Below are 215,233 nucleotides of genomic sequence, written 5' to 3'. Positions count from 1 at the left end.
TTAAGAGGGGAGGAGTATATTTACAGCTAGAATTCACCAAGTCAAGTATTTTATATATATATATATATATATATATATATATCAGTGACGTGCGGTGAGGTTGATGGCTGGTGAGGCACTGACTTCATCACAGTCAGATTTACAAACATATGAACCCTAAAGAGTATCTTATTCACCATTTGATTGGCAGCAGTTAACGGGTGATGTTTAAAAGCTCATACCAGCATTCTTCCCTGCTTGGCACTCAGCATCAAGGGTTGGAATTGGGGGTTAAATCACCAAAAATTATTCCCGGGCGCAGCGCCCACTGCCCACTGCTCCCCTCACCTCCCAGGGGGTGATCAAGGGGATGGGTCAAATGCAGAGGACACATTTCACCATACCTAGTGTGTGTGTGACAATCATTGGTACTTTAACTAAACTTTAACTTTACACATACAAACTGTAGCACACAAAAAAGCACATGTAATTAAAAAAACGTTATTATGGTCTTACCTTTACTTATAAGTGCGGGAACAGTGGTGTTCATGTTTGAGGAGTTGTGAATGAATGAAATATGAAATCCGTGCTGCAGTCTGCAGGTGTACCTAATGTTGTGTCCCTGCAGTCGTTCACGGCTCCTCCGGCGCGAGCATTGTTGTTTTTGCACTTTTTGGCTTCTTGTTAAGTGACTTTTTTTGGGTGGATTCGGTCTTGCACGTGGAGGGTTTGGGTGTGGGCTTTGGTTGGTGTGGCGCTCCCGTCGGGGGGTGCACTCTGCGCGGGGGTGCATTAACCGGCACCAGGAGGCGGGATTACTGCGAGCCTCACACAGTGCGTCTTCGCAGCAGTTTTATGATTGCTCAACACAAGAAATACGTTACACACATATAGTTGTTGACAAAATACACTGTACATTATATACCTCAGCTAACTAAACTATGGAAATGTATAATATAATTCATATAGCAATACGGTCTCACTGCACAGCAGGCCAGCAGTTAGCCGAGTCATTGCGCAATCCATGTTGAGGCACAACTGAGTGACGTGCCTCAACTGGCTGCTGATCACCGCACCGTCTCTTCTCAGTATTTGAACGGCAAATGTGAAAATTCAGCTATTTTGAATAAAAATAATCGAAAACTGGTGAAGTTAAATGGAAAATATCTTTAGAGTATACTCACTGAATACATATAACAATTTAATTAATTTGTTTTCTTTTTACATTTTGTTTCTTTCCATGGTGGCCTCTAGTGACCGCACGTCACTGATATATGTATATATATATATATATATATATATATATATATATATATATATATATATATATATATATATATATATATATATATATATATATATATATATATATATATATATATATAAATATAAGAAATACTTGACTTTCAGTGAATTCTAGCTATATATATATATATATATATATACATATACATATATATATATATCCATCCATCCATCCATTTTCTACCGCTTATTCCCTCCGGGGTCGCGGGGAGCTGGAGCCTATCTCAGCTACAATCGGGCGGAAGGCGGGGTACACCCTGGACAAGTCGCCACCTCATCGCAGGGCCAACACAGATAGACAGACATATATATATAAAAATAAGAGAAATACTTGAATTTCAGTGTTCATTTATTTACACATATACACACACATAACACTCATCTACTCATTGTTGAGTTAAGGGTTGAATTGTCCATCCTTGTTCTATTCTCTGTCACTATTTTTCTAACCATGCTGAACACCCTCTCTGATGATGCATTCTGCTTCGTCTCCTTGTTGTGTCCGCAGTTGTGCACTCTTTAAAAGCCCTAGATGTTATTGTCACATATGCATGCACAGTAGATGGGAGTATTGTCCTGTTTAAGAGTGTCACAACATTGCTGTTTACGGCAGACGAAATGCTTTACGGTAGACGAAAACGTGACTGCTGTTGTTGTGTGTTGTTGCCGCGCTGGGAGGACGTTAATGAAACTGCCTAACAATAAACCCACATAAGAAACCAAGAACTCGCCCTCGATCATTCTACAGTTATAAGGTGATTGGGCAGGCACGCTGTTTATATTGTGGGAAAGCGGACGTGAAAACAGGCTGTCGACACGTCATTCAGGTCCGCCTGAATTTCGGGAGATTTTCGGGAGAAAATTTGTCCGGGGAGGTTTTCGGGAAAGGCGCTGAATTTCGGGAGTCTCCCGGAAAATCCGGGAGGGTTGGCAAGTATGCGTTGTGTAAATCGTAAATAAAAACAGAATACGATGATTTGCAAATCCTTTTCATCTTATATTCAATTGAATATGCTGCAAAGACAAGATATTTAATGTTCAAACTGAGAAACGTAATTTTGGGGGGCAAATAATTAGAGATGTCCGATAATATCGGAAATGCGTTAAAATGTAATATCGGAAATTATCGGTATTGGTTTTTTTTTATTATCGGTATGGTTTTTTTTTTTTTTAATTAAATCAACATAAAAAACACAAGATACACTTACAATTAGTGCACCAACCCAAAAAACCTCCCTCATTCACTCATTCACACAAAAGGGTTGTTTCTTTCTATTATTAATATTCTGGTTCCTACATTATATATCAATATATATCAATACAGTCTGCAAGGGATACAGTCCGTAAGCACACATGATTGTGCGTGCTGCTGGTCCACTAATAGTACTAACCTTTAACAGTTCATTTTACTCATTTTCATTAATTACTAGTTTCTATGTAACTGTTTTTATATTGTTTTACTTTCTTTTTTATTCAAGAAAATGTTTTTAATTAATTAATTAATTTTAAAAAAAGTACCTTATCTTCACCATACCTGGTTGTCCGAATTAGGCATAATAATGTGTTAATTCCACGACTGTATATATCAGTATCGGTTGATATCAACATCGGTTGATATCGGTATCAATAATTAAGGGTTTGGTTAATATCGGAATATCGGCAAAAAGCCATTATCGGACATCCCTACAAATAATCATTAACTTGGAATTTAATGGCAGCAACACGTTGCAAAAAAGTTGGCACAGGGGCATTTTTACCACTGTGTTACATGGCCTTTCCTTTTAGCAACACTCAGTGGGAACTGAGGAGACCAATTTTTAAAGATTTTCAGGTGGAATTATTTCCCATTCTTGCTTGACAGGTGTGGACTACAGGCAGGCTAGTCTAGTACCCGCACTCTTTTACTACGAAACCATGCTGTTGTAACACGTGGCTTGGCATTGTCTTGCTGAAATAAGCAGGGGCGTCCATGTTAACGTTGCTTGGATGGCAACATATGTTGCTCCAAAACCTGTATGTACCTTTCAGCATTAATGGCGCCTTCACAGATGTGTAAGTGTGTGAATCTGCGTTCAAAGAACTCTGGCTTATTAGTGATTCCCAGAGCCCAAAAAAATTCTGCGGGCTATAGAGCAGTTTCTATTCGGACTCCAGTACTATAGAATGCCCTCCCCGTAACAGTTAGAGATGTTACCTCAGTAGAAACATTTAAGTCCCATCTTAAAACTCATTTGTATACTCTAGCCTTTAAATAGACCACTTTTTTTTTAGACCAGTTGATCTGCCGTTTCTTTTCTTTTCTCCTCTGCCCCCCTCTCCCTTGTGGAGGGGGAAACAGCGCACGCATCGGGTGAATATAACCGATTGGCTGTCATAAAAGTCGCTAGAAGTTGCTACATGATGTCATTACCTCATTTGTATAATTTAATGCGATGGACGCTGTAGGAAAAAGGAATAATGTCGTGGAAGAGATAAAAAGTGAGTTTAAAAAAATACTAAGTATGATAAAAAATTTACTTTTTTTCCGTTGATCCTTCGTTTGTGTTACGAACTTGCATGGCCCCAAGGTGCAGGAGACAGGAGGACCATGTGCAGGTAAGACAAGTATTTAATCCTTCTCAACGCAGTTGTGCACACAGCTAACAGTCAGTAACAAAGAGACATAGATGAAACTAAACAATCGTCGAGGTGAGACAGGCATAAACAGAAGCAAGCTGATTGGCAACCACGACCAGGTGTGGCCAGACTGCCAATCAGCGACAGATGAGGGGAAAAGCGCACATGGAACCAAAATACAAACCCCGTTTCCATATGAGTTGGGAAATTGTGTTAGATGTAAATATAAACGGAATACAATGATTTGCAAATCCTTTTCAACCCATATTCAATTGAATGCACTACAAAGACAAGATATTTGATGTTCAAACTCTTAAACTTTATTATTTTTTTGCAAATAATAATTAACTTAGAATTTCATGGCTGCAACACGTGCCAAAGTAGTTGGGAAAGGGCATGTTCACCACTGTGTTACATGGCCTTTCCTTTTAACAACACTCAGTAAACGTTTGGGAACTGAGGAGACACATTTTTTAAGCTTCTCAGGTGGAATTCTTTCCCATTCTTGCTTGATGTACAGCTTAAGTTGTTCAACAGTCCGAGGGTCTCCGTTGTGGTATTTTAGGCTTCATAATGCGCCACACATTTTCAATGGGAGACAGGTCTGGACTACAGGCAGGCCAGTCTAGTACTTGCACTCTTTTGATATGAAGCCACGTTGATGTAACACGTGGCTTGGCATTGTCTTGCTGAAATAAGCAGGGGTGTCCATGGTAACGTTGCTTGGATGGAAACATATGTTGCTCCAAAACCTGTATGTACCTTTCAGCATTAATGGCGCCTTCACAGATGTGTAAGTTACCCATGTCTTGAGCACTAATACACCCCATACCATCACAGATGCTGCCTTTTCAACTTTGCGCCTATAACAATCCGGATGGTTCTTTTCCTCTTTGGTCCAGAGAACACGACGTCCACTATTTCCAAAAACAATTTGAAATGTGGACTTGTCAGACCACAGAACACTTTTTCACTTTGTATCAGTCCATCTTAGATGAGTTCAGGCCCAGCGAAGCTGACGGCGTTTCTGGGTGTTGTTGATAAACGGTTTTCGCCTTGCATAGGAGAGTTTCAACTTGCACTTACAGATGTAGCGACCAACTGTAGTTACTGGCAGTGGGTTTCTGAAGTGTTCCTGAGCCCATGTGGTGATATCCTTTACACACTGATGTCGCTTGTTGATGCAGTACAGCCTGAGGGATCGCAGGTCACGGGCTTAACTGCTTACGTGCAGTGATTTCTCCAGATTCTCTGAACCCTTTGATGATATTACGGACCGTAGATGGTGAAATCCCTAAATTCCTTGCAATAGCTGGTCGAGAAAGGTTTTTCTTAAACTGTTCGACAATTTGCTCACGCATTTGTTGACAAAGTGGTGACCCTCGCCCCATCTTTGTTTGTGAATGACTGAGCATTTCATGGAATCAACTTTTATACCCAATCATGGCACCCACCTGTTCCCAATTTGCCTGTTCACCTGTGGATGTTCCAAATAAGTGTTTGATGAGCATTCCTCAACTTTACCAGTATTTATTGCCACCTTTCCCAACTTCTTTGTCACGTGTTGCTGGCATCAAATTCTAAAGTTAATGATTATTTGCAAAAAAAAAAAAGCTTATCAGTTTGAACATCAAATATGTTGTCTTTGTAGCATATTCAACTGAATATGGGTTGAAAATGATTTGCAAATCATTGTATTCCATTTATATTTACATCTAACACAATTTCCCAACTCATATGGAAACAGGGTTTGTAAGAGCGCTGACCAGGAAATGAACACAAACTAAGAAAACAACAGAACATGTGACACCTGACATGACGGGAGACAGATTCCAGATGTCCCCAAAAAAAAAAACAAGGTTCAAAGTCACGGGAGGTTGGAGGGAGGAGTTGGCGGCGGGTCGCCAAGTCTTGTGTCCCCGTGGAAGTTGCCCTGTTGGGGGTGACGGGGTCGCTTCAAAGCCACCCCTCTTGAGAGGACATCTGGAGCTGAACCATGGTGCCGCCCCCCCGAACAAAGAGGAGGGCGGCGGGCTCGCCTGACGTAGATGTGGCAGTGGCGGGCTTGACGGGCGATGCGACGGCAGCGGCGGCCTTGTTGTAGGAGACGATGTCGTCTGCGACATCATCAGTGATGAGCAGAGCTAGTGGGCCCCAACCCCACGAAGTGGACACCAAACGCTTCCTTTTATCGGAGGAAGGAGCTGTTGGTCAGTGGCATCCCCCGCTGTAAAAGCCAGGGAATGGCGGAAGGGCGGCAGGAGGAGGGACAACGACACATCCCGTGCAGAGTCCCAATAGTACACCAGGATGGACAGCGCCGTGGGCTCCAGAGGAGCCATCACCGGACCAGCAGGAAGTAGCACCTCAGGTTGACAAGGCGCTAGCACAGGAAGAGGAGTAACTGGGGGACAAACAGGATGTGGTGTCGTCGGAAGACCAACTGGAAGAGCTGGACGTGTCGTTTTTGTAAGACCCACTGGAAGAGCAGGAGGCGGCGGCCGGGCTGGTTGTGGCAGTTTGGCTGGACGCAGGACAGGCGACGGCGGCCTTGCCGGAGGGAGAAGGAGTGAGCTCGTCGTGGGTTGGAATTGCACAAACCTGGCCTTCATGTCCTTTAGGACAGTGGTCCCCAACCTTTTTGTAGCTGCGGACCGGTCAACACTTGAAAATTTGTCCCACGGACTGAAGGGGGGGTTAAGGTATTGTTTTATTGTTTCATTTTTTTATTTTTTTTGTCATAAAGAAATACAATCATGTGTGCTTACGGACTGTATCCCTGCAGACTGTATTGATCTATATTGATATATAATGTATATATTGTGTTTTTTATGTTGATTCAATTTTAAAAAATAAATAAAAATAAATAAAATATATATTTTTTTTTTTTTAATTTCTTGTTCGGCCCGGTACCAATCGGTCCACGGACCGGTACCGGGCCGCGGCCTGGTGGTTGGGGACCACTGCTCTAGGAAATGTGCGGCCAAAAATGGTCGGCTCTACATAGTCACTTCCTGGCTCGAGGATCATGTTATGAACTCGCATGACCCCACAACCCCTGGGACACATATAGGACAGGACATGGAACCAAAATAAGAGCGCTGACCGGGAAATAAACACAAACTGAGGAAACAACAGAACACGTGGCACCTGACATGACAGATCGTCACAGTTTGTGTACTTTAAATCAAATTAGTTCTGTGTTTGTTAAATCATACTTGCCAACCTTGAGGTGGGGGGTGGGGGGTGGGGGCGTGGTCGGGGTGGGGCGGGGGCGTGGTTGGGGGCGTGGCCAAGAGGGGAGGAGTATATTTACAGCTAGAATTCACCAAGTCAAGTATTTTATATATATATATATATATATATCAGTGACGTGCGGTGAGGTTGATGATATATATATATAAGAAATACTTGACTTTCAGTGAATTCTAGCTATATATATATTTATTTTATTATATATATATATATATATATATATATATATATATATATATATATATATATATATATATATATATATATATATATATATAAAAGAAATACTTGAATTTCAATGTTCATTTATTTACACATATACACACACATAACACTCATCTACTCATTGTTGAGTTAAGGGTTGAATTGTCCATCCTTGTTCTATTCTCTGTCACTATTTTTCTAACCATTCTGAACACCCTTTCGCAGGTACCCAGAAAGGTTTCGAGTACCACCAAAAAAACTGAATCTCTGAAGACAGTATAAAAATCTGTGTTAAAGGTGTACAAATACTGTTTGTATAATAAGCATGTTATTGTTTACAAATGAGGGTTAAGAGTTCAGTACTAAAAAAAAAAAAAGATTGTGGCTTAAGTACAGTTTTTTAATTGAGCTGCTGCATTTTTTGGTTGGGTTGTTTATTTCTTTTTATTAACTTCTACATTTCTAAAAGGGGAGGAATGTAATAGAGTGATCTATGTTTGTCTGTTGCCATCTCCTGGTGAATGTTGGCTATAGCGCACTGGGGTTACTTTTTGGTTGGCCAACGATTTACGTGGTGTTGCGCACCTGACGTCAAGTGTGTGAGTCTGTTCTGAAGTCTACAGTAAAGAGATGTACTTCATCACCTCGCCTGGTTATTGCCTCCAACTCAATATATTACAACAACATTGCTGTTTACGGCAGACAAACTGCTTTACGGTAGAATAAAACATGACTGCTATTGTGTGTTGTTACTGCGCTGGGAGGACGTTAATGAAACTGCCTAACAATAAACCCACATAAGAAACCAAGAACTCGCCCTCCATCATTCTACAGTTATAACGTCATTGGGCAGGCACGCTGTTTATATTGTGGGAAAGCGGACGTGAATACAGGCTGTTAACACGTCACTCAGGTCCGCATGGAGTTGGAGGGGGCGTGGCTTCCAGCTCCGCCTGAATTTCGAGAGATTTTCGGGAGAAAATTTGTCCCGGGAGGTTTTCGGGAGAGGCGCTGAATTTCGGGAGTCTCCCGGAAAATCCGGGAGGGTTGGCAAGTACGGTATGTGTTAAATGCAAAAGCAGGGATGTCAAACTCAGCTTCATTGAGGGCCACATGGCAGTTATGGCTGCTATCAGAGGGCCGCTTGTAACAGGGAATAATGTATGAATTTGCCTCTGGATTTCATGTTTAATTATATAAATTGTTGTAAGTAGACTGCTGATTTTACAGTAAAAACTTTACATTTTACTGTAAAATATAGTGTCTTTTTTTTTTTTTGCAACATTTTACGGAAAACGTTTTTTGGGGTGAGGGGTTACGGAAAAAGATGGCAGCTTAGAATTTTTGTGTTAAATTGACATTGGGTTTTACAACATTATACTGTTAATGGAAAAACAGCACAAGTTCTTTTTTTACTCTGGCAATTTAGCTGCCAGTTGTTCTACCGTAAAAACACACTTTCTTTCCATTTATCATTAAAAACAACAACCGTAGATTTTACAGTCAAAAACTGGCAGCTCACTCAACAGAATTTTAACACAAAAAACTGTAATAGTTTTTTTCAATTTACAGTAATATGCTGTAAAGTACAACGTACAATTTATTGTCATTTATATTAATTTAATGGGTAGTGTGCTGTAAAGTTAAGTATTTTTATTTATTTTCATTTAGGCGAAAACATGTTTGGAAAGTATGATAATATACTGTAATATTTGTTGCAATATTGGATACTATTAAAGTTTAAAAGGCATACAATTTCAAGCAGTACATATATTGTTTTCTGTCAAAATGAAAAAAATTACATTTAGTGAGAAAATATGAAGTAATTTATTGACACATATCATTTCCAGGTGTTTGCGGGCCAGATAAAATGATATTGTGGGTCCCTTGAGTTGGACACCTGTGTGCTAGAGTATCTAATACAAGACTGGAGGGCTGAATCTGTTGACTTAACAAACGTTTGGGACGTTGCAGTGATTTATTTTAGCGTGACGGTTGGGAAGCATTTGTAAGTAAGCCATGAGCATGCAAAACTCATTTGCAGTCGGGATGAGTTTGCCAAGTATAAAAATTAGCAGAATTTTTTCAATGAAAAAAACTGCTTTTCTAAATGTGTCCACCGGATGTCGCAATAGCAATTCTTTGTATCCCTTGCAGCAGGAGTGGGCATGACTTCAGAAGGGGCGGAGCTATGTGCCGTGTTAAGATAGAGGCAACACTTCAGTGTTTGGACACTACGTACTTTCGCGTCTTATTTGTGACAGCATACAAAATGTGGATTGTTACGTTCATGCCTTGATTGTCACAGATGTTGGTAATGTAACCTGTGACATTTCTACCCAAATAAAAGCTTTTGATAATCTGTGCATTTTGTGTTGTACTTATGACTGGGGACACATTTTCTGGGCACACATTAACATGCTGAAATATTAAGTATCCCCTTCTAACTTCCTGTGTGATTAATGAAATGAGTCCAAATTGACAAGTTTTGTTGTAGATGATGCTACATATGTACATAATAAACCACATAATGTTAGTACATCAATTGAGGAAAATGAGTAAATTACATTAATAAAACCCTGTAATTTGCTTTTGATATTATTATTTATTTCATCTTTTGATGGATTAAAAATGAATAACAATGGGAGCATTTTACAACTCTGTCGGACTCAATTCCACCTATTTGACTGATGAACATTATCACATTATTTATTCAGAAAGTATAACTAACGATAAATGAAGATAGAATAGTATTAACCGCAACATGTAAGTGTAGAAAAAAAAACATTATTATTTGTACATTTTCGGAGTGCGCATGGTCTATCTTTAAACAAAAAAACAATCTGAAGTTGTCTTTATTTTTAAGTTATCATGCCATGATTACACTGTAAAGAAAAATCCTATTTTTATGGTTAATTTACTCTAAATTTATACTGTAATTTTTCTATTTTTTTTAAATAGTTTATAAAACTGTAGAATTGAAGATGTTATCTGTAAATAAACAATCCGTCTGTTATTTTAAGTAATATGCCAGTAATGACAAACTATGAATATTTCTTCTTTTTTTTTTTACAGAAAAATACCAAATTAATTATACATAGCATTTTCTGTTTTCTTAAATTACTTTCAAATTCATGTAAAATTACAGTAATTATCTTTCATTAAATATGTAGCTTGTTATATAAAAGTCCATGTCCATACTAACAATCTAACTCAGGGGTGTCAAACTCAAATACAGAGTGGGTCAAAATTTAAAACTGAACAAAGCCGCGGGCCAAGGTTGAACAAATTAACCTTTTGATAGGGACCCAAACAAGTTTTGCATTGAATATTGAACAAGCAAGGCTTATATAACTTTATAGTGACATGCAAAATCGAGTTTCAAATAATAATAATAATAATAATAAAACATCAATGGCATATCAAATACAATTTAAATAAAAATTTAATGCCTCTTTTCTATTTGTAGCCTTCTGAGGTAAATATCAACATTAACTTTTTCCACAGGCTAATAAATTTTAAAATAAAATAACAATGAATAAACCAACCATTCAGGACTTTAAACTGCTCAGTTTGCAACACACTGATCTAATCTGATGTGCCCAAGCCAGATACCTGCCATCTTTTCTTGGATGCTAGTTCATTAATGTCGCGGCTCAGGCTTTGAGCTGAGGCAACCTTCATTATCGAACGAAGGTGTTCAACAGTCATTATATCTCGTCCACCCGGACCACAATCTTGGGGGCGTGCCTCAAATGCACTGCCTTTAACGTATTCTACGAGCTATCGTCACGTCCGCTTTTCATCCATTCTAACATCGTCCAGACCCAGTCACAAGATATGTGCGGCTTCTGTACGCGCACACACGAGTGAATGCAACGCATACTTCATCAACAGCGATACAGGTTACACTGAGGGTGCCAGTATAAACAACTTTAACACTGTTAGAAATATACACCACACTGTGAATCCACACCAAACAAGAATGACAAACACATTTCGGGAGAACATCCGCACCGTAACACAACATAAACACAACAGAACAAATACCCAGAATTTGGTTTACAATGTTTTACTTTAATTTTATGGTTTTTGTTTGGCAGCCGTAGCTGCCAGTAGATGACCGTTTTTTTACAGGATTTTTTGTTTACAGTGTACACCAGTCCGGCCCACTTCGGAATAGACTTTCCTCCATGGGGCCCCCGAGCTAAAATGAGTTTGACTCCCGAGTTAGACTGACTGCATGTGAGTACTTAGGAACGAGGGAGGGGCTCAATGCAATATCCGCCACTGCTCATTGAGGACAGTAACTGCAGTGTGCTTTCACTTTAAAAGTCTCCAAGACAGAAGAAAAGCCCTCAGTAACACTGGAAAAACTCGCTAGATTTGTCGCCAGTAGCCGTTAACATGAAAAAAATCGCCAGATTTAGCTACAAAGTCGCCAAGCTGAAACCCGGAAGTCACGTGATTGCAACCAACACAGCGCCGTTTCTTAACCAGAGGGCCGTGGGCCATTTTTTCTCAGCTGCGGTCACGGCGGTACTCAGTTGTAATACACTTTTCCGCCACATGTGGTGGTATTGACAAAAACAAACAGAAAAAGTATGGAGCTCAAGTCATAGAGAAGTTTCCTAAACGCAAAATTTACAACTGAAGTGGTGAAGCTACATTTTTATTTGCATTTGCAATTTCATTGACAGTTTATTTAAGAAACAAATGCATCATCATTCATGGTTCAGTAAGAGTTTATTTATTTTATCACTGTTTTTATGAGCCACTCCTTTTGCAGTATATTTGATCAGTATTTATTTTTGTACACACCTTGACCTAAGTTTTGATAATAATCTTTGTGATCAATACATGGTTTCATATCAGTTTACAAGGTTTATGCTGTTAAACTGTCAGTATAGGTTGGAGATACTTAATAAATCCACATTAGGTCAGCCCAGAGCCTGGGGGGTCTTCAAAACCCTTCTTAAGACCTACCTCTTCTCGCTGGCCTTTAACCTGAGCTGAGCCCGCCCACTTGGCCACCATTTCTATACCCCCCAGCCCCTCTTCGCTTTAGTTTTTTTTTTTCCAATTTGTCGCACTTCTATTATTTCATTATTTTTATCTTGCAATTTTACTTTTTATTCAAACCCTTTTACCGTATTGCTTTTGCACTATCTTGTTTAGCTCAGTCATTGTTTATGTTCTTTGTTTGTTTTTGTTTTGTTTTATGCTCTATGCTTTTTAACCTGTAAAGCACTTTGGTCCAATTTAAAAATTGTTGTAAACGTGCTATATACAAACCCTGTTTCCATATGAGTTGGGAAATTGTGTTAGATGTAAATATAAACGGAATACAATTATTTGCAAATCATTTTCAACCCATATTCAGTTGAATATGCTACAAAGACAACATATTTGATGTTCAAACTGATAAACATTTTTTTTTTGTGCAAATAATCATTAACTTTAGAATTTGATGCCAGCAACACCTGACAAAGAAGTTGGGAAAGGTGGCAATAAATACTGATAAAGTTGAGGAATGCTCATCAAACACTTATTTGGAACATCCCACAGGCGAACAGGCAAATTGGGAACAGGTGGGTGCCATGATTGGGTAAAAAAAGTAGATTCCATGAAATGATCAGTCATTCACAAACAAGGATGGGGAGAGGCTCACCACTTTGTCAACAAATGCGTGAGCAAATCGTTGAACAGTTTAAGAAAAACCTTTCTCAACCAGCTATTGCAAGGAATTTAGGGATTTCACCATCTACGGTCCGTAATATCATCAAAGGGCTCAGAGATTCTAGAGAAATCACTGCACGTAAGCAGCTAAGCCTGTGACCTTCGATCCCTCAGGCTGTACTGCATCAACAAACGACATCAGTGTGTAAAGGATATCACCACATGGGCTCAGGAACACTTCAGAAACCCACTGTCAGTAACTACAGTTGGTCGCTACATCTGTAAGTGCAAGTTAAAACTCTCCTATGCAAGGCGAAAACCATTTATCAACAACACCCAGAAACGCCGTCGGCTTCGCTGGGCCTGAGCACATCTAAGATGGACTGATACAAAGTGGAAAAGTGTTCTGTGGTCTGACGAGTCCACATTTCAAATTGTTTTTGGAAACTGTGGACGTCATGTCCTCCGGACCAAAGAGGAATAGAACCATCCAGATTGTTATAGGCGCAAAGTTGAAAAGCCAGCATCTGTGATGGTATGGGGGTGTATTAGTGCCAAAGGCATGGGTAACTTACACATCTGGGAAGGCGCCATTAATGCTGAAAGGTACATACAGGTTTTGGAGCAACATATGTTGCCATTCAAGCAACTTTACCATGGACGCCCCTGCTTATTTCAGCAAGACAATGCCAAGCCACGTGTTACATCAACGTGGCTTCATAGAAAAAGAGTGCGGGTACTAGACTGGCTTGCCTGTAGTCCAGACCTGTCTCCCATTGAAAATGTGTGGCGCATTATGAAGCCTAAAATACCAGAACGGAGACCCCCGGACTGTTGAACAACTTAAGCTGTACATCAAGCAAGAATGGGAAAGAATTCTACCTGAGAAGCTTAAAAAATGTGTCTCCTCAGTTCCCAAACGTTTACTGAGTGTTGTTAAAAGGAAAGGCCATGTAACACAGTGGTGAACATGCCCTTTCCCAACTACTTTGGCACGTGTTGCAGCCATGAAATTCTAAGTTAATTATTATTTGCAAAAAAAAAATAAAGTTTATGAGTTTGAACATCAAATATATTGTCTTTGTAGTGCATTCAATTGAATATGGGTTGAAAAGGATTTGCAAATCATTGTATTCCTTTTATATTTACATCTAACACAATTTCCCAACTCATATGGAAACGGGTTTGTAAATAAAGTTGCCTTGCCTCACCTAGGATTAAAATCAAGAGCAAGATTACTCTCTCTCTCTCAGTCGTCCTCAGATGAGCTTCCATCGGAGTCTCCAATCACTCCGGTTCTCCATACATTACTAATTCAGTGTTAATATTTGAGTGGGTCCTGGGCTCTTCTGTAGTGGTAACATTGGGCCTCGAGGTCAAAAAGGAACCTCTATGCCATACAGTATATAGGAGAGTCAAGGCAGCCATTATCTCCACAGATGATATCTTCTCCATTTGCCTTCAAAGTGCTAAGCATCCACAACTGTTGCACAGCATATGCAGTGTCGAAAGTAGTGCAGTATCTGATCTTTTTCACTGCCACTCTTATGTGTGATTATACTTGCTGCACTTTCATTGCACTGGCACCGGCAAACAAAATGGCAGCAGACAAAGAGATGTTGTCAGCAGCTGTTTGCCATAGGAAGGTTGTGTTTCCAGATGCATCCATGGCAACACTCTGTACATTGGACGGACAGCTGTAGAAGTGTCTCCGCCTCCTCGCGGGGCCTCGGAAGACGGCGAGATTCCCATTTTGGACAGCTGCACCATGCAGTCAACAGACTATATGCTGGACCAGACCACAGAGTAGATGACACACTGAGGACTGAGACACGGAGCAGTACTGACATCTGTGCACATTTTCACCTTGCTCTCACTGTCCTAGAATCAGTGTTGGGTTAGTTACTGAAAAGCAGTAACTAGTTACAGTTACTAGTTACTTCATTTCAAAAGTAACTCAGTTACTAACTCAGTTACTTACACCAAAAAGTAATGAGTTACTGTGAAAAGTAACTATTTAGTTACTTCTTTTTTCTTTTCTTTTTTAAAGCTCCAATTAATGCCCTTTTAGCCTTCATTTCAGTACTGTTATTGCACTGGAGAATAATACAATCTGTTGATCAACTTGACATGCATTTGCATCACTCAACTCTGCTAAGCCATGTGGTCTACATACAACACACAAAGACAAAGATATGTTACAAAGGCCAATTTGTTTCTGGCCAGAACAAATTGACAAAACTATTTTAAATAGCTGCAACATAACATACATAAGTAACAAACAGCATAATAACAGCATAGATGTAAACCAAGAAAGGCACACACTACATACACAAAGTCTAACCAGGCATTTTCTTCCTCAAGTAATTCTTATACAAAATCATGTCTGAAACCCAGAACACTACACATTTCCCCAGTTTTAGTTTAGAGATAAGGAAAGATTGGCCTGGCCCACTAGGATCCCTCTTTATGTTTGTGAACTTTATAGTCTATACATTTAGAGTGATGTGATAATCAAACACTAGAAGTCTAGAATGAAAGAGTATATAAGAGAATTGACAGCAACGTTCCCTCTCAGGAGCGCGCATGTGCAATTTCGCACTGCTCAAGCGTCCTCTGCGCACGGCAAATCTATGCCATGCACAAAATCAAATAAAAAAATAAGCGCATAACAATTTTCGACACGACACGGACACGACAGAGAAAACCGTTTTCGTCATCATTGTTCAAATATTGTAACGTCTGTCGAGACGCTTTGAGGACATGAATTCCATCCATCACTTTACTGAGCAAAACTCTTTACTGTCGGCCATAAACACATCACCAAAACATTAGTAAAAAAAATGATATCTAGCAAAACTGGTCATTTTCTGCAGTACAAACCAGACCAAAAGCAACTTTGTTATATCAACAGCAGCCGCTCGCTCTCTCACGTGCGCCAACACTTGCACATATGGCACTTAGCCAGTGATGCGTTTACAGCCACACAAAAAGTCGGACAACTCCAACACCACACATAAAGTGTCATTCCAGGTCGTTACACTATGATTTACCAATCAAATGTGTGCTTATTCTAGTGTCATTTATTAGGAATCTTAATTTATAAATATTAATCATTAAATGCTGTTAGTATATTAAATAAATACTAATAAAAATATATTTTTTTACAAACAGGAAGTTGCAGGAATGTACACATGATCCCCTGCTTACATCTCATTGTGCAACATGTGAATGTTTTAATGGGAACTAAATGCAATGTCTGAAAGGGGTACAAATTATTTCCAAAGCAGGACCTCCACCCAGACAAACAATACAAGTACACAGTTCATGAAAAACAATATTTTTTGTTATTGTCATTATAAGTGGGCCTAAACACTTATATTAGAAATGGAAATGACTGCTGTCATTTGATTATAATAATAAGAGAATGTTGTCTGTCTATCTGTGTTGGCCCTGTGATGAGGTGGGGACTTGTCCAGGGTGTACCCTGCCTTCCGCCCGAATGCAGCTGAGATAGGCTCCAGCGACCCCGAAAGGGACAAGCGGTAGGAAATGGATGGATGGATGGAGATGTAAGTTGTTATTTAGTGAGGTTTGGGACAGGTGTGCTGCTGGTGTAGCCACAGTGTGCACGTCTAAAGTTGCTCACATGGACTCCACTCAATGCTCAGGGAGTTTTTGCGTTTGCTCACACATGAACAATTAGAGGGAACATTGATTGACAGAGTGTGTACCTTCAGCGGTGAATGGTGGTGGTGGTGGAGGTGAAGTGGCATCAGAGTCTCTGTCTCTCTTTACTAGCTTCGTCGAAGCATGTTGCTATGTAGCTTGTTTCAGCAGATTTGAATTGCTGTTTTGGGCAGTAGATGGCATCTTTGATCCAAAGCACAATTTACATTTAACTAAAATGTTATTTTCTTTGTGCTCGACAAAAGAAAAGTAGTGAAAATATCTCCATGTTAGCAAACTCCGCTCCTGGCTCCGCCATGATCAGACACGCCGCCCCCCCTCGCTCCCCACACTCACACTCAGACACACCCACACAGAGCGCATGTCTCTCTCTCTTCTCCGGCTTGTGACACAAGAAGAATCAGCTCAGCGCTCCGATAAAATACACTTTATACTACATAAAAAGTAACGTAAAATAACGCAGTAACGCATCATGTAGTAACGGTAACTGAGTTACTGAATATAAAAAAATAACGCGTTAGATTACTAGTTACCGCCGAAACTAACGGCGTTACAGTAACGCGTTACTTTGTAACGCGTTAGTCCCAACACTGCCTAGAATACACGAGATGCTGTCTAGTCCTGGTTCGACATGGCCTTCCGCGTTTCCTCTATGTTCTTAGCAGAACATCGCTGAATATCGCCATTATATGTCTGCGAACCTGATTCTGTACACTGCTAAAAAACATATTCCAATGAAAGCTTTTATACCACAACACTTCGGACCACCAGATAATAAAAATATACCTCACACAGTTTCACATGTATACTGTAAGTTGGATCTATGAAGGGAGCAAACTCAAAACACACCAATCTTTGCTGATAGTGAGCTGCAACAGTTTGATAGTGGCCTGACTTTGATTGCAACTTGGGTTGCAGTATTCAAATCAATCAATCAATCAATCAAAGTTGACTTATATAGCCCTAGATCACGAGTGTCTCAAAGGGCTGCACAAGCCACAATGACATCCTCAGCTCAGATCACACATCAGGGCAAGAAAAAAACTCAACCCAATGGGATGACAATGACAAACCTTGGAGGGGACCGCAGATGTGAGGACCCCCCCTGGGCAACCGGTGCAATAACTTCGAGTGGATCTAGCATAATATTGTGAGAGTCCAGTCCATAGTGGATCTAAGATAATAGTGTGAGAGTCCAGTCCATAGTGGATCTAAGATAATAGTGTGAGAGTCCAGTCCATAGTGGAGACAAGTCAGCAGCGCAGAGACGTCCCCAACTGATGCACAGATGAGTGGTCCACCCTGGGTCACGACTTTGGACAGCTAGCGCGTCATCTGTGGTCACCGAATCTGTGACCACAGATGAGCAGAAAAGAAATGGCAGATCAACTGGTCTAAAAGGGGGGGTCTATTTATAGGCTAGAGCAGTGGTCCCCAACCTTTTTGTAGCTGCGAACCGGTCAACTCTTGAAAATTTGTCCCATAGACCGAGGTGGGGGGTTTGTCATAAATAAATACAATCATGTGCTTACGGACTGTATCCCTGCAGACTGTATTGATCTATATTGATATATAATGTAGGAATCAGAAATATTAATAACAGAAAGAAACAACCCTTTTGTGTGAATGAGTGTGAATGAGTGTAAATGGGGGAGGGAGTTTTTTGGGGTTGGTGCACTAATTGTAAGTGTATCTCAATCAATCAATCAATCAATGTTTATTTATATAGCCCTAAATCACAAGTGTCTCAAAGGGCTGCACAAGCCACAACGACATCCTCGGTACAAAGCCCACATAAGGGCAAGGAAAAACTCACCCCAGTGGGACGTCGATGTGAATGACTATGAGAAACCTTGGAGTCTCTATTATGTTGGATCCACTATGGACTGGACTCTCACAATATTATGTCAGACCTACTCGACATCCATTGCAATCGGTCTCCCCTAGAGGGAGACCGATTGCAATGGATGTCGAGTAGGTCTGACATAATATTGTGAGAGTCCAGTCCATAGTGGATCCAACATAATAGTAAGAGTCCAGTCCATAGTGGGGCCAGCAGGACACCATCCCGAGTGGAGACGGGTCAGCAGCGCAGAGATGTTCCCAGCCGATGCACAGGCGAGCGGTCCACCCCGGGTCCCGACTCTGGACAGCCAGCACTTCATCCATGGCCACCGGACCTGTGCCCCCCCCCCGCCCCCCTCCACAAGGAAGAGGGGAGCAGAGGAGAAAAGAAAAGAAACGGCAGATCAACTGGTCTAAAAGGGAGGTCTATTTAAAGGCTAGAGTATACAGTATCTTGTGTTTTTTATGGTGATCCACGGACCGGTACCGGGCCGTGGCCCGATGGTCGGGGACTACTGGGCTAGAGTATACAAATGAGTTTTAAAATGGGACTTAAATGCTTCTACTGAGGTAGCATCTCTAACTGTTACCGGGAGGGCATTCCAGAGTACTGGAGCCCGAATAGAAAACGCTCTATAGCCCGCAGACTTTTTTGGGGCTATGGGAATCACTAATAAGCCGGAGTTCTTTGAGCGCAGATTTATTGCCGGGACATATGGTACAATACAATCAGCAAGATAGGATAGAGCTAGACCGTGTAGAATTTTATACGTAAGTAGTAAAACCCTAAAGTCACATCTTAAGTGCACAGGAAGCCAGTGCAGGTGAGCCAGTATATGTAGGTATATATGTACAGTATATAAAGGTATATACAGTATAGGCGTAATGTGATCAAACTTTCTTGTTCTTGTCAAAAGTCTAGCAGCCGCATTTTGTACCAACTGTAATCTTTTAATGCTCGACATAGGGAGACCCGAAAATAATACGTTACAGTAATCGAGACGAGACGTAACGAACGCATGAATAATGATCTCAGCGTCGCTAGTGGACAAAATGGAACGCATTTTAGCGATATTACGGAGATGAAAGAAGGCCGTTTTAGTAACACTCTTGATGTGTGACTCAAACGAGAGAGTTGGGTCGAAGATAATACCCAGATTCTTTACCGAGTCGCCTTGTGTAATTGTTTGGTTGTCAAATGTTAAGGTGGTATTATTAAATAGGTGTCGGTGTCTATAGCAGGACCGATAATCAGCATTTCTATTCGTGTGTGTATCTTCGAGTGGATTTGAGTAAAAGACTGAAAATTATTCACTAAGATTGTGTTGTCCTAAAGTATATATTGTCACTGCATACACACATATTATATAGATTATACATTAGTTTTTCAACAATTACTGAAGAAGCACTGTCGACTGACACTGTATCATTTTCGGAAGCCGGAGCTGACTATAGCAATTCATTGAGCATCGGAAAGAACACATAAAAAAATGTACCTTGCAGTATGTCCTGGTATGTTGTTTGACTAGTATTGATTGACAGACTCTAACCTACTCAGTGGCCTAGTGCAGTGGTTCTCAAATGGGGGTACGCGTACCCCTGGGGGTACTTTAAGGTATGCCAAGGGGTACGTGAGAATTTTTTTTTAATTCTAAAAATAGCAACAATTCAAAAATCCTTTATAAATATATTTATTAAATAATACTTCAACAAAGTATGAATGTAAGTTCATAAACTGAACATCAAATCAAGTAGGCTATTCCATTCATTACAATGCAACAATGCAATATTCAATGTTGACAGCTAGATTTTTTGTGGACATGTTCCATAAATATTGATGTTAAAGATTTATTTTTTTGTGAAGAAATGTTTAGAATTAAGTTCATGAATCCAGATGGATCTCTATTACAATCCCCAAAGAGGGCACTTTAAGTTGAGGATTACTTCTATGAGTAGAAATCTTTATTTATAGTTGAATCACTTGTTTATTTTTCAACAAGTTTTTAGTTATTTTTATATCTTTTTTTCCAAATAGTTCAAAAAAAGACCACTACAAATTAGCAATATTTTACACTGTTATACAATTTAATAAATCAGAAACTGATGACATAGTGTTTTATTTTACTTCTTTAGGGGGTACTTGAATTAAAAACATTTTCACAGGGGGTACATCACTGAAAAAAAGTTGAGAACCACTGGCCTAGTGGTTAGAGTGTCCGCCCTGAGGTCGGTAGGTTGTGAGTTCAAACCCCGGCCGAGTCATACCAAAGACTATAAAAATGGGACCCATTACCTCCCTGCTTGGCACTCAGCATCAAGGGTTGGAATTGGGAGTTATATCACCAAAAATGATTCCCCGGTGTGGCACCGCTGCTGCCCACTGCTCCCCTCACCTCCCAGGGGGTGGACAAGGGGATGGGTCAAATGCAGAGGACAAATTTCACCTCACCTAGTGTGTGTGTGACAATCATTGGTACTTTAACTTTAACTTTAAGATATACAGTATGCCAGATACAAGATGAGTGAACAGTAATTGGGGAAAATGACTGATGACTGTTTTGCTATACCGGTTTAGCGAGCTTTAAAAGTTGGCATGAAAAACCATATCCTTATTCTTGGATTCATAGAACATAGTCAGTAGGAAAAACAGTTATTTACTTACTACCACCTTGCACGCTTTTTCCACAGTCCAAGTGTCAAGAAATACAGGAGGTTCCTGGTAGTTTCGACTGTTCGTAATGTGCAAGACTTGCTCAGGAACAAGTTACGTACACGCACATATGAACACATATTGTCACGACCGGGCGCATGCCAATGCATACTCAACAATGAGCCCCACGGAGCGCACCTCGGGACATGCCCATGGCCACTCATCTCCTGCACGCGTCACTCCGGCGGCAGCAAGCAGCTGCAATTAATCAGCAGTCAGCGCACCTGTGGTTGATGATCTCCCTGGGCTTCTTAAGCCAGTGCAGACCTGCGTTCCAGGCCAGAACGTAATCATCTGTTGGAGTACCGTAAGTGATCATCATGCGCTATGCAGTCTTGCTCTTTGCTCTCTGTGTTTTCTTCCCCGTGTTTGATTAGTCTCGTGTCCTCCTTGTCGTCCTTCCTACAGTCTGCCTTCGTTCTACGTGACGAGCTGTGCGTCTCGTCTTCCCCTGTGATTCCCTGTTGTTCCTCTCGGGTTCTCTGGCTGCCCCTTTTGGATTCTCGACTTCCCGCTTGGACACGGACCTTCTACACTCCGCTTAGCCCCCGACTTCCTGCTTGTCTGACGGATCTATGAGTCTGCCCTGCCCCTTTTGGACTTGCCTCTCGCTCAACACTTATCAAATCAAATCAAATCAACTTTATTTATAAAGCACATTTAAAATTTACCACAGGGGTAGCCAAAGTGCTGTACAATGGGCAGGTTAAAAGATAATACGAGTACCAAGCAAACACAACACAACACAAACAAAACACGATAAAAAATAAATAAATAAAATAGAATAAATATTATGGCAACATTCAACAGCTAATTCATACACATGGCAGGCTCAGCAAGGCCTCTTTCTTTGCGCTGTTCTCAAATCTAAACATCAAACATGGATATGATCAGCTGGACTCTCGACGCAATTGACAAAGTCTTTTCGACAAGGAAAAGAGGTTCGGGGGAGCCTGGCTGCCCTGATGGAACCATTGCTGCGGGGTACGTGAGAGACTCCTGGGATAAATGGAGAATCATGTGCCTCAGTCCTTTCCATCGAGGACGTGGAAGACATCTACCTATTTGGACCGTGATCGCGGGGCACCTGCTGATTGGGCTGGGCATTGCTCTGGTGTATCGTCAAATTCGGAAGACGATGGCAGCCACTCAAGGAGCCCAACTGCTGTTCGTCGCAATGGAAGGATTGGGCCGGGCTGTGGGAACACAGACTGTGGCGATTTCTTATATGAATCGCAAAATGGATCTCATCATGGAGAAGCTTGCTGAGAAGGAGAATTAAATTGAATTTGAGAGAACCAGCACAGACACATAGAGCAGGCAAGTCATTGTTTTGACTGCTCGAAGAAAAACAACATCCTAATCTTCGATTTGACTCCCTCGAATGGCCTTGACGCAGGAACAGGCTGTTCTGAAAAACTACCACGAGGACTCCTCAACGATGGACGCTTTTGACCTTCCTTTTTTTCCAATAACACCTGGTGTCGAACTTTGAGTTCGGCCCCAGTCCACAAAAACATTTCAACATCTCACCGAAGTTAATTGGGCATACATGCACGCACCCACCCCTTCCCCAATCAACGCCTTCATCACTGCTTAATTCCTCTTCGGGGTTATGAACGGCTGAGTAGCACTTTAAAGCAGCAGGCCGGCCTCCAGGGCCCCAAATCCCCACTCCCCCTCTGTTGCGAGTTGTTGTGAGTATATGTATCATGTTTATGTGTGCTATGCTATGTGAGGTTTTTTCCTTGGACTCAGTCTGGACCCCTCCCGAGGGTCCAGCCTTAGACTAATATTTTTTTTACTCTTCCCCCCCTTTCCCAATATCACCTTTTTCCCACCTTTTTTAAGGAGCGCTGTAAGTGGCTGATCCGTTGGCGGTCCCGTCTTGTCCCCCTGTAACGTATGTCGGCTCTTAGTGGGACTGTGCCGAAAATGAAATTTCAGTTCTTATATGTCTTGAACATGTTAAAGAATGGACAATAATAAAGCATCTTGAATCATCTTGAACAGGGAGGCTGGGCACACCGGAGCCCGCTCCAAGATGGCGTGGACGTCCAGCGAGCAGCGAGGCGGGGTGCGCCGGGAGCGACGCCACAATCAGTACAAGGTGCGTGGATCGCGCAGCTGCGGACAATATAATGATCCTTTCGCACCGTATAAAAGGGCGGGAGACGTAAACGTCGGGGAGAAAGACGGAGAGAGAAGACAGACACAACGAGAAGCGGATGCCGAGCGAGAGCACAAAAGAGCCAGAGGCAGACGACGACGACGCACGCAGCTGAAGAGCTGGAGCGGAGGAGTGAGCAGAGCGAAGCGGAGCTGAAAAGCAACTCGCAAAAATACTTTTTCTTATTTGCAAAAATAAAGAAGTCTAAACCTGCTCACCAAGATGTCATTCCTTGATGGTCCTTGGAACCCACCCGACAGCTTGAGTCTGTCACACTCACATACACACACACTTTTGGATTTAGTCACACTCCATTTTCTAGTTGATTTTATTATATTATTGTTTGGTTATTTGGTTATTATATACATACTTGCCAACCTTGAGACCTCCGATTTCGGGAGGTGGGGGGTGGGGGGGGCGTGGTTGGGGCGGGGGCGTGGTTAAAAGGGGAGGAGTATATTTACAGCTAGAATTCACCAAGTCAAGTATTTCATATATATATATATATATATATATATATATATATTAGAGATACGCGGTTTGCGGGCACAACCGCGGAGTCCGCGGATTATCCGCGGAGTCCGCGGATTATCCGCGGATCGGGCGAATGAAATTTAAAAAAATTAGATTTTATCCGCGGGTCGGGTCGGGCGGTTGAAAAAAAAATAATTTGATTTTAAATAGATTCAGGCGGGTGGCAGTTAAACCAATTCGGAAATATATATACATAGTTAAATGTTGTTACCCACATACGAAAAACGAGCAGGCACCTGCTGCATATGCCACAACAGAAGAAAAAAAAAAAAAGAGATGGACACTTTTACGGAGCGGAGAAGGGACGCCTCGCCGGGGTCCGGGACAGAGGCCCCTTCCCCCGAGAGGGCCCCACCGGGAGCCGTAGCTGAGGCGATCCGCGAGAAGGGCCCGACGCACGTCCAGGGTCACCACCGCGCCCACCGCACCGACACCCCGCCTCGTCTGCCTTCGCCGCGGCCGGCGTCACGCGCAGCAGGTAAGCAGCTTACCTGCCCGCCACCCCCGTGGCCGGGGGCTCGTAACAGGGGTCACTCCGCGCGCTCCGCCCGCGCAGCTTACCAGCCCGCCACCCCTGTTGCCGGGGGCGCGTAACAGGGGTCACTCCGCGCGCAGTGCGCTCACGAAAGGGGTGGGGCCCATACCCGGCCGTCGCCGGCAGCGAGACGCGCTTGGAGGTGCGCTCAGCGCGGCTCCCATATGATTGCGCACTGGTGTGCGTCTGGGCCGTGACAGCGTGGCACGCGAATGTCTGTACTGCATTGGATCAGTCTCCTTTCTTTAACAGGCAAAAGCTTTATAACCTCACTAATGCCTTGCATCGTCTATATTAGATATATAACAACGGGCGGGTGCGGGCGGGTGCGGTTCTGATTAAATGTTAGAAATGGGTGGATGGCGGATGGTTGACGACTTTCTGATGCGGTTGCGGATGAAATAATTATATTATATATATAAGAAATACTCAAGTATTTCATATATATATATATATGAAATACTTGACTTTCAGTGAATTCTAGCTATATATATATTTATTTTATATATATATATATATATATATATATATATACATATATATATATATATTTATATATATATATATGTATATATATATATATATATATATATATATATATTAATATATATATATATATATATATACATATATATATATATATATATATATATATATATATATATAGTATAGCAGTTGTGCACTGCACTCTCTAAAAGCCGTAGATGTTATTGTCACATATGCATGTACAGTAGATGGCAGTATTGTCCTGTTTAAGAGTGTCACAACATTGCTGTTTAAGGCAGACAAACTGCTTTACGGTAGACAAAAACGTGACTTCTGTTGTTGTGTGTTGTTACCGCGCTGGGAGGACGTTAATGAAACTGCCTAACAATAAACCCACATAAGAAACCAAGAACTCGTCCTCGATCATTCTACAGTTATAAGGTGATTGGGCAGGCACGCTGTTTATATTGTGGGAAAGCGGACGTGAAAACAGGCTGTCGACACGTCACTCAGGTCCGCATGGAGCTGGCGGGGGCGTGGCCTCCAGCTCCGCCTGAATTTCGGGAGATTTTCGGGAGAAAATTTGTCCCCGGAGGTTTTCGGGAGAGGCGCTGAATTTCGGGAGTCTCCCGGAAAATCCGGGAGGGTTGGCAAGTATGTTATATATATGGTAATATATATAATAAATACATACTACGCCCCTTGTTGTCTGTGTCGTCTACTCCCCCCGTACATAACACATATGTCACATGTGTCACATATGAGCATCACTTTGCTCATAAGACTCAACATTTAAAGGGGAACATTATCACCAGACCTATGTAAGCGTCAATATATACCTTGATGTTGCAGAAAAAAGACCATATATTTTTTTTACCGATTTCCGAACTCTAAATGGGTGAATTTTGGCGAATTAAACGCCTTTCTATTATTCGCTCTCGGAGCGATGACGTCACAACGTGGCGTCACATCGGGAAGCAATCCGCCATTTTCTCAAACACATTACAAACACCGAGTCAAATCAGCTCAGTTATTTTCCGTTTTTTCGACTGTTTTCCTTACCTTGGAGACATCATGCTTCGTCGGTGTGTTGTCGGAGGGTGTAACAACACGAACAGGGACGGATTCAAGTTGCACCAGTGGCCCAAAGATGCGAAAGTGGCAAGAAATTGGACGTTTGTTCCGCACACTTAACGACGAAAGCTATGCTACGACAGAGATGGCAAGAATGTGTGGATATCCTGCGACACTCAAAGCAGATGCATTTCCAACGATAAAGTCAAAGAAATCTGCCGTCAGACCCCCAGGAAAAGAGAGCGGATGAGGGTATGTCTACAGAATATATTAATTGATGAAAACTGGGCTGTCTGCACTCTCAAAGTGCATGTTGTTGCCAAATGTATTTCATATGCTGTAAACCTAGTTCATAGTTGTTAGTTTCCTTTAATGCCAAACAAACACATACCAATCGTTGGTTAGAAGGCGATCGCCGAATTGGTCCTCGCTTTCTCCCGTGTTGCTGGCTGTCGTGTCGTTTTCGTCGGTTTCGCTTGCATACGGTTCAAACCGATATGGCTCAATAGCTTCAGTTTCTTCTTCAATTTCGTTTTCGCTACCTGCCTCCACACTACAACCATCCGTTTCAATACATGCTTAATCTGTTGAATCGCTTACGCAGCTGAAATCCGAGTCTGAATCCGAGCTAATGTCGCAATAGCGTGCTGTTCTTTCCGCCATGTTTGTTTGTGTTGGCTTCACTATGTGACGTCACAGGAAAATGGACGGGTGTATATAACGATAAAACGTTAAAATCAGGCACTTTGAAGCTTTTTTTAGGGATATTGCGTGATGGGTAAAATTTTTAAAAAAACTTCGAAAAATAAAATAAGCCACTGGGAACTGATTTTTAATTGTTTTAACCCTTCTGAAATTGTGATAATGTTCCCCTTTAATCTAAACTTAAATATGATGAAAAGTAGCTAAATCCTACAAAAAGTAAGTAAATCTGAGAAATATATCTGATAGAAAACTTCTACATTGGACACCCCATAGTTTTACTCAGCTTTGGATTGATACCAAAAATTGCAGTATTACTCAAAACCACTGAATGGGTTTTGCAAGCCCATACCCACAATGCATTGTGCACATGCAGGGCCAAACTGCCACTACTGCACTTCTTTCCTGCTTTAACTCAACTCAACTGACTTCCTCAAACTAACAATGTTATGGGTGCCATGATTGGATGATTTGACCCATGTGTTGAAACGCATCTAGGTGTACCTATTGTTGTGGCCGTGTGAGTGTATTTTACATGCAGACTTGACAGGCTATTTTCAATTTCAAGTGACGGCACAGTCCCGGGCCTTTCTATCTGGGTCAACTTTTGGAATTCAATTGTGTGGCTGAGTGAAACTAACCAGACAAGCATTTTATTATTATTATTATTATTATATTTATTTATTTTTTTACTATCCAAAACCTGTTTATTGTGTGTAGCCGCAAGTAGCCGCCACACAACACCACACCTGGGCTGGGTTGCATATAATTGCCAGGAGTTTTTCATCAGAGCAGCAGCGAGAAGTGAAAGGGCTTCCAAAGTCTGCCTCTCACGCTCGTCTCGGGGTGTGTGTGAGAAAATTTCACATCTGTCAGCATGCTGGGTGTGTGTGCGTGTGTGTGCACGTTTGTGCGTGTGTGTGCGCGTTTGTGCGTGCCCATCCATTTCACGGTCAACCATGGCAACAAGACAGAAAAATCGGAATTATTTAGTGACTTTGTCTGAAACTTACAGTTGAGTAAGCACACACTCTCACGTACATTTTAGGACTACGATCCACATTCTTTCCCCCAATCCGAATGCCTCTAATCACTCTCATGTTCTAATTTAACAGTAAAACTGTGCTGACCCTGCAAAGAAACTATAGTGTTGAATTTTTGATGCATTACAAACACGTCACTAATCCAAAGCATCAAAGGTTAAGAATGAGACTTCTAGAGATTTCTGTTGATTTATGTTATCTATGTTAGGGACGGCGTGGCGCAGTTGGGCGAGTCGCCATGCCATCAACCTCAGGGTTCCTGGTTCAATCCCCACCTTCTCCCAACCTTGTCACGTCCGTTGTGTCCTTGAGCAAGACAATTCAGCCTTGCTCCTGATGGGTCGTGGTTAGGGCCTTGCATGGCAGCTCCCGCCATCAGTGTGTGAATGTGTGTGTGAATGTGGAAATAGTGTCAAAGTGCTTTGAGTACCCTGAAGGTAGAAAAGCGCTATGCAAGTATAACCCATTTGTTCATGTTATATTTTGTGTGTGTGTTTACAGTAGCTCTCAGCGCATGGAGTTTTTTTCCCCGTGTAATTTGCGGTAGAAAATGGATGGATGGATGGAATTTTCCATCCACAGTGAGCCGCTGTTGAGCAATTACTGCACTTTTCCTGCAAGACAATGCGCACCAGTGTCATTGCATTGGATCATGAGAAGCCCTAAAGCAGAATTGGATCATTACAATTTGGCTTAAGTCTGCATGGGTTATCCAAAGTGCGCTATTTTTTAAAATCAATTAATAATGTGATATATTATTAGATATTTTACTAATGTGTTTGTTTCCTGTAACACATAGTTAAAATTTGTTTAATCAGTCAATCAAAGTTTATTTTATTAGCCCTTAATCATAAGTGTCTCAAAGGGCTGCACAAGCTATAACGACACACATACATATTTGTATATATATGTGTGTACGTATATACATACATATATATATATATATATATATATATATATATATATATATATATATATATATATATATATACATACACATATATATATATATATATATACACATATATATATATATATATATATATATATATATATATATATATATATATATATATATATAATATAATATATAATATATATATATAATATATATATATATATATATATATATATATATATATATATATATATATATATATATAAGCCAACAAGCAAACCGTCAACTTCCTTGACGTCACTTTCAACCTGAGAAATAACAGCTACCAACCATTCACGAAACCCAACACAACACTCCAATACGTGCACCATGACAGCAACCACCCACCCACCACCACGAAAAGAATACCTACCGGAATCAATAAAAGGCTATCGATGCTGTCATCTAGCAAAGCTGAATTTGACCAAGCAACCCCCCCGTACCAAAAAGCCCTTGATGAAAGCGGATACAATTTCACCCTCACCTATGAACCCACGCCAGGAAACCAGCCAAAAAAGAACAGAAAACGGAACGACATCATCTGGTACAACCCCCCATACAGCAAAAACGTCTCAACGAACATTGGACACAAATTCCTCAATCTGATTGACAAACACTTTCCCAAAGACAACATCCTAAGAAAAGTATTCAACAAGAACAACATTAAATTGAGCTACAGCTGCATGAACAATATACGACAAATCATCTCAAACCACAACAAAACAATTGCAAATGAGCCGTCGGCCCTCAGACAGAACGACTCCAAAACCAACAAAGGATGTAATTGTCGAAAGAAACCTGATTGCCCTCTCAACGGGGGGTGCTTACAAACATCAGTTGTCTACCAATCTAAGGTAATACGCAAGGACATTAACACATCCGACACTTATGTAGGATTAACCGAGGGAGAATTCAAAACCAGATGGAACAATCACAAGGCTTCTTTCAGGAACAAAAACCTGCGAAATACCACAGAACTCAGCAAACACATTTGGGACCTCAAAGACAATAATGTTGAATATTCAATAACATGGCAAATTCTTGCATCCAGCACACCTTACAATAGTGGTAATAAAAGATGCAACCTATGCTTGAAAGAGAAACTGTTTATTATTTACCGTCCAGACCTGTCATCCCTCAACAAGCGCAGCGAAATTGTAACAGCATGCCGCCATAGACGGAAACACCTCCTAGGTAACACATGAGCCAATCACCACGCCCCTAGGCCAGCCTGTACCCACCCACTCTGTGCCCTATATAAACCATGGTATGCGAATGCTCCCATTAAAATCTCCTGACGATTGAGGGTACCCCCCCTCATGAAACAGGCCTGTAGAGATGAAATAGTCTTGTGATTTTTTCCCACACATACACATATATATATATATATATATATATATATATATATATATATATATATATATATATATATATATATATATATATATACCAGTGACGTGCGGTGAGGTTGATGGCTGGTGAGGCACTGACTTCATCACAGTCAGATTTACAAACATATGAACCCTAAAGAGTATCTTATTCACCATTTGATTGGTAGCAGTTAACGGGTTATGTTTAAAAGCTCATACCAGCATTCTTCCCTGCTTGGCACTCAGCATCAAGGGTTGGAATTGGGGGTTAAATCACCAACAATTATTCCCGGGCACGGTGCCGCTGCTGCCCACTGCTCCCCTCACATCCCAGGGGGTGATCAAGGGGATGGGTCAAATGCAGAGGACATATTTCACCACACCTAGTGTGTGTGACAATCATTGGTACTTTAACTCATTGGCGTTGTTAGGCCTATTTTAGGGGGGCTCAGATAATTTGGTGTTTTTTTGTTTTTTTTTACAAATAAATGCCGACATATTCATTATAAAGTGGCCCAAATATGAGTTTAAATAAATAATCATATAACCTGTTATTATTCACTCAGTTTCCCCCCACTTCGTAGCGTAAGGTAGAGAGCCCCTTTCGTGCATCGGTATCCAATCCATTCCACTTGTTCATATAGAAAATGCCCACATCACTCAAATTCCAGCCCGCATTTTCTCTGCGACCTTGCTTGCGGTCCTGCAGGTGTACGAAGCACATTATCTTCCTTTACAATGAGTGAAGCTGCACAAAACCTTGTGTGTGCAATTGTAAATCATTTATTTTTTAAGTTTTGTGTTTCTTGTAGAATCTATATAAAGTAATATACATAAGCCTATTGTTAAAATAATGAAAAAAACATAATTAAATATATTTGTTTTATTGTATTGTTACATTAATAGCTGTTTTATTATTATAGGATGGCTTGTTAAACATTTAATAGGATTTTCAGAGGGAGGAAAAACCAAGACATTTAATATAAAATGTAAAATGAATAAATACATAAAAAGAAAAAGAAAATATATGGTTAAAAGCCATCGTCCCGGGGAGCATTTCATTTCGTCCCGTGCATTTTTTTTAAAATAATAATAATAACAATGAATAATTTCTAAGTCTTTGTTAGCCGTTTGTGAAGTTTTGTGCTCGTGCGTAACATTCGCTCGCATCCTGTGCATCTCCTGGGGGCAAAGCCCCCCCTGTCCTTAAAAGCTAGTGACGCCCCTGCTTTAACTTAACTTTAACTTTACACATACAAACTGTAGCACACAAAAAAGCACATTTAATAAAAAAACCGTTATTATGGTCTTACCTTTACTTATAAGTGCGGGTACAGTGGTGTTCGGTGTGGAGGAGTTGTGAATGAATGAAATATGAAATCCGTGCTGCAGTCTGCAGGTGTACTTAATGTAGTGTCCTTGCAGTCGTTCACGGCTCCTCCGGCGCGAGCAATGTTGTTTTTGCACTTTTTGGCTTCTTGTTAAGTGACTTTTTTTGGGTGGATTCCGTCTTGCACGTGGAGGGTTTGGGTGTGGGCTTTGGTTGGTGTGGCGTTCCCGTCGGTGGGTGCAGTCTGCGGCGAACGTGTCTTAAGCACCAGGAGGCGTGGTTAGGCGTGCCTCAGCCAGTGCGTCTTCGCAGTAGTTTTATGATCGCTCAGCACAAGAAATACTTTACACACATACAGTTGTTGACAAAATACACTGTACATTATATACCTCAGCTAACTAAACTATGGAAATGTATAATATAGTTCATATAGCAATACAGTCTCACTGCACAGCAGACCAGCAGTTAGCCGAGTCCGTCCATGTTGAGGCACTGAGTGACGCGCCTCGACTGGCTGCTGTTCACCGCACCGTCTCTTCTCAGTATTTGAACGGCAAATGTGAAAATTCAGCGATTTTGAATAAAAATAATCTAAAACTGGTGAAGTTAAATGGAAAATAACTTTATAGTATAATCACTGGATACATATAACAATTTAATAATTTTTTTTTCTTTTTACATTTTTTTCTTTCCATGATGGCAGGTGAGGCCCTGCCTCACCTGCCTCTAGTGACCGCACGTCACTGGTATATACTGTATGTATATATATATATATATATATATATATATATATATATATATATATATATATATATATATATATATATACAGGTATATATATATATATATATATATATATATATATATATATACACACACACATATATATGTGTGTATGCATGTGTACATATATCAATCAATCAATCAATCTTTATTTATATAGCCCTAAATCACAAGTGTCTCAAAGGGCTGCACAAGCCACAACGACATCCTCGGTACAAAGCCCACATAAGGGCAAGGAAAAACTCACCCCAGTGGGACGTCGATGTGAATGACTATGAGAAACCTTGGAGAGGACCGCATATGTGGGTAACCCCCCCCCCCTCTAGGGGAGACCGAAAGCAATGGATGTCGAGTGGGTCTGACATAATATTGTGAGAGTCCAGTCCATAGTGGATCCAACATAATAGTAAGAGTCCAGTCCATAGTGGGGCCAGCAGGACACCATCCCGAGCGGAGACGGGTCAGCAGCGCAGAGATGTTCCCAGCCGATGCACAGGCGAGCGGTCCACCCCGGGTCCCGACTCTGGACAGCCAGCACTTCATCCATGGCCACCGGACCTGTGCCCCCCCCCCAAGGAAAAGGGGAGCAGAGGAGAAAAGAAAAGAAACGGCAGATCAACTGGTCTAACAGGGGGGCTATTTAAAGGCTAGAGTATACAAATGAGTTTTAAGATGGGACTTAAATGCTTCTACTGAGGTAGCATCTCTAATTGTTACCGGGAGGGCATTCCATAGTACTGGAGCCCGAATAGAAAACGCTCTATAGCCCGCAGACGTTTTTTGGGCTCTGGGAATCACTAATAAGCCGGAGTTCTTTGAACGCAAATTTCTTGCCGGGACATATGGTACAATGCAATCGACAAGATAGGACGGAGCTAGACCGTGTAGTATTTTATACGTAAGTAGTAAAACCTTAAAGTCACATCTTAAGTGCACAGGAAGCCAGTGCAGGTGAGCCAGTATAGGCGTAATATGATCAAACTTTCTTGTTCTTGTCAAAAGTCTAGCAGCCGCATTTTGTACCAATTGTAATCTTTTAATGCTAGACATAGGGAGACCCGAAAATAATATGTTACAGTAGTCGAGACGAGACGTAACGAACGCATGAATAATGATCTCAGCGTCGCTAGTGGACAAAATGGAACGAATTTTAGCGATATTACGGAGATGAAAGAAGGCCGTTTTAGTAACACTCTTAATGTGTGACTCAAAGGAGAGAGTTGGGTCGAAAATAATACCCAGATTCTTTACTGATTCGCCTTGTGTAATTGTTTGGTTGTCAAATGTTAAGGTGGTATTATTAAATAAATGTCGGTGTTTAGCAGGACCGATAATCAGCATTTCCGTTTTCTTGGCGTTGAGTTGCAAGAAGTTAGCGGACATCCATTGTTTAATTTCATTAAGACACGCCTCCAGCTGACTACAATCCGGCGTGTTGGTCAGCTTTAGGGGCATGTAGAGTTGGGTGTCATCAGCATAACAATGAAAGCTAACACCGTATTTGCGTATGATGTCGCCTAGCGGCAACATGTAAATTATAAAGAGTGCAGGGCCAAGAACCGAACCCTGAGGAACTCCGCACGTTACCTTAACATAGTCCGAGGTCACATTATTATGGGAGACGCATTGCATCCTGTCAGTAAGATAAGAGTTAAACCACGACAAAGCTAAGTCTGACATACCAATACGTGTTTTGATACGCTCTAATAAAATATTATGATCGACGGTATCGAAAGCAGCGCTAAGATCAAGAAGCAGCAACATAGATGACGCATCAGAATCCATCGTTAGCAGTAGATCATTAGTCATTTTTGCGAGGGCTGTTTCCGTAGAGTGATTTGCCCTGAAACCGGATTGAAAAGGTTCACAGAGATTGTTAGACACTAAGTGTTCATTTAGCTGCTGTGCGACAATTTTTTCGAGGATTTTCGAAATAAAGGGAAGGTGGGACACCGATCGGTAGTTTACCATGAGGTCAGGATCAAGGTTAGGTCTTTTGAGCAGAGGATGAATAACCGCTTTCTTGAATGCTAGGGGAACAGTGCCAGAGGAAAGTGATAAGTTTATAATATTTAGCACTGATGGACCTAATAATACAAAAAGCTCCTTGATAAGTTTCCCAGGAAGTGGGTCAAGTAAACATGTTGTTTGTTTTATCCCACTTACACGCTGTAATAGTTCCTCTAATGTTATTTCATCAAAAAGAGAGAGACTATTTTGTATTGCAGTATCCGTCGTAGATACAGTTGTATCTGTGTTCATAGAACCCAGTTGTAGCTGGGATGCGTTGTCTTTAATCTCCTTTCTAATGAGTTCAATTTTCTTATTAAAGAAGTTCATAAAGTCATCTGCCGAGTGGGTGGAGCTATTGGGAGGAGTCCCTTGTTGGGTTAGCGATGCTACTGTACTAAACAAAAATTTAGGGTCGTTTTTGTTGAGGCGGATGAGATTTGAGTAATATTTAGCTTTAGCTAAGGTAAGCATGCGTTTATACGATATTAAACTATCACTCCATGCTTGATGGAAAACCTCAAGCTTGGTCGCGCACCATTTGCGTTCCAACTTTCTACATGATCATTTATGAGCTCTGGTTTCTTCTGTAAACCATGGGGTGCGCCTTTTAGGGGCCCTTTTTTGTTTTAGCGGTGCTATACTATCAATGGTTTTGCGCAGGGCATTGTCAAAGTTGTTAGTGAGGTTATCAATAGAGCCGACATAATTTGGGAATGGTGCCATTACCGAAGGCAGTAGGTCAGCAAGAGTCATCGTTGTGGCGGCATTAATGTTGCGGCTGCTATAGCAGTTATTATTATTATTAGTTTGTTGACAATGAGTCAGAACTTCGAATTTTATAAGGTAATGATCGGACATTACTTTAGTATACGGGAGTACCATAACTTTGGAGGTGGTGACACCCCTGACCAGCACTAGATCTATCGTATTGCCGTTGCGATGCGTAGGTTCATTTATTATTTGTGTAAGACCACAGCTATCAATTAAAGTCTGGAGCTGATGGGGCATTCACATGGATATTAAAGTCCCCCATTATGATTATATTGTCTGCGTGCGTCACTAGATCAGCAACGAACTCTGAGAATTCATTAATAAAGTCCGAGTAGGGCCCTGGGGGGCGGTAGATAACAGCCATATCGAGAGGCAGCGGTGTGACAGACCTCATAGTAAGCACCTCAAACGATTTGTATTTATTATTTAGGTTAGGGGTAAGGTTAAAGTTTTCATTGTATATTAGTGCGACCCCCCCACCCCTTTTAAGGGGACGGGCAATATGCGCATTCGTATAGTTAGGAGGAGATGCCTCATTTAGCGCAAAAAATTCGTCTGGTTTGAGCCAGGTTTAGCTAAGACCAATGACGTTAAGATTGTTGTCTCTAATGACCTCATTAACTAATAATGTTTTGGGAGACAATGATCTTATGTTTAAAAAGCCCATATTATAAGTATTGGTCTGTTTTGACGAGTTTTTGTTTAAATTATCCGTAGTAGAAATATTAATAATGTTGCGTTTATTATACGTAGTGCACTTTAAATAGTTTCGACCATATCTAGGAATTGATACGACGGGAATTTTCAGATTGTTTGCTTGATGCTGCGATCGACTGAACGCATCATGATTTGCCACCTCAGTAGAATGCATATCTACCCCGGACACATTCACAACAGAAAACACATTATGTGAGTTGTGTGTTATTCTAAAAAAATTGCTATGCGTACAGGAATTATCCAGCCTGGTGCTGGCTAGTTCTAGCTTAACTGACTCCTCACCCGGACTAGCAGGCTCTGTAATTGCCTGTGACCGGGCTTGCTCTAGTGTAGTTAGTCAAATGTGACTTAAACAGTAGTCTATGTTCTTAGACAGGATGATGGCGCCTTCCTGGTTAGGGTGAAGGCCGTCCCTCATCAGCAAGCCTGGTTTGCCCCAGAAAGAGGGCCAATTATCCATAAACGTTAGTCCCTGTAGTCTACAGAAGCTAGCCAGCCACTTGTTAAGCGAGACTAATCTGCTATATCTCTCATCATTGCCTCTCGCAGGCAGGGGGCCAGAGACAATTACTCGATGCCTGGACATCTTTCTAGCGAGATCACAAGTCCTGGCTATGTTTCTCTATCTATATACACACATATATACTATATATATATATATATATATATATATATATATATATATATATATATATATATATATATATATATATATATATATATATATATATATATATATATATATATATATATATACAAACCCTGTTTCCATCTGAGTTGGGAAATTGTGTTAGATGTAAATATAAACAGAATACAATCATTTGCAAATCATGTTCAACCCATATACAGTTGAATATGCTACAAAGACAACATATTTGATGTTCAAACTGATAAACATATATTTTTTTTGCAAATAATCATTAACTTTAGAATTTGATGCCAGCAACACGTGACAAAGAATTTGGGAAAGGTGGCAATAAATACTGATAAAGTTGAGGAATGCTCATCAAACACTTATTTGGAACATCCCACAGGTGAGCAGGCAAATTGGGAACAGGTGGGTGCCATGATTGGGTATAAAAGTAGATTCCATGAAATGCTCAGTCATTGACAAACAAAGATGGGGCGAGGGTCACCACTTTGTCAACAAATGCGTGAGCAAATCGTTGAACAGTTTAAGAAAAACCTTTCTCAACCAGCTATTGCAAGGAATTTAGGGATTTCACCATCTACGGTCCGTAATATTATCAAAGGGTTCAGAGAATCTGGAGAAATCACTGCACGTAAGCAGCTAAGCCTGTGACCTTCGATCCCTCAGGCTGTACTGCATCAACAAGCGACATCAGTGTGTAAAGGATATCACCACATGGGCTCAGGAACACTTCAGAAACCCACTGTCAGTAACTACAGTTGGTCGCTACATCTGTAAGTGCAAGTTGAAACTCTCCTATGCAAGGCGAAAACCGTTTATCAACAACACCCAGACACGCCGTTGGCTTCGCTGGGCCTGAGCTCATCTAAGATGGACTGATACAAAGTGGAAAAGTGTTCTGTGGTCTGACGAGTCCACATTTCAAATTGTTTTTGGAAACTGTGGACGGCATGTCCACCGGACCAAAGAGGAAAAGAACCATCCGGATTGTTATAGGCGCAAAGATGAAAAGCCAGCATCTGTGATGGTATGGGGGTGTATTAGTGCCCAAGACATGGGTAACTTACACATCTTTGAAGGCGGCATTAATGCTGAAAGGTACATACAGGTTTTGGAGCAACATATGTTGCCATCCAAACAACGTTACCATGGACGCCCCTGCTTATTTCATCAAGACAATGCCAAGCTACGTGTTACATTAACCTGGCTTCATAGTAAAAGAGTGCGAGTACTAGACTGGCCTGCCTGTAGTCCAGACCTGTCTCCCATTGAAAATGTGTGGCGCATTATGAAGCCTAAAATACCAGAACGGAGACCCCCGGACTGTTGAACAACTTAAGCTGTACATCAAGCAGGAATGGGAAAGAATTCCACCTGAGAAGCTTAAAAAATGTGTCTTCTCAGTTCCCAAACGCTTACTGAGTGTTGTTAAAAGGAAAGGCCATGTAACACAGTGGTGAACATGCCCTTTCCCAACTATTTTGGCACGTGTTGCAGCCATGAAATTCTAAGTTAATTATTATTTGCAAAAAGTTTATGAGTTTGAACATCAAATATCTTGTCTTTGTAGTGCATTCAATTGAATATGGGTTAAAAAGGATTTGCAAATTATTGCATTCCGTTTATATTTACATCTAACACAATTTCCCAACTCATATGGAAACGGGGTTTGTACATAAGAGACATACACACAATCATTTTGGAATAAGCTGCGGATTTTTCTGTTATTTTTCTGATCACAGCAAAGTTTCCCCACAGGAGTGTCAAGTGGATCAGTCACAATTTTTACAGCAGAAAGAGGAGATGACCCTGTACAACGTAACAACACCTGTTGGAATGGCATCAAGTACAATGGCAAATTTTTCGGGAGTCACAGGGACCTTAAAATGGTTGAGAATCTCTGGCAATTAAAGAGTTTACCTTCCTTATTGAAAGACTGACTCACTAAAATAATATCATTCTTGAACCAATTGTTGAGGAAAACAGATTTCCTTTTGTAACATATGTCTATAAATTATTTAATGGCCCGGTAGCAAATGCGTCACGGACCGGTCATGTTTTGAACTCAGTATTTGTCACACCAAGGTCACGGCCCCTGGCTCCAATCCAATCAGTGGCTGACAAACTGTGCAGTGTGACCATGTCACCGCTAGATGGGAGTATAGGCTGAATTATTATCACGCCCTATCCGCACTTGCTGAATTCATTACAGTGGGAATAGTACAAGATGTTCTGGCTCTAGGAAGCTTGAAAATGTTCTAAAGGCTGGTTAAAAGTTATAATTCTGGACAGTTTCATTGCAGTTTGCACAAAGACTCGCCCTTACTGTATGTGTGTGGCAAGTCCGGGCAATGTGCAGGAGACAGTGAGTAAGTCTGTGTCTTCACACAAAGTGTCTTTGTGGGTGCTGGGCCCTGCGGTGGGAGGAAGAATCCGCTTGTCGCTGGTCTTCTTGGCTGCGGGGGGGAAAGGGAATTTTGTGATCTGTTGATTTATTTTCACCGATACAGAACTCATTTTGTCTTCCTTATGTGACCAACAACAAGGATCAATGACTTGTGCAGTACTGTACAAAAGTATGTCAAATGGTGCTCATAACAAAGTCACTATTTATGTGAGTGTTTACTTTTCTTTGTGTTCCCTTTATGGAGTGATGGAGGAGGGAGGGAGGAAGACCGCGCTCCCAACAGCACAGGTGCTTGCACTTCATTCAACATAAAATAAATCCCTTTGTGTGTGTGTGTGTGTGTGTGTGTGTGTGTGTGTGTGTGTGTGTGTGTGTGTGTGTGTGTGTGTGTGTGTGTGTGTGTGTTCTTGTATCTCTACCCTTCTTGAGACATCAACAAGGAAAAGAACCTTCCACATGAGGACTGAAATTATGGTTCCAATACGGAAAAACCATTGCATCTAATAGAGAGACAAATACTGGAGTCCGTGAACATTGCTCCAAAGTCAGGATTTTTTTTTGTTGATTTAATGTATGTACAAAAGTAAACATTGACAGGTGCAAAGGCAGCAATATATGATAAAACAAGCTAAAGAAGGACTTCCCTGTTCACCCCGCCAGGTGAACATCTGATTTGAAGACTTCCGGTGCTGACGTAAGACAACCCGTGTCCCATATGTGACCGTAGGATGAACAAATGCACTACGGTACTAAGACTATAGTGGTCATTAACAGTTAGCTTCTACAGCTGGGTTGCCCAAAGTGCGGCACAGGGCCCATCTGTGGTCCGTGACTCGTTTGTCATCGGCCTTAAGCACATTACAAAAAACAAAAAATAGAGATCTCATTTGCACCCCTGGTGGTGAAATCTATCACAATTAGGGTGGTTCTAAAGAGGCAGGCCTTTTTCAGTGGTCTCAAAAATGTAACTAATACAAGAATGTGTATGTGTGTGTGTGTGTGTGTTCTTGTATTTTTACCCTTCTTGAGACATCAACAAATAAATAAATGATAAATGGGTTATACTTGTATAGCGCTTTTCTACCTTCAAGGTACTCAAAGCGCTTTGACAGTATTTCCACATTCACCCATTCACACACACATTCACACACTGATGGCGGGAGCTGCCATGCAAGGCGCTAACCAGCAGCCATCAGGAGCAAGGGGTGAAGTGTCTTGCCCAAGGACACAACGGACATGACTAGGATGGTAGAAGGTGAGGATTGAACCCCAGTAACCAGCAACCCTCCGATTGCTGGCACGGCCACTCTACCAACTTCGCCACGCCGTCCCCACAAGGAGAACTACCTTCCATATGAGGACCGGTGAACAAGTTAGGACCGAAATCATGGTCCCAATACGGAAAAACCATTGCATCTAATAGAGAGCCAAATACTAGAGTCCGTGAACATTGCTCCAAAGTCAGGACTTTTTTGTTGATTTAATGTGCATATAAAATTAAACATTGACAGGTGCAAAAGCAGCAATATATAATAAAACAAGCTAAAGAAGGACTTCCCTATTCATCCCCCCAAAACCCCGCCAGGTGAACAGCTGATTTTATGACTTCCGAAGCTGATGTAAGACAACTCGCGTCCCATATGTGACCGTAGGATGAACAAATGCACTACGGTACTAAGACTAGTGGCCATTAACAGTGAGCTTCTACAGCTGGGTTGCCCAAAATGCGGCACAGAGGCCATCTGTGGTCCATGACTCGTTTGTCATTGGCCTTAAACACATTACAAAAAAACAAAAAAATAGAGATCTCATTTGCACCCCTTGTGGTGAAATCTATCACAATTAGGGTGGTCCTAAAGAGGTAGGCCTTTTTCAGATGTCTCATAAATGTGACAAATACAAGAATGCGTGTGTGTAAGTGTGTGTGTGTGTGTGTGTGTGTGTGTGTGTGTGTGTGTGTGTGTGTGTGTGTGTGCATGTATGTGTGTGTGTGTGTGTGTGTGTGTGTGTGTGTGTGTGTGTGTGTGTGTGTGTGTGTGTGTGTGTGTGGGTGTGTGTGTTCTTGTATTTCTATCCTTCTTGATACATCAACAAGGAAAACTACCTTCCGTATGAGGACTGGTGAACAAGTTAGGACCAAAATCATGGTCCCAATACGGAAAAACCATTGCATCTAACAGAGAACCAAATACTGGAGTCCGTGAACATTGCTCCAAAGTCAGGATTTTTTGTTGATTTAATGTGCATAAAAAATGAAACATTGACAGGTGCAAAAGCAGCAATATATGATAAAACAAGCTAAGGAAGGACTTCCCTATTCATCCCCCCAAAGAAAAACCCCGCCAGGTGAACAGCTGATTTTACGACTTCTGAAGCTGACATAAGACAACCCGTGTCCCATATGTGACCGTAGGATGAACAAATGCACTACGGTACTAAGACTATAGTGGCCATTAACAGTTAGCTTCTACAGCTGGGTTACCCAAAATGCGGCACAGGGGCCATCTGTGGTCCGTGACTCATTTGTCATCTGCTTTAAGCACATTACAAATCTATCACAATTAGGGTGGTCCTAAAGAGGCAGGCCTTTTTCAGTGGTCTCAAAAAGGTAACAAATACAAGAATGCGTGTGTGTGTGTGTGTGTGTGTGTGTGTGTGTGTGTGTGTGTGTGTGTCTGTGTGTGTGTGTGTGTGTGTGTTCTTGTATTTCTACCCTTCTTGAGACATCAACAAGGAAACGTTAAGTTAAACCAATGATTGTCACACACACACTAGGTGTGGCGAAAACTACCTTCCATATGAGGACCGGTGAACAAGTTAGGACCGAAATCATGGTCCCAATACGGAAAAACCGTAGCATCTAACAGAGAGCCAAATACTAGAGTCCGTGAACATTGCTCCAAAGTCAGGATTTTTTGTTGATTTAATGTGCATACAAAATTTGACAGGTGCAAAGGCAGCGATTATATGCTAAAACAAGACGGCAGCTAAAGAAGGACTTCCCTATTAATCTCCGAAAAAAAACCTGCCAGGTGTAGAGCTGATTTTACGACTTCCAAAGCTGACATAAGACAACCCGCAAAAATAGAGATCTCATTTGCACCCCTGGTGGTGAAATCTATCAAAATGAGGGTGGTCCCAAAAAGGAGTTTTTTTTTCCAATTGACTGTGTGTCGGTTTTAAAAGTGCTCCCCCTCTGGTCAACATATGAAATAACAAGTGTGTGTAAAAATTTGAAGTGCTCCCCCTCTGGCAAACTAATGTAATAACAAGTGTGTGTAAGAAATTGAAATGCGCCCCCTTTGACCAAAATTAATTAAAAAAATAAAATAAATATGTATATAGCAACATACTGTAATAACGTGAAGTAAATATTGAAGTTTAAAAACCAATTACAACCACAACAAAAAATCAAATAAAAGCTTACCTTTTTTTATATTTGCATAGTTTGTATATATTATTAATGTTGTAAATACAAATCTCTATATATCTAGAAAGGGTGGTGCTAAAGAGGTAGGCATTTTTCGGAGGTCTCAAGAAGGTAACAAATACAAGAACGTGTGTGTATGTGTGTGTGTGTGTGTGTGCGTGTGTGTGTGTGTGTGTGTGTGTGTGTGTGTGTGTGTGTGTGTGTGTGTGTGTGTGTGTGTGCCTCTGAAATGGGGGGATATGTTTGTCTATTTGTGCACCACAGCAACACAATACCCCTGTTTATGCATGTGGCACTTTGCTGTTAAACCCATGCAAATGTCCATGTTGGTATGGCGCCATGCATGACTGAATGGGTGAGAGCGTGTGTGTGTGTGTGTGTGTGTGTGTGTGTGTGTGTGTGTGCGTGTGTGTGTGTGTGTGCGTGCGTGCGTGCGTGCGTGCGTGCGTGCGTGCGTGCGTGCGTGCGTGCGTGCGTGCGTGTGTGTGTGTGTGTGTGTGTGTGTGTGTGTGTCTGTGTCTTCCCCCTGGTCATGGCTTGCTCACAGAAAAGCTCTGCGTCAGTAAAGTCAGCAGGCTACAGCATAGCAGACATTCTTGCCAAGTGTAGTTGGGGAGTTGGAGAAGGGTTGCTAAAGAAATCTGGTTTTGAGTATGTTTTGGAGTCTATGTTTGAAGCTTGCCAGGAATGGACTTTTTTCCTTTTTTCTTTTTTGGCTTCTTAAGAGCGTTGAAGGAGGAACATTACCTGATGACCTTTAACATGCCAATAACTGCTGCATCAACTGCAGGGGTGTCCAAAATGCAGGCTGGAGACCATTTGCAGCCCACATGTTGTTTTTTTATAGGCCTTATTTGAAAAAATACCGTAGGTTCTTGACGTTTCCTGGTAGTTTTGACTTCAGCGGTTTGGTTCGTTGATGTGCAAGACTCAGGCCCTGTTTACACTAAGCCGGATAAGTTTATCCAGGGTAAATCCCACCTAACCTTATCCTTGTCCACACACAACAATACCACCGTTTAAGACCCCCTGTGAGGTTAATGGAGGTTGCTTCTCTTTCTCCCCCTCCATTTTTCTGCATTCTTTTGTATCTCAAGTTATCATTACGTATATGTATTGTTGCATTTGAACAACTGTATTGTTGATAATAGAGGTAAATTATTGGTATTGTTCATTATCAATAGCGCTTTTTCTATTGGTATTTGTATTGCTCCATTTGTAGTGTAATAATGCTCATTGTCATTTCTGTATTATTTTTTATTTTTGCTAACTGTTTATTTGCTATCACTTTTACCATCATATTTGTACATGTCGTATTTGCTGATGTTGCTCTATTGTTTTTGTTGTGTTTGTTGTTGTTGTTTTTGTCTCTCTGTCCAATCCCCTTCTTGTCCCCACAATTTCCCCCTCTGTCTTCTTTTTATTCCCTCTCTATCCCCTCCTGCTCCGGCCCGGCTGCACCAAATGATAATATAAGTACATTTAATAAAGTCAAATACAAATAAGGCAACAAGAGAAGTATCCTACACTTCTCTTTTGTAAAGTAAATCTGAACAGCCGACATGGGCATCTACATCAACTATATGATTTGCCTGAGAAGCTGGAAAGGACAAAAATAAAAAATAAATAAAAAATAAATAAAAAAATAAGACCCCCTGCCCCCTCCGTCCACCCACGAAACGCGACCAAGTACGCATGCGCGGAAAATGCGCACGTCATAGTCACCTCTAGTGTTGCTTTGTGTGCAAGTTCTTAAATTGAACTTATCTGAACAATATTCAGTGTTGTGGTATTTCAATTAACTGGAATCCAGTGTGCTGTTGGGCCCTATTGTAGTGAATCACACCTGAGCCATCATAAATTAAAACAAATATTTATTAGACACGTGAAAGTACACAATGTGACAAAGAACATTTTACATCAATCAATCTAGGGATCTAGATATCTGGTCAGGACACTCCTCACTCTTTTGCCTTCACCTTCATTGTCCATTCGTTTTTAGTGACTTTATATACTCTGGATTTAGACGTTGAGTCCGCGACATACATGGCGGACAATAACTGATACAGTCTGCTTTGCCAGTCCAAAAGCATTTGCCGTTTTCCGTAGTCTTCCCTCGACGGCCAGGTAATACGAAGCACACGCTACCTTTTCTATCACATCCACTTGAGCTCGCATTCTCGTTGTCTCTCCTTCGACAAATGGACAAAGTTTTTTGGTGAGTAGAATCACAGCTGACCTGGACATTGGAAAGTTCTCTTGTCGTCTGAGAAGTGTTGTATCCCAAATAGCTGCAATCGTTTTCTCTTAAAGGCCTACTGAAACCCACTACTACCGACCACGCAGTCTGATAGTTTATATATCAATGATGAAATCTTAACATTGCAACACATGCCAATACGTATGATGACGTCAGCGCGTGACGCCACGGATTGTAGAGGACATTTTGGGACAGCATAGTGGCCAGCTATTAAGTCGTCTGTTTTCATCGCAAAATTCCACAGTATTCTGGACATCTGTGTTGGTGAATCTTTTGCAATTTGTTCAATGAACAATGGAGACAGCAAAGAAGAAAGCTGTAGGTGGGAAGCGGTGTATTGCGGGCGGCTGCAGCAACACAAACACAGCCGGTGTTTCATTGTTTACATTCCCGAAAGATGACAGTCAAGCTTTACCATTGGCCTGTGGAGAACTGGGACAACAGAGACTCTTACCAGGAGAACTTTGAGTTGGATGCGCAGACACGGTACCGTGAGTACGCATGCAGCTGCGGCTTCCAAACATTTGTACGCTTCCCCGTACGTGCGTGCGGCTATGTGCATATCACGTACGTAACTTTGGGGACTTTGGGGAAATATATGTGCTGTATGAACTTTGGGGAGGTGAACGGTACTTTGGGCTGTGGGATTGAGTGTGTTGTGCAGGTGTTTGAGTTGTATTGGCGGGTTATATGGACGGGAGGGGGGAGGTGTTTGTTATGCGGGATTAATTTGTGGCATATTAAATATAAGCCTGGTTGTGTTGTGGCTAATAGAGTATATATATGTCTTGTGTTTATTTACTGTTTTAGTCATTCCCAGCTGAATATCAGGTCCCACCCGCCTCTCACAGCATCTTCCCTATCTGAATCGCTCCCACTGCCCTCTAGTCCTTCACTCTCACTTTCCTCATCCACAAATCTTTCATCCTCGCTCAACTTAATGGGGAAATCGTCGCTTTCTTGGTCCGAATCGCTCTCGCTGCTGGTGGCCATGATTGTAAACAATGTGCAGATTTGAGGAGCTCCACAACCTGTGACGTCACGCGCATATCGTCTGCTACTTCCGGTACAGGCAAGGCTTTTTTATCAGCGACCAAAAGTTGCGAACTTTATCGTCGATGTTCTCTACTAAATCCTTTCAGCAAAAATATGGCAATATCGCGAAATGATCAAGTATGACACCTAGAATGGACCTGCTATCCCCGTTTAAATAAGAAAATCGCATTTCAGTAGGCCTTTAAGTACATAACTCCACATGTGTTCATTCATAGTTTTCATGCCTTCAGTGACAATCTACAAGGTAAATAGTCACGAAAATAAAGAAAACCCATTGAATGAGAAGGTGTGTACAAACTTTTGGCCTGTACTGGATATATTATTGTCTTTTATTATTAGTTTATTTTAGCACTAACTAATTTAATCAGCTAATTATAAAAGTATGTATCAATATATTTGATTACTATTATTTTTCTAATAAGCCTGACCTACATGCCTAAGGTCTATGTGTTAAATAAATAATAAGTTGTGTGATTATCGCATTCTTTCTTATTATTTGACAAGGTGTATCCTGTTATGTTAGATATCAATATTGAATACGGTTACAGTTAAGAGTAAGATTACTAATTCAGTGTTAATATTTGGGCCCTAAGGTCAATAAGGTTACGAATCCCTGGTGTAAGTGACTTAGGTGCTTACACTAAAAATTAACTCTCAACGCGTCATAGGAAGAAACTCATTCGAAGACCTGCTCAATTGGACAAAAAACAGCATTCTTTGAAAAACGGAGCAAAAGATATAATAAGAAAAAGTTGAAATGTTGACACAAAAACACAAACATGAATACACTTTGTCTCCTCGCAGGCTGTTTTATATAACAAATAAAGTCTGTAGCCGAAACTTGTCAGGTACAAAACTTTACCTAACTAGCCTATATAAATCAACCATTTATATAATCCTAGCATAGTGGTTTTTCAATAATTTCCACTTTATGGGACATCATTTTTACACGCACCCCCTGAATTGAAATACTACTTTGAGCCTGATTTTATCTGTTTATGCATTTATTTATTCCGAAAAAACACAGTTTGAGTTACTGGCACCAGCACTCTGTATCCAATCAAATTAGACTTAGACTTAGACTTAGACTTCCTTTTATTGTCATTCAAATTTGAACTTTACAGTACAGATAAGAATGCAATTTCGTTACATTAGCTCATGGTAGTGCAGGATAAAAGAGCAAAAAGATGCAGACTTAAATAAATAGATTACTGTACAGATGATCAGCAGAATAGATTAATACAGTTAATCAAATTATGTCACCTCAATTTGTAATATTTAAACAAGACTATAAGTCTGTGTAATTCTCAAAACAGAAAGAAAAACACAATCTTTTCCCTGCAGTGTGCATTTTGACTTAACGCAGGACCATTTTTAACATTTTCATTTGCTTGGTTTCCTCCTTTTCGCTGCCAGACGTTTTAGGCATGCATAAAACACACACTGGTATTTCCTCATTTCCTATTGTGTTCAGAATCATGGTAAACCCAAGGGCTGCTCGGTGTGCTTCCTCGTCTTTTTATTCCGGTTATCGTCACTTGTTTTCGAAGAGAAAACTTCTCCAGCTCTTGTCCCTGCAGAGCTTTGTTCATCTAACCTCTGGACTTCTTCTACTGGGCTGAACAGGTTGATTATTTTGAGCCTGCTGCCACCTAGCTGGAGGCCTGTGTATTGTCCAAGCATTGATAAAGGTGCAAATACTGAACGTTATACCCGTGCCTTTTACACTGAAAATTCTTTGACAATTGCCGAGATAACATTTATTTCTAGAAATTCCCTAGTTTTAAGCGCCATTTACTTATTTTTAGTCATTGACTTTACATCATAATCTTAAGCGTTGATAAATTATATGTTGTCTATGCTTGTTTAAAAATGCTTAAATTGAGAAAATAACTATTCAAATAAGATATTTAGTTTTTTCCAGACATAACAAATCTTGTTTGAACATTCTGCAACATCCCGTGGATTCTTAATGTAAGTATTGCATGTTGAATAATGCTTGTTTTCAGAAAAAAAAATACTTATTTGTATCTTCAAAGTCCTGCTATTTTTCATCTTAAGACATCTTAATTTAGGATGTCTTATCAAGTAAGCTGCATGGACAGCTAATTTTGCAAGTTTTTAATATTGAGCTGTTCCAGAGGTGGGCAAACTAAGGCCTGCGGGCCCTTTAATCCGGTCCGCCAAATATTAAAACAGAATTGAGCAAAGATCTGTTTTGAGTATTGCCACAACAAAACTACTAGACTTCGAAGCATTGTCAAAAAAGGGTGATCAACAACACCCGCCCCTATAAGAGATTGTAAACGTTAACCCTTTAATGCCATTTTTTTATATTTCTTTGATGTTCTCATATGACATTGTTGAAACATAGATGTATTATGATTAAAATAGCCCATGTTTGAGAAGCCCTACTCTTAGTTCCAACAGACATCACATGAAATGCATCATGTGCTTTCAAACGCCAATGTGGCCCCTGAGCCAAAAGCTTTGCTGAAATGTGGTACTTGGTGGGAAAAAGTTGGGGTATGCATGTTTTTTTTTTCCGCCCCTCCAGACTTTCATGTGAAGATATACTCTTAAAAGATTTATAGCACAGATGAATGCAAGTATGCAGCTTTGGCTCTGTGGGTAGGGATTGCGGAATCATCTAAATCAGGGGTTTCAAACGTACGGCCCGCGGGCTAGATTAGGCCCGCGATAAGGTTTTTTCCGGCCCGCGTGATGAGTTTGCCAAGTATAAAAACGAGCTGCTTTTTTTTTTTTTTTTTTAACGAAAGAAACTGCTGTTCTAAATGTGTCCACTGAATGTCACAATAGCAATTCTGTTTGGCAAGCAAACGGTTTATACCGGGGCCAAGCAAGAGGTACACAGTAAAGGGCGACTGTGGCTGCTCCTCCTCGACCCACATGAAACTTAAAACCTGCCGTGTTATGTCTTCTGCTTCGAACGCGTCGTCATTTGGCACCCTTGTTGCCCCAGAATGTCTCTGTCAAACACAAGAAAAGGGAACGTAACCCTTTTGAATAGTTTTTACCTCCGTTTCTTACGGTTTGTTGAGTTAGCACTGGATTGATACATGGACATAAAAAAGGTGGTATTTGATACGTAGAAGAGTTTACGTGTTGTGCTTTTTGTTCAGTCCCAGAAAGACTTTGACTTAAAGTTTAATCCTGGCTTTGTAGACACACTGAGACCAAGTCTAAGCTCATTGTGTTTTTGAAGCTGCACCAATTTCCTCAGAATTTTCAACAAACTTGAAGTTAAAGTACCTCTGATAGTCACAGACACACTGGGTGTGGTGAAATTATCCTCTGCATTTGACCCCATTCCCTTGTTCCACCCCCTCGGAGGTGAGGGGAGCAGTGAGCAGCAGCGGTGGCCGCGCTCGGGAATCACTTTGGTGATTTAACCCCCAATTCCAACCCTTGATGCTGAGTGCCAAGCAGGGAGGCAACGGGTCCCATTTTCATAGTCTTTGGTATGACTCGGCCGGGGTTTGAACTCACGACCTCCCGACCTCAGGGCGGACACTCTAACCACAAGTCCACAGTGTTTTGTCCAGAGGATCAGTTGTGATTTGTACGTTTTCATCATATGCTTGTTCTATTTTTGGCCAATGTAAAACAAAGAAAACAACCTGGAGTTGTCTTTATTTTGAAGTAGAGATGTCCGATAATATCGGACTGCCGATGTTATCGGCCGATAAATGCTTTAAAATGTAATATCGGAAATTATCGGTATCGGTTTCAAAAAGTAAAATTGATGACTTTTTAAAACGCCGCTGTGTACACGGACGTTGGGAGAAGTACAGAGCGCCAATAAACCTTAAAGGCACTGCCTTTGCGGGCCAACCCAATCACATAATATCTACGGCTTTTCACACACACAAGTGAATGCAAGGCATGCTTAGTCAACAGCCATACAGGTCACACTGAGGGTGGCCGTATAAACAACTTTAACACTGTTACAAATATGCGCCACACTGTGAACCCACACCAAACAAGAATGACAAACACATTTCGGGAGAACATCCGCACCGTAACACAACATAAACACAACAGAACAAATACCCAGAACCCCTTGCAGCACTAACTCTTCCGGGACGCTACAATATACACCCCCCGCTACCCCTCCCCCCACCTCAAACCCGCCCGCCCACAACCCCGCCCACCTCAACCTCCTCATGCTCTCTCAGGGAGAGCATGTCCCAAATTCCAAGCTGCTGTTTTGAGGCATGTTAAAAAAAAAAAAATGCACTTTGTGACTTCAATAATAAATATGGCAGTGCCATGTTGGCATTTTTTTCCCCCATAACTTGAGTTGATTTATTTTGTAAACCCTTGTTACATTGTTTAATGCATCCAGCGGGGCATCACAACAAAATTTGGCATAATAATGTGTTAATTCCACGACTGTATATTTCGGTATCGCTTGATATCGGAATCGGTAATTAAGAGTTGGAAAATATCGGAATATCGGATAGCGGCAGAAAAGCCATTATCGGACATCTCTATTTTGAAGTTATCATCAATCAATCATCAATCAAAATTTATTTACCTAGCCCTAAATCACGAGTGTCTCAAAGGGCTGCACAAGCCACAACGACATCCTCGGCTCAGATCCCACATCAGGGCAAGAAAAAACTCAACCCAATGGGATACAATGAGAAACCTTGGAGGGGACCGCAGATGTGGAGACCCTCCCCGCGACCCCTGGGCGACCGGTGCAATGGACGTCGAGTGGATCTAGCATAATATTGTGAGAGTCCGGTCCATAGTGGATCTAGTTAATAGTGTGAGAGTCCAGTCCATAGTGGATCTAACATAATAGTGTGAGAGTCCAGTCCATAGTGGATCTAACATAATAGTGTGAGAGTCCAGTCCATACGGGATCTAGTTAATAGTGTGAGAGTCCAGTCCATAGTGGATCTAGTTAATAGTGTGAGAGTCCAGTCCATCGTGGATCTAGTTAATAGTGTGAGAGTCCAGTCCATAGTGGGGCCAGCAGGGGATCATCTTGAGTGGAGACAAGTTAGCAGCGCAGCGACGTCCCCAACTGATGCACAGATGAGTGGTCCACCACGGGTCCTGACTTTGAACAGCTAGCGCTTCATCTGTGGCCAAGGATAGGGGGGCAGAGCAGAAAAGATACGGCAGATCAACTGGTCCAAAAGAGGGGTCTATTTAAAGGCTAGAGCAGGGGTCCCCAAACTTTTTGACTCGGGGGCCGCATTGGGTTAAAAAAAATTTGGCCGGGGGCCAGGCTGTATGTATGTATGTATTGAATGATTGATTGATATGTTTTTATTTCAAATATGCATAAAAACAAGAGCAAGCCTGATCCAATACAGTCCTACAGCCTTAACAGCCATTATAACAAAATGAAAACAATGGAGAATAAAAAACGAAAACAAATGAGCATTGGACTTTCTTTTTTTTCTTTTCTTTTTTTTACATATTTGAAAAGGAGTGAGAAGAAGTTTACACTTATTTAATCCCACCCCTTTTCTTTAAATCATAAATTACTCTGAGCTAGAACTACCTGTTCACTCTATGTACAAACTTAATGAACTTGTATATACATAAATTATAGATATATACATACATATGCACACTACACACATACATAGCCACACCATTACCACTAGCGATCGTGGAAATGGTATCATGCCACCACAGCAGCACCACTGCCTCAATGGGCAGCCCCACACTCTTCTGTAACACAAACAACCCAATATGAAAGCCCTTCTGCATCTCTGTACCTCTGGAATACCATGTACCTATACTTCTTTTTAAACTGGTTTGGTTTGGTTTAAAGTTAAAGTTAAAGTACCAATGATTGTCACACACACACTAGGTGTGGCAAAATTATTCTCTGCATTTGACCCATCACCCTTGATCACCCCCTGGGAGGTGAGGGGAGCAGTGGGCAGCAGCGGTGGCCGCGCCCGGGAATCATTTTTGGTGATTTAACCCCCAATTCCAACCCTTGATGCTGAGTGCCAAGCAGAGAGGTAATGGGTCCCATTTTTATAGTCTTTGGTATGACTCGGCCGGGATTTGAACTCACAACCTACCGATCTCAGGGCGGACACTCTAACCACTAGGCCACTGAGTAGAAAGAAAATTAAGAAAATTCATTTTTAGACAATATGATTTGCCTGAGCGGTCAGGAGACACCAAGAGTAACAAGTGGTAGAAAATGGATTAGAAAGGAAAGATAAAAAAAAACCAAAAAAAAACTTGGGACTTCCTGTGGGCCGGATTTTGGATGCTGGGGGGCTGGATCCGGCCCGCAGGCCGTAGTTTGGGGACCCCTAGGCTAAAGTATACAAATGAGTTTTAACTACTGATCATGCCATGATTTTACCATTATGGTCCACTTGGGGATGGATTTTCTTCCATGACACCCCTGATCTAAATAAATAAATACTTTTTTTTTTTTTTTAAAGAAGAAAGCGTGACGTCATATCAGGGCCTCCCCCTCTCTACAGAAAGCCTCATTAAGGACTTTTATGACAGCAGATAAAAAAGAAAGCACATTTTCAGGCAGTCAATGACACTTCAGGGGCCACAAAAGGGAGGGGGGGGTTAAAAAAATTAGAAGCCACGCCCCTTTTTAAAGAAAACTTCTTAACTTCTATCTCTTTCTTTTTTTTTTTTTTCGTTTTCTCAAGGCCCACAGAAAACATGCTGGGAGGAGAGACGAAGGAGGAGGACTTGAGACGAGAGAGGGAGGGAGTGAAAGGGCCGAGCAGATGGGAGGAAGGAAGGAAAGGATCTCTTCGTAGGGCTCAAGTGCGCGATTAAAGGATCCCGCACAAATAAACAGAGCGGGTCAAGCCCCCCCACTCCGCGCCCCGCAATAAAACTTGGGACTTGTGCGCGCGCCCCCGCCGCGTGGCGTGGACGCGCCCGGAGCAGCGGAGTGCCGTCCTTGAGCGTCGGCGTCCTTGGTTCTCCCCACTCTCCGCCAGTGACTTGTGGCCCGCAGGACTCGGCAGCACCCACCCTCCTCCCTCCGAGGCGCTCCCCGGAAGAGTCGCGACAGGCGGAGGAGGAAGCGAAGACGAAAGCGGCAATTCTCCCCTCCGAGGACAGCCGCACGCCTTAGCCGCGGTTGAGGCGTTGGCACCGGGCAGAGTAACCTCACCATGGCCGGGGCCAAGCCCGGAGTCCACGCGTTGCAACTCAAACCCGTGTCCGTCCACGAGGCGCTAAAGAAGGGCGGGAAGTTCATCAAATGGGACGAGGTGAGCTTTATCTCGACTTTGTGTGCGTGGCTGTGTTTGGCTGATCCACCAGTGGGTGTCCGCGGGGGTTCGTGACACGGCAGGCCTGATAAAGTCTTCTTGTGTGGGGCAGGTGTGCGAACCTCCATTATTGGCAAGCGTGTGCGTGTTTTAATCAGTTCCACGACTAGAAAGTTCCCCGACAGTTGTCAGGAGGCAAGGCAGCACAACTTGGTGTGCTCCGTTCTTGTTGAGCCGGTTCTACTCCGGCTCATGTTGGCTCCACATGACACCCCTTCTGCCTTTCCGAACCACCTGTGTAACCGCCTACTCACCTGAGAGGGGTGGGGTACACCTGCACACCATGACGTCATGCACTGATTTGCTGGACAGGCATCACTCAAAATATGTTGTGATTGATTGCATCATACTGAGATTTATATGTATATATTAAGGCTGCAGCTAACGATTATATTTCTATCGATTAATCTATAGATTATTTTTTCGATTAATTTGTAATCTATAGATTATTTTTTTGATTAATCTATAGATTATTTTTCCATTTACCGATTATTATTTTTTATTTAAAATGAAGATGAAAAAATAAATGTAGGCCAGTTTTTTTCAAAAGGCATGGCTTTTATTTACCAAAAAAAAAAGTATGGCCACTCAGTCAACATTGACAACAACATGACAAAATATTCTGTAACAATGTAAACATTTAAAACTTTTAACATTTAACAAAATTAAAAGTAGCTTATTTGCTTTTTAATGTGCAAATATAAAAGTAAACATCCAGTGCAAATCTGAATATTCTGCAATAGTATAAGCATTTCAAAAGTAAAAGTATTGCTTATTTTGCTTTAAAATGTGCAAAAATAAAGATAAACATCCAATACAAAAAAGTGCAAAACGGAAATATTCTGTAACAACAGTGTAAACATTTCAACAAAAGTAAAAGTATTGCTTATTTGCTAAAATGTGCAAAAATAAAGATAAACATCCAATACAAAAAAGTGCAAAACGAAATATTCTGTAACAGTGTAAACATTTCAACAAAAGTAAAAGTATTGCTTATTTTGCTTAATAACACAACAATGATAGTATGATTAAAGTGAAAGTTAATTGTTCGTTTGTACATAGTATATGTAACTGTTAATGTTGTGAAAGGTATTTGCACAACTAATTAACGTTAGCGTTAAAGAGGAGCGCGTCTTTGTAAACACTGAACAGGCACGCCAAACGCGCCTCTCAGAGCGAAACGGCGCTTTAGTTTATGAATTTACAACGCAGATACAAATGACACATTCATGTTTTTGTGTAATGATGACAACGTATACTCACGCGGACGATTGACTAGTTGATGGTGATGGCAAGAACGCTGTCGGGTGTTTTCTTTTCAAATGTTCGTTCATAGCCGTTGTGCTGCTATGATAGGCCATTTCCGCTCGACACAGTGTGCATACAACAACATTATTTATTAGGCCGTTTATTGAAATACTCCCACACTTTTGACGACTTTTGGCGTACTTTTTTCCCCTCGCTCGCACCGCTCGCATCGTCTGCTTTGCGCTCCGCCATGACGGTAGTGTGACGTAAATATGCGACGCGTCGACGCACAAAAACGGCGTCGACGTATTTACGTAACCGATGACGTCGACTACGTCGACGCGTCGTTTCAGCCCTAGTATATATATATAAAATAGTGTTGTCTCGATACCAATATATTTCGGTACTTTTCCGTACTTTTTGATACTTTTCTAAATAAAGGGGACCACAAAAAATGCCATTATTGGTTTTATTTTAACAAAAAAATCTGAGGGTACATATGTTTCTTATTGCAAGTTTGTCCTTAAATAAAATAGTGAACATACGAGACAACTTGTCTTTTAGTAGTAAGTAAACAAACAAAGCCTCCTAATTTAGTCTGCTGACATATGCAGTAACATATTGTGTCGTTTCTCATTCTATTATTTTGTCAAGATTATTAAGGACAAGTGGTAGAAAATGAATTATTAATCCACTTGTTCATTTACTGTTGATATCTGCTTACTTTCTCTTTTAACATGTTCTATCTACACTTCTGTTAAAATGTAATAATCACTTATTCTTCTGTTGTTTGGATGCTTTACATTAGTTTTGGATGATACCACAAAATTGGGTATCAATCCGATACCAAGTCGTTCCAGGATCAGACATTGGTCATATTCAAAGTCCTCATGTGTCCAGGGACATATTTCTTGAGTTTATAAACATAATATAAATTTTAAAAAGAACGAAAGAAGCTGTTGTGATGCTGAAAAATATCGACGTAATCATAGCAGCATCGACTAGATATGCTCCTGTGCATGGTATCATTACAGTGGATGTTAGGTGTAGATCCACCAATGGCGTTTGTTTCGGCATCAAATTCTAAAGTTAATGATTATTTGCAAAAAAAAAAAAGTTTATCAGTTTGAACATCAAATATGTTGTCTTTGTAGCATATTCAACTGAATATGGGTTGAAAATGATTTGCAAATCATTGTATTCCGTTTATATTTACATCTAACACAATTTCCCAACTCATATGGAAACGGGGTTTGTACATTGGTCATATTCAAAGTCCTCATGTGTCCGGGGACATATTTCCTGAGTTTATAAACATAATATGATTCTTTTTTTTAAAAAGAAAAAATATTTTGTGATGCTAAAAAATATCGATGTAATCATAGTAGTTTCAACTAGATACCTCCTGTACTGGGTATCATTACAGTGGATGTCAAGTGTAGATCCACCCATGGCGTTTGTTTACATTTTGACGCCGGTGAGCTACGGTGTGTAGTGAAGCATGTTCAGATATTCCTCGTCCTGCAGGGATGATACTTGTAAGAAACTTACTTTGTCGCCATGGAGACAAGGATTACTGATTTAGAAGTAGCTACAACACTGCTGACAGCGGCTGGACGTTAGCCGTGAGCTCGTTAGCCATGTCTTAAAACACCTCTTCCTGAGGGCGTTTCAGTGTTATACTTTTATCTTTAGTTTTTAAGCTGAATTACATCCGTTCTCCCTTTTCTGTCTACGCACTGTAGAACTCTGTGATTGTGCGCTACTGAGCATGCTCCTCACGTAAAACCAGCACACGACGTGACGACGGGGATGGTGGACCGATACTTTTCAGAGGCGGTATAGTACCGAATATGATTCATTAGTATCGCGGTACTATACTAACACCGGTATACCGTACAACCCTAATATATATATATATATATATATATATATATATATATATATATATATATATATATATATATGTCCCTTTTTTGATACAACACATGTATTAGTACTGTATTGTTAGTGTGGCAACCTTGGCATGTGCCCATTTTCGTGCATAAGTGTGTGTGTCGAGGTCATTTTGCAAGGCAGGCTTCTACGCGGACAACTGAAGTGTGTGTGTGTGTGTGGCCGTCAATGATTAACTGGACTGCTGACTGATAGGCTCAAACTACAAGTCCTAACCTCCCAGTCTTCGGTTTACAACTGGTGTGTGTGTGTGTGTGTGTGTGTGTGTGTGGGGTGGGGGGGAAGTATAGACTTAAAATACATTATGTAAAGACGTTATGGCACCATACAATGTTTTTTCCACTTGCTATCATGTCTTATTGGTGACAGGAAGCAGGTCGCGCAGTTGTTGATTCTGATAAACGCACGCAACATAGGGTGGGACTAGTGTTTGTAAAATTACTTTAAAAAAGTAATTAATTATAGTTATAGTTATATAAACTTCAAATATCTGGCATATGCAGTTGAGAGATGTTTCATGAGAGTTGTGCGTCTGTTTGTGCAGGGTTCCTCTTCTTCTTTTCCACCAGATTGCCACTATATATACAGTACAGGCCAAAAGTTTGGACACTCCTTCTCATTCATCGCGTTTTCTTTATTTTCATGACTATTGTAGATTGTCACCGAAGGCATCAAAACTATGAATGAACACATGTGGAGTTACATACTTAACAAAGAAAGGTGAAATACCTGAAAACATATATTCTAGTTTCTTCAAAATAGCCACCCTTTACTCTGATTACTTTTTCGCACAATCTTGGCGTTCTCTCGATGAGCGTCAAGAGGTAGTCACCTGAAATGGTTTTTACTTCACAGGTGCGCTTGAAGCTCATCGAGAGAATGCCGAGAGTGTGCAAAGCTGTAATCCGAGCAAAGGGTGGCTATTTTGAAGAAACTAGAATATAAAACATGTTTTCAGTTATTTCCCCTTTTTTTTGTTAAGTACATACATACAAGTACATTCATAGTTTTGATGCCTTCAGAGACAATCTACAATAGTCATGAAAATAAAGAAAACGCATTGAAATGAGAACGTGTGTCCAAACTTTAGGCCTGTACTGTATGTGGTGGTGGGAGCGTGGTTCGGGGCGTAAAGGGGGCGTGGTCAATCACTATAATCATCATATTCATGACATCATGATTAATTTGATAGGCAATGATGTATATTATCATCTTTAAAAAATGCTAAACAAATGTTTAGAATATATATTGGTAACAATATAGACATTGTTTTGTGCTGTTATTTATTGCTGCCTATTGTAAAAGGTAACACAGGCAACACTATACTCTGCGCTCCCTGAATGTTGGAAATTAGTTTGCCAACAATATAAACAGTCTTTTGAATTAGAGGTGCAAAAAATAACTTGGGGTGGTTTACTTATATTCTCCACAAATTATACATACGCATGAAGTGCATATACATGTAGGAATCACATTAAATTATTAATACAATTTGGAATAAACTGGAAAAAAACCAACACAATTAATTCAGGCAGAAGGTTGGCTCTCATGCCATTAGCTTAAAGGCCTACTGAAATGTGATTTTCTTATTTAAACGGGGATAGCAGGTTCATTTTATGTGTCATAATTGATCATTTCGCGATATTGCCATATTTTTGCTGAAAGGATTTAGTAGAGAACATCGACGATAAAGTTCGCAACTTTTGGTCGCTGATAAAAAAGCCTTGCCTGTACCAGAAGTAGCAGACGAGTAGCGTGACGTCACAGGTTGTGGAGCTCCTCACATCCGCACATTGTTTACAATCATGGCCACCAGCAGCGAGAGCGATTCGGACCGAGAAAGCGACGATTTCCCCATTAATTTGAGCGAGGATGAAAGATTTGTGGATGAGGCAAGTGAGAGTGAAGGACTAGAGGGCAGTGAGAGCGATTCAGATAGGGAAGATGCTGTGAGAGGCGGGTGGGACCTGATATTCAGCTGGGAATGACTAAAACAGTAAATAAACACAAGACATATATATACTCTATTAGCCACAACACAACCAGGCTTATATTTAATATGCCACAAATTAATCCCGCATAACAAACACCTCTCCCCTCCCGTCCATATAACCCGCCAATACAACTCAAACACCTGCACAACACACTCAATCCCACAACCCAAAGTACCGTTCACCTCCCCAAAGTTCATACAGCACATATATTTCCCCAAAGTTCCCAAAGTTACGTACGTGACATGCACATAGCGGCACGCACGTACGGGCAAACGATCAAATGTTTGGAAGCCGCAGCTGCATGCGTACTCACGGTACCGCGTCGTGCGTATCCAACTCAAAGTCCTCCTGGTAAGAGTCTCTGTTGTCCCAGTTCTCCACAGGCCAATGGTAAAGCTTGACTGTCATCTTCCGGGAATGTAAACAGTGAAACACCGGCTGTGTTTGTGTTGCTGCAATACACCGCTTCCCACCTACAGCTTTCTTCTTTGCTGTCTCCATTGTTCATTGAACAAATTGCAAAAGATTCACCAACACAGATGTCCAAAATACTGTGGAATTTTGAGATGAAAACAGACGACTTAATAGCTGGCCACCATGCTGTCCCAAAATGTCCTCTACAATCCGTGACGTCACGTGCTGACGTCATCATACCGAGACGTTTTCAGCAGGATATTTCGCGCAAAATTTAAAATTGCACTTTAGTAAGCTAACCCGGCCGTATTGGCATGTGTTGCAATGTTAAGATTTCATCATTGATGTATAAACTATCAGACTGCGTGGTCGGTAGTAGTGGGTTTCAGTAGGCCTTTAAAGGGGCTGTTTGCAACTTGCTCACAGTTTCATTTTTCAAAGCAGAAAATGATGTATATCAAGAACACCATTGGCTAGCGTGTGTTACCATGAGTGGTGCAACAGAACACATTTGTGTTAGAACGGTCTATATTAGTGTTGTCCCGATACCAATATTTTGGTACCGCTATTGGTACCAAAATGTATTTCGATACTTTTCGGTACTTTTTGATACTTTTCTAAATAAAGGGGACCACAAAAAAATGCATTATTGGCTTTTCCTATTGCAAGTTTGCACTTTGCATTGTTGGCTTTATTTTAACAAAAAATCTTAGGGTACATTAAACATTTGTTTCTTATTGCAAGTTTGTCCTTAAATAAAATAGTGAACATACTAGACAACTTGTCTTTTTGTAGTAAGTAAGCAAACAAAGGCTCCTAATTTAGCTGTTGACATATGCAGTAACACATTGTGTTATTTTCCATTTTATTATTTTGTAAAAATTATTGAAGACTGTTAATATCTGCTTACTCTCTCTTTTAACATGTTCTATCTACACTTAAAATGTAATAATCACTTATTCTATTGTTGTTTGATACTTAACATTAGTTTTGGATGATACCACAAAATTGGGTATCAATCCGATACCAAGTTGTTACAGGATCATACATTGGTCATATTCAAAGTCCTCATGTGTCCAGGTATATATTTCCTGAGTTTATAACATAATATGATTTTTTTTTTTTTAAATAAAAAATATTTTGTGATGCTAAAAAATATCGATGTAATCATAGTAGTATCGACTAGATACGCTCCTGTACTTGGTATCATTACAGTGGATGTCAGGTGTAGATTCACCCATGGCGTTTGTTTACATTTTGACGCCGGTGAGCTACGGTGTGTAGTGAAGCATGTTTAGCTATTCCTCGTCCTGCAGGGATGATACTTGTAAGAAACGTACTTTATTTGTCGCCATGGAGGCGAGGATTAGTTATTTAGAAGTAGCTACAACACTGCAGACTGTGGCTGTACTTTAGCCGCTAGCTCGCTAGCCATGTCTTAAAGCACCTCTTCCTGAGGGCGTTTCAGTGTTATAACTTCACCTTTATTGTTAGTTTTTAAGCCGAAATGCGTTCGTTCTCCCTTTTCTGTCTACACAGAGGCGGGGGGGACCAGTTCTTTTTAGAGGTGGTATAGTACCGAATATGATTCATTAGTATCGCGGTACTATACCATTACAGGTATACCGTACAACCATAGTCTATATTTTTCACTGTTACTAAGTTTGTGGAGTGAAATTTTTTACCGGCTCGATAAAAGTGATTGGTGTTTACCGCGGTCACTCACCCTGTCTCGTCAACACATATGCGCAGAGAGCATGTTCACACATACAAAAAGCAGTCCAAAAGAAGCAACGGACAATTTACAGTCATGTTATTGTTATGACAGAATATACATTCAATGGCAGCTAACACTATCAAAATCGCTATTATTTGCAAACACCCAAAGCTAATACACGTGCATTCGGATTGCAAGTTTGTTATTTCAGTCATTGATTTGTTGTTTATTGTTGCCTCGTAGTAGTAGGAGTGCATGTCTGTGTGTGCGTGCACTTAGCCTGCATGTTGTTTGCTGTGGGATGTTGCCTTTTCTTATTTAATAGCAAGTTCATTTTAGTGTGGTGTTGGTTGGTACTTTCATTAGTCAAAAGTTACTCATTGCGTTGAACTCTCTGTGCTTCCGACACTTCTGTCTTGTTGACATACCACGACATCATCGGTAACGGCGCTGTAACCTACTTAAAACTAATTAATTAGATTACTTGTTACTAGTAAAAGTAAGTTATGTAAAGCCCTTTTTTTCCTAACACTGGGTGGGACCAGCAAAGTCAGTTGTAACCAGGACCTTTGACTGCTTTCCAGTCACGGCATCCACGATTTCCACCAGAAGCACACGGTGTAAAGCCAGTACTGTAGACTTTCTTATTTTGTGTGACACTTGTAGCTAGAAGCGGTAAATAAACACACAATCCTTCCTTATTTACAGTCGTCAAATGATGTGCTCGCTTGCTTCAACTCACTGAGTTTGCTTGCAGCACTGTGGCCAGCCGTGTGTGTGTGTGTGTGTGTGTGTGTGTGTGTGTGTGTGTGTGTGTGTGTGTGTGTGTGTGTGTGTGTGTGTGTGTGTGTGTGTGTGTGTGTGTGTGTGTGTGTGTGTGTGTGTGTGTGAAGGCATTTGTGTGTCCGTGGACGTGAACATGGACATCGGTTGGTCTTGAGCATATTGGAACAATGAGCCAGAAGAAGCCTCTTGTCACGCAAGCCTACAACCGCCATGTCCTTTTGATTTCCTCCCTCCCGCACACACTCGCGCTCTCTGTCCGCTTCGCCATTGGAATTCCCAGCTAACGCTGATGATTAAGCGTGCAAAGATACACAGAGACGCATGCATTCTTCTTGCGCATCGACAAGAGCCAGAATCAATAAAATAAAATGGAAAAAAAAAAAGAACTTGGAGTTGGGATGAAACGCTGCCAATGACGCGCCATTGCGACATCGTTATTTAAAGTTGTAAAAGCTTCACAAACGCATAAACATGAAACCTCTGGGGGCTTCTTGATGGACACCTTTATACCCTGGGAACTTGTGATAGGCATTTTTCCAAAATACCTCTTAACTTTGTTTAAGGCCCGAATGATTTTTTTTTTTTTTGCAAATAATCATTAACTTTAGAATTTGATGCCAGCAACACATGACAAAGAAGTTCGGAAAGGTGGCAATAAATACTGATAAAGTTGAGGAATGCTCATCAAACACTTATTTGGAACATCCCACAGGTGAACAGGCAAATTGGGAACAGGTGGGTGCCATGATTGGGTATAAAATTAGATTCCATGAAATGCTCAGTCATTCACAAACAAAGATGGGGCGAGGGTCACCACTTTGTCAACAAATGTCTGAGCAAATTGTTGAACAGTTTAAGAAAAACCTTTCTCAACCAGCTATTGCAAGGAATTTAGGGATTTCACCATCTACGGTCCGTAATATCATCAAAGGGTTCAGAGAATCTGGAGAAATCACTGCACGTAAGCAGCTAAGCCCGTGACCTCCGATCCCTCAGGCTGTACTGCATCAACAAGCGACATCAGCGTGTAAAGGATATCACCACATGGGCTCAGGAACACTTCAGAAACCCACTGTCAGTAACTACAGTTGGTCGCTACATCTGTAAATGCAAGTTAAAACTCTCCTATGCAAGGCGTAAACCGTTTATCAACAACACCCAGAAACGCCGTCGGCTTCGCTGGGCCTGAGCTCATCTAAGATGGACTGATGCAAAGTGGAAAAGTGTTCTGTGGTCTGACGAGTCCACATTTCAAATTGTTTTTGGAAACTGTGAACGTCGTGTCCTGCGGACCAAAGAGGAAAAGAACCATCCGTATTGTTATAGGCGCAAAGTTGAAAAGCCAGCATCTGTGATGGTATGGGGGTGTATTAGTGCCCAAGACATTGGTAACTTACACATCTGTGAAGGCGCCATTAATGCTGAAAGGTACATACAGGTTTTGGAGCAACCTATGTTGCCATCCAAGCAACGTTACCATGGACGCCCCTGCTTATTTCAGCAAGAGAAGCCACGTGTTACATCAACGTGGCTTCATAGTAAAAGAGTGCGGGTACTAGACTGGCCTACCTGTAGTCCAGACCTGTCTCCCATTGAAAATGTGTGGCGCATTATGAAGTCTAAAATACCACAACGGAGACCCCCGGACTGTTGAACAACTTAAGCTGTACATCAAGCAAGAATGGGAAAGAATTCCACCTGAGAAGCTTAAAAAATGTGTCTCCTCAGTTCCCAAACGTTTACTAAGTGTTGTTAAAAGGAAAGGCCATGTAACACAGTGGTGAACATGCCCTTTCCCAACTACTTTGGCACGTGTTGCAGCCATGAAATTCTAAGTTAATTATTATTTGCAAAATAAAAATAAGTTTATGAGTTTGAACATCAAATATGTTGTCTTTGTAGCATATTCAACTGAATATGGGTTGAAAATGATTTGCAAATCATTGTATTCCGCTTATATTTACATCTAACACAATTTCCCAACTCATATGGAAACGGGGTTTGTACATACACAATCAAGATAATATCAATATAAAAACGATAACCAGAAACATAAATGAATTAAAGCAAAAAATAAGTCAAAATGGAACAATTTGAAACTTTTATATCGCGGTTATCGTCACCAAAATTACCACGGTATTGTTAAGTGCTCAAAAAGTACTCTTACATTCATAACCAAGTTTTATTGAAAAACTGAAATACAATTAACAAATGAATAGCCACACAATATACTTTCCTGGCAGAAGAAATATGCTATATGACACCGTAATATAGTTCTGGCTACTTAAGAGCCATATTATTTTTATATGAGTGTTTAATTATGTTATTTTCTTTCATTTTGATTTGTAGGAGTTTTGATGTTTTAATAACAAAGAAAAAAAAAGTGTCTTGGGTAAATTTACTTCTTGTTGTCATATTCCTTCGAGTATGGATCAATCTCTCTGTTCTAATAGAGCACTGTTTATAGGTTTAATGTACACAATTGAATATCTTAGTTCTTTAGACAGTAATGTGTTTATACACGTTTTGATTGGAAAATGTACATTTTAACGGGGAATATAAGTTAACGTCTCTCAGATTCATGTTAGCATTTAAGCTAGCTAATGCTATCTTGTTTCTACAGCAAATGAGCAGTGCCGCCGGTTCGGGAGTTTATCAGAGTGTTAACAATCACGGTTATAAAATAATTTTAATTGAAAACGGTAATACTAACCGTGGGGGTTTAGCGCGGTTTATCCTTATAACGTTGATCGTTACAGCCCTATTCCCCACACATTTTGACCAATCATCATAATTTAAGGATGAGTGAAATGGCCTAAATAAATATCGTGAAATACTGTATACTGCAGCGTGTTATATATCATGATACATTATACACTGACATATGTGGTAACATTTCCGGTTATTTTTATTTACTTTCGTGTAGGGCTGCAACTAACGATTAATTTTGGTGGGACGGCGTGGCGAAGTTGGTAGAGTGGCCGTGCCAGCAATCGGAGGATTGCTGGTTACTGGGGTTCAATCCCCACTAGGGATGTCCCGATCCGATATTTGGATCGGATCGGCCGCCGATATTTGCCAAAAAATGCGTATCGGCAAGGCATGGGAAAATGCCGATCCAGATCCAGTTTAAAAAAACTCCGGTCCGTGTTTTCCAACGCACAGATTTAAATAATGCATTCCACTTTTCTGCTGCCCCCTACTTCCGTTCCGCATTTTCCAGCACACCTTCAACACATCCACAGGTCTGTGGATTCTCACGCAGTTGCTTTTAGCTGCTGGCATTGCACTACAGGCTCTTCCCACTCCTTCTTCTGTCTCCTTCTCACAGACAGCAAGCGCAACTTCACACACGTCACACGTCACATACGTATACGTCCTCTCCCAGCAGAGAGGTAGCAGCATGGCTAACGTTAGCTGTGATGCTAGCCCAGCCGCTAAGGTGCGCGCCTGCTCAAACGTCCTCTGCGCACGGCAAATCTATGCCATTCACAAAATCAAATAAAAAAATAAGCTCATAACAATTTTCGACACACGGACACGACAGAGAAAACAGTTTTCGTCATCATTGTTCAAATATTGTAACGTCTGTCGAGACGCGTATCTCCATTCGGTGCCACACGTCCACACCATCAAAATGCCGAGGCAAAAATTTCCACATCAACACCGTATGAAAAAAATGTTGATTTTTTTTTAGTTGTGATTTCCTTCTCTGCATGAAAGTTTAAAAGTAGCATATATTAATGCAGTATGAAGAAGAATGTTTTAATGTAGACATGCAAGCCTTGAAAGAACATTTTGAAAATCAAGACTACATTTCCTGCAAATGGGTGCATTTCTACCCTATATTTTAACTTTAGATTTATTCTCATATCAAACTCTTTTGGCTGTCTTTTTGACACTTACATCCGGCGCCCCCGTCCACACCCTGGATTATAAATAATGTAAATAATTCAATGTGATTATCTTGTGTGATGACTGTATTATGATGATAGTATATATCTGATAGTATATATCTGTATCATGAATCAATTTAAGTGGACCCCGACTTAAACAAGTTGAAAAACTTATTCGGGTGTTACCATTTAGTGGTCAATTGTACGAAATATGTACTTCACTGTGCAACGTACTAATACAAGTCTCAATCAATCAATCAAAACACATAGAATCATCATACTGCTGTGATTATATGCATCAAGTGTTCATTCAAGGCTAAGGCAAAATATCGAGATATATATCGTGTATCGCAATATGGCCTTAAAATATCGCAATATTAAAAAAAGGCCATATCGCCCAGCCCTAGTTTCAATGATGCCATTTCTGTTTGTCATGTATAATTTTGTCTATTTTGTGTTTATCCTTGAATAAACAGGTCAGTTTCTTGTTACCAACCATTGTGTATTATTCAAACTCCCCTAATTCAGCTGGCTAGTTGTTATCAAGAGTACTAAAACCCTTTTCAACATGATTCTGACAACTAAGTAGGCTAAATAACTTTAAACTTCAATACATGCTCGGATAGGCCAGTATCGGTATCAGTCAGTATCGGTATCGGATCGGAAGTGCAAAAACAATATCGGTATCGGATCGGAAGTGCAAAAACCTGGATCGGGACATCCCTAATCCCCACCTTCTACCATCCTAGTCACGTTTGTTGTGTCCTTGGGCAAGACACTTCACCCCTTGCTCCTGATGGCTGCTGGTTGGCGCCTTGCATGGCAGCTCCCGCCATCAGTGTGTGAATGTGTGTGTGAATGGGTGAATGTGGAAATACTGTCAAAGCGCTTTGAGTACCTTGAAGGTAGAAAAGCGCTATACAAGTATAACCCATTTATCATTATTTATAATCGATTAATCTGTCGATTATTACATCGATTAATCGACTAATAATCGGATAAATGAGACAAACTACATTTCTATCCTTTCCAGTATTTTATTGAAAAAAAACAGCATACTGGCGCCATGTTCTTTCAACTTGCCAAATAAAACAAGGAAAATGTTACAAAAATGCACACTTTCGACACCCCTGCTATAGATAATAAAAAATTAAATCTGATAAATGTATCGATAAAAAGCAGAGCCTGACGACGCATGCGCGGTTATCATAACTCTCTCGCTCTCTCTGTCTCTCCCCCTCCCTCACGAATGTTGCTGCACGCACAATTTGTTGTGTTTTTAACCTTCTTAACCCTGAACGTATATTGAAAATACACGCAACCCTAGCTCAAAATGCCGGACATTTGAGGTATTTAAGAAACACCGCTCGACAGCCCCGCAAAAGAGGACATGTCCGGTGAAAAGAGGACGTATTGTCAGGAACTAGCCCGGTCGCTGCTCGCATCGGTTTCACGTCCGGTGAAACCAATCGCTGCTAGTCCTCTTTTGCTAGCATGCTAGCAGTTAACGGGCTACGATAGACTGACCATACGTCCTCTTTTCACCAGACTTGTCCTCTTTTGCGGAGCTGTCAGGACGGAGTTTCATTCTGATTCTGATAAATGCCTCAAATGTCCAGCATTTTGAGTATTGTTTACACAACGTGCAGTACGCTACTTAATATGTCCGTGTGGAAACTCGTTCGGTACACTTCCGCATCGAAACGAAACCCCCGTACCGAAACAGTTCGATACAAATACATGTACCGTTACAAATACACGTACCGTTACACCCCTATTATTTTGATTATTGTTTTTTAGCTCTTTGTAAATGTTGCAGTTTATAAATAAAGGTTAAAAAAAAAAAAAAACGTAGCCTCTGCGCATGCGCAAAGCATAGATCCAACGAATTGATGACTAAATTAATCGCCAACTATTTTTATAATCGATTTTAATCGATTTAATCGATTAGTTGTTGCAGCCCTACTTTTGTGTAACTATTATTTATCTACTTGCTAATTCACTTTTGATATCCGGTTACTCTCTGTGGTAACATATATGGTTCAAAATACTCTTCTGTTGAAGTGTACTAAGACTTAGACTTAGACAAACATTATTGATACACAAGGTTAATTGTTCCACACAGTAGCTCAACTACAAAGGATGAAAAGAGTAAGGATGGAAAGGATAATGCAGGTATAAAATAGAGTAAAAATGTACCATTTATACCTAAAATGTACCATAGTAGCAATATAAAATATAACATATATGTAATATTTACATATTATATATACAGTATATAATATATACTGATATATTATAATGCTATATCATATTTTTATATAATACATACAATATATAACAAATCCCAATTACCATGTACAACATTACAGTATATGTAACAGCTGCAGCAAAAAAAGGGCAGCATAAAAGCACTTATTCTACTGTATTTTGAATATTTTACATTCGTTTCAGAATAAGTGCTATATAAAATGGATGGATGGATGGATGGATACATTAGTTATGGGCGAAATGTGGGTATCGATCCAAAACTAAGTGGTTACAATAGCAGTATTCGCCAAACAAATGTTCATACTGATACTTAAAATTAAATACAAAACTAATAACTTAAAAATGTAACATGGTCTTTATTAAGAAAAAACTAACTTCTAGATAACAAATATTGTATCAAAAACTACAAAATAGATTGCACTACAAACAACTAGAGTAGTTTTCCGAAGTAATGTAACAATAATGCACCGCATTTAGGAAGGCCTGGGAGATCCATCCATCCATCCATCCATTTTCTACCGCGTGTCCCTTTCGGGGTCGCGGGGGGGTGCTGGAACCTATCTCAGCTGCAATGGCCTAAAAATAAATCCCGATTAATTTTTTTTTACAAATAAATGTCTTTATTATTTCGTCCGATTTTTTTCCCCCTACTTTTAAAAGAAAGCTTGTTTACAATGACAGAGAAAATTGTAAACACATTTTTCTTTTGTTCGATTAAAAACTAGTATATTGAAACTACACTGCATCTTTCCCTTAGCAACAATTCTAATTTGTATAATGTCCTTCTTTTTAGACCAGATATAAATTGTACCTTTTAAGGAATAATTTTCAAAAAATTAAATTAAGAGCTTCCCTTGGGAAGCAATACTTCTGCTTGAAAATAATACTTCTGTTAACAAAAATGTAGCATTACACACATTGTTTTTGAATAAATCCTCAAGTAAAACATATCGAGAGGACTATAGTTAGTTTCAGTAAGTGGATAAAGTAAAAACAGGCTTTTTCATTCACACATCTTGGCGATGTGCAGAGCAACTGCTTTAGTGATCTCTCTCCATTGTGCTTCTTTCTCATCATACATGGTATCATCAGACATACCTGGTATAAAGGATTCCACCACAGTAAGGTGATTTTTAGCCTGTATTTTGTTTGTTGTTGCGGTCTTGTTCACCTCGTAAAGAGTTGTATTTCTGGAGGCTTCGGTTTCAGATGCTGGAACAAGTTTGTTGTGCTGCTGTCTTTATTAAACAAACTTTGCAGCGTGCAGTTTACTTGTTCCACGCATGTTTGAACAAATGTCTCGCTCTCGTCAGCGTTAGCTTTAGCCATGTTTTGCTATGTGAGCCGCTAAGGAAGTTCCTGAGGGGTAAAAAGTATACCGGAACAAAAGAAGAAAACTATTAAATTTTTTTTTTTTTTTTAAATCGTCTGCAACAAAAAACTTGGATATATCGATTAAATCGATATATCACCCGTGCCTAGCAGTTACCTTGGAGAATGGACTCCTACGGTATCGCCTGCAAGCTGCTTCTCCGTCAAACACACCATCTGCAAACTCTCTGTATTTTCATCAATAAATGTAAAATATTTTAATGCCTTTGGCTCCCGTTATTATAGCCATTATTGACTCCCATTTTTTTGGTACAATATTGTAGGGAATCCACATTTCCTATCACAATTATTGTGACCAAAATTAGCATGGTTATCATTTTTATCACGGTATTGTTGAATGTGCTCAACAAGTATTTCCTGAGACGAGCACTGCTATGATCTTATTGCTATATGCCAAGTCGGCGAAAGGCACACCTTGGTCATGATTTTTACATGATTTCTTTCTTTAAATCAATGAACATCCACTTCTTCTTCTCGGCACTCTCACTTTCTTTGTTCGCATGGTTGGATGATTAAAGTTCTATATACCGTATTTTTCGGACTATAAGTCGCAGTTTTTTTCATAGTTTGGCCGTTCGGGGTGCGACTTATACTCAGGAGCGACTAATGTGTGAAATTATTAACACAATACCGTAAAATATCAAATAATATTATTTAGCTCATTCACGTAAGAGACTAGACGTATAAGATTTCATCGGATTTAGCGATTAGGAATGACATGTTATAGTTATTTGAATGACTCTTACCATAATATGTTACGTTAACATACCAGGCTCGTTCTCTGTTGGTTATTTATGCCTCATATAACGTACACTTATTCAGCCTGTTCACTATTCTTTATTTATTTTAAATTTTCTTTCAAATGTCTATTCTTGGTGTTGGGTTTTATCAAAAAAAATTCCCCCCAAAAATGCGACTTATACTCCAGTGCGACTTATATATGTTTTTTTTCTTCTTTATTATGCATTTTCGGCAGGTGCGACTTATACTCCGGTGTGACTTATACTCCGAAAAATACGGTAGCTATTTGCTAATTAAAGCAATGGACAGAACGGGAGATTTTAGTCAACTGTGACATTTACTATGCCAACTAGTGGTGTGGAGGCTTCTAACTCAAATTTTGCCCACAACCAAAAGCATGACAATTAGCCGAGCAAAAGCTCTTTTCCCAAAACTTTTGCACTGGAGCATTCGTAAGCCGAGGTACCATGGTATTTTTTTTCCCAAACTGCTTGTGCACAAACTGTGTTAGATATGTTGAAATCCTGTGCTTTTTGGTATTAAGGTTACAAAAACACTTACAATCACAAGTCGATACAATGTTGTTAAACAAAGCAGTTACAAAGAAGCAGCAACCTTGACCTACAGCAAAATCAGGCATCTTAGGCTGCGACAATCACAAAAAAAAGCCTGCAACATTCTGAAGGGACTGAAAAAGTACTATACTGGACATGGTCAACAGTTTTTGTCAACAAAAGAATATGTAATTTTTATATAAATTTAGTCCGTTTATGTTGAAATGTGTTGTAGTATTGTAAATGTCTTTATTATAACTAAGCAGCACGAGACAAAAACATCTAGCCAACTACTACTAGTTTTACGGCATCAAACTGGGCACACAGTGTGACTTCTTGCACAGTGCAATGTAAGCTTCAAAGTAAAAGCCTGGTACTATTCCTGGATTTTACTACAGTATCTTTCAAAATGCACTCATTTATCTAGTCTAGATCATTTGACACTGGAAGAAAGATTTGCGCAAGTATTAAGTTTGTCATTGTCGTTAAGACATACATAATTACTGCAACAGCTCTGTTAGATAATCTGAGTATGAAATATCAAATGAAAACAGAAGAATACAAATTGAAATATGCCCAAATTGAGGAAAAACTAATAAAAAGGGTTTGTTATGGCCCATTCACCTTATATCTCTGACCAAAGTCAATCTCTTTAAATCTGCCAGTGATGGCTAATTTCAGTTTCTGTTCGGTTGCTTGTAAGGCTAGACCAGGGGTCGGCAACCCAAAATGTTGAAAGAGCCATATTGGACCAAAAATACAAAAACAAAACTGTCTGGAGCCGCAACAAATTAAAAGCCATATTACATACAGATAGTGTGTCATGAGATATACATTGAATTGAGATGACTTAAAGGAAACTAAATGACCTCAAATATAGCTACAAATTAGGCATAATGATGCAATATGTACATATAGCTAGCCTAAATAGCATGTTAGCATCGATTAGCTTGCAGTCTTGCAGTGACCAAATATGTCTGATTAGCACTCCACACAAGTCAATAACATCAACAAAACTCACCTTTGTGCATTCATGCACAACGTTAAAAGTTTGGTGGACAAAATGAGACAGAAAAAGAAGTGGCATAAAACACGTCCTTGAAAGTCGGAGAAAGTTATACATGTAAACAAACTACGGTGAGTTCAAGGACCGCCAAAATTAGTAGGACAAAACGGCGCTCGCCAAATATTTGAGTCAGTGAAGCATGTTTAATATAAACAGTGTGCTTTATAACAATTAGGGAGGTTTGTGTCATGTTTGTCCTCCTACAGAAACCATATTAAAACAAAAAATATATTTTTTTCCCCCTCATCTTTTTCCATTTTTCATACATTTTTGAAAAAGCTCCAGAGAGCCACTAGGGCGGCGCTAAAGAGCCGCATGCGGCTCTAGAGCCGCGGGTTGCCGACCCCCGGGCTAGACCATATTGGGAAAAAACTGATATTGCAACTTTTTTTTAACCGTGCAGTAAATATTGCAAATTTGTGATATGAAAAAAAAACAGAAATGTTTTGAAGCTGACTGGAATACCTCTTGTTTATGTTGCACTGCTGTCATCTTATGGACAATTAACCTGCACTGATCTTACTTTTTTGTGTGAATATAAGTATGGCTTCAGTCTATTTCTTACACACATTCTAATTATTGTCTATTGCTTGCTTAGTATCTTGTGCTGTGTGTTTCCTTCTATCATGTGCAAATGTGAATTGAATTGCAATAAACAAACATTAAACCCTTTGGGCTCTCCGTCTTAAAGTGGGAAATTCTAGCTTCATAATTACATTAGGCTGGTATGAAACTGTCATGTTTTTGTGTGGGTATAAAATAGTCCTACTGTAGCTTTTACCTAGACATTGAAAGAAGTGTGAGGAGATTCCCGGTCGATTATGGTTGAATATCATAACATCTGGTCGTCCTGTTTCGTTGACTGATGAGACGTTTTTAAACAGTCCCTTTCTACTATAGGAACCCTTGGTTGCCCTGATTGCGATAACTTGTTGAAAGCCATACCCACAATCCCCTTCTTCCCTTTATATCTAAAAAACATTCGGACACTTCTTGTCGACATTTGTTTCAGCTAAAAGTTTAAGTATGCTTTGATGGCCGATGTTTTTTTATGGCTACATAACCTCTTTTGCAAGTGAGACTGAGCAAACATGTGTGTATAAATAGCAGAGGGCAACATAGATCTAACTCGGGATGTGTGTCATTTCTATTTTTAAAAATGATCTTATTGGTGTATTTGTTTTTGTAATTGTCTGCTGAATTTAGCTCCTGATTGACGGTTAAAAATGCAGCCTTTTCCTTTAAGCTCTTAGCAAAGTCAGGGCACTCAAACAGTGTTGGTGCCCGAGGGCGCTCCAGTTTGTTTACATGAAAATCCCATTTTGACCCTCCTCCCTGCAATCGTCTCATCAGTCTGTCATTCGTCATTCCTTCATGCCTTTGCTTTCTGCCTCTTTTTCCGCCATTCTTTCATACCGCCGCTCGAATTTTAAAAAATCTCTTCCACCTTGATTTTTCCGTGCCTTACCCTCTTTCTTATTGTCATGATGTGGTTCAAATCTGTCGGTGTCACTAAAGTACCTGTGTTTCTGAATAGCCTTGGGCAGGTGTGGCCAAGGTCTGGCCCGGGGGCCATTTGTGGTCCACAGCTTTATCTCACTGACACTTGGGTTACAGTATTACAAAAAATAAAATTAGGGCCATGGTGAAAAACATAAAATAGAACATATTCCGGCTTCCTCCTTCCACCTCCAAAGACATGCACCTGGGGATAGGTTGTTTGGCAACACTAAATGGTCCCTAGTGTGTGAATGTTGTCTATCTGTGTTGGCCCTGTGATGAGGTGGCGACTTGTCCAGAGTGTATCCTGCCTTCCGCTCGAGCGCAGCTGGAATAGGTTTAAGGCTGGGCGATGTATCGAGTTTGTAATATATATCAATATATTTTTAAACAAGATATGAATTAAGCAAATATCGTAATATCAATATAATTTATTTCACGTTAAAATAACCAAACGCCGCTTATTTGTTGTGTTCCTTGTTCTCCCCCACTCCCCGTCCATGGGCTACTAAACCCCTCCCCATCCTCCTTCCAAGACGTGCTTGCACGCATAAGAACATAGAGACAGGTCAATCAGAGGCAAGATAGGGCGGGTCATGGAACCAGGAAGGGAAATCACAACAGACATCCCAAATGGCGACAAGAGAGTTGAAGAAGAGAAGAGGGAATGTTCAAGATTTATATATTAAAAAAACTAGTGGAAGATGGCAGAGGGATTCTCTTCCTTATATTGTTCTATTAGCGATGTAGACAACGTCCAGGAAACCCACAATGCGTCTACTTGGCCACATTTTGGACAAATGTATGCGTCTGGATAAAACATTCATTTGAGCAGTGGTGTGCCGTCAGGGCCAGCAAGTCCTTCTCTGCTGGCTTAACATACCCAGAAATCACCATCATTATTAAAGATAAAAGTAATTTTTTATTTACTTTCCCTAAATATCTAAAAGTAGTCATATTCTTTTCATGTCATATTATTCTCCTTCCAGCGCTGTTGTTTTTAGTTTAGAATTTGTATCCAATCAGAATTCAGCTAGCTTATGTTGCCATGCTGTATCAAATCTGCCAGAGGCCTTCAGAATCAGCAATGCGGGCATAGAGTTGATAGACTATTGCGATAGCAATCAGATCATGTGTTGTTGTCAGTAAGGCCTTCTAGATGGCCTAAGGCAGCTATATAGTGATGTTATGAGCCAGGTAACATAAGAACTCCATTACCCAGCATGCCACAGTAGTGAAGAGCATGTGCAGTAACCCCGTTTAGGTTTAATGTAGACAAGCCGGCAGCTGGATGTTTTTGATGCGCACGCTATGGAGTAAAGTTTAAGAAGTCAGCCAACACGACTCGTCTGCATCTTTAATGATTAGACAAAACAACACATATATTTGCAAGGCCATTTTGAAGAAGGATATTTAAAGAGAAGCTACATCTTTTGAGACCATGTCGGCCAACACTGGAAGCTAGCTCAGCTGTCGATGAAATGCGAGTTCAGATATTTTATTTCTTTATTTTTTCACCTTTAAAATGTTTTTTTTTTGCAATTTAAATTTTGACAGTACCACATAAGATATGTTTTAATTGCTGATGCGGGGTTAATTATTTTTAAATGCGCCAGAAAATAACTTGTTTTGTACAATGTCCAGAAGTGCGTAAATGTTTTCCTGTATAGTATTTCTCCAGCAATGGTCACGTGGTGACATCAATGATGGTATTATGAGAGGTAATCATTGAAGTCGGACATCACTGAAGGCCTAGGTGGGAAACGCACAGCCCACCACTGAATTTGAGTTGTTTACCATATAAGCCCAAATCAAAACTGTTTTTGAGTTGCCACGAGAACCGTACGTGTGTGACAGTCCATTACATCGTCGGCTGGGAATTAAAAATATATTTTTTTATCTGAGTGTGATACATTTTGTATTATTTGCACAGATATGGTATTGATTTTACATAAAAATAATAATTTTCTATTTTATTAATGTTATGTAATTCTCTGTTACTTAAACAGTTGCTTTTCTGTGCTGTTAATACCCATCTAACTGGGTTGATAAAAGTGGCACTGACTGTTTACAGTACAGTTGTCATTCATTTCAATTTCCCTGAATCTCACTCGAAAATGAATATCTTTATATGTACACTTTCACCGGAAAATATATCGAGATATATATCGAATATTGAGTTTAAGTAAAAATGTATCAAGATATACTTTTTCGTCCATATCGCCCAGCCCTAGATAGGTTCTAGCCCCCACCTGTGACACCGAGAAGGACAAGCAGTAGAAAATGTATGTTATAAGAAAAAAGGTTGAATTGTTGAATGCTGTCATAGTTATACAAAGTTATCAAAGCAGAGATCTAGACTTTTTTATATATGCTGTTTAACTTTTTAATGTGTTATTAAAATTGTTTTGATTGATTTTAGGTGTTTAATGAACAAATAATTATTTCTACATGCATGCACTGGGGAAAGTGTGGACTTCCCTGGCCTTGAAAATTGTACCGTTGTACACTTCACACACACACACATTTTCACATTGGGTTTGGGATGAGTAAGAATGCATTCCGAATGAGCCTTCTTTCCTCTGCGTTTTGGCTTAGCGTATGTGTTGTAGGTGTGTCTCTCACATCGAATAACTTCCTGCTCCAGCTTGTTCCAGACAAAGCTAAAACATCTTCTTTCCTTGTCTCGTGTTTGTTGCCGCAATTTCCGCAAAGCTCCACCTTCTGCAACCCAACCACAATTCAACTTGGAGGAATTCTATCTTGGTGTCAGTAAAAATTCCTCCCGAACGTCCAATTAGGCCGACACCACAGAGTTGGGCTCTTTCCCTGTACTGCATATTTGACAACATAGTGAGCTGCACGCTTTTTAGAGTGTGTTTTTCTTTTCGAGATTTCAGTCAACTGAACTAATTGCTAGGTTGCATGTGACGTTGTGTCGAGTTGCTGTCCCTTCGAAGCACACGGTGGTCAACAAGTCGCACACATGCGCTGTTCTCGCCTGTGGAAGTTGTTACAACAGGGATTTTAGCAAAAATGCTTATATAGTTTCTACAAAACCCAAAAGCAGTGAAATTAGCACCGTGTGTAATTCGTAAATAAAAACAGAATACAATGATTTGCAAATCCTTTTTAACTTATATTCAGTTGAATATACTGCAAAGACAAGATATTTAATGTTCGAACTGAGAAACAAATTTTTTTTTGGCAAATAATCATTAACTTAGAATTTAATGGGAGCAACACATTGCAAAAAAAGTTGGCACAGGGGCATTTTTACCACTGTGTTACATGGCCTTTCCTTTAAACAACACTCAGATGTGTAAGTTACCCATGCCTTGGGCACTAATACACCCCCCATACCATCACAGATGCTGGCTTTTGAACCTTGCACCTAGAACAATCCGGATGGTTCTTTTCCTCTTTGTTCCGGAGGACACCACGTCCACAGTTTCCAAAAACTATTTGAAATGTGGACTTGTCAGACCACAGAATACTTTTACACTTTGCATCAGTCCATATTAGATGAGCCTGGGCCCAGTAAAGCCGGTGGTGATTCTGGGTGTTGTTGATAAATGACTTTCGCTTTGCATAGTAGAGATTTAACTTGCACTTACAGATGTAGCGACGAACTGTAGTTACTGACAGTGGTTTTCTGAAGTGTTCCTGAGCCCATGTGGTGATATCCTTTACAAACTGATGTCGGTTTTTGATGCAGTACCGCCTGAGGGATCCAAGGTCACGGGCGTTCAATGTTACGTGCAGTGATTTCTCCAGATTCTCTGAACCTTTTGATGATATTTCGGACCGTAGATAGTGAAATCCCTAAATTCCTTGCAATAGCTCGTTGAGAAATATTGTTCGACAATTTGCTCATGCATTTGTTCACAAGGTGGTGACCCTCGCCCCATCCTTGTTTGTGAATGACTGAGCATTTCGTGGAAGCTGCTTTTATACCCAATCATGGCACTCACTTGTTCCCAATTAGCTTGTTCACCTGTGGGATTTTCCAAATAATTGTTTGATTCCTCAACTTTCTCTTTTTTTTTTTGCCACTTGTGCCAGCTTTTTTGAAACATGTTGCAGGCATCGAATTCCAAATGAGCTAATATTTGCAAAAAATAACAACATTTTCCAGTTTGAACGTGAAGTATCTTGTCTTTGCAGTCTATTCAATTGAATATAAGTTGAAAAGGATTTGCAAATCATTGTATTTTGTTTTTATTTACGATTTACACAACGTGCCAACTTCACTGGTTTTGGGGTTGTCATATAATCAATCATAAATGGAAAAAAGCCCATCAAAAACAGTACTTATCCATGCATAAATTAGTCCAACATGCCTGATAGTGGATCCAACCAGAGGGAAAGAAATAATATGCATTCATACTTTTGCACATCTTGAATCCCTAGTCCTTGCGAGTTTTGCTGAAAATGTGGGCGACTAGATAGTTTGAAAAGTCCACTTCAGTGATGCTGAATCATTTAAAATCTTTTGAAAAGTATTTCCACCCAGGATCCACTTCCTCACATTCAGCTATTTTTTGACAATATCTGTCTCTTAAAAGGAAACTGCACTTTTTGGGAGGGAATTTTGGCTATCGTTCACAATCATTATGAAAGACATGACGACACGTTTTGTTTTTTTAAATGCATTCTAACTCAAATAAATAATAAACATAAAGAAAAGTCTGCTTATAACTGAGTCAATGGGAGGTCCTCTATTCTGCCCATGAATGCAAAAAGCGCCAACAATACTCCATTCACATTTCTTGACTTGAATATTAATCAAATATTAGCGATATTGTTATTTTAAGCGCTGACGCAGACGAGCTATTTCTATCGGCGCCGTGATCAGAGGGAGCTAACAGCTTCTGTTGGCTGTATTGACATCAGCGGCTGTGGTGATCACTAGGGGTGTAACGCTACACAAAAATTTTGGTTTGGTACGTACCTTGGTTTAGAGGTCACGGTTCGGTTCATTTTCGGTACAGTAAGAAAACAACAAAAAATTATTTTTTTTGGTTATTTATTTACCAAATTTGTAAACAATGACTTTATCCTTTTAACATTGGGAACACTATAATAATTCTGCCCCCGTTAATCAACATTAAACTGCCTCAAGTTGTTGCTCAGATTAATTAAATGACAAAACTTTTCTTCTACATATGAAAACTGCAACATTAAACAGATTCAAGTCAACTCATTGTGCTTAAATTATTACAGCATTTGGGAAGCCTGTAGTTGATTTTATTATGTAAATGTTATATTTTTATCAACATGTGATAGCAGGGACCCTGCCATTCAAAACTAGGCTGCTGCATTACTAATGATTAATGTAACTATAGCTGAAAAAATAGTACAATAGCAATAGGAGAGACGATTCATCCCTGAACACACACACACGCACACACTGCAAAATGAGCTAACGTTACGCTAATTAGCCTTCACCTCAAGCCAGGACTGCGAGCGAGCTGAGCTGCAGTTTAAGTTTCTAGAAGGAACGGGCTCATAGTGATGTTACTAGTAGTTGACTTGGAGGTGTTTATTATGATTTGGGGAGAGCCTGCTGCCTTATGCTCACCTGCTAAATACTCAGCACTGACTACATGCACTCTGAATACGCACTGCTGATTGGCTGTTACCGCTCTGAATACGCACTGCTGATTGGCTGTTACCGCTTGGTATGTAAACAATCAGATGGTTGTGTGGGTGGGACAATGCTGGGTCCTGAGACAGAGGCAGAAGAAGCAAAGCAGCTTGTTAAGACTTTAGCTTAGAAACTCGTTCGGTACACCCCCGTACCGAACCGAAACCCCCGTACCGAAACGGTTCACTACAAATACACGTACCGTTACACCCCTAGTGATCACACATCGGAGCTCGAAAGTTTCTCCAGAGATCATAAATCATGCCTCTCACCTGGATAGGAGAAGGATGAAGACATAATCTGATGAGTTGGTACACTTTGGCATCCAATTTATACCTGGAATTGGCGAGAAGGACACAAGAAGATGCTTGGGCTGCGTTTGGTTCCACCTTCCTTTTTTCTTCGCCAAGAGAGTAATTAATTATCTAAACGGGAATCCTATCAGTCTGCATTCTAATGACAGCAGACGTTGTACAGTAAGTGATGTTTTATTATGTTTGTTGGCTTGCATTAAGTCTTCACTGAGTGATAATCAGTGTTTTTGGGAAAGAAAAAGCAAATGTAGTGATGCGTTTTTGAAATTAATGCGCTTCCGTAAGCTCAAATGATCAAAATACGTAAATATTACATGTTATTATTAACATGCTCATTACTACATTACATATACAGTACAGGCCAAAAGTTTGGACACATCTTTTCCTCATTCAATGAGTTTTCTTTATTTTCATGACTATTTACATTGTAGATTGTCACTGAAGGCATCAAAACTATGAATGGACACATGTGGAGTTATGTATTTAACAAAAAAAGGTGAAATAACTGAAAACTTTTTTTATTTATAAAAGGTTGATTTATATAGGCTAGTAAGGTAAAGTTTTGTACCTGACAAGTTTCGGCTATCTTGCTTCCGCAGCCTTCATCAGAGGTGTCACTAATTGTTTTATAAATACACATTAGTAGGCTAAATGAACCTCTTCAACAATAACTGAAAACATGTTTTATATTTTAGCTTCTACTAAATAGCCCCTATTTGCTCTGATTACTGCTTTGAACACTCTTGGCATTCTCTCGATGTGCTTTAAGCACACCTGTGCCAAGAGTGTGCGAAAAAGTAATCAGAGCAAAGGGTGGCTATTTTGAAGAAACTAGAATATAAAACATGTTTTCAGTTATTTCACCTTTTTTTGTTAAGTACATAACTCCACATGTGTTCATTCATAGTTTTGATGCCTTCAGTGACAATCTACAATGTAAATGGTCATGAAAATAAAGAAAACGCATTGAAGGTGTGTCCAAACTTTTGGGCTGTACTGTACACTTATATTATGTATATAAAACCTTAACGGAGGTGTTTGGATGTTTTTTTAGAGCGTTTTATAGGCGACTCCATTGTAAGCGGACTTTTAATTGCATGTATTTATTAGTTAGAATGTATGAAAAAAAAAAACATATGCGTTGGGAATGATGCTGATTGCGGCAACAAACTATTACAATAGTCTATATTCTGCACAGCTTTCGCTCAATGAAATGTGGTTATTAAATTGTTTGACCCCCAAAACAAACCTGGAAGTACCTCTCAGTCACGTGAATGGTTGTAAAACAGCCACATTTCACCTCATCTTTCACAATACAGTATATTATTGCTTTAGTCCAACTTCATATTTTGTTGAGACTGTGAGGAAATGCTTTATGGGCAAGAAGACTTTGTTTGTCCGTGTGTTGTAACTTGACATTTTATGGCCTCTCCCCATCCACGTTGTAACCTTTGCTTCAATCTGTGTGCATTAAACAGCATCTTTCTTTCTTTTTTCTTCTTTCCGCTGTGTTTTATGAGCCCGCGACACTGATTAAATCCTTATCATGGCTCTCCCGAGAAATATGGCAGGTCGGGAGCAGAAGTGAGTCATTCGTACTCGAGAGCTCAGGATGTTCTGACACCACGCTGACAAACATGCTGACGGAGGGGTGAGAAATAGGGGAGAGATTGCTTGAAGGATGGAGGGAGAGGTGGAAGGTTAAACGCAGCCACATGCAAAGTGTGTGAAGACATCTGGACACCTCTGTGCTAACGTCTAAAGTGTGTGTTCAAACTTTGTTCAACTCCTGGAGAAAACATTAAAGGCCTACTGAAATGCGATTTTCTTATTTAAACCGGGATAGCAGGTCCATTCTATGTGTCATACTTGATCATTTCGCGATATTGCCATATTTTTGCTGAAAGGATTTAGTAGAGAACATCGACGATAAAGTTTGCAACTTTTGGTCGCTGATAAAAAAGCCTTGCCTGTACCAGAAGTAGCGGACGATATGCGTGTGACGTTACAGGTTGTGGAGCTCCTCACATCTGCACATTGTTTACAATCATGGCCACCAGCAGTGAGAGCGATTCGGATCGAGAAAGCGACGATTTCCCCATTAATTTGAGCGAGGATGAAAGATTCGTGGATGAGGAAAGTGAGAGTGAAGGACTAGAGGGCAGTGGGAGCGATTCAGATAGGGAAGATGCTGTGAGAGGCGGGTGGGACCTGATATTCAGCTGGGAATGACTAAAACAGTAAATAAACACAAGACATATATATACTCTATTAGCCACAACACAACCAGGCTTATATTTAATATGCCACAAATGAATCCCGCATAACAAACACCTCCCCCCTCCCGTCCATATAACCCGCCAATACAACTCAAACACCTGCACAACACACTCAATCCCACAGCCCAAAGTACCGTTCACCTCCCCAAAGTTCATACAGCACATATATTTCCCCAAAGTCCCCAAAGTTACGTACGTGACATGCACATAGCGGCACGCACGTACGGGCAAGCGATCAAATGTTTGGAAGCCGCAGCTGCATGCGTACTCACGGTACCGCGTCTGCGCATCCAACTCAAAGTCCTCCTGGTAAGAGTCTCTGTTGTCCCAGTTCTCCACAGGTTAATGGTAAAGCTTGACTGTCATCTTTCGGGAATGTAAACAATGAAACACCGGCTGTGTTTGTGTTGCTGCAGCCGCTCTCAATACACCGCTTCCCACCTACAGCTTTCTTATTTGCTGTCTCCATTGTTCATTGAACAAATTGCAAAAGATTCACCAACACAGATATCCAGAATACTGTGGAATTTAGCGATGAAAACAGACGACTTAATATTTGGCCACCATGCTGTCCCAAAATGTCCTCTACAATCCGTGACGTCACGTGCCGGCGTCATCATACCGAGACGTTTTCAGCAGGATATTTTGCGCAAAATTTAAAATTGCACTTTAGTAAGCTAACCCGGCCGTATTGGCATGTGTTGCAATGTTAAGATTTCATCATTGATATATAAACTATCAGACTGCGTGGTCGGTAGTAGTGGGTTTCAGTAGGCCTTTAAGTGTGCTGGGTCAGCTTTGATAAATATTAGTCATTAAAGATTCTTAAACCGATTCACTGTATGCTACACTATCTGTTACAGGTGACAAAGCAAATTAGTTTAATATGTCTTAACAATAAGGCATTTATTTTATTATGTCGAGAAAAACCATGGACCGGAGCTCAAATGGTGTCGAGGAAGTCGTGTAGGAAGAAAATGTAAGAGGTGCTCATTAGCTGATAAGTGCTTCAGGCATCAGAAGGGGTCTGTGTGCGTGTGCGTGTGCGAGCCTGTGACATTATGGTCAGGTAATGAGTGCGTGTGTGTGTGTGTGTCAGCAGGTCAGGGGCCGGAGTAGTTGCCTTGCCCCCACAGTCAATTAGGGTGTTGGAAAAGTTGCTGGAGGGAAAGAAGTCTGATTGACACAGAGGGAAGTCGACATCCAAAGGTTTTTTCATGGGGTGCTTAATTAGGGAGTGGGTCTAATTATAGATTCACCTACAACACACACACACACACACACACACACACACACACACACACACACACACACACACACACACACACACACACACACACACACACACCAGTACTTATAGTAAACAAGTGTGGTCAGCACTCAGCATGCCTCCACTTTTTTTAAAGTTGACTGACCTTTCATGAAGTTACGTCAAATACAAAACCCAAAACCAGTGAAGTTGGCACATCGTGTAATTCGTAAATAAAAACAGAATACAATGATTTGCAAATCCTTTTCAACCTATATTAAATTGAATAGACTGCAAAGAAAATATATTTATTGTTCGAACTGAGAATTTTTTTTTTTTTTTTGCAAATAATCGTTAACTTAGAATTTAATGGCAGCAACACTTTGCAAAAAAGTGGCACAGGGGCATGTTCACCACTGTGTTACATTGCCTTTCCTTTTTAACAACAATCAGTCAACATTTGGGTACTGAGGAGACCAATTTTTGAAGCTTTTCAGGTGGAATTATTTCCCATTCTTGCTTGATGTACAGCTTAAGTTGTTCAACAGTCCGGGGATCTCCGTTCTGGTATTTTAGACTTCATAATGTGCCACACATTTTCAATGAGAGACAGGTCTGGACTACAGGCAGGCCAGTCTAGTACCCGCACTCTTTTACTATGAAGCCACGTTGTTGTAACACGTGGCTTGGCGTTGCCTTGCTGAAATGAGCAGGGGCGTCCACGATAAATTTGCTTGGATGGCAACATATGTTGCTTCAAAACCTGTATGTACCTTTCAGCATTAATGGTGCCTTCACAGATGTGTACCCATGCCTTGGGCACTAATACACCCCCATACCATCACAGATGCTGGCTTTTGAACTTTGCGGCTAGAACAATCCGGATGGTTCTTTTCCTCTTTGGTCCGGAGGACACAACGTCCACAGTTTCCAAAAACAATTTGAAATGTGGACTCGTCAGACCACAGAACACTTTTCCACTTTGCATCAGTCCATTTTAAATTAGCTCGGGCCCAGCGAAGCCGGCGGCGTTCCTGGGTGTTGTTGATAAACGGTTTTCGCTTTGCATAGTAGAGTTTTAACTTGCACTTACAGATGTAGCGACAAACTGTAGTTACTGACAGTGGTTTTCTGAAGTGTTCCTGTGCCCATGTGTTGATATCCTTTATACACTGACGTCGCTTTTTGATGCAGTACTGAGGGATCAAAGGTCTGTAATATCATGGCTTACGTGCAGTGATTTCCCGAGATTCTCTGAAACTTTTGATGCTATTACGGACCGTAGATGGTGAAATCTCTAAATTCCTTGCAATAGCTGGTTGAGAAATATTGTTCTTAAACTGTTCGACAATTTGCTTACGCATTTGTTCACAAAGTGGTGACCCTCGCCCCATCCTTGTTTGTGAATGACTGAGCATTTCATGGAAGCTGCTAAGTGGCCTTGCGGTTAGTGTCCGCCCTGAGATCGGTAGGTCGTGAGTTCAAACCCCGGCCGAGTCATACCAAGGACTATAAAAATGGGACCCATTACCTCCTTGCTTGGCACTCAGCATCAAGGATTGGAATTGGGGGTTAAATTACCAAAATGATTCCCGAGCGCGGCCACCAATGCTGTTCACTTCTCCTCTCACCTCCCAGGGGGTGGAACCAGGAAGTGGGTCAAACGCAGAGAGTAATTTCACCACACCTAGTGAGTGTGTGTGTGTGACTATCAGTGGTACTTTAACTTTTTAAAAACGTTTTTTTACCCAATCATGTCACCCACCCCCTCCCAATTAGCCTGTTCACCTGTGGGATGTTCCAAATAAGTGTTTGATGAACATACCTCAACTTTATCAGTCTTTTTTGACAATTGTGCCAGCTTTTTTGAAACATGTTGCAGGCATCAAATTCCAAATGAGCTAATATTTGCAAAAAATTACGTTTTCCAGTTTGAATGTTAAGTATCTTGTTTTTGCAGTCGATTCAATGGAATATAAGTTGAAAAGGATCTACAAATCATTGTATTCTGTTTTTATTTACGATTTACCCAACGTGCCAACTTCACTGGTTTTGGGTTTTGTAGAATACCACTGTTGATTTTGAGACACACATCGACTCTAATTGTTTAAGTGAACATTTTATTAATGACAATTAATAAGGTATGGTGCATTAAAACCCGCTTCAGTCGGTCCTACGTATATTGACAACAGGGACATGCGATCACCTGTCTTGATGAAAAAATTAAATAAACGTAAAAACATGTAATTTATTTAATGAACTGTATTATAAATGTATTTATGTAATGTATATGATTCCAATTGTCGATATTACTGTACCGTATTACTGTAATATTACTGTATTACTTTTCGGACTATAAGGCGCACTTAAAATCTTTTTTTTCCCTCAAAACTCGACAGTGTGCCTTATAACCCGGTGCGCCTAATGTAAGGAATAAGTTTGGTTGAGCTTACCCACCTCGAAGCTATTTTATTTGGTACATGGTGTAATGATAAGTGTGACCAGTAGATGGCAGTCAAACACAAGAGATAAGATAGGCTGCACTATGATGGCAATATGTCTCAAGTAAACAACACCAACATTTTAAATGTTCCATTGAAAATGTTGTATATTACACACGGCGCTCAAAAATCTATCAAAAGGTTTTAGCACGACTTTGGTAAGCTATGAAGCCGCACCGCTTGATGGATTGTACTGTGCTTCAACATACGAGTATTATTATGGTGTGTGTATAAGGTAAGACATTTTATCTGGCGTTTTGTTTCGCAATATTATGCAAAAGCCACTTCTCTTACCTTCTGGTACCTGCAGGTCTGTGTTTGGGATCTGCATGAATCCTGGAAATTTGCGCGCGTCCGCACCGACGTCGTAGTCAAAAAGCTTCTTCTTTTTCTCTGTCTTGTTATGGGACATTCATTCTCCGCTGTTGCCATGTCTAATATAAAGTAGTGTAAAGTTCTTACTTATATCTGTCAGTAAACTCGCCATGAAAACGCTAAAACATACCGGCGTAGTGAGTTTACATTATTCACCCAAGGAACTTTAGTTATTAGAGAGTTCCGGGCGGCCGGTTTTTCACGGGACACATTTCCAGTGTTGTTGTTTAAATAAGACCGCCCGGAAGAGACTGTCAGAAAGCGGCTTGAAGATGATCTTTAAATCATAATCTATGCAACATATTGACCAAAGAACCACCATTACATGTTATTGAGACCACAAGGAAGTGTTTTACATTTAGAAAAAAATCATAATAATATGACTCCTTTAATGCGCCCTATAATCCGGTGCGCCTTATATATGAAAAAAAGATTTAAAAAAAATAGACCATTAATCGGCAGTGCACCTTATAATCCAGTGCGCTCTATGGTCCGGAAATTACGGTACTTTGCACTCAGCGCTGATGGCTTCATCTGGCCAGGATCTTCAGCTCTCGCTGGATCGGTTCGCAGCCGAGTGTGAAGCGACTGGGATGAGAATCAGCACCTCCAAGTCCGAGTCCATGGTTCTCGCCCGGAAAAGGGTGGAGTGCCATATCCGGGTTGGGGAGGAGACCCTGCCCCAAGTGAAGGAGTTCAAGTACCTAGGAGTCTTGTTCACGAGTGGGGGAAGAGTGGATCGTAAGATCGACAGGCGGATCGGTGCGGCATCTTCAGTAATGCGGACGCTGTATCGATCCGTTGTGGTGAAGAAGGAGCTGAGCCGGAAGGCAAAGCTCTCAATTTACCGGTCGATCTACGTTCCCATCCTCATCTATGGTCATGAGCTTTGGGTTATGACCGAAAGGACAAGATGACGGGTACAAGCGGCCAAAATGAGTTTCCTCCGCCGGGTGGCGGGGCTCTCCCTGAGAGATAGGGTGAGAAGCTCTGTCATCCGGGGGGGAGCTCAAAGTAAAGCCGCTGCTCCTCCACATCGAGAGGAGCCAGGTGAGGTGGTTCGGGCATCTGGTCAGGATGCCACCCGAACGCCTCCCTAGGGAGGTGTTTAGGGCACGTCCAACCGGTAGGAGGCCACGGGGAAGACCCAGGACACGTTGGGAAAACTATGTCTCCCGGCTGGCCTGGGAACGCCTCGGGATCCCCCGGGAAGAGCTGGACGAAGTGGCTGGGGAGAGGAAAGTCTGGGCTTCCCTGCTTAGGCTGCTGCCCCCGCGACCCGACCTCGGATAAGCAGAAGAAGATGAATGGATGGATGCACTCAACGCTGAGTGGACTTGGCCAAATACAGGATAGAATAGAAACCTATGATGAGACTGCCACAAGCCTTTCATCTCTACTCAAAGGGGACCTAATATCCAAAACCAACTTTTGTTCTCTATTGGTACTTGTTTTTGTGTATTCGGGATCTGCATATTTCCGAAAATTTGAAATCAACCTCTGGATGTATTGCGGTGATATTTATAAAACAATCTTGCCTTCCTTCATACTTCATCCAAACGAGCTGTTTGGAATTTGCCCAATTAGTGATGTTTTTCCCAAGTGTGACATCAGTGAGTATCTAGATTTACCCAAAGAGCTATGCGCGAGTCCGCCGTCATAGTCCATTAAGCTCCTTCTTTTTGCGCACGCGAGCTTTTATGTACTGGGGTCTGAGTGCGCTGAGGACAAGCGACAGTCTTTGCAGAAACATTACACCATGACTTTGTGCAGCCTGTGTAGAGCATTTAATGTAAGTGTGACATTGTTGTCCTTGCTAATCGGACAATAAAATATATAGAGAGGGACAGGGGCGGGGGCTTGTAGTGACAGCTATGGGAACTTATAGATCACAAACTTAAACTGTTGGCAGACTTTTTAAAATGTTAAAAGAAAATAAGAAGGACTTTTACAACCAAACAGCTGATTCCTATTTTAGTATAATTTAGTTTAATTAAGTATAGGCGCATTAACTACTTATACAAATAAAAGTAAGACCACTAATGTTTTTCAGTTTTATTAATGTGATTAAAAAGTATTTAAAATCAACATTTTGTACCTAAAGTGAATTATTTTTTTCTTCTATACTTTTAATGAACAACTTGTATCAACATTGATTAATTACAATAAATTAAAAAAAACAGTGACTGCATGGGTTTTCCAGCTTCCTTGCACCTCCAAAGACATGCACCTGGGGGTAGTACTGAGGGGCAACACTAATTAAAGTTAAAGTTAAAGTACCAATGATTGTCACACACACACTAGGTGTGGCGAAATTATTCTCTGCATTTGACCCATCATCCTTGATCACCCCCTGGGAGGTGAGGGGAGCAGTGAGCAGCAGCGGTGGCCGCGCCTGGGAATAATATTTGGTGATTGGCCCCAGTGTGTGAATGTTGTCTGTCTAATGCAATATTTTTATTCCCTCTTCTCTTTTAACCTTCACCTGTGCTTCTCACCACACTCTCATCTATCTTTCTTCTGTATTTATTTACTTCTCTCTGTAAAAATCTCCTCTTCTGGCGTTCTTTGTCAGCTGAGCCTGGAGCCTAAACTCAAGGTATGTTCCACCTAAAATAAGGTTTGTTGTTGTGTGCACAAAAGGGAGGGGGTGTAGCTTTTGTGCTATAAGTACATTTTACCAGCTGCTGCTACTGCCATTACTCGCTTTTCTTCTGCATCTTTTTATGCTGTATGTGCTAACCAGAAGCTACTATTGGCAAATTAGGCATGAAAGCGCTGTTAATCCACGCCTATATGTGTTTTAGCATTTTTGACCCCGTATATTCGCAGATTTACTTTCTTTGCCTTAGATTGTAAATAATATTTTTTTTTTCAAAAAGGTAACTTCAGTAGAAAGTGGTTTGATGGCACTACCTGCAGAGTGCTAACTATGAATACAGCAGAGGACAAAATCAATTTATTTAACATGTTCTAGCTGAAAGAGGCTTTGACAAGGTGGGGAGTTGTACAATTTCATCTTTGATTCATCTTAGTCTAGTCAGGGAGGTGACCAAGAACCCGATAATCAGACCTACATTATTCCTGTGTGGAGAGAGGAGAACCTTCCAGAAGGACAACCATCTCTGCAGCAATCCACCAATCAGGCCTGTATGCTAGAGTGACCAGACGGAAGCTGTTTTTAAGTGCCAAAATGCACCTAAAAAAACTCTCAGACCATGGGAAACCAACATTATCTGGTTTGATGAGACAAAGATTTGGCGTGAATGCCAGGCATCATGTTTGGAAGAACCAGGCACCGCTCATCACCAGGCCAATACCATCCCTCGAGTAAAGCATGGTGGTGGCAGCATCATGTCGTGGGGATGTTTTTCAGGAACTGGGAGACTAGTCAGGATAGAGAGAAAGATGAATGCAGAAATGTACAGAGACATCCTGGATGATTACCAACGCTTCCCATCCAACCTGATGGAGCTTGAGAGGTGCTGCAAAGAGAAATGGGTAAAACTGCCAAAAAATAGTTGTGCCAAGCTTGTGGCATCGCATTCAAAAAGACTTGAGGTTGTAATTTCTGCCAAAGGTGCATCAACAAAGTATTGAGAAAAGTCTGTGAATGCTTATGTGCATGTGCTTTTTTATTTTTTTATTTTTAATACATTTGCTAAATCTTTTTTTCTAATTTTTATTTAACTTTTTTTTAAAAACATTTTTCATTATTATTCACCCCCTTGAATAGTAATAATCTATACCATAGATACTTAATGTTTAACAACATGTTTCCCTGCTTTTTGAACCATGATTTAATGGAGGGCATTTTTTGTGTTTTTAAAAAAAAATTTTTTTTTTTTTTAATTGGTGGTTTACTAGGGTTGTAAATCTCTTTATGATGGATGATTCGATTCGCATCACGACACATGGATTACAATATGATTCAAAACGATTCGATGCAATTCGATTTAGTGTTTGAATGATTCATTAAGATTCGCTACGGTGTATTAACAATTATATTCTATGGTTAACATTTGTGGATGGACACATTCTTTTTCTACACCACAAATCCGCTCCTCCTCATGTTAGGTGATAAATAGTTAGGAGCATGGCGCCAAGCGCTCAGACGAGATCATTTCCAAGCTAAGTCTATGAGCATCAACTGATAAAAACTACTCGGATGAGAGGCCAAACGTCTTCTAAGACAACTGATCAGATGAATGCCACAAGAATAACAATAACCTGATAAATGAGAACACCCAAACATGAAAAAGCACATTCTATAAATGTGACATGCTTCCAGTATTTTCAATTTTTTTTAACATTCAGTATATCTCCAAAAATGTTAAAGTAAAAAAGTGAAGTCAGTGTCGTCGCAGATGCCTACAGGTTCCAGCAAATGGCTTGACTGGGGCGTCGGGACTTCTGGGACAAGGATGGGAATTGACGTGGGTTGTGGAAGGTTGTTAGAAAAAAGAGCGAGACACGGAGATTCGGCCTGTTGTACAAGAATGTTGCATTTTGTGAAATAAAGAAAGACAAACTGGGAATCTGTTTGAGCCGCCAATCCTAGGGATGTTCCAATTTTGACGGACGGCGCAGTACAGAGACGGTTGACGTTGTGTATCTTGTGGAAATCGGGGTAATTATTTGTCGGGCAGCCGTAACTCTCACGTTGTTGTAAAGATGAACTGGCACATGATTGCTCGTCTTGCGCGACACCCGGTCCATGAATCTACGTCTATTCTCGTCCCCAGTTACATAAGAAAGGCAACAAGCGCATGATTCTATCGTGTTGTTTTAAAGACAAAAATAGTCGACTGATTTCCAGTTCGGTGCGATAACCTGTTAGGGATTCACAGCTGAATAAAGGGGCTGTAACTGACGTAGCTGAACCGGCCACTTATCAAACCGGATATCCGGTTGCATCGGTTTAACGTTAACAACCATAGTTACCGGGCAGATATTCCCATCTAATGGTGATAATGATGTCAGTCATCCGTAAACAATAAACCGCATCAGTATGTCTGGGGGCTTCGTCTGCTGGGCCTCCAGTGTGATTACTGGCTGTAATTACAGAGCCTGTGTGTGCGTGGCTATGATATATTTTATGATAATGATCATACTAATGACATGCTAATGTTGCCGTCTCTTCTGTCATTATGAGGTCATTGTAAGACAGGAAAACAGTAACATGATGCATGTTTTACTGATTTCGCTACAAAGTTGTATTGTTTACCGGTTGTTCAACTAAAAAGTAACAGACGGTCCTTGTATGCTTCCATTTGGTAATTGTTGCCAATTAAGATGAATGGTACCCTAATTATGTTTCATACGCAACTTAAAGGCCTACTGAAATGCGATTTTCTTATTTAAACGGGGATAGTAGGTCCATTCTATGTGTCATACTTGATCATTTTGCGATATTGCCATATTTTTGCTGAAAGGATTTAGTAGAGAACTTCGACGATAAAGTTCGCAACTTTTGGTCGCTGATAAAAAAGCCTTGCCTCTACCGGAAGTAGCAGACGAGTAGCGTGACGTCACAGGTTGTGGAGCTCCTCACATCTGCACATTGTTTACAATCATGGCCACCAGCAGCGAGAGCGATTCGGACCGAGAAAGCAACGATTTCCCCATTAATTTGAGCGAGGATGAAAGATTTGTGGATGAGGAAAGTGAGAGTGAAGGACTAGAGGGCAGTGGGAGCGATTCAGATAGGAAAGATACTGTGAGAGGCAGGTGGGACCTGATATTCAGCTGGGAATGACTAAAACAGTAAATAAACACAAGACATACAGGTATATATACTCTATTAGCCACAACACAACCAGGCTTATATTTAATATGCCACAAATTAATCCCGCATAACAAACACCTCCCCCCTCCCGTCCATATAACCCCCCAATACAACTCAAACACCTGCACAACACACTCAATCCCACAGCCCAAAGTACCGTTCACCTCCCCATAGTTCATACAGCACATATATGTCCCCAAAGTCCCCAAAGTTACGTACGTGACATGCACATAGCGGCACGCACGTACGGGGAAGCGTACAAATGTTTGGAAGCCGCAGCTGCATGCGTACTCACGGTACCGCGTCTGCGCATCCAACTCAAAGTCCTCCTGGTAAGAGTCTCTGTTGTCCCAGTTCTCCACAGGCCAATGGTAAAGCTTGACTGTCATCTTCCGGGAATGTAAACAATGAAACACCGGCTGTGTTATCCGGCACAACAGTCAAGGGGTGCATTCTACGGCGGGGGTGCGTTATCCGGCACAACACCTGCCGCAATACACCGCTTCCCACCTACAGCTTTCTTCTTTGCTGTCTCCATTGTTCATTGAACAAATTGCAAAAGATTCACCAACACAGATGTCCAGAATACTGTGGAATTTTGCGATGAAAACAGACGAATTAATAGCTGGCCACCATGCTGTCCCAAAATGTCCTCTACAATCCGTGACGTCACGCACAGACGTCATCATACCGAGATGTTTTCAGCAGGATATTACGCGCGAAATTTAAAATTGCACTTTAGTAAGCTAACCCGGCCGTATTGGCATGTGTTGCAAAGTTAAGATTTCATCATTGATATATAAACTATCAGACTGCGTGGTCGCTAGTAGTGGGTTTCAGTAGGCCTTTAAGTGCAGTTTTTTTCCCCAACATTCATGTTTGCATAGCTTGATCACGCCCTCCCTTTGCACACGGCCAAAATTAGATGAACGAAATGGTTATTTTCTCCATCCAATTATCACAAAGCTCACTAGTGGCGAGTGTTTATTGTATTATTTTTGAGCAAATGTGTGTGTTTCTCTAAAGGCTCTATTTCTGTCATCATCCAGGAGCCTAACAGTGGGTCCCCCACACTGGTCACCCTTAAAGTGGACCCAGATGGATTCTTCCTGTACTGGACCGGAGGCGCCAACATGGTGAGGCACAAACACACACAATCAATGACCACATTAGGGTTTTGTGGATATGTTGCACATCGCAGCTTTAATTCATTTGTCAATGCTGCGGCCTTTGTTTCCTCCCTTTTGTGCTCCCCTCATCCTTTTTAGTCCACTATGGCGTTTCGCCCTTTCTGCCTACCACTGGTTAATGCCATTACTGCAACTATATTAGATTGTATGTTGAGGGCATTGAGTGGCCATAATTAGCAAGAGGCAACAGGCAGTGAGATAGCAGGATGTGGGCTGGGGGAGTGGGTAGTGTAGTCAGGGATATCGAATTCTCACTCATCGTCCAGAACTACAGTATTGCCTATGCCTCCATTGGCTTTGTTTATGAGTATAGGTGACATTTCAAATACTGCTTTTTCTCCACACCCCAACACGCCTTAAACCTCCAGTCATGTTTGGCTGCCTAATTATTCAAAGGCATGTGAAGAATGATGTTGCTGGTCAGTATCGTGACTGTTGACAATCTAGTAGTTGCATGCAACAGCTTTGACTTGACCTCAGCACGTGTTTGTGCGCGGGCGCGTGAGTGTGTTGTCATAATAGGCCATCCACCGCCGCAGGTGCAGCCATGACACTATTTAGCAAAGAGTCAGAGATTAATTTCTTCTCATGCTGGCCTTCTGTGTAGTTTTACAAAAGATGGAAGCAAAGGCGGCAGCACGGTGGAAGAGGGGTTAGTGCATCTGCCTCACAATACGAAGGTCCTGAGTAGTCTTGGGTTCAATCCCGGGCTCGGGATCTTTCTGTGTGGAGTTTGCGTGGGTTCCCTCCGGGTACTCCGGCTTCCTCCCACTTCCAAAAAATGCACCTGGGGATAGGTTGATTGGCAACACTAAATTGGCCCTAGTGTGTGAATGTGAGTGTGAATGGTGTCTGTTTATCTGTGTTGGCCCTGCGATGAGGTGGCGACTTGTCCAGGGTGTACCCCGCCTTCCGCCCGATTGTAGCTGAGATAGGCTCCAGCGCCCCCCGCGACCCCAAAAGGGAATAAGCGGTAGAAAATGGATGGATGGATGGAAGCAAAGGCGTGATGTATCGGGACATGCAAATGTCTCCTGTCCCTAGAATCAGTCCAAACTTCCCCGTGCTTTCCTGGAAATGCCAGCCATGCCGCAATATTTGAATACAAATAAAACTTGTCATCACAAATGCCACAACAGCCTCTCTCCTCGTGTCTTAAATAAGGGTTGTCCAAGGTGCGGGCCACTCAAAGCTTTACCATGGGTTTTTTTGGGTTTATGTACAAAAAGTATCAAAGCCCTGGTATCCTTTAATTTGTCTTTGTTTGGACCTCGGTGAAAGCCGTTTGGACACCGCTGCATTAAAGCATTCCAGCTCCCATGCTTTTTTGCCAGCAAGGTTCAATTCTGGCTCCAAACTCTTGCACTGTTATTTCAACCGCATTCAAGCTTCAAACGAGTGTTTGAGGGCAGAGCGGAAAAGCAGGAAAGGGGACACAGCAACACAGATATCCAGCTATTAATAATGAGAACAGTCTTACACAGATGACTTGCAAGGGTATTCTGGATGGGAACCCAATTCTCGGAATAGCGGGACCCAAAATATTTGATCTCTTGTGTGCCCTTTTGAATGTCGCCACTCTGCTTTACTTATGACTCTAGATGTCAGATGATACAGGTTTTTTCATTTACCAAAAAATCACCAATCATTTCCCCGGTACTATTTATGCTATTACCTCTTTGGGGTGTGGGAGGAAGTAATTTGCGTTAAATAGATTTTCTCATGACGCGACTGTCTGGCATGGGGTTTGGCAGACGCCTTTTTTTTTTAGTTTAGAGCGTTCCACGTAAATCTTTTCAAGTTTTTCTAAAGAGGATTATTTTAACTGTTACCTTGGGATGATTTGATTATGAATGTTCCCTTGTCCATCCGTCATACACATCATTTAAATGTGCAGTCTGGATTCTGTCTGTTTTATTTTTATGACTTCTCAGTCCTGTCGGTACTTAATTTTTTTTATTTCTCCATCTTTTCCTACCTCGTGTTCCCCAACCTTTTCCCCTCGTCCGTCTTTGCCTGTGGTGATAAGACGCTGCCGACACATGCGCACAGTGGTTTGGCAATGAAAAGGAGAGAGGCACACCCCACTTGCACCAGCAAGGCTGTTTTTTTTTAAATTTTCACTCACTGGTAATCCCTTCTTCTTCTCTCTGCCTTCCTTCAGCCTCTTCAAATCTGAACCTTAACCTTTTCACTGCAACTTTAGTCTTGATGTGGATTTATATGCAAGGCTCTCCACTGGCTTGTCGCAGGCCTTAAATTTTGTCAAAATATTTAAAAGTAGCGACAGCTGGACTCACTTACATCACATACAGGATGGAGCTCAGCGTTGGCGTCACATTGGTTGACACTTTTTTGAATGTATCACCTTGGAGAGATTTCCTGGCTTTTTGCTAACGTATGCAGTTTGTTCCAAAGCTAGGGGAGAGGTAAAGTAGGCCGTCCAAGCAATCGGATATTGTATAACTGCTGCTCGTTGAGGCCAAAACGTGTCAAGTAAAGTAGATTCCAGCGGCAGAGGTGGGTAGAGTAGCCAGAAATTGTACTCAAGTAAGAGTACTGTTACTTTAGAGATTGATTACTTAAGTAAAAGTAAGGAGTAGTCACCCAAATATTTACTTGAGTAAAAGTAAAAAGTATGTTGTGAAAAAACTACTCAAGTACTGAGTAACTGATGAGTAACATACACACTCATATATATATATATATATATATATATATATATATATATATATACATACATATACATTTATATATACAGTATATCATTTATATGTATTTATTTTGCTGTTTTTGTTTACATGTTAAAAGTGTTTTAATGAATATACATGCATGTTTAACATATAGATTCCTTTCTTTAATGAAGACTAGAATATAAGTTGGTGTATTACCTGATTCTGATGACTTGCATTGATTGTAATCAGACAGTAGTGATGATAATGTCCACGTTTTCAAATGGAGGAGAAGAAAAGTTCCTCCTTTCTGTCTAGTACCACATGAAAGTGGTGGGTTTTTGGCATCCTATTTGTCCAGCTTCCATATTCGTTTTTATACACTTTACAAGAAATATATTGGCGTCAAACTCCGTAGCTTGCTAGCTTGTTTGCGCTGGCTTTCGGAGACTCTTGTTTTGAAAGCGCAGGCGCGATGGAGCGGCACTTTTATTGTGAAGACAGGAACGTCCTCATGTGCGGTCAGTCTTGAGGCTTTTGACGGGATGTACGGTTGAAATAAAAAAAGTATATTTTTTCCTTCACACTTTTGATTGATTGATTGGAACTTTTATTATTAGATTGCACAGTACAGTACACATTCCGTACAATTGACCACTAAATGGTAACACCCCAATAAGTTTTTCAACTTGTTTAAGTCAGGTCATGTGACCACCTGTCTCTGTTTGATTGGTCCAACGTCACCAGTGACTGCATCTGATTGGTGGAATGAAGTGAAACGTCACCAGTAAGGCAGGCACTTTGAAGGTCTGTCTGACAGACCAAAACAAACAAAGCGTGCATTAACAGATCGATAAAAATTAGTAGCGAGTAGCGAGCTGAATGTAGATAAAAGTAGCGGAGTAAAAGTAGCGTTCCTTCTCTATAAATATACTTAAGTAAAAGTAAAAGTATGTTGCATTAAAACTACTCTTAGAAGTACAATTTATCCCAAAAGTTACTCAAGTAGATGTAACGGAGTAAATGTAGCGCGTTACTACCCACCTCTGTCCAGCGGTTGATAGTTACTTGCGATACAATAACATACAGACAACCTCCGGCTAATGTGTGTGCGTCACTTTTGTCCTGCATGTGCACAGTTACCCCTCATTATAATGGCAACTTACCTTAGAGCTTTTAGGTTTTTTCAAGTCTTTGGCTGCCTTTTTTGATGATTCACTGAGCTCCATGACAGCTGGAAGTTGTCTCTCACTTGCACGCACACACAAGTGCACGAGAAAGAGTTCCTCCATGAACTGCAAGATGACATTTCCTCCCTCTTTGCCATAAATCCTTCTGTGCTCTTTCTATTAAAATCTTAATTTCTCTATCGTCTTCCGTAACCCCCCCCCCCCCCCCCCCCCATACTGTAGTTGCTCCATCAGCAACCCCCATCCCCCTAGACACACACAAACCTTCTTTCAACAACACTCCCATAATCTCGCTCATTTTATCTGTGGCCGTGGGAAAGTGAGCAGGAAGTTGCACAGACGGGGTCCACAATGTTTTTTTTTTAATATACCCAATACTCCCCTCTTGTTCCCAGAGTCCCTCACTCTTCCTTTTTTCCTTCTTCACTTCGGGTCTTTGCTCCTGCCTACAAGCTTCAATTGACATGCCATTAGCACCTGAGCCCACCGAGGGATGGCCGCTATTTGAGAATCGAATTGATTCTTGACACATTAATGAACAATTTAAGTGCCGGCATTGACACTGAAAACAGGTGGCAGAAAGTTCCAAAGGGCTGCACCAGTCAGGGCGAGCAAGGCCTAACATAACCAGAAATTATGATCATAATTAAAGATAAAAGTATCTTTTAATTGACTTTCCCTAAATATCTAAAAGTATTCATATTCTCTTCATGTCATATTATGTTCCTTCGATCGCTGTTGTTTTTACGTTAGAGTTTTTATCCAATCAGAATTCAGCTAACTTATGTTGCCATGCTGTACCAAATCTGCCCGGGGCCTTCAGAATCAACAATGCAGCCGTCTAAGTGAACGGGAGCATACAGTTTATAGACAGTTGCGATAGCCAATCAGATCACAAGTTGTTGTCAGTAAGGCCTTCTAGATGGCCTCACGTTGAACGTGACATATTTAGATAGATAGATAGTACTTTATTGATTCCTTCAGGAGAGTTCCCTCAGGAAAATAACAAATGTACATGTCCTGTGATTGGATACTCACTGGTCCCGTTAGCGGATGAATTTGAGAACACATAGAGTTGACAGACAGTTGCGATAGCCAATCAGATCACAAGTTGTTGTCAGTAGCCTATCTAGGTCGCCTGATATTAACAAGACTGTGATTGGATACTCACTTGTCATTCCAAAGTGAGTATCCAATCACAAGTTGCAACTTAGCAGGAAGCAGGAAGTGTTGACCCACAAAGAAGGAGAACAAAACGTTTGTTAGGTGGCAGATATATATTTGCATGGCCATTTTCAAGAACAAAACTACATCTTGTGAGATGATGTCGGCGATGAAATTAGGAAATGCCCGCCATTTCCACTCGAATCAGCCGACTACAAGGGGTTCTACTGGCTTATACGGCGTCGATTGGGTGCTACAAATTATGAGTTCAAATATTTTATTTCTTTATTTTTTCCCGTTCAATATGTTTTTTGCAATTAAAATTTTTACAGTACCACATAAGATATGTTTTAATTGCTGATGCGGGTTTATTGATTTTGAAATGCGCCAGAAAATAACCCGTTTTGTACACTGTTGAGGTGATCCAATGCATAGTAGTGGATAAATGCGTTTCTGTATAGTATTTCTCCAGCAATTATGGTATTTTGAGAGGTAATCTTTGAAGTCGGACATCACTGAAGGCCTAGGTGGGAAATGCACGGCCCGCCACTGAATTAACCTTATATGACAACTTAATAAATTATTTGTTTTTATAAGGGGTGTCAAAATGTATGCAGTAATCATTACACACTTCAAATAATCATGCAATTCATTTTTGACCGTACAAGCTCTTTACCTTGACTGCTATATGGTCAGTGATCAGATCAATGCTTATGTCAGTACAAAAATAAATGAGGAGACTTTGGATAAAACTGTTGCCAAGTTTTGTGCAAATAAAGCTCATGCATTTGAGTAAAATATTTAAAAACGTTCCTGGGTGACATTCTGACAATAAAATTGCATTTGTGTACAAAATCAGGGTCTTTTCTTCAGCAAATTTTAATTATGCAAGCTAGTAATTACCTGTGATTAATCGTGAGTAATCCAAATTCCGCGATGTAATTAATCTGATTAAAAAATGTATTAATTTTACAGCCCTGGTTTTTATGCTAGATCCGAGTCACTTTTATTGCCCTGTAGATACTGTTTACAATCAGCAATAAAGCTTATGAAAACCTATGTTCCCAAATTATATTAGTGTACAATGTGTGATGACCGATATTTTCGGACCTTGACGCAGGCATGAGAGTGGTGAATGTTTTACAAAACAATTTATTAAGAGTTGTACAAAAATACGCAAAAACAACAGCAAGAGTAAGAAAGCCGTGAAGTACAAACCAATAATGAGTTAAGCCACGGAATCTTTTTTTAAACATATCATCGTAATTCACTCAAGCGTGTCCAAAATTACCAGATACTACAATTAAAGAATGGGAAGCAACAACAGTTTGGAACAGAGAAACAAGTAGAAAAGGGTGAAAGGTGGAAAACTAAAAACCTACCCGTAACCTAGGCCAACAAAAGACGAAACTTACAACAAACTAGGAATTAAAATGTAACATGGTTGCTAGGGTTGGGCAAAACTATACATTTTGGTATTGATATGATACCAGGTAAATAGACTTAAAAGATTCTTTATTGTCAAGGGTAAGCGGTGGAAAAAATACCAATATAACAATATAATGAGATACTTTTTCTTACATGTTAGCGATTTTTAATGTCTTGATATCGATATTTAAAGGCAGCCTATGATGACTTTAATTTACATTGTACAGACATGTTTAGATCATATGTTTTGGATATGCTTTGCTGTACGTTTTTCCCACAGTCACATACATTTTCTGTGTATGCCCGGAAAACATGTTGTTTTAGGGAGTTTTCGTTTTAGATTCTACCCCCCGATCCCCCCCCCCCCCCCCCCCCCCAACCCCGCCCACCTCAACCTCCTCCTCTCTCAGATAGAGCATGTCCCAAATTCCAAGCTGCTGTTTTGAGGCATGTTAAAAAAAATAATGCACTTTGTGACTTCAACAATAAATATATGCCATTTTGGCATTTTTTTCCATAACTTGAGTTGATTTATTTTGGAAAACCTTGTTACATTGTTTAATGCATCCAGCGGGGCATCACAACAAAATTAGGCATAATAATGTGTTAATTCCACGACTGTATATATCGGTTGATATCGGAATCGGTAATTAAGAGTTGGACAATATCGGAATATCGGATATCGGCAAAAAAGCCATTATCGGACATCTCTACTCGTGTTTCCTCCTTTTGTTGAAATAGCAATCTTGCAATTGTTGCAAGTAGCGCTATTGCAATTTTTTTTTTGTAAAACAAATAGCCAAACTTAGGAGTGTTTGTGCCGCCTGGACGCCATGTCTCTTACTGTCTGACGTCCCTACGCATGTTGTGTAACACTACGCACGTTGCGTTGTGATGTCATTCTGCCCACAAGGTACCATCAAATCGTTTAAAAAAAAAATGGCAAGCAACTCCAAGGATTGGTAAACTAGGATCAATCAGAATCAGAAATACTTTATTAATCCATGAGGGGAAATTAAGATTTTCAGCACAATCACATTCAAGATCAAACAAACATTACAGGGAGACAGAACAGGATCACTGACGGGTCTGCCAACTTCCGGCGCCCTTTACAAAAAAGGTGAAAAACAGGGAGGGGTGTGGGGGGTTGAGAAAACCAAAAATAAAATTCAGTTTAAGCCTGGGCCCTGGAGAGGGGGTCTAGACTGAGGCCAAGGAAAAAAAACTCATAACCATAGAACACAAGCATGTGTGTAAGAGGGAATTATCAAAGAGAGCAAAGGACATTAAACGAGCAGAGCTGATGCAACCAGCCATCTCTACATACAGCTACAAAAGTAAAATTAAAAAAATTAATTAATAATCAAAAAACATATACACTGCAGTGGACTCTGCGGTGTTCCACGCCATCGTCCGCTGGGGTGGGAGAGCATGGCCAGAGACAGGAGCAGACCCAACTAAGCAACCAAGAGAGCCGACTCCACCTTCGGCCGCCCACTAATTCTCAGCCAGTGTCCAGTCTGCATGGATGAGCGAGGATACGTCTAAAAAGACCGAGGTGTCTGATACCTGCTCATTCAGCCAAGACTCTGTGAAGCTTGTCCGTCCCGGCGCTCAGCCCTAGCTCCGCAGCCCTGTCTCTTTAAAAAAGGGCCCACTGTTAAAAAAGACTGCAAATCACATTGCGATGTATCGCTTTGGCATTGTTTTACACGAGTATCCAACATTGTAACAACATTTACAGGTCAGAAAAGAGGAAAATCATATTTTGGCAGATTGTAACTCAAAAACGACATCCGTAAACCTGCTACGTAAAATGCTGCTGTTCTGCTACTTCGCAGTACGGGGTTTGTGGTGGTAAAGGCAGTACAAGAAGTTGCATTTAGAATTTCTCATTGAAGTTGGCGGAATATTACGCTGCTGTAATTTACTGTGACTCAAATGTTGTAATACGTATTGCATTGGGAACTGGCTAGGCGGAAAAAAGGTATTACAATAATATATAAATTGGGTCCATGACCCAATGAATGGCCATGTTTGTACAATTCTAGTAACAATATAAGAAAGTGTGTGTTTAACATGAGCCAGCTGGATCGTTTGTTGAAACGTATAAATAGCTATCTAAAAGAGATTACCCAAGTCGAACACACTTTTGTTGGAGGTACTTTCTGCACACACACACACACACACACACACACACACACACACACACACACACACACACACACACACACACACACACACACACACACACACTGACACACACACACACACACACACACACATGTAGTGTGAGTGTTTGTGCAGGGGGAAGTTGAGTGTCATTCGATAATGTGACAGCTTCCTCTCCACTTTTGCTTGGTCACTTGCACTATTTTCTGTTGACATTATCTGTTGGCGCACATGTGCACACACGCTCAATTCCAACAAAGAATTGAGGAAGTGATATGCATCAAATCCATGGCATACGTAGTTACTGAAAGCATCTGCAGGCTCAAACCTAACTGGAGTGTCAAGAGCAACGTTGTGCTACCAGAGCATTACTAGCTTAGCCTATCATTGTTCCCTTTTAAAGTTACGGCGGTACTTTAATCTGCGAGCTCAATTGATTCCACAACCGAGCTTGTAATTCCAAACACTTGTTTCTCAAATCAGCACCGCCCATTGAAATGAATTAAACATCGGTTTAATCCGTGCTTGACCCTCCTAAAACACCACACTTTTAACATGTTACATGCTTTTTAAAAAGAAAAACAAACTTAGATAGGAACTATTGTTTGTAAAACTATTCAATATAATGTACTACTAACCACTGCAGTAGTTTTATCAGATAATAATGCATTGACCTTGGGGAGCAGACTTTTGTAGGGGCCTCCTACCAGCTGCTTCTTCGTTGTGTAACAATAGGAGCTGTTATTGTTGCTAATGTTGCACAACTAATTTGAGTGACGGACCATAGGTTAGCGTTGACAACAATCTGTGTCTGAGTTAGGAGACAAAATAAACTGTATGTCAAACACAGCATTGATAGTTTTTTTAATATTCATGTCTGTTGTTTGGATATGTGTGGCTGCATGCCGTAAAGGCTGGCTCCGGTTTGTGCGATGCGGACGCGGACCGGCGATGCTGCGGTTGAGCCGACTTGACCGAGCCGACTAACCGGTACGACATGTTTTTAATGGTCTGGTTTTCTGAATTGGTCGTCCGTTTCTTCTCCTTCGCACTAACTTTATCAGTTCTGGTGGTTCGAGGGCATGATTGTGTCGATCTAAGGCTGTGGACAAATAACAATCGACGACGGGGAGGCTGGTAACTCAAATTATCACAATTTAAAGCATACTTACAATTAGGGCTGGGCGATATGGCCTTTTTTTAATATCTCAATATTTTTAGGCCATATCGCGATACACGATATATATATCTCGATATTTTGCCTTAGCCTTGAATGAACACTTGATACATATAATCACAGCAGTATGATGATTCTATGTGTCTACATTAAAACATTCTTGTTCCTACTGCATTAATATATGCTACTTTTAAACTTCCATGCATAGAGGGAAATCACAACTAAGTCAATTTAGCAAAAGTGTATTTATTAAACAGTTATTAAGCAGTGGCACAAACATTCATGTCATTTCCAAAACAGAAAGTACAAGATTGTCATAGACATTTTAAAACAAGCTATAAGTGCACTTTTGTGCATGATGACACACAAGATATTTCAATAAGTGTCACATACAAATGAGCTGCATGTAAAATAGTATATGTCTTACGGTGTTGATGTGGAAATAGTTGCTTCGGCATTTAGTTGGTGTGGCACCGAACGGAGATGTCGACATATTCCCGCTCGAAGCCAAACCACCGTCAGACGATGGACCCCATGCTGTTTTTCTTGGGAATTAATTATTCCTCCATTTGTTACCAGATTTGCACCTTCTTTCTCTCGTATTACCACTCAAACCACACCGTTAGCTGTTAGCATCACAGCTAACATTACCATGTCGCGACCTCTCGGTCCGCGGGAGCGTGTGACGTTGCTCACGTGACAGTATGTGACGTATGTTTTAAGTCTCTTTGAGAAGGAGAGACAGGAAAGAGTGAGAAACTCATGCAGTTTAATGTCCCGCAGCTAAAAGCAACTGCGTGAGAACGTATACTCGAATATCACGATATAGTCATTTTCTATATCGCACAGAGACAAACCAGCGATATATCGAGTATATCAATATATCGCCCAGCCCTACTTACAATATACACTGATACCTTGTTTATCGCTGTTCATTGATTCTGGGTCTGACCGTGGTAAATTGATTTCCGCAAAGTAGCAATTATTAATTACAAGTAGAATATTTTCATAGTTATGTAGAGCATAAAAACCTGATTACAACCTTCTAAATAAGTTTTAGCATTATGACAGCCAATACATGAAATAACACTCACATAGTCACCTTAACACACTTATCATTGGTTTAATGTAATGTAGAAATGCAGCCTGAGGCTGAGCCAATCAGTAGCCACGATACTAAATAGCACGATGTAATTGGATTGGTCCAAAATGAGTGTAGTATTGAGAGATATATATATATATATATATATATATATATATATATATATATATATATATATATATATATATATGTATATATATATATACATATGTATATGTATATGTATATATATATATATATATGTATATGTATATATATATATATATCATTTATTTAGCTATTTTTATGCAAAATACTTCATTTTAGACGAAAGATACGTTGAATATGCTTAAAAAATAAATCTTTCAGACTGAAGCTGCAAACTTGGCAAGGGAAATAAACGTAAATAACATATTCTTTACCCTGACATGCGCACAATAACACTGTTTAATTTTTAACTGTAGCTGAAATTTTTTTTTTTACTTTTATGTAAAACTCGGTACACTTTGTTTTTAAATCATGTTGTTTTGTATATTAATGCTTTGTATTTCATTTACTTACACTTAAATTTACTTTACACATGTTTTCCGGACTGTAAGGCATACTAAAAATCATTTTTTTTTCTCTCTCAAAACTCGACAGTGCGCCTAATGTAAGGAATAAGTTTGGTTGAGCTTACCCACCTCAACGCTATTTTATTTTGTACATGGTGTAATGATAAGTGTGACCAGTAGATGTCAAACATAAGAGATAAGTATAGGCTGCACTATGATGGGTCTTAAGTAAACAACACCAACATTTTATATGTTCCATTGAAAATATAGCACACGACGCTTAAAAATCTATCAAAATGTTTTAGTACAACTTTGGTAAGCAATGAAGCCGCACCGCTTGAAGAATTGTCGGCACATTAAACATAGGAGTATTATTATGGTGTGTGTATATAAGGTAAGGCATATTATCTGGCGTTTTGTTTTGTAATATTATGCAAAAGCAGCTTTTCTTACCTTCTGGTACCTCTTGAATATTTGGGATCCGCATAAATCCTGAAAATTTGCGCGCGTCCGCTGCAGACACTGCAGTCAATACCTTCTTCTTTTTTTCTATCTTCTTGTTATGGGACATTCATCCTCTGTCGTTGCCATTTCTAATATAAAGTAGTGTAAAGTTCTTACTTATATCTGTCAGTAAACTCGCCATGAAAGCCCTAAAACATACCGGTGTAGTGAGTTTATATTATTCACCCAAGGAACTTTAGTTATTAGAGTTCCAGTCGGCCGGTTTTTCACGGGACACATTTCCGGTGTTGTTGTTTCCGGATGAGGAGATGCTGCTCCATTATTGATTTAAATAAAGCCTGAATGTCATTAAAGGGGAACATTATCACCAGACCTATTTAAGCGTCAATATATACCTTGATGTTGCAGAAAAAAGACCATATATTTTTTTAACCGATTTCCGAACTCTAAATGGGTGAATTTTGGCGAATTAAACGCCTTTCTAATATTCGCTGTCGGAGTGATGACGTCACAACGTGGCGTCACATCGGGAAGCAATCCGCCATTTTCTCAAACACCGAGTCAAATCAGCACTGTTATTTTCCGTTTTTTCGACTGTTTTCCGTAAATTGGAGACATCATGCCTCGTCGGTGTGTTGTCGGAGGGTGTAACAACACGAACAGGGACGGATTCAAGTTGCACCAGTGGCCCAAAGATGCGAAAGTGGCAAGAAATTGGACGTTTGTTCCGCACACTTTACCGATGAAAGCTATGCTACGTCAGAGATGGCAAGAATGTGTGGATATCCTGCGACACTCAAAGCAGATGCATTTCCAACGATAAAGTCAAAGAAATCTGCCGCCAGACCCCCATTGAATCTGCCGGAGTGTGTGAGCAATTCAGGGACAAAGGACCTCGGTAGCACGGCAAGCAATGGCGGCAGTTTGTTCCCGCAGACGAGCGAGCTAAACCCCCTGGATGTCTTGGCTCACATCAACTCCAAAACTGGACAGATCAGCTTTCAGGAAAAGAGCGCGGATGAGGGTATGTCTACAGAATATATTAATTGATGAAAATTGGGCTGTCTGCACTCTCAAAGTGCATGTTGTTGCCAAATGTATTTCATATGCTGTAAACCTAGTTCATAGTTGTTAGTTTCTTTTAATGCCAAACAAACACATACCAATCGTTGGTTAGAAGGCGAACGCCGAATTCGTCCTCGCTTTCTCCCGTGTCGCTGGCTGTCGTGTCGTTTTCGTCGGTTTCGCTTGCATACGGTTCAAACAGATATGGCTCAATAGCTTCAGTTTCTTCTTCAATTTCGTTTTCGCTACCTGCCTCCACACTACAACAATCCGTTTCAATACATGCGTAATCTGTTGAATCGCTTAAGCCGCTGAAATCCGAGTCTGAATCCGAGCTAATGTCGCTATAGCTTGCTGTTCTTTCCGCCATGTTTGTTTGCGTTGGCTTCACTATGTGACGTCACAGGAAAATGGACGGGTGTATATAACGATGGTTAAAATCAGGCACTTTGAAACTTTTTTTAGGGATATTGCGTGATGGGTAAAATTTTGAAAAAATCTTCGAAAAATATAATAAGCCACTGGGAACTGATTTTTAATGGTTTTAACCATTCTGAAATTGTGATAATGTTCCCCTTTAAAACAGTTTGCTCCATCTTTTGACACTTCTTCCACTCCCGTCCTTGCACGCTACACCGCTACAACAAAGATGACGGGGAGAAGACGCTGCCGAAGGTGAGCCACGTAAATAATACCGCTCACAAAACGGCGCATCTTGAAGCGACTGTCAGAAAGCGTCTTGAAGATGATCTGTAAAACATAATCTATGCAACATTTCACCAAATAACCACAATTATATGTTATGTAGACCACAAGGAAGTGTTTTTTAAATTTTGAAAATAATAAAAATATGACTCCTTTAATGCGCCCTATAATCCGATGCGCCTAATATATGAAAAAACATTAAAAATAGTAGAATCAGTTGTGCGCCTTAGAATCCGGTGCGCCCTATGCTCCGGAAAATACGGTATATATAGACTTACAGTGTGTATATAAAACGTTTATGGAGGGTTTTGAAATTGTTTTAGAGGGCTTTGAAGGCTATAACGGTGATTCCTATTAGCCACATCTTCCAAGCGTTTTTTATCATGTTTAAAATCCTAATAAAAAAAAAAAGACATGTCTTCTTGTCTCTCATAATGATTGTGAACGATAGGCAAAATTCCCCAAAAAGTGCAGTTCCCTTTTTAAATAAGCCTCTTTTTTCGGCTTTTGAAAGAAAGCAACACAATTATTTTTTAACTAAAGTGACGTCGCGTAACCTCAGTTTACGTTTGGAATGTTTTGTTTTTGCGTGCGTGCGTGCGTGCGTGCCAGGCCTTGAGGCAACTGCATAGACGCAAGTTGTCTTCACAAGTGTGTCTCCGCTTGTTTGTGTTTGGCAGAATTGTACACAAGCGCCACAACTTGTTTTTGATGGGTGTGAGCGTGTCTTGTTTCCTCCATTCCTGTGTGTGTGCGTGCGTGCGCGTGTATGCGGGGGTCATCCTCACGGTTCTGTACATACATTGATTTTTAATTCAAATTTTGATACAGCAAGAAAACAAAATGTACTTTGTTACTTTGTTGTCCACTTTAAGGGACCCTGTTAGGCAAAGCCATTTTTTATTACCCGTTTGTACCTGTTTTTGGTCATCAAGATCCCCATCAGGGAAATTTGAAACAAACCATTTAAAGATATTTATAAAACAATCTTGCCTTCCTCCAAACTTGCTCTAAACGAGTTGTCCGGAATTTGAAACTTTGGTGACATATTTTGCCTTAGTTACATCAGCGGATATCTCCATATATGGTAGAGGTTAGTGTTGTCCTGATACCAATATTTTGGTACCGGTACCGGTAAAACTTGTGTCCATTTAAAAGCACAGACAGGAAAAAAAACAATGTATAATTTTTAAAGTAAAAAAAAAAAAAAAAAAGGTTAAAATAGCAGCAGTAATAACATAAACACCAAAACTAATTAACTTCCTCAAAAACAAAACATTTTGTGATGATGTTTAGAAAGATACACATTGGTATATTATTGATTATAAATTAACTGGCCTTTTTATCTTTTATAAGGGGACGGCGTGGCGCGGTTGGGAGAGTGGCTGTGTCAGCAACCTGAGGGTTCCTGGTTCAATCCCCACCTTCTACCATCCTAGTCACGTCCGTTGTGTCCTCGAGCAAGACACTTCACCCTTGCTCCTGATGGGTCCTGGTTAGCGCCTTGCATGGCAGCTCCCGCCATCAGTGTGTGGATGTGGAAATAGTGTCAAAGCGCTTTGAGTTCCTTAAAAAAGGTAGAAAAGCGCTATACAAGTATAACCCATATATCAATCTAATTAACTAAATTTATAGAACTGTATTAATTCTTAACATTTCAGCTATCTTATAAATCAGTGACTTTTTAACCATAGTGCCGCCAAAATATAATATCTGTTTCTCAGCTGTGGTTTGTGTGTGCTGCAGTGGTACTCAGTTGTAACAAACTTTTCCACCACTTGTGGCAGAAATTACAATATCTAACAAACAGAAGTCTGGAGCTAAAGTCATAGAGAAGTTTCTTAAGCACGAAAATTATGACTGACGTGGTGAAGCTGTAATTTTATTTGCTTTATTCATAATTTAATTGACAGTTTATTTAAGAAACATATATTAACAATATGTATTATTAATTTTGTTAGAATGTATTTACTGGTTGATAGGCAACACTAAATTGCCCCGAGTGTGTAAATGTGAGTGTGAATGTCGTCTGTCTATTTAATCAGTTTTTATGAGTCCCTTCTTTTGCAGTATATTTGATTAGTATTTTTTTAATTAGCCTGAACTAAGCCTTGATAATAATCTACGTGGGAACACGTGGATGCCATGATTGGGTATAAAAGCAGCTTCCATGAAATGCTCAGTCATTCACAAACAAAGATGGGGCGGAGGTCACCACTTTGTGAACAAATGCATGAGCAAATTGTCGAACAGTTTAAGAACAGCATTTCTCAATGAGCTATTGCAAGAAATGTAGGGATTTCACCATCTACGGTCCTTAATATCATCAAAAGGTTCAGAGAATCTGGAGAAATCACTGCACATAAGCGGCAAAACCAACATTGAATGCCCGTGACCTTCGATCCCTCAGGCGGTAATGCATCAAAAACAGTGTGTAAAGGATATCACCGCATGGGCTCAGGAACACTTCAGAAAACTATGACGGGACGAACTTACAGTAAGTGCAAGTTAAAACTAGGGATGTCCGATAATGGCTTTTTGCCGATATTCCGATATTGACCAAACCCTTAATTACCAATACCGATATCAACCGATACCGATATCAGCCGATATATACAGTCGTGGAATTAACACATTATTATGCCTAATTTGGACAACCAGGTATGGTGAAGATAAGGTCCTTTTTTAAAAATAAATAAATAAATAAAATAAGATAAATACATTTAAAAAGAAATGATTGAATAAAAAAGAAAGTAAAACAATATAAAAACAGTTACAAAGAAACTAGTAATTAATGAAAATGAGTAAAATTAACTGTTAAAGGTTAGTACTATTAGTGGACCAGCAGCACGCACAATCATGTGTGCTTACGAACTGTATCCCTTGCAGACTGTATTGATATATATTGATATATAATGTAGGAACCAAAATATTAATAACAGAAAGAAACAACCCTTTTGTGTGAATGAGTGTGAATGGGGGGGGGGGGGGGGGGGGTTTGGGTTGGTGTATTAATTATAAGTGTATCTTGTGTTTTTTATGTTGATTTAATACAAAAAAACAACAACAAAAAACATACCGATAAAAAAAAAAAAAACGATACAGATAATTTACGATATTACATTTAAAATTATGTATTTAGCTACTATGCAAAGTGAAAGCCATTTATCAACAACACCTAGAAATGTCGCCGGCTTCACTGGGCCCGATTTAAAAAAATAAATAAAAATAAATAAATAAATAAAGAAATTTAAAAAAAACAAACAAAGAAAATACATCATGATGTTGGCTTTTTCTTTCAACAACATCACTGATTATTACTCACTGCAGACATGAAAGCCAACAAACATAATAAAAAATCACTTACTGTACAATGTCTGTTTTTGCTGGGATGCCGACTGATGAGACGTTCGTAAAAATTCCGTTTATAGATGAAGAATGATTCATATTCCTCACGAAGAAAAAAGTGGGGTTGAACCAAGCGTCTTTTGGTGTCTTTCTCGCCATTTCCGGGTCTAAATTGGACGCCAAAATTTACCAACTTGTCGGATTCTACTTTCAAGGTGAGAGACATTATTTGTGATCTAGAATCAACTTTCACCAGCTCCGTGGCGAGAAAGCAGCTCACCAGCTCATGACTTCAATATAGCATGTGTCTGCTCTAGCGCTTATAATAACAATATCACTCATACTTGTTTAAAATTCAGGTCACGAAATGTAAAAGGTGTATTGTTGCTGCTTTTTGGATGGTTATCTAGAGGACCTCCCATTATGGTAACCCTATAGTAAGTGGACTTTTATTTATGAGTTATAATGCATAAAAAAAATACATCTGTCTTTTTGTCTCTCATAATTATTGTAAAGGATAGGCAAAATTCCCCCCCAAAAAGTGTAGTTTCCCTTTAACTCATACCCATTGTGGCCAAAAAATCTGTGAGTCGTTTTACTTTAATCAAAAAGAACAATTGAAGAGCTTGTTAAATGTCACAGGTCTGGTTTTGGAAAGGGGAAGACAAAGGGATCCAATTCTAACACGCCGCCAACGCTTGACATTTGATCGCGGCCGTGATTGTCATCCGAGGTGCGGTGCTCTTTAAAAAATTCCGCCCTTGCGCCACAGGAAAAGAGTGGCGCTCCCCTTGATTGTTTTCTTGTCCTTTAATAGTCCTCCCTCGTGTTCGTTATCATGAATAGAGGACAGTAGCGGGTAGAGGAAGTGTAAAAGTCAATCAAAGAAAAGCAGGAAGGAGATGACAAAGTGTTTGACGACCTAATCAAAGTACAGTAACTCTTGCTGTCTCGTGGATAATTATAGACTGACCTTACTGACTCTTTTGACCTTGAAGTTGCAATCGCCAATACATGCCAGTAATGATGTTTCTATTATTATATATAACTAGAGGTGCTTGATGCTGGCTTTCTTAACAATATCTGATATGCCGATATTGTCCAGCACTTCTTTCCTCAAACTAATTTCAGGTCACATATGGTGTAATGCATGAACAAATTATGCTTCTTTTACTGTGATGCCATTAAACACATTACTGTATTATTGTAATTTTTTCATTACGCATTATCAGTGTTGGGTGAGTTACTGAAAACCAGTAACTAATAACAGTTACTAGTTACTTTATTTCAAAAGTAACTCAGTTACTTACACCAAAAAGTAATGCGTTACTGTGAAAAGTAACGATTTAGTAACTTTTTTTTTTTCTTCTTTTTTTTTTTTTTTAAAAGCTCCCATTAATGGCTTTTTAGCCTTCATTTCAGTACTGTTATTGCACTGGAGAATAATACAATCTGTTGATCAACTTGACATGCATTTGCATCACTGAACTCTGCAAAGCAATGTGCTCTACATATAACTCACAAAGACAAAGATATGTTTCAAAGGGCCAATTTATTTCAGGCCAGAACAAATTGACACAACTATTTTAAATAGCTGCAACATAACATACATAAGTAACAAACAGCAAAATAACTCTCTCTCTCTCTCTCTCTCTCTCTCTCTCTCTATGTCCACTACTTGCTGTACATATCCTACCAAGTCAGACCTACACTGTTTCAATGTCCATTTCTCTGATGATACAATTGTTGATGACTGAAGTGATGATAACAACCAAGCCTACCCCCCCCCCCCCCCTCCTCATCCCACACCCCGGATTGTAAATAATGTCAATAATTCAATGTATATACTATGATGATGATTATCTTGTGTGATGACTGAATTATGATGATAGTATATATCTGTATCATGAATCAATTTAAGTGGACCCCGACTTAAACAAGTTGAAAATCTTATTCTGGTGTTACCATTTAGTGGTCAATTGTACGGAATATGTACTTCACTGTGCAACCTACTAATAAAAGTCTCAATCAATCAATCAAAACAGCATAGCTGTAAACCTGGCTTCACCTAAGGAAGGCACACGTGACATACACAAAGCTGAACCAGGCAGATTTGAATTGTTGTTTTGGGCAGTAGACGGGATCTTTGATCCAAGACACAACTTACATTTAACTAAAATGTTCTTTTCTTTGTGCTCGACAAAAAAAAGAAGTGAGAATATCTCATACTTGCCAACCCTCCCGAATTTCAGTGCCTCTCCCCGGGACAACCATTCTCCCCAATTTCTCCCGATTTCCAGCCGGACTTAAGGCCGCTTGGCCAACCAAAAAGTAACAGCATTATGCTGTTTTGTTTTTTGGTGTTAAACATATTCAATATAAATACTTGCAATACAATACCATACAATACTAGGGATGGGCGATATGGCCTTAAAATCTGTATTGCTATATAAATTGCAGTCTCCTGTGATGATGATAATATATACAGTACAGGGCAAAAGTTTGGACACACCTTCAAATTCAATGTGTTTTCTTTATTTTCATGACTATTGACATTGTAGATTGTCACTGAAGGCATCAAAACTATGAATGAACACATGTGGAGTTATGTTCTTAACAAAAAAAAAGTGAAATAACTGAACACATGTTTTATATTCTAGTTTCTTCAAAATAGCCACCCTTACCTCTGATTAATGCTTTGCACACTCTTGGCATTCTCTCCATGAGCTTCAAGAGTTAGTCACCTGAAATGGTTTTCACTTCACAGGTGTCATAATTTTGACGCCTTCAGAGACAATCTACAATTGTCATGAAAATAAAGAAAACACATTGAAATGAGAAGGTGTGTCCAAACTTTTCGCCTGTACTGTATATGTATCACAATATATTATTTGGAATATAAATGATAACAGAACCATTTTTAAATGAGTTACTAATGCTCCTAATTTGGCTGCTGACATGTGGTATCATATTATTGCATCATTTTTAGTTGTATTATTTTATCAAAACATTTCATTTATTTACTTGTTGATTTACTGTGATAACTGATTACTCTCTGTTGTAACATGGTCCTATCAGCACTAATTTTTTTTAGTTTTTAGGCTGTTTTACACTACGCTAGTACACATTTGTTTATCAATGCAATACCAAAAGTTACAGGGGCAGTATTGGTCATACCAACGCTGATGCTTCAAATTTTTAAGTTCATTGAATGATTCAAATTTGGTCCCAATTATAATCACACAAAAACACAGGCTGGCGGTGTAACAATATCCATTAAATATTTAGTTTATTTCCTACTATTGGTGCTGACTTGTATCATTTGTTTTTCCCCCAAAAAGCCCTCCTGTGTCCAGAGACTTATTTCCTGAGTTTTTAAACAATAAAAAAATGACAAAAGATTTTGTTGTATTAACAAATATTGATAAGTTGATTGGCAACACTAAATTGGCCCTTGATGAGGTGGCGACTTGTCCAGGGTGTACACCGCCTTCCGCCCGATTGTAGCTGAGATAGGCTCCAGCGCCCCCGCGACCCCGAAGGGAATAAGCGGTAGAAAATGGATGGATGGATGATCTCATCATTAAAGCATGGATGTACTGATATAGTGCTGTTTTTGGTATCGCAACTCTCGATATTTGTATCGATCCGCCACCGCAAGCGCTCTAGCATAGCGGATGGCGGTTAGAATGGCTAATTGTGTCCTGCTACTGTGTTTAGTGTCACATGTTTAGCTATTCCTCGTCCTCCAGTGATAATGGTACTTGTACGAAACTTAGTTCATTTACCGTCAAGGTGCTGAGAATTGCTGACTTAGAATGTGTCTTAAACATGCATTACCACGACATAACAGAAGTATTAATAAGTCATTTATATTATCTATATCACGTACGCTAGATGCCACGAAATGCATCTCACAGATAAACACTGTGTAAAGTAAGACATACACTGCAATGCTATAGAAAAGTGACATTTATAATTAAAATGTTTCTCAACAAGCTAATTTTAGAAAACTGCATATTTCTGTATGGCACAAATATCTGTATAAGAACAAAGACATGTGCAAAGTATGCAACTCTGGACCAATACAATCAGTAAAATTATAAAGTTGGTATCGCTTGGAATTGTAGTTATTTTTTTCTTTCCACTTATCATTATTTTTCTGCATAAACACTGTGTGCGACTATGATTGATTTTTCCTGTGGTGTGATATTCAATTAGAAGTATTGAAGAAAGACGCTTTATCATGCATCTAATTAATATAAGGTTTGAGTCAAATCGTATAAAAAAGCGTGTGGATTCTCTGTCATTCATGGTAATCTGCAATGGTTTAATTGAGGCAACTGGACTCATTTCACACAAATAAAAAAGGCAAAAGAAATCGGGTCCACCTGCCAAAAGGTGTCTGTCCCCTATTTATTGTTCAGGGTGTGGACACCCCAAAGTGTAACACACCTGAGTTTTATACCAACAGCTGAGTAGCTACATTTTAATGGATGCATGAATACTCGGGATGTCAAAAAAGAAATAAAACTGTTTTCGAATTAATCTCGATTCTTATTTGTAACGATTCTTAATCGATAAAAAAAAAAAAAAAGATGTATTATTTATTTTTTCCAAACTGTCCCGTCCAGCTACTCAAATAAGGCAAATAATATTGATGTACAAAACCCAAAACCAGTGAAGTTGGCACATTGTGTAAATGGTAAATAAAAACAAAATACAATGATTTGCAAATCATTTTCAACTTATATTCAATTGAAAAGACTGCAAAGACAAGATACTTAACGTTCAAACTGGAAAACTTTATTTTTTGCAAATATTAGCTCATTTGGAATTTGTTCCCTGCGAAATGTTTCAATAAAGCTGGCACAAGTGGCAAAAAAGACTGACAAAGTTGAGGAATGCTCCTCAAACAATTAATTGGAACGTCCCACAGGTGAAAGGCTAATTGGGAACAGGTGGGTGCCATGATTGGGTATAAAAGCAGCTTCCATGAAATGCTCAGTCATTCACAAACAAGGATGGGGCGAGGGTCACCACTTTGTGAACTAATGCCTGAGCAAACTGTCAAACAGTTTAAGAACAACATTTCTCAACAAGCTATTGCAAGGAATTTAGGGATTTCACCATCTACGGTCCGTAATATCATCAAAAGGTTCAGAGAATCTGAAGAAATCACTGCACGTAAACGATGATAATACGGACCTTCGATCCCTCAGGTGGTATTGCACCAAAAAGTGACATCGATGTGTAAAGGATATCACCACACGGGCTCAGGAACACGTCAGAAAACCACTGTCAGTAACTACAGTCTGTCGCTACATCTGTAAGTGCAAGTTAATACTCTACTATGCAAAGCAAAAGCCATTTATCAACAACACCCAGAAACGCTGCAGGCTTTGCTGGGCCCGAGCTCATCGAAGATGGACTGATGCAAAGTGTTCTGTGGTCTGACGAATCCACATTTCAAATTGTTTTTGGAAACTGTGGACGTCATGTCCTATGGACCAAAGAGGAAAAGAACCATCCGAATTGTTATAGGCGCAAAGTTGAAAAGCCAGCATCTGTGATGGTTTGGGGGTGTATTAGTGCCAAAACATGGGTAACTTACACATCTGTGAAAGCACCCTTAATGCTGAAAAGTACATACAGGTTTTGGAGCAATATATGTTGCCATCCAAGCAACGTTATCATTAACGCCCCTGCTTATTTCAGCAAGACAATGCCTAGCCATGTGTTACAACAGCCTGGCTTCATAGTAAAAGAGTGCGGGTACTAGACTGGCCTGCCTGTAGTCCAGATCTGTCTCCCATTGAAAATGTGTGGCGCATTATGAAGCCTAAAATACCACAACGGAGACCCCGGACTGTTGAACAATTTAAGCTGTACATCAAGTAAGAATGGGAAATAATTCCTCCTGAAAAGCTTCAAAAATTGGTCTCCTCAGTCCCAAACATTTACTGAGTGTTGTTAAAAGGAAAGGCTATGTAACACAGTGGTAAAAATGCCCCTGTGCAAACTTTTTTGCAATGTGTTGCTGCCATTAAATTCTAAGTTAATGATTCTTTGCAAAAAAAACAAGTTTTTCAGTTCGAACATTAAATATCTTGTCTTTGCAGTCTTTTCAAGTGAATATAAGTTCAAAAGGAGTGGTAATCATTGTATTCTGTTTTTATTTACGTATTACACAACGTGCCAACTTCACTGGTTTTGGGTTTTGTAGATGCCCATATGGAAACTTCTCTTGTTTGCCTTGTTGTATTTGACTTTATCAAATGTTTGGGAAGCATTTTATTAAACAAAACCAGTTTTCTTTTTAGTAATATAGAAATTGATTGGAGCTGTTCATCTCTTTTGGTGAGGAATGTAGTTCATCAGAACTGGCATATAATGGTATTAAAAAAATGTGTATTCTGAATCGAAGCGTTACACCCAAGAAAGAATCGGATCGAATCCTGTGGTGACCAAGACTCCTAGCCCTAATGAATACAATTACTGCCAACGTTCCTTCTAAGGTGTGCGCCTGTGCAATTGTGCACTGCTCAAGCGTCCTCTGCGCACGGCAAATCTATGCCACGCACAAAATCAAATAAAAAAATAAGCGCATAACAATTTTCGACACACGGACACGACAGAGAAAACAGTTTTCGTCATCATTGTTCAAATATTGTAATGTCTGTCGAGATGCTTTGAGGACATGAATTCCATCGATCACTTTACTGAGCAAAACTCTTTGTCGGCCATAAACACATCACCAAAACATTAGTAAAAAAAATGATATCTAGCAAAACCGGTCATTTTCTGCAGTACAAACCAGACCAAAAGCAACTTTGTTATATCAACAGCAGCCGCTCGCTCTTTCTCACTTGCGCCAACACATGCACATATGGCACTTAGCCAGTGATGCGTTTACAGCCACACAAAAAGTCGGACAACTCCAACACCACACATAAACTATCATTCCAGGTTGTTACACTATGATTTACCAATCTAATGTGTGCTTATTCTAGTGTCATTTATTAGGAATCTTAATTTATAAATATTAATCATGAAATGCTGTTAGTATATTAAGGAAATACTAATAAAAATATATTTTTTTACAAACAGGAAGTTGCAGGAATGTACACATGATCCCCTGCTTACATCTCATTGTGCAACATGTGAATGTTTTAATGGGAGCTAAATGCAATGTCTGAAAGGGGTACAAATTATTTCCAAAGCAGGACCTCCACCCAGACAAACAATACAAGTACACAGTTCATGAAAAACAATATTTTTTGTTATTGTCATTGTAAGTGGGCCTAAACACTTATATTAGAAATGGAAATGACTGCTGTCATTTGATTTTAATAATAAGAGAATGTTGTCTGTCTATCTGTGTTGGCCCTGCGATGAGGTGGGGACTTGTCCAGGGTGTACACCTCCTTCCGCCCGAATGCAGCTGAGATAGGCTCCAGCACCCCCCGCGACCCCGAAAGGGACAAGCGGTAGAAAATGGATGGATGGATGGAGATTGAACTTGTTATTTAGTCAGGTTTGGGACAGGTGTGCTGCTGGTGCAGCCACAGTGTGCACGTCTGATGTTGCTCACATGGGCTCCACTGAATGCTCAGGGAGTTTTTGCTCACACAGTTTGCTCACACAGTTTTGCTCACACGTTTGCTCACACAGAAGAAAAGGAGAGGGAACATTGGTTACTGCCCTCTTGTGGAGTTAGTAAAGCTAAAGTACATCAGTGGGTTACCTGCAGCCACAGCTGTTACTGCCAAGAATTGTCTTTTACCCTGCGCTAATGATTTTGTTTGCAATTATTTGCTTTTTTAGACCATGCACTTGATGAATACAAAGGCACCAATTGGAGCATATGGTATTTTGTTTAGCTCAGCCATCAAATAGCTAGAAAAGTGTTCACATATAAGAGGTGCACAAAAAAAATTGTGTCCGGCTAGTTGTGTTTGGGTGCATTATGGGAAACCGAGAACAACTTCAGCGTTTTTAGTTGTGCAATAGGCAGTTAATTTCTATGCTTTATTACCACTTAATTTCTGCAAATCTGTTTTGCAGTGCCATTTGGAGCAATAGTGAGAGTCCAAAGTGATAAACAGCGGGTAACGCGTTGAGGAATAGCACTATCAGATGAATGGAGCACTACAGCTGCGATGACTAGCTACATATCACACACACACACACCAGCTGAGCAGAAGGCCAGAATATGTCAGGAATGTACTCGCAGAAATGGCCGACTGCCGCAGCGAGCATGTGCAACAACGCACAAATACACAAAAACCTTTTTATCACCTTTTTGAATCACACACTGACACATTTCTGCTCTTTGATTCCGTCCTGAAGATTTAACCCACACACACACACACACAGATGCATACACCATCTTGCGCAATAAGTCAGGATGTGTCACAAGTTTCAACCTGCATGTGTGGCCATTTGCAGATTTTGCTGCAAGTGTGTTCAGTGTTTGTGTGTGTGGCTTTGAAGAACTTGGTGAGAAAATGTTAACTGTCAAAACACATGCACCGGCAGCAGACCAAGTTGTAATCTCAGTAGTTATGGTCTCCAAGGAGTCGCCATGGCGATGGCAGAATGAAACCACGGCCTGTGGGAGAGGAGGAAGTTGCTCATGCACGGTGTCTGCGTGTGTGTGTGTGCGCGTGTCCTACAGACCCAGAAGCGCTTTATTCCCCCCAGGACCAAAATGATTCCCCCCCGGGCCAATCGCAGCCTAATCCAGTTGGTCGATCCTTTTTTGAAACGTATTATTTTGCATGTGGCCAATCACGGGGGAGCAGAAAGGAGGACAATAAAGGAGGCTTCAACAAAACCAAAGTCCAGTTGGAAACGTCGCAGACAGAGATAGCGAATAACAGGAAGTTTGACATAAATGTTCACGAATGATCCTAAAATAGATAAGAGAAACACGGCGCATGGTTGAAGATAAAGTAAGAACGCTAGGGGGTTGAGAGCGGTGCTAAACAAATATTTGCAGTGGGTCGCCCTCCAATGTTTATGACTGACTTTATGGTCGCACTCCCCCTGAACATTTAGCTGCGCTGCTGCTTTGTCTTCTCTTCTGGACCACACCGGATTATGACCGGCATCAGCTGTCACCTGTTGCTAACGATAGTGTAGTGCGGTGGTCTGCAACCCATGCGGTTCTTTACTGCCACCCCAGGTGGCTCCCTGGAGCATTTTTAAAAATAATTGAAAATGGAAAAAGATGGGGGAAAATACTTTTTTTGTTTTAGTATGTTTTTTGTTTGAGGACAAACCTAACACAAACCTTCCCAATTGTTACAAAGCCCACTGTTTAATATGTTTGTGTGTATGCTTCACTGATGAGAGTATTTGGTGAACTAGGGCTCGATATTTTTAGGTCATATTACGATATACGATATATATCTCGATATTTTGCCTTAGCCTTGAATTAACACTTGATGCATATAATCACAGCCCTGCGATGAGGTGGCGACTTGTCCAGGGTGTACCCTGCCTTCCGCCCGATTGTAGCTGAGATAGGCTCCAGCGCCTCCCGCGACCCCGAAGGGGATAAGCGGTAGAAAATGGATGGACGGATGGATATAATCACACCAGTATGATGATTCTATGTGTCTACATTAAAATATTCTTGTTCATACTGCATTAATATATGCTCATTTTAAACTTTCATGCAGAGAGGGAAATCACAACTAAGTCAATTTACCAAAACTGTATTTATTAAAGTTATTAAGCAGTGGCACAAACATTCATGTCATTTCAAAACAGAACCAGATTGTCAGAGACATTTTAAAACAAGCTATTAGTGCACTTTTGTGCATGTCGTCACTTCTGTAGTGTGTCTTTTAAGGGTTTAACGGTACACAAAAATGTCGGTTCGGTACGTACCTCAGTTTACAGGTCACGGTTTGGTTCATTTTCGGTACAGTAAGAAAACAACAAAATAAACATTTTCTGGTTATTTATTTACCAACATTTGTAAACACTGGCTTTATTCCTTTAACATTGCTTTAAAATAGCTCTGTGTGTGATGGATGTGAGCCACCACTAGGCTGATCAGTGCAACAGCAGGCAGTCATGAATGCTAAGCATAACAATAACATACATATACACACAGGGTCGATTGCCAGGGTTAATGCAGTCAACATATATAAAATAAAAACTAAATAAGATGAGGCTCAGATTTGGTTTCTTAACAAAACCTTTCTACATATAAAGTGCAACATTAAACTGCTTCAAGTTGTTGCTCAGATGAAATAAAATGACAAAACTTTTCTTCTCCATACAAAAAGTGCAACATTAAACAGTTTCAAGTCAACTCAGCCTCAGATTTACTTTTCTTTCCCCCCCAGCCTTTAACCCTGGTGACTTTCACTCAATTTTCATGTTTTTTGCCCGAAAAATCAGTTTATCCACATTGTCTGCAGAAAGAGCAGACCTCCTTGTAGTTATATATATATATATATATATATATATATATATATATATATATCCATCCATCCATCCATTTTCTACCGCTTATTCCCTTTTGGGGTCTATATATATATATATATATATATATATATATATATATATATATATTATACTGTGTGTGTGTGTATATATATATATACTGTGTGTATATATATATATATATATATATATATATATATATATATATATATATATATATATATATATATATATATATATATATATATATATATATATATATATATATACAGTGTATATATATATATATATATACTGTGTATGTATATATATATATATATATATATATATATATATATATATATATATATATACATACACACACACACACACACACACACACACACACACACACATATATACACTCACACACAAAAAAATAAGAGTTGTAGAAATTATTGGAAACTCAAGACAGCCATGACATTATGTTCTTTACAAGTGTATGTAAACTTTTGACCAAGACTGTATATACACACACACACAGTGTGTATATATATATATATATATATATATATATATATATATATATATATATATATATATATATATATATATATATATATATATATATATATATATATATATATATATATGTCTTAATAATGTTATCCAAAAAATAGTGCTCGATACCGTAGTAGAGCGCAATATATGTATGTGTGGGGGAAAAAAAATCACAAGACTATTTCATCTCTACAGGCCTGTTTCATGAGGGGGGTACCCTCAATCGTCAGGAGATTTTAATGGGAGCATTCGCATACCATGGTTTATATAGGGCACAGAGTGGGTGGGTACAGGCTGGCCTAGGGGCATGGTGATTGGTTCATGTGTTACCTAGGAGGTGTTTCCGTCTATGGCGGCATGTTGTTACAATTTCGCTGCGCTTGTTGAGGGATGACAGGTCTGGACGGTAGATAATAAACAGTTTCTCTTTCAAGCATAGGTTGCATCTTTTATTACCACTATTGTAAGGTGTGCTGGATGCAAGAATTTGCCATGTTATTGAATATTCAACATTATTGTCTTTGAGGTCCCAAATGTGTTTGCTGAGTTCTGTGGTATTTCGCAGGTTTTTGTTCCTGAAAGAAGCCTTGTGGTTGTTCCATCTGGTTTTGAATTCACCCTCGGTTAATCCTACATATGTGTCGGATGTGTTAATGTCCTTGCGTATTACCTTAGATTGGTAGACAACTGATGTTTGTAAGCATCCCCCGTTGAGGGGGCAATCAGGTTTCTTTCGACAGTTACATGCTTTGTTGGTTTTGGAGTCGTTCTGACTGGGGGTCGACGGCTCATTTGCAATTGTTTTGTTGTGGTTTGAGATGATCTGTCGTATATTGTTCATGCAGCTGTAGCTCAATTTGATGTTGTTCTTGTTGAATACTTTTCTTAGGTTGTTGTCTTTGGGAAAGTGTTTGTCAATCAGGTTGAGGAATTTGTGTCCAATGTTCGTTGAGACGTTTTTGCTGTATGGGGGGTTGTACCAGATGATGCCGTTTCGTTTTCTGTTCTTTTTTGGCTGGTTTCCTGGCGTGGGTTCATAGGTGAGGGTGAAATTGTATCCGCTTTCATCAAGGGCTTTTTGGTACGGGGGGGTTGCTTGGTCAAATTCAGCTTTGCTAGATGACAGCATCGATAGCCTTTTATTGATTCCGGTAGGTATTCTTTTCGTGGTGGTGGGTGGATGGTTGCTGTCATGGTGCACGTATTGGAGTGTTGTGTTGGGTTTCGTGAATGGTTGGTAGCTGTTATTTCTCAGGTTGAAAGTGACGTCAAGGAAGTTGACGGTTTGCTTGTTGGCTTCAATCGTGATCCGTAGGCCGTTCTCTTTGAAAATTTGGCATATGCGCTTCTTGGTATTCTCGCTGCTCCTTGGCGAGGCGCGACACACTGCCAGTCCGTCATCACGGTAAATACCAAGGTTCAGATTGAGGCTAGCGAGCTGGGAGAGGAGGAAACTCCCAACGAGTTCACACGTTTCTGCTCCGTCAAAACTTCCCATAGTGACGTCAAATGTTGCATTGTTCTTTTTTTTCCATGGTGTACTGTTGTGGATGAGAATGGAGTTTTTTGCGTGGATGATGATGTTTCTTTCGTTGCCTGTGATTGAGTCGTAGTCTGAGGCGAAGTCTAGTGCTTGAGTCAGTAGGTCTTGCGTGATGGAAGGGTAAAATTCCTCGATATCAAAGGAGATAAAGTTGTGCTGTTGTTTGTCTTGGATGTTGTTGAACCATTTGATTACTGCTGCTGTATTTCTCCATTGGTTGAGTGGTGTTTTGTCCTTGATTTTGGTGTTGACTCTGTCCAGGATTATTTTGCTGATTTTTCCTATTTCAGATTTAGTTGGGTTTATTAGTCGGCATGTTGGGTTATTTGCGAAGTTGGGTTTGTGATCCTTCAATGTGATGAAGGCTTCCTTGTTGGCTGTGGCGTCCACCCTGTCCTCAATGTGCCCTATATAAACCATGGTATGCGAATGCTCCCATTAAAATCTCCTGACGATTGAGGGTACCCCCCTCATGAAACAGGCCTGTAGAGATGAAATAGTCTTGTGATTTTTTTTCCCCACACATACATATATATATATATATATATATATATATATATATATATATACACACACACACACAGGTACACACACATATATACACTCACACACATTTATATGCACACAGTGTATATATATATATATATATATATGTATGTATACATCTACTATGTATATATATATATATATATATATATATATATATATATATATATATATATATATATATATATATATATATATATATATATGTATGTATACATCTACTATGTATATATATATATATACTGTATATATATATATATATATACTGTGTATATATATATATATATATATACTATATATATATATATATATATATATATATATATATATACTGTGTGTGTATATATATATATACTGTGTGTGTATATACAGTCTTGGTCAAAAGTTTACAAACACTTGTAAAGAACATAATGTCATGGCTGTCTTGGGTTTCCAATCATTTCTACAACTCTTATTTTTTTGTGATAGAGTGATTGGAGCACATACTTGTTGGTCACAAAACACGTTTGGTTCTTTTATAAATTTATTATGGGTCTACTGAAAATGTGACCAAATCTGCTCGGTCAAAAGTATGCATACAGCAATGTTAATATTTGGTTACATGTACCTTGGCAAGTTTCACTGTATCAAGGTGCTTTTGGTAGCCATCCACAAGCTTCTGGTTGAATTTTTGACCACTCCTCTTGACAAAATTGGTGCAGTTCAGCTAAATGTGTTGGTTTTCTGACATGGATTTGTTTCTTCAGCATTGTCCACACGTTTAAGTCAGGCCATTCTAAAACCTTAATTCTAGCCTGATTTAGCCATTCTTTTACCACTTTTGACGTGTGTTTGGGGTCATTGTCCTGTTAGAACACCCAACTGCGCCCAAGACCCAACCTCCGGGCTGATGATTTTAGGTTGTCCTGAAGAAATTGGAGGTAATCCTCCTTTTTCATTGTCCCATTTACAGTCTGTAAAGCACCAGTTCCATTGGCAGCAAAACAGGCCCAGAGCATAATACTGGTGTTCCTGGGATTAAAGGCCTCACCTTTTCTCCTCCAAACATATGTATATGTGTATATATTTATATATATATATATGTGTGTGTGAGTGAGTGAGTGCGTGCGTGCGTGCGTGCATGCGTGTATGACAGTATGTATGTATATGTATGTATGTGTATATATATGTATGTATGAGTATATATATATGTATATATATATATCTATGTATGTATATACATGTATGTATATATATATATATATGTGTGTACGTATATATATTTGTGTGTATATGTGTATATATGTATATATTTATGTATGTATGTGTATATATATACTGTATATATATATATGTGTGTGTGTGTGTGTATATCAGAGGTGGGACCAAGTCATTGCTTTGCAAGTCACAAGTAAGTCTCAAGTCTTTGCCCTCAAGTCCGAGTCAAGTCCCGAGTCAAGACAGAGCAAGTCCGAGTCAAGTCCAAAGTCAAGACTGGAAAGTCTCAAGTCAAGTCCCAAGTCCTGCATTTTGAGTTTCGAGTCCTTTCAAGTCGTTTAACCACAGACTAATATATTTACACAGATTGTGTATGCTTTTAAAATGCTGTATTTATTTATTAAAACAAGTGCATTTGAAATTGCAGGGAAAAAGATAGTGCTGACATTGCACTTCAAAATAGCACTATTAACCAGTCATTTTAAACATGTAACTCATTCCTTTACAGAATAAACACATTTGAAAAAAACAAGTGCAACTGTACTTATTTGCACAAAAGTGTTAACATTGTATTTCAATGGCATATTGCATTGTAACTAGTTCCACAGCAGTTTCTATCCTGTTCTTACCTTATCTCATTGATCTCATCTCATACTGTATGTGTGTTTATGTGTGCGTACACATGAAAAACATAACAAATATATGAACATAACAATGAACAGAGTTGTACTTTTTAGATGTCAGGACCCTATGCAATATGTACACATATTCTTAATATAGTATACATTTTAACTGACCTTTATTTGACTATGTTTGTCTTTTTGTAGGTGGCTAAAATACGCGGTGCTGCTGACCACCGTCTAACTTTACGTTACTGTGTGTGATACATTGACTAACATAATGTTACTGTGTGTGATACATTGACTAACGTAATGTTACTGTGTGTGATACATTGACTAACGTTACGTTACTGTGTGTGATACATTGACTAACGTTACGTTACTGTGTGTGATACATTGTCTAACGTAACGTTATGTGTAGGTACCTCATGCAACCCTGCTTAAAAAAAAATCACTTGACAAAAAGTATGAATAAGGTAGAAAACTGCAGTGGACGCAACAGATTGCCGTGTTTGCAATGACGTTGTAACCATAGACATCTTATAAGTAGACGCAGGTTGCTGTGACGTGAGCAATTTGGCCGCCATCTTGAAGTGGTGAGGAGGAGCCGGCGAGCAGCCTAAACTGACAGTTGACAGGTAGAAAACAAAGATGCCGGGCTGGTGTTCAGCGTTTTCCTGCTCAAATGAGCGGACTGTTGAAAATAGGAATCGGGGGATTACTTTTCACAAGTAAGATTTAACATTAACGTACTATTGGTTGTATCTTATGAAAATAACATTACCACAGAGTTGAGAAGGATCAAAGATCTTCAATATTTGTATGTGAAAATCACAAATAAATCTTCTGGGGGAGGATGACGCCCCTACAGGGGTTTGGTTTACAAACTTTCAGCCCCACCTAAAACAAAATTCACCAGCCGCCACTGATTATGATGCATTCTCATTTTAGGCAAAGTATAAGACAATACTTTCTTAACAGTATAATTGTAACCAGGAGTAAGTCTTCAAGTAACAATATTCAAATACTAACATTGTTGGGTAAAACAGAATTTGGTTTTATTCTGAATCCAGTGAAACAGATTGGTGGTTTTAGCTGATATGAAGACTTTCAGGTGTTTATATGTGTTTAAGTATTTGGCAGACGCTTTTATCCAAAGCGACTTACATAAAATAATACATATAAAACAATCACTGCAAATATTATCATTTAAGGGAAGAATGTAATAGAAAATATCAATACAAAGTGTCAAGACAGAATAAACTCTCTGCTGCTGCAGCAACAGAGATACAGTCTATAGGTCCCTAAGATATATAGATATCTAATGTATTCATACATTGTTTATGTAGGATATACGCATGTATATATAACCTAATCATATTGTTTCTTCAACTTAAAAATAGTTTACCGTTTTTTCCCCTTCTCTAGGATTATAATCCCAGTTTTGATCTCGGACGTCTGGTCACTTATAGCATATAAGAATATTATATTACTGTTAAGCAAACTATGAATACTAAAACACGCCAAAACATGTGTCTGTTATCATAGCTACACGTATGACAAAAAAGGGGGGTGAAAATCAGTGGTATTCAGTGAGGTAAAATGAATTAAATGCGCTGACAGTTCATTGTTCCTGCCAAATGAATTGCACTGCGGAGCGGATCACCACTCCAAGATGGCGGCCCCGCGCCTCGTCTGCGCCAGTAGGCAGTAACGCTCCATGCTGCGTCTACTTATAAGATGTCTATGGTTATAACGTTAGCAGTGAGTTTGCAGCCTCACTGATTTAACTACACAGCAAATACAAGTCACGTAACTTAGCCAATAAACGTTATCTTACATTCAAAACTTACCCTTCTTTGTGCAACTTCAAATGTTGAACGTTGTTGCGTCTCCGTCTGTAATATTCGAACTGCGTGATTTCCATACGGCAATTCGTTTTCTGTTGACCAAGTCGTAGTTTTTATACCCGAACGAAACCAACTTTGGCATAATTGTTGCGTTGTTTGACAACTTGTTCGGTGGTTGTACTGCAATTTGATTGGATGAATGCTGCGTGATGAAAACAACGTAGATCTAATTTGATTGGCTGTTGTACTGACAGCACACCAGCTGACAGGAACAACACGCTGAGAGACACAGACGAAGAAAATGAAAAATACGGAGCGCTCCCAAATAACTTTTTAAGCGTTGGATTTTGGGGAAAGTAGCAAGTCATGTCAAGTCATGTCAAGTCAAAAGGCTCAAGTCCAAGTGAAGTCACAAGTCATTGATGTTAAAGTCTAAGTCGAGTTGCAAGTCTCTTTACATTTTGTCAAGTCGAGTCTAAAGTCATCAAATTCATGACTCGAGTCTGACTCGAGTCCAAGTCATGTGACTCGAGTCCACACCTCTGGTGTATATACGTGTATATATATGTATGTGTGTGTATATATATGTATATGTATATGTGTGTATATGTGTGTGTGTGTATATATATATATATATATATATATATATATATATATATATATATATATATATATATATATATATAATACAAATATATATATATATTAGGGATGTCCCGATCCGATATTTGGATCGGATCGGCTGCCGATATTTGCCAAAAATTGCGTATCGGCAAGGCATGGGAAAATGCCGATCCAGATCCAGTTTAAAAAAAAGCTCCGGTCCGTGTTTTCCAAAGCACCTATTTAAATAATACATTCCACTTTTCTGCTGCTCTGTAATTTACGTTCCGCATTTTCCAGCACACCTTCACCACATCCACAATTCTCACGCAGTTGCTTTTAGCTGCTGGCATTACACGACAGGCTCTTCTCACTCTTTCCTGTGTCTCCCTCTCACAGACAGCGAGCGCACCTTCTTACACACGTCACATACTGTCACGACACACGTCACATACTGTCACGTCATACGTCACATACGTATACATCCTCTCCCAGCAGAGAGCGAGGTAGCGGCATGGCTAACGTTAGCTGTGATGCTAGCGCAGCCGCTAAGGTGCGCGCCTGCTCAAGCGTCCTCTGCGCACGGCAAATCTATGCCACGCACAAAATCAAATAAAAAAATAAGTGCATAACAATTTTTGATACACGGACACGACAGAGACAACAGTTTTCGTCATCATTGTTCAAATATTGTGACGTCTGTCGAGACGCTTATCTCCATTCGGTGCCACACGCCCACACCATCAAAATGCAGAGGCAAAAATTTCCACATCAACACCGTATGAAAAAATTTGTGATTTTTTTAGTTGTGATTTCCTTCTCTGCATGAAAGTTTAAAAGTAGCATATATTAATGCAGTATGAAGAAGAATGTTTTAATGTAGACATGCAAGCCTTGAAAGAACATTTTGAAAATCAAGACTACATTTCCTGCAAATGGGTGCATTTCTACCCTATATTTTAACTTTAGATTTATTCTCATATCAAACTCTTTTGGCTGTCTTTTTGACACTTACATCAGGCGCCCCCCTCCACACCCTGGATTATAAATAATGTAAATAATTCAATGTGATTATCTTGTGTGATGACTGTATTATGATGATAGTATGTATCTGATAGTATATATCTGTATCATGAATCAATTTAAGTGGACCCCGACTTAAACAAGTTGAAAAACTTATTCGGGTGTTACCATTTAGTGGTCAATTGTACGGAATATGTACTTCACTGTGCAACCTACTAATACAAGTCTCAATCAATCAATCAAAACACATAGAATCATCATATTGCTGTGATTATATGCATCAAGTGTTCATTCAAGGCTAAGGCAAAATATCGAGATATATATTGTGTATCGCAATATGGCCTTAAAATATCGCAATATTAAAAAAAGGCTATATTGCCCAGCCCTAGTTCAATGATGCCATTTCTGTTTGTCATGTATAATTTTGTCTATTTTGTGTTTATCCTTGAATAAACAGGTCAGCTTCTTGTTACCAACCATTGTGTATTATTGAAACTCCCCTAATTCAGCTGGCTAGTTGTTATCAAGAGTACTAAAACCCTTTTCAACATGATTCTGACAACTAAGTAGGCTAAATAACTTTAAACTTTAATACATGCTCGGATAGGCCAGTATCGGTCAGTATCGGTATCGGTCAGTATCGGTATCGGATCGGAAATGCAAAAACAATATCGGTATCGGATCGGAAGTGCAAAAAGCTGGATCGGGACATCCCTAATATATATATATACATATATATATATATATATATATATATATATATATATATTTGTGTGTATATGTGTATATATATACATATGTATATGTGTGTATATATGTATATATATGTGTATATTAGGGGTGTAACGGTACACAAAAAAATGAACTATAAATTCGGTTCATTTTCGGTACAGTAAGAAAACAACAAAATATACATGTTTTGGTTATTTATTTACCAAATTTGTAAACAATGGCTTTATCCTTTTAACATTGGGAACACTATAATAATTCTTCCCACGTTAATCAACATTAAACTGCCTCAAGTTGTTGCTCAGATTAAATAAAATGACAAAACTTTTCTTCTACATATAAAAAGTGCAACATTAAACAGTTTCAAGTCAACTCATCATGCTTAATTTATTACAGCATTTGGGAAGCCTGTAGTTAATTTTTATTATGTAAATGTTATATTTTTATCAACATGTGATAGCAGGGACCCTGCCATTCTAAACTCGGCTGCTGCATTACTAATGATTAATGTAACTATAGCTGAAAAAATAGTACAATAGCAATAGGAGAGACTATTCATCCCTGAACACCATGGAGTTCATGTAGGCTTAATGATGCAGGTACATTAATATATCAACTATCAGAGACAGAAACTCTTCATTTAACATAATGTCCTTTTTTGCTGCTTCAACACAGCTCAATAAACACAGAAAAAGGTAAAGTGAAATAACAGACGGGGCTTTGCTGTCCGTAACACACACACACACACACCGCAAAATGAGCTAACGTTGCGCTAAAAGCGAATTAGCCTGGACTGCGAGTGAGCTGAGCCGCCTTTTACATTTCTAGAACGTCAACGGGCTCATAGTGATGTTACTAGTAGTTGACTGAGTGTTTATTATAATTTGGGGAGAGTCCGCTGCCTGATGCTTACCTGCTAAACCAGTGGTTCTTAAACTGGGTTCGATCGAACCCTAGGGGTTCGGTGAGTCAGCCTCAGGGGTTCGGCGGAGCCTCCGCCACGGAGGTAAAGACACATCCGACTTATTGTGTAAATAAAAACTTCTCCCTATCGGCGTATTATGGATACCCCCAAACAATGTTCCCTTTAATTTTCCATCTGATTTGCAGGTTGTTTGATTGATCGATTTAAACGTTTACTTGTAGATTGCAAAGGACACTACAGTACATATTCCGTACAATTGACCATTAAATGGTAACACCCGAATAAGTTTTTCAACTTGTTTAAGTCGGGGTCCACGTTAATCAATTCATGGTAATGTGTGTAAGGTGTGTAATTTGTTGTGAGTTCATGCACTGTGTTGGTTTTGTTCTTTAAACAAGGTGATGTTCATGCACGGTTAATTTTGTGCACCAGTAAAAAAACATATGACTTTTTCTTGAATTTGAAAAAAACAACATTTTATTTTTCACTAAAGAAGGGTTCGGTGAATGCGCATATGAAACTGGCGGGGTTCGGTACCTCCAACAAGGTTAGGAACCACTGTGCTAAACGCTAAGCACTGACTACATGCGCTCTAAATACGCACTGCTGATTGGCTGTTACCGCTCTGTGTGTAACCAATCAGATGGTTGTGTGGGTGGGACAATGCTGGGTGCTGTGTAGAGGACTGACAGAGACAGAGGCAGAAGGAAGCGGAGCAGCTTGTTAAGACTTTAGCTTAGGCGGCTACTTAATATGTCCGTGTGGAAACTCGTTGTATATATAACGTACCGTTACACCCCTAGTGTATATGTATATATATATGTATGTATATGTGTGTATATATGTGTATATATGTATGTATGTATGTGTATGTGTGTATGTATGTGTATATATATATATATATATATATATATATATATATATATGTATGTATGTATGTATACGTGTGTATGTATGTGTGTATGTGTGTGTATATATATATATATATATATATATATATATGTATGTATGTGTATATATGTATGTATGTGTATATATGTATGTGTGTATATATATATATATATATATATATATATATATATATATATATATATACAGTGTTTCCCACAGGACAGGCATCTATTTGTGGTGGTGTGGTCGGGGGGGGGGGGCATACGGCAGCGGCGATGACCAAGAAGAACGCGGAGTTGGAATATAATTACAACATTTTATGTACATATTTATATACAGATTTGAACAATTAGTGATTCACTGAAATATATTTATTAATTGTGGTTCTTACAAAAAATATATCTTATAAAATATAAAAGCTAAAATGTCTCTTAAAGCTCTGCCCCTTTAATTAGTGAATACTAAATAATTTAACTTTAGCCTACTACTACAACCATATTATTTACCAGCAACATGAAGTGAAACGGAGGCAGAGGTGTCCTGCCACAGTCAGTCAACCTCCTCCTCCTCCTGCTGCTGCTGAACAGGTTGCACCTGTGGTCCGGGCTGTAGGCCTACCTCCTCTCCAAGTCGAGCCCTTTTCGGCCGTTGAAAATATTTTTCTATACTCATCTGTGTGAAGGAGTGAACATCCAACATTAGAATTTATTACTAACGAGCAGAAGCGCTCTATGTACAGTGCCGTCTAACCTTAAGCGGCAGCAGCTCAACACATGCAGGGTTCAACGTTAAGGTTTTTTCTACTTGCCCGACTTCTCAAATCTACTTGCCCCAATATTTTTACTTGTCCTGCCTAGGTTTTTTTCTGGCTGTGTAGTGTTCATGGCTTATATCTTACTAAAATCCTTCCCGTTGACTATTTACAACACTACACAGTATTTATTATTATTATTATCTATAATTACATTTAAATGGCATTGCATACATGTAAAATTAAATGCTATTTCACATTATTTGACCAGTAGCAGTTACACTCATCTGAACAGGTCAGCCACCTGTTTAAAGCACGATCACAGTTGAAATCTTGAAATGAAGGGCCTTTAATGGCCAAAACATTAACCTGGACAACATTTTAACAGCTGGTTGGCTCAGATTTTATTCTTTTCATTGCATTCACATGCTGCAGTGGACAGTTGACAATTTAGCTTCAGTCCATGTGTGTTTATTGACAACATGGTTATAACCTGGACACGTTAGCTCGTCGGTATTGTAACACGTGACTGTTACTACGTGCGTCTGCCCCGGGCCACGAGTCAAACAGCGGCGGTGTTAATGAAGCAGCGTCAGGCTGCTCACCGTCAGTGAAACGCTCGGTGAAATCACGGATTAACGTTAAATATATGACGAGCCGCGAGCGATGCAGCTATAACCTATCTACTAGTGATGGGTTGATGAGGCGTCATGAAGCGTTTCGACACATTGCAAAACTGTATTGATACTGTGTCGATACTGTGCCACTAAATACTGACATCTGCTGGACATTAAAAATCCCTACAGGCAACCTATGGACCGACTCAACTGACACTGATTTTATGACCTAGTACAGTGGTTCTCAAATGGGGGTACGCGAACCCCTGGGGGTACTTGAAGGTATACCAAGGGGTACATGAGATTTTTAAAAAATATTCTAAAAATAGCAACAATTCAAAAATCCTTTATAAATATATTTATTGAATAATACTTCAACAAAATATGAATGTAAGTTCATAAACTCAGTGAAGCACAAGCTCAGGTTTGTCACTAAAATGTCTGTCAAAAAGAACTGTGAAAAGAAATGCAACAATGCAATATTCAGTGTTGACAGCTAGATTGTTTGTGGACATGTTCCATAAATATTGATATTAAAGATTTTTTTTTTTGTGAAGAAATGTTTAGAATTAAGTTCATGAATCCAGATGGATCTCTAATACAATCCCCAAAGAGGGCACTTTAAGTTGATGATTACTTCTATGTGTAGAAATCTTTATTTATAATTGAATCACTTGTTTATTTTTCAACAAGTTTTTAGTTATTTTTATATCTTTTTTTCCAAATAGTTCAAGAAAGACCACTACAAATGAGCAATATTTTGCACTGTTATACAATTTAATAAATCAGAAACTGATGACATAGTGCTGTATTTTACTTCTTTATCTTTTTTTTTTCAACCAAAAATGCTTTGCTCTGATTAGGGGGTACTTGAATTAAAAAAAAAATCACAGGGGGTACATTGCTGAAAAAAGGTTGAGAACCACTGACCTAGTATATACAATAATATAAACCAAGTCATTGTATTTCATTTAGGATTATTTCATAACTTCATTTAAATAAAAATATATTTTTTGTCTTTTTTAGATACAGTCAATAAATAATGTGAACATGTATCATAACATGGAAATCTAAGAGAACGTGTTGTGAATGAGGATGCTTGTGGACCTGGAAATTATTATTTATTTTTACACATTTTTATTAAAAAAAAAACAGTTTTTCCACGTATACAATTTTAGACGCTTTCTCTTCGTAGTTATTATTTCTCCGGCTGTAGAAAAGAGCCGCTCACAGGGCACAGAGGAGGCGTCAGTGCGACACAGTTCGCGTATTGGTCACGTGACCAAAACAGCTCATGATCGGTCACGTGACTTTCTAAAAGCGGTACGCGCACCGACACAGGGTTTTGCTCTATGAGCTCGACGCATGCATCGGTGTTGCCGGACCCATCACTACTATCTACCTATAACACCTGTAAAAATGAAGCAATGCTACCACGCTAGCAAACGTTAGCTAGCCGGCTATGAGCCACCAAGCTGCTAACTGTCGCCAAAAGGCACCATTTCAGTTTTTTTCCCCATGGCATCCTGGATCAAGGCTTTCAGCAGCTTTTGGACGTTTGAGGTAGAAACGTAGGAAGCGCCATCATTATGAAAAGTAGCCGGCGAGTATTTTGATTCCCTCTGTCCGCCCGTCCCTCTTCTTCTTCTTCTTCTTCTTCTTGCTATTGGCGGAGTTACAATGCATAGTAGGCTACCGCCACCTACTGCACCGGAGGTGTAACTACAAGCAACATTCACAGACAGTCCCATTGCTTTTATGAGTGGTCGAGCGAGTCAAAAGCCGAAAAATCCATTTGTGGCGGACGTAATTCTTTCGTGGCGGGCCGCCACAAATAAATGAATGTGTGGGAAACACTGGTATATATATATATATGTGTATATGTACATATATGTGTATATATATGTAAAGGTATATATATGTATATGTGTATATATATGTATATGTGTATATATGTATATGTATATATACGTGTATGTATATATGTGTATATTTATGTATGTGTGTATACGACCAGCTGATGTTAATGTTTTATATTCGTGTGGTTTGTATTTGATGTCAGTTTTTCCCATTTCATCGTCTGTGCCGGAAATGTGATTGGCAGAGAATGAGGAAGTATTGTTTTGTGTCTGGGGAAGCGCGGACTCACGAGAATAAAATGTTTGCACGGGAGGTAAAACCTGTTTTAATTGTGGCCTTGTTTGTTATCATAAGATTGGTAATACAAGTTAAAAAATAGCACCAGACTTTGTGTGATTTTTTTCTGGGTACTACAATACAATTTTACTTGAATTTTGTTGCCAAGTAAAGATGTCAGATGAAACAAAAATGTAGCTGTTAGGCCACAATGCCCAGCAATATGTTTAGAGGAGAAAAGGTGAGGCCTTTAATCCCAGGAACAGCTTGCGGATGGCTACCAAAAGCGCCTTACTGCAGTGAAACTTGCCAAGGTACATGTAACCCAATGTTAACATTGCTGTATGTATACTTTTGACCCAGCAGATTTGGTCACATTTTCAGTAGACCGATAATAAATCCATAATAGAACCAAACTTCATGAATGTTTTTTATGACCAACAAGTATGTGCTCCAATCACTCTATCACAAAAAAATAAGAGTTGTAGAAATTATTGGAAACTCAAGACAGCCATGACATTATGTTCTTTACGAGTGTATGTAAACTTTTGACCAAGACTGTATATATATATATATATATATATATATATGTATATATGTGTATATATATATGTATATATGTGTGTGTATATATATATATATATATATATATATATATATATATATATATATATATATATATATAATGTATATATTATTTCATCCCTTTCTCAGGAGGTGGAGATTCTGGACATCAGCACAATTAGGGACACCAGAACGGGAAGATACGCCAAGCAGCCAAAGGTACGTTAAAGTGCGTATGGCCTGTGTGTCCGTCTGTTTTTTGAGAGGCTGTCATGTCCTGCTACTAACGACTTGATGTCACTCAAGTGTTCCTGTCACCAAAATGTGTATGAGCACGCCATGTTCGCATTTCTTCCCTCAGCAGAAGTTGCAAACTGTGACAGAGCGCTAATGAGCTGGCCTGCTGATGGACAGGCTGACAGGAAGTGACTCACACAGAGTCATCGAGTAACCCGGCAATTATCGATGGTGAACATATAAACAGGAAGCAGTGCTGGCAGCTAACTATTTTCAATGTGTCTACATGTATTTAATGGCTGTTATGTGATGAGTCAAAATCGTGTTTATGCTGTATGTGTGTGTGAGTGTGTGTTAATATTTAGTTGACTAAAAAAGTATGTTCTTTCGTCAGGACCCCAAATTACGAGATGTGCTCGGCTTCGGCAAGGGCGACAACGTAGAAGGGAAGCTTGTCACCGTCGTTCATGGTAACGACCTGGTCAACATCTCCTTTCTCAACTTCCAGGCCATGCAGGAAGACATTGCTAAGGTAACCATGGCAACCTCACCCCAGCACCGATCATCCATCAGTCATTCCTTCCTCTCCACCCTTCCAACTGTTCTTGTTCCATTCTTCCTGCTTCAGCGGTCACAACATTAGGAAGACTCCCAACAATCGAAAAGAAGTCCAATATGAGTTGTCTTATTTTTTCGTGCTTTCAGACTTGGACAGATGAGCTGTTCACCTTAGCCACAAATATACTCTCCCAGAATGCATCGCGGAATACCTTCCTCTTCAAAGCGTAAGAGTTTACATGTCATATTTTAGGCTCATCGCTGTTTGTTTTGACAAGTTTCTGTCTTTTTCAGGTACACTAAATTAAAGCTGCAAGTCAATCAGGAGGGGAAAATCCCAGTCAGGAAGTGAGTGATGCACATGGACACATCTGTGTAGTTTATTCTGAAGGAACAGGAAGCTCACCGAGATTGTGTTGTCATCCCCTGCAGTGTCGTTAAGATGTTTTCGGACAAGAGGCGAGTGGAAACAACTCTGGAGCAATGTGGTATCGTCAATAACAAGGTAATTAGATTCCAAATGCGTACTCCCATTTGGTCATTTGTACTGTGCTGGACTCTGCCTTCCCTGTAAACTGTGCATCTCTTTACTTGTCATGGCATGCTGTCCCATCACTTAAACTATTCTGTATACTGAAAGTGTAAATGTCCCTGACTTAGTGGACTATTTCCAGTTTTATTTAGTCATTCTGATTATATTGTACAGGGTTTCTGCTGTCATTATTTGCAAGAGAAGTGATCACGATAATTAAATGGTATGGTTTATTCAGTTGTAAAACTGACATTTCTCTGATTTGTGCGTTAATTCCAGAGATGTCCGATAATGGCTTTTTTGCCGATATTCCGATATTGTCCAACTCTTAATTACCGATTCCGATATCAACCAATACCGATATATACAGTCGTGGAATTAACACATTATTATGCCTAATTTTGTTGTGATGCCCTGCTGGATGCATTAAACAATGTAACAAGGTTTTCCAAAATAAATCAACTCAAGTTATGGAAAAAAATGCCATATTTATTATTGAAGTCACAAAGTGCATTATTTTTTTTAACATGCCTCAAAACAGCAGATTGGAATTTGGAACATGCTCTTCCTGAGAGAGCCTGAGGAGGTTGAGGTGGGCGGGGTTGAAGTGGGGGGTAGAGGGTAGCGGGGGCTATAAATTGTAGCGTTCTGGAAGAGTTAGTGCTGCAAGGGGTTCTGGGTATTTGTTCGGTTGCGTTTATGTTGTGTTACGGTGCGGATGTTCTCCCGAAATGTGTTTGTCATTCTTGTTTGGTGTGGATTCACAGTGTGGCGCATATTTGTAACAGTGTTAAAGTTGTTCATACGGCCACCCTCAGTGTGACCTGTATGGCTGTTGACCAAGTATGCTTTGCATTCACTTCCTGTCAATGAGAAAGGACGCAAAAGAAAAAGGCTCCGATTCTGCTACCGGAGTTTTTGTTAAATCTGAAGATTTAGACCACTGATTTGTGATCACAGCCACAGGAGAGTCACCTGGCATCTTCGATCTGATATTGGTCAGTTGAGAGGCACAGAAACGCTGAAATAAGGCGAGTTGGAAGAGCCGTTAGCCTCAAGCCAACGGCGCCTTGCCGCAGTTCAAAGCGGTTGCCTAGCAACCGAAAGCTACGGCGAGTTTACAGCTGTTTTAAAGTGATTCCGACGTCGCAGAGTGATATAAGTTGACAGGCTGACACCCAAAATTGATCTCTGAACGGCGCAAGGTACGAAATTGTTGAAAAAACAAGTGAAAAGTACCGCTAGTTGCTAAAGAAGTAACTGCCGCTAAGACATAAGAGGCACTGACGTCATCGACTGCCGCGATGAAAAAAGGTAGAGGAAAGACTGAACAAGATTTGAGGCTGGACACAGGACATGATGGGATGCAAGAATGGATACAAAAAATACTCCATGATTTTAAAGAAGAAATGAAAGAAGAATGGAAGTACATGATGGAGGGATGGAAAGAAGAAATGAAAGAAATGAAAGAAGAACACAGACAAGATGTGAAAAGTCTGCAGCAATGTATAGAAAGTCTGCAATCTGACAAAACCATCAGAAAGAATGAAGCCACTGAAATGGGCAAACAAATAAAGATCCTTCAAGAAGACAACAACATGCTGAAGAATATCATAGATGGAATGGATCAGGATAAAAGGATGAATGATATCATCGTGACAGGGCACCGAATTAAACCAAGATCCTATGCGAAAGCTGTGAATAATGAAGGTGAACCAGATGAAATGGATATGGTCTCAGCAGAACAGCAAGTGGTCAACTTTCTGCAATCAAAAGAAATTGAAATCGACATTAATACCATCGAAACATGCATCCCACTGAACGGAAGAAACAACAACGCCACTCCAGTCGTGCTCGTGAAACTTGTAAACAGAAAATCTAAAATGGCATTGCTGAGACAGGGAAAGAAGCTGAAGGGAACAAATGTGTACATGAATGAGCATCTCACAAAACGTAATGCTGGAATTGCCAAGAAAGCACGCGACTTGAGAAAGCAGGGAAAAATCCAGGGAACTTGGAGCGCCAACTGTAAAATCTACATCAAGCTGAATGGAGGTCCAGAAGCAAGAGTACTTGCTGTCCAAGACATCAAGGACCTGGACAATTTTTAAAGTTTACACAGCTTCCACAACAACGATGATAATGAACTCTGACAGAAAACAAGCACCTAAATTCAGCATCAACACTACTATGTTCCAAGGAACGACTAAACAAGAGGACCTAGATTCAGGATTGCATCCACCTACACTTATAGAGATTATTGAAACAACATCAAAGATTGTTGAACAAGAAAACATGGAACTAAAAAATTTCTGCAACAAAGATCATAAAAACCAGGATTTGGAAAATGATATAGATCCAGATACAAATTTTTTCTCCCACTTCAGTAATAATTGTTTTTATTATACAGATGATCAATATAACAGCAACATTAAATGTGATAACAAATTGTCAATTATTAATTTTAATAGCAGAAGCTTGTATGCAAACTACAACAATATTAAGAACTTTTTGGAACGCATCAACGAACCCTTCAAAGTCATTGCTGTCACGGAAACATGGATTGATGATAAAAAAGGAATAGATTTTGATCTGGATGGATATGAACTAAACTACATCAACAGAAACAACAAAAATGGAGGAGGAGTAGCTGTGTACGTGATGAAGAACCTGAACTACAAAGTGGTAAAAAACATGTCATTTGCTATAGATAATATTTTAGAATGTATAACAATTGAAATATGTCAGGAAAAAAGCAAAAACATATTCATCAGTTGTATATATAGATCACCTAAGTCAAGTATAGAAACATTTGAAGAATGGATCAAGGCTACTTACATGGACAACGGGCAAAGAATAATTTTCCTATGTGGTGACTTTAATATTGACTTATTGAACCCTAACAAGCAAAAGTCTATTGATGACTTCATTGATACAATGTACAGCATCAGTTTATATCCTAAAATCACAAAGCCAAGCAGAATTACAGGACACTGTGCCACGCTTATTGATAATATTTTTACCAATGATTTTGATAATAACACTACAAGTGGTCTACTTATAACCGATGTTAGTGATCATCTGCCAGTTTTTACAATATATGATGGAAACTACAAGAAGAACACGGAAGACAAAAGGACATTTCGAAGACTGTGCACAGAGAAGAGGATGATTGCTTTCAAAATTGAGCTACAAAAGCAAGATTGGGACAATGTGTACAATGAAAATGAGGTTGATGAAGCATATGAACATTTCTTAAACAAGTTCATAATACTTTATAACAAACATTGTCCATGGATACAACTCAGTAATAAGCAGAGAAAGAATAATCAACCATGGATGACAAAAGGATTAAAAAATGCTTGTAAGAAGAAGAATACACTATATAGGAAATTTATAGCACAAAGAACTACAGAGGCAGAAATTAAGTACAAAAAGTATAAAAACAAGTTAACATACATACTACGATTATGTAGAAAAGAATATTACAGTGAATTATTGGACAAGAACAAAACTAATATGAGAGCAACATGGGGCATCCTCAATAGCATTATTAAAAATGGCACTAAGAGGGACTACCCTCAATACTTCTTAGACGGAAATAAAAAAAATGACAACATAAAGGAAGTAGTTGAAAGCTTCAATAATTATTTTGTAAATATTGGACCAAAATTGGAAGAAAGGATTCCAGACCCAGTTTCAATTGAGGACTATAATGATACCATAGAGCGAAATCCCAACTCCATGTTCCTCAGTAATGTGACACAGGAGGAAATAGTTACAATCGTGAAAAAATGTAAATCCAAGACTTCAACTGATTGTAATGAAATTGATATGGAAACGATAAAAAAGGTTATTGAAGAGATCTCAGGACCATTAATGTATATTAGTAACCTATCATTTCAAACAGGTACATTTCCAAACAAAATGAAAATAGCTAAAGTTGCACCAATTTACAAGACTGGCGACAAACATCAATTTACAAACTATAGACCTGTTTCCTTACTTCCACAATTTTCTAAAATCATTGAAAAACTGTTCAATAACAGATTAGAGAGTTTCATAAATAAAAATAGAATACTCGAAGAAAATCAATATGGATACAGAGCTAATGTTTCAACTTCGATGGCTTTAATTGAAATTACAGAAGAAATTACCAATGCTATAGATAATAAAAAATGTGCGGCAGCAGTTTTTATGGATCTAACTAAAGCATTTGACACAATTAATCACAATATTTTAATCAAAAAACTAGAACGATATGGCATCAGAGGGTTAGTCTTAAACTGGATAAGAAGTTATCTAATGAACAGGAAACAATACGTGAAGGTAGGCGAACACACCTCTACAACGCTAAATATATCCTGTGGTGTACCTCAGGGATCAATACTAGGACCTAAATTATTCAATCTATATATAAATGACATTTGTAAAGTTACAAAAGATTTAAAGTTAGTATTATTTGCGGATGATACAACAGCGTTTTGTTCAGGAGAGAATACACAGAAGATACTACAAATAATAACAGAAGAAATTAATAAATTAAAAAGATGGTTTGACAAAAACAGACTATCGTTGAATCTCAGTAAAACTAAAATAATGCTATTTGGTAACAGTAGAAGAGAAAATCAAACACAAATACAAATAGACGGAATAGAAATTGAAAGAGTAAATGAAACCAAATTTCTAGGTATAATGATTGATGATAAATTGAACTGGAAATCTCACGTAAAAAATATACAACATAAAGTAGCAAGAAACACGTCAATAATGAATAAAGCAAAACATGTTCTAGACAAAAAATCACTTCATATTCTCTACTGCTCACTAGTGTTACCATATCTGAGTTATTGTGCAGAAATATGGGGAAATAATTACAAAAGTACACTTCATTCATTAACGGTGTTACAAAAAAGATCAGTTAGAATAATACATAATGTTGGATATAGAGAACACACAAATCCTTTATTTATTGAATCAAAGATTCTGAAATTCTACGACATAGTGAATTTGCAAACAGCTAAAATTATACACAAAGCAAACTATAACCTGCTACCCAAGAATATACAACAATTCTTCTCAAAAAAAGAGGAGAAATATAATCTTAGAGAGAAATGTAATTTAAAACATTTGTATGCACGTACAACACTTAAGACCTTCAGTATATCAGTATGTGGAATTAAATTATGGAATGGATTAAGCAAAGCAATCAAACAATGTACTAATATGATCCACTTCAAGAAACTCTTCAAACTTAAAGTGTTTACAAAGTACAAAGAAGAAGAACCATGACAAACATTCTGAATTTATTTAACTCATCCATTCTTTCATTCTTTCACTCACAAAATAATCTTACTTATCTCAACATATGAAATGTAACTTACTTCACCAATTATTATTTATTTACTTATTTTATTGTATTACTTATGGAGTATATTGTGAATAAATTGAGAACAGGAAGTGAACAAAAGTTTTAGCAACTGTCATGTAAAAGAAAAGGGGTAGGATTAAATAAGCTTTGCTTCTTCCTACTCCTTTTCGAACATGTTGAAAAGAGAAACTGGAGATTGTGATGTATCATGTTGTATACTTGCATGTTCGAAATAAACTCAAACTCAACTTGTGTGTGTGAAAAGCCGTAGATATTATGTGATTGGGCCGGCACGCAAAGGCAGTGCCTTTAAGGTTTATTGGCGCTCTGTACTTCTCCCTACGTCCGTGTACCACTCTGTACAGCGGCATTTTAAATAGTCATAAATTTTACTTTTTGAAACCGATACCGATAATTTCCGATATTACATTTTAAAGCATTTATCGGCCGATAATATCGGCAGTCCGATATTAGTCATTCTAATACTTTTAGAATGTTGCCACTGTCAATACTTACCAGCTAGACGAGTAATTTACATAATTCAGTGAAAGGGCTGGGCGATGTGGACGAAAAAGTATATCAAAATATTTTTACTTAAACTCGATATTCGATATATATCTCGATATATTTTTCGTTGGAAGTATACATATAAAGATATTCATTTTTGAGCGATATTCAGTGAAATTGAAGTGAATGACAACTGCACTGTAAACAGTCAGTGGCACTTTTATTAACCCAGTTAGTCAAGATGGGTATTAACAGCACAGAAGATAAACTGTTTAAGTAGCACAGAATTACATAACATAAATAAAATAGAAAAATATATTTTTTCTATGTAAAATAAATAACATAGCTGTGCAAATAATACAAATGTATCAAACTCAGATAAAAAAAATACATTTACAGGCAGGCAGTTTGTGATTTCCCTTCCTGGTTCGATGACCCGCCCTATCTTGTCTCTGATTGGCCTGTCCCTAACCAATCGTGACTCATCATAGTAAACAACCAACCAATCATGGATGTTCTTATACGTGCAAGCACATCTTGGAGGGAGAAAGGGGAGGGGTTTAAAGGGGAACATTATCACAATTTCAGAAGGGTTAAAACCATTAAAAATCAGTTCCCAGTGGCTTATTTTATTTTTCAAAGTTTTTTTCAAAATTTTACCCATCACGCAATATCCCTTAAAAAAGCTTCAAAGTGCCTGATTTTAACCATCGTTATATACACCCGTCCATTTTCCTGTGACGTCACATAGTGATGCCAACACAAACAAACATGGCGCATAGCTATAGCGGCATTAGCTCGGATTCAGACTCGGATTTCAGTGGCTTAAGCGATTCAACAGATTACGCATGTATTGAAACGGATGGTTGTAGTGTGGAGGCAGGTAGCGAAAACAAAATTGAAGAACAAACTGAAGCTATTGAGCCATATCGGTTTGAACCGTATGCAAGCGAAAACGACGAAAACGACACAACAGCCAGTGACACGGGAGAAAGCGAGGACGAATTCGGCGATCGCCTTCTAACCAACGATTGGTATGTGTTTGTTTGGCATTAAAGGAAACTAACAACTATGAACTAGGTTTACAGCATATGAAATACATTTGGCAACAACATGCACTTTGAGAGTGCAGACAGCCCAATTTTCATCAATTAATATATTCTGTAGACATACCCTCATCCGCTCTCTTTTCCTGAAAGCTGATCTGTCCAGTTTTGGAGTTGATGTCAGCAGGCCAGGGAAGCTAAGGTCGATATTCTTCTCTTGATCATCTTCGGTGGCATAAGGGACGGTGTGAGCCAAGACATCCAGGGGGTTTAGCTCGCTCGTCTGCGAGAACAAACTGCCACCATTGCTTGCCGTGCTACCGAGGTCCTTTGTCCCTGAATTGCTCACACACTCCGGCAGATTCAATGGGGGTCTGGCGGCAGATTTCTTTGACTTTATCGTTGGAAATGCATCTGCTTTGAGTGTTCGCAGGATATCCACACAGTCTTGCCATCTCTGTCGTAGCATAGCTTTCGTCGGTAAAGTGTGCGGAACAAACGTCCAATTTCTTGCCACTTTCGCATCTTTGGGCCACTGGTGCAACTTGAATCCGTCCCTGTTCGTGTTGTTACACCCTCCGACAACACACCGACGAGGCATGATGTCTCCAAGGTACGGAAAACAGTCCAAAAAACGGAAAATAACAGAGCTGATTTGACTCGGTGTTTGAGAAAATGGCGTATTGCTTCCCGATGTGACGTCACGTTGTGACATCATCGCTCATAGAGCGAATAATAGAAAGGCGGTTAATTCGCCAAAATTCACCCATTTAGAGTTCGGAAATCGGTTAAAAAAATATATGGTCTTTTTTCTGCAACATCAAGGTATATATTGACGCTTACATAGTTCTGGTGATAATGTTCCCCTTTAAGTAGCCCATGGAGGTGGAGTGGGGGAGAACAAGGAACACAACAAATAAGCGGCGTTTGGTAATTTTAACGTGAAATAAATTATATCGATATTATTATATTTTCTTAATTCATATGTTGTTTAAAAATATATCAATATATCGTACAAACTCGATAAATCGCCCAGCCCTATTCAGTGACATGTTATATTTTTCCTTATCACTGCAATTTTTGTGACTTTTTCCAGCTTCCGCCCGAAGCAGCTGAGATAGGCTCCCGAACGGGACCAGCGGTAGAAAATGGATGGATGGATGGATGTTTGGCATCATTATAATTATCATGTTTTTGTGGAATTAAATTTCGCTTTTTTTTTTTATGAACACAAATGTAGTTGCAGGTGAAGGACCATGCTGTGGGTTTGACACTTGGATCTTTCTATTTTATTTCTATTATGAATTGCGTCAGTTGGGGTGTGATAGTACAGTCAGCTCACGAGACAAGAGGATACTTTTTTATTGCTTTGAGAAAAATCAATCCATCCATCCATCTATCCATTTTCTACCGCTTGTCCCTCTCCGGATCACGGGGGTGGTTGGAGCCCAGCCCAGCTGCACTCGGGCGGAAGGCGGAGTACACCCTGGACAAGGCTTTGAGACAAATGTACTGACACAATATATTTGAGTGGACAGACATTTTTTTAATTTAACTTAGTCACAAAACAAGGCAGGGGAAAATTTTGAAAATGTTCATGCGTAAAATGACTCCTTCTAAAAATCGATATTGACCCCTGCACTATGTTGCGCGTATATAGGTGCATTAAATTGTGCTACGCCCTAGATCAGGGGTGCCCACACTTTTTCTGCAGGCGAGCTACTTTTTCAAGTCGAGGGGATCTACCTCATTCATATATAATTTATATTTATTTATTTATGAAAGAGACGTTTTGTTCACAAGGTAAATGTGTTTAATGATAATACGAGCATGTTTAACATATATAGATTAATTTCTTTCATGAAGACAAGAATATAAGTTGGTGTATTACCTGGTTCTGATGATTTGTATTGATTAGAATCAGACAGTAGTGCTGATAAGTCCACATTTTCAAATGGAGGAGAAAAAAAAGTCCTCCTTTCTGTCCAATACCACATGAAAGTGGTTGATTGTTGGTATCTTATTTGCCTAGCTTTCATATTCGTTTTTATACACTTTACAAGAAATACATTGGCGACAAACTCCGTAGCTTGCTAGCTTTCTGAGACTCTTATTTTGTTAGTGCAGGTAGGTGAACCAGCGCTTTTATTGTGAAGACAGGAACTGAGCGGTCAGTCTTTAGGCTTTTGACAGCAGGTTTGGTGCAAAAGTCTGCTAAAATAAAAAGTGTTTCTCGCCTTCCTGACGGTCGTTTTTTTAATTCATATTGACCAGCATCTCACAAAATCCTTGGGTGCCGCAAATGTCAATCAAGTGACAAAAGTGACGTCATAGTGAAGATTGATGATAGCTAATTTTTAGGTGTATTTCTTTAATGCCTTGCTGGCGATCGACTGGCACACCCTCCTCCATCAACCGGTAGCTCGCGATCGACGTAATGGGCACCCCTGCCCTAGACCACCTCTTCCATCGATGTCGAAAGGGAGGAAACCCATGCACTCACACTCGCCAAATGTTTTGTGCTTAGTGTAAACTTGGCCCAAGCACGGTATGACTGGCGTCGCTTGAGTATGCCCTGCGACACCAATGCAAGATGCAAGTCAGCTGGTCTTCAAACATAATTTTGGAGTAAACGCCTATAAAACAGCGATTGCTGATTCATTAAAAGTCATGACCTAATTTTTTTTTTTTCCCAGAAAAAAAAACAACTAATTGTAATGAAACAATCTCGGAGGCAGTTGAATTTTAAGATGCTGCAATTGTGGTCGGCTGGCTCAAACTGTGTTTCTTTTGTCCCAATGCACCGCACTTATCTTCCCCAAAGATCAATATGAAGTCACAAGACTTGAATCATAGGAGGTGGACTTGTACAAAAGCCACTGTCAGCACTTCTGTGTGCGTTGTGTGCTCCTGCACCTCCTGCTGGTTGCAGAACCAATCTGTTACAGGGCCCCACTAAGGTCTTATTGGTTTACACTGCGTGTTCAGATTCGATACTTTGATGTTTTCCTCTCGCTCTGCAGACAGAGGGGATCAAGCCGGATGACTTTACATGGGAGGCCTTCCGGAAGTTTCTCGATAGTCTTTCTCTGCGCTCAGAGATCCAAAGCATTTTTGAGGAGAGGCAAGCGACACCCATTTGGCTCTTAATTGCTGACCCTCACAGCTCTCGTGAACCCTGCAGATTTTTTATCCTGTTTCAGCGGCTCAAAAGGGAAGTTCTTCAACTCCTTGGACCAGCTGACCGACTTTCTCAACCGCCGGCAGCGCGACTCTCGACTGAACGAGGTGCTCTACCCGCCGCTCAAAAGAGAGCAGGTCCGGCAGATCATGGAGAAATATGAGACCAACATAAGCCAGCTGGAGCGAGGTCAGTGCGCAGTTGTTTACAGGAAGGGTTGACCATCACTATTTAAGCTTCTTTGTGAACATAATGTGTCTCGCCTGCAGACCAGATCAGTTTGCTGGCCTTCACGAGGTATCTGGGAGGAGAGGAGAATAGCATTGTTCCTCCAGAGAGGCTGGATGTTATCGATGACATGAATCAACCGCTGTCACACTACTTCATCAATTCCTCGCACAACACTTACCTCACAGGTAGACCACCATACATGTTATGTCATCAGGAGTTTTTATCTGGAGCCCGTGTCATTCCACCTCCTCTTCCTTCTCTTCCAGTGGGTCAGCTGACTGGTCTGTCATCTGTGGAGATGTACAGGCAGGTGCTGCTCACCGGCTGCCGCTGTGTGGAACTGGACTGTTGGAAAGGTCGACCCCAGGACGACGAGCCCTACATCACCCACGGCTTCACCATGACCACTGAAATACCTTTTAAGGTGTGTATGCAGTTTCCTGCATCTGTATGGAATTGCAACGTGAATGGTGGATTCAAACATTGATATTCTGTAGAACCTGCTTTTGTCGACCAACTTATCAAGTCCTGGTCCACCGCCCAGCGTTAACACACATAATCGATCGCTTTTGTAAAAATATAATTTGAGAGCTTAAGGGTTCATTTTTATGTGTTGTAGTATTAACATCCTCATTATTGTTAAGGAGCATGAAATAACAAGACCAACATAACTAAATGCACAAAATTACTTTTTAGTTCAATGCTGAGTATGGACCTGGATTCTACCACTGCAACTAACAAAATTATTTTTATGTTTTATGTTCGATGCCACCAGAATAAAGATTAGCATGTATGAAAGGTTTATAAACATTGTAGTCAAGACGTACAACGAAATGACCACAGCACCTCTGTTAGACAAAACTATGAAATAGCATATGAAACAATCATATAAGAATTTACACAAAACCAATGTCTGTCATTAATTTAAAAGTATTTTATCGCCCATTCTCCTTATGTTTCTCCCAAGTAACTGCAAGTTTAGTAGTTTGAGTTATGTAGAAAACCGCTTTTTTATGTCAGTTCACTAGTTGTCATGAATGTGTATTCATATATATATATATATATATATATATATATATATATATATATATATATATATATATATATATATATATATATATATATATATATATATATATATGTGTGAGTGTGTATTTATACGTGTATATGCGTATTTTATGTGTGAGTGTGTGTGTGTGTGTGTTTTTACAAATAGAAAATATGTGTGTATGTGTATACATACAGTACAGGCCAAAAGTTTGGACACACCTATTCCTCATTGAATGCGTTTTCTTTATTTTCATGACTATTTACATTGTAGATTGTCACTGAAAGCATCAAAACTATGAATGGACACGTGGAGTTATGTACTTAACAAAAAAAGGTGACATAACTGAAAACATGTTTTATTATCTAGTTTCTGCAAAATAGTCACCCTTTGCTCTGATTACTGCTTTGCACACTCTTGGCATTCTCCCCATGAGTATAAGTTGCATTTTTTTGGGAAATGTATTTGATAAAACCAACACCAAGAATAGACATTTGAAAGGCAATTTAAAATAAATAAAGAATAGTGAACAACAGGCTGAATAAGTGTACGTTATATGAGGCATAAATAACCAACTGAGAACGTGCCTGGTATGTTAACGTAACATATTATGGTAAGAGTCATTCTAATAATTATAACATATAGAACATGCTATACGTTTACCAAACAATCTGTCACTGTGAATGAGCTAAATAATATTATTTGATATTTTACGGTAATATGAGTATAAGTCGCACCCCCGGTGCGACTTATGAAAAAAACTATGAAAAAAACTGCGACTTATAGTCCGAAAAATACGGTATATTTTGGAAATATACCGTATATATAATTGCACCCAATTCTAATTGGGTGCAATTAGAATTGCACCCAACCATGCAAATTTTGCATTTCCTTTGGAAATCGAGGTCCCAGAGTCTGGAGGAAGACAGGAGAGGCACAGGATCCACGTTGCCTGAAGTCTAGTGTAAAGTTTCCACCATCAGTGATGGTTTGGGGTGCCATGTCATCTGCTGGTGTCGATCCACTCTGTTTCCTGAGATCCAGGGTCAACGCAGCCGTCTACCAGCAAGTTTTAGAGCACTTCATGCTTCCTGCTGCTGACCTGCTCTATGGAGATGGAGATTTCAAGTTCCAACAGGACTTGGCGCCTGCACACAGCGCAAAATCTACCCGTGCCTGGTTTATGGACCATGGTATTTCTGTTCTAAATTGGCCCGCCAACTCCCCTGACCTTAGCCCCATAGAAAATCTGTGGGGTATTGTGAAAAGGAAGATGCAGAATGCCAGACCCAAAAACGCAGAAGAGTTGAAGGCCACTATCAGAGCAACCTGGGCTCTCATAATACCTGAGCAGTGCCAGAAACTCATCGACTCCATGCCACGCCGCATTAACGCAGTAATTGAGGCAAAAGGAGCTCCAACCAAGTATTGAGTATTGTACATGCTCATATTTTTCATTTTCATACTTTTCAGTTGGCCAACATTTCTAAAAATCCCTTTTTTGTATTAGCCTTAAGTAGTATTCTAATTTTATGACACACGGAATTTTGGATTTTCATTTGTTGCCACTTCAAATCATCAAAATTAAATGAAATAAACATTTGAATGCATCAGTCTGTGTGCAATGAATAAATATAATGTACAAGTTACACCTTTTGAATGCAATTACTGAAATAAATCAAGTTTTTCAAAATATTCTAATTTACTGGCTTTTACCTGTATATATAGCGCATTCCTCTTTCTTTATGATACACTTCATTGCAGGAGGTCATTGAAGCCATTGCAGAGAGTGCTTTCAAGACCTCACCTTACCCAGTCATCCTGTCATTTGAAAACCACGTAGATTCGTAAGTTGCACCTTTTGTAATTTTAAAGTTAATTAGTCCCCTGATGTATAAAATTGTCACTTTTATTGTTTTGTTTTTTCAGGGCTAAACAGCAAGCCAAGATGGCGGAGTACTGCAAAACCATATTTGGAGACGCCTTGCTCATTGAGTCTCTGGACAAATTTCCCGTAAGAATGACCTCCTGTGTTGATGTTGTGTAGTATGTCTTAACCTGGGCTGTATCTTAATGTTTTTTGTATGCGTGGAAAATGCGTGACGATTAAGGGTTCAGTAATATAGAAGCATAACCTTTGTGTTTTGCCCTTGACGACAGCTGCTACCGGATAAGCCGTTGCCTGCGCCGCAGGACATGCTAGGGAAGATTCTCATCAAAAACAAGAAAAAGCACACCCACAACCGGCCCTTGAGCGGTGGCAGCATGCGACGCCGCGAGCTGGAGGAGGAATCACCCAACACAGGTATGCAAAGACGGTGCACAGGTTGTTGTTTTTCTGCCGTTGACAAGCTGCAGCTTGTTGCGTGGACATGTGGTCAGACCTCATCGGGTTGTTTGTGTGTGTAGATTGTCCTCTGTTGTACAGCGAAGGAGGCCAAATCCTGTCTAATGCGGAGGAGAAACTTGCCGAGAAGATAATCAAAGACTCTGATCCTCGCAAGTCCATTGGTAAAGCCGATTAGCTAATAATATATTTAAAAGTCCTGTATCGTCTGTGTGGCGTCAGGCCTTTTATTTACACCCTTCCAGGATGCGAAGGAGATAGCGAGGAGGATGAAGAAGACGAATCGGTGGCTGAGCTAAAAAAGCCCAACTCGGATGAGGTAAGGGCACTTCGGAAAGTTTTTTCAGCTGGCAGGACGATTGACGGAGTTATCATGTCTTCTCTTGCTTTAGGGCACAGCAAGCAGCGAGGTCCACGCCACAAAGGAGATGTCCTCGCTTGTCAACTACATCGAGCCTGTCAAATTTAAGAGCTTTGAGGTGGCCGCCAGTAAGTGGGATGTAGCTACTGAGTGTTATTCTTCTCTGTCTGCACCAGCATTCTTTTTAAAATGTCATATTTTTTTAAACCAGGGAGAAAGAAGTTCTTTGAGATGTCGTCGTTTGTGGAAACCAAAGGCATGGACACGTTAAAGAGCTTCCCCATAGAGTTTGTCGAGTATCCTTGGGAGCTTGCCTTTGAAATTCAGTAGCTTGTAAGGACAAAAGCATTGAGCTAATTGAGTACAGTAGGGGGGGTCGAAAGTGCGGCCAGGGGCAATTTTTGTATTGGCCCTCGGCATGTTCTAAAACGATAATAATTTGGGAATAATGGGTTCCAGCATCGACAAAACTCTATATTTTAGTGTAAGTTTGTACACATTGAACACAATACAATGTGCTCTACAGTACTAAATATCGCACAGTTATTAACTTTCCCTTTGAAGTGGAACTGCAATTTTTTGGGCATTTTCACAATCATTATGAGAGACAAGAACAGGGTTCTAAAGATGATTTAAAAAATGTTTGTAAAATGAGAGTCACCGTTGTACCCTTCAAAGAGTCTGACATAGTTTTTTTCCATCGCAGACTGCGTGCTGTTTAAGCGACACGTTGCTTTTTGGCGGATTCGTGTTGGCGCAGCCGACGACGAGCCGGAGGTTTCCAAGTGGCGCTGAGGAGAAAACATGTCTCAGCCACACCTTTAGTCCGCCCTTTTTGCCTTCTATTTATCCTATCTCTATCTTTTTCTCGCTTTCTATTATATTTGCACTGTCATGTGACGTTTACGTGGCAACAAAGTTGCAGTTAGCCGCTTGTTCTTAGCCCAACATGAACGCAGCACCAGCCTGTGTCACTGCCATTGTTGTCATTAACTTAATGCTATTATATTAATGTATTACACCTAATAACCCAGTTACGTGTAATATACATCTAGCTATGTTCTATTTTTATCACGCTGCTCATATGTCTTGAACGCAGCGTGGACGCTACTTTAAAAGTTGTCATGTTTTTAAAAACACAAGTGCTTCATATGGTTAACAAACTACGCCGAATATGTCTATGTAGTTGCTTAGTTTTAGGCAAATGACACAATCTCGACCTTATAAGGTGCATGTTGTATTTTTTCAGCTGTCTTAAGAAAAAAACGATGATTCTCGAAGGGGTTCGGCGTTTATATGCCGGGGATACCTATAAAAAAGTTGTCTTATTTATTAAAACAAGGCGTCACCTGGCAAATAAGTACACCGGAAGTGTCCGCTTAGTTGTTTTGTTTAGGGAAACAACAATGTCTTAAGATAATAGGGGCCGATGGCATTTTTTTCCAGCCGTCCTAAGGAAGAACGCTGGTTTTCCAAGCGTGGTATTTATTGTCTGTTGTGTTTACCTAAGCATTTTCTTTCTTTCTTGCTTTAGTTTATTTCGAACATGAACACACTTACAGCATAATACATCACACCATTTCATATCGTTTCACTTTACATCATGTCCGAAAAGAAGTAGGAAGAAGCTAAGCTTATTTAATCCTACCACTTTCCCACTTCAGAGCGTTTACAAATATATACGTTCATTTACGGACTTCTTCAGTTTTTGTAATAGATAATTAAGTGAGTCATGATAAACATACTGAGATGAAGAATATCTTATTTTTAATAAGGTTGAAAGTGTTTCTCATAATTGTTCTTCTTTGTACTTTGTAAGCACTATTAATTTGAACTAGCTCTTAAACTGGATCATATCAGTACATTGTTTAACTTCTTTACTTAATTTAATTTCACATACATGGGGCGGCATAGCTCGGTTGGTAGAGTGGCCGTGCCAGCAAATTGAGGGTTCCAGGTTTGATTCCCGCTTCCGCCATCCTAGTCACTGCCGTTGTGTCCTTGGGCAAGACACATTACCCACCTGGTCCCAGTGCCACCACACTGGTTTAAATGTAACTTAGATATTGGGTTTTACTATGTAAAGCGCTTTGAGTCACTAGAGAAAAGCGCTATATAAATATAATTCACTTCACTTCACTTTAAAACTCTCCATCAACATTTTATATACACACTACAAGTATATATATAATGTAGTAACAGACACGTTCATAACAATATGTCATTGTTTTTAACCACTGTGACAGTCTGGTGTGCCGTGGGAGATTATCTAATTTCACCTGTGGGTTAAAAATATTTTTTGCAAACCAGTAATTATAGTCTGCAAATGATGTGTTGTTGTTGAGTGTCGGTGCTGTCTAGAGCTCGGCAGAGTAATCGTGTCATACTCTTCTATATCAGTAGGTGGCAGCCGGTAGCTAATTGCTTTGTAGATGTTGGAAACAGCGGGAGGCAGGGTGCAGGTAAAAAGGTATCTAATGCTTAAACCAAAAAAAAAAAAAAAAAAAAGGTGAGTGCCCCTAAGAAAAGGCATCAAAGCTTAGGGAAGGTTATGCAGAACGAAGCTAAAACTGAACTGGCTACAAAGTAAACAAAAACAGAATGCTGGACGACAGCAAAGACTTACTGTGGAGCAAAGACGGCGTCCACAATGTACATCCGAACATGACATGACAATCAACAATGTCCCCACAAAGAGGGATAAAAACAACTGAAATATTCTTGATTGCTAAAACAAAGTAGATGCGGGAAATATCGCCTAAAGGAAGACATGAAACTGCTCCAGGAAAATACCAAAAAAGAAAAATAGCCACCAAAATAGGAGCGCAAGACAAGAACCAGAACACTACACACAGGAAAACAGCAAAAAATAGCGTGATGTGACAGGTGCTGACAGTAGACCTACTTTGAGACAAGAGCTATATTGATGCATGGTTGGTTATGGTTTAAAGTCATATCCAACAATTGCGACAACGACTTTTTGCTGTCAACTGAGTTTTGTTTTTTAATGATTTCTGCTGGTGGTGTGCCTCCGCATTTTTTCAACGCAAAAAATATGCCTTGGCTCAAAAAAGGTTGAAAAACACTGCAATATGTAACATGTTTTTTATACACACTGCAAGTATATATATAATGTAGTAACAGACACCTTCATAACAATATGTAACATGTTTTATATACACACTGAAAGTATAAATATAATGTAGTACAGACAACTTCATAACAATAAGTGATATGTTTTATACACACACTGCAAGTATATATAATGTAGTAACAGACACCTTTATAACAATATGTAACATGTTTTATATACACACTGCAAGTATATATATATATAATGTAGTAACAGACACATTTATAACAATATGTAATATGTTCAATATTTATCGTATTTCGGTCATTTTATGCATTACCGGAACTTCATTCCTCAAAGCATTTATTTCTGTTCCTGTAGCAGCGCACATCCGACTTCCAGCAACAAATGTGTGTTCTTACTTCCGGAAACAAACGGGAGTGTGTTGTAATCATGCCAGACTTGGTAACAGACAGTGAAGACAACTATTTTTGGACATATATGGATTCACAACCTTATCTTTTTGAACCCGAATATACGGAGGATGCAGTAGAAAATGGATCGTTGGACTGCTATTTATAGAAGCGAGCACAAAGAGAGAGTGAAACGTTGCAGCAGACGTAAGCTGAGAAAGTGAGGTCGGCCTGACTTTACGGTGTAAATGTGGAACTTGGAGCCTGGCTATTTTGACATAAATCGAGTGCTTACCCAAAGTCAACTTAAAAATACTTCCCCGGCTTGCTGGACCAAACAGAGTGAGTCACTTTAATATTGATCATGACATATACAGCATGCTGTCACGCTAGCTGTGTACAAACAAAATATGAAATGTGGGCTAATACTTTATTGTTTTTCAGTCCGTACAAATTGTTGTGGGATCGCAGTGTTGTGCATTAAAAACTCAAAAGCCATTCAGCTGCTGACGCAAGAGCTGGCTTACCTCTTGCTGTAGCTAGCTTACGGCTAATGCCGTAGCATGCTGTCGAAAGATGATGTTTTACTACGCAAGATAAACAGATCCTCAGTGTTAGCTCTTCCAATAACAATGCTGCTACAGTTTGGTTATTACACAGGTTACAGAACGTAAATGAAGTATTGTTGGCGGTTCTGGCATGCATTTTTAAAGTGATTTAGAAGCAGAATCGATTGATTCCCATTAGCTGCATTGCCAGTCGCCAAGAACGAGCTGATTTTTACAAATTAGAATGCAAAAAAAACTAAACTTTTGTCGTCTTGTCTCTCATTAGGATTGTGAACAATAGGCAACATTCCCCCCCAAAAAGTGCAGTTCCCCTGTAATAACAAAGTCAAAACAAGCCCAGTCAATAGCCCTGTGGTGCACCCACAAAACTCCCTAACTTTAACAGCTGTGTTTCTGCAATTATCAAGAATAAGAAATACAATCCACTTTACCTTGTTTTCATGCAAATACACTGTGAAAGTGTGTGTTATTTTTGGTGTTAAAATCTTAACAGCAGTGCTCTAGGTACAACAAGAACCAGCTGAGCCGAATCTACCCGAAGGGAACAAGAGTGGACAGCTCCAACTACATGCCGCAGGTCTTCTGGAATGTCGGCTGCCAGATGGTGGCACTGAACTTCCAGACTCTTGGTAAGCACTCGACTGAAGTGGTATGTCACAAACATGGCCGACCTCTTCTATTTCATCCCTCGGTCGACTCTCTTAGATCTGCCCATGCAGCTCAACATGGGTGTGTTTGAGTACAATGGCCACAGCGGCTACCTGCTAAAGCCGGAGTTTATGAGGAGGACCGACAAGCATTTTGACCCTTTCACTGAGAATATAGTTGACGGAATAGTTGCCAACACAGTCAAAGTTAAGGTAAGGACAAAGATGACGTTTGGACGTTAATTCAAGTTGAGAAGTTACATTTGATGGTCTGACACACACCAGGTGATCTCAGGACAGTTCCTGAGCGATAAAAAGGTTGGCGTGTATGTGGAATTGGACATATTTGGACTTCCTACAGACACAAAACGTAAATGCAGAACCAAAACCTCCAACGGGAATTCGCTGGATCCCATTTGGGACGATGACGCCTTCGTTTTTAATAAGGTGTCCGAACCTCTCAAGTCCCTACTTTTTAGTAGTTAATGCTTTTTTTTTTCAAACTGAATTTTTTGTCATCAGGTGGTCCTCCCCTCCCTGGCCTCCCTGAGGATTGCCGTATTTGAGGAGAACGGCAAGTTTATCGGACACCGCATCCTCCCTGTGTCGGCCATTAGACCAGGTCCGTGCGCGCAACCTGAGAACACGCTTGCACTCATCTTGAAGCTTTCGTCACTCAATGATGGATTGTTGTCTTTGTAGGTTACCATTACATCAATCTAAAGAATGAGCTGAACCAGCCCCTCCTGCTGCCCTCCCTACTGGTCTACACCGAGGCTCAGGACTACATCCCCAATGAACACCAAGGTGAAAGGGCCCTCAACACAGTCTAGATCAGGGGGCCCCAACCTTTTTTGCAGTTTAATGTAGGCAGTATTTTCAACGACCGGCCTTCCAAATACTGTAAATACAGCAGAAATAAGTGCATGAAAACTAAAACTTACCGTAACGCTGAATTAGTGGGAGCCCTGGCCTTTTTCCTTTTGCAAAAAAAAACTCTCCAAAGACTTTTGTTTTTACTCATTTTTGCTCGCTTGTGAGCTTATTTTTTAACGTATCTGATACGTGATACGTCATTGTCGATGACAATAGCATAGATATATAACAAATCTAGATATCCTTGCCAATGGTTTTCTATAGATTTCTATTTTTATGGATTGCTATTTGTATTCTAAAAGGTATGCATTCATATTTTTTGCATTATTTCATAGAGAGATACACACATGTATGCGTTTTTGGTGCAATTTTCCATGCGTAAACACTCTGTTAATGCTAACTACTTGTGCAATAGGGCTATGTGCCATAATACCAACACCTTAAGTCTCAAGGCCAAGAAAGATTTGGATTTTTTTCCTTCAGCATACTTATTATATTGAACCATTTAGCACACTTCCACTTTAGCGCTATAGCACTTCTCCATCTTCCTTATACACTTTAACTACTATGGTGATCTGTCCTGAGCTGAGGCCAATTTTTTTTAAATTTCTATTATTAAATCCGAATCTGTGTATTTTATTGTACTGTTTATGTCAGATGTTGGTGCTGTTTAACTTAACTTTTTCTGGACCTTGTTGTACATACCATCAACCTGCCAGGGACTGCAGATGGAAATTAGCTTTCAGCTACAATCTGGCACATTTAAATTTTTAACAGTATGTTCAATATTGTGCATAACAAATAGCGACTTCCTGTCAGGAGTTATATTTTACATCTCTAAAAAAGCTTGCAGGCGAAAATGTGGTTGTTTATAAATATGTCTATGAGTGTTCTCATTCATCCAGGTCATTGTTATCTCAGGGCATTCAATCGATCGCAATTGGACTGTTTGGTTTGTCTTGGAAGACGTTTCACCTCTCATCTAAGTAGGCTTCATCAGTTCATGCTCATAGACTTAGATTGGTCAGAACTAATCTACCCAAAACCCAAATTGTTATACTCCAAAAAACCAGGAGGGCGTGCCTGGGCAAGGATGGTTTCGCCCTATCGTAGTGAGAAAAACAACTGTTTTGATGCAAACGAGCAATCCTACTGTCAAAGCCAATGACAGTCATTAAAGTGTAATTTCCCTTCGTTAGCATTGAGGTATTGTTTGGCAGAACGATCGCTGTGGATCGAATACTACCAGTCCAAAATAGTCAGAATCCCCCGCGTAAGCATACAATTCAGTTGTAAACAAAAGGCACAAATGAAATACTGGTCACCTTCTGTGACCAGAATGTTTCTAACTCCTGTTATTTGTTGGAGGCTAAATTTCAGAATCTTTTAGGAATGGTTGAAAGGACAGTGTTGTATGTGGGGAACAGATGGTGTCGCAGACCACCTCCTCTGTTCAGGGACGCTTTTTCCACCCTGACCTAGATGGCTTCCCTCACTCCTCTTTCGTACCATCCGTCCTCCCTGTCCAGAATCTGTACATCTTTGCTCTTAAAGGAGTCTGAGTCTTGGCCTGAAGAGTTTGCCCGTCTATGCTGTGCCATGCATCTCTGCCTTTCTGTGCGGCCCGGTAGCAAATGCGTCACGGACCAGTACCGGTCCCTGAACTGGTGGTTGGCGACCACTGGTCTAAATGATGGCACTGGACTGCTCAGTTGGTGTGTATTACGTTTTATTTTGTGTGTGTGTTTGTCTTCAGAGTACGCCCAGGCGCTGACCAATCCCATCAAACATGTCAGCCAGCTGGACAAGAGGGCGACACAACTGGCTGTGCTGCTTGAGGACAACTATGAGGTACAGAGCATTCAGCTGACTCATTCATTTCTCGTCTGCTGGCAGCACTAAGATGCAAGTCTGTCGCCTCCTCCCAGAATTTCCCCAACCTACCCAGAGATGGGGATGCCTTTGTGGAGGGCAAGGACATCGAAAGGTATCCCGCATCCCCTTTTATCCCCCCTTGCAGACCGGACGAATCGCCCGACATCATCAACCTGCACTCGCCAGGTAGACACTGATTACTAAAATTCTGGGATTTACATTTGAAAAGTACCACAATGGAGTATAAAGTGTGGTCCATTCGCTCGCTGCCCGTTTTGTATCGGTCAGAAGCATCACAATTAAAATTAAACAAGTAACACTAATAAAGTGATTTGCTTTGCCAACAATAACACAAAGCTGACTGTAAAGTAGACTAAACGTTCAGAGTAATTTTAATTCAACTGATATTTGAAGTAGTGCAGACCACATTTTGCATGCAGGGGTCTGTAGTGCAGGCTCAGGGCCATTTGCGACGCACATCTTATTTTCTAATGGCCCATGTCATGTCCATGTTACACTTTTGCTAGAGCTGCGGATGTCACATGCAACGATCCCTCTAAGGTGCGCGCCTGCGCAATTGCGCACTGCTCAAGCGTCCTCTGCGCACAGCAAATATATGCCACGCACCAAATCGAATCCCATCTGAATTGTAAACAAAATAGACACATTTATTCTGTGTAATTTTGCAATGCAACTCTGAGTGACAGTGACAACAAGCGGCCCTAACGGTGTTCGTCAACACCGTTCAATTATTGTAACGTCTATCGAGATGCTTCGAGGACAGGAATTATATCGATCACTTTATTGAGCAAAACTGTTTATATTCGGCCATAACCACACCAACAACATGAGTAATAAACTTCTATCTCGAAAAACTAGTCATTTTCTGCTGTACAAACCAGGCCAAAACCAACTTGTCATCTGTCACCAACACGCATAGCACTAAGCCACTGGGTGCGTTTATGGCCACACAAAAAGTCGGACAACTCAAACACCACACAAAGTTACGCTATGACTCCACAGTCATACGTGTGCTTATTCTACTGTAATTTATTATTAATGTTAATTTATTGATATTAATCATGGAATGCTATTACTAGAGAAAGTTAAAGGAATGCACACTTCATCCTATGCTTACATTTCATTGTACAACATGAGGATGTTTAAGGGGAACTAAATGTGATCTCTGAAAGGGGTACAAATGATTTCCAAAGCAGGACCCCCACCCAGACATATTGTACAGTACTAATCCATAGCTTATGAAAAACAAGATTTCATTTATTTTCATTACAAGTGGGCCAAATCACTAATATTACAAAATAATCTCCTGAAAATGGCTCCTCTCATTTGAGTGTTATTATAAAAGATTGGTTTGAGACAGGGCAGCACGGTGGGAGAGGGGTTAGTGCATCTGCCTCACAATACAAAGGTCCTGAGTAGTCTTGGGTTCAATCCCGGGCTCGGGATCTTTCTGTGTGGAGTTTGCATGTTCTCCCCGTGACTGCGTGGGTTCCCTCCGGGTACTCCGGCTTCCTCCCACCTCCAAAGACATGCACCTGGGGATAAGTTGATTGGCAACACTAAATTGGCCCTAGTGTGTGAATGTGAGTGTGAATGTTGTCTGTCTATCTGTGTTGGCCCTGCGATGAGGTGGCGACTTGTCCAGGGTGTACCCCGCCTTCCGCCCGATTGTAGCTGAGATAGGCTCCAGCGCCCCCCGCGACCCCAAAGGGAATAAGCGGTAGAAAATGGATGGATGGGTTTGAGACAGGTGTGCTGCTGGTGTTGCCACGTGTGATGTTGCTCACATGTGCTCCACTGAATGCTCAGGGAGTTTTTGTGTTTGCTCACACACATGAACAATTAGAGGGAACATTGGTCACATGACTAGAATGCAGTGGCGGGCCGTGCGGTCCCCACCTAGGCCTTCAGTGATATCTGACTTCAATGATTACCTCTCAAAATCACCACGTGACCATTGCTATACTATACAGAAACACATTTACGCACTACTCGGCTTTGAATCAATTAAAACATATCTTATGTGGTACTGTCAAAATAAAAATTGCGAAAAACACATTGATCGTAGAAAAAGAAAGAAAATATTTGAACTTACAATTTGTAGCACCCATTCGAGCTTTCGAGGTTGGCTTAGATCGTCTCACAAGATGTAGTTTCTCTTTAAATATCCTTCTTAAAAATGGCCTTGCAAATATATGTTGTCTTGTCTAATCATAAAAGATGCAGATGAGGCGTGTTGGCTGAGTTCTTAAAGTTTACTCCACGGCGTGCTCATCAAAAACATCCGGCATGTCTACATTCAACAAGCTAAATGGGGCTACTGCGCATGCTGGGTAATGGAGTTCTTATGTCAACTAGCTCATAACATCACAATATATATCTGCCTTAGGCCATCTAGAAGGCCTTACTGACAACAACTCTTGATTTGGCTGGCTATCGCAACTGTCTGTCAAATGTTTGTGTCACTTCTGATTGGATAAAAACTCTATAACCTAAAAACAACAGCTCTGGAAGGAGCATAATATGACATGAAGGGAATATGAATTATTTTAGATATTTAGGGAAAGTAAATTAAAAAAATACTTTTATCTTTAATTATGATCATGATTTCTGGTTTTGTTAGGCCAGCAGAGAAGGCCTTGCTGGCCCTGACGGCACACCACTGCTAGAATGGTACCAAGCCTTTTCAGAGATTATTGCACATTTTAATCACACAAATATTGAACAACACAACACGAAAACTTAATTTGTATACTGCACCCAGCGTGCTTTTTACGTCTATCAAGTCAGCCATAACGAAGGTCAAAGTTCGAGATCTACAATATCTGGACATATTAACTTTCCCTCCTTCTACAGTCTTTAGTCGATCAGCCCTGTTCCCCTTATAATACAATGCCTATCAACAATATACAGCAGCTTTAGAATAGAGCAGCAATTCAACTTCACGTTTGACTTCCGCTCATAGCTAAGTGAGCATCGAGTATTTAGCTTCTGTGTTTAACTTGTCAGTCGTTCCAAAGTCCAACTCCTCTTTATTCAACAAAAAAACACCAGAAATCATAGTGACAGGTAACTAAATACTAGGGGTGTCAAAAAAAAAAGTTTTTCAGATTAAGCGCGAGTCTTATTTGTAACGATTCCTAATTGATTAAAAAAAAATCTAAAAATGTTTTTTGTTTTTTTTCAATCTGTCTTGTCCAACCATTGAAGCAAATCATATTGTTGATACAGATGCCCATATTTGCTGTACATTTCTGTTTTACAAAAGGGTGGTGTGGGATACTTCTCTTGTTGCCTTATTTGTGTTTGACTTTATTAAATGTTTGGGTAGAATTTTATCAAACAAAACCTTTTTTCTCTTAAGTAATTTAGAAATTGATCAGAACTGATTATCTATTTCATGGAGAAATGCAGTTACCGGTAATCATAAAACTGGCGCTGAAGTGGTGTCAAATGAGTTTGCTTAGTATAAAAATTTGCCGAAATTTTTTAATGAAAGAAACTGCTGTTGTAAATGTGTCCACTAAATGTCACAATAGCAATTATTTGTATCTTTGTAGATAATGCTACATATGTACAAAATACCACATGATGTTAGTGCACCAGTCGAGGAAAATGAGCAAACTACATAAATAACATCCTGTATTTTGATTTTGATTATTATCAGATCATTTATTCAGAAAGTAGAAATAACGACAAATAAAGGTGTAGAATACTATTAAGCGCAACATGTAAGTGTAAAAAAAAAAAAAAAACATTATAATTTGGACGTTTTCAGAATGTGCTTGTTCTATATTTAAACAAAGAAAACACTCTGAAGTTGTCTTTATTTTTAAGTTATCATGCCGTGATTTCACCAGTCCGGCCAATTTGGGAGTAGATTTTTCTCCATGTGGCCCCCTATCCATACTTGCCAACCCTCCCGGATTTTCCGGGAGACTCCCGAAATTCAGCGCCTCTCCCGAAAACCTCCCGGAAGAAATTTTCTCCCGAAGATCTCCCGGAATTCAACCGGAGCTGGAGGCCACGCCCCCTCCAGCTCCATGCGGACCTGAGTCCAGTGTGCGCACACAAGAAGACGAAGCAGAAGAACGAGACCATAGTCAAAGAGCGCAGGGGAGACACTTCTCCAGGGCTGATGTATGCTCGGGGCAACACCCTTCACTTTACCCAGCAGTGGGTCTCCACAGCGGACGACTTTAGGGTGAATGATGAGTCCAGCGATTAGTTGCAAATCTTGCTTTATTGATTGCTTGCACACAGCCAATCCATCACAAAACCAACTAGTCCCTCCCCGCATTTACGCTACCGCTCTCTCTCTTCTCTCGCCCACACACTCACTGACGTCACTCACCTCATATGCTGTCACCTATTAAAGGGCCACACACACACATACTCTACTCTCATAACACACACAGTACAGTTAGTAGAACAACTGTGTTTTCATTACTGTGTATTTGATAGGTGCCATTGCCCCGGAATTGTATTGCATTGTACTTTCAAGTACAACAAAGAGTATATGAGTGTTATGTGTGTGTATATGTGTAAATAAATGAACACTGAAATTCAAGTATTTCTTTTATTTATATATATATAATAAAATAAATAAATAAATATACAGCTAGAATTCACTGAAAGTCAAGTATTTCATACATATATATATATATATATATATATATATATATATCTAAAATGAGTTTGACACCCCTGATTTAAATCGAGAATCGATTCCAAATCGAATCGTTACCCCCAAGAATGGAATCGAATCGTGTGGTGCCCAAAGATTCACAGCCCTACTAAATACACAATATCATTGTGTATAAAGGATTATATTCCATTCTTGATATGAAGTGTTCACTACACACATGAAATCCGTTGTTAAAGCGCTCTGAGCACTCATTTTTTCTCGTTTTGCGGCTGTAATCCACTTTTGTGGTCTTTTGGAATGCTCCAAAATGCTTTCATCATCATTTTTCATTTGTCGTACAACGTATATGTCTACCGTAGTTTGAATAACTGAGAAAGACACGGAGAAACTCAGTCACTCATGTTTTAACCTGCCAATATGGCGATGTTTTGATTTTGCATGACGCTTGACATCATCTTCCGGAGCGCTATACCACAAATCTGACGTACCTTGGATTGGTTTTAGCCTTTTTAAAGAAAATCCAAAAATCAAAAATGACAGCTGCCTCCTTTGATTTTTGAGAATGTGACTCTCAATGGTTGTCCAAAATGCAGCCTTGGCGCTGGAATTTATACAGTTTAAAAGTGTTGTAGTAAGTCCGAGTGGAAACACGCGGTTTTGTGTGTCTGTAGCTTTAATGCTAATGAGCTGGGTTGCATATCTCTGACAGTGTGTGTCACCAAAAAATCTCTATTGGACACTTTATTCACTTTTTACATTGCACTTAAGGTTTCCCAATAAAAAATTTATCTAATTCTGTCTCTGAAAGAGGAGTCTCTGGCTGACGTTTGTACCAATGAAGTCCGAGTTGTCTGTTTCAGTGCTGTATATTTTTTGAACAAGAAGACAAAAATTACGCAAAATTCCATAGGGATTTCTTCAGCTGTGGAAAGCAATCCTGAACAATGTATTCCACAAAATGTACGTTCCATCTACACTTCCAGCAAATACACTGCACATTATTTGCTCCCTGCCAAGATTTAACATTTTATTTCAAGAAATGTTAGCTATTAAATTATTTTGAGTCATTGACTAATCTTAATTTTAGCATGAATAATTTGATTGTTTTTGTTCTAGTTTAAAAATGTTAGAATTGAGAAAATAACTTTTCAAGCAAGATATTTAGTTTTTTCCCCACATAGAAAATTCTGCAACACATCAAGGAGGCTTAATTACGAATTGCAAATTAGTTAAAGTTAAAGTCTCAACGATTGTCAGATACACACTGGGTGTGGTGAAATTTGTCCTCTGCATTTGACCCATCCCCATGTTCACACCCTGGTAGGTGAGGGGAGCAGTGAGCAGCAGCGTGTGCCGCGCTCCGGAATCATTTGGTGATTTAACCCCCAATTCCAACTCTTGAAGCTGAATGCCAAGCAGGGAGGCAATGGGTCCCATTTTTATAGTCTTTGCTATGACTCGGCCGTGGTTTGAACTCACAACCTCCCAGTCTACGGGCGGACACTCTAAACACAAGACCACTGAGCTGGTCACTGAGTTAAAGGAGCCATATGTAATAATCTGACCAGAAATGGTACTGCAATGACGGTCAAATTTCTGTTGTCCCCTCCCTCTCTCCCTGACTGAGGCTGCCAGATAGGCAGCCAAATCCAGCTCGATCGACAAGGCTACTCCAAGGAACTTCAAACTTCCACTGCCTCTTACTAGATGTTGAGGTGCTGGGAGCATAATAGATGAATAGACACGCATTTTACACAGAAATTAGGATATTTTCAGGAAGAAGTACACCATGCCTGCGTACAATATCACAACAAATGGCAATCATATAGTTATTGTCAGTACTATCAGAAAACAAAGACTAAAACAAACTACAACCACCGCTAGCAATTGTTATACTAGTGAAAATAAGTAGCGCATGCTTAGCAGCCTAATAATGTCGCCCAAAACTAAAGAGGAGACATTTTACTAAGGTATGTCTATAGGCTACTGTTTCAAACGTTTCAGTTTGCCATATAACTTGGTACATGTAGTTCACAATATGCAAACAAGAATGAGGAATTATTTTATCGTGTGATTGGCTGTCTCCATACGTTTCACATTGCCATGATGACAGCCGTGCTAATGTCTGAACCCATTTCCTCAGCGTATCAGCACATTGAGAACAAAATAGGCATTGACACTAGTAGGGGTGTAACGGTACACAAAAGTTTCGGTTCAGTACGTACCTCGGTTTAGAGGTCACGGTTCGGTTCATTTTTGGTATAGTAAGAAAACAACAAAATATAAATTTTTTGGTTAATTATTTACCAAATTTGTAAACAATGGCTTTATCCTTTTAACATTGGGAACATTATAATAATTCTGCCCACGTTAATCAACATTAAACTGCCTCAATTGTTGCTCAGATTAAATAAAAAGACAAAACTTTTCTTCTACATATAAAAAGTGCAACATTAAACAGTTTCAAGTGAACTCATCATGCTTAATTTATTACAGCATTTGGGAAGCCTGTAGTTGATTTTTATTATGTAAATGTTATATTTTTATCAACATGTGATAGCAGGGACCCTGCCATTCAAAACTAGGCTGCTGCATTACTAATGATTAATGTAACTATAGCTGAAAAAAGATTACAATAGCAATAGGAGAGACGATTCATCCCTGAACACCATGGAGTTCATGTAGGCTTAATGATGCAGGTACATTATACTATCAGAGACAGAAACTCTTCATTTAACATAATGTCCTTTTTTGCTGCTTCAACACAGCTCAATCAACACAGAAAAAGGTAAAGTAAAATAACAGACAGACATGGCTTTGCTGTCCATAACATACACACACACCGCAAAATGAGCTAACGTTAAGCTAAAAGCTAATTAGCCTTCACCTCAAGCCAGGACTGCGAGCGAGCTGAAGCTGCCGTTTATGTTTCTAGAACGTCAACGGGCTCATCGTGATGTTACTAGTAGTTGACTGGGAGGTGTTTATTATCATTTGGGGAGAGTACGCGGCCTGATGCTTACCTGCTAAACACCTACCTGCTCATCATGACGCTGGAGCAATGACTACATGCGCTTTGAATACGCACTGCTGATTGGCTGTTACCGCTCTGAATACGCACTGCTGATTGGCTGTTACCGCTGAGTGTGTAACCAATCAGATGGTTGTGTGGGTGGGACAATGCTGCGTGCTGCAGAGTACGGACAGGGACAGGCAGAACGAAGCGGAGCAGCTTGTTAATACTTTAGTTTAGGCGGCTACATAATATGTTCGTGTGGAAACTCGTTCGGTACACCTCCGAACCGAACCGAAACCCCCGTACCGAAACGGTTCAATACAAATACACGTACCGTTACACCCCTAGACACTACCCATATCCACAAAGGTTTTATTTGTCGTAAATATATTTTGCCCTGTCAGTTCAGATACAGATCGACATACAGCTGAACTACTGTTATCAGCTATAGAGGTATTCGAAAAGAACATACTTTTATTAATGCCTTTTGACATATCAGTGCCATTTAATGATGACTTGACATGTATTTATTACATATGGCTCATTTAAATAATGCTTGTTTTCAGAATAAAATACTTATTTCTATCTTAAACATCCTGCTAATTTCTAGTGATTCAAATCTTAATTTAAGATGGTTTTTTTAAGTAAAATTATCTGTCCACGCAGCTATTTAATGTATCTAGTTTTTAAGTGTTGGTTTCCCTAATCTATTTTTTTTTAATTTAAGCTTTTTTTTGCAGCGTACAAATACTAAATAAATATGACGCACTTTACATACGGTCACAAATGCGGTAAAAAAAAACACATTTATGCTCACCTGGAACTGCTGCAGCTATAAGCCCTCACTCTGAAAGTGACAGTGCTCAATTTAAATCAAAAGAATGGCATTTTTCAGTCAAATATATCTTCAAATAAATATAAATTAGAGACTGAATATATCTGCTGGGGATAAATTACTTACAATAAATTAAATGATAACATTGTGTTGTTGCAATTTCTATTGCATCATCAGTAGCGTAAAACTAACCTGTCTCACGACGGTCTGAATGAACTCCTTATTGAAAATCCATCCATTCATCCATTTTCTACCGCTTGTCCCTTTCGGGGTCGCGGGCGGTGCCGGAGCCTATCTCAGCTGCATTTGCATAATCAATATGGCGCCTTGACTGTGATATATGCCATATATCACTCACAACGAGGTAACATTAAGGAGTGAGACAGAAGGGCATGACCATTAGCAACACTAGCATAGCTACAGTATGTGATATAGAGTGCTAACATTATAATGATAATAATGGATTAGATTTTATATCGCGCTTTTCTATTATTAGATACTCAAAGCGCTCACAGAGAAGTGGGAACCCATCATTCATTCACACCATTATAATCACATAATATAGTAACATCATGCTAGTTTGGACAATTTGCTGACGAAAAACAATTAGATCAAACTTACACCTCCCACATTTGTAGCTGATTGAACTGACCGAGCTTGAAGGCTTTATTTTAAGATGTGTAGCAAATCTGGCTTTAAAAAAAACAAAAAAACAATGCAAATGTGGTGGGCGTTCATCTCGCTATATGCAGGAAGGAGGTTTTCCCTTCATGACTTCATGAAAAACTGCAACTTCAAGGCCGACCGTTTTCGCCTGAAAATGGAGCAGACAAGTGAAAGAGATGATAGATTTTCTCACATTTGGTGCTCATAAACAGACTTCAGGGACACAATTTTGCCCAACACAATAATTTAATGCAAGCATTCCATATACAGTGCATCAGGAAAGTATTCACATTGCTTCACTTTTTCCACATTTTACTCAAAAATGGAATAAATTAATTGTTGTCCTGAAAATTTTACACACAATACCCCATAATGACAATGTGAATAAAATTGTTTTTAATTTTGCAAATGTATTAAAAATAAAACACATGTACATAAATAGTCACAGCCTTTGCTCAATACTTTGTTGATGCACCTTTGGCAGCAATTCCAGCCTCAAGTCTTTTTGAATACGATGCCAAAAACTTGGCACACCTATCTTTGGGCAGTTTCGCCCATTTCTCCTTGCAGCAACTCTCAAGCTCCATCAGGTTGGATGGGAAGTGTTGGTTTTCATCCAGGATGTCTCTGTAGATTGCTACATCCATCTTAGTCTAGTCAGGGAGGTGACCAAGAACCCGATGGTCACTCTGTCAGAGCTGCAGCATTCCTCTGTGGACAGAGGAGAACCTTTCAGAAGTACAACCCTCTCTGCAGCAATCCACCAATCAGGCCTGTATGGTAGAGTGGCGGAAGCCATTTCTTAGGAAAAAGTTTGCAGGTATGCACCTGAAAAACTCTCAGGCACCACTCATCACCAGGCCAATACCATCCCTGCACGGAATCATGGTGGTGGCAGCATCATGCTGTGGGCATGGTTTTCAGCAAGTGGGAGACTTGTCAGGATACAGGGAAAGATGACTGCAGCAATGTACAGAGACATCCTGGATGAAAACTAACACTTCACATCCAACCTGATGGAGCTTGGGAGGTGCTGCAAATAGGAATGGGCGAAACTGCCTAAAGATAGATGTGCCAAGCTTGTGGCATCGCATTCAAAAAGACTTGAGGCTGTAATTGCTGCCAAAGGTGGTTTTTAATACATTTGCTAAATTAAAAAAAACTAAACACTTTTTGCATTGTCATTATGGGGTATTGGACAAATATGGATTCCCAACCTTATCTTTTTGAACCCGAATATACGGAGGATGCAGAAGAAAATGGGTGTAGAATGTTGAGGACAAAAATGAATTAATTCCATTTTGGAATAAGGCTGTAACATAACAAAATGTGAAATGCTGTGAATACTTTCCGTATGCACTGTACAATACATTGCTTATTTTTTTGCTTGCGTTATTGTCTCATTATTCATTTCACACGTCTGTTTTACTCCTCATTTCTTTGTGCATGTGTGCGTGCAGCGCCAAACCAAAAGGAAGACCTCATCGCCACGGTGCTATCAGGTAACCTCATCAACACTTGACATTTGTGCGCCAGTGTCCCCTTCAATTCCATTGTAGTCGCTCTGTCTTTGCTCAGTGCACTTCATTGCCCCAACTCTGTTCATGTTTATCTTCATCTCTCTCTCTCTCTCTCTCAGATGTGCAGGTGCAGACGACAGAGGAGCTGCGGCAGCATAAAAAATACTCAAAACTCATCAAGAAGCAGAGCAGAGATCTGGATGAGTTACAGAAGAAGCACCGAAAGAAGGTGATGACGTGCTTTTGCAGGCACTCTGTCTCTAGCAATATGTTTATATTGTAGTCGTTTGCAGTGGTGATAAATCAATTAATGCGGTTACGTGTGTGTGCTTTAGATGTGTAGTCTCAGTAGGGAGCAAAAGACTCGGACCACTCACTGGGAATCTGACCTGCAAAGAAGGCGCAGTCAGGTGGAGAAGCACCTTAAGCGGAGTGTCAAGAAGAAGTAAGTATGGTGTATAGGAAACACAGAAAGTGCAGTAGATGATACCTCGTGTGCTGGTGTGCGCATTCAGCGAGCCTCCAGAGCCGGTGCAGCGAGAACTGATGGCCTTGAATCAGGAGCTGGAGAAACAGACGGCGCAGCTCAGGGAATGGCAGATGCAGGAACTGCTGAAACTACGGCAGCAGCAGCACGTGCTGGAGAGGGAGAAGCAGCAAACACACCTCCAGGAGGTACCTAGGAGAACATCCACGTGCACGTCTCGTACAAACCTGAGTCACTCACGCCGGTTTTATGCCTGCAGTCCTTCCAGAAGTTGAAGGAGCTGGCCCACGAATGCCAAGCAGCTCAGCTCAAGAAGCTCAAAGAGATTTGCGAGAGGTGAGCGCCAACTCCCAGTTGAAATGTCCACCACCATCCATCCTTTGATTCTCCTGTCTGTAGGGAGAAGAAGGAGCTGAAGAAAATCATGGACAGGAAGCGTCAGAATAGCATCAGTGAGGCCAAGACCCGAGACAAAGACAAGGCTGAGACGTAACCAAGTTTTTGGAATGACGCTCTTTGTTTGTCGTTGTCTTGTTTTTCATTTCCCATGTTCTCATATGTGCAGAGAACTCAATGATATCAACAGGAAACACATTAATGACTCGGTCAACTTGATCCACAAGGTAAGCACACACTTGATCCCCAACATTTTGCTCATGCACAACTTAGTGGAGTGGTAGAATGTGACCTTTCCTTGCAGATTATTTCATAACCAATTTAGCATAGAAATAACATTGCAAACACTCTAACTAAAATGAAAAATGGAAGTGTGCTCAGTCACCCTTGACTACATTTGTGTGCATAATAAAGACACGTTTATGCCAAAACTAATGATCGCTTCACTGTGGCAAAATAAATCACCAGGATGACGACGATAAGACTGAAAATCATACTTGCCAACCCTCCCGGATTTTCCGGAAGACTCCCGAAATTCAGCGCCTCTCCCGAAAACCTCCCGGGACAAATTTTCTCCCGAAAATCTCCCGAAATTCAGGCGGAGCTGGAGGCCACGCCCCCTCCAGCTCCATGCGGACCTGAGTGACGTGTTGACAGCCTGTTCACACGTCCGCTTTCTCACAATACAAACAGCTAATGATCGAGGGCGAGTTCTTGGTCTCTTATGTGGGTTTATTGTTAGGCAGTTTCATTAACGTCCTCCCAGCGCGGCAACAACACACAACAGCAGTCAAGTTTTCGTCTACGTAAAGTAGTTCGTCTGCTGTAAACAGCAATGTTGTGACACTTTTAAACAGGACAATACTGCCATCTACTGTACATGCATATGTGACCCACCCATAATGTGTCACATTTTTGTGCTGATTTATTTATTTTATTTTGTGGTTTGAATTCGTTTTTGGAGCTGTCATTACACATTTATTCACATTGGTCAGTAGGGGGCAGTAGGGCGTTTCTTCCCAATTGACTGCTATCACCTGCAGACCGGAAGTGTCTTGTCATTCTGATGAGAGCGACCAGTCTGTGAACAATTGAAACGTCCTGTGTGCTTTTTCCTCCTGTATAACAGGTTAGTTTTGGTGAATCAACTCACTGAATAATATCCATGTGATCTTTATACGTTTAAGTACACATTCTGATGGTGGAGCCTAACTCTAAAGTGTTTGTGAGTTGTAGTTTGTATTTGTGAATGAATCCAGTGCACAGCTGCAGTAATCAATACAAAAAGGCGACGTGAGTGCGCAATGTTTATATAGGAACTTCTGATCCTAATTCAGACTCCCAAATTAGAGCTCCTGTTTTCTTATTGATTTTATAATGTATATTTGTATAATGTGTGTGTTCTGAAATAGTGACAGAGAATAGAACAAGGATGGACAATTCAACCCTTAACTCAACAATGAGTAGACGAGTGTTATGTGTGTGTATATGTGTAAATAAATGATCACTGAAATTCAAGTATTTCTTTTATTTATATATATATATATATATATATATATATATATATATATATATATATATATATATATATATATATATATATATATATAGCTAGAATTAACTGAAAGTCAAGTATTTCTTATATATATATATCTTAACCACGCCCCCCGCCCCACCCCCGACCACGCCCCCCACACCCCACCTCCCGAAATCGGAGGTCTCAAGGTTGGCAAGTATGCTGAAAATGGTCCACTGAGAGAAATTGCTGTAATTGAGCAGAAAAGTGATGGGACAAACAAACAGGGCATGTCACAAATAAGGCGAGGGAGGGGGAATTTTGCTCAAGTCCAGCACGGTACAAATGGCCTGGTGTGAGTACACCCTTTACCCTGGATTATGCGTCTGTGCAGTCACTGACATACAGTGCATCCGGAAAGTATTTACGGCGCTTCACTTTTTCCACTTTTTGTTGTGTTACGGCCTTATTCCAAGATCGAATACATTCATGTTTGTCCGTAGAATTATACAGACAATGTGAAAAGTTTTTTTTTTGCAAATTTATTAAAAATAAAAAAAACACATATACATGAGTATTCACAGCCTTTGCTAATACTTTGTTGATGCACCTTAGGCAGCGATTACAATCTCAAGTCTTTTTGAATACGATGTCACAAGTTTGGCACACCTATCTTTGGGAAGCTTTGCCCATTCCTCTTTGCAGCACCTCTCAAGCTCCATCAGGTTGGATGGGAAGCGTTGGTTTTCATCCAGGATGTCTCTGTACATTGCTGCATTCCTCTTTCCCTCTATCCAGACTAGTAAAAAACAGCCCTAAAGTTAAAGTTAAAGTACCAATGATTGTCACACACACACACTAAGTGTGGCGAAATTATTCTCTGCATTTGACCCATCACCCTTGATCACCCCCTGGGAGGTGAGGGGAGCAGTGGGCAGCAGCGGTGGCCGCGCCCGGGAATCATTTTTGCTGATTCAACCCCCAATTCCAACCCTTAATGCTGAGTGCCAAGCAGGGAGGTAATGGGTCCCATTTTTATAGTCTTTGGTATGACTCGGCCGGGGTTTGAACTCACAACCTACCGATCTCAGGGCGGACACTCTAACCACTAGGCCACTGAGTAGGTGCAGCATGATGCTGCCACCACCATGCTTCACTGCAGGGATGGTATTGGCCTGCTGATGAGCGGTGCCTGGTTTCCTCCAAACATGACGCCTGGCATTCACACTAAGGAGTGCAATCTTTGTCTCATCAGACCAGATAATTTAGTTTCTCGTGGTCTGAGAGTCTTTCGGGTGCATTTTGGCAAACTTATACTAAGAAATGGCTTCCGTCTGGCCACTACCATAAAGGCCTGATTGGTGAATTGCTGCAGAGATGGTTGTACCTCTGGAAGGTCGGGGCTGTAATTGCCGCCAAAGGTGCACCAACAAAGTATTGAACAAAGGTTTTGAATATTTATTTATTTTTAATACATTTAAAAAATAAAAACGTTTACACATTGTCATTTTGAGGTACTGTGTGGAAAATTTTGAGGACTAAAATAAATCTATTCCATTTTTGGTTAAGGATGTAACATAACAAATGTGGAAAAAGTGTATACTTTCTGGATGCACTGTATGTGTAGAAACCGAGGGCACGGTGGGGTTGTGTCTACCCAATATTGGAGCCTGACACATTTGTCCCGCCCAAAAACTACACCGCGAAAGAGGAAAATATTTGATTATGAAATCTTTGACACATATGCTTTTATTTTAAAGGCTAAGACGGGAGGAGAAATGCAGCATGCGATGTGTAAAACGGCATGTAGGGAAAATGACCACGAATACAGTATGACTTGTTTATCACGTCTTGTCATTTGGTCAACAGCAACTGAGGGTGGCCGTATAAACAACTTTAGCACGGTTACAAATATGCGCCACACTGTGAACTCACACCAAACAAGAATGACAAACACATTTCGGGAGAACATCCGCACCGTAACACAACAGAACAAATACCCAGAACCCCTTGCAGCACTAACTCTTCCGGGACGCTACAATATACACCCCCCGCTACTTCCACCCCCCAACCCCGCCCACCTCAACCTCCTCATGCTCTCTCAGGGAGAGCATGTCCCAAATTCCAAGCTGCTGTTTTGAGGCATGTTAAAAAAAATAATGGAAAGGCAATTTAAACTAAATAAAGAATAGTGAACAACAGGCTGAATAAGTGTACGTTATATGAGGCATAAATAACCAACTGAGAACGTGCCTGGTATGTTAACGTAACATATTATGGTAAGAGTCATTCAAATAACTATAACATATAGAACATGCTATACGTTTACCAAACAATTTGTCACTCCTAATCGCTAAATCCCATGAAATCTTATACGTCTAGTCTCTTACGAGAATGAGCTAAAATATATTATTTGATATTTTAAGGTAATGTGTTAATAATTTCACACATAAGTCGCTCCTGAGTATAAGTCGCACCCCCCGGCCAAACTATGAAAAAAACTGCGACTTATAGTTCGAAAAATATGGTACATGTTATGTAGACCACAAGGAAGTGTTTTACATTTAGAAAAAACAACATAATAATATGACTCCTTTTTTTTTTTTTTTTTGTCCTGTCCAGCTTCTCAGGCAAATCATATAGTTGATGTAGATGCCCATGTCGGCTGTTCAGATTTACTTTACAAAAGAGAAGTGTGGGATACTTCTCTTGTTGCCTTATTTGTATTTGACTTTACAAAATGTATTTATATTATCATTTAGTGCAGCCGGGCCGGAGCAGGAGGGGATGGAAAGAGAAAAAAAAAGGAAGACGGGGGGAAATTGTGGGGACAAGAGGGGGATTAGACAGAGAGACAAAAACAACAGCAAACACAACAACAATAGAGCAACATCAGCAAATACGACATGTACAAATATGATGGTAAAAGTGATAGCAAATAAGCAGTTAGCGAAAATAAAAAATATTACAGAAATGACAATGAGCATTATTACACTACAAATGGAGCAATACAAATACTTATAGAAATAGCGCTATTGATAATGAACAATACCAATAATTTACCTCTATTATCAACAATACAGTTGTTCAAATGCAACAATACATATACGTAATGATAACTTGAGATACGAAAGAATGCAGAAAAATGGAGGGGAAGAAAGAGAAGCAACCTACATTAACCTTGTAGATTGTTATAGTAGCAATAGGTTAAGCTTTGTCAGTGTGCCATGTGTTATACTCAGTTTACCATAGGGCAACAACGTTATGAACATGTACAGAATGTGTATATGTATGTTTGTACAGTGAATGTATATGTACAGTATGTGTATGTGTTTGTACAGTGAGTGTATATGTACGGTATGTGTATATGTGTTTGTACAGTGAATGTGTATGTACAGTATGTGTATATGTGTTTGTACAGTGAATGTATATGTACGGTATGTGTATATGTGTTTGTACAGTGAATGTGTATGTACAGTATGTGTATATGTGTTTGTACAGTGAATGTGTATGTACAGTATGTGTATATGTCTTTGTACAGTGAATGTATATGTACGGTATGGTAATATGACTCCTTTAATGCGCCCTATAATCCGGTGCGTCTTTCATATGAAAAAAAAACCCCTGACTAGACCCGCTCATCGGCAGTGCGCCTTACAATCCGGTGCGCCCTATGGTCCGGAAAATACGGTACTTGTCCCCTCACAAATCTTACTCCTGGTAATTCCGTCCTTCCGGTGTGTCGCCCCAGCTGGAGGAGGCTCAGAGCAGGAGGCAGGACAAGCTGAATCTGAGGCAACGCGAGGTCCTTCAACACATTGACGAGGAACTGCCCACGGTATGTGACAGCACGGATCACAGAGCTAAATATGTGTGGAAATTGTTTTGCTTTCAAGTGATTTGTGTGTGTGACGGTGCAGGGACTGGCTGAGCTGAAGAGCAACCTCGACGAAGAGTTCCGCCAGCTCCCACAGGAGATCTGCCAGCACCTGGAGATGGAGCGCCATACCAAATGTCAGCACAATAACGCCCCGTGCTCGGCCGTGTCCAACAACAGTAGCCCCTACTCTGGCTCGTATCCGCCCTCCAATTGCTCCACGCCCACCTACCCCTCTACGTCGGATCGCAGCGCGTGGAACCGGAGCTGGGACAATAGCACCGCCTCGCTGGCCGACTTCACGTCCTCGTCCACGACCCCCGTGTTGTCCGAGGCCGAGATGTCCTTCAGCTGAAGTTGTGTTTTTTTACAAATACGTTCAAATGGGGTCTATAATGATTATATTGCGGGTTAGTAATAATGATCTTGATTATTGAATAATTGTATTCCTTTTTTAAAACGGTTATTATTGTCTACAGAGCTATATTGTTTTTTTCTAATGATACATCAAAAATCATTAGCAACAGCAGAAAAACATCCTCGTTTTCTTTTTTGTCAAATTCTTCCCACTCAGCAGTATTTGTCGCCTACACTGCCGAGTAAATGTCCCAAACTTTTATTAAGCCAATGCACACATTTCACATGAGAACAAAAGGCACCCACTAGTGGAAAAGCATTTTATTCGTCTACTTGCCAATGTTCGTCATTGGCGTCGATGGACTATTACTATTTTTTGTAAATAATCATTGTCGGATCCATCACGTAAAATTGGATAGGGTGTGGCGCAGCACATTAGTTGGGAATTACTGCACTATACTATTACTTAAAGCCCTCTTTTTTAACTTGGTTATCGTGGTTTTTTTTAACTTCTGGTACTATTTTCCGAGTTCGTCCTTTCTACACACAACGAAATTGAGGACACTCTGGCTATTTTAGCTGTAATGGATGCAGTTGTCCAGCAGGGGGGGTTGCAGACGTGTTTTTCTTGCCCATCTCCATTAGTCTCCTTTTTAAAAGATGCACCGAATCCCCCTTTTTTGTCCAATTGTGTTGCACAAGACTAATGGTACTTTAACTTCTCAACGTTCTTTTTTGAGGGGCTTTATCAAACATTCATGTATGCTTTGTACATTTCCGTGTTTATTATCCGCCAAACCTGTGGAGTTGAGGGTTAAAACGACGATGTCGTAAATGTTATTGTTGGATGTGAATTTTACTACTGACCATAGGTGCTGGAGGAGAGAGAGGCATCACGTGACGCCGCCTCCTCCCTCCATGAGCACCGTCTGCCTGTCTATCTGAATGTCTCCCTCACAAACCAAGACCTATTTAAATGGCATTTTCACAACACCTGCCCTGTCTAGTCTGTTTGTCGTCAGCGTTTAGATGGTTTAGATCAGGGTTGTGGAACTCATTTTAGATCACACGGAGAAAAATCTACTCCCAAGTGGGCCGGACTGGTAAAATCACGGCACGATAACTTAAAAATAAAGTCAACTTCAGATTGTTTGGTGGTTTTTTACACTTACATGTTGTGGTTAATAGTATTCTATCTTTATTTGTCGTTATTTATACTTTCTAAATAAATTTAATCTGTCATCGGTCAACTCATTGGTGTTCATTTTCAATCCATCAAGATAAAAAAAAAATCAAAATACAGGAATTATTTATGTAGTTTGCTCATTTTCCTTGATTGGTGCACTAACATGGTTTATTTTGTACATACAGGTATGTAGCATCATCTACAAAGATACAAATAATTGCTATAGTGACTGATCCGGCCCGCGGGCCGTATGTTTGACAGCCCTGGTTTAGATCAGGGGTGTTAAACTCATTTTGGATCGCAGACGCCGCATGGAGGAAAAATCTACTCCCAAGTGGGCCGGACTGGTAAAATCACGGCACGATAACTTAAAAATAAAGACAACTTCAGATTGTTTTCTTTGTTTAAAAGTAGAACAAGCACATTCTGAAAATGTACAAATAATAATGTTGGGTTTTTTTTACACTTACATTTTGCGGGTAATAGTATTCTATCTTTATGTGTCCTTATTTATGCTTTCTGAATAAATTATCTGATCATGTTCATCAGTCAACTCATTTGGTGCTCATTTTCAATCTATCAAGATAAAAAAAATATCAAAATACAGGATGTTATTTACAGTGTTGGGTTAGTTACTGAAAACCAGTAACTAGTTACAGTTACTAGTTACTTTATTTAAAAAGTAACTCAGTTACTAACTCCGTTACACCAAAAAGTAATGCGTTACTGTGAAAAGTAACTATAATTCTTTTTTTTTCTTCTTTTTTTTAAGGCTCTCATTAATACCCTTTTAGCCTTCATTTCAGTACTGTTATTGCACTGGAGAATAATACAATCTGTTGATCAACTTGACATGCATTTGCATCACTGAACTCTGCTAAGCCATTTGGTCTACATACAACACACAAAGACAAATATATGTTTCAAAGGGCCAATTTATTTCAGGCCAGAACAAATTGACAAAACTATTGGAAATAGCTGCAACATAACATACATAAGTAACAAACAGAATAATAACAACACAGCTGTAAAGCTGGCTTCATCCAAGGAAGGCACACATGACATACACAAAGCCTAACCAGGCATTTTTTTCTCTCTCAAGGAATTCTGAAATAAAATCCTGTCTTCAGGAGATCAACACTGTACTGAAGCCCAGAACACTCTACACATTTCCCCACTTTTAGTTTAGAGAAAAGGAAAGATTGGCCTGGCCCACTAGGATCCCTCTTTATGTTTGTGAACTTTATAGTCTATACAGTTAGAGTGATGTGATAATCAAACGCTCTAGAAGTCTCGAATGAAAGAGTGTATAAGAGAATTGACAAGAGTGTGTACCTTTAGTGCTGAATGATGAGCAGAGGCAGAGTTTGGGGTGTTTTTTTCAGCTCGCTTTCCATGTTTATGTCCTCATTGTCCAGGTACGTGAAAATCTTTCCGTGCCATTTGCTGTTTGACGCTGGTATCATGCTAATTAGCTCCCTGAAAGCGGGCGACTCCACTGTAGAAATAGCCTGCATGTCTTCTAGCACATACTACGCTGCAATGGCTCTATCAATGTTGTCCTGGCTAGCATATATAACATATATGTAATGTTTACATATTATATATACAGTATATACTATATACTGATATATTTTTATATAATATATACAATATATAAGAAATACCAATTGTCATGTACAATATTACAGTAAATATGATAGGGGGTCCCCAAACCTTTTGACTACATCAGGTTAAAGCAGGACTAAGTAACTTTTCAACATTCATTAAATATTTCCATAACTTGTGGGATGATACATGGACCTACAACTAGTGGAATGACACCTCTGTCATGTCCCGAGGGGGGTCTGTATCGCTTTTACTGCCATTAAGCAAATGTGAGGGTTCCTGCCACCCCTCAAACTACAAATATGCTGACTTGCTTTACGGCATACGTCACTTCCGTCTTTTCCCAATTCGTTAAAAAGACGGAAGTCGATTCGAACGCCTGCGCGCAATTACTGCTGTCATGGCAGAAGCTGTAAAATAAACAAAACAAAAGGACAGTCGAGTGTGATGTTATGTGCCAGGGAATATAAGAACTACACTACCCAGCATGCAACAGGAATGATGAGCGTGCAGGCAGCCCGGAAAGTGGAATGTGGCCATGCCTGCAGCTGGAATGTTGTTATGAGCACGCTTTATGAGTAAACGTTTAGAACTCAGCCAACACGCCTCGTCTGCATTATTTACTAATAGACAGACAACACATGGTGTCAGAAGTGGCCGTGAGCAGCGTCGGACGGAATGCTTGCCACGAGGGAGCCACGAAAAACGAGCGGAAGGAAGATGTCTCTGGTCGCGTGAGTGAAAACGTGCGAAGGACGCCACATTTCTGAGGAGTTTGCTACGGTGTGTGAAGACTATGAGCGGCGGTAAAGTGACACAGAGGACAAGGGACAAATTGAACAAATAGAAGAGGATCTTGTGCCCGAGTTGGAGGAAAGCCAACAACACAAAGAGCTGTGGAGTCCCGGTAACTTACCCCAAAGTGCAGTCATGGAAAAACTAAGTCCACCTAGCCCAATGCTACTAACTGCTAATCTTGCTGATAACTGGAAGCGTTTTAAGCAAAGATTTAATATATATTTAGCAGCAAGCGGAGCAGGAGGTGATAATGAAAAGCTGAAAGCTCATATACTTTTGCATGTTATTGGAGAAGATGCTTTGGACATATATAATAGCTTTCAGCTGGATGAAGCTAATTTGACTTTGGAACAGCTAATGACAAAGTTTGAAGAATACTTTGTGCCTCGTCAAAACGTGACATTTGAGAGGTATAAGTTTTTCACACATGACCAAAAGCAAGGACTACCTTTTGATCAGTACATGGCAGAGCTTCATACACTAAGCAAAACATGTGAATTTGACACTCTGAGAGACTCATTAGTGAGAGATAGGATTGTTTGTGGTACAATGGATAATGCACTGAGAGAAAGACTGCTTCGAGAAACTGGGCTTACGTTAGATAAGTGTGTCAGTATGTGTAGAGCAGCTGAGACCACCAGAGCTCAAGCAAAAGAGCTACGGAGAGGTGAAACAACAGTGCATGCCATACATAAAGAACAATGGAAAAAGAAAATGTTTACCAAACAAAAGGATCAAAAAGACAAATCTGTGGAATTTAAATGTGGTAAATGTGGAGGCAGCCACAAGCCAAAATATTGTCCTGCATATGGAAAAACATGTAACAACTGTGGAAGGAGCAATCACTATGCAAAGTGTTGCAAAGCAGCTTCAAGACAGAAAGTTCACACAGTTGAAGATGATGATAAGGAGTTTCTTGTCAATGTGGTGCAAGCATGCACAATTGAAAAAGAAGAATGGATTGTTCCAATCACAGTGAATCAGACGACAATACCATTCAAGTTAGATACAGGTGCTCACGTAAACCTGCTATCTTTGAAAGATTACAAAACACTGACTGTAAAGAGCAAAATCCATCCAGTAAAAACCAAAGTAAGTGGATACACTGGAGAACGAGTTCCTGTTAAAGGCGGATGTATTGCAACTTTTAAACACAAGGGTCGACAAATGAGAGCACAGCTACTGATCGTGGATATGAGTGTACAACCAATCCTGGGACTCAGTGCATGCACAAAGCTCAATCTTGTCAAAAGAGTGTTTGTGGTGACATCTCAAGAAACTACAAATGCTCAGGACACACTCATGGAAGAGTATAAGGACTGCTTTCAAGGACTTGGATGTCTACCTGGACTACATAAAATATGTGTAGATAAAAATGTGTTTCCTGTTGTGCACCCGTGCAGGAAAGTCCCATTTGCTCTGCGGGAAAAACTGAAAGATGAACTAGCACGAATGGAAAAGTTGGGAGTCATTAAAAGAATAGATGTGCCAACTGAATGGGTCAGCTCGCTGGTTGTTGTGCAAAAGAAAACAGGTGCCCTAAGAATATGCTTGGATCCAAGAGACTTAAATAAAGCGATCAGAAGAGAGCACTTCAAGTTACCAACCAGGGAAGAGATCATGGCACAATTTGCTGGAGCAAAATGGTTCAGCAAATTAGATGCTTCATCAGGTTTCTGGCAGATGAAGCTTGACGAGGAGAGTTCAAGACTGCACATTTAACACCCCGGAGGGCAGGTACAGGTTTCTTCGTCTACCATACGGCATCTTGTCAGCGCCTGAAGTATATCATAAGACCATTCACATGATTTTTGAGCACATACCTGGAGTTGAGACAATGATGGATGATATCATAGTGTGGGGCTCAACCCGAAAAGAACACGACGAAAGACTGAGACAAGTGCTAGACAAGACAAGGGAGGTGAACCTGAAACTTAACAAAGAAAAATGTGAGTTTGGAGTGAAGTCACTTACCTTTGTGGGAGATGTTGTGAGTGAAGAGGGCGTGAAGCCAGACCCGAGAAAAACTTCAGCAATCAACAACATGGAAAGGCCAACCAACAAAGATGAGGTCAGACGTTTCCTAGGGATGGTCACCTATCTTGCCAAGTTTGTCCCACAACTGTCAACACAGTCAGCACCTGTCAGGAGTCTTCTTGAACAAAAGAATGAATGGATATGGTCCCACGAGCAAAAACAATGTTTTCTAAAACTGAAAGAGACTCTTACACAGGAGCCTGTGTTAAAGTTTTATGACCCCGAGAAGAGCACCAGGATCTCGGCAGATGCATCGCAGTACGGCCTGGGAGCAGTGCTACTGCAGCAACATGAAGAGCAGTGGCTACCTGTCGCCTATGCATCCAGAGCACTGACAAGTGCAGAGACCAGGTATGCTCAAATTGAAAAAGAACTGTTAGCAAGTTTGTATGCATGTGAGCGTTTCCATCAATATGTATATGGACAGATGTTTCAAGTGGAAACTGATCATAAACCGTTGGTGTCCATCATGAACAAACCATTGAATGACTGTCCAGTACGAATACAGCGCATGCTAATTCGACTGCAAAAATATGACGTGCACATGATGTATACACAAGGAAAATATATGTACACAGCTGACACATTGTCTAGAGCAGTGGATAAGAGAGAACTTGCAGACAGTGAAAATAGCACAGAAATACAGGCATATGTAGATATGGTAGTGACATCTTTACCGGTGACTGCAGACAGAACAGAACACATACGGAGAGAGACTATTGCAGATGAAACTATGAAAGAACTCAAGAGCACAGTACAGAATGGATGGCCTGACAACAAAAAGGATTGCCCCTTGAAAATACAAGACTATTGGAATTGTAGAGCTGAGCTCACAGTGGTGGATGACATTGTGCTAAAAGGGAGCAAATTTGTTATTCCGTACTCACTGCGCAAACAGATGCTCGAAAAGATACACGAAGGCCACCTCGGTGAAGTCAAGTGTAAAAGGAGGGCTAGAGAAGTAATGTACTGGCCAAGGATCAATCAGGATATTAGCCAAACAACAACGTCATGTGGAGTTTGCCGAACTTACAGGCCAAAACAACAAGCTGAGCCACTGATGACTCATCCAGTGCCCCACAGACCGTACTACAAAGTAGGAACTGATCTATTTGACTTTGATGGAAGGAGCTACATGGTAGTCACAGACTACTTTTCAAACTATCCGGAAATTGGAGCATTGCAGTCAACATCGAGCAAAGCAGTTGTCAGTTATTTAAAGACTGTTTTCGCCAGACATGGTGTTCCATGCGAACTGTTTTCTGACATTGGTCCCCAGTTTTCTAGTTGTGAGTTTGCTGCCTTTGCCAAGGAATGGGGGTTTCAACACTCCACGTCAAGTCCAACTTATCCAAAGTCCAACGGCTTGGCAGAATGCTCTGTAAAAACAGTAAAAAACTTGTTAAAAAAATCACAGGACAAAGATGACTTTCAGAAAAGTTTACTGATGTACCGGAGTGCACCTCTACAAAATGGACTGTCACCAGCCCAAATGCTGATGGGTAGGCGCATTCGCTCCAACCTACCAGTCAACGAGGATTTGCTGACACCCAAAGGCGCACACAAAGTCAGACACGCTAAGGAAGTACAAAAAGCAAAGCAAAAACAGCTGCATGATAGAACGGCAAAACACCTGCCTATGCTGAGGCCGGGAGACGTTGTGCGTCTCAGAGACATTTCTACAGGCACTTGGAGACAAAAAGGACAGGTGGAAGAGAAAGTTGCTCCACGTTCGTATAGGATCCAGATGGAAAATGGACCGACTCTGAGAAGGAACCGCACGGATCTTCAACTACAGCTGACTGAAGGCAACATTGCAGCTCAGGAAAAGGCTCAACAGGACTCAGCTGGACCTGCAGAACTTGCTGACACTGAGCCTGACCTTGCTGACCAAGGACTGACAGCAGTGTCCGCGTCACCTGCTGTTGAGAGACTGTCTAACTCTAGACCTAAGAGACATGTTCAGCCACCTAAGAGGCTGATTGAGAGTTGTTAAGGACTCTGAGGTTTTGAGAGTTGTAAAAAAAAAAGAAAAGGGTTGACATAACTGTTTATGATGCTTTGACATTTTTGCACTTTGTCTTTATTGAAAGAAATGTCTATGTAGAGAAAAGTTATTTGCAGATGTGGTTGCAATGCTAAAAGAACGAAAAGTTAAACACTATTTCTTTATAGGGGGAAAGATGTGATGTTATGTGCCAGGGAATATTAGAACTACACTACCCAGCATGCAACAGGAATGATGAGCGTGCAGGCAGCCCGGAAGGTGGAATGTGGCCATGCCTGCAGCTGGAATGTTGTTATGAGCACGCTTTATGAGTAAACGTTTAGAACTCAGCCAACACGCCTCGTCTGCATTATTTACTAATAGACAGACAACACAGTCGAGGATCAATATTGGCCCGGCTTTCACTCGCTGGAGTGAGCTCAAAGACGAGGTATTTAACACCGACGCTGCCTTGGCTCTGTTCCTGCTTTACTAATAAGTATCTATTGATGCTCAAATCAAAATAAAAATGCTAACATTAGCAAACGGACAATTGCGCGGTAGCATTATAAATAGCCACCATCTTGATAGTTGGCAGTTCCACACTGACACGACCAGCCAAGAAAACCAACTCAAAAGTACTGTATGAAGAAAAAAAACAATGCTATGACTGCAAATGAATATATAAAGTTTGAGTAAATATGTAGGGTCCTATTGTGGAAATATCAGTCTAACTGAATCATTGTGGTATTATCGCGTCAGTTTTTTAATTTTTTTTTTTTTTTTTTTTAGAATTTTATAAACTTTTATTCACAAACTGCAACATTTACAAACAATCGAGAACAAATATAAATCAAAAAATAATAATCAAAATAAGTACAAAAACAGTACAAATCAGCGCCAGATTTTTTAATTTTTTTTTTAATTTTTTTTTTTTAGAATTTTATAAACCTTTATTTATAAACATTGTCGTATAATATACATCCAAAACGTGGACGCATGTGAAAAAGTGCAATATATTTATCTGTACAGTAATCCATCCATCCATTTTCTACCGCTTATTCCCTTTTGGGGTCGCGGGGGGCGCTGGAGCCTATCTCAGCTACAATCGGGCGGAAGGCAGGGTACACCCTGGACAAGTCGCCATCTCATCACAGGGCCAACACTGATAGACAGACAACATTCACACACTAGGGCCAATTTAGTGTTGCCAATCAACCTATCCCCAGGTGCATGTAATATATTTATTTATTTATATTAAATATATTTATCTATTTTATATATATATTTATATATTATTTATATTTATATATATATTTATTTATTTATATATGCACCTTATTGTTTTTTTATCCTGCACTACCATGAGGTTATGTAACGAAATTTCGTTCTTATCTGTGCTGTAAAGTTCAAATTTGAATGACAATAAAAAGGAAGTCTAAGTCTAAGTCAGTTTGCATGTGTGTGCGTGGCAGTAGTTTCTGACGATTTACGACGCTATGCGCTGGTCCTAATGGGAAATGTAGTCTTTCTTCAGGCAAAACACTACCGCTTCAAAATCAACCAAAACTGAACGTTCTTTCTTTCTTTAGTTTATTTCGAACATGAACACACATACAGCACAATACATCACACAATTTCATATCATTTCACTTTACATCATGTCCGAAAAGGAGTAGGAAGAAGCAAAGCTTATTTAATCCTACCCCTTTCCCACTTCAGAGCGTTTACAAATATATACGTTTATTTACTGACTTCTTTTTGTAGCACAATGACATCCGTGAATGATTAATACAGCAGTTTTGTAATAGATAATTAAGTGAGTCATGATACACATACTGAGATGAAGAATATCTTATTTTCAATAAGGTTGAAAATGTTTCTCATAATTCTTGTTCTTTGTACTTTGTATGCACTATTTTTTAAACAACCTCTTAAACTGGATCATATCAGTACATTGTTTGACTTCTTTACTTAATCCATTCCATAATTGAATTCCACATACTGATATACTAAAGGTTTTAAGTGTTGTACGTGCAAACAAATGTTTTAAATTAGATTTTCCTCTAAGGTTATATTTTTCCTCTTTAGTGGAGAAGAATTGTTGTACATTCTTGGGTAGCAGGTTATAGTTTGCTCTTGACATCATTTTAGCTGTTTGCAATTTTACCAAATCATCGGACTTCAATATTTTTGACTCAATAATAAAGGGTTTGTAAGTTCTCTATATCCAACATTATGTATTATACTATTTGATCTTTTTTGTAACACAGTTAATGAATTAATTTTGTAGTTATTTCCCCATATTTCTGCACAATAACTCAGATATGGTAACACTAGCAAGCAGTAGAGAATGTGAAGTGATTTTTGGCCCAGGACGTATTTTGCTTTATTCATTATTGAAATGTTTCTTGCCACCTTATGTTGTATATTGTGTATATGAGAATTCCAGTTCATTTTATCATCTATTAATACTCCCAAAAATCTGGTGAAGATTGAAAATGACTTGGCCTTGGGCTGAACTACGCACCGTACGTATGCACTGAATGCATTTCTTTGGTCTTGTCACCACAATTTTGCCCTCTGTCTTCTTTTAAAAAAAATGTTGTTTCTATCCTCTCCTCCTCCGGTCCAAAGACTAAAAATATCCAAACATTTAATAAAGTCAAATACAAATAAGGCAACAAGAGCAGTATTCACACTTATATGTGCAGCAGATATAAACATCAACAATATGATTTGCCTGAGTGGCAGAACAGGAGTGATTTAATATATATATATATATATATATATATGTGTATGTGTGTGTGTATGTATGTATGTACGTATTAGGTTTGTACAGAATACCGGTATTAGTATAGTACCGCGATAATAATTAATCATATTCGGTACTATACCGCCTCTGAAAAGTACCGGTTTCTTACAATTATCATCCCTGGAGGACGAGGAATAGCTAAACATGCTTCACTACACACCGTAGCTCACCGGCGTCAAAATGTAAACAAACACCATTAGTGGCTCTACACCTGACATCCACTGTAATGATACCAAGTACATCAGCGTATCTAGTTGATACTACTATGATTACGTCGATATTGTTTGGCATCACAACATCTTCTTTCATTTTTAAAAAAATGTATATTATGTTTATAAACTCAGAATATACGTCCCTGGACACATGAGGACTTTGAATATGACCAATGTATGATCCTGGAACGACTTGGTATCGGATTGATACCCAAATTTGTGGTATTATCCAAAACCAATGTAAAGTATCAAACAACAGAAGAATTAGTGATTATTACATTTTAACAGCAGTGTAGATAGAACATGTTAAAAGAGAAAGTAAGCAGATATTAACAGCCAATTAACAAGTCGATAATAATAATAATGTTGACAAAATAATAGAATGATAAATGACACAATATGTTACTGCATACGTCAGCAGACTAAATTAGGAGCCTTTGTTTGCTTACTTACTAATAAAAGAAAAGATGTCTTGTATGTTCACTATTTTATTTAAGGATAAACTTGCAATAAGAAACATATGTTTAATGTACCCTAAGATTTTTTGTTAAAATAAAGCCAATAATGCAATTTTTTGTGGTCCCCTTTATTTGAAAAAGTACCGTAAAGTATCGAAATAATTTTGGTACCGGTACCAAAATATTGGTATCAGGACAACACTAGTATGTATGCATATAATGTGTATATGTATATGAATATGTATATATGTATATGTACTGTGTATATATAGATATATGTATAATTGTGTGTGTGTGTGTGTGTGGTTGGGTGGGTGTGTGTGTGTATATGTTACTTGGGATGTCCTGCAGGCCTGATTTTGGATGCCCGCGGGCCGTAGTTTGGGGACCCCTGGTATAATGCAAAGCACTTTGTGTACCGTGCAGGTATAGGAAAGCGCTGTATAAATAAAGACCATTTTCCATTTGAATTAAAATGTGTATTCTAAAAAGCCTAATGTAGGTCACAAGTGTTTCTCGGTTGTGTGTTTGTGGTCGTCCCTTCTCGGGGTGGGAGGGTTTTTAGAGAGGATGTATATGTAAATGTTTTCAGTGTGGAAACATGAAGCTTCTTGTGAGCTGCCTGCTTCTCGCCCTCCACTGTGCGCCTTCATCATGGGGTAAGTACAAAGAATGTTACAGCAAGGTCTGGAAGCTGACAAGCTACAAAAAGTTGTTGCCATCAAAGTGATCAGAATCTGACCTCGCCTCTCGTTAGGTTCCAAGATGCATGTGACCCAGAGTGCCGACATCCGCGTCACGGAGGGCCAAGATGTCAACATCACCTGCTACTGGACAGGAAACGTCTCCAGAGTTCGGGTAACGTGGCAGAAAAACAACACCACAATCCGCTCCTATTACGTCCAGCAGGATACAAAGACCACCTTTATCATCCACAACATAACAAGAGAGGAGTCTGGGAAATATGTATGCCTGGTCTCTGTGGACATACCGGTGCTTAGTGTGTGGACTGGGAATGGTACGCGTGTCACAGTCGAAAACCAAGAGCCCAACTACAGAGGAGGAAGCGGAGGTAGGCCTCAGGATCCTGAAATGTCACCTTACATTCTCAGTGACTTTTGATGCTATTTTCTTGCATCTCTCTTCCCCGGAGCACAATTCAAACGTATGAGTGTTGTTATTACTCCAGAGACTCCCTGGGTGATTTCCTTGGCCTTGGTGACTTCATTGGTCCTCGTCATGATTGTTGTTTTCAAACTGAAGCAAAGACAAGGTAAATACAGCGATGTGTTGTGTGTGCACCCGTACCGCGCACCATCTGGTAGCAGTATGCCCAGCACTGCCAACCTCTTTGTGTGTAGAAGCCAGGGTGATCTACGAGGTACCACACTCCGATTCAGATTCCGCCAACATGGACAAACGCAACAGCGGCTCCTCCGGAGGCTCGTCCCAGTGGGTGAGTCCACTCACACGTACACCAATTAGGGCGGTCAAAGACATTTTTTGGCAAGCAGTCTTCCAGGTGATGTTGAACCACGAAGCGCAAACGAATAGCAGAACCTGGAGAAAGAAAGGTGGTCTATCAAACGGCACAAAACCGAAGTTATAGCCTTGCTGTGAGTCGAGTTATCACCGGTGTCTCAACCTGGCAGTTTATTGTTTTGCCATTGATAGCTCAGTTCAGTTCAGTTTCAGTTTATTTGGAACATGCATACGATACAGTATAATGCATCACATGTTTCCACTTGTTTCATTACAGCACGTCCGAAAAGGAGTAGGGAGAAGCTGAGCTTATTTAATCCTACCCCTTTTCATACTATAGCAATTGTATCTCATTTCCTTGTTCTCTGTAACAGAACAGTGAATTAAAAAAAATTAAAAAATAATATACCATAGTAAGTAAACAAATATTAAGTACATAAATAATCTTTATCCCCCCCCCAAAAAAGATGTTCATCATAATTCTTGTTGTGTGTACTTTGTGAACACTTGTAGTTTGAACAGTCTCTTAAACTGAATCATATTGGTGCTTTGTTTGATTTCTTTGGTTAATCCAGGGGTAGTGAACCTATGGCTCTAGAGCCAGATGTGGCTCTTTTGATGACTGCATCCGGCTCTCAGACAAATCTTAGCCGACATTGCTTAACACGATAAGTAATAAGCAATTCCGCTGGTAATAATAATAACGTTCAAAATATAAAACATTCTCATGCATTTTAATCCATCCATCCGTTTTCTACCGCACCTGATCAAGAAGTCGCATTAATGGTAAGAAGTATTTTCTTTATTATTGGTTAGCTTCAGAATAACAATGTTATTAAGAAGAATAAGAGACTTGTTATACTATAAAATGTTGGTCTTACTTAAAAATGCTCGCATTTAGTTGTATTGAGTGTTAAAAAATATTATATGGTTCTTACGGAAATACATTTTAAAATATTTGGCTTTCATGGCTCTCTCAGCCAAAAAGGTTCCCAACCCCTGGGTTAATCCATTCCATAATTTAATTCCACATACTGATATGCTAAAGCTTTTAAGTGTTGTACGAGCATACAAATGTTTTAAATTAGATTTTCCTCGAAGGTTATATTTCCCTTTCTCTCTGACAAAAGAGGAAATAATCAATATTGGGGAAAAAAGGTAAATCCAGGACCTCAACTGATTGCAACAAAATTGATATGGAAACAATAAAAAAGGTTATTGAAGAGATTTCAGAACCTTTAACATATATCAGCAACCTTTCTTTTCCAACAGGCATATTCCCAGACAATATGAAAATAGCAAAAATCGTACCGATTTATAAGACTGGAGACAAGCACCAGTTTATAAACTACAGACCTGTTTCTCTACTTCTGCAATGTTCTAAAATCATTGAAACACTGTTCAATAACAGATTAGACAAATTCATAAATAAAAACAAAACACTCACAGACAACCAATACGGATACAGAGCCGACATCACCGGACCCACTGTAAAGTAATGTAAAGTTCAAATTTGAATGACAATAAAAGGAAGTCTACATCTCAACATTAATGGCATTAATCGAAATAACGGAAGAGATCACACACGCAATAGATAGTAAAAAATGTGCTGATGCAGTATCCATGGACTTAACAAAAGCATTTGACACAATTAATCATAACATCTTAATAAACAAATTAGAACGGTATGGCATCAGAAGGTTGGTATTGAACTGGGTAAGAAGCTACTTAACAAACAGGAAGCAATACGTGAAGATAGGCGTAGTCCCTGTGGCGTACCTCAGGGGATCAATACTCTGACCAAAATTGTTCAATCTCTGTATAAATGACATTTGTACAGTTACAAAGGACTTAAAGTTAGTATTATTTGCAGATGATACACCAGCATTTTGTTCAGGAGAGAACACAGTGAAGCTAATACAAGTAATAACAGAAGAAATTAACAAATTAAAAAGATGGTTTGACAAAAAGAGACTATCTTTGAATTTCCGTAAAACCAAAATAATGTTATTTGGTAAGACTAGAGGAGAAAGTCAAACACAAATACAAATAGAGGGAGTAGATATTGAAAGGGTAAAAGGAAACACATTTTTGGGTGTGATAATAGATGATAAAATTAATGGAAATCTCATGTAAAAAATATACAACATAAAGTAGCAAGAAACACATCAAAAATGAATAAAGTAAAACATGTTCTAGATCAAAAATCACTGCTCGCTAGTGTTACCATATCTGAGTTATTGTGCAGAAATATGGGGAAACAACTACAACTGTGCGCTTCATTCACTAACGGTGTTACAAAAAAGATCAATTAGAATAATACATAATGTTGGATATAGAGAACATACAAACCCTTTATTTATTGAATCACAAATATTGAAATTCAACGATTTGGTGCATTTGCAAACAGCTAAAATTATGTACAAAAAAAACCTATAACCTGCTACCCAAGAATGTACAATTCTTATCAACAAAATAAGAGAAATATAACCTTAGAGGGAAATCTAATTTAAAACATTTCTATGCTCGTACAACCTTTAGTATATCAGTATTTAGAATTAAATTATGGAACGGATTAACCAAAGAAATCAAACAAAGCACCAATATGATTCAGTTTAAGAGACTGTTCAAACTACAAGTGTTCACAAAGTACACGGAACAAGAATTTTGATGAACATCTTGAACCCTTTTTTATCCTTTTTTTTTTTTTTTTTTAAATTGAGACAAAGATTATTTATGTATTTACTATTTGTATGCTTACTATGGTATATTATTTATTTATTATTTATTTGTTCATTGTTCTGTTACAGAGACCAAGGAAATTGGATAAAATTGCTATGGTATGAAAAGGAGTAGGATTAAATAAGTTCTGGAAATATGTGATGCATTTCATTGTATCGTATGCATGTTCCAAATAACCTGAAACTGCCTTTGTCAGAAGTGTTAAGCGTGTGCTGTGTGTGTGTGTGTGTCCATTTTATGTTGAGCTGTTTAATGTTTCTCTCCAGTCCCACGTTAGTTGTATTAAAAACTCAGGATTATAAAAAAAAAAAGACTGTTGGAGATTAATTGTGATTAATTATGGGCAAAATGTAATTAATGCTGATAAAATATTTTAATGGAGTGACAGCCCTAATCATAACAAAAATGATACGGAAAATTCCAATAGGTTTGCATGCTCTCTTTTTGTCAACTGTTGCTGTGTGACATCTGACTTATAAACTGTTTAAACTCAGTCCCTATCAAACGACATCAGGTCGAGTGTGAAAGAGACTGTCATGTGACTTCAAGGAGGACGACGTATTAGTTGCACCTGTCCGCAATCTTTGACAACGACAAGCCCAGCAATGTTTCAAGTGCTGCCCAGGCACCACTTTTGAGCAACTATTTAGTTTAGAGATGTCCGATAACATCGGACTGCCGATATTATCGGCCGATAAATGCTTTAAAATGTAATATCAGAAATTATCGGTATCGGTTTCAAAAAGTTAAATGTATGACTTTTTAAAACGCCGCTGTGTACACGGACCTAGGGAGAAGTACAGAGCGCCAATAAACCTTAAAGGCACTGCCTTTGTGTGCCGGCCCGATCACATAATATTTACGGCTTTTCACACACACAAGTGAATGCAAGGCATACTTGGTCAACAGCCATACAGGTCACACTGAGGGTGGCCGTATAAACAACTTTAACACTGTCACAAATACGCGCCACACTGTGAACCCACACCAAACAAGAATGACAAACACATTTCGGGATTACATCCGCACCGTAACACAACATAAACACAACAGAACAAATACCCAGAACCCCTTGCAGCACTAACTCTTCCGGGACGCTACAATATACACCCCCCGCTACCTCCCCCACCTCAACCCCGCCCCCCCCCAACTTTGCCCACCTCAACCTCCTCATGCTCTCTCAGGGAGAGCATGCCCTAAATTCCAAGCTGCTGTTTTGAGGCATGTTAAAAAAAATAATGCACTTTGTGACTTCAATAATAAATATGGCAGTGCCATGGTGGCATTTTTTTTCCATAAATTGAGTTGATTTTTTTTGGAAAACCTTGTTACATTGTTTAATGCATCCAGCGGGGCATCACAACAAAATTAGGCATAATAATGTGTTAATTCCACGACTGTATATATCGGTTGATATCTGAATCGGTAATTAAGAGTTGGACAATATCGAATATCGGCAAAAAAGCCATTATCGGACATCCCTAATTTAGTTGCACATAAAGCTAGGATGTCCTTGGTTTTGGTTTGGTTTTCAGAGAGATGAGCATACGTTGACATACTTTATGGTACAGATTTTTTCATTTGTCTTTCCGCTGCACTGGAGGGTCGGGTTGGGCGTGACATTGGACAGTTTCATGTTAAGGGCATAAATGAAATCAGGACTACGTAAGTAAATCATCTGGCTTAAAGGTAAACTGCACATTTTTTAGGATTTTTGCCAATCATTCACAATCCCTATGTAAGACAAGAACACTTTGTTTTGTTTTTTAATGCATTCTAATACGTAATATACGGAAAGTATGAGGAAGCTAACAATGCAGCTTAAAGAGAGTCATCTGTTGTGCACATAAAGCCTTCTAAAAACATCCGAAAATTGCCAAGACTACTCTGTTTACATGTCGTGACCTAAATACTAACCAAGTATTTGCGATATTGTTATTATAAGCGCTAACAATGAGGAACTTCTTTTAGCAGCGCCGTGATCACAGATGGGTAACTAGCATATGCAGCTATTGACATACTCAGCTGATGAACTGCGGCATCGTCTCTAGATCAGTGTTTCTTAACCATTGGGCCGTGAGCGTGCCCTAGAGGGCTGCCAAAAAATTCTCCGCTGTGGTCCGTATGAGCCGCAGCCGCACTCAGTTGTAATACACTTTTCCACCACTTGTGGCAGTATTAACAAAACAAACAGAAGGAGTCTGGAGCTAAAGTCCTGGAGAAGTTTTTTTAAACGCAACATTTATAACCAAAGTGGTGAAGCTGCCTTTTTATTTGCACAATTTTATTGACCGTTTGTTTAAGAAACAAATACATTAATGTTTATTATTTAGTAAGAATGTATTTATTTTATCACTGCGTAATTGTATGCAAATATATTTTTAATATTTTTTTATGAGCCACTTCTTTTGCAGTATATTTGATCAGTATTTATTTTTGTAATCAGCCTGACCTAAGCCTTGATATAATCTTTGATGAACATATTATTTGACAAATGTATCCTGTTAAACTGTCAGTAGGTTAGATATTATTATTGAATATTTATCGGCCGATAAATGCTTTTAAATGTAATATCGGAAATTATCGGTATCGGTTTCAAAATGATCGGTATCTGCTTCAAAAAGTAAAATGTATGACTTTTTAAAACCCCGCTGTACACACGGACGTAGGGAGAATTACAGAGCGCCAATAAACCTTAGAGGCACTTCCTATGCGTGCCGGCCCAGTCACATAATATCCATGGCTTCTCATGCACACAAGTGAATGCAAGCATACTTGGTCAACAGCCATACAGGTCACACTGAGGGTGCCGTATAAAGAACTTTAACACTGTTACAAATATGCGGCACACTGTGAACCCACACCAAACAAGAATGACAAACACATTTCGGGAGAACATCCGCACCGTAACACAACATAAACACAACAGAACAAATACCCAGAACCCCTTGCAGCACTAACTCTTCCGGGACGCTACAATATACACCCCCCCGACCCCCCCCCCCACCTCAACCCCCTCATGCTCTCTCAGGGATGCATGTCCCAAATTCCAAGCTGCTGTTTTGAGGCATGTTAAAAAAAAATAATGCACTTTGTGACTTCAATAATAAATATGGCAGTGCCATGTTGGCATTTTTTTCCATAACTTGAGTTGATTTATTTTTGAAAACCTTGTTACATTGTTTAATGCATCCAGCGTGGTATCACAACAAAATTAGGCATAATAATGTGTTAATTCCACGACTGTATATATCGGTATCGGTTGATATCGGTAATTAAGAGTTGGACAATATCGGAATGTCGGCAAAAAAGCCATCGGACATCTCTAGTTCGGCGTCATCATTTGTCCCAAAGTCGTCGTTGTTGATACACATTTTTTTACACGCACACACATTGTAAAACAGACAGATTATTTTCTCCCCCACAGACAAATCAAAATACAGACAGACAACTTAAAACTCTGATTACACACACATTGAGATAAAGACACGTACGGATAACAGACACGAACAGATTGACTTACGCGTATGCAAATAATTGTGCCACAATCATACTTCCATGGACAAACATCTTGAGTCAGAAACCACAACAGGATATGCATGGACGGCGATTTTTGAATGCGTACAACTCAGACGGGCGAGTGGTTAACATGTTGCTTGCACCATCGAGAGATCGAGGGTTTAAATTCCTGTTTCAGGCAACCCAGCCAATTACTCAGAAAGTTTATGTTTTCATTTTCTAATTCACAGTAACAGGAACTTGATGTGATCTTTCTCACATTTTGCAGACTTTGTGCTTGGCTTTGATTCCCTCACACCGCACAAATCAAATGTGTCACCATGAACACTGAAAAAGCTGAAGTAATGTTTTAAGGAAGAGGTATAGGGGTTCCCCTCACTGAGTTACATGAAAGCAAACAAATCACTTTAGCTGCATTGTCTTTCGACAAAGAAAAACGAAGTCGCGAAAAACTCTAATGTCAAAGTCCATAGAGAAGATTACTTCCATCTCTCAGGAATGTTTTTGTGGTCTTGGTAGTCTTTCAGTATTATTTAGCTCAGATGTGTCAAAGTCAAGGCCCGGCGGCCAAATCTCATTTTATGTTGCCCACCTGGTAATAATATTCGTTAATAAAGTACTTGATCCTTTCTTACTAAATGTATTTGTTCTTTCCAGATTGACAATTTAAAAAAAATACATGTACTGCAAGCACCTGCATACCTTTTAAACTTTAATATTGTTTAATTTTGCAACAAATATTCATTATCATATTTCCCCCCCAAAATGAAATGAAGATCAATATTTAAATATCTGCTTGACTCATGATTTCGAAGCAACTTCTCCATCAAATTGTAAACTGTAAAACCGACAATAGATCCCACGGTAAAATTCTGGCAACTGAGGTTTTTCAATCAACTTTGGTACCGTTTTTCCATGTACAATATTACACTATCAAAACAAATAATACACTATCAAAACAACAACCGTGGTTTCTACGGTAAAACAAACAAAACTGGCCGCTTACTTGCATGGATTTTACCGTAACAGTGGTCCTGTTTTTCCATTCTATTTATTAAAAATGTTCTATACCGTAAAAGAACAACACATTTTACGGTAAAATTCTGGCGACTGAGCTGACAGTTTTTACAGTAAAATCTAAAGATTTGTTTTTACTGCGTGTATAAAAAAAACTATATATGATAATCAAATGCATAGGCAATTATATCCTTTAATTGTGTGTGTGTGTGTGTGTGTGTGTGTGTGTGTGTGTGTGTGTGTGTGTGTGTGTGTGTGTGTGTGTGTGTGTGTGTGTGTGTGTGTGTGTACACATGTGTATATATACAGGTGTATATATACATACGAATGTGTAGGTGTACATATGTATGTGTATGTATTTATACATACATATACGTATATGTGTATGTATACATGTGTATATGTATACATGTGTGTATGTATGTGTGTGTGTATATGTATATATATATATGTCTATATGTATGTATGTATGTATATATGTGTGTGTATATGTATATATATATATGTATGTATATATATGTCTATATGTATATATATGTGTATATACATATATACACATACATGTATACATGTGTGTATATATATATATACATACATGTACACATGTGTGTATGTATATATGTATATATATATATATGTGTGTATATGTATGTGTGTGTATATATATGTATATATATATATGTATATATATATATATATATATATGTATGTATATATATATATATATATATATATATGTGTGTGTATATGTATGTGTGTGTATATGTATATATATGTCTATATGTATATATATTCATATACAGTATGTATTTATATATATGTCTATATGTATATATATTTATATACAGTATGTATATATGTATATATATATATATATATATATATATATATATATATATATATATATATATATATATATATATATTTGTTGTAGTTATATTGTAAAACTTACAAACGTTGCTTGGAGTGATGAATGAAGAATCATTCATACGAGTGGAAACGCTATGCACGACTGGAAGACGAACACAGCACTCCGGTTGGAAAAACTAAATAAAAAACCACTACTCGTAAATGGAAGGACACCTGCAGTGAGCAAACTCGTCCATAAGATTGCGCCTTAGCACAAACCATAAAATCCTATTTAGGTGTATTTGCTTAAGTGTAAGAAAAAAGTACGGTAAAGCCTCTTCACTAAACTGTGATGGACACACTTTCCTCTTACCTAAGTTTAACCTGCATCTGGAAATCTTTGACTTGTCTTCATTTAGACCTGAATTAGCTCGAGTCTTTCTTCAATAATGGAGATTTATTTTATATTTAAATCTGAGACTATCTTAATCGTGTCTGAGACAGCAATTTTATTAAATTCATGTCCAGTAGAACCAGTACCAGAGATCCGTTTATCAAACACCTGTCAACATATTAAAATTTGTTTTTAAAAATGGGCAATTTATTTAATCATTATCATAATTAATCTAACTAACCCTTTTTTTTAGATCACCAAAAATGCTGAAAATAGCCGTCAACGTGAGGTCTTATCATTTTAAATTATTTTCATTATTATAAAGATAAATCTATAGACAAAAAGTGGCTTTATAAAGTCATGTATTGTTCTTAACCGATTTGAACAGATGCAGTCTGTTCTATTTACTAAAATAAAACATCAGGTCCAAATACAATGAACATGTTTCCTAGCATTAAGCAACAAAATGTTGAACTTGTTGCTTTTCCTCTGCCTCAGATAATGCAGACCCATCAATCACAGTGCTGGCAAATGTTACTCAGAGTGGTTTGAGAACACATTTTACATAAATGACCGACGGGATTGTGTCTGTGAAATGCTTTAAATGAAAAATCAACATGTTCATTTTAACTTTGCATCCCTCTGTCTGTTGCAGTGTCAGGTGGACGTGTACGAATCCGTCGATTACTTTGAGCGCGTGGAAATGAAGCAAAGCGGGTGAGGACAAGTAATGTCGTTTATAAAGCCATGTACGGAATGCTTTGCTTCACCTTTGACGCATGTATCATATCATCCTGTTATGCTGTGTAAACATGTTTTGTCTATTCAAAAGGAAAAAAAAAAAAAAGATGGTATCAGCTGTGAGCATTTCTGTATCGCCGAGTGGAAACTGTGTGTCATTGTGGCCGCGAATGACGGGTCAATGACAGGATGTACAAACTGTTTGTGACATTTCAAGTTGTTGCTCTTCTGCACCTTTTTAAACCGTCTTAAAGGAGCAGGCGGGGTCCAAATAAATTGCGTGACTTACCTGCGTGCATTTATAGTTCATAGGGGGGCGCAAATTTCTTATTTAATTAATCTACATTAATTCATCATTTTTAGGAATCTAAAAAGGGATCATACCTAAGGAGCCAAAACACTGCCAGTAAGATTTAGTCTAGAAAAAAAATTGACTGAGCAGAAAAAGTTGTATTGATTGACAAATAATCATCCATCCATCCATCCATTTTCTACCGCTTATTCCCTTTGGGGTCGCGGGGGGCGCTGGAGACTATCTCAGCTACAATCGGGCGGAAGGCGGGGTACACCCTGGACAAGTCGCCACCTCATCGCAGGGCCAACACAGATAAGACAGACAACATTCACACTCACATTCACACACTAGGGCCAATTTAGTGTTGCCAATCAACTTATCCCCAGGTGCATGTCTTTGGAGGTGGGAGGAAGCCGGAGTACCCGGAGGGAACCCACGCAGTCACGGGGAGAACATGCAAACTCCACACAGAAAGATCCCGAGCCCGGGATTGAACCCAAGATCAAGCTTTATTGTAAGTAGACATACAATCACATACAGTACATAAAACAAACAAAATACAGTATAAAAGGCATTATCACTTACTATTAAAAACAGTGCTTGGGCATATACAGTAAAAGGCATCTAATAAATAAATAAAAGCAGCATTAAAAAAATGTATGTAAATATATATATATGCATATACTTAAAAATGCGTCTACACGTTCTATAAAAGGCACATAAATAAATACAGACATTGAAAAAATATATATTTTGATGGATATTTTTTGGGTTTTTGATGCCAATATTCATATTTGTACACGTTTTATTGTTGTGTGTTTCGCATTTTTCACATTCACTTCTCTTCTTTTTTTTTTACGGTTTAAAATGAATGGCAGCGTTTTGACGTGGTGGGCGGGTGCCTGTGGGCGGGGCTTACAGCAAGTTTACCCGGAAGCCGTTTTTAGCAGGTAAAACACCGTAGAAGAAGAGCGTAGGAGCGAGGGGCGAGGAATCAAGTAGAAGTTTTATGGTGTTTTTGTGTTGACCTTGCAATACTTTGAGGGTGTAGTAGAAGTGGTACATAAATACATTATGCATTTTGAAATTGTCCATGTTTGTCTTGATAGAGCCGTGATATTTGGTGAACAGTACTTTGTGGAGAGAAAAGAAGAACGACTTTAAAATGTAAATATAGCTAGTTTTATTCATTTAAAACAATTAACAGCGGACATGTAAAGTAACGAGTAAAGTCACGAGTAACTTCAATTTGTGTTAAAATACGAGACTTTGACTATCGTTATGTTGAGCGATCTCCGTGCGGTTCTTCATCTTGACTTCATGTTCGGAGCTATTTTCAGCATTTGGAAGTAAAGCCTTACATCTTTTTCGTTCTATTTTTAGACCTAAATATGTCTTGTTGTATTGTACTGCCAAATATTATTTTGACTTGTATACATTAATAAACAATGTACTGAAACTACTGCTGTGGTGATTCATTTCCTGCCTTAAATGCAAATATTTCAAACTAGGGCAGGGGTCGGCAACCCGCGGCTCTAGAGCCGCATGCGGCTCTTTAGCGCCGCCCTAGTGGCTCTCTGGAGCTTTTTAAAAAAATGTATGAAAAATGGAAAAAGATGAGGGGAAAAAATATATTTTTGTTTTAATATGGTTTCTGTAGGAGGACAAACATGACACAAATCTCCCTAATTGTTACAAAGCACACTGTTTATATTAAGCATGCTTCACTGATTCGAGTATTTGGCGAGCGCCGTTTTGTCCTACTAATTTTGGCGGTCCTTGAACTCACCTTAGTTTGTTTACATGTATAACTTTCTCCGACTTTCTAGGACATGTTTTATGCCACTTCTTTTTCGGTCTCATTTTGTCCACCAAACTTTTAAGATTGTGCATGAAAGGTGAGTTTTGTTGATGTTATTGACTTGTGTGGAGTGCTAATCAGACATATTTGGTCACTGCGTGACTGCAAGCTAATCGATGCTAACAGGCTATTTAGGCTAGCAATATATTGCATCATTATGCCTCATTTGTAGCTATATTTGAGCTCATTTAGTTTCCTTTAAGTCCTCTTAATTCCATGACACACTATCTGTATGTAATATGGCTTTTAATTTTTTGCGGCTCAAGACAGATTTGTTTTTGTATTTTTGGTCCAATATGGCTCTTTCAACATTTTGGGTTGCCGACCCCTGAACTAGGGGGAATACATTCAGCTATCCTAGATGATATTTCACATATTTGCGTGTACATTTAAAAAACATTAACTGCTATATTGAAGAGCTGAGGGATTGTTTGACATTAATAATTTAAAAAATTATATTGACAATTATATTAAAACATTTAGAAACATTATCTGAGAAGTACTTTTTGATGTTGCTGTGCTTATGTGAACAAGAAAGACAAATAAGACTTATTTTCTAGAACAGTGGTTCTCAAATGGGGGTACGCATATCCCTGGGGGTACTTGAAGGTATGCCAAGGGGTACGTGAGATTTTTTTTAAATATTCTAAGAATAGCAACAATTCAAAAATCCTTTATAAATATAAATAAAAACCTATCTTTTTTTCCAAATAGTTCAAGAAAGACCACTACAAATGAGCAATATTTGCACTCTTATACAATTTAATGAATCAGAAACTGATGACCTAGTGCTGTATTTTACTTCATCTCTCTTTTTTCAACCAAAAATGCTTTGCTCTGATTAGGGGGTACTTGAATTAAAACAATTTTCACAGGGGGTACATCACTGAAAAAAGGTTGAGAACCACTGTTCTAGAACATTATCTGAATGTTCTCCAGCATGTTTCTGAGCGTGCAGATGTCCAAATACATCATTGGGCATCCTCAATAGCATTATTAAAAATGGCACTAAGAGGGATTACCCCAAATACTTCTCAGATGGAAACAAAAATAATGACTACCGTATTTTTCGGAGTATAAGTCGCACCGGAGTATAAGTCGCACCTGCCGAAAATGCATAATAAAGAAGGAAAAAAACATATATAAGTCGCACTGGAGCCCGGCCAAACTATGAAAAAAACTGCGACTTATAGTCCGAAAAATACGATACATAAAGGAAGGAGTTGAAAGCTTCAATAATTACTTTGTAAATATTGGACCAAAATTGGAGGAAAGGATTCCAGACCCAGTTTCAATTGAGCACTATAATGACACCATAGATAAAAATCCCATCTCAATGTTCCTCAGTAATGTGACACAGGAGGAAATAGATAAAATCGTGAAAAAAATGCAAATCTAAGACTTCAACTGATTGTAATGGAATTGATATGGAAATGATAAAAAAGGTTATAGAAGAGATCTCATAGTGGGGGCCCTTAGGGAGGTTTTAGGGTGTGTTCGTTCACTTTTGTCTAAAAGCGCCAAATTTGGCACAGGTGTAGCTCAGGGCATACTTAAATGATTTGGCGAGGGCGCCCGTGCCGGTGACCTTTGGGGTCGCCACAGCGGCTGATCCAATATGGCCACCACCTGATACTTAAAGGGGAACATTATCACAATTTCAGAAGGGTTAAAACCATTAAAAATCAATTCCCAGTGGCTTATTTTATTTTTCAAAGTTTTTTTCAAAATTTTACCCATCACGCAATATCCCTAAAAAAAGCTTCAAAGTGCCTGATTTTAACCATCGTTATATACACCCGTCCATTTTCCTGTGACGTCACATAGTGATGCCAACACAAACAAACATGGCGGATAGAACAGCAAGATATAGCGACATTAGCTCGGATTCAGACTCGGATTTCAGCGGCTTAAGCAATTCAACAGATTACGCATGTATTGAAACGGATGGTTGTAGCGAAAACGAAATTGAAGAAGAAACTGAAGCTATTGAGCCATATCGGTTTGAACCGTATGCAGCGAAACCGACGAAAACGACACGACAGCCAGCGACACGGGAGAAAGCGAGGATGAATTCGGCGATCGCCTTCTAACCAACGATTGGTATGTGTTTGTTTGGCATTAAAGGAAACTAACAACTATGAACTAAGTTTACAGCATATGAAATACATTTGGCAACAACATGCACTTTGAGAGTGCAGACAGCCCAATACAGGGCTGTCTGCATTTAAATGTTTTTAAGCTAAATTATTGGTAAACACAGTTTATGTATAATAATTTACGTAAAACCGAGATTAATGAATAAAGTTTTCATCAATTAATATATTCTGTAGACATACCCTCATCCGCTCTCTTTTCCTGAAAGCTGATCTGTCTAGTTTTGGAGTTGATGTCAGCATCTGCTTTGAGTGTCGCAGGATATCCACACATTCTTGCCATCTCTGTCGTAGCATAGCTTTCGTCGGTAAAGTGTGCGGAACAAACGACTGACCATTTCGTCGGCTTTCCCCACAGCCTCGTATTTTGAACAAATTTCGTCCAATTTCTTGCCACTTTCGCATATTTGGGCCACTGGTGCAACTTGAATCCGTCCCTGTTCGTGTTTGTTACACCCTCCGACAACACACCGACGAAAGTGAGAAAATGGCGGATTGCTTCCCGATGTGACGTCACGTTGTGACGTCATCGCTCCGAGAGCGAATAATAGAAAGGCGTTTAGTTCGCCAAAATTCACCCATTTAGAGTTCGGAAATCGGTTAAAAAAAAAAAAAGGTCTTTTTTCTGCAACATCAAGGTATATATTGACGCTTACATAGGTCTGGTGATAATGTTCCCCTTTAATATCACTTAATACACTTAATAGCTGGCCACCATGCTGTCCCAAATGTCATCTACAATCCGTGACGTCACGCGCAGGCGTTATACCGAGACGTTTTCAGCAGGATATTTCGCGCAAAATTTAAAATTGCACTTTAGTAAGCTAACCCGGCCGTATTGGCATGTGTTGCAATGTTAAGATTTCATCATTGATGTATAAACTATCAGACTGCGTGGTCAGTAGTAGTGGGTTTCAGTAGGCCTTTACTGCAACTCTATAGAACCCTTATGAATGAATGTGGGCATGTCTGTTGTTATAATGAACCTCACACAACAAGATTCAAGACACATCTCCTCTCTTTTCTGCCTGACTGGAGTGAACACCAGAAAGGGAGGGAGACGTACATTGCAAGCAATCAAAAAGTGGCAGACAGTGTAGCTAGAGGCCATGATTCCAACCTGATTGATCAAGATGAGGCACTTTTGTTGACAAGGGCTGCCTTGGTTTTACACAAGTATTGTTTACAACCAGGACACAAATTTGATGGCACCTTACCTTCCAACTGTCTTCCGGTATCTGTTCCTGAACCTTTAAAGGCCTACTGAAACCCACTACTACCGACCACGCAGTCTGATAGTTTATATATCAATGATGAAATCTTAACATTGCAACACATGCCAATACGGCCGGGTTAGCTTACTAAAGTGCAATTTTAAATTTTGCGCGAAATATCCTGCTGAAAACGTCTCGGTATGATGACGCCTGCGCGTGACGTCACAGATTGTAGAGAACATTTTGGGACAGCATGATGGCCAGCTATTAAGTCGTCTGTTTTCATCGCAAAATTCCACAGTATTCTGGACATCTGTGTTGGTGAATCTTTTGCAATTTGTTCAATGAACAATGGAGACAGCAAAAAAGAAAGCTGTAGGTGGGAAGCGGTGTATTGCGGCCGGCTGCAGCAACACAAACACAGCCGGTGTTTCATTGTTTACATTCCCGAAAGATGACAGTCAAGCTTTACCATTGGCCTGTGGAGAACTGGGACAACAGAGACTCTTACCAGGAGGACTTTGAGTTGGATACGCAGACACGGCACCGTGAGTACGCATGCAGCTGCGGCTTCCAAACATTTGATCACTTGCCCGTACGTGCGTGCCGCTATGTGCATGTCACGTACGTAACTTTGGGGACTTTGGGGAAATATATGTGCTGTATGAACTTTGGGGAGGTGAACGGTACTTTGGGCTGTAGGATTGAGTGTGTTGTGCAGGTGTTTGAGTTGTATTGGCGGATTATATGGACGGGAGGGGGGAGGTGTTTGTTATGCGGGATTAATTTGTGGCATATTAAATACAAGCCTTGTTGTGTTGTGGCTAATAGAGTATATACAGTATATGTCTTGTGTTTATTTACTGTTTTAGTCATTCCCAGCTGAATATCAGGTCCCACCCGCCTCTCACAGCATCTTCCCTATCTGAATCGCTCCCACTGCCCTCTAGTCCTTCACTCTCACTTTCCTCATCCACAAATCTTTCATCCTCGCTCAAATTAATGGGGAAATCGTCGCTTTCTCGGTCCGAATCGCTCTCGCTGCTGGTGGCCATGATTGTAAACAATGTGCAGATGTGAGGAGCTCCACAACCTGTGACGTCACGCGCATATCGTCTGCTACTTCCGGTACAGGCAAGGCTTTTTTATCAGCGACCAAAAGTTGCGAACTTTATCGTCGATGTTCTCTACTAAATCCTTTCAGCAAAAATATGGCAATATCGCGAAATGATCAAGTATGATACATAGAATGGACCTGCTATCCCCGTTTAAATAAGAAAATCGCATTTCAGTAGGCCTTTAAGAGTATTCAATGACATTGTCCTTCAAGGACCAAAACTCCTCACAGCCATGCACCGACAATGAGGGTCCAGCACAGTGACCTGGATGCGCACGCTTGATGCAGCTTTTGTCAAGTAATTGGGGAACAAAAACAACAACCCCCCCCCCCCCCCCCCCAAAAAAAAAAACATTTAAAAATGTAAAAAAAAAAAAAGGGAGAGAGGAAGACAGCCTCCTCCGTGGCCTCCCCCGCAAGTAGCCAAAGAGTAGTTGCCCTTTAAGCAAAACCAATGTCTTCAAAATGTCACAACCACAGCCAGTTAAGCCAGAAGTTATTTAACCAACAGGAAACAATACGTGAAGCTAGGCCAACACACGTCTACAACGCTAAATATATCCTGTGGTGTACTCAGGGATCAATACTAGAACCATAATTGTTCATTCTTTATATAAATTACATTTGTAAAGTTACAAAACATTTAAAGTTAGTATTATTCGCGGATGATGAGCAGGGGATACATTTGCCGACAGCAACACAAACAGGCCTACTCAAGTAAAAAGAATGTACAAAAACAACTTTTGCTTTATAATGTCATATTCTGAAGCTTTTTTCAACTTGATTCAGATGCCCTTGGCGAATGTGAAAAAGAAAAAGTTTAAAATAAAAACTTGTGAAACACACAAAAATAATAAGTGTACAAAAATATGAATATTGGCATCCATGATACAAAAAAAATAATATAAATGTGTTTTGATTTGTTGCCAAAACTTGTTTCAGTGCTAATACAAATTTTTCTACAATGTCAATTATTTTTCCGATATCATTCTTGTTAGCAGAAAAAGGAAGCAAATCTGTTACTATACACTGGCTAAAGTTAAAGGCCTACTGAAATGCAATTTTCTTATTCAAACGGGGATAGCAGGTCCATTCTATGTGTCATACTTGATCATTTTGTGATATTGCCATATTTTTGCTGAAAGGATTTAGTAGAGAACATCGACGATAAAGTTTGCAACTTTTGGTCGCTGATTAAAAAGCCTTGCCTGTACCGGAAGTAGCAGACGATATGCGCGTGACGTCACAGGTTGTGGAGCTCCTCACATCTGCACATTGTTTACAATCATGGCCACCAGCAGCGAGAGCGATTCGGACTGAGAAAGCGACGATTTCCCCGTTAATGTGAGCGAGGATGAAAGATTCCTGGATGAGGAAAGTGAGAGTGAAGGACTAGAGGGCAGTGGGAGCGATTCAGATAGGGAAGATGCTGTGAGAGGCGGGTGGGACCTGATATTCAGCTGGGAATGACTAAAACAGTAAATAAACTCAAGACATACAGGTAAAAGCCAGTAAATTAGAATATTTTGAAAAACTTGATTTATTTCAGTAATTGCATTCAAAAGGTGTAACTTGTACATTATATTTATTCATTGCACACAGACTGATGCATTCAAATGTTTATTTCATTTAATTTTGATGATTTGAAGTGGCAACAAATGAAAATCCAAAATTCCGTGTGTCACAAAATTAGAATATTGTGTAAGGGTTAAATTTTGAAGACACCTGGTGCCACACACTAATCAGCTGATTAACTCAAAACACCTGCAAAGGGCTTTAAATGGTCTCTCAGTCCAGTTCTGAAGCCTACACAAACATGGGGAAGACTTCAGATTTGACAGCTGTCCAAAAGGCAACCATCGACAGACACATTGCACAAGGAGGGAAAGACACAAAAGGTTATTGCTGAAGAGGCTGGCTGTTCTCAGAGCTCTGTGTCCAAACACATTAATGGAGAGGCAAAGGGAAGGAAAAACTGTGGTCAGAAAAAGTGTACAAGCGATAGGGATCACCGCGCCCTGGTCAAGATTGTGAAAAAAAAAACATTCAAAAATGTGGGGGAGATTCAGAAGGAGTGGACAGCTGCTGGAGTCAGTGCTTCAAGATCCACCACCAAGAGACGCTTGAAAGACATGGGTTTCAACTGCCGCATACCTCGTGTCAAGCCACTGTTGACCAAGAAACAGTGCGAAAAGCGTCTCACCTGGGCTAAGGAAAAAAAGAGCTGGACTGCTGCTGAGTGGTCCAAAGTCATGTTTTCTGACGAAAGCAAATTTTGCATTTCCTTTGGAAATCGAGGTCCCAGAGTCTGGAGGAAGACAGGAGAGGCACAGGATCCACGTTGCCTAAAGTCTAGTGTAAAGTTTCCACCATCAGTGATGGTTTGGGGTGCCATGTCATCTGCTGGTGTCGGTCCACTCTCACTTCCTGAGATCCAGGGTCAACACAGCTGTCTACCAGCAAGTTTTAGAGCACTTCATGCTTCCTGCTGCTGACCTGCTCTATGGAGATGGAGATTTCAAGTTCCAACAGGACTTGGCGCCTGCACACAGCGCAAAATCTACCCGTGCCTGGTTTACGGACCATGGTATTTCTGTTCTAAATTGGCCCGCCAACTCCCCTGACCTTAGCCCCATAGAAAATCTGTGGGGTATTGTGAAAAGGAAGATGCAGAATGCCAGACCCAAAAACGCAGAAGAGTTGAAGGCCACTATCAGAGCAACCTGGGCTCTCATTACACCTGAGCAGTGCCAGAAACTCATCGACTCCATGCCACGCCGCATTAACGCAGTAATTGAGGCAAAAGGAGCTCCAACCAAGTATTGAGTATTGTACATGCTCATATTTTTCATTTTCATACTTTTCAGTTGGCCAACATTTCTAAAAATCCCTTTTTTGTATTAGCCTTAAGTAATATTCTAATTTTGTGACACACGGAATTTTGGATTTTCATTTGTTGCCACTTCAAATCATCAAAATTAAATGAAATAAACATTTGAATGCATCAGTCTGTGTGCAAAGAATAAATATAATGTACAAGTTACACCTTTTGAATGTAATTACTGAAATAAATCAAGTTTTTCAAAATATTCTAATTTACTGGCTTTTACCTGTATATATACTCTATTAGCCACAACTCAACCAGGCTTATATTTAACATGCCACAAATGAATCCCGCATAACAAACACCTCCCCCCTCCCGTCCATATAACCCGCCAATACAATTCAAACACCTGCACAACACACTCAATCCCACAGCCCAAAGTACCGTTCACCTCCCCAAAGTTCATACAGCACATATATTTCCCCAAAGTCCCCAAAGTTACGTACGTGACATGCACATAGCGGCACGCACGTACGGGCAAGCGATCAAATGTTTGGAAGCCGCAGCTGCATGCGTACTCACGGTACCGCGTTGTGCGTATCCAACTCAAAGTCCTCCTGGTAAGAGTCTCTGTTGTCCCAGTTCTCCACAGGCCAATGGTAAAGCTTGACTGTCATCTTCCGGGAATGTAAACAATGAAACATCGGCTGTGTTATCCGGCACAACAGTCAGGGGTGCATTCTACAGCGGGGGTGTGTTATCCGGCACAACACCTAACGCAATACACCGCTTCCCACCTACAGCTTTCTTCTTTGCTGTTTCCATTGTTCATTGAACAAATTGCAAAAGATTCACCAACACAGATGTCCAGAATACTGTGGAATTTTGCGATGAAAACAGACGTCTTAATAGCTGGCCACCATGCTGTCCCAAAATGTCCTCTACAACCCGTGACGTCACGCGCAGACGTCATCATACCGAGACGTTTTCAGCAGGATATTTCGCGCAAAATTTAAAATTGCACTTTAGTAAGCTAACCCGGCCGTATTGGCATGTGTTGCAATGTTAAGATTTCATCATTGATATATAAACTATCAGACTGCGTGGTCGGTAGTAGTGGGTTTCAGTAGGCCTTTAAACTTCTGCTGAGTCTTTCTCTCTCCAATGCCTAATCCTGGATGTATACATGTGTATATTGAGAATAAAATGCTTCTCTATTCAATATCATGGTCATACATTACTGCATTGTTGCTTTGAAACCTTGTGAACAAAGTAAGCTACATTATGCTACAAGCTACGTACGAGCTAAAATAACAACGGATTACATTACCGTATTTTCCGCACTATAAGGCGCACCGGATTATTAGCCGCACCTTCTATGAATTACATATTTCATAATTTTGTCCACCAATAAGCCGCCCCGGACTATAAGCCGCGCCTACGCTGCGCTAAAGTGAATGTCAAAAAAACGCTGCGCTAAAGTGAATGTCAAAAAAACAGTCAGATAGTTCAGTCAAACTTTAATAATATATTGAAAACCAGCGTTCTAACAACTCTGTCCCAAAATGTACGCAAATGTGCAATCACAAACATAGTAAAATTCAAAATGGTGTAGAGCAATAAATAGCAACATAATGTTGCTCGAACGTTAATGTCACAACACACAAAATAAACATAGCGCTCACCTTCTGAAGTTATTCTTCATTCGTAAATCCTTCGAATTCTTCGTCTTCGGTGTCCGAATTGAAAAGTTGCGCAAGCGTGGGATCCAAAAATGGCCGGCTCCGCCTCGTCGAAGTCATCGGATTCAGTGTCGCTGTTGTTGTGCAGCAGTTCTGTGAATCCTGCCTTCCGGAAAGCTCGGACCACAGTTGTGACCGAAACTATCTGCCCAGGCATTTACGATCCACTGGCAGATGTTGGCGTATGTCGACCGGCGCTATCTGCCCGTCTTAGTGAAGGTGTGTTCGCCTTCGGAGCTGTGTGAAAAAAGCCACCCGGCCTCTTCGCGTAAACTTCCCTTAACCACTCGCTCATCTTTTCTTCATCCATCCATCCCTTCGAGTTAGCTTTTATGATGACGCCGGCTGGAAAGGTCTCTTTTGGCAAGGTCTTCCTTTTGAATATCATCATGGGTGGAAGTTAGCATGGCAAGCTAGAACCACAGTGAAGGATGACTTCTCATTCCCTGTGGTGCGAATATTCACCGTACGTGCTCCCGTTCCACAGTGCGGTTCACAGGAATATCAGCTGTGAAATACGGTAGTAATCCGTGTGCGGATGGAGAGATTTCGTCTTTTTATGAACCGGATCGCTTAGTAGGAGCCATTTTGTGGTCTTTACAGATGTAAACAGGAAATGAAACGTACGGTGATATCCGCGCGTTTTTTCTTCTTCTTCCGGGGGCGGGTGAAGCGCTTCCTGTTCTATGGGGGCGGGTGCTTTCCTTGGCGGTTGCTTGCGTAGAAGAAGAAGCGCTTCCTGTTCTACCGGGAAAAAAGATGGCGGCTGTTTACCGAAGTTGCGAGACCGAAACTTTATGAAAATGAATCGTAATAAAGCGCACCGGGTTATAAGGCGCACTGTCAGCTTTTGAGAAAAATTGTGGTTTTTAGGTGCGCCTTATAGTGCGGAAAATACGGTACTTACTGGTCCATTGCCAAACATCTCCAAATAAAAGTCGTTTTTAGGAAATTAATTCTTCATTTTGCCAGAGGACAGTGATGCTATTGTCTTACAGTAGAAGGCTCAGCTAGCTACACAACAAATCGAGCTAACATTGCTAACGTATCATTCACAACATTTCTAACCCACTATTACTTAGCGTTTCATTGTCTCTTCCATTGCCATAAATAGTAATCACTGGCTCAATCGTTACTTAGTTTTCTGAAAATCCATCTTTTTGTGAAAGGTTGTGGGTGAAGCAGTACTTTTCTTGGCACACACTCAAAGCGACTTCTTCACAGTTAAAGGCACACATCATAAAAATTAAAAGGAACTTTTTACTTCAGATGAGGCTGAAAGTTTATGTAGTGACTTGTACACACACACAACATCCACAGTTTCCAAAAACAATTTGAAATGTGGACTCGTCAGACCACAGAATACTTTTCCACTTTATATCAGTCCATCTTAGATGAGCTCAGGCCCAGCGAAGCCGACAGCGTTTCTGGGTGTTGTTGATAAACGGTTTCCGCCTTGCATAGGAGAGTTTTAACTTGCACTTACAGATGTAGCGACCAACTGTAGTTACTGACAGTGGGTTTCTGAAGTGTTCCTGAGCCCATGTGGTGATATCCTTTACACACTGATGTCGCTTGTTGATGCAGTACAACCTGAGGGATAGAAGGTCACAGGCTTAGCTGCTTACGTGCAGTGATTTCTCCAGATTTTCTGAACCCTTTGATGATATTACGGACCGTAGATGGTGAAATCCCTAAATTCCTTGCAATAGCTGGTTGAGAAAGTTTTTTCTTAAACTGTTCAACAATTTGCTCACGCCTTTGTTGACAGTGGTGACCCTCGCCCCATCCTTGTTTGTGAATGACTGAGTATTTCATGGAATCTACTTTTATACCCAATCATGGCACCCACCTGTTCCCAATTTGCCTGTGGGATGTTCCAAATAAGTGTTTGATGAGTATTCCTCAACTTTATCAGTATTTATTATCACCTTTCCCAACTTCTTTGTCACGTGTTGCTGGCATCAAATTCTAAAGTTAATGATTATTTGCACAAAAAAAAATGTGTATCAGTTTGAACATCAAATATGTTGTCTTTGTAGCATATTCAACTGAATATGGGTTGAAAATGATTTGCAAATCATTGTATTCCATTTATATTTACATCTAACACAATTTCCCAACTCATATGGAAACGGGGATTTTAGAATAAGGGTCAATCCTTTGTGCAAATGAACGTGACACACCGGTTTTTGGCATGCTATAAAATCAGCACAAAGGACACAAAGAAGAAGACCACTCCTTAGCACAAGCAGAATGAACAATAAGCCACAGAATAATAAGTTGTGTATACAATGGACCTAGTTGTGGCGGTTATGATGCACATCTTAGGTAAACACTTCAACCAGGTGAAAGGCGAAGACTAGAAACTATAAAAAGAGAGTCTCCGCCAACCCTTCACGACACATCTCCTTCCCAACAACACCCGTCCAAAATGAGCTCCTGTCAGCAACCCGGGATGACCAAACTGGAATCCGCCATCGCCCTTCTCCTCGAGACCTTCAACAAGTACGCCAGTGCTGAAGGGGACAAGCGCACCCTGAGCAAGGCTGAGGTCAAGACTCTGCTCAGACAGGAGATGCCCAAATTATTAACCAAGGTACTGTCAACGTATTTCTGCTTTAGAGGACATTCATTTCAACTATTGATAATATTTAAATGTGGTCCTGTTTAAGGGTGTTTTTGCAAATGGATTCTGGGCATATGCGTTTTGAAAAATTCCTCCCTGAAAGTCCAAAGCTGATGTTTGTGTTTCACGTATATGTGCAGTGTGCAGAAGACCCAGGGATGGTGGACAAGTTTCTGGATAAGCACGGAGACGGGGACGTAGACTTCGGCAAGTTCATAAAGAGCGTGGCCGACCTCGCCTGTTTGTGCCACAGCCGCTGCCCCGGGAAGTGAGAGCGCCACCATTGAACCTGCCGCACAATCGCAATGCCCTGTTGAGGCTTTGAATAAAAACAACTTCCACAGCTGAACATGGACGTATGTTTTTGGTTTGTTCTTTGACTTCTCATGTTCATTGGCAAACTTTCTTTCTTAATCAGAATCAGATCAGAATCAGAAATACTTTATTAATCCCAGAGGGGAAATTAAGACTTTCAGCACAACCCCATCCAAGAGCAGACAAACATTACAGGGAGACAGAACAGGATCGGGTCAAAGGGAGGGGGAGGGGAGGTCCAAACTGAGGCCAAGGAAAAAAATCTCATAGCCATAGCACACACAAACACGTTACGTAGAATCAACAAAACTTGCAAAAGAGGGGAGGGAGTGGAAGCTACGGAGGTTGGCTGCTGCTGTATAAGCGCTACTCAGCCGTCCATCGCCTCTAAGGGGAATCAAACAATGGTGAAGGCGTGGGGCGGGGGTTGGGGGGAGGAATGTGTGCATATGCCCATACACCAGTGACGTGCAGTCACTAGAGGCAGGTGAGGCGGGGCCTCACCTGCCATCATGGAAAGAAAAAAAATGTAAAAAGAAAAAAAAATATTAAATTGTTATATGTATCCAGTGATTATACTATAAAGTTATTTTCCATTTAACTTCACCAGTTTTAGATTATTTTTATTCAAAATCGCTGAATTTTCACATTTGCCGTTCAAATACTGAGAAGAGACGGTGCGGTGAACAGCAGCCAGTTGAGGCACGTCACTCAGTTCCGGACTCGGCTAACTGCAGGCCTGCTGTGCAGTGAGACTGTATTGCTATATGAACTATATTATACATTTCCATAGTTTAGTTAGCTGAGGTGTATAATGTACAGTGTATTTTGTCAACAACTGTATGTGTGTAAAGTATTTCTTGTGCTGAGCGATCATAAAACGGCTGCAAAAGACGCACTGGCTGAGGCTCGCCTCCTGCACCCCCGCCGTAGAATTGTTATATCAACTAAAGCCCACACTTAAACTTTCCACGTGCAAGATTGAATCTATTTAAAAAAGTTATTTCATAAGAAGCCAAAAAGTGCAAAAACAATAATGTTGGTGTTGGAGGAGTTGTGAATGACTGCAGGGCCACAACATTAGGTACACCTGCAGACTGCCGGTGCATCTAATTCACAACTCCTCCAACACGAACATTATTGTTTTTGCACTTTTTGGCTTCTTATTAAATAACTTTTGTAACCTATTTATGGGCTTTCCTCTTTGTGATGTTAAGTTCCTGTTATGCGCTGTTATACAGTCTATGCCTTGAACTCTTATTTTGAAGGCGCTAAGAGCGGAAGTGATGACATGGAGTGGAGCGTAGGTTTTTGAAAGAAGGTAAATAAAGTGGTCCTCGTGTAAGCTGGAGCCTCCGTGTTTGTTATTTTGTAGTTTCATACAGTATAGGCGACATTTATAAACCCTCGGTTACACTTTTTTAAATAGATTCAATCTTGCACGTGGAAAGTTTAAGTGAGGGCTTCAGTTGTGGACTTCATTTATAAGTAAAGGTAAGACCGTAATAACGTTTTTTTTATTAAATGTGCTTTTTTGTGTGCTACAGTTTGTATGTGTAAAGTTAAGTTAAAGTACCAATGATTGTCACACACACACTAGGTGTGGTGAAATTTGTCCTCTGCATTTGACCCATCCCCTTGTTCACCCCCTGGGAGGTGAGGGGAGCAGTGGGCAGCAGCGGCGCCGCGCCCGGGAATCATTTTTGGTGATTTAACCCCCAATTCCAACCCTTGATGCTGAATGCCAAGCAAGGAAGAATGCTGGTATGAGCTTTTAAACATAACCCGTTAACTGCTGCCAATCAAATGGTGAATAAGATACTCTTTAGGGTTCATATGTTTGTAAATCTGACTGTGATGAAGTCAGTGCCTCACCAGCCATCAACCTCACCGCACGTCACTGCCATACACAGACAACCAGTCTGGTGTATGCTGTCCAGTGCAGTGACAAATGCACTGACTTACATCTTAGGAAAACTAATCAACCACTGAGCAGAGCAAACAGATGGGGAGGAAGAGTATGATTGAGAAACCATGTCAAAACAATGTAACAAAGTAATGACACCACAATACTGTTATTTCCTTAATGATTCAATCATTTAGCCAAATGAACACGAGCCAGCCATCAGTCTGAGGTCCAAACTGAGGCCAAGGAAAAAGAAAAAAAACTCATAGCCATAGCACACATAAACATGTGTGTTAGAGGGAAACATCAAAGAACCTTAAAGACATTAAAAGAGCAGAGCTGACGCAACAAGCCACTTCTACATACAGCCACAAAAGTAAAACAACAACAACAAAAAAACATACACTGTGGTGGCCTCTGCAGTGTTCCACGCCATCGTCTACTGAGTAGGGGAAGCATGGCCAGAGACAGGAGCAGACCCAACAAAGCAACCAAGACCACCCTCGGCCGCTCACCAACTCTCGGCCAGTGTCCAGTCCGCATGGATGAGCGAGGATGCGTCCAAGGAGACCGAGGTGTCCGATACATGCTCATTCAGCCAAGACACTGTGAAGCTTGTCCGTCCCGGCGCTCAACGCCAGCTCCGCAGCCCCGTCTCTTCATCCGCATCTCCTCCAGTCTCTCCAAACGGACTCTGGTGTGGCAGAGACCCAGCAGCTGGTCTCCATGGCAGATCCAGAAGTTCACAAAATAGCACCGCAGAAGTAAAAAAAAGTGCCACCCTTTGTCACACAGTCCCAAAGAGTCCCGAAACAAAAGGCAAAAAAAAAACCCACTTGAAAACAAGAGGGAAACATCAGGAACACAAAAGGATGACACAAGAGCACAGAGCTCCTGCCACCAGCAGCCACGGCGCGATCTTGGGGAAAAAACACAAAAAAACGGATTCATTCAATTTATGTATTTATGACTGTTTAGACCTGCTCCGTGGTTAGAGTGTCCGCCCTGAGACTGGAAGGTCGGGAGTTCAGACCATACCAAAGACTATAAAAATTGGACCCATTACCTCTCTGCTTGGCACTTAGCATCAAGGGTTGGAATTGGGGGTTAAATCACCAAAATGATTCCCGAGCATGGCTACCGCTGCTGCTCACTGCTCCCCTCACCTCCCAGGGGGTGGAACATGGGGATGGGTCGAATGCAGAGGGTAATTTAACCACACCTAATGTGTGTGTGAGTATCAATGGTACTTTAACTTTAACTTTTAACTGTTAGCCTCTTTCAATTACCTACCAAAATAAAATTCTCTACTCTTCATATTTTGTGAGCGGAAAAACATTTAAAATCAAATAGTCATGAAATATTTATGTTCCATATCATATTAAAGGGGAACATTATCACCAGACCTATGTAAGCGTCAATATATACCTTGATGTTGCAGAAAAAAGACCATATATTTTTTTAACCGATTTCCGAACTCTAAATGGGTGCATTTCTAATATTCGCTCTCGGAGCGATGACGTCACAACGTGGCGTCACATCGGGAAGCAATCCGCCATTTTCTCAAACACCGAGTCAAATCAGCTCTGTTATTTTCCGTTTTTTCGACTGTTTTCCGTACCTTGGAGACATCATGCCTCGTCGGTGTGTTGTCGGAGGGTGTAACAACACGAACAGGGACGGATTCAAGTTGCACCAGTGGCAAGAAATTGGACGTTTGTTCCGCACACTTTACCGACGAAAGCTATGCTACGACAGAGATGGCAAGAATGTGTGGATATCCTGCGACACTCAAAGCAGATGCATTTCCAACAATAAAGTCAAAGAAATCTGCCGCCAGACCCCCATTGAATCTGCCGGAGTGTGTGAGCAATTCAGGGACAAAGGACCTCGGTAGCACGGCAAGCAATGGCGGCAGTTTGTTCCCGCAGACGAGCGAGCTAAACCCCCTATCGACCCTCGCTTCCCTGGCCTGCTGACATCAACTCCAAAACTGGACAGATCAGCTTTCAGGAAAAGAGCGCGGATGAGGGTATGTCTACAGAATATATTAACTGATGAAAATTGGGCTGTCTGCACTCTCAAAGTGCATGTTGTTGCCAAATGTATTTCATATGCTGTAAACCTAGTTCATAGTTGTTAGTTTCCTTTAATGCCAAACAAACACATACCAATCGTTGGTTAGAAGGCGATCGCCGAATTTGTCCTCGCTTTCTCCCGTGTCGCTGGCTGTCGTGTCGTTTTCGTCGGTTTCGCTTGCATACGGTTCAAACCGATATGGCTCAATAGCTTCAGTTTCTTCTTCAATTTAGTTTTCGCTACCTGCCTCCACACTACAACCATCCGTTTCAATACATGCGTAATCTGTTGAATTGCTTAAGCCGCTGAAATCCGAGTCTGAATCCGAGCTAATGTCGCTATAGCTTGCTGTTCTTTCCGCCATGTTTGTTTGTGTTGGCTTCACTATGTGACGTCACAGGAAAATGAACGGGTGTATATAACGATGGTTAAAATCAGGTTCTTTGAAGCTTTTTTTAGGGATATTGCGTGATGGGTACATTTTTGAAAAAAACTTTGAAAAATATAATAAGCCACTGGGAACTGATTTTTAATGGTTTTAACAATTCTGAAATTGTGATAATGTTCCCCTTTAATGCTGACTTTTGAGGTTGAAATGATAAAGTTTGAGTCTCGAGTGGGTGGAAGTTCTTTAAGACTTCAGACTTCAAACAACTTTGACACACCAACATGGGCAGGAAGAGGATGTCAAACACAAAATCAAAAATCAGCCACAGTGACAAAAATGTCTTATTGACACAACCATGATAGTTCTTTATTAAAGATGACTCCATGTTATGCCCATTCCATTGTAGACTTCTACTGACACCTTGTGGCGATAGGAAATTACTACACTTGATTTGTTTAGCTACTTCCGGGTTGACGAGATCAGGAAGTGAGTTTTAATGAGAAAAATGAGAAGCAGACAAGTTTTGTTAGCTCTTACAAGCCTTGGAAAAGATATGTCTGTAAGTAAACTGTGTAACTTGTTTATATACTTCAATATTAAGGTGGAAAGTGATTCGATTTGGATCACATCGGACTGTCTGCCCCGCAGGATGAATTTTGAGGACCAGTCATAGACAATTTAGAGTGAAAAGCTAATTTTATTTTCACTCGCATACAAAACATTTTAACTTGGATTGTTTCCCTGGCTTTGAGACTCTCCCGAAGGACAGTGCGGCGAAGACACAACAAACTTCCTTCTTGTCTCTCATGGACACACACCTGTTGTTGTTGACTTTGGACTGACTAGCGACTGCACGACACCAAGGCCGCGAAACAGAGACA

General features: G+C 39.9%; 3 protein-coding genes across 4 annotated transcripts; all 3 read left to right on the top strand.

Annotated features, from left to right (window-relative positions):
* The first annotated feature begins 52,274 nt into the window (after positions 1-52,274).
* plcb3 (phospholipase C, beta 3 (phosphatidylinositol-specific)) lies at positions 52,275-175,131 on the top strand. The gene is made up of 34 exons (XM_061961087.1): positions 52,275-52,809; positions 91,610-91,696; positions 133,921-133,989; positions 134,402-134,539; positions 134,713-134,792; positions 134,860-134,913; positions 134,998-135,070; positions 145,045-145,145; positions 145,225-145,391; positions 145,472-145,618; positions 145,700-145,857; positions 148,246-148,328; positions 148,411-148,495; positions 148,642-148,786; positions 148,891-148,992; positions 149,074-149,147; positions 149,221-149,317; positions 149,401-149,485; positions 153,749-153,873; positions 153,950-154,104; positions 154,177-154,338; positions 154,414-154,513; positions 154,594-154,698; positions 156,524-156,618; positions 156,696-156,828; positions 167,289-167,330; positions 167,468-167,577; positions 167,684-167,793; positions 167,864-168,023; positions 168,095-168,171; positions 168,235-168,324; positions 168,401-168,458; positions 173,499-173,585; positions 173,668-175,131. Exons 1-34 carry the CDS (start codon positions 52,711-52,713, stop codon positions 173,977-173,979), a joined length of 3,765 nt encoding a protein of 1,254 aa, XP_061817071.1. The 5' UTR covers positions 52,275-52,710; the 3' UTR covers positions 173,980-175,131.
* A 10,295-nt stretch (positions 175,132-185,426) lies between these two features.
* Positions 185,427-197,544, top strand: LOC133605779 (uncharacterized). Of its 2 annotated transcripts, none has more exons than XM_061959075.1 (5): positions 185,427-185,741; positions 185,840-186,154; positions 186,272-186,355; positions 186,444-186,538; positions 195,741-197,544. In XM_061959075.1, the coding sequence occupies exons 1-5, from the start codon at positions 185,684-185,686 to the stop codon at positions 195,804-195,806; spliced, it is 618 nt and encodes a 205-aa protein (XP_061815059.1). In that variant the 5' UTR covers positions 185,427-185,683; the 3' UTR covers positions 195,807-197,544. The 2 variants fall into 2 exon arrangements, with proteins under 2 accessions (XP_061815059.1, XP_061815060.1); XM_061959076.1 differs by having other exon boundaries at positions 185,730-185,741; positions 185,817-186,154.
* Positions 197,545-209,417: 11,873 nt separating this feature from the next.
* LOC133605780 (protein S100-P-like) lies at positions 209,418-210,013 on the top strand. Its single transcript, XM_061959077.1, has 2 exons — positions 209,418-209,634; positions 209,805-210,013. The coding sequence occupies exons 1-2, from the start codon at positions 209,470-209,472 to the stop codon at positions 209,934-209,936; spliced, it is 297 nt and encodes a 98-aa protein (XP_061815061.1). The 5' UTR covers positions 209,418-209,469; the 3' UTR covers positions 209,937-210,013.
* The last annotated feature ends 5,220 nt before the right edge of the window (positions 210,014-215,233 follow it).

This window comes from Nerophis lumbriciformis, linkage group LG05, assembly GCF_033978685.3.
Source record: "Nerophis lumbriciformis linkage group LG05, RoL_Nlum_v2.1, whole genome shotgun sequence".
Taxonomy (NCBI): Eukaryota; Metazoa; Chordata; class Actinopteri; order Syngnathiformes; family Syngnathidae; genus Nerophis; species Nerophis lumbriciformis.
The sequence above is the reverse complement of the archived record's forward strand: the minus strand, read 5'-3'. Positions and strand labels throughout refer to the sequence as shown.

Excerpts from the sequence above, each read along its gene's own strand:
- LOC133605780 (XM_061959077.1), top strand. The coding sequence starts at position 209,470 with ATGAGCTCCTGTCAGCAACCCGGGATGACCAAACTGGAATCCGCCATC. Across the intron at positions 209,635-209,804 it reads TGCCCAAATTATTAACCAAG|TGTGCAGAAGACCCAGGGAT; the intron begins GTACTGTCAACG and ends GTATATGTGCAG.
- LOC133605779 (XM_061959075.1), top strand. The coding sequence starts at position 185,684 with ATGAAGCTTCTTGTGAGCTGCCTGCTTCTCGCCCTCCACTGTGCGCCT. Across the intron at positions 185,742-185,839 it reads CTGTGCGCCTTCATCATGGG|GTTCCAAGATGCATGTGACC; the intron begins GTAAGTACAAAG and ends GCCTCTCGTTAG. Across the intron at positions 186,539-195,740 it reads CCGGAGGCTCGTCCCAGTGG|TGTCAGGTGGACGTGTACGA; the intron begins GTGAGTCCACTC and ends TGTCTGTTGCAG.
- plcb3 (XM_061961087.1), top strand. The coding sequence starts at position 52,711 with ATGGCCGGGGCCAAGCCCGGAGTCCACGCGTTGCAACTCAAACCCGTG. Across the intron at positions 154,699-156,523 it reads CATCCCCAATGAACACCAAG|AGTACGCCCAGGCGCTGACC; the intron begins GTGAAAGGGCCC and ends GTTTGTCTTCAG. Across the intron at positions 156,829-167,288 it reads CATCAACCTGCACTCGCCAG|CGCCAAACCAAAAGGAAGAC; the intron begins GTAGACACTGAT and ends GTGTGCGTGCAG.